Below are 288,358 nucleotides of genomic sequence, written 5' to 3' on the forward strand. Positions count from 1 at the left end.
ACAGATAATGATGATGATGATGATGATGAAACACCAAATGTGTCACCAGAGATCTTTTACATGCCGACATCGTACGACATGGAGTGTCGAATGGACTTTTTTCCGCCCTTCAAAAATCCGACTACCTCTGCCGGGTTTGAACCCACTATCTTGGGATCCGGAGGCCGACACTCTACCGCTGATCCACAGAGGCAGCTTCTCTGTAAATAAAGAATATTTATTCACTGTTACAAAAATATTTTCATGACAGCAAACGATATGTTTAAAATGCGATGTAACTTTATTATTAAAGAAAAACACCTAGGCCATAAGACATATCTGTGTCGGTGCGACGCAAAAAAACAAACAAAAAAACACACACACAGTTTTTATTCGTGAATAGCTAGTTATCTCCCTAGAAATAAATTATGTCTTTAGTTAATCTCCGTTTCAAACCAAACCTCGTAATTATCTCTATGACAGGGAAAAGGTGGTAATAAGTATTGCTTTATGAGAAAATACAACTTGGCAACCATCAATGCATAACACTGATCACAGGAAGAGGTCCGACACTTCGACAAATGAAGGTATCGGCCAAAGAAAGACAAGGGTCACAAAAGGGTCTGAAAATGAAAGACTCCGTACCATTCGCAGATCTAATACCGCCGGATTCGGAAATGAACAACAGTTGACCAAAAGAGATTGGACAGGACTGATGAAAGTGTGGAGCCTGGCACTACTAAGTGGAAGCAATGCCAGAGCTCAGCTAAGGGCCTCGTGGTCGCCAATTCAAGTTTCCAAGCTGAAAGCCTCTGGGACCCCTTTCAGCCGTCTCTTACGGCAAGCAGGGGATACCGTGGATATTATATTCTACAGACTCCGCAACCTCAGAGGGCCCCGTGAAAGCCGTTATATATTACCAACAATAAGCCTATACAGTATTTCAGTGAAACTTTAATATTAAAGATTTCTAAATTGGATACTAATTCTGAATATGGCCGATGACCTAGCTGTTAGGCCCCTTTAAACAACAAACAAACAATCAAACAATTCTGAATTTTTAAAAATAATGTGCACAGCTATAACAGATGCAATAGGAAAGCAATAGTGCCATGGAATTTTCGTATTCTTCTTCCGTTTTTCCCAGATCCTTGTGAAATCGGGTGCCAACTGTGCAGTACAGTTGGAGCCTGCTTTACGGCCGGATGCCCTTCTTAACGCCAAATATATGTAGAGGGATGTATCCAATATTACAAGTACCGAGTTAGTTGGCCATGCGGTTAGGGTCGCGCAGCTGTTAGCTTGCATGCGGCAGATTATGGGTTTGAATCCCGCCGTCGGCAGCCCTGAAAATGCGTTAATGCGACGTTAAACCACTAGCAAGAAAAGAAAATACCCAGTCCCCGAGTTAAATTAACTAGATGCAGTTAAAAGCGACCCGGCCGGGAATCGAACCTATGACGCTCTGAAATGGGGGTCTTCACGCTGGCCATAAGCTCCGGAGCTAATAGCAGCGTAGAGTAATATGTGATTTAAATACACATTTGTATTTGTTATAGCTATGCACATTAGTATCTAATCTAGAAATCTTTAAAAGTTTCACTGAAGTACTGTGTAGGTTTATTGTTCGTAATATATAACGGCTTTCTTGGAGCCCTCTGAGGTTTGTTTACAACTTGCTTTACGCCACACCGACATAAATAGGTCTTATCGCGACGATGGGAAGGAAGCCGCCGTGGCCTTAATTAAGGTACAGCCCCAGCATTTGCCTGGTGTGAAAATGGGAAACCGCGGAAAGCCATCTTCAGGGCTGCCGACATTGGGGTTCGAACCCACTATCTCCTGCTCACAGGCGCGCGCCCTTAACCGCACGGTCAACTCGCCCGATACCCTCTGAGGTTGCGGGGTCTGTAGAATATATCCACGGTATCCCCTGCTTGTCGTAAGAGGCGACTTAAAAGGGGTACCTGGGGCTTTCAATTTGGGAGCGTGGGTTGGTCTGGTCTTTAGCTGAGTCCTGGCATAGCTTCCACTTAGTTGTGCCAGGCTCCACGCTTTCTTCAGTCCTATCCAACCTATCTTGGTCAACTCTTGTTCATTTCCGACCCCGGCGGTGTTAGATCTGCGAATGGAGTCTTTCATTTTCACGCCCTATGTGACCCTTGTCTTTCTTTGGCCGATTCATTCATTTGTCCAAGTGTCGGACCTCTTCTTGTGATCAGTTTGTTAAGCGTTGGTGATTGCCCAGTTGTATTTTCTCTTAAAACAATAATGACCACCACCTTCTCACTCTCATGGAGATACAAACAGAAACAGATATAATTACGAAGTTTGGGTTGAAACGGAGATTAACTAAATACATAATTCCTAGGTAGATAACTAGCTATTCATGAATAAAATTGTGTATAATATTATCTTTGTACAGTTGTATTACTTATTGAGAACTGATATCTAAACGAATCTCCGTTTTACTTCAATCATAAAGTTACACCGAATATTAAACGTATCGTTTGCTGTCATTAAAATATTTTTTTTTTGTAACGGTGAATATTCTTTATTTTCAGGGAATTTTTCGAGGATTCTGATTGAAGGCACAAAACTAAAAGAACAGTCCTGAATAAAATTATTTTATGATATATTCTTATCTCGCTGAAGTTCAGCATTATCTTCCTGACAAAGTGATATTTAATTTATTGTGTACTTTGTATTTATATTTCTGAAAAGAAATAGAACTTCGAATTAAAAAATATACTTCATTTTTAGTTTTAATAATTACAACTGCGGATGATCTCATGTCATCATGAGTACTACAATGAAAGTGTATATTTAAGCATTTTCTTGAAATTATTATATTTATGCGAGTCCCAATGAAATTATTACATTAATGAGCCCCAGTGCGCGCGAAGCCGCTGGCCCCTGTCGGGTGCTACTGTAAAAGAGACTGTTCCGGGTCGGAGCGGAGTCGGCTATGTTCGGCTTAGCGTGACGTCACGCGTGGTGCTAGATGGCGGTGAATCTTAGGCCTCCCCCTGTGAAATGATTCGCCATTGCCCTTTATGAACCTCCGTGTGCAGCCATAAACTGCCTAAGAGACTGACATTTTCCTTAAGAGAAGTATAATACTTCAATTTATCGAGAAACTCCAGTAGTGACAGTGCCAAACAGCGCGGTCGTTCAATTTCGCACGCGACTGGCGACTGCAGCGCCAATGCTACCTCTAGTGTATTATTTACTAACTCTATGCTTCCACTTCCCCCTACCACAGGATTGCGCTCGGGCGTTAATAATATTAGTTACTCTGTGCTTATTAAAGAGATCATGTATATATTGTCAGAAACTAACCTACCTGGAAAGGCTAGAGTCTAAGCTGAGTTTCTTTTGATAATTTTATTTTGTAATTAGCCCTTAAACTGCAGATAAAATACATTCACACAGGCAGTGAAGTTGTTAGTTAATGTCTGAAAATCTCATCTTGAGTCAAGTTTTTTTAGAACTCTGAACACATTTATTTTGGAGATAACTTACATCGGTTTGACAATGTCACCGTAATTTAAAGAAGCGGCGAGATGCAATTTAGAAAAATCCTTTCGCTAACGAAATTATAATATGGTAATACGTTAAAAGTGGGAGATAATGGATGACGAACATGTGGGTACTTCAAATAGAAATTAAACGATATTACTTTTTAGTCCAGAAATTGGTAAATCTCTCGGACGGTGAATTCATGTGAGATGTTATTTCATTGGCCTCGTTTCGGTAGCCACAAGGTCTTCGAACAGATGTGTACACTCAAAAAAAGATGTTAGACCTCGTTAAAATGCGTGTATACATTTATATTTCACCGTCTGTCGCGAAAGGTAGCCGTGGAATCCATCGTTCGAAAGTTTTACAGATAAATCTTGTAATGTATGCTACGAGATGGCTTAGAAAAGTAATTATTTCCATTGAGGGAATATTGAACACACTGTATTAAAAGATGCTTTGTGTATCCTATGTTTCAGAATTCTGCAGTGGAAAACGATGGAGATGTTTCGCAAACGGAATCTCTTGATCACAACACTACAAATGTGCGACCTTACCCATCAGCGTGGTCCTCGCAATATTCTCCTCTGAGCGGCTTTATGGGACACTATCTTCCTAATCCATACTATTACTGCCAGTCTGCCTATCATACAGGAATGTTGCCAGTGTATTCTCCACTTGAATTACATCATCGCATGCTGAAACAGCAGTTCTTGCGAAAACTGTATTACCAAGGTACGCAATCATTGAGTGACATTTCCCAAAATCACGCACTAAATGAGTTTTCTAGTTCTGATATATCTCCACACGCAAATGCTTCTGAGGCAGAGTTCAGTTTTAACCAGTTATCGTTTCCCTTCGAGGAAATGAATTGCCTCCAGTCAATAAAACAAGAAAAGATGGATGAAAGTGATACAGCTCCGTGGAGCACCCTGCTGAGGTCTGTGGTAGAGAGCAGTAAACAAATCCAGCAGCTGAGCCGCGGTGTCGAGGATACTGAAGTCAAGTCTGAGCTCACCGACTTCGATGTGAGGTTGAGCGCGGACATCAAATCCGAGACAGAGGAGGGCTACGAGGAAGGAACAGAAAATAACTTTTCGGCAGACGAAAAATACAGTACAAATGAAGATTTTTCCAAAAAAGAAATCGAAATTCCAATTAAAATGGTATGAAATGTAGCTTTTGCTTAGCGCACTTGAGACTTGTCTAGCACATCGGTACCAAGATACAGGCCCTTTCTCTTTCAATAGCCGATACCTCTATTCTTTTCCCAGTCACTGGGGGGCGCCAGCAAGGTGAAAACTTGAAAATACAGTAGGTGCAATGAACATGGTATGAAAATTAACCGTTCAAAGAGAGTAGGTAAGAAATTCAAGAGAAATGAATGTCAGGTTGGTGATACAAAGCTCGAACAGGTCGATAATTTCAAGTATTTAGGTTGTGTGTTCTCCCAGGATGGTAATATAGTAAGTGAGATTGAATCAAGGTGTAGTAAAGCCAATGCAGTGAGCTCGCAGTTGCGATCAGCAGTATTCTGTAAGAAGGAAGTGAGCTCCCAGACGAAACTATCTTTACATCGGTCTGTTTTCAGACCAACCTTGCTTTACGGGAGCGAAAGCTGGGTGGACTCAGGATATCTTATTCATAAGTTAGAAGTAACAGACATGAAAGTAGCAAGAATGATTGCTGGTACAAACAGGTGGGAGCAATGGCAGAATGGCAGGAGGGTATTCAGAACGAGGAGATAAAGTCTAATTTAGGAATGAACTCGATGGATGAAGCTGTACGCATAAATCGGCTTCGGTGGTGGGGTATTGTGAGGCGAATGGAGGAGGATAGTTTATCCAGGATAATAATGGACTCTGTTATGGAGGGTAAGAGGAGTAGAGGGAGACCAAGACGACGATTGTTAGACTCAGTTTCTAACGATGTAACGATAAGAGGTTTAGAACTAAATGAGGCCACAGCACTAGTTGCGAATAGATTATTGTGGCGACGTTTAATAAATTAACAGAGGCTTGCTGACTGAATGCCGAAAAGCATAACGGTCTATAATGGTGTAGGCCTATGTAATTAATATAATTAATAAGTTTAGCATTTAAGACGTCTACAGGGCGATGGCCTGCTTCCTTACCGTAACCAAATAATAATAATAATAATAATAATAATAATAATAATAATAATAATAATAATAATAATAATAATAATAATAATAATAATAATAATAATAATAATAATAATTTATAATTGCAAGTGGGTCAGCCAAAAGGCTAGTTGGATGCTCAATAGCTCCATCATCAGCTAGAATACGCGGCCTATGTGTAAATGAGGAGGATGTATACTACTAGGGAAATAAGGACTGGGGTAGTTTCAAATTACTTTCCTCACTAAACCAGAAGTTGCAATTACATAACTTATCAGTCTGCCAAATAGACTGAATTGCATAGACCCACCGATCGTACGAGTGGCATTTCCACATCATTCTTTTTTTTTTTTTTTTTGCTATTGGCTTTACGTCGCACCGACGCAGATATGTCTTATGGCGACGATGGGACAGGAAAGGGCTGGGAGTGGGAAGGAAGCGGCCATGGCCTTAATTAAGGCTACAGCCCAAGCATTTGCCTGGTGTGAAAATGGGAAACCACGGAAAATCTTCTCCAGGGCTGCCGACAGTGGGGTTCGAACCCACTATCTCCCGAATACTGGATATTGGCTGCACTTAAGCGACTGCAGCTATCGAGCTCGGTCCACATCATTTATAATAAGGACTAGCTACATAAGGAATGCCATCGCTCGTTCTTCAGTTACTTTCACATCAACAAATGCAAGGATGAGGCAGAGCCCATAGTGCACTGTCAACACCAGCTTCATCCCCTGTAGGAGCGGGCAGTATTCCCTGCCTGTGGTAAGAGGCGACTAACAGGGGCCCTTAGCTGTGTCCTGGCATTGCTTCCGCTTAATTGTGTCAGGTTCCTCGCATTCATTTATCCTGTCGGACCTCTCTTGGTCAACTGTTGTTCTTTTCCAACCCCGACGACATTAGGTTTTGGAGGCCTTGAGAGTCCTTCGTATTTTCACGTCCTTCGTGGCCCTTGTCTTTCTTTGGCCGAAACCTTCATTTTTCGAAGTGTCGGATCCCTTCCATTTTCCCCTCTGATTAGTGCTAATAGAGGATGTTGTTGTTGTTGTTGTTGTTAGTCGTTTAGTCACTTTCGACTCTCCGTGACCCCATAGACCAATGTGCGCCATTTCTTCCTGTCATGAACTATTTTCCGAAGTCTTTCTAAATTGAGAGCCGTGGTTTCCTTGACGCCATCAATCCACCTCATTCGTTGTCGCCCTCTTCTCCTGTTACCGTCACCCTAGCATTAAGGTCTTTGAGGATAATGTACTTCCTCTTAAAGCAGTAATCATCTCCACCACCACCACTCTCGGCAGGGAGGCTATATAATAATAATAATAATAATAATAATAATAATAATAATAATAATAATAATAATAATAATAATCGTTATGGTCATCATCGTTAGGGTCTCACACCGTGGCTGACCGGTTCGAGTCCCGTTGGAGGAAAGAAAATCACCATCAGAATATTGGCAGAAGAAGTGGTGGTATACAATTTCTAATCACTAGAGTGCGTGCCAAAGCTCTCCCCAGTGGGGGCATATGACGCTGTTGCTGTCGGATGGAGACGTTAAGCCTTGGTGGTAGGCTATGTGCACACACATACCCAGACGCGCGGGTCGCTGGACCACGCCTCTATGCAGGCCTGGCCACGGCGATCGGAGTTTTAATCGCTTATGGCTCGGGGACTGTATATATGTGTGGAAAAGTGATAGAAGATTTGCCAATGTCACTCTTTCTGCAAGCTGTTAACGTTCAAGTCGCCCAAATAGTATAACAGTTTAAAGCTGCCTTCTACTCTTTAAATACGGATTTTGGAGTAGGCTACTTAATTCAGAAGAAAAATAATTTTAAAATTCTGTGACCCATTGTTTTTTTTAAGAACTGATATTTTCGGTGTTACTAGTAGCCATTGCTGAATGTTCAGTTGCAGTGTACGGAAACAAAGCTACATAGTGTGCGATAGACTGCAAGAGAGTTTTACATGTCGTTTCGGTTCGTTGAGTGGCATCGGCGCCCGCAAGGGCTGGGGGGTGGGGGAGGGGGCAGGGGGTGCGCTTGCCCCTCCCCCTGAAATTCTTAAAAGGTTCATGTTCAATTGTTTAATACCATACCAGCTTATCTCATAAACTGAACTTACCGACAGTCATCTAGCATCTGCTATAACCGGAAATTTCTGTAAACAATTTATGATGCTGACGTTATATTGGTTTTTATATTCAAGAAAATTGATAATGTGCCCCTCCCCCCTGCGGGCGCCCATGTTGAGTGGCGTGTTGTTGTTCTCATAGCCTAGCATGTTGCACTCCTCACTCATAACTTACTTGTTTGCTTTACGATGCACCGACGCAGGTAGGACTTATGACGACGATGGATAGGAAAGGGATGGGAGTGGGACGGAAGCGGTGGTACAGCAGTTACATTTACCTGGTGTGAAAACCATATTTAAAGTTCCCGACAGTGCGGTTCGAACCCACTGTCTCCCGAATGCAAGCCGATGGCTCGAGGCTTAAAACACGCAGTCGTTCGCCTCCTTAATACCCGCTACACATCAGCTCAATGTTCTATGACCCCGCTGTGCGTAAGGGTTTAGTCTTGTGTCTCACCTCTCTTGGTCAACTCTTGTTCTCTTCGACCTCGAAGGTATTAGGCTTATGAGACCTCTTCCTTGACCTCTCTGTGGCGTGGTCCACCACATTACTATTTAACGGTATGAGTCACACACTGATGCCAACAAAGAGCTGATTCACGACTTACAACACAAACGGAAATGTACAGTATATGAATCCAGAATCAATTATTCTTTATAGCAACATGCACAACTCAAATTAGATTACCACATAAGGTGTTTACGATAACAGGTAAACGCGAGAAAATGAAATTCGTATATTTCTTTTCACCATCTTGAAGAGCTCGCGTTTCTGATAGATTCAATTTCTCCTAAGGAAGGAAAAATCCTACAAAGGAAATCCACCACTCATTTCTGAGTCACTATCGGCATTGTCAACGTCTGTGACACTTTTCCTCTCCTAAGCTTCGGCTCCACAGCTAAATGGTTAGCGTGCTGGCCTTTGGTCACAGGGGTCCCGGGTTCGATTCCTGGCAGGTTTAGGAATTTGAACCATCATTGGTTAATTTCGCTGGCATGCGGGCTGGGTGTATGTGTTGTTTTCATCACCCTTTCATCCTCGTCACGACGCGCAGGTCGCCTACGGGAGTCAAATCGAAAGACCTGCACCTGGCGAGCCGAACATGTCCTCGGACACTCCCGGCACTAAAAGCCATACGCTATTTCATTTCTCCTAAGCTTCACTTATCTCGGATTCTGTCTCACAACATTGCTCCAGTTTTCCGCTCTTACAAGGCTTACGGCTTCCCAAAAAAGTCATTCAACTTCCGAGTCGGTTATTCGCAGCTACATATTCCTTCACTTGGGCCAAATCAGTTCTATGGCAATGGTATGGTTCTTGCCCATGCCTCCTCGGTATTTCACCCACCAGCATCACCCGATCACACTGCTTGTTGCACTACAACACTAATGATACGGACATTGAGCTAACACGACTACTGTGGCACTGCACAAGCGACATTGACGTGAACAGATAAAAAGTGCACGTCCGAATTTCTCTCGTCTTGCCACAAAGACGTATTTAACAATTTGACCAACTTACAAGCAGCAACGTCACCTTATGCTTACATTTTGAATCTTTATTTTTAGCTTGTTTACTTTACATACTCAGTATAACAGAATTCATTGTTTTGTAAAATGTTTTGGAATTAATCTCTAACAAGAATTAATGCAAGACGTGGAGGGGAAGGCCCTTCATGCACGAACCGCCACTGACTAGGGGTTGTTTTGTTTCCTCGTGTCAACGCGAACCGCTCCTTCAACCACTCAGTCAACTCATAATTTCTAGCCGTCATTGTTCGTGCTTTGTCAAGAATGACCGACTGGACTGAACAACACACAGCTGAACAGATCGACAACACTGCTAACCGGAACTAGAATCTAACGTGCCCTCACCGACCGATCGGCTTCTTCCGTTTATTAATTCACTTGGCCTCCGCCAAAAGGTCAAGTCGAAAGTCATAAGAACTGAACTATACTTACAGTTTCACCCTCTGATGCATCGTAATGGTACAGTCATGGTTTTCACAGAAATGTACTGGGACAGTGAACACAAGTTAGACGCTTACTGAGTGTTGGTACAGCGACGACACTGTTATACTCACGAAGAATGCCACAAAACTCGTCGAAAACTGCATCCATAACACAACAACAACACTACAAAAATTCACAGCCCCTAACACCATGGGTGCACAGTAACAAAATTCTTGTACTTCGCGCTTGGCTCTGTGTTCATGTTGGCCAACCTAAATATTTTCCGGAGTGTATTGAAAGAAGAAAGAAAGCTCTGCATGTGCCATCAATGAATACTCGTAATCCCCGAAACTTTTCATTTGCCGACATCCAAAAATAAAATATATAGGCCTACTTTAAATAAGTTACAATTGATTTCATAATGTAGCGCTATTTTTATTAGCAAGGCGATGTACAGGTGGCTATACTGTTAACATACTGATATTTTTCTTGTAGCCTCTGATGTGTGGCGCCGAACACTTCCAGTGTTAACTACTATAACTAACATACCTTATTCAAGCTAGATCGCCTGTTGCCGTTATACGCTATGAATCTCGAGGGTGACACGCAGCCCACCCCTAGGACAACGAGGCTTCAAGTGCATGCGTTAACACAGCATATTGAATTTTGCTGAGGTAGCTGTCTTTCGCGCCTGCTCGCTGGAGAGTGCTGAACTACTGTAAAGAGAGCGGATTGTCGACACAGTTGTACTTGGTTTGACTTAGCTGTTTGCAGTATTTTAAACTTGATAAAACACTTTCTAAGGGATAATACGAAAATGTAAATACGAAATCCTTTGCCCCAGCAGAGATGGAGTAAATAGCGTTCAGTGCACGCCGCTGATGTTCATGAGGATGTCCTCTTAGAACAACAATCACCACCACGAGAGAGTGATGAGCTGTAGAGAGCTTGCATTACTAAAGAACCTCTGTGTTGCAGGGTTCAGTAGTGGACAAAGGAGTGGTGCGAGCAGCCAAAACTCTCTTCAGCAAGAGGACGAGAACACTTTGCCACTGGCTGTACCCGGACAAGTCCAAGAGGAGGCTGAAGGCTACTGTAAGTGGTGCTTGGGATACGTTACCAGAGGAAGAGAAGAACGTCTACATAGCGCAGGTATGTATTACGTACTTCATGTCCGGTTTCGTGGGGTTGTTCAACATTATACTTCATCCCAGATAAGGTTCCATCCTCATAGATGCTCACGTCAGCTCGAAAGACCTGCTCCATTAGGCAGACACAAACGATACTCGTGTATTAGCGTTCAGCATCTCGCATCAAAATCTCGATCTGGTGTACCTAAGTACCATCCCATTCGCTGACTCCCTCGTCCACGATGTTAGTTTCTTCCTCATTATGCTCTCCAAAGCAGCGCCTATCACAATCCTACTCCATTAATGTATCACGTCGCCGTAATCCTCCAAATGAGTCGAGTTGTGTCTTCTTCGCTCATGGCCCACGCTTACATGAAGTTAGCATTTCACTGAAGTACTTTTCCGCCTTTTCACACTGCCTAGCCCACTATACCTACAGCTTTGGAGAATTCTAGCATACTGTGTGCGATATTTCTGCTCTGTGAACACATCGCTTGGAAGTGTTTCAGTTCTGTGAGGTGTTCAGTTCCCTTCACCAACAGTGAGGTAACACACGCACACGAACAACGGCAACACTACTGCCAACAAACGGACTTCCCCATGACCTTCGTCATGAAACCTTCTGCGGTGAGCAACTGGTGTGAAGTCCGATGTTTCGCAATCACCCGCAAACCCTGAAACAAAGCTTACCAAACACACTGTACCAGTGGCGTTCTACAGCAAGGTGATGTGGTGTGAGAAGGCAAACAGAGTTGCATCTGGCGAATAATGGCAGCGCTCATTCACAGTAGTAGTAGTGGCGTCACCTGTGACACGTGTCCATCTTGACGGCATTCTCCTCATCATAGCATATATAGCGAGTTGTTTCCTTTCTGCCCCATTCTATTGTCGCCACAAGACCTGCACGATGCAAACCAAATAGAAAATGGCGAGTCGTATGTGCTCGCACAGACGTCAAGAGGCTGATAGTTTTAGGCGGCAGACCATGAAGTACTTACCGTAAAGTACGAGAGCTGCTGACGCTGCAGTCATGTTTGGAGGTTGATTACGTTGTGGTGTGTGGGAAACCATCTGCTTCCTGAAATCAGATGTACAGATTTTTTGCGAGGCGGCTTGGTTGAAGGAGTGGGTAATACGTGCAGTAGAGTATTATCCAGGAATTAGCTTAAGGCAGATGTGGCAGAAAGTAGAAGGTATGGAGGAGGGCAACCAACAACGGCACCAACAACGTACCGTTTGGGATTTAGTTATGGCAACGCGGGCGAAGTTTAAGGAAGTGGAAGTGGTTATCAGTGAGTTAACGTGTAGACTGGTAGGCGATGAAGTAGGTATGTGGGAAACTGCGAACGAGGTTTGATGACCCTAATGGGTGATTTGGCGATAGGGATCTACGCTCAGATAGCCTTCATGTGAATCGCAGTGGTATCTATCAGTTTGGGGGTTTGTTTAGAAGAGTAATAGGGAGGCACATCCAGGTTAACGGGGTGAACCACGGAGCTGGAAGTCAGGTAGAATAAGGATGACAAAGTTGTAAGTTTCAGCTGTAGTAGTATTGTAAAGAAAGGGAGAGAATTCAGTAATTTAATATATTTACCAGATATTGTAATAAGAGTTGAATCATAGATGAGAAGTGATATAATGGATGCGGAAATTTTCTCACGGAAATGCAGTGTTTGTCGTAGAGATAGGCTACGAACATCAAAGGGGGAGTATTTATTATGTTAAAAGGAGTCGATGGGCAAGATGGCGGACGGTTGCAGGCGTGTTGTAAGTGTGTTCCTGATAATAATCGCGTTTCTTGTGGTCCAAGTGCTTTTATCGCGGTTACGTGTGAATGAAAGTGAACCGACTAGCGTATACTTTGATGTTAAGTGTGGTGAAACTTGTTGGGAAGATATACTCTCCAATAATAAGCTACAAGTAAGCGCCCACGTGTTGTGTATTAACGGCAAGCAGCAGCGAATGGCGTCCAGTCAGCGTGTCAGTGACACATCCATCCTGACACTGAGTGTTCTACTACTAGCAGTTGCCGGCGATGACCAGCTGAACCCAGGACCGGAGGTAAATACCAGCCTTAGTATCTACTACCAGAATGTCTGTAGTCTTAAGAAATCACTCGTGGACTTTAACGTCGTTCTGAGTGACGTGCATTACGACTGCTCGACTCTTCAATCGACAATGTTGAAATACTGCACGACAATTATGTTATTTTCCGCCAAGATAGGCAAAATATCATTACTAGTAAGAACAAGGGAGGTGGGGTTTTAATAGCAGTGAACACTGCGTACGGTCCAGTGCAACGGCCTGACCTAACGGGAAACTGGGAATGTGTTGTTGTGGAAGCCACCCCATCCCCTGGCCGAGCGCTATACATAGTCTGCTGTTACCTGCCCCCGGACGAGGTGAAAGTACGGCTCACAGACTTCCGAGAAACTCTGGCTCGAATCAATCGCGTAGCAAAACAAAATGACATTATTATCGTGTGCGGTGATTTCAATATAAGCCAATTTGCCTGGACCTCAGACGATTCGGAATCTATCAATCCTATTCTCATCCATGTCAACGAGGAAGCCTGCTTTCTTTTACAGATCACCAATGAATTTAATCTTCGCCAAGTTTGCGGTTTTCCAACACGAGAAAATAACTTCCTGGACCTAGCTTTCCTGTCTGAAAAAGTCACTAATAATACCCTGTGTGAAGCAACAGAACAGTTAGTACAATCAGATCATTCTGCGCTTGAGCTCAGACTTCATATTTCCCCTGTTTCTTGTTTACCACAGACTACAAAATCATTATTCGTTTGGACAAAAGCAGACTTTCCTTATCTACAAAATATCTTATCCCGTTGTCCATGGAACTTGCTCGAATCCTGTCCATCTCTTGATGCCGCAGTTGACTTGTTTTATGACTTACTGCACAGCGCTCTTAAGGACGCCGTACCTTCCCGCAGAATGAAGACTAGGCGTCTTCCCTCTTGGTATGATTCCGAACTTACAGACAAAATGCGGGCAAAGGAAAGAGCAAGGAAACGAGCTGCTAGGCCTTCATTTCCCTCAGATTACAACGAATTCGCGACGCTAAGAAAGGAATACAAACAAATGCAGCGGAGAAAGTATAGGGATTATGTCGGGTCTGTTGAGGAAGATATTATCAGACATCCACAAAGATTTTGGAAATTTATTAATTGCAAATCAAAATCTAGGCGGCTACCCTCTACGATGATTAATAAAGACAAGGAAATTAGCTCATTGAAATAAATTCTGGATAATTTTGCGGACACTTTCAAAAAATGTCATCCACCCAGTGTTCCCTGTAATTCTCACACCGAACAATTCGGGGAAATTAACGTATCATCAGTGGTAACTTCGGCATCGGAAGTCTGCAAAATCTTGAAGTCCATGGATACGAAGAAGTCTTGTGGTACAGATCACATTCCAGGAATTGTGTTACGTGAGTGTGCTGAGGAGCTGGCAATCCCACTAGCCACGATAATCAACTGGTCTCTTCGTACAGGCAATTTCCCGTCCGAATGGAAGAAAGCATATGTTATTCCAGTCTTTAATAAGAAATATGATAGATCTTTATTTGTCAATTACAGACCAGTAGTTTTTCTTTCACTCATTTCCAAAGTAGCGGAAAGAGTTGTATACAAAGCCTTGTACAGTGCAGTCAGTGGTTTACTTAATATTAACCAGAATGGTTTTGTCCAGAAACGCTCAACTACCACCAATCTTGCCGTGTACTTCCACGTCATATCTAGCGCTGTGGACAATTGCAAGCAGGGGCCTGTTCCACGAACGAACTTTGCAACTTTTCACTTTGCACTTTTCAGTTCAGAAATTGTTCCACAATCACTTTCCAGATTTAGCTTGCAAATGAAAAGTGAAAAGTTAGGTATCTTTTCACTTTTAAAGCCTGTTATGTTCCTCCTTTGGCACAGAAATGCAAAGTGCAAAGAAATGAAGTGAATAGTTTTCATAAATCTTGCAAAGAGATGATGCCCTTTTCATCTGTTAATTAACAAGTATGCACACTAGATTCTCGGCGTAGAATTTTGTTTAGTGATATAAACACGTTACGACGTGAACTTTTATTAGCATCAAGTGAGGACAGTTATGAAGAATCCAATAAGAAAACGTACAAAGACGAGATTAATTTTTATAACCTCACTTCGACGGACTTTCGCGAGTAAATTTCGTATTACCCCAACACAGGCTGAGTATATTCTTGAAATGATCGGTCATTTATTGAAACATCCAACAAAAAGAAGTGAATTCCTTTCCGAAAAAGAACAAATTCTTATATGCTTACGTTGGTTAGTAAATGGTGCCCAGCTGCACGGTGTAGCACCAATGCATGGGATATCAAAATCAATTATTTGCAGAACTGTTACCAAAGTCGTACATGTTACAGTAAATGTAATATTTCTTAACAGTACGTTGGCCTGATAATCCACATAATATAGCGACCGAATTTCTAACGAAGGGTGAATTTCTTTCTGTGTGTGGATGCGTTGACGGTACTCTCGTTAACATTGATGGGTCATCATTTGAGAGGTTATCTTAAAAGTTGTCAAAAAGGATGTCACATTTCTCATTGACAACTTCCAGCACAACCAGCTTCTTGTAATAATAACATTTCTTTCCCATGATAAAAACTTAAACTGTACCACAATTATACCGTCAAGTTCGCCGCGAAAAGTAAAGCATTAAAATCATAGAGTATTAGGCCTATACAGTTTGCCCATGGAATAAGCTCGATCGGATCACTCATTCGCAAAGGCTTTTCACTTTGCGAAGAAATTGAAAAGTACAACCTAGATCATGGTGGAACAGAAAGACTTTGCACTTTGCAAGAATTGATAAGTGCAAAGTTGAAAAGTTGAAAAGTTCGTTCGTGGAACAGGCCCCAGTTTGATGCCGTGTACTCGGACTTTTCCAAGGCTTTCTACTCTGTGCAGCATAATGCTCTTCTGACTAAATTGTCAGCATATGGCATTCATGGAAGCTTGCTTGAATGGTTTAAATTCTATCTTTACGACAGGAGGTATACAGTAAAATACGAGGGTGTAATTTCTCGTCCTTATCAGCCTATATTTGGCGTTCCACAAGGTTCACTACTGGGACCTTTATGTTTCCTTCTATTTGTTAATGATCTGCCATCACAAATCCATTCGAGCAACTACCTGCTCGATGCTGATGACCTTAAAATATACAGGTTCATTGAAAAGATGAGAGACTGTGAATCGTTACAGTCTGATATAAATAATATTAGTGATTGGGGCAAAAAGTGGCATTTAACCCTAAATATTTCAACGTGCAGTGCAATATCCTTCACGAGAAAATGGCAAGTTAATGTATTCAATTATCATATAAAGGATCAAGAAGTGAAGCGTGTTACTGAAATTAACGATCTTGGTGTTACTTTTAGTAATCAAAAAGGTCTATCTTTCAATGAGCATGTGTTAAATATCGTTAATAAGTCATTTAGAACGTTAGACTTCCTCAAAAGAAATTGCAAGGGTTTTTAATCTGTTGTCCCATTGAAAACTCTGCATTTCTCGCTTATACGATCTAGTCTAGAGTACTGCTCTGAAGTGTGGATCCCCTCACATAAATACTTAGTTAAAGCCTTGGATCAGTAAAAAGTCTTTGTGCATCAAGCTGTCATCGACATGTTATGATTTGTTTTGTACAAACATGTGCATTGAGTCTAGGCGCATGTTTCATACACAAATGTATCCTTGACTGTCTCAATTTACTCCAGTTGTTCCTTCCCGCAATACCCGACACTTACCCAGGTGCAGAACGGAATCACACAGGAACTCTTGGCCCTAAGATCCCTGAACGAAACTAGCGGGATAGTGGATATATTTCACTCGCCAGCTAGTGACATTCGCAGACATGTTATGGACGCTTCATAGACAGAGTGTTCTGCGCATTTGGAAACTGAAATTTATACTTCCTTCCTTCGCTCATTTCAAATGTATGTATGTGTATATTATAGATTGCTTAGATATAATTAGTAGTAGTATTAAGTGCTGTTAATATTCGTATTATTTGAATGTATTATATAATCAGTAATTGGAGAATTAATAACTCTGTTGATGATAAATAAACAAATCAAATACATACATACATACATACATACATACATACATACATACATACATACATACATACATACATACATTATAGACTGTTATGCCTTTCAGCGTTCAGTCTGCAAGCCTCTGAGAATTTACTAAACGTCGCCACAATCCTCGATTTGCAACTAGTGTTGTGGCCTCATTTAGTTCTATACCTCTTATCATTAAATTGTTAGAAACCGAGTCTAACCATCGTCGTCTTGGTCTCCCTCTACTTCTCTTACCCTCCATAACAGAGTCCATTATTCTCCTAGGTAACCTATCCTCCTCCATTCGCCTCACATGACCCCAGCACCGAAGCCGTTTTATGCGTACAGCTTCATCCATCGAGTTCATTCCTAATTAGCCTTTATCTCCTCATTCCGAGTACCCTCCTGCCATTGTCCCCACCTGTTTGCATCAGCAATCATTCTTGCTACTTTCATGTCTGTTACTTCTAACTTATGAATAAGATATCCTGAGTCCACCCAGCTTTCGCTCCCGTAAAGCAAAGTTGGTCTGAAAACAGATCGATGTAAAGATAGTTTCGTCTGGGAGCTGACTTTCTTCTTACAGAATACTGCTGATCGCAACTGCGAGCTCACTGTATTAGCTTTACTACACCTTGATTCAATCTCACTTACTATATTACCATCCTGGGAGAACACACAACCTAAATACTTGAAATTATCGACCTGTTCTAGCTTTGTATCACCAATCTGACATTCAATTGTGTTGAATTTCTTACCTACTGACATCAATTTAGTCTTCGAGAGGCTAATTTTCATACCATACTCATTGCACCTATTTTCAAGTTCCAAGATATTAGACTGTAGGCTTTCGGCACAATCTGCCATTAAGACCAAGTCGTCAGCATAGGCCAAACTGCTTACTACATTTCCACCTAACTGAATCCCTCCCTGCCATTTTATACCTTTCAGCAGATGATCCATGTAAACTACGAACAGCAAAGGTGAAAGATTACAGCCTTGTCTAACTCCTGTAAGTACCCTGAACCAAGAACTCATTCTACCATCAATTCTCACTGAAGCCCAATTGTGAACATAAATGCCTTTGATTGCTTTTAATAATCTACCTTTAATTCCATAGTCCCCCAGTATGGCGAACATCATTTCCCTTGGTACCGGTAACCTGTCATATGCTTTCTCTAGATCTACGAAACATAAAAACAACTGCCTATTCCTCTCGTAGCATTTTTTAATTACCTGGCGCATACTGAAAATCTGATCCTGACAGCCTCTCGGTGGTCTGAAACCACACTGGTTTTCATCCACCTTCCTCTCAACGACTGATCGCACCCTCCATTCCAAGATGCCAGTGAATACTTTGTCTGGTATACTTATCAATGAGATACCTCGATAGTTGTCGCAGTCCTTCCTGTTCCCTTGCTTATAGATAGGTGCAATTACTGCTTTTGTCCAATCTGAAGGTACCTTACCAACACTCCACGCTAATTTTACTACTCTATGAAGCCATTTCATCCCTGCCTTCCCACTATACTTCACCATTTCAGGTCTAATTTCATCTATTCCTGCTGCCTTATGACAACGGCGTTTATTTACCACCCTTTCCACTTCCTCAAGCATAATTTCACCAACATCATTTTCCTCCTCCCCATGAGCTTGGCTGTTCGCACCACCACCAGGATGATTTCCTTTTACATTGAGAAGATGATCAAAATATTCCCTCCACCTCTCCAGTGATTCCCTGGGATCTGTTATGACTTCACCTGAATTACTCAAAACACTGTTCATTTCCTTTCTCCCTCCCTTCCTAAGATTCTTTATTACTGTCCAGAAAGGTTTCCCTGCTGCTTGACCTAGCCTTTCCAGGTTATTACAAATATCTTCCCACGACTTCTTTTCGCATTCGACAACTATTTGTTTCGCTCTGTTTCTTTCGCCGGTCTAGAAAGCCAAGAATAACGGCCGAGAGGTTTCGTCGTGCTGACCACACGACACCTCGTAATCTGCAGGCCTTCGGGCTGAGTAGCGGTCGCTTGGTAGGCCAAGGCCCTTCAAGGGCTGTAGTGCCATGGGGTTCGGTTCGGTTCTGTTTCTTTCGTCTACGTACAAATCCCTGTCTGCCTCGGCCCTTGTTTGGAGCCATTTCTGATAAGCCTTCTTTTTACGTTTACAAGCTGCTCTCACTTCATCATTCCACCAAGATTTTCGCCTTTTCCCATCTTTACATACAGTTGTTCCTAGGCATTCCCTTGCTGTTTCTAGTAGAGCATCCCTGTATGCCACCCATTCACTTCCTATATCCTGAACCTGCTTACTCTCTAAAAAGTCAGCTAAACATAACGTGATAGCAAAAACAATTGGCTGTCTTATGAATTTTAGGAAAACATGGAAGAGTGTGTATGGGTGGGTTCTATGGATCATTATTGATTAAGGAGATTGTATATATGAGGACTTAGAAGTAGAAGCATTCAGTCAGCAATATTTAAATATAGTAACATATACTGGTAGTAGAATTAGCGGATGGTACTGCCGCCTCCTCCTCCTCAGGCCCTCCGCAGAGGCCTCCTCCTCCCGCGGGAAATTTGAATTTTGGCGGGAGATTTGAATTTAGGCGCGAGATTTGAATTTGTAAACGAAGCCACGTCCTTTATGACAGCTGTCATCCGACAACAACGCATCGCTAACCGCAGTGCTGCCATCTTGACGGGCCTAAACCTCATTGCTGCCAACTAAACCTTACTAGCGCGAGATTTGAATTTGTAAACAAAGCCACGTGCTTTTTTGACAGCCACGTGTTTTTCTACAGCTGTCATCCGACAACAACGCATCGCTAACCTCACTGCTGCCCTCTTTAGCTACTACCTTTGAAATGTGGGTGGCGGATAATATCAAAAATTCGACGTGTTTTTTGACAGCTGTCATCCGCCATCCTTAATCAAGAGAGCAGCTTGCTGCTATCTTTACGGTTACTTCCTTACGCACGTAGTAGCAAGTTATTTGAAAAATTCTAAACAGCTGCCATCCGCCATCTTTAATTAACAAAGCATCGTGCTGCTATCTTTAGGTACATACTTTTAACATGTCGTGGCGGCAATTTGAAATTCTATCCAGCTGCCATCCTTAATCAACAGAGCACCGTGCTGCTAAATTTAGCTACTTCTTTTGAATTGTGGTGGCGTATAATTTGTAAAAAAATCCGTTAACTATCATAAACTTTAATGCATTTGCGAACCTAACCTCTCATCTACCATCTTGAAGGAGACTATCCTTACAACAAGATGCCCCTTCCAACGCTAATTACTACTTAGAGGTTACTACACAAGATGGCGGCGGCTGTTATGGCTACCACCTCCACCTCCTCCTCCGCTACCTCCTCCTCATCTTCTGTCAAGGTATAGCTTTATCGATTATGCATTGCTAAGGCGTGAGTGTGCAGCGATAACATCCTTGTGCATGTTTAGACTTGCGGATTACAAAAGAAACATAACACGATTGAAATCGAACACTGTACTCGATGTTGTTAACTTCAACATGTGATTGGAACATTGATTGATGTGTTGAGAACACTAAATAAGTAATCAAAACTAGAATCGAACATTGTACTCGATACAACATGTGTTTAGAACATGTTAGGGGATACCTTGTGATAGTACATATATAACACCCTCGCACTATATGTAGAAGTAAGAGCTATTAATGTCAGTATTCGATTTATTATTATTATCATTATTATTATCATTATTATTATCAGTATTTCATTTGTATATTTTGCCATTTATATTGGTAAGCTGGGAGATATCCACATATGTAGGTATGAGTAATTTGTTTTGCACGAGTGGGAAACATTGCGTTAATAACTCTGGTAATTTGGATGAGTCTTGTGGCTACCCCAGTGTTTGTTGTGATGTACTTATGTCGGGAAATTCCATGAGTCATGTATATATCCCAGCCTGATGAGATGAGCTTGTTGCTGTAATAGGGAAGTTCGTTGACTCATGTAATAAACCCCAGAGTTTGTTTATCTCTTGAGAGCAAGGAGAAGTTCTGGGCATGGTCTTGACAAGAGGTTCACTCATGATTGGCTGGCAAGCACCAATCCAGATGTATCATCTGAGAGGAGGGGGATGTTGATGTCTATAAAGGTTAATCATACGGCGGCAACCAGGGGTCATTGTAAAGGAACGAGAAGGAAGACAACTACAACCAGTGACACTGTATAAGGGAACCACTCGGTACGGACAAGAAGGACAACTGACGCACTGTACGAGTAGGAAGTAGTGCTGGATATACGGTATTCGAGTGACATGGCTGCAATGGACTGGACTTCAAACGTTCATGGAACGTAGTCTTGTTATGTTCGTGGAAAGTGGCTGATCAACACATTGTGGAGGGCGTATGCATTAAGTATTGTAGTACTTGTGGAGGTCTGGCATTACATGTTGGTGAAAGCTTTCTCAGACTTTCCATATTTTTTGTTGAGGATCGACAGACGTGTGTATATATCTTTACAACAAGTGTTAAAATATGTGAACACAGTATTACAAGGTACAGTATCTGTGTGATGTGATAACTGCCGATCATGAGAATCGGTAAGTCGAATTGATATAGAGACAGTGAAGGGTATTTATCTTTATATATGTACATTGTTCATGGGATTATCTACAAATGGAGTTTAGTTCTCGCTTTCGTTTTCCCACTGTTTTTCATTGTTGTTGTTGTAAATATGTAGTCTTCCAGCAATATTTTATGTGTGTATTATATGTATAATTTTGTGTGTTGATGAGGTGCTCATGCACGGATTTTTTAAAGAATATAGTTAGCTATTTTAGAATCAGTGGAGTTATTGATGAACGTAGGTGCAGTTCCTACCTATTTAGTCGTTTTCAGGAGGTTAGGTAAGGCCTGCAGCAGATGTACCAGTACGCAGCATTATGTACACGCCCTGGGATATAAAGTTTATCATGCTCTATCAAAATTCGAGGGATCCATTCTGGTGAACTCTGGCGCTCATACTACGGACATTTCGATTGAATATTTTTATTAATTTAATTTATTTCAAGTATTTTATGAAGTGTTTGATTATTTATTTATTTATTTATTTATATATATTATTCATGATTTTATTTATTGGCAGTCATCAAAAAGTTACAACCTTTGTTCTAAGAAGATCAGATTGAAACATAACAGGACTAGAATCGAACACTGTACTCGATGTTGTTAACTTCAACATGTGATCAGAATATTGTTTGATGTGTTGAGAGCAAAAGCACAACTTCAATGATTTGCCTAGTGTAAAAATCAAAACCTATGGAAACACACTGTGCACATATCGCGTAGCTAACTCGCTCAGTAAACGATATTACAAAAGTACAACTTCAATGATTTGCCTAGTGTGAAAATAAAAAACACACTGTGCACATATCGCGTAGCTAACTCGCTCAGTAAACGATATAGCGAAAAATACAACTTCAATGATTTGCCTAGTACGAAAATCAAAAACACACTGTGCATATACTGCGTAGCTAACTCGCTCAGTAAACGATATAGCAACACTTCAATGATTTGCCTTGTCTTGTGTGACAATCAAAAAACCATACTGCGTAGCTAACTCGCTCGGTTACACACACCGCACTGCTAAGACGGTTAGTGATTGCAAATACACGGGTCATCGACTAGAACACTGATATATGCCATGCGAAAATAAAACACCATTCTGCGTAGCCAACTCGCTCGGTCACTCGCTTAGTAATTGCAAATACATCACAACACGACTAGAACACTGATGTACGCATACACGTTACTCTTGTTTTCGAAACACACGGACAAGAATGTTGCGAGATACTACACCTGACATACTTTCATGTAAAAAAATGGAAGGATGAAAAAAATCATAAATGTTTTGTATGCATGTTGTCTCCTCCAAGTTGTGAGACCAAATGGACGCAGAACTGTGAGTTTCTGCTACGGCTTGCTTAGAACGTGAACGGAAGTGGCATGTTATCTCAGCAAAAAATACGCATGACCTTGTTCTCGCATACACGCAAGTCAGGCACTTACAGAAATAAAATGTTGGATACCGCAATTCAAATCCTGGCAACTTATTACCTTTTGCCGTCAGGAAGGGCATCCGGCCAGATCCTTACGTTTCATGTAATTACACGTTGTCAGGAAGACTGACGATCGTGCAGGAAAGGGCTAGGAGCAGGTAGCTATCCCCCCTAGCATTTGCTATCTTCAGGGCTGCTGACAGTAGGGGTTCGAACCCGCTATCTCTACATTAAGTTAGAAGTAACAGGAGTAGTGAGAATAATTGCTGGTACAAGATGTTGATGGTGATTGATCTGTCGGATGGGGACGTTAAGCCTTGAGCAGGCTCCTTCGATAGGAGTAGGCTATGTGCCGGCACCGGGTTTTACTAGGACATCCAGTTATAAAACCAGCTACAACAGATTTATCTTACTTCATACCGCGTATGCTGCGATTTAAAATCCTAGTCCTATAACGTTAGGAAGTGCAACCGGCTGTAAAACTAAAAAACCGGCTTTAACTGTCTGTTCCTTGCTACTGCTGTTTTTAGTAAAGTAAGACATTAAATACTGCGATTTAAAATCGTGGTTCTTGCGTCAAGAAGGGCACCCGCCTGTAAAACAGATTCGTGATCCCGATCCTTGGGTTATGAAGAGCATTCGGCTGTAAAACAGATTCTTGGGATTTAAAACTCTGATTTTTGCGTCAGGAAGGGCAACTAGTCTTAAAACAGATTCTTGCTATTTAAAATCTTAGTTGTTGCGTCAAGAAGGCCATCCGGCTGTAAAACAGATTCTTGCAATTTAAAACTCCGATTCTTGCGTCAGGAAGGGCAACTAGTCTTAAAAGAGATTCTTGTGATTTAAAATCTTAGTTGTTGCGTCAAGAAAGGCATCCGACTGTAAAACAGATCCTTGCGGTTTAAAACTTCGATCCTTACGTTAAGAAGGGCATCAGGCTGTAAAACTACAAAAATATGTTTCAGCTGTCTGTTCCTTGCTACTGCTGTTTTTCGTAAAGTGGGACATTAAAACTGCGATTTAAAATCTTAGTTGTAGCGTCATGAAGGGCATCCGGCTGTAAAACTGATTCTTGATCCCGATCCTTGCGTTAAAAAGGGCAATCGGCTGTAAAACAAATTCTTGCTGAGCAGGAAAGATAGAAAGTTTTTTTTGCTAGTTGCTTTACGTCGCACCGACACAGATAGGTCTTACGGCGACGATAGGACAGGAAATGGCTAGGAGTGGGAAGGAAGCGGCCGTGGCCTTAATTAAGGTACAGCCCTAGCATTTGCCTGATGTGAAAATGGGAAACCACGGAAAACCATTTTCAGGGCTGCCGACAGTGTGGTTCGAACCTACTGTCTCCCGAATACTGGATACTGGCCGCAATTAAGCGACTGCAGCTATCGAGCTCGGTGAAAGATAGAAAGGAAGCAGCCGAGACTTTAATTAAGGTACAGCCCTAGCACTTGCCTAGTGTAAAATTAGCAGAACTGACAACAGCGTAGTTCAAACCCTGCTACTTTATAACGCCGAGTATCGTAATAAGCGTACACTGCTTGAAAATCCCGGTCTTGTTACGTCAGGAAGGGCATCTGGCTGTAAAACAGGGCTAGGATTAGGAAGCAGCTAGCCGCTTCTTAGTGTAGTTCGACCGTTAAGCTTTGGGGGTATTAACCGACAACAAACAAAAGAACCCTCGGCTACTTCGGTTCGCGCAGCTGGCTGACAGGCATGCCGGCTGTCAAACTGGCGTTAACACATACTGCAAGTAGCTGCAGACAGGCTCTTCGATTGAGATTATTCTTTCATTAAAGCCGGAAACGCAAGGCAATTAAAAGAACGAAAGTAAATGTAAAGTGGCCAAAAGTATTAAGCATTGAGTTAAATGGAACTATTTACAATACCCAAGCTGTAAACCATATTTTTAAAAATATAAAAAGTAAAATATACTGTTCCAATAAGCGTACACACAGAGGACATAATATGAACAACAAAAATAATTCATGCACGCTTATGAAGGAAAAGAATTAAGTCATACGAGGCAGTGTGACATACCTGTCATTCTCATATCTCATCTGCCATCTCACAATCGTCTTCCTGATTACTGCTTTCATCCTCGGACTCTGATTCATATTCAGAGGGGCTGCCATCATTCACAGAAATAATGAAGCTATCAATGGCGTCATCAATGAGGGCATCTTTGGACCAATATTTATCTTCTATGTCGCGTACGTGCTTGCAACAGTTTTTCCATTTGGACACTGAGTATTCAGAAATTGCTTGCTCGCAAAGTCTTCGCTTCACTTCTAGAGAGTCTGACACAGATTCACCCACTCTTCCCTTGATGTCTGACCACACCAACTCAATAGGATTGAGATCTGCGTGATAGGGTGGCAGACGTAAAACACTGTGACCGGCATTGGCTAACATTTTATCAATTTTGTAGGTCTTCTCACTGAGAACATTTTTTACTAACGTCATCAATTCCGCTTTGGTCAAACTTCCTTCAAATTGGATGTTGTTGCGCGTAAGCCAATCAACGATGTCTTTTTTGAGCGATGACAGTGTTGGCTTCCTATTCTCTTGTACGCTGTGATAACTAGCATTGTCTAATACTATCACACTGTTTGGACTTAAGTTCGGTAGCAGTTGCCTTTCCACCCAGGTTGAAAAATTGGTAAAGTTCATGTCGTCATGGTAGTCCCCTGTTTTTTGTTTTGATTTGAATATCAATAAGGCGTTGTTTACAAAGCCTTCCTCTCCCCTAGCGTGCACAACAATAATGCGAGGACCTTTCCCTATAGCTTGTAATTTTCCCACCTCTGTATCAGATTGCCAGCATGATGGGACAGAGTGAGTAGAATGAACGAATGTCTCATCTAAATACACTATTTTCCGACCATTCTCTCTGTACTGACGAATTTGTCTGAGGTACCTTCCCCTCCATGCCACAATGTCAGGTTTCTCTATCAACAACGTTCGAGAACTACGGCACCTAGTCCACCGGAACCCCATCTCCTTCAATAAACGTCGAAGATACTCTCTGCTACAGTCAAGTATCTTTTCCGATTTTAACACACGCTTCAATTTGTCCAGGGTAGGTACAGTTTTTTTTCACCACGTAAAATTCGCTTACATTCCGACGTATCACACCTTTTGTGAAGTCGTCTGTTTCGATCCTTTTCTTGTGGACTGTTTTCTTGCCATCAGGTGTAGAAAAATGCAAACGACCCTTGGCCATAGATGTCTTCCCTTCCGCTAAAATACGTTTCACCAGTGACTTAGAAACCCCTGTTGCTTCACTTGTTGAAGCCACTACATTATAATTCAGTTTATGAGCTGTTTTCTGTTCTCCTAGGTGAGCAGCTACGTTATATACTATTTCTCTGGCGTGTCCCCTTACAGGCCGTCCAGATTTGCTACCAGACTTCGAAGTAGCAGCCATAACTACTGTACAGTCAAATGACACTCTCACTAGAATACTATATAGCTGAAAGACTGGGCTGCCGTCAATTATTCCGCTGCTGAGCGGCTTTAGATGTGTGTGTGTATGTGTGTTGGCATACCAGTTGCGCAACTGCCGATACTTCTAATTCTGTTTTTTACACAGTCAAGAATTTAGTTTATTCACCTGGTTAATGTGCTCCGTAATGAGTAATAATCCGTGTAGGTCGCTAGGTAACACTGTTCAACACTATATACATAAAAACATTTACCAATACAGTACACGCTACATGCGAGGGCATTATAGGACTACAATTACTACAACTAAAGAAATAAATGTGTATAAAACTTACAAAACAACAAGAGCGCTAAAACGGATACAGAAGAGACAGCGAAACTCTTGTGTAACAGCGCTTCACAGTGTGCGCAGTACGGTGGCCAGACAGCATGTGACCCCCTCCACTACTCCCTATGATGTCAGACATCCACTCGGAGAGGATGCGCGGGGAAGTGAGCTTTGCGCAGGTTCCTTTGTTAGTTGCAGGGTAATAGGCTATGTGCTGGCACTAAGTTTTAAATAATTTCCAGTACCGGGTTACGTCTCGTGTTGTTAACATAGCAGGTTTAATCCTTGTTCTGCATAACAGGTAAAGTCGCTTAGGTGAGGTACTAGAACACTGTCTTTGAGGTAGTATCTCTGTTTTCCACAGTCAGTCAGAGCGAGGTAAGGAATGCATGCGCTGACAGAAATTGTACACAGCTTTCCGGCTGTAGCAAGCAGCGAGGACACTGTGTGTATGATAAGACACCTGTAACTCAAAGATTAAATCTAGCTCTAATTAGTTAATTAACAGTGCAATGGCATTTTCTTGACCGTGTAGTTAATTCCCTTAGTATTGCTTTCTAACATTTAGCTGGTGTAAGTTCCTAAGATAAAATACTATGATTGTACGGAGTGGGTAAATCCCGGAGCCGGCACATAGCCTACTCATGTCGAATATCACTAAGGGGTCTGCTCAATGCTTAAGTCACCATCCGACATGTGAATCACCATCAACAGCGTTATACGCCTTTACTCTTATAGAATTTAAAGCAGGCTTTTCGCACACACTTTAGTTATTCGAAACTGTATACTACCACCTCCCTAAGGATATAATATACGGCAGTAGGGAGAGGGTAAATCCCGGTGCCGACAGATAACCTACTTCTATCAGGAGCCTGCACAAGGCTTAACGTCCCCATCCGACAGATCAATCACCATCAACATCTTGTACCAGCAATTATTCTCACTACTGTTACTTCTAACTTAATATAGAGATAGCGGGTTCGAACCCCTACTGTCAGCAGCCCTGAAGATAACAAATGCTAGGGGGATAGCTACCTGATCCTAGCCCTTTCCTGCACGATCGTCAGTCTTCCTGACAACGTGTAATTACATGAAACGTAAGGATCTGGCCGGATGCCCTTCCTGACGGCAAAAGGTAATAAGTGGCCAGGATTTGAATTGCGGTATCCAAATTTTATTTCTGTAAGTGTTTGACTTGCGTGTATGCGAGAACAAGGTCATGCGTATTTTTTGCTGAGATAACATGCCACTTCCGTTCACGTTCTAAGCAAGCCGTAGCAGAAACTCACAGTTCTGCGTCCATTTGGTCTTACAACTTGGAGGAGACAACATGCATACAAAAAATTTATGATTTTTTCATCCTTCCATTTTTTTACATGAAAGTATGTCAGGTGTAGTATCTCGCAACATTCTTGTCCGTGTGTTTCGAAAACAAGAGTAACGTGTATGCGTACATCAGTGTTCTAGTCGTGTTGTGATGTATTTGCAATTACTAAGCGAGTGACTGAGCGAGTTGGCTACGCAGAATGGTGTTTTATTTTCGCATGGCATATATCAGTGTTCTAGTCGATAACCCGTGTATTTGCAATCACCAACCGTCTTAGCAGTGCGGTATGTGTAACCGAGCGAGTTAGCTACGCAGTATGGTTTTTTGATTGTCGCACAAGACAAGGCAAATCATTGAAGTGTTGCTATATCGTTTACTGAGCGAGTTAGCTACGCAGTATGTGCACAGTATATTTTTGATTTTCGTACTAGGCAAATCATTGAAGTTGTATTTTTCGCTATATCGTTTACTGAGCGAGTTAGCTACGCGATTTGTGCACAGTGTGTTTTCTATTTTCACACTAGGCAAATCAATGAAGTTGTACTTTTTCAATATCGTTTACTGAGCGAGTTAGTTGCGCGATATCTGCAGAGTGTTTTTCCATAGTTTTTTATTTTTACACTAGGCAAATCATTGAAGTTGTACTTTTGCTCTCAACACATCAAACAATATTCTGATCACATGTTGAAGTTAACAACATCGAGTACAGTGTTCGATTCTAGTCCTGTTATGTATCAATCAGATCTTCTTAGATCAAAGGTATCCCCTAACATGTTCTAAACACATGTTGTATCGAGTACAGTGTTCGATTCTAGTTAGTGTTCTGAACATATCAATCAATGTTCTGATCACAAGTTGAAGTTAACGACATCGAGTGCAGTGTTCGATTCTAGTCCTGATTACTTATTTAGTGATCTGAACACACCAATCACTGTTCTAATCACATGTTGAAGTTATCGACATCGAGTACAGTGTTCGAGTCTAGTCTTGTTATGTTTCAATCCGATCTTCTTAGAACAAAGGTATCTCCTAACATGTTCTAAACACATGTTGTATCGAGTACAGTGATCGATTCTACTCTTGATTACTTATTTAGTGATCCGAACACATCAAACAATGTTCTAATCACATGTTGAAGTTAACAACAACCAGTACAGTGTTCGATTGTAGTCTTGTTACGTTTCAATCTGATCTTCTTAGAACAAAGGTATCTCCTAACATGTTCTAAACACATGTTGTATCGAGTACAGTGATCGATTCTACTCTTGGTTACTTATTTAGGGATCCGAACACATCCAACAATGTTCTAATCACATGTTGAAGTTAACAACAACCAGTACCGTGTTCGTTTGTAGTCTTGTTACTTTTCAATCTGATCTTCTTAGAACAAAGGTATCCCCTGACATGTTATAAACACATGTTGTATCGAGTACAGTGTTCGATTCTGGTCTTGATCACTTATTTAGTGATCTGAACACACCAATCAATGTTCAAATCGCATGTTGAAGTTAACAACAACCAGTACAGTGTTCGATTGTAGTCTTGTTATGTTTCAATCTGATCTTGTTAGAACAAAGGTATCCCCTGACATGTTCTAAACACATGTTGTATCGAGTACAGTGTTCGATTCTAGTCTTGATTACTTATTTAGTGTTCTCAACACATCAATCAATGTTCTAATCACAAGTTGAAGTTAACAACATCGAGTACAGTGTTCGATTTTAGACTTGTTATGTTTCTTTTGTAATCCGCAAGTCTAAACATGCACAATAATGTTATCGCTGCACACTCACGCCTTAGCAATGATAATCGATAAAGCTATGCGTTGACAGAGGGTGAGGAGGAGGTAGAGGAGGAGGAGGTGGTGGTGGCAGCCATAACAGCCGCCGCCATCTTGTGTAGTAACCTCTAAGTAGTAATTAGCGTCGGGAGGGGTATCTTGTTGTAAATTAAGGATAGTGTCCTTGAAAATGGTAGATGAGAGGTTAGGTTCGCAAATGCATTAATGTTTTCTTTTTTTCAAATTATCCGCCACCACAATTCAAAAGTAGTAGCTAAAGACAGCAGCACGGTGCTCTGTTGAATAAATATGACAGCTAGATGGAATTTCAAATTGCCGCCACCACATTTTAAATGATGTAGCTAAAGATAACAGCACGGTGCTCTCTTGATTAAAGATGACAGCTGGATAGAATTTCAAATTGCCACCACCACATGTTAAATGTATGTAGCTAAAGATAGCAGTACGATGCTTTGTTAATTAAAGATGGCGGATGGCAGCTGTTTAGAATTTTTCAAATTACCCGCTACTACGTGAGTAAGGTAGTAACCGTAAAGATAGCAGCACGGTGCTCTCTTCATTAAAGATGGCGGATGACAGCTGTCAAAAAACACGTAGAATTTTTCAAATTATCCGCCACCCACATTTCAAAGGTAGTAGCTAAAGAGGGCAGCACTGATGTTTGCGATGCAAGATGGAGGATGACAGCTGTCAAAAAGCACGTGGATTTTTTCAAATTACCCGCATTTCCGTAAAGATGGCAGCACTGAGGCAAGCGATGCAGGATGGCGGATGAGAGCTGTCACGTGAAAAAACACGTGGATCTTAAATTACTAGCAGTGCCGTAAAGAGGGCAGCACTAGGGTTAGCGATGCAAGATGGCGGATGACAGCTGTCAAAAAGCACGTGGATTTTAAATTACCCGCAGTACCGCAGAGATAGCAACACTAATGTTGTGGAATTTTTTAAAATTGTCCGCCACCACATTTCAAAGGTAAGTAGCTAAGGAGGGCAGCACTAAAGTTAGCGATGCAAGATGGCGGATTACAGCTGTCATGTGGAAGTTGCCTGCCACCACATTTCAAAGGTATGTAGCTAAAGATAGCAGCACGGTGCTCTGTTGTTTAAAGATGGCAGCTTGTCAAAAGAGCGTATAGAATTTTTCAAATTGCCGCCACCACATTTCAAAGGTAAGTAGCTAAAGATGGCAGCACGATGCTCTGTTGATTAATGGCTGAATGATGACTGCTGTCAAAAAATCACGTGGAATTTTTCAAATTGCCGCCACCACATTTCAGAGGTAGTAGCTAAAGAGTGCAGTACTGAGGTTTGCGGTGAAAGATGGCGGATGACCGCTGGCAAAAAACACGTGGATCTTAAATTACTAGCAGTGCCGTAAAGAGGGCAGCACTAGGGTTAGCGATGCAAGATGGCGGATGACAGCTGTCAAAAAAGCACGTGACTTTGTTTACCAATTGAAATCTCGCGCTAGTAAGGTTTCGTTGGCAGCACTTAGGTTTAGGTCCGTCAAGATGGCAGCACTGAGGTTAGCGATGCGTTGCTGTCGGATGACAGCTGTCAAAAATCACGTGGCTGTGAAAAAAGAACGTGGCTTTGTGTACAAATTCAAATCTCGCATTAGTGAGGTTTAGTTGGCAGCAATAAGATTTAGGCCCGTCAAGATGGCAGCACTGAGGTTAGCGATGAGTTGTTGTCGGTTGACAGCTGTCAAAAAGCCCGTGGCTTTGTTTACAAATTTAAATCTCGCGCCAAAATCAAATCTCCCGCCAAAATTCAAATTTTCCGCGGGAGGAGCAGGCCACAGAACCATTCACTATATCTACTAAGGGTAATGTCCAGGTAGAGGAGATGACTAATACTGGCGAGGTACTCAAATTTTCCTACCATATTAAAGACATTTACAAACAGGTAGAAATGTCGGAAGCTAGAAAACCAGCTGGAATTGAGAAGGTTTCTGCGGATATACTAAAGGCAGTGGGTTGGGATATAGTGCCGTATTTGTAATTTATACTGTTTGCGCGAATGAGATTTAACAAGTGAATGGAGATTCACTATAGTAGCCCCAGTGTAGAATAGAAAGGGTGATAAACACATACAGGCCAGTCAGCTTAACTGTAAATACTGCGAAAATATTCTTTCTGATTATGTTAGACGTGTTTGCGAAATTCCTAACTACTTTTATAGAAGGCAGTTCGGACTTGGGGAAAGTTATTCCAGTAAGGCTCAACTTGTAGAATTCCAGCAAGAAAAATCAGATATTTTATAGTACCGAAGGTGGTCAAATGGGCTGCATCGCTATTGACCTATCCAAGGCTATTGGTAGGGCAGATCATAGAACATTACCGACCAAAATGACGGTTACTGGCCTAGAAAAAACGAATTGATGACTTGGTGGCTACATTTCTAGAAAACAGAACTCAGAGATTTAGAGTCGGTGAAGCATTATTCGATCGTATTGAGAGGGGGTCCCACAGGGACTATACTAGAGTGCGGATGATGTTATACAGGATCATCAGCTAGACAATGTGAGATGGACAGCAGATAACGGAGTGAAAAGTAAGATTGTAATTTTGACCAAGTCTTACGGCATGTGCTCATATGAGTTCATTATAGTTGGACAAATAGTCGTATTGAGTGTGCTTATTCTAGTTGAACAAGTAGTCATATGAAGTGTGGTTATTCTAGTTGAACAAGTAGTCCTATGAAGTGTGGTTATTCTAGTTGAACAAGTAGTCGTATGAAGTGTGCTTATTTTAGTTGAACAAGTAGTCGTATGAAGTGTGCTTATATTAGTTGAACAAGTAGTCGTATGAAGTGTGCTTATTTTAGTTCAACAAGTAGTCGTATGAAGTGTGCTTATTTTATTTGAACAAGTAGTCGTATGAAGTGTGCTTATATTAGTTCAACAAGTAGTCCTATGAAGTGTGCTTATTTTAGTTCAAAAAGTAGTCGTATGAAGTGTGCTTATTTTAGTTGAACAAGTAGTCGTATGAAGTGTGATTATTTTAGTTGAACAAGTAGTCGTATGAAGTGTGAGTATTCTAGTTCAACAAGTAGTCGTATGAAGTGTGATTATTCTAGTTCAACAAGTAGTCGTATGAAGTGTGATTATTTTAGTTCAACAAGTAGTCGTATGATGTGTGATTATTTTAGTTGAACAAGTAGCCCTCTGGTGCTTATTTCAGTTCAACAAGTAGTCCTATGAAGTGCGCTTATTCTAGTTGAACAAGTAGTCCCATGAAGTATGATTATTCTAGTTCAACAAGTAGTCGTATGAAGTGTGATTATTTTAGTTGAACAAGTAGTCGTATGAAGTGTGAGTATTCTAGTTCAACAAGTAGTCGTATGAAGTGTGATTATTCTAGTTCAACAAGTAGTCGTATGAAGTGTGATTATTCTAGTTCAACAAGTAGTCGTATGAAGTGTGATTATTCTAGTTCAACAAGTAGTCGTATGAAGTGTGATTATTCTAGTTCAACAAGTAGTCCTATGAAGTGTGATTATTCTAGTTCAACAAGTAGTCGTATGAAGTGTGCTTATTTTAGTTCAACAAGTAGTCGTATGAAGTGTGCTTATTTTAGTTCAACAAGTAGTCGTATGAAGTGTGCTTATTTTAGTTCAACAAGTAGCCCTGTGAAGTGTGCTTATTTTAGTTCAACAAGTAGTCCTATGAAGTGTGCTTATTCTAGTTGAAAAAGTAGTCGTATGAAGTGTGCTTATTTTTGTTCAACAAGTAGTCGTATGAAGTGTGCTTATATTAGTTCAACAAGTAGTCCTACGAAGTGTGATTATTCTAGTTCAACAAGTAGTCGTATGAAGTGTGATTATTCTAGTTCAACAAGTAGTCGTATGAAGTGTGCTTATTTTAGTTCAACAAGTAGTCGTATGAAGTGTGACTTTTTTAGTTCAACAAGTAGTCCTATGAAGTGTGATTATTTTAGTTGAACAAGTAGTCCTCTGGTGCTTATTTTAGTTCAACAAGTAGTCGTATGAAGTGTGCTTATATTAGTTCAACAAGTAGTCGTATGAAGTGTGCTTATATTAGTTCAACAAGTAGTCGTAATAAGTGTGCTTATTTTAGTTCAACAAGTAGTCGTATGAAGTGTGCTTATTTTAGTTCAACAAGTAATCGTATGAAGTGTGCTTATATTAATTCAACAAGTAGTCGTATGAAGTGTGATTATTTTAGTTGAACAAGTAGCCCTCTGGTGCTTATTTCAGTTCAACAAGTAGTCCTATGAAGTGCGCTTATTCTAGTTGAACAAGTAGTCCTATGAAGTGTGATTATTCTAGTTCAACAAGTAGTCGTATGACGTGTGATTATTTTAGTTGAACAAGTAGTCGTATGAAGTGTGAGTATTCTAGTTCAACATGTAGTCTTATGAAGTGTGATTATTCTAGTTCAACAGGTAGTCGTATGAAGTGTGATTATTCTAGTTCAACAAGTAGTCGTATGAAGTGTGATTATTCTAGTTCAACAAGTAGTCGTATGAAGTGTGATTATTCTAGTTGAACAAGTAGTCCTATGAAGTGTGATTATTCTAGTTCAACAAGTAGTCGTATGAAGTGTGCTTATTTTAGTTCAACAAGTAGTCGTATGAAGTGTGTTTATATTAATTCAACAAGTAGTCGTATGAAGTGTGCTTATTTTATTTGAACAAGTAGTCGTATGAAGTGTGATTATCTTAGTTGAACAAGTAGTCCTATGAAGTGTGATTATTTTAGTTGAACAAGTAGTCGTATGAAGTATGATTATTTTACTTGAACAAGTAGTCGTATGAAGTGTGCTTATTCTAGTTCAACAAGTAGTCGTATGAAGTGTGCTTATTCTAGTTGAACAAGTAGTCGTATGAAGCGTGCTTATTTTAGTTCAACAAGTAGTCGTATGAAGTGTGCTTATTCTAGTTCAACAAGTAGTCGTATGAAGTGTGCTTATTTTATTTGAACAAGTAGTCGTATGAAGTGTGATTATTTTAGTTGAACAAGTAGTCCTATGAAGTGTGATTATTTTAGTTGAACAAGTAGTCGTATGAAGTGTGATTATTTTAGTTGAACAAGTAGTCGTATGAAGTGTGCTTATTCTAGTTCAACAAGTAGTCGTATGAAGTGTGCTTATTCTAGTTGAACAAGTAGTCGTATGAAGTGTGCTTATTCTAGTTCAACAAGTAGTCGTATGAAGTGTGCTTATTTTAGTTCAACAAGTAGTCGTATGAAGTGTGCTTATTTTATTTGAACAAGTAGTCGTATGAAGTGTGATTATTTTAGTTGAACAAGTAGTCCTATGAAGTGTGATTATTTTAGTTGAACAAGTAGTCGTATGAAGTGTGATTATTTTAGTTGAACAAGTAGTCGTATGAAGTGTGCTTATTCTAGTTCAACAAGTAGTCGTATGAAGTGTGCTTATTCTAGTTGAACAAGTAGTCGTATGAAGTGTGCTTATTCTAGTTCAACAAGTAGTCGTATGAAGTGTGCTTATTTTATTTGAACAAGTAGTCGTATGAAGTGTGATTATTCTAGTTCAACAAGTAGTCGTATGAAGTGTGCTTATTCTAGTTCAACAAGTAGTCGTATGAAGTGTGATTATTCTAGTTGAACAAGTAGTCCTATGAAGTGTGATTATTCTAGTTCAACAAGGAGTCGTATGAAGTGTGCTTATTTTAGTTCAACAAGTAGTCGTATGAAGTGTGTTTATATTAATTCAACAAGTAGTCGTATGAAGTGTGATTATTTTAGTTGAACAAGTAGTCCTCTGGTGATTATTTTAGTTCAACAAGTAGTCGTAATAAGTGTGCTTATTTTATTTGAACAAGTAGTCGTATGAAGTGTGATTATTTTAGTTGAACAAGTAGTCCTATGAAGTGTGATTATTTTAGTTGAACAAGTAGTCGTATGAAGTGTGATTATTTTAGTTGAACAAGTAGTCGTATGAAGTGTGCTTATTCTAGTTCAACAAGTAGTCGTATGAAGTGTGCTTATTCTAGTTGAACAAGTAGTCGTATGAAGTGTGCTTATTTTAGTTCAACAAGTAGTCTTATGAAGTGTGCTTATTCTAGTTCAACAAGTAGTCCTATGAAGTGTGCTTATTCTAGTTCAACAATTAGTCGTATGAAGGATACTTTTTATAGTCACAGAGCTTGTACAATAGTTTTTTCTTCCCGTTGGTTTCGGAAGCCTTCAACAAGTGAAAGATTTTAATTAATAACCTAGTTTTCATGAACTCTTTGCATGTGACAACAGACAGCAATGAAGGTATTTTTGCTGGGCTTCCTACGAGAAGCAAAATTACCGTTGACCATTCTAGAGATTCATCAACCCACTCAGCTGAAATTTGGCTTTTAACGGCAATTTCTCGCTTACAGTACTTAATGATTTAACACGTATGTTGGCGTTCCACTACACTGCCGATGCTAACTGATGCGCTAGTAGTTGGTCAACGGAATATGTTTGTGATTTACCAATTGTATTGATCGAGGATGGTTTTCCATGTGAGTGAACAGACGTGGCTGATGAAGGAGGATGGTGTTGTATGTTGTTTAAAATAACGACTGTTTAACCCAGGATGACGCAATTTCACTCGACTGTTGAATGATGGTCCTCACAGCGGCAGTCTTTACGTGGAACGGCGATGCTCCATAATCTTCATTGACAGGTTTCAACTTTCATTGTCCCTTCGATTCATGCGCACTAGAGCAGTTTCATGTAGTCTGGTTCGAACACACGTCCGTTGGCTAACAGAACAGTTATCTCGACTTCAGACAAGACCGATACCTCGCACGTGACCCCTACACACATGCTTAACTGTCAGCTCCCGACTCGTAACTGACCATTCAACATACGTAATTAAACTGTGTTTTGTATAGTATTCATACTTACGCTGTATGGTATTCTAGGTACTGGGTAGGTTCGGCAACCAGTCGACGGCGCTGATGGTGAACCCACAGCTGGATGGACTGTCTCGGTACACGCACGAGGTGTCGCTCGACGACAAGAAGCACCTCAAAGCGAAGTACGCCAGCGAGGTGGACGACTCGCGAACAGCTGTGGAGAAGAGGCAGGTGGAGGAGATGCTGGCGGAGTACGACAGCACGGACGTGTGGATTCACTACCCTAGGAGACAGGAGGTCCGCGACAGTAACGGGCGGCGCAAGTGGAGGACGGTCTGTAGGAGGGACAGAGGGCCGAACGCCATGTTCTCGCAGAGTGCTTCTCCCCTCTGGGATGAGGACCTGCACTGGCTCAGAATCAGCTACGAGGAGCACAAGTGCAGGATGGAGGCGCACAACAATGGTGACGACATCGCCGGAAGGGAATCTCCAGGAAAAGCCGATGATACCGTTCCCAGTTCCAAGGAGGACGACGACAACACGCAGGCTTTATAACAGCTTTCTTTTACCTTCGTTTGTAACGAACAAGGGCGAAATAATTAAGCTTCCTTCCAGAGACGTATAAAACAAATCGCTTAATCATTTTCATCTCTTCAATTTCGGTTTAGTGGACATACAATTTTACTAAAACAAATTTTAATAAAAGAGACTCTTCTAATCCATTCAATATTTAAGAGAAATGAAAGAGGATGGTTCCATGATAATTCAATTAATATTTTACGAACACAAATTCAGGTGTAACTTAATACCTACAGGTATTTAAAAAGTTAAATGAAACTATTCCAAGTTACTTGAGCTACTGTGAGACTAGCCACTGATTGTAAACTGCGTCAAAGGAATGTAGAGGGATTAGGTTCTTGCGTCTATTGCGTTTACGCTTAACTTTGGGTCGTTTCGACTTCAGTGGTTGTAATCGCCCAACTGTGACCGTGTCCAAAAATATGCCCAGCGAAACAAGTGACAACAGTACGGCGAACATTTCAATAGCGGCAGATGTTATGAAATTTGGTATAAGGACAGTTAGTACGGGACTATTTACATAGAAAGTATTTCAAATTGTCCTCATAATTCGAAATGGATGTTGCGCTAACAAGACAACTTCATAGCTTACACAGTGAAGCTTTAGGCTTTGGGCTACAGGATTACACTTAAGTTTCTTTTTATAATGATATAAGATGACCTAGACGAGTACGAGCAGGAGGAGGTTGTGTGGTACATGAACACCTTCCAATGAAAATAATGTGGAATAACCCATCTGAAGGAGGCAAAAGAAAAATACAATATTAAGAGGAATTTTATCTCTAGACGATAGTCATTCCGCGATACACAATACGCATGTAGTGGGTTTGTGCGGTAATGTTCTATATTTATATTGATAGAAAATTAAGACAAATTTTTCCTGCTCCCAAATTCTAATCTCGAAGGAAGAAGTGGTACGGAAAAGTTCATTAGTATTGTTGACAACCTCCCATTTCACTACTATTTTAATCGTTTGTTATTTATCTTCTTTTGTATAAGTTTTTATTGGATTTCGCTGATGAGATAAGAAGAGGTTCTGTACTGAAATGTGTCATTGACTGACGTACTTTACGAGAAAAGTTGTATTTACTGTGCTCAAAAAGTAAGAACTGTTTGAAATGTGCAAATAATAAGAATATTTTATAAAACAACCAAGTTTTATGTCATTACTATAGGCTACTGGCTCGCTGGTCTCCTCTGGGGAGCAAGTAGCCTACCAACTCCATGTCAGTCCAATATCCTAGGAAAATATACAGTAGTACTTTCTTCCTAACTGGATGGTTTCTGTGATTAGTGCATTTCTGCGTTTATGACACACGTTTTCCCACTAAAAAGAGTAAACTGTGTTAGTTGTATCATGAAAGGAGTAACTCTAACCGTTTACCATATAAGTGTTCATTTATATCCTGTCCTAACTCAGGGGTGTAAAGCGCATGGTGATGTTCGAAAAATGGACGTAAGACAGTCTCTAAATAGACTTAGTAAATGGACAGGAAATATGGAGGCATGATAAATATATGTAAAGGGGGTAGAATGGATTTATTGTCCAAAACATAAATACGGTTCATACTAAAATGAAATCCAACATGAAATTAGCAATCTCGACCTCAAAATTGGTCTAAGAAGTGACTCGCACATGAAAAACAAATACACCACAACAAAATAAATTCAAAGAAAAGAAAGCGGGCAATGACCCGTAAAATAATGTTACAAAATCTATTACATGGGACTTGATCCGTGTTACGAATAAATTGTGTAGTTGCGCCAACTAGACTCCTAAGTCCATTTTCTCTAGGGCATCGATCTTAATCGTCTCTATGATGTTCCGGAGATACTAATACACTAGTAGAAAAATAATTGACTATCTATATTTACACTCCGACATATTCGGATACAAATAATAAAACACAATGGTACAGGGTGGTTTCTGAACATTCCCTCCAAAATAAAGCACTCATTCTACTCTATGAGTCCGCACTCATATGAAAAATGGACCAGGCAGAACTGGCTTCCCAGCAAATTAGCTTTGAGCTAAATATCCCAAATTTACACAACACAGGACACATAAGAACTAACAGGTACCTACACACACAAATATAACAAACCCTGTGGATAAAACACATACAGACAAGCGTATAAAATAATAGACATATCGGGGATCGAATCCGACTTTGGCAGGCTTCGTAGGCTTGCGTCAAAAATAGCCACAGTCGTCCATATTTCTCGCTCCACGTGGTTAGGTCGATCAGCTGTTTGGAACGCAAAACATTATCTAACAGGCAAGGAGGTGCAGAGCTCTGGGAACACATAACGGAAGCTCGTAAATACAAATTTCACTTGACGCGAGGGGAACTAGCACTTGACTGTCAAACGGGCCAACACGCTGAGGGGCTTATAAAATGGGTCAAGCGTTCCGCTCAACTGCTATTTTCTTAAGCAACTCATCAGATGGCTAATTATCGCACATACAAACATAGCTCCCAGGAATAATACGGCATTTCTCACCTAATCACAAATATTTGGCCCCAAAATCATCCATCTGGCATTTCAAGCCATTCACTTTGCATGTCCTTGGTTCGATTCCATGATGTTCCCGAACTTGCCTTCTTCCCAACATCAGTGATCCTATTATAACCCAAAGGAGGACATATTGTCACTGCATATCATGTAGTTACGGAAATAATTCATGCCACATCCATAGAAAAACCTAGCTAATTCAAGTTACTAATTTTCTGAGTTTAATCCAACGCAGCGGGCGTATAGCCTGTGTGATGTTTAAAGGAACTCTAGCCGAAATATAGCTATGATAAATGACATAAAAGAAACATACACTTATCAAGCAAAACAAATCTATCATTATCGTATCATCACCCTTTCTTCCATATAGCTAAATATGTACGCTACCAATGGTCTAGGAATATGCACAGCGCCCCTGACTAAATTTGACTTTAAATAAAATTAATAAAAAACAATTACCACTCTGGCTGACATTTAAACACTGAAATAGTCAAATTAACCCTACTCTACTGTATTAATATTCCCTAAACATGCTTATATGGACATTAGGACTTAACTTTTACAGCTATCAGCCATCCACCACGAATCACATATCCGCTGTGCCATGATCGCCTTAGCGGATCATGTCAGCGGGCAGCACAAGTTGAATAGTCCTGGTCTCGAGTCTCCGTACAGCCATCGTTATCTTCTCCTCGTTCCTGAAAATGTCTGCAAAGATGCTGTGAATTAAGGGCTCCTCTTCACCGCTTTGCTTGCACGAGTACACAATATTGATCCTAATGATAGGCTATAATTGCCTTAGCCTACGCGTCTTCAAACAGCAATTCAGAATCATCAATGTGCCGGTAATTGATGACAGCAACACATTAATCCGACATCTCGTCCTCATCGTGATTTACAGTTAATCTCCTTACTGTGAGGTCGGCGTTTTTTATATATCGCCCGTTAATTCGGGTTCAGGCGATCGTTGCTCTCTCGGTCCGAACTGACGTTGGTTTTCCATAGACGTGGCTCCAGGTTCATCAGGGTTGCGGTTTCTTTCCCTGGCGTATTCCAGTGTATCCCTCCATCTTCTTTCTAAGTCCCGTCTTCTGGACTCGCGATTTCCTTCAGGAGTGCTCTCACGCTGTCTCCATGAATTCCTTGATCGGTAAGGGTGTCTGCCCTGATTCCTCTGACGTCTAAAATTTCGGAATCGTGTTGGGTTGTAGGACTTATTCTACCTTGTTATCGTGGCCTGGGTTCCTCTCTCTCCGGCGGTTTTATCTCCGTAGAGTTTGTACTCATTTCTCTGTTTCTGCTGCTCTTCGGAGTAGATTGGGTATTAGCCGTGTCTAGTCTGCGCAAAGTAGCGTCGAAATGCTCTAATGTTTGAATATTGGCAGCGACTAATATCTCCTGAACATGAGGCGGATATTGAAGTGTCAGAATCTGAATTACTTCAATATCTGGCAAAGGCGGATCCAAGAATTGTAATTTCTTTAATTGCATTAGGGAATAATCGGAATACCGAGAAGTATTGACCGAAGTGTTGTATTTCCTAGCGTATAATTGCATCTTGACGAGATGTTGTGCCTCAGCGTCCCAAAACCTTTTAAGAAGAGCCTGTTTGAAGTCTTCATAGTTTATAAAGCTGCTCTTAAAAGCTATGAACCATGATAAGGCTCGTCCTTCTAGAAGCTTAGATACGACTCTAAGTGTTCGGTCGTTTTCTACCCTATTTTGAATTGTATGCGAGAAAATAAAGTTTAAAATTTATATGTGCCAGGGCCTATACCTTCCTGGTACACTACACAGGCCCAGTTTTCCTGACAGATGCCCTTTCCGTTGACATTTCGGAGGGGCCTAAGTACTCAGTCGCCATCTTGGGCTCAGTTTTACGATAAGGTGCACCTCTTTCCTCACACACGACATTTAGTAGGAGCCTAACTACACTGTCGGAATCTTGGGCTCAGTTTTACGGATATATGCCCTTCGCGTCACCATTTTGAAGGGCCTAACTTCACCGTCGCCATCCTGATCCCAGTTTCACGGACAGGTGCCCTTCCCTCCTTACAGACGACATTTTGGATCGACCTAACTACACAATCGCCATATTGGGCCCAGTTTTACGGTCAGTTGTCCTTCCCTCCTCCTCATCTGGCCTAGTCCCCCTTGGAGTAGCGACAGAGCTGTGACGCAATAAGCACGGACGATTTTGCACTTCCCTTCTCATTATAATAGAGGGGCCTAACCTTACTATTCCTACGGCCAGATATCCTTCCCTCCTTCTCATTTGGCACGCTTTTAGGTCATTTTGTTATATCATGCAGCGATTGTGTCGACATGGTTATGCGTGTTTATACTTGTTCATTATCAAGGTTACTCACTAGTAAAAACAAGCCTTTATAGATAGTATAAGTGTGAATATTTTCGATAGGTGTAAGAAGACAAAGGGAATGTAATTAGTAGAACAATTTGAATATAATGAAATATTTATTGTAAAATTATTTAGAAAATTAAACAATCTACTACCGGTTATACAACAGTCTTTGGAATGCTGCAGACGTGTTTCCTGTACTCCTTAACAGCTTCCAAAATTGTAATCCTGCAACATTCAAATTACACAAAATATTTATTGTTTATGAAATTAAGTTTTTAAATATATTATACTATGTATGTTATACTTTAGAACGAAGTTAATGCAGTTCTTACCTTGTTGTTACTCATGTGTTTTGTTGCTTTCTGAATTAGCATCAGGTACTGTAAAGAAGGGAAATGTTCATGCATACACTGTGTACAGTTTTCAGTCTTCGGATTAGGTTCATCCCAATCATTCGAACCATTGTTACATTGATGTTTGTAATGACGTCGATAGGACCTGCATAAAGCTGCATCTATTAGCATCTTACTGTGGAGAGGAAGGTTGTTCCAAAGAGTATCTACGAAAGGAGCAGCATACGTAGATAAAAATCCTGGTGGTAAACATTGAATCAAATGTTTTGGCATCTGATAAGTTTGTACTTTTATACAGCATCTTACTAGCCTCACTTACTTGTGTGAGATAAATAAGATGTTGCGTATTAGTTACACTGGTAGGTGAACAGCATGCACATTCACAGCTTTGTGTTAGCGAGACGTTATCTGTAACTGTGTAGTCAGTTTCTTCTTTCTGATCCATAGTGTACGGTGGTTCAAATCCCGGTGACTCCATGTGAGATTTGTGCTGGACAAAGCGGAGGTGGGACAGGTTTTTCTCCGGGTACTCCGGTTTTCCCTGTCATCTTTCATTCCAGCAACACTCTCCATTATAATTTCATACCATTTATCACTCATTAATAAAAATCACCTTGGGAGTGGCGACCCCATTGTAATAACACCTATATATGTTTCATTCATTACATCCCTGACCCAGTCACTGACTGGAAAACAGATTGTAGGTTTTCATTTTCAGTGTACGGTGAAGAAGCACACACAATTGATCATGATAAAAGGCTATCTATATTTATAGTCTTGTAACAATATTCGTTAGGGGATGGTAAGCAACATCACTCATATGAATAATAAGACAATAGGCTGCTGTGTTAGCAGGAATCTTTCCAGATGTTTCAAATTCTAAACGAATATCGGCAGGAGATTCTTTTATAGATTTTTCATGATAAGAGCAGCATGTAACTACAATACGTGTTTTATTTTCTCACGGTTTCTCACGAATAGTACAGTATACCTACTTATAGTACAGTATATCTACTTTCCTCTGTAATAATAAATTCGTGCAGGACGCGTGAAGGTTCTTGATTATTATTCAAGTCTGTAATAATATTACAAGTGATGTTTACATGATGATCATCGAAGAGTGTTACAGGTTGATCAGACTCGTAACGTACGTTCGGTAGGAGCTCCCTCGATGAAAATCCAAGCAGTGGTCCAATCGAATCAGGTTGTGATTTAAGTCAGTCTTGAATGATGACTCAATAACACATTTATGTGTGATGTTGCTCACAGTAATTGAGAACTTGTTATTATTGTTACTAAAACTCTCACACTAAACTGTTCAATTAAGGTATTTTAAATGTAGTCATGAATATCTCCTACTGAATAATTGCCTGATGGTAGCGTTAGCACACATTCATCGCAATAGAACTTGTTTACGCCATCACACACATTACAGATTTTATTGTAGCTTTCAAACGACACGAGTCCAAAACTATGTAGCTGTTCAACGAGTTCGATCGGTCGATTAAAGTAGACGGTTGTTTCGGGTCCTTCTCCGTGTACAGCAAACGTTCTTACACCGTTAGTCATCACGTGCACACCGTTGCTCTTTGTCAACTTTCTGGGTTTGATATATAAACATAAGACATAGTCGCCCGCACAAGCGTGTATTGAATTTTAGCACACGGTTTTAATTGTAAACAATGTCTGCACTGCACGTATGAGCTCGAATGGAGGAGGTAGGTCTCCATAGCTATCGAAATACCATACTTTACATTTACGTTTTATGTAGGCAACGTAATCAGTTTCAGGTCCGCGACTGTTTTCTAAGTTAATTACAGCACTCTCACATTTACATGGGCATGCTAATAGTTGATCGCCCATATACACTCCTCGAAAATAATGAATTCCTAGTTGTTTAGCAAACGTAAAAACTTATTCGTGGATTAGACCGCGATGTGGCAATGAATACAGTAGACGTTCTTTGTTGATATATAGATGCCAAGCCCTTTTTTGTAAGGCGCTAGCTTCATGTGTACGCCTTTGCCTCGTAATGCAATTGCCACCATCGTCTTGTTATGACGTTCACTCTCTTTCAACTGTTGTTTCGCTTCTTCTATAGCCTTAACAGTTCTTGCTACAGCACTAGCTCCACCTAGCAAAGACCCTGAAGCTGCTAGTCCAGCAAACAGCACAGGAAGAAATCCTCCTCGTTTTGGTACAGGAATATTTCGTGCTCGTTTATAAAACATTACTCTGCACTTTGGATAAATTCTCGCCCTTGCTGCGCGTAATGCCTTAGTAATAGCTACTCGCGAATTGTATTCACTGAGTAGCTTTTCGTGCAGCCTTTTAAACTTCTTTCCATCCAACTGTTTTAATTTTCTTCTTCATAACGTGTGTATATTGTTGTTTTACAATTCTGTACACGACTTTACTTGTCAGTTACTGACAGTTACTTGTTGTTTCGTTTGATAAATATATTGCTATTGCCTACTTTATTATTCAGCTACGATGAAGATTTTAAAGCAGCAAGACCCACTACCTGTTAGTGACATAGTGCCACACTTTTACCTAGTTCTGGTACAAATACAAAAAGACGCATTGGTACGTTGTTTCCTTTTAATGTTCGATATGTTATATCTGATCCGTCGGGATATTGGAGGACAAATCTTTTACTCACACTCATTACCTCTTTAAACAGCACACGCTTCGAGAATATTTACGTTTTCGCTAAATCACTCTATCAAGCGCTATGTACTATTCTAAAATTGTAATGCACGATCTTGTTAAAGATGAATGGAAATATTTTCAATTTAATGCACATGAGCAAGTACCATCACCGGATGATTTGCTTTCCAATTCTCTTATGAACTTTGACGATGTCGCAACAGAACAGCATAACGTTATCCGTGCATACATTAGTATGGGGCGACATAAGTATATAGATTGCATCTATTTTGTCAAACCAATTATCGTGTGCCTAAGCAGTTGATACACGAACGCAAATATTATTGTGCTTTTTCGGCAAGATGAGCGCAATATTCGGCATGTATGTGATGATCATGTCAACACTGATATGACATTCAATGACTTAAAACGTATGCATGCTACATTTTTTTGCTATTGGCTTTACGTCGCACCGACACAGATAGGTCTTATAGCGACGGTGGAACAGGAAAGGGCTAGGACTGGGAAGGAAGCGGCCGTGGCCTTAATTAAGGTACAGCCCTAGCATTTGCCTGGTGTGAAAATGGGAAACCACGGAATACCATCTTCAGGGCTGTCGACAGTGGGGTTCGAACCCACTATCTCCCGAATACTGGATACTGGCCGTACTTAACCGACTTCGGCTATCGAGTTCAGTATATGCGTGCTACATTTTGGTTATCACATCGTTACCGCGTTTTTAGTTATTGATAAAGAAAGTGATGTTCAGTATGGTATATCGCATGGGTTTTGATCATTGTGTATGCATTAACACAGAGTTACAGTCACCACTTGATCTTAACCACCATCATGTCGAAATTCAGCAAAGAGTTTACGAAACATTTAATCCGTGCTCGAAACAATATTCTACGGAAATTTAAAGAGCTTATCTTATTCAAGCAGACACTGATTTATTTTTCAAAACGAAACTAGTTATACCATGAAATAAATTTTTAATTTTATTTCATTGCCGCAGTCTACTACAAGTTTTGTTTCTATGCAATCATCTTATAATAAAAAGAAGAACGAACAAGAAAAGCATGGAGAATAAGAATAAGAAGAGAAGCATGAACAAGATAAGCATAAAGAAGAAGAGAAGCGGGAGAAGGAAGAGGAGAAGGAGGAGAGAGATGAAGAAGGGAATAAGGAAAAAGAGGATGGGGAAGAAGAACTTACCGATACTTCACCATCTAAGCGTGTTGAGTTTTCAACTACAGATGTTATTGCTGAAAAACGTACTACATCAACACAAGATCTACCTTCTTTGTCTGAGGTTATAATCACGCCAGAGTATCGTAATCTGTTTGAGAGTTTTATTTCAATCACCTATGGATCTATCCTTGCTTCATATACAGAAAAACTCTTTACAGGAAAAACTGAAACAACCTATGGTATTCGTTATGAAGACGACTGTTTTTGGATAGGTAATGCAAATGTTAAGATAAAGGCAACAGACTCATTGTAAAAGGTGTTACCTATAAACCTACTAAAGGACTCTTTGAACGTTTTTTCTCACGAATACCTGAAGAGTATATAATTTTACAAGATGATCTTAAAAATTATAAGGCAATCCTTTTTCTACTGAAGCATCACGACGTAATTACAAGAGGACAGAAGCTGTAAATGCAAATAAGAGTCACACATATCGAGAGTTAATTTCTAAGCCGTTTTCGTCACATAAGCCAATTGCACGTGGTCTTAATATTATCTACAAGCCTTTGTTGCCTTATGTAGACATAAAATACTGGAATATACCCTAACTTACTCGTTGAACGATTACAACTTCTAAAATCTTCACAAGATGCTGGTCACACAGGTCACGAATCAGAAATTCTAGAATTAGAGAGATAATTACTTCATGGGTGTATTATTCAGTAATGGCTCGTCAAGATGAGAAATCGCCTGTAAAGATAAGCATCGCACACGAGTTACACAAAACAGCACGTCGAACCTACTGTCGCAGACGCGTTGTTACACGCGGGAAAGGTGATCTCTGGCAAGCAGACTTAGTAGAAATGATTTCAAATGCCTCTAGCATTAAGGGGTACAAGTATCTACTTACTGTCATCGATGTATACTCTAAGTTTGCTTTTGCGCAACCTAAGGGTTCTAAGACAGAAGCTCAGGTCAAAGACGCAGTTAAACGTATTGTTGAACAATCCAAACACTGCCCAAGTCTTCTTCAAACCGATCAAGGTAAAGAGATTTACAACAAGAATTTTTCATCTTACCTCAAGTAACTTGGCATTCATCACTACTCTACATCCAGCAATCTCAAGGCAAGTGTTGTAGAATGCTTTAATCGCACACTGAAAACAATAATATGGAGATAATTTACAGTACAGCTCAAGTTTCTTATCGTTCGATCGAACTGCAACCTAGGCTCATGTCTACCTACAACGATACAACTCATCGCACTATCGGCACAAATCTACGTCTTGTTACAAAGAATACAAAACGCTTAGATGCTATTCATCTTGTAATCAAAAGGGATGATCCACGCCACCATCGCTTTTCGCATCAGCAAACACAATGATACTCCCCTAACAGGAGCACAGAAATTTCTGAAATCTGGAGTGTTAACTTGATAATCGTGTTACGTATTTACTTCGCGATCTCACAGGACAGCCTAGTGAAATAAGATTCTACATCGAAGAACTGCAGGAAACAAAATATCCTGATCACTATTTAATCGAACGTGTTATTCGACGTTGTGGAAATAATCTGTATGCCAAATTGCTTGGTTTTGATAAGAACTTAAATTCGTGGATTAATAAAGAAAATGTACTTTAAATCTTGAGTTTTTAATTCTCGAATCTCTATCTCTCCTTTTTTCTACGGCATAAGACAATATTAAACTTGCAAGTCAACATTATTACTACTAGTTAATTTTGGACATGATGTAGGGGTAGGATTAATATTAAAAATCAAACAACACCAGCATTATGTTTTACAAATCGCATTTATTTGAGTATATATATATATATACATTTCTTTCTTCAATTAAATCTGTTCTGTCCTTTCTTACATAGATTATTTCTACCTTTTTTGCTGTTTAATACCACCACCCAGTAATAGTTTTCCTTTCATTGCACCGGTAAAGACAAGTGCTGCGATCACCTCAGGAACTGTACCGTTAGGTGACGTCGCATGCTGCATAGTTTTATGATACAGATTTTCATCAGCTATACGTCTTAGTTTAGGATTTTTGACGATAAGCAATGTCATGCTATTTACAGGCAGCATCTAACATATTAATACCATGATTACTACGTGCCAAGCGGACGTCATGTCGAGTTCCAGGGCAGCAGTACTGGTACCTAGGATGTTGAAGCTCAAAAGGAATAGGATTAATCACCTTATTGATGAGTCCATGCCGATCATGCTTCCTCACTTTTCTCCCAGCACGTTTTCTCGCCTTTTTCTGCGACAACTTGCTTACTCTTTTCGCAGCATGATAAGTGTTTATGAGCGAAGACATCTCGTTATTTTCAGGCCCATGATACAGTTTAATGAGTTGACATGCACGACTTTCTCTCATTGTAGGTGCCCTAGCTAAACTCACTTGTTCATACTGTAAACTACATGTTTGAAGCTGTGACAAAAAAGGTCTTGAGTCCACTCACGAGGCACCTTATCCAAGATCTTCTTTACAGCATTCCCAGCTGTATTGACCCAAAGTGCCTTTTGTAATGCTTTCAACACTTCTTCAATAAAAGCGCTTAGTTTTTCTTTGCAAGCATAAAGCTATACGCTTGCCTTTTCAACAGCGTTACACTTAGTATCAGATAGAAATGACATGATATCATTACTCTGCAAATGTTTCTTTAACCGACGTCATGTCGACAATGCAATGTACATATATCGTTCACATCCCGGGATCCACTAGTAGTATAATTGGATGGTTCGGCCCCCACCACCACCACTGGCTCCCAGAGGCCTCCTCCACCACAGCCAGAGGCCTCTTCCAGTGCTGCCAACTTAATATAACTAGCGCGAAATTTGAATTGGTAAACAAAGCCAATTGCATTTTTTGACAGCCACGTGCTTTTTGACAGACAACAACGCATCGCTAACCTCACTGCTGCCATCTTGACGGGCCTAAACCTCAGTAGTACCAACTTAACCTAACTAGCGCGAGATTTGAATAGGTAAACAAATCCACGTGTTTTTTGACAGCCACGTGCTTTTTGACAGACAACAACGTATCGCAAACCTCAGTGCAGCCATCTTGACAGACCTAAACCTCAGTGCTACAAACTTAACCTCACTAGCGCGAGATTTGAATTTGTAAACAAATCCACGCGCTTTTTGACAGCTGTCATCCGCCATCTTTAAACTACAGAGCACCGTGCTTCCCTCTTTATCGCAGTAGCTGCAAATTCGTCACCTGCCATCGGCAGTGCTGCCACCTTGGCGGGTCTAAACCTTAGTGCTACCAACTTAACCTCACTAGCGCGAGATTTAGATCAGTAAACAAATCCACGTGCTTTAATGACAGCTGTCATCCGCCATCTTCAATCTATAGAGCACAGTGCTGCCCTCTTTAGCTACTTACCTTTGAAATGTGGTGGCGGATAATTTGAAAAATGCTTTTTGACAGCAGCCACCTTTGAGCACCGTGCTGCCCTCTTTAGCTAGATACCTTTGAAATGTGGTGGCAGACAATTCCACGTGACAGCAGCCATCTTTGAGCACAGTGCTGCCCTCTTTGTGGTGGCGGGAAACTCCACGTGCTCTTGTTTGGAAACAAACTCACGTGCTTTTCTCTGACAGCTGTCATCCGCCATCTTGCATCACAAACCTCAGTGCTGCACTCTTTAGCTAGATACCTTTGAAATGTGGTGGCGGCAATTTGAAAAATTCTACATTCTCTTGTTTGGAAACAAACCTATGCGCTTTTTTGACAGCTATCATCCGCCATATTTAATCCAGAGAGCACCGTGCTGCCCTCTTTAGCTACTTACCTTTGAAATGTGGTGGCGGCAAATTCTACGCGCTCTTGTTTGGAAACAAACCCATGTGCTTTTCTGACAGCTGTCATCCGCCATCTTTAATCCAGAGAGAACAGTGCTGCACTCTTTAGTTGAAATGTGGTGGCGGCAAATTCCACGTGCTCTTGTTTGAAAACAAATTCTACGTGCTCTTCAGCTGTCATCCACTATCTTTAATCAAGAGAGCACCGTGCTGCCCTCTTTGTGGTGGCGGATAATTTGAAAAATTCTTTTTGAAAGCAGCCATCTTTAATCCAGAGAGAGCAGTGCTGCCCTCTTTAGCTACTTACATTTGAGGCGGTTAATTTGAAAAATTCTATTTGACAAGCTGCCAGTTTTAATGAAAAGAGCCTCGTGCTGCTAACTTGCGGGTAATTTTTACGTCACAACTGTCATCCACCATCTTGCATTGCTAACCTTAGTGCTGCCCTCTTTAGCTACTTACCTTTGAGGCGGACTATTTGAAAAAAACCTATTTGACAAGCTGTCACCCGCCATCTTACATCGCAAACCTCAGTGCTGTACTCTTTAGTTGAAATGTGGTAGCGGATAGTATGAAAACATTCTTTTTTGACACTCAGCCATCTTTAAACTACAGAACACCGTGCTGCTATCTTTATCGTAGTAGCGAGCAATAAAAATCTAGATACTTTTTTCTAACAGCTGTCATCCGCCATCTTTAATCTAGAGAGCACCGTGCTGCCCTCTTTGTGGTGGTGGTAAATTCCACGTGCTTTACAAACCCACGTGCTGTTTTTGGCAGCTGTCATCCGCCATCTCTAATCAAGAGAGCACAGTGCCGCACTCTATGTAGTAGCGGATAATTTGAAAAATTCTTTTCGACAAACAGCCATATTTATTCAACACAGTTACCGCTATCTTACATCGCTTACCTCGGTTGTACACTCTTTAGTTGAAATGTGGTGGCGGTAAATTCGAACAAGTGTAATCATACATCGGGGGAGCTAGAGTAAGCACGTGCTGCGGTGATGACGTCATTTTGCATGTTTAGACCTGATCGTTTACTTAAGAGTAAGTCGGTGTAAAGCAATGCAATATGTACAACATTTTTGAATGCGATCAAATATTTATTTACAAATGTACTACAACAGTGTTCGTTTTTGCTGCTGACAAGGTTGGTATGCTTCTGAACAACGTATGCTTCTGAAATGCCTCCTGCAACATTCAAATTAAACAAAACATTTAGAAATATATTATACCAAGTATGTTATGCTTTACAGAGAAGATCATATACTTCTTACCTTGTTGTTATTCCTTTTCGGAATCATCATCATCATCATGAGGTGCTAGAGAAAGTTCATTCATACACTGTGTACAGTGTTCAATCCTCGGATTTGGTGCATCCCAATCATCATCACCATTTTCTCCTCGATGCTTGTAATGTCGTTCACAAGTTCTGCATAAAGCTACTTCGATCGACATCTTACTGTGTAGAGGAAGGATGCCCCAAAAATTATGTACGTAAGAGGCAGCGTACGTAGATAAAAATCCTGGTGGTAAGTATTGAATAAGATGTTTCGGCATCGACGATCTATGTTTATAGAACATCTTAATAGCCTCACTCACTCGTGTAAGACAAATAAGATGTTGCGTATGAGCATGCAAACAGCATGCACATTTGCAGTTTTGTACCATAGCGTACGATGTTGAAGCACACACTAATGAAAATGATAAAGAGCTATTCTTATTTATAGTCTCGTAACAATATTCGTTAGCGGATGGTAAGTAACATCACTCATATGAATAATAAGACAATAGGCTGCTGTGTTAGCAGGAATGTTTTCAGATGTTTCAAATTCTAAACGAATATCAACTGGAGATTCTTTTATAGATTCTTCATGATAAGAGCAGTCTATAACTACAATCGGTGCTTTATTTTTAAATTCTTGAGGTGTAAATAGCGGACGATCTTCTTTCTGATAATACGATGATTGAAATTTACAAAACATGTCATACAGCATCCCAAACTTACTTTTCTCAAAGTTAACGTCTATGTTTTCGTAGGGATACGTAATTCCGTTGAGATATAGTCTAACGTGTCTTATTTACAGTAATCAAACAGTGAGCTATCTTTTTCGTGATTGAATTTACGATTAGTTTGAAATCCAAAAATAATGTACAAGGGCTTCTCAGTAAAACGTGATGTTTAACAGCCCAGCTATGCTTGTTTGTAGGTGGTAACACAGGATATTCATGCAGCTCCCAACTTCTAAAACGTATAGGTAATGGTGTATCGTTTTCTACAATCTTGAGCAATCGAAGTTTTTCACGATCAGATAAGGTTACATGTGGAATCCTCCACAGTATACGATGCGGCTTTATGTTCGATTCTACTGGTGTTTCTACTGCTTTAAGAGAATTGTAATCACTTCGATCACGGATTAGAATAAGCTCTTGTTTTGCGTTGATTATAATACGTGTATAGTCTTCTGCGAATCCAAAAATATGTTTCAGTGATAACATACCCGTAAAAGTACCATCCTCGTTAATCATCCAGTTGTTAGTAACTTTTGGACACCATCCAGCCATCCGCAAAAGATTACTTTCTTCATCACAGAAAGAAGGGTAGAGTTTCATTGCACTTGTAATACCAACATTCTTCGTTCGATCTATTTCAACATTATTTACTTCATATCGCGCTTCAGAAGAAAAGAGAAAAGCTAGAGCATGGTTGTTTAGTTGTGAAGTGCTTGGTCCACTTCCATCCGACTTTTCTAGTCGTCCTTCAATATAGAGGTAGCTTTCTTGCTGATTAATAATAAAATGAATTTCATCATTGTTATTTAATCCAAACGTAAAAGGTTGATAGGAATGAAGCCCACTTCGTACTACACATTCACGACTTTCTACTGTATTCGTAATGTCTAGCATTTCTTCCATTCTGTTGTGGTAGTGTATATCCTAAATCTTCGAGTATCTGCTTATGGGTATCTGTTAACTCGATGAGTCTCTGCACACATGTAGTATGTCTTCGGAATGTACACCGTATTTTATAGATGGTTTTCATACTGGTTTAAGATGTAGTTTGTAAGCTACGTACGCGTGCGGATCTAAATGAATAAGCTGATTATGTTTATTTACAAGTCTAAGAGTAATGTTGCTAATGTGTTTTACAGACACAGGATGATAAAGAACTACTGCTGGTTTCTCACTAATAGTATATCCACGTTCTTCTGTAACAATAAAGTCGTGCAGGACGTGCGAAGGTTGTAGATTACTATTCAAGTCTGTAATAATATTACAAGTAATGTTCACATTATAATCATCGAAGAGTTTTATAGGTTGATCAGACTCGTAACGTACGTTCGGTAGGAGCTCCCTCGATGAAAATCCAAGCAGTGATCCAATCGAATCAGGTTGTGATTTGAAGTCAATCTTAAATGATGATTCAATAACACATTTATGTGTAATGTTGCTTATAGTGATTGAGAACTTGTAATTATGATTACTAAAACTATCTCCCCCAAACTGATCAATTAACGTACTTTCAATATAGTCGTGAATATCGTCTACTGTATAACTACCTGAGGGTAGTGTTAGCACATACTCATCGTAATAGAACTTGTTTACACCATCACGCACATTATAGATTTTATTATAGCTTTCAAACGATACTAGTCCAAGACTATGCGGCTGATAACCAAGTTCGACTGGTGGATTAAAATAGACGGTTGTTTCAGGTCCTTCTCCACGTACAGCAAACGTTCTTTCACTGTTCGTCATCAGGTAGACACTAATGCACTTTCTCTACTGTCTGGGTTTGATATAAGAACATAAGACATAATCGTCCGCACATGCGTGTATTAAAGTTTTGCACACGGTTTTTATTGTAAACAATGTCTGCACTGCTTCCGAAATAACGTATGAGCTCAAAAGGAGGAGGTAAGTCTCCATAGCTATCAAAATAACATACTTTAGATTTACGTTTTACATAAGCAACGTAATGAGTTCCAGGTCCACGACTGTCGTCCAAGTTAATTACGGCACTTTCACATTCACGTGGGCGCGCTGGTAGTTGATCGCGCATATACACTCCTCGAAAATAATGAATTCCTAGTTGTTTAGCAAACGTAAAAACTTCATCATGCGTTAGAGCTCGATGTGGCAGTGCATTCAGTAGACATTTTTTGGAGAGGTAGATACCAAGCCCTTTCTTGTATGGCGCTAGCTTCATGTTCACACCTTTGCCTCGTAACGCAATTGCCTCCATCGTCTTGTTATGACGTTCACTCTCTTTCAACTGTTGTTTCGCTTCTTCTACAGCTTTGACAGTTCTCGCTACAGCACTAGCACCACATAGCAATGACCCTAAAGCTGCTAAGCCAGCAAACAGCGCAGGAAGAAATCTTCCTCGTTTTGGTACAGAAATAATTCGTGCAGTTTACTAAATATTGCTCTGCACTTTGGAGAAATTCTCGCTCTTGCTGCGCGTAACGCCTTAGTAATAGCTACACGAGGATTGTATTCCCCTCGAATAGCTTTTTGCGCAGCCTTTATAACATCCTTCCATCAAACAGTTTTTACTTTCTTCTTCTTCTTCATGTCGTTTTGATACCGTTGTTTCACCATGCTGTACATGACTTTACTAGTCAAGGGCAAATCATAAACTAACCGTTGCCTCTTGTTTCGTTTAATATATATATTACTATTACGTACTTTATGATTCAGTTATCATGAAGATTATAAAGCAGCAAGACACACTACCTGTTACCGACATTGTACCACATCTCTTATCTAGTTCTAGTACAACTACAAGAAAACGTCATGGAAGGTTGTTTCCTTTTACTGTTCGATGTATTATATCAGGTCCGTCGGGATGCGGGAAAACAAATCTTTTACTCACACTTATTACTTCTGTAAATGGTGTACGCTTCGAGAATATTTACGTTTTCGCAAAGTCACTCTATCAGCCGCTATATACTATTCTACAAACTGTAATGCATGATCTAGTTAAAGATGGAATAAGATATTTTATATTTAATTCGCATGAGCAAGTACCATCACCAGACGATGTGCTTCCTAATTCTCTTATGATCTTTGATGATGTCGCAACAGAACAGCAAAACGTTATTCGTGCATTCTTTAGTATGGGTCGGCATAAATATGTTGATTGCATCTATTTGTGCCAAACCTATTCTCGTGTGCCTAAGCAGTTGATACGCGACAACGCAAATGTTTTTGTGCTTTTTCGGCAAGATGAGCGCAACATGCGACATGTGTATAACGATCATGTTAACACTGATATGACATTCGATGACTTTAAACTTAAGTGTGCTAAATGTTGGTCATTACACCGTTACAGCTTTTTAGTTATTGATAAAGAAAGTGATGTACAGCATGGACGATATCGCATGGGTTTTGATCATTTTGTATGCATTAACACAGAATTACAGTAACTACTTGATTAAAAACCATCATCATGTTAACATCTAGCAAGGAGATCACAAAACATATCATCCAAGCTCGAAACAATATTCGACGGAAATTTAAAGAGCTTAAACGTATTCAAGCAGACACGGATTTATTTTTAAAAACACAACTAAGTACACCACTCAAAGAAATTTTTAATTCTACTTCATTACCGCAGTCTACTTCAAGTTTTGCTTCTATGCAAACATCATATCATAAAGAGAAGCATGAAGAAGAAGAAGAAAAGCATGAACAAGATAAGGAAGAGAAGAAGCAGGATGTAGATCAAGAAGAGGAAGATAAGGGAGAAGAAGAAGAATAGCTTAATGATACATCACCATCTAAGCGTGTTGAGTTTTTAACTACAGATGATATTGCTGAAACACCTACTACATCGACGCAAAATCTACCATCTTTGCCTGAGGTTATGATTACACCAGAGTATCGCAATCAGTTTAGAACTTTTATTCAAGATACCTATGGATCTCTCTTTGCACTTTATATAGAAAAACTTTTTACAGGACAAACTGACACTACCTACGGTATTCGCTACGAAGATGACTGTTTCTGGATAGGAAATTCAAATGTTAAGATTAATAACAACAAACGCATTGTAAAAGGTGTTACCTATAAACCTACGAAAGGACTCTTAGAACTTCTTTTCTCACGAATACCTGACAAGGATATAATTTTACAAGATTATCTTAAAAAATATAAAGCAATACTTTTTGCTACTGACGCAACATAACGTAATTACAAGAGAACAGAAGCTGTAAATGCGAATAAGATTTACAAGTATCGTGAGTTTATTTCTAAGCTGTTTCCGACTGCACGTAGTCTTGATGTTATCTACAAGCCTTTGTTGCCGTATGTGGATGTAAGATATTGGAATGACCCAAACTTACTCGTTGAACGATTACAACTTTTAACAGCATCGCAAGAGGCTGGTCACACTGGTCACGGATCAGAAATTCTAGAAATAGAAAGAGAACTACGTTATGCCGCTATTATTTTGTAATGGCTCGTCAAGAGAAGATCTCACCTGTAAAGGTAAACATCGCACATGAGTTACATAAACCAGCACGTCGCACCTACTGTCGCAGACTCATTATTACACGAGGAAAAGATGATCTCTGGCAAGCAGACTTAGTAGAAATGATTCCATATGCCTCTAGTAATAAGGGGTATAAGTATCTACTTACTGTTATCGATGTGTACTCGAAGTTTGCTTTTGCGCAACCCCTGCGTTCTAAAATAGCAGCTCAAGTTAAAGAAGCATTTAAACATATTGTTGAAGAATCGAAACGCTGCCCAAGGCTTCTTCAAACTGATCAAGGTAAAGAGTTTTACAACAAGGATTTTTCTTCTTACCTCAAGTTACTTGGCATTCAACACTACTCTACGTTCAGCAATCTCAAGGCAAGTGTTGTAGAACGCTTTAATCGTACACTCAAAACAATGATGTGGCGAGAATTTACAGCACAAGGTTCATATCGTTGGATTGATCTGCTACCTAGAATTTTATCTACCAACAACGATACACCTCATCGCACTATCGGAACAAAGACACGTCTTGTTACAAAGAATACACCTCGTATAAAGGCTATTCATCTTGTAATTAAAACAGCTGATCCACGTCGCCATCGCTTTAAAGAAGGTGATTTTGTTCGCATCAGCAAACACAAGTCTATCTTTGCAAAAGGATACACACCTAACTGGAGCACTGAAATTTTTCAAATCAGAAGTGTTAAGCTTATTAATCCAGTTACGTATTTACTTCGCGATCTCAGAGGACAGCCTATTGAAGGAGGATTCTACATCGAAGAACTGCATAAAACAAAATATCCTGATCACTATTTAGTTGAACGTGTTATTCGACGTCGTGGCAATAAACTGTATGTTAAATGGCTTGGTTTTAATAACAGGTTTAATTCATGGATTAATAAAGAGTATGTACTTTAAATCTTATGTGTGTTTTCTTTTAATCCTCTACGTTTCCTTTCTTCTAAGTCACTAGGACATGCTGTAGGATTAAACAACACCTGTAATATGTTTTGACAATTCATATTTATTTTAGAATATATATATATATATATATATATATACATTTTAATCCTTTGTTTATTTTACGGTCTTTGTCACTCAGTTTTCGTTTTATTGCACCAACAACGACAAGTGCTGCTATCTTCTGAGCAGCTAAAGCACTAGGTAATAACACACACACACACACACACACACACACACACACGCGCGCGCGCGCGCGGCATAACTTTACGAAGCAGATTTTAACAGCTACACGACATACTCTATGCAGGCAGCATGTAACTACGTGTCAGGCGAACGTGTTCTAGGGCCGCAGGGGGAGATGAAGCACGAAGAAAAGAAGATCAATCACTTTATTGATGAGTCCACGCCCAACATGCTTCCTCATCTTTTTCCCAGCACGTTTCTTCATCTTTTCCTTGTTTACTCTCTCCACTTATAAGCGAAGACAACTCGTTAGTTTTAGGTCCGTGATACAGTTTATTTAGTTGACATGTACGGCACTGTCTCACAGAAGGTCTTTTACTTAAACTCACGTGTTCATGATGTAAACTACACGTTTGAAGCTCTGACAAAACAGGATCTTGAGTCCACTCACGAGGCACCTTATCCCAAATCTTCTTTACAGCATTCGCAGCTACATTAACCAAAAATGCCTTTGGTAATGCATTTAACTCTTCTTCAGTAAAAGTGTTTAGTTTCTTTTTGCATGCATAAAACTTTACGATCGCCTTTTCAACTGCGTTACACTTAGTATCTGTTAGAAATGACATGATGTCTTTACTCTAGAAATGTTTCTTTTACACTAAGGTTATTTCGACACTGCAGTTTACATATGTTGTTCACTTCGCGGCATGCACTGCTACACAACCAATCAAAGAGCATGCATACATGTTGTAAAGACTGTTTACTTGTTTCTCTACTATGCTCTTTCGGAAGAGTTTTAAATGATGGGCACCCCAATTCATGCATGTCGATAATTTCACACGATGATGGTAGAAAATCACGCACCCATTCTTTCTTTTCACAACCCTTTAAAAGGACAAGATCTGCTCTTGACAAATGTGCATTCATCATTAAAGGTAGAAAACGATAAGGTATTCCTTTTTCTTCCCACTTCAAACCTAAATGGTTTTCAATCCACTGAGTCGGCTTTTTATCTTCGTCTGTTTGGAAACAGTAAGGGAACGGTGGGCTAAATACTAAACTAACAAGTTTTGGTGCCCACAACACACTGGAATCTAACACAGCCACCTCTTTAAACACAAATTTGTTTCCGTTTACTTTAAAGCCTTGCATATCAACTATTAATGTTTTCGTCATGTTTGCACTCCACTCTCTATCACTGTTTCTCGAAGACTAAAGCTCTTAGTCAACGAACGGGTTTAAACATGCGCACCTACAATAACGTCATCGCTGCAGCACATGCACACTCTTGTTTTTATGATGCATACTTATTGCATTCCTTTACACCGATTTACTCTTAAGAAAACGGACAAGTCTAAACATGCACGTTGACGTCATCACTGCAGCACGTGCTTACTCTAGCTCCCCCGATGTATGATTAAACTTGTTCGAATTTACCACCACCACATTTCAACTAAAGATTGTAACACCGAGGTAAGCGATGTAAGATAGCGGTAACTGTGTTGAATAAAGATGGCTGTTTGTCGAAAAGAATTTTTCAAATTATCCGCTACTACATAGAGTGCGGCACTGCGCTCTCTTGAGTAGAGATGGCGGAAGACAGCTGTCAAAAAAGCACGTGGGTTTGTAAAGCACGTGGAATTTACCACCACCACAAAGAGGGCAGCACGGTGCTCTCTAGATTAAAGATGGCGGATGCCAGCTGTTAGAAAAACATATAGATTTTAAATTGCTCGCTACTACGATAAAGATAGCAGCACGGTGTTCTGTAGTTTAAAGATGGCTGCTTGTCAAGAAAGAATGCTTTCATATTATCCGCTACCACATTTCAACTAAAGAGTACAGCACTGAGGTTTGCGATGTAAGATGGCGGGTGACAGCTTGTCAAATAGATTTTTTTCTAATAGTCCGCCTCAAAGGTAAGTAGCTAAAGAGGGCAGCACTAAGGTTATCAATGCAAGATGGTGGATGGCAGCTGTGACGTAAAAATTACCCGCAGGATAGCAGCACGATGCTCTTTTCATTAAAGATGGCAGCTTGTCAAATAGAATTTTTCAAATTAACCGCCTCAAAGGTAAGTAGCTAAAGAGGGCAGCACTGTTCTCTCTGGATTAAAGATGGCTGCTTTTCAAAAATAATTTTTCAAATTATCCGCCACCACAAAGAAGGCAGCACGGTGCTCTCTTGATTAAAGATAGTGGATGACAGCTGAAGAGCACGTAGAATTTGTTTCCAAACAAGAGCACGTGGAATTTGCCGCCACCACATTTCAACTAAAGAGTGCAGCACTGTTCTCTCTGGATTAAAGATGGCGGATGACAGCTGTCAGAAAAGCACATGGGTTTGTTTCCAAACAAGAGCGCGTAGAATTTGCCGCCACCACATTTCAAAGGTAAGTAGCTAAAGAGGGCAGCACGGTGCTCTCTGGATTAAATATGGCGGATGATAGCTGTCAAAAAAGCGTATAGGTTTGTTTCCAAACAAGAGAATGTAGAATTTTTCAAATTGCCGCCACCACATTTCAAAGGTATCTAGCTAAAGAGTGCAGCACTGAGGTTTGTGATGCAAGATGGCGGATGACAGCTGTCAGAAAAAAGCACGTGAGTTTGTTTCCAAACAAGAGCACGTGGAATTTCCCGCCACCACAAAGAGGGCAGCACTGTGCTCAAAGATGGCTGCTGTCACGTGGAATTGTCTGCCATCACATTTCAAAGGTATCTAGCTAAAGAGGGCAGCACGGTGCTCAAAGATGGCCGCTGTCAAAAAGCATTTTTCAAATTATCCGCCACCACATTTCAAAGGTAAGTAGCTAAAGAGGGCAGCACTGTGCTCTATAGATTGAAGATGGCGGATGACAGCTGTCATTAAAGCACGTGGATTTGTTTACTGATCTAAATCTCGCGCTAGTGAGGTTAAGTTGGTAGCACTAAGGTTTAGTCCCGCCAATATGGCGGCACTGCCGATGACAGATGACGAATTTGCAGCTACTGCGATAAAGAGGGCAGCACGGTGCTCTGTAGTTTAAAGATGGCGGATGACAGCTGTCAAAAAGCACGTGGATTTGTTTACAAATTCAAATCTCGCGCTAGTGAGGTTAAGTTGGCAGCACTGAGGTTTAGGTCCGTCAAGATGGCTGCACTGAGGTTTGCGATACGTTGTTGTCTGTCAAAAAGCACGTGGCTGTCAAAAAACACGTGGATTTGTATACAAATTCAAATCTCGCGCTAGTGAGTTTAGGTTGGTAGCACTGACATTTAGGTCCGTCAAGATGGCAGCAGTGAGGTTAGCGATGCGTTGTTGTCTGTCAAAAAGCACGTGGCTGGCCAAAAATGCACGTGGCTTTGTTTACCAATTCAAATTTCGCGCTAGTTAGGTTAAGTTGGCAGCACTGAAGAGGCCTCTGTCTGTGGTGGAGGAGGCCTCTTGGAGCCGGTAGTGGTGGTGGTGGCCGAACCATCCAATTATACTACTTCCACTGCAACACGACCAATCAAGGAGCATGCATACGTGGCGTAACTACTGTTTATTTGTTTCTTCACAATGCTCCTTGTGAAGAGTTTTAAATGACGGACATTCTAGTTCATACATTTCGATAATATCACATGTTGATGGCAGATACTCACGCAACCACTCCTTCTTTTCACAACCCTTTAAAGAAACAAGATCTGCTCTTGACAAATGGGCGTTCATGATCATAGGTAGAAAGCGATAAGGTATTCCTTTTTCTTCCCACTGCAGACCTACAGTTTTTCTAATCATTGTGTCTGCTTTCGTGTCTTCATGTGTTTTCAAACAGTAAGGGAAAGGTGGGATAAATACTATACTAACGAGTTTTGGCGCCCACAACACAGCGCAATCCAATACAGCCACCGCCTCGAACACAACTTAGTTGGCGTTCACTTTAAAGCTATGTAGTTCATCAACTATTAATATTCTTGTCATGATGGAATAAAGCACTCTACTCTCTATCACTGTATCTCAGAGACTAAAGAAAAACTCACATTTATACCATCTATAAAAACTTGAGTTTACTGTTTACTAGTGAGTAACATTGATAACGAACAAGTCTAAACATGCATAACCATGTCGACATAATGGCTGCATGTTAAAACGAAATTTTTAAAAGGTCCGCGCATCTTACGTCACAGCAGCCAAAACATCTGATTCAGTGTTTACCACCAGGATTTTTATCTACGTATGCTGCTCCTTTCGTAGATACTTTTTGGAACAACCTTCCTCTCCACAGTAAGATGCTAACAGATGCAGCTTTATGCAGACCCTATCGACGTCATTACAAACATCAATGTAACAATGGTTCGAATGATTGGGATGAACCTAATCCGAAGATTGAAAACTGTACACAGTGTATGCATGAACATTTCCCTTCTTTACAGTACCTGATACTAATTCAGAAAGCAACAAAACACATGAGTAACAACAAGGTAAGAACTGCATTAACTTCGTTCTAAAGTATAACATACATAGTATAATATATTTAAAAACTTAATTTCATAAACAATAAATATTTTGTGTAATTTGAATGTTGCAGGATTACAATTTTGGAAGCTGTTAAGGAGTACAGGAAACACGTCTGCAGCATTCCAAAGACTGTTGTATAACCGGTAGTAGATTGTTTAATTTTCTAAATAATTTTACAATAAATATTTCATTATATTCAAATTGTTCTACTAATTACATTCCCTTTGTCTTCTTACACCTATCGAAAATATTCACACTTATACTATCTATAAAGGCTTGTTTTTACTAGTGAGTAACCTTGATAATGAACAAGTATAAACACACAAAACCATGTCAACAAAATCGCTGCATGATATAACAAAATGATCGAAAAGCGGTGCCAAATGAGAAGGAGGGAAGGATATCTGACCGTAGGAATAGTAAGGTTAAGCCCCTCTATTATAATGAGGAGGGAAGTGCAAAATCGTCCGTGCTTATTACGTTACAGCTCTGTCGCTACTCCAAGGGGGGACTAGGCCAGATGAGGAGGAAGGGAGAACATCTGACCGTAAAACTGGGCCCAGTATGGCGACTAAGTAGTTAGGCCCCTTCGAAATGGCGTATGTAAGGAGAGAAGGGCACCTGGCGGTGAAACTGGGAGCAAGATGGTGACTGTGTATTCAGGCTACTCCAAAATTGCGCCGGGAAAGGCATTTAACTGTAAAACAATGCTCTGTGTAGTTAGGCCATTCCATATGGTTAGGCGTGATCTTTTATGCGAAACCTCATTGCCCTACTACTTAGGATGGTGTCGGAAAAATTCGCGAATCCCCATTGTTCTACTACTTAAGATGGCGTCGGCAAAATTCGCGAATCCCCATTGTTCTACTACTCAAGATGGCATCGGGAAGGGCATCTGGCCTAAACGTGAGATTAGGCCCTCAATGAGATTAGGCTTTCTCTCCTACGCGAATCCCCATTGCACTACTACTCATAATGGCGAGGATCCACACTGTCCTAATACAAAAGATAGCGTCGGGAAGGGCATCTGACCGTAAAAGTGAGGTAAGGTCCTCCAAGGTGCCGACTGTGAGGTTAGGCTCTCTTATGCAAAATACTGCGGGGACCGTATGTGGGTACACATACGGACAGGAAAGCAGAAGAAGGAGAAGTAGTGTCTAACACACTTCCATATTATCTTGTACTAAATTGAGAGGCATGTTCACAGTGGCTCACCTGGCGGCCCGACCTTGTATATCAGGCGACAAATTTTAAACTGCAGAAGTTGAATGTTAACGTTGATAGAAATAATGAATCTATATAATGGTTTTTGGTTTTTTCGACTACGAAAGTTGAATATTAACACTGATAGAGATAATGAAACTCAATAATGATTTTTGTTTTGCCCGAATCTTAGGCTGAATGCCCAGCTTTGAGGCCTTCGTTTCAGACTGTCCAAAATTCGATTCTCGCCCGGATCAGCGATTTTAATACCGTCTAATTAATTCTTCTGGCTCGGGGACTGGGTGTTTGTTCCAATACTTTTCCCTTCATAATGTCACAACATACCAACCGCCCAAGAATAATGCAATGTTCATTATTAGGCCCTGGATTTTTAGGTGTTAAAATGTTACTTTAGGTGCCTAAAGAACTTTTAAAAATAAAAAAATAGGTTCAAAAATATTTATGGGAATTATTAGGAATATAGGAAAATATACATTCTACCGTGAATTTAGCTCCTTCTTGTAAATTTCATCTAAATAACTTCTACATTTCATATCCCATCGATCATACCTTCACGGAGGAAACAACAATCATGTTAAAATTTAACCTATGAGTGCAATTTGTACGCCATTGTCTACTTGTCTATATCTTGCACTAGGAATGCCGGTACAGTAAATATTACTTAAGTTTGCGAAGTATTTCAGGGTGCTGTTCTGACGTGGAGCGTGAGACTTAAGCCCCGCTGCTTCCTGCAAGACTGAGCCATGTCACTGCATATCACCTGAAAAAAATCCTGAACTAATTAAGGTACAGAAGAATGAGTAACTCCAGCACCGTCCCATGAACTTCAACATATTCACGTCTTATTGAAATCCCTTCACGGAAACAGAAGATAATCATCACAATGTAAAACGACGACTTGTATGACGTAGTACGCCTAGTGGTATTTAAGGGAGTCAGTCAATGCACTAATCAAAGAGGACGAGCTTGACTGTCGTTGTGAAAGGACGTGTTTCTCTCACTCGCTCTCTCTCTCTCTCTCTCCTCGCCAGGCGATCTGTACTTTCCCAGTTCTAGTCAGGCAACTGTACTTGTTGGTACACTTCCGAAAGAGCATTGTCTACTGTGTAGTTTTAAGTACGCAGAACGAGCTTTGTCAGGAAGCACTTCTTAGTGCTATTCTCTTTCAGGTTTTTATTTCAGGAAACATCAGGATCGGCGGAACTGCGTGCCGACATACCAGAGGCTTACAGGGAAGCAGTGGCGGAGATTGTTCAATGGGCTGGCCACAGGACCGTCCAGCTGAACCTGACCCTCCCTGCTCTGATTGTTTACTACCGTCCGGGATACGACACCTACAGGGAGGCCTACCTCATCATCGAACTCCTCACCAGGCTAGAGGGGGCTGCAGGTAAGGACCTCTGAATCGACGCCATTGATAAAATCCTGAACTGGGCGATAATCATTCGCCCCATGGACCCAGGACAGAACAGCCGCTACGAGAGGAGCTTTTATGTTTACTTTCAGGTCACCCGACTATCAGGACTGAGACGCTGCCCTGCCGGCATCGGCAGCCAGGAGGCAGCCACCCAGACGGAGTCGAGGACTGAGGATGACGGCGGCGCTCCCGAGCGCCGCGACCCCAGCTGGATCGCTGTACTTCACGAAGTACACGCAGAGCAACAAGGCCGTCAACCAGAAACGTCGACTACCTGCCAGGGCGAAGTGGACGCAGACCCAGGCCTACCAGGAAGGGCCTGTCACCCGGACGGAATCCAGGAAAGCGCCTAACGACGGACGGCAACACAGCAGTGGAGGAGGACGCCCCCTGGCGTTCGGAGGCTGCTATCCAGGCTCAGCCTACCAGCGTGTCCGTCGAGCTGCAGACATTGATGTGCGTCCCACAGGACTGGGAAAGCATTCGGGTGCCAGCACCGATCGACGCCACCGCCGCCAGCCAGGAGGAGGGAGAAGACGGTGACACAGCGAGACCACCCGCTACCCCGGGGCCGCCAGGACTGGAGAAGAGCCCAGAAGGGACCCCAAGGCAGAAGTCACCGCCCCCGGACCAGGAGAAAGAAGACAACGCAGGTCCATCAGGTGCGGGCCGCCCAGCTGAAACCCAGGAGAGCAGTCGACCGAGGAGCCAATCAGGAGAAGACCTCAGCGGATAGCGGCAGTCAGGTGAGATTGAAACGTCCCCCTCAACAGCTCTAACAGTGTTTCCGCTGCCTGTGGTTGCGTCACCGTCAGGAGTGAATTGGGCTCTTAGTGACGTGCAACCGTTTTGAGGGTGATCAACACTACACGGCCTGCGCCAACTGTGCGGGGGGGGGGGGGGGTCACCCGGCCTCTCATCGCAGTTGCCCTGTGTTCCGGACCATGGCGCGGGCAGAGAGGAAGGAGGCACGGCGTCATGACCCACCCTCATCCAGGAGGCCTGCACCCAGGCGGGCTTGGCCTCATTATCCGGGATCGGAGCGTGGGTACGAGGGACCCCAAGGAGGTGGCGCTGTGCAGCGGGCCCTAGTGGTACTTGACGCATGGCTCCGCAACCGGCAAGGCTCGCGCTAGACACGGCTGAGCCCAGATAGACTGATCCCCTGACGACAGGAATGGCGAGACTACGGTTCATGGCTGGAGCATGATACCTCTTCTCAACTAACACAAACACCTGGACCTATCTAGAAACCACATCATTTTGCATGTGCTATCAAAAGTGGTCAGGTTTTACATGTAGACTCTTTCTTTTCCCGCCTATACGGTTTTCCCTGACGCTTAATACCACGCCTTAACACCTACCTACAAACACACACCTTGCCTGGTAACGCTGCTGACGTGCAAACAGGCACGTACTCCTGTAGTACATTTACCACTCTTCTCTGCTATCTCTTTTCTTCTTAGAAATTAATAGCATGTCGGAAGCAATGCAGACTGAGTCGACTGCCACGCGGGTGAAGTGAACTTCGCCTCTCCCCGAGAAAAGCACTAATTAGCTTATTCGCCATCGAGAACTCTGCCTAGGAAGTTCGCTAGTGAACGGTGTGACAACATTCCGTCTTAACGAACTTAGAATTCCACGACTGTAAAGTGGAACCTTAATCTCTTCGAAAACTTAGTATTTCGTCAGCGCGAAGTGGACTTTAAACTCTTGGAGAACTCAGAATTTCTTTTGGTGAGTGGAACTCTAACAGTCGCGTGAACGATCTTCGAGTTCGTGCGAACTTTGGACATTTCTCGTAAGAAATAACTTGAAGTAGAATAAACTATTTCCGTTTGACGAGAGAACAATTGCGATTATATGGGAACATATTCCCAATTCAGCGAGTGAAATCATAGACTGTTGATAATAGAAACAGATCCTCAGTCCAACAGCCGATGTGTATTAGAACTTTGTTGTAGAACAATCTCGTGTTGTATGAGATTTGCATCTTTAGTGCTAACTAACAGTGTTCTTTTCTACGAATAAACTCTTTCACTCAGTTTAGTTCAGTTTACTTCCTGTGTGGCAAGTAATATCAATAAACATTTCCAACTTGTACGTTTAAAGTTCCACCTCTCCACCACTTTAATATCTTAGATTATAATAACATTAATTTATTTTAAAATTTTAAAAATAGAAAAAGAAATTAATTGATAAACTACGGGCATTTCCTGGTACAATATATATCTAAGATATGGATACTTGTTGATAGGTAAATGTTAAACCTAATGCGATGTGTACAGTAATATTTTCCAACATTGGAATTTTCTTACACTCGAGGGAAGCGGAAGGAAATTTTGTTAGCTTCACAAGTTCAAAGTTACTGCAGAGCCAAAAACGACACAAACTTTACCACACGTGGGTCAATGCTTGTCTCAGTGTAATTCTAAAAAATCTTTTTTGCCCGCAGATGAAATCCAAGAACAAAATTTCACACTACATCAGCTGATCGGTATCACTACTACACTCCATCTTCGAGGCCAAACCGCTAGGTGCGTTGGTAATCAACGTCTTGCGATATCTCGCAAAGTGTCTCGTATTATCGATAGTACATTTGACCTAACCTGAAATGTAAATGACAGATTCTTAAGTATCTAAGCCTACTTCTATTTTGTCTACTTTGAGAAATATACTGGAAAATTCACTGATATATCTGGATCGTCAGTGTTCCAGATGTTCTTTGGATACATTTCATGAAGAAGGTTTACTGTATCATGCTTAGGAAAAACGAACACTGAAGTCTATCCTTCTTGGTTTGAATTATAGTTGCTGGAGCAAAAAGTGATCTCAGCAATGCATTGGCACCTGAATTATGCCTAGTTTTAGTTGTGGCTGTTATCCGTGTGAAAATAAACTGACACAACCAGTCTGTTCTTTTAAACACTGACAATTGAAAAATAACAATGCAGAAAGGCTTTAGAAGCGGTGCGGATTATTATGCCATTCTAAAGATGAGAAAACTCACATTTCCCGTAAATTAATTCCGTTCCAGAATGCCGAATAGCGTATAGGTTAAGTTCTTAAGCTCTAACACAAAAAGTATCTACAACATACTCCGATTTTAAAACAGTGCCGTTATTCAATGCACAACACATAATATAACGACACACTGATATACTGTACCACATTGGACTTGATTAATACTTTCACACAAATCATAGGTTTGATTTCAAGCGATGTTATCAGATCTCTTGTATCACGGCATGGCCGGACTTTACTAGTGTAGTCTGGTCATGATCACGGTCTTTAATGAAGTCCACCGCCTTCTGAATCACGGTCTCAATCCCATATAGAGATTGGCAAGGCAGTGATATTGCCAAGCTTCGTCCCCTGGTGTGTAAAGTGAGCAGCACAGAACACGGTGAGCAGAAGAGTTGGTTTTCTTGGGATGAATCTCCTAAGAATAAAGGACGATGTGATATTGATTCGTTCGACTGTTTAGCGTTGCTCCTTGTTTTTCTCTTTGACCTTTGTGCTGAACCTATCGCCATTGTACATTCATGCCGTTGTCAAGAGCGGTTTATGTGCCAAAATTAATATTTTGTTGTGTGGTGAAAACATAATATCAAGCAGTTAACACACAATCGTCTTTTGGTCTGTACTTTGACGTGGTAAGCTAATTTTTTGATCGATAAGAAAACCGCATTATGTGAACGTTTGGTATTGATTTGTTCTCTCCTAGTACAGTAGGCCATTCCAGTGACCCGTTGGTGATACTTGAATGCTGCTAATGATTATTATTGGAAATTAGCTGTCGTGGTATGGCGTGCGTTCCTCAATATACTTATCATCATTCTAGCTTGGTTTGTATCTTCAGTAATCTCTTGTATTATTATTTTTACTGATGATATCTTTGTCGATATCGACCAGTTGCCTGGGCGTGCTCTCGTATCTTGTAGACGGATGCTTCGCCTGTATGTGAGAGGTCTTTTTGTTAGACTATGTTGTGATTGTCTTTTGGGCCTCATGAATGATCGCATTTGAATGGAATGCTGGGGTGATATGGGACACTATTCATTTGAAGTTATCGTATCGTTTAATAGGACTAATTTTTGTACGACACGTAAAACCGTCAGTTCAGCTAAAATTTTTCTGTACAATCGTCTTCAAAATTTACTGCTAGTTGTCTGTGCTTGGATTTTCCGTTCAGACTGGTTTTAAGTGTAAAGTTCAGGGTAATTAGCCTCTCTTACTCACGCTATTTTAAATTTTGATTGCTTTTGAGTTATACATCACAGGGGTAAGTCTGAAAGTGTCGTTGAACCAATTCAGTTTTCAATTTTGAAATCCTTTATTTCGAGTCTTTTGTTAGTATATCTTTTATGTTGATATCGGAAGACTTAGTTGAGTCCTTAACTATGTATGTCCTATTGGTATATGTGATTTTCTTGTCTACTAGTCGGAGGTTGGAGAGGACTATGAAGAGTGAGAGATACTGAGTTGTGTAAACCAGCGTTCTTGTCAGAACTGTGAAGGTTGCTTCAGGTCAATATATTAAAGTTCATTTTGATTATTTGCGATAGCTGAGAATAAGTTAAAGGTTTTATGTTGTTAAAACTTAAGTGGTGTTCACGCAACATTAGTACCGTGGTTACCACTTGCATCGCCAGCATCTATGCGCAGTATGACTGTCCTATGTTTCTCGCAGATGACTCTCAGGTGACGTGTTTGAGCGAAGCACAACTCAGCTTAAGAACTAGACCATCAGTGAGCAAAGGGGTTCTGGGGGCGTAAGCTCCCAGGTTAGAGCTGCGAAGCGGCCTTAGGCCTCTAGTTATTTGAGGAAACACCATTGGTCTGCACTGGTTAGGGTAGGGCCTGGACAAGACCATTGGTCTGGATAGGTTAGGGTAGGGTCTGGACAAAACCAGTGATATGAGGACAAGCAAAGGGGGTCTGAAACACCATCGGTCTGCACTGGTTAGGGTAGGGCCTGGACAAGAGCAGGCTTTTTTTACTTTGTGGGTTGGCAACACCATGTGCTTCTAATCACTAATGGGAATGTCGTAACAACACATTTTACGACATCTAATAGCAATCACAAGATATTAGAATCATTCCGTATTGATGGTTTTCACTTAACAAAAGTGAAAAAATGAGTGTATCCTCCTAGTTCAATACATCATTAGACAGAGTAATCAAATTTAAACATGTTTCGGCTCGTTTCAGCCATCTTCATGGAAAGGAGGGGGGAGGGTTTGAAGTAATTTATATAATACAAGCTAAAAATGCCTAAAAACAATGAAGGAACAAATGAAAAGACAAAATTAGCCGAGCTGTGAAGTGGTCAAGAGAACCCTAACATCCCCTGGCATTGTGATAAAATGAGTAAAATGGTTAAAGGTAAGGTTACGGGTGCAACCCATGACAATTTGGGTTACGGTACACAAGCCGGCTATCGCCAGTTCACTCGTAGGCGCCGACATATGCTGTTAAATATGTCCATTAGGGTACAAGGAAGGAGTAGAGGTGCGAAAATACTAGGTTTTTGTATTATTACCTGCCATATAGAACACTGAAGAAGACACTATATAGGACTGGTAGAGCACATGGCGACCATGTTTACTTGGTGACGGAAGGGTGATGACGTCATACCTGACGTCATAGGGTGTAAGAGAGAGACAGGGAATTAATATCCGAAAACTAAGTCCGAATTTTTGCTACTGCGCATGCGCCGCCAATTTAATTATTTAGCATTTCACCGTGGCCAAGAAAAATGATCGTGACGTCATAATTATGACGTCATGCCACCCTGTTCCTCTATAGATAACTCATGTGGTACACCTGGTAATGGCGACGGGAGCTGTGACGTCACACAGGGCCGCCAACCCCTCCGCGCGTAACGAAGGGGGCGTAACACCAGCTGTCCCGATGTGTGTGGGTGCATCGAAATATGTACATATCCATGGCACATGAAGGAATATGGCAGAAAATGCATAATCATGGCGTATACAACGTGTGAATAGTTTAGGTACAACTATTCGGGAATGCATACCTATTATATACATTTACTTTAAGTAAAACTATACATTCCCTAGCCCAACGTACATAACAGTATAAGGAAGTGGAAATAATGCAAATCCTACTTGGAAGTCCTTGTAGAGGTGAGATGTGGGCCTAAAACTATTCGGGAAACAATAATCATATGATGTCCGTTCGTCGCCAATCAACAGGTAAGTAGTGCTGTTAGGATTAGAAGGTGAGTACGCTGCTTATATTATATTATGTGAACGTCGTGCATTCTGCTTCAATGCTCTTGAAACAGGCAGCCGTTCCATACGTCGTCACAGCATGTCCTCTATCGCCAAGTGGTTAGGTTCCTGAGGTTGGTACGTCTCTGACGATATGTAGATCGAAGGTGGAGGGGTGGTGATTCGCGGGAGCTCCAGTCGCCATTACCACGTGGTCGTGAAACCTGTGCCGGTACTGTCAATGCACGTTTCGGATATTTATTTCCTTAATGGCTCGTATATACACATTGTGCGATATAGTGTACTTAACCCCGGAACGACTGATTCGTACATTCCGTGGCGGTTTATGTGTGTTGTAGGTGTGTTATTGTGTCGAAACATGCGATGGAACGAACCTCGTGAGTGCTGTTATATTAACGTATGCTAGCTGGCTTCGTAGACGATGGCCGGCCGTACCTGCAATGGATACCAAAAGGACCGTCTGTATTAATCGGTGAGTACCGTTAGAACACACTACTTCCTATTGGTACTGTGTGCATGTGCCATGTACTGTAGCGGGGTCGAAGCCGCGGAGCGGCCCTAGGCCTACATCTCTCCTCGAAAGGGAATTCCACGTACAATGTACATTCGTTTCACGTCCATATAATGTTATGCCCATTGGGCTGCGGAAGGTACAGTTTTGCCCGGAAGTAAATGTATATCATAGGTATGCCGGCAGGTTGCATGGCGTTTATGCAGGCTATTTGCATGGTGTTCCCTTCCTTATACTGTTTCGAAGCGGCGGGGCGGCCCTAGGCCTACATTCCTGCTCTACAAGGAATTCCACGTACAATGTATATTCGTTTCACGTCCGTATAATGTTATATACCGGGTGGGCTGCGGAAGGTAAAGTTTGTCCTAGAGGTGAATGTATATCATAGGTATGCCGGCTGTTTGCGTTGTGTTTACGCCGGCTATTTGCATTGTGTTCCCGTCCTTATACTGTTATAAACGTTCGGATGCGGAATGTACAGTTTTACCCAGTACCTTTGTATCATAGGTGTGCATTCTGTGATTTGCTGTGCTCATTTTCTGCTGTAACCCATGGGATGCTTAGTTTTGTTTGTATGTACATTTAAATGTCAGATGTTGCCTCGTGACGTCATAGTTTCATCATGGCTGACCTTCCAGAGGTTGACGGGATGAACTATGACGTCATCAACATGGTTACCCTGGCAAGAGAGCCGTAGCGCTTGGCACATATTGGCATTTAATAATTACGTACAAATTGCACAAACTCTTAATTTTCGCATCTAAGTTCCTTTTTTGGACATAGTAGAATTCGCCCTTTAGGTTAAAAAATTTCTGAGACCCGATCTGGAGATAGCCGGCTTGTGTACCGGACCCACAATTTGAAACTGGAGGGTTTTGTTATTCTCAGTTAGGTGGCAGCTTTGTGGAAACAGATGATGGAAGCTTTATCAAATGGAATAGAAAACTAGTCTTCACGACAGCTGACTCAGCCAGCCAATAGCAAGATATAAAATGGTTGTAAATCTGAGATTTTCTTGTTTTAATTCTTCTATTTAAATATTTTTTGGGGTGGGTTCGTTGATACCTGGCAAGCATAAAGGAAGGATCTTTCCTCTGTGCTGCTTCAGGTGTAGTTTTACATAATTTTTGTGTGCTTTTCACCCACAAAGGATCTACATAAGCGCTACCTTGATATTGCCAGTTTGAGACTTATAGTGTTAGAATATTTCTAAATAGGAACGAGTCTGGAATGTAAGATATTAGCTGAGTGATATATGTTCACTGTTTGTTCCTTTTTCAGAACATGGAGACTGCCAGGTACCCTGGACATGGCAGACACATGCCTCTGGATAGGAGAGAAATGCCGGGAGGTATGTCACATTTGTTACTTAATTTTTATTTATAAATTATTGATTTTAATTCATATTTTAAGGGATATGTTTTAGTTTCCCTGTTCATCTGTTGCTACTAACCAGGCATTGCATGTTTTAAGATATGATCACACTTGGCCATGCCAGGAACCACTGTTTACATCCAGTGCTTTGTCATAAGCTTGGCAAGGATATAAAATTCTTCCTCAGCCAAGACCGGTAGGATGCATAGAGCATAACTTATGTCTTCTTCCTCGTTACCTTACTGCCTCACTCGACTATCAACTTGATTCAACACACGAAGGTTTGTATAATTAATGATCTGTGCACGTCTTGGCCAATGACAAAGCCCATTGGTCTTAACACATCAGAGCCTCTTGTGTCAGTCCATTGGCCTTCAGCGAAGAAGTTTTTGTTCTTTGGTAGTTAATAATGAAATCTATCTGTGACAAATTTTGGGAGGTTTTTTAAAAATAGTTGAAGCCATTTCTTTCTACTTTCAACTTCGTTAATTTATAACCCTGACATTTTTCAGTCTGTCACAATGGTCTTTTTCAGATATAACCTAACCTAATTTTATCCTGAATTAGTTTCAACAGACTGGAAAACCTTACAGGTGTAGAATTTTGTTGCAGGTGTAGCGCCTCGATTCAAAACCCACTGTCGGAAGCCCTGAAGGTATTTGGTAGCACCCTACCCTAGGCACTCCAGTATATAACACACAACTTCGCAAAGAAATATAAATGAATTGTACCTTAAAATCCTTTTAGAAGAGAGATGTGTTCATTACGAATGCCAGGGACCCACCAACCCGCCCAAACAACAAAAGTTTTCACGTGCCATCGACCATTAGCCGGCCAGCTACGAGCACGGCCATTGGCCGACATGACATCGTTCCCATAATTCGTAACTCGTTGGTTCCGTTACCAACCCGCGCGGAATAAAAACACAGCAAGAAACACGCCAAGAAAAATATGTAATTTAGTAGCTGTAACCTATCTTTCCAAATCGAGGCCAAGCTCCGTCATGAGAACAGGGCCCCCCTTTGGGGGCCACATTCCCTTCGAGAGGCGCTTAACTATCGCCGCGGCGCATACTGCCCGCACAGCAAGAAAAAAGTAATTTAGTGGTTGTAACTTAATAACAAATTTTGCAACAGTCCGCTGGACATTTCCTTAACAGTGGCAACAGTTCGCAGATCATAAAGGACGCTCCTATCGGCAATCCCGTGAGCTAAAAATAAAATAGCATCACCGGCCGTCGAGGTTCCGTGTACAGAAAGCGAAGTGAGTGGAGTGCCTACACTAGGGCTATGCCAGGTATTTTTCGTGGTTTCCCATTTTCACATCAGGCAAATGCTGGTGTTGTGCCTTAAGACCACAGCCACATCCTTCTACTCCTAGCCCTTTTCTATCCCATTGTCACTATAAGAACTATTTAGCATCCTACATACAGACCTATCTCTGTCGGTACCGGGCGAGTTGGCCGTGCGCGTAGAGGCGCGCGGCTGTGAGCTTGCATCCCGGAGATAGTAGGTTCGAATCCCACTATCGGCAGCCCTGAAGATGGTTTTCCGTGGTTTCCCATTTTCACACCAGGCAAATAATAATAATAATAATCGTATGGCCTCAGCTACCGTGTGCAGACATTTCAATTTGACGCCATCTGGCTGTCTGCTCGTCAATTTCGACGTTCCGTTTTACTCTAGGCCCCCACTAGATGGCAGGCCGAGTAAACCGAAACTCTCTTGGGCGTCTATGGCTGAGATTTAATGAATTTTGTCGGGTAAACACCAAATGTGTCACCAGAGATCTTTTACATGCCGACATCGTACGACATGGAGTGTCGAATGGACTTTTTTCCGCCCTTCAAAAATCCGACTACCTCTGCCGGGTTTGAACCCGCTATGTTGGAATCAGGAGGCCGACACTACCGCTGATCCACAGAGGCAGCTTACCAGGCAAATGCTGGGGCTGTACCTTAATTAAGGCCACGGCCGCTTCCTTCCAACTCCTAGGCCTTTCCTATCCCATCGTCGCCATAAGACCTATCTGTGTCGGTGCGACGTAAAGCCCCTAGCAAAAAAAGATATATATATATCTGTCGGTGTGATATAAAGCCAAATGAAAAAAAATTAAATGTATGGCCTCAGCTACCGTGTGCTGGTATTTTTAATTTGAAGCTATCTGGCTGCCTGCTAGTCAGTTTCAACATTCTGTTTTACTCTAGGCCTGTTAGATGGCAGAGTAAACCAAATCTCTCTTGGGCGTCTATGGTTGAGTTTTAATTAATTTTGTCGGGTGAATGCTAAATGTGTCATCGAAGATCTTTTGTGCCGACATCGTACAGCGTGGAGTGTTTTTCAAACTCGGACTACCTCTGCCGGGTTTGAACCCGCTATCCTGGGATTCAGAGGCTGACACTTAACACTGACCCGTACAATCACAAGAGTTGCAGGGTAACTTGAGTGTCATATTACAAGCTCACATAATGAGCAAAGATTCAAGGTTTCAAAGTGTTCCTTCCACCAGATTTTTAGATGTGTTGCATGTATTTTTAGCTATTTCACCAATTATGATTTTAATGTAATGGCTGAGGATGATCTCACAATGAAGGTCGAAACTAGTCCCGGTGAATGTTCTATGAAAATATAGTTGCATCATTTTTATTTATGTATTGAGAAGATGGTTCTAGTCCTACCGCATTGTATGTACTGGGTGTGCACCTGCTACATCTTGCCCGTCTATTCCCATTCACAGGCAACATGTTGCTTCAGGTGCAGCAGGCCAGCTGATATGATCTTGGTTATTGTGGTCGCTACCTTGCTTTGAAGTTTTGAAGTATGGTCAATGTTCTGGGGGGAAAAAAGGTAGAAGAGTACACAAAACTGAATCCTCGGACAAAGATTCTATCCCGTAAATGCATACCTGCCAACTTTCCTGATTCAGGCGGGAGACTCCCGATTTTCGACAGTTTTTCCTGCCTCCCGAATATTCTATCTTTTCTCCCGATTTTTTGGTGAACTTCAAACATTTGTTTTCAAATCCCTCCATTTCAGCTTTTTTACGTCAGTGGCCGGAAGTCCTTCGCTCAATGGCCGCTTTCAAACGAAATATCGAAGTTTATTAATGCGAGAAATGTGCGCGAATGTGCGATGTTTATTGAAACCTGTATATCGCGACGCGCATATCGATTGTCAATCTCTCGTTCTCGCGTGCTGTGTTCGTTCACGTCAGTCTAGTCGATTCCATCCTCTTTGGTCGATTCTAGAGACTAGTCGCTTTCTTAGTAATATAGTGACATAATTTCAATGATAACGACGGGTGACTTTTCTAGAGATTTTAGAAGCCATTTGGAGACAATTCTGACTAATTTTAATTTATCTCAATATAAATAAAATGTTTTGTCTGTACATTGCTCAGAATTTAAAAAGAATGATATTTCTGTACCGGTCGTGGCCATATTAACAAGGAGAAATAAGTTTTAATTTTCCGTAATGTCTGTCTTCTGTCTGTCTGTACGTGCGCAGGCTCATCACGAGAAAACGGCTGAAGAGAATTTAATGAAAATCGGTATATAACGTCGGGGAATAAGTTGCTACAATCTAGGCCATAAATAATGTTATTCGCGCTGAGTGAAATGGTAGTTTAGGGGAAGGCCTAAAATTTAATTCTCAAATATTTGTGTTATTATTGGCCCTAATGATAAATACTACATAACTAAAGTTATATATTATTAAATTTTTTATCATTTATGCCTTATACATTTTTACCGTACCGGCTGTGATAACAGATATATTCATGAATTTAGATTATTATTATTATTATTATTATTATTATTATTATTATTATTATTTTTTGCTAAGTCCATATCAGCGCCGATGTATGAGAAAATGGGTGAACAGAATTGTATGTAAAGTCAGGGAATAAGGAACTACAGTCTATGCTATAAATAATTTTATTCACTCTGTTCGAAATGGTAGTTTAGGGGAAGGTGCCCAAAAAAAATGTTTAATTACCTATCTTAGTGGTCATATTGAAAAATACTACATAACAAAAGTTACAGAGAATGCAATTTCCGATTATTTGTCTTATTCAGTTTTGCAAGAGACACTTCTCATGATTGATTCGTATAACTTGCACTTCTCAGGGACATTTTTTGCCCCTTGTTAAGGGCATCATCAACCTTTAGGTAACCTTAAGTTCATATGTCTGAAACATTATCTATTCATACATGGATTAATGTGTAACATACTTTTCATTGTAATCCATATATGAATAGATAATGTTTCAGACATTTGACCTTAAGGTTACCTACAGACTGATGATGCCGTTAACAGGAGGCGACCGGGCGAGTTGGCCGTGCGTGTAGAGGCGCGCGGCTGTGAGCTTGCATCCGGGAGATAGTAGGTTCGAATCCCACTATCGGCAGCCCTGAAGATGGTTTTCCGTGTTTTCCCATTTTCACACCAGGCAAATGCTGGGGCTGTACCTTAATTAAGGCCACGGCCGCTTCCTTCCAACTCCTAGGCCTTTCCTATCCCATCGTCGCCATAAGACCTATCTGTGTCGGTGCGACATAAAGCCCGTAGCAAGAAGAAACAAGGGGCGAAACATGTCCCTGAGAAGTGTATATTGTATTATGTAGATTTCATCCACGTAGCACGTGGCTTGTGTTGAATAGGTGGTAATAATAGAATAAATTATTTTTGTGATAATTTGCTCATTCAGTTTTACTGTTCTGACTACAATAATATTGGTGGTGATGGTGATTAAATTTTGAAGATTATAATAATGAAGAAAGTCATGAAGGAACGATTGCTTAAATAATACCACAAGAGGGAGTCATGAAAGAAAGGACGACTCACTTTACATTAGATGCTCTAATATCACAGATTCAGAAGAAAACTAAATGTGAAGGCCTCCAATATAGAAAGCTCATAAAATTGATCAACAATAGCATTACATTGACCATTGTTTGTTGTGATGTGCTTTGTATATTCTGCCATTTATCTACAATAGACGGGATTACTGCTGGGTTTCAAGTATAACAGCCTGCCTGAATACTGGCGGGAAGAAGCTGGGGAGTGGGGAGTTAGATCTCTCTTCTTTAGCATGCCATTCTTCTGGTTCATAAATTTTCTGATACTACTGGTACGTTACACACTGGATCATCATAGTATTCCAGCTATTCGATCCCTACTCGGAGGTAGTGATTTGAATGAGCAGTGTGCACACTTAAACAGAATAATTACACAAGAGTGTTTGCGGCTGTCTGCAGCCTGGTCATTCTAGCTCTGAAACTTTGAACTGTTAGATTGACACCGTAGTACCTTTCGCTAAAAGTGAGAAAATGTGCTGTTTTCATTTTATCGAATATTTCGTATGAAATCATTGCTTTTAAACACGACATTCATACTGGCGTCGTTGTAATGAGATGTTGACTTCAGTTGGGAAAACTGTAAGGACAGTCTTCCTGAAAATTCCGTAGTGAAGCACGGCTACATCAGCTAGTTATTTGATCCAAATAGCATTGCGTTTCGCATAATTGCGCGGGTGCTTGATGCAATATATTAATCTATGCATTTGCTAAGTAATGGCATCTAAGTGCATGACTGATGCACACATCTGGAGAATGAGTTCATACTATTTTCGGTAGGCTTATCAAAGACCGATCATCCCACTCACGCACTTCCTGTGAGGGAATAGAGATGTGTAATTTTTAGCCTTGTAGCCTCGTATAGCAACAGTCGGGCTTTGAGACAATAAGTGTTGTAAATATATCGTAGTACTGTTGCGCAAGACATGTAGAATAAGCAATTTTGACCAATTGTATCTCCTGATTTATCCTGATTTTTCCTGATTTTTAAATCAAAATCTCCTGATTTTTGGTTTTGTAAAGTTGGCAGGTATGTAAATGGATCTTGGTAACTAAAACACGCCTGAGTTGAACCAGATTTGGAGAGGTGTTCGAGATGACAAATACATATAGTTTTGTCCAGCGTTTTACATGCTCTTTTATAAAAATGTTCAGAAAAGGCTCTAGCACCACATGACTGTTAAGACTCCTGTGTAAAAGTTCAAACAGAAAGGTGGATGCACATATAACAAGTTACCACTGATATGAAGGCCAAAATCTGCTTAAATGGTGGCAGTCAGAACTAATTCTGATTTCTTTTGAAATTGTAAGTTTAGCTTTAGAAATAGACATATATACTGTATATATATTTACAATTTGCTTTGTCACACCGACACAGATAGTTCTTATGGTGACGATGGGGTGGGAAAGGCCGTGGCTTTAGTTAGGGTAGATTTTCCTGGTGTGGAAATGGGAAACCACAGAAAACCATCTTCAGGATTGCCCAACAATGGGGTTCGATCCTATCACCTCCCGGATGAGAGCTGTCAGCTGCGCACCCCTAACCGCACGGCCAATTCGCCTGCTTAATTTATTTTACACCAATGATTTAATAACACAGGAACATCAGTATTCCAAGTTGGGGGACTTGGTTCGCAAAAACCAACCACTGATGCTTCATCTGTGCAAGTTTTCACCTAGAAGGGGACATCACTTTTCCTAATGATTGCTAGAACAATATCACCGAAAGCAAAGAATAGTTCTGAATAGTTCTGGTTTGCTTTTGTTTATTAAAATGACATTTTTCACCTTTGGATTCAAAGGTTATGTTCTTCAATGTTAATCAATCTGCTTTGTTCCTCCTGACATATACACAATGGACGAGTAGCTAGAAATATATAATGCGACCGTAATTTCCAAATACTTGTTATATTACATTAATAAGCATTATTTCATTTCTTACAAATGTTTGAAATTTAATAATCACTTAATATTCCTGATGCAAAAAGCATTGTCGCTCCTTGTCCTAACAGTTTCCACTGAAATCGTGCAAACGCGTCGAAAAAAATAGTCTGAATTCAGAATGTATTGCCGTGCATGACCAGCCCGCTAGTGCTTGCTGCACTACAACCAGACATAACGTCAGGGGCCACACTGTAGTTGTTCACCAAGTGATCGTGAGACTGCTTGAAGTCGTACCTGAGAGGATGGAAAGTACACGGTTTTCCCATGCTTGGCTCAAAACAATGCACTTCTGTCTGCTCCTTTTCATCAAATATGGTTTGTTATTACATTACATATCTTTGAGATGATATAAAACTTTCAGAGCCTCTGTGACACTGGCGGCAGCACGTCGGCCTCTCACCACTGGGTTCTGTGGTTCAAATCCCGGTCACTCCATGCGAGATTTGTGCTGGACAAAGCGGAGGCGGGACAGGTTTTTCTTCGGTTACTCTGGTTTTCCCTGCCATCTTTCATTCCAGCAACACTCTCCGATATCATTTCATTTCATCTGTCAGTCATTAGTCATTGCTCCAGAGGAGTGCGACAGGCCTCGGCAGCCGGTAAAATTCCCATCCTCTCTGTAAGTTGGGGGCTTCATTCATTCCATCCCTGACCGGGTCACTGACTGGAAAACAGGTTTTCATTTTCATAAAACTTTCATGGCATCAGTAAATATTGAACATGCAATGTTGGATGAGACAATCTTGCTTTTAATAGCAGATCCAGGCAGTGCTATGATCCGTTTCTCACACTCGGACAATTCCTGATAGGAAGCTTACTCACTACAGTCCCGGAATAGATTGTGTGGGGCAACATTTACAGCAGATGCTGCAGAAAATGGAAGAATATCTCGACAGCCTTCAGCAGAGGTGTAAGGAAAGGCAGCAAGGAAGGTGCTGCAGTGGAACTGATCAAGGACAATTCTCCACCATTATTGTGTCAAATGGGCATTCAGGCTACGAGTTGTGACCATAAAGTACTCTACCGTATTGGACAAGAGACACATGAATAGACTGTCCACTTCAGAATATGTGCATTGTCGCATCAGATTTGAGGGGTTAAGCCTGATGTACTATACATTGTACAGTTTCTTTATAGTGGATGTGTTCACTATTTTGGTGTTGTAGTTTTATGTTGTAATTAAGGTTTTCTTAATTATAACAAGTTTTATTCACTATTGTCAGTACGTCAGTATTATTGTTTTTAGAGTTCAATTTGACAGAATCCTCGTGATATGTCAAGGTAGGCAGAATGTCTAATTAGAATTGTGTTTTTCACCCGTTTTGTTTTCGTAACCTACAGAGTAGTAATTGCCCTCCTTCATGACATTTAGTGAAAACAGGGGATTTCTGCATATTTCTTTGCATTTTTTTTTTTCCCAGGGTTAGGATTTGTAGGGGCTCCCTGAAACAGACCCCCTGTGGGTGGGGCGGTAGAATAACACCCACCTGTCGTAAGAGGCGACTAAAAGGGGCCCAGAGGCTCTGAACTTTGGAGCGTGGGATGGCGAACACACGGCTTTTAGCTGAGTCCTGGCATTGCTTCCACGTACTTGTGCCAGGCTCCTCACTTTCATCTATCCTGTCTGACCTGACTTGGTCAACTCTTGTTCTTTTCCACCCCGACGGTATTATGTATGGAGGCCTAGGGAGTCTTTAATTTTCATACTCTTCGCAGCCCTTGTCTTCCTTTGGCCGATACCTTCATTTTCCGAAGTGTCGGACCCCTTCCATTTTTTTCTCTCTGATTAGTGTTATGTAGAGGATGGTTGCCTAGTTGTACTTCGTCTTAAAACAATCACTACCATCTGAAACAGATGTGTGATATGTTGCAATGGATGTAAATTTCCAGGGCTGTTTTTTCCTTTTTGTGACCTTTATCCTTTTTTGGACTACTCTGCCCTTAATCCCATTTTCTAATATTTTCTGCTACTTTTCTATATATTTTCACAGCAGATATTATGATTGAATTAACTTTACAAAACTGACAATATAATTATTAAATGAATGTCGTAATGGTCCACCTTTCAATACTATAATATACAATATTCTAAATTACATTGCCTAGGGACTAGTTTCGGCCAGGGCTGGCCACCTTCAGCCTTATTGTAAAACATCCAGTACATGTACACAATTGACATAAAACAAATGAAACAAATATATACAAATTGACATTAAAAACTGGGATGAAATTGAGTAAATTAGAAATAACTAGGTTCTAAATTCTTGCATCTTGAGTGTGCTCATCATCAAGACCCTTTCATGTATTAATATTCATAGAACTGTTAGTTCTAACACTGCTAATCATTACCAATTCAATTGTAAACGGGAACTGGTAAATGTTGATCCCGTAGTCAATCCCCAAATCTACTTCAGTGGTGTTAGCCGTATGCATGTCATTGCAAGTCATTGGACGCCGCTGTAAATAACCAGCAGCTGACACAGAACAGGGGAGAGAGGTAGGGCAAGGCGAAAGGTCGTGAAGGAGAGGGGAAGGGGGAATTAAGGTGGGTCTGAAGGATGTGGGAAAAAGGATGGCTGCTGAGGAAAGGTGCTGTGAATATTATAAAAAAACTGAATTATGACTTGTTGGTTTGACGTTACTAAAAATGGAAATTAGAAGGTCAAAAAGGATATTTGGTTGTTCTGAAATTTCATTAAGATTATGATTTGGGTTGAAATATTGATCTCATTGTATGAAGCAGCTTTTGTTAATGTTTGTTGATGATTTTGAGAATTTCCATATCTTGTTTTATGTCTGTGAATTTGTGATATAGTCATGCATATGCTGTCCTACAGCTAAAAATTGTATTTCAGGGCATTGATGTGTTCCGAGTACCTTATATTAAAATTCCTCCCGGTCTGTCCGACGTAAGAAGAATTACAACCGTTGCGGATGATCCTGTATACTCCTGATTTTGAATAACTATTGAACTTGTTTATGGATGTGGCATAATGTAAAACTTGTGCGTTCCTATTGTTTGTTTTGAAAACCTGTTTTTACATTGTGCTTTTTAAAGATGTTGGTGACTTTGTAGATTTGTTTGTTGAAGGTAAAGCTAGAAAGGGAGGAGTTGTTTTTCTTATCTTTCTTCAAGGTGGTAGAAGGGTGGTATTTATATTTATTGATTATTTTTTCTATAAAGAAACTGGTTACGTTGCGCATTCCTACCTACAAAATGTCACTGTAAAATTTGTCACAAATGGAACATAATCTGCGGTAAAGGCTCCGGTAAAGAAGTAGAGGACAGGAAATATTAATAATATTGCATTGAAAATTACTCACAGGTGTTCAGGACTCCATTTTGAATATTATTAGGTCCCGAAATGTTGCATTATTAATGATTTTGTGGGTAATATTGGTAATAATTGCACATAAGAAGTAGGAGCATGTTTTCATGATAGCCATCTTTGTTTCCAGAGATGTTATGGTATAGACTGGTTACTTTGACTTTACAGCAATGCAAGGAACTTCAGATAGGTGAGGAAAGCATGGAAGTTACAATGCAAAGATGTTTTTCTCATGACAGAGCTTGGCCTGGATTTTGCAAAGATAGGTTCCAGCTACTAAATTATTTTTTTCTTGCCGTGCGGGCAGTATGCGCCGCGGCGATAGTTAAGAGCCTCTCGAAGGGAGTGTGGCCCCCTTGTTCTCATGACAGAGCTTGGCTTGGATTTTGCAAAGATAGGTTCCAGCTACTAAATTTAATTTTTTCTTGCCGTGCGGGCAGTATGCACCGCGGCGATAGTTAAGAGCCTCCCGAAGGGAGAGTGGCCCCCGAATGGGGCCACTGTTCTCATGACAGAGCTTGGTCTGGATTTTGCAAAGATAGGTTACAGCTACTAAATTATATTTTTTCTTGCCATGCGGGCAGTATGCGCCGCGGCGATAGTTAAGAGCCTCTCGAAGAGAGTGTGGAACGGGGCCACTGTTCTAATTACAGAGCTTGGCCTGAATTTGCAAAGATAAGTTACAGCTACTAAATTAGAGGAGTTGTAACATCAATGCTTTGCATTGTAACTTCCGTGCTTTCCTCACCTATCTGAATTTCCTTGCTTTGCTGTAAAGTCAAAGTAACCAGTCTATACCATAACATCTCGGGAAACAAAGATGGCTGTCATAAATATATCCTCCTACTTCTTGTGTGCAATTATTACCAATATTATGCACAAAATCACTAATAATGCAACATATCGGGACGTAATAATATTCAAAATGGAGTCTTAAACACATGAGTAATTTTCAATGCATTATTATTATTTCCTGTCCCCTACTTCATTACCACTGCCACGGTAAATTAAGAAATTCTGACCTTATTAGAGAAACGTGAATACATATTTAAGGCCTGTAGACATCCTTTGTTGTATTCCGCTGCTGGTGCCGTCTTTTGTTAATTTCTTGAGGTCCAGGGCTAGCACCGAGGAATGGGAGTGCTATGTCTGTGGATTCTCATTATCTTTGTCCATATGACTAAAGCAGCCAGTTCAAACAGCAAATTGGTCAACAGCATTCACGATGTTATTTCGTTCTTCAGTGAGGCAAATGACCATGTGTTAGTGATGTGGCTGGAATTCTACGGAAAAACAACTAAGGATGACAACTTGGTGCTGCACATTACAAAGAAATATCGTAAGTACCACAAAAATGATTTTTGTTAAAAGGAAAATAGCATCATCCCTGGACCAATAAATCACTAGTCCACAGAATTCTTCTTGTGTACATTGGCCATAGCTTTTTGTCACCTAATTAAATCTTGCAGGAAATGATGCCATTGACAACTGAAGCAATGAAACGAAAGCAAAGAACTTCAGTGAACACAGACATCACACACAAAGTTGTTGAAAGTGTAAGACAAACAAAAGACATACGTGTCTTACTGTGAGCGTAGCACCAAAAGTACTTGTAAAGTAGTAAGGTAGGTATACATAATATTCTCTAAAAATAAAATATTTCTTAATTTACTTCAGATTTTAGACTTCAACTGTGTAAAAGCGATTATTATGTTCCATTTGTGACACATTTTACAGTGACATTTCGTAGATAGGAATGCGCGACGTACCCAAGAAACTGTTATATCCATTGGATTTAACTATGTTACGAATAGTGTTCAACTCATTTTTGAGGTCTCTTTTAGACATTGGAACACTGAAGGCACGGTATATCATGCTGTTCTATGCTGCTAGTTTGTGAATTTGGGGTAGTAAAGAATCTTGATGGATTGTAGTGACTGTTTGGGTGGGTTTTCTGAAAATCTTATATCTTAGGTAGCTTGGGTGCCTGATAATAGTTAGGTCTAAAAAAATTATTTTCCATTCTAGTTCGGATTCAAGTGTGAATTTTATGTGTGGGTCAATGTTATTTAGATTGATGAGGGTGGTAGCTGCGTTTGTAATGCTCTCATCCATAATTAGTATGGTGTCATCTACAAATCTTGCCCAGAAAAAGATGTTGTTAAAGTTATTATCAATTTTGGTGTGTTCCGAAACATCCAAGTAAATCTCAGCTAAGATACCCGAGGCCGCGATCCCATAGCCAGTCCTTCTTGTTGGTAAATAACATTATCGAAAATGAAATAGTTATTGCTTATAAGTAATTTAAGCATAGACACGAAATCCTGAATTTCTAGTATACTTAGGCCGCTGTATATGCTTATATTGTTTTGAATGATAGGGGTATATTTTTGAGATTTGTATGCTAGGATACATGTTTACAATATCGAATGAGTGGAGAGAATGATTAGATTGAATGTCAACATTTTTAAATTTATCGATCAGTTCTTTAGTGTTTTTGACGGATTTGTTCGACAAGAAATGATAGTTTCTTCTTAACCCCTCAGTGCTGACCTCTATACGTGGTATAGATCCATACAGGGACTCGCATTTACGGCTATAGCGCGAAGAGTTTTGGAGTTATGGATATGCAAATTGTTTTGTTTCCAAGAAGACATTTGCGGGTTTATAAGTGTTGTAAATAAGAATTTAAAATTGTTAAAATGTAGTTGTTTTTGCAAGGACAAATATTTGTCAAGTAAGTCTGAGCACTAATCTCTGCTTTCTAAAAACTCTGTTTGCTTCATTCTTTCCCACAGAATAAAATAAAGAAATGATGATCTGAGAAGTTTGTCTTTTCACGTGATATTCTTTGCTCTAATTTTACATTAAGAGTGCGGTTTATTTATTATATTCGTCTTTATTTCTCAGCTTGTAATATTTTCGTAACTCTCCACGAGCACTCTGTGTAGGCATCAGTTAGTGTTGCTTTCTGTCATACGATACGAGAACCAGTTGTTCGTGGTATATATCTCGTTAGAAAGACGATGTTTTGACCTTTTATCTGAAATGTGCATCGAGTTGGTTTGTTTCATAATAAATGTTATTCCTCTCATGCAGTTTCGTACTGCTGCTTTGGGTCTCGCTTCTGCTTCATCTGTCCGTGTGACGTCCGGCGCTCAATGGCTAGCTCCAGCCGTGGTTTGACTGACTGTAACGTGCTTAAAATTTTGTATATTTCAGATGAAAGTTTAGTCGGAAGTAGTAGTGACAGTATTAGCAGCAGTGATAATGAAATAGATGTGGCTACGGCAGATGCAGTGGTAAATGATGAGAGGGACGATGAGGAGGAACCAGTACTTGGAAATTTCGTGTATGAGACTATGGATAATTATAAAGTTCATAGGGAAGTTTTCAACAGTGAATTCTGATTCCTAAATTCTCAAAATAATATTCAGACAAGTCACAGAGACAAACATTGTGCGGTTATCTTATTGGGTTCAGCTGATGGAAGGTTTATTTACAAAATACGCTCACTCGGGCGAGGAACAAAATATTCAAGGCCGGCACGCATCAGATAATACAGTTCCAAGGTTGCAGGAAAGACATTTTATCAGGAAATTAGCACCCAAGAGTGAGAAATGCAAACCTCAGAGATGTTGTATCGTGTGTTCAAAACCTGGCGAAAAGGTGATGTCGGTGTACTGCTGCCAGGAGCGTGACTTGGGTCTCTGTCTCAGAAGAGTGCTTCGAACGCTATCACACGAGACTAAATTACTAAGGAAATGTGAAACGATTATGTAGTAATCTGCATGTATATAGTTCTATCATAAGGAATTCCAAATTTCGTGAATATCGGGCTACTTTTATACTTGTAGTAACGCTTTATGTCAGTCAATGTATTTCAGTCGTACGTAGTTGAAATCTTATCCTGCTGCGGGTTAGGAAGCTCTTTAAATGGCTGTGATGCTGAGGGGTTAAAAACCTTTGAATGAGTTGTGATGCTTTGTATAATGGACTCTATCTATAGTTAATGAGTAAACTTTTTCAAGATAAAAATATTGTGTATTTGTATTGAATAGGTGGACACAATATTTTTAATCTTGAAAGAGTTTACTTATTGTATCCTCAATACGGAACAAAATGAGATTAGTTACTTGTAACTATTGTTAATGATCGGGCGAATGGAGACCCAGGCAATATTATTGCATCCAAGGAATGATAAGGTGATGAGTTAATGCTATTATCCTTTAGGTTATTCTTGTCCAGATGTAAGTTGCATTCTTTATGATGCAACGCATGGATGACACATTGTTATTAAAACATAGTTGAAAAAATTCACATCAGAGGGCAGAATCAGGTAGAATATGCTGCTAGAAAAAGAAATACACCTTTGGGACAGGCAACTGAGAAAAAAAAAAAGATAATAATAATAATAATAATTAGAATCAACAGATATAGCAGTGTTCCATGCCAAGCAAGCGACTTGTAGCTGCGGATCTTGCCGCATCGCCCACCGAATGGGTTAAAAGCTATTGAGATGAAACTTGGTAATCGTGATAGTAATGATGGTGGCTGAAAGTAATTGAAACTGAATTGTTTTTTAAAACTTGGTGATTTGTACAGTGGCCTGGTTCCTAGATTTTTTCTTCGAGTTATTGAGCCCTGCTTTGTGCCAATGGTACTGTCCTATGTGTTTTGTGATATGTTGATGTAGTAATGGAGGGTGTGGAAGGTATTACAACACATTAATTTTGTAATGTCCTCAGGCTATAACGGGATGATGCGTGAGAGTGACCGAGAGTCCGAGTACTATCACATGGCGGAGTACAGTGCTAGACAAGCGGAACGTGATTGGTAAGTCTTTGTCTCTACTATGGCTGACTGATGTTAGATATTATGTCAACCTAATTAATTTCTGTTGTGATCTAGGGAAGGCAGAGTGGCCAGAGACCGCATGAAGCATGCCCGCGGTCAGGAGTATCGGGCTGAAATGGAGGATGAGAGATATTATGACGATGGGCGAGGATATCCTGCCATCTATGATAGGAGATATAGTGCTGATGACAGAGATGAGTGGGATAGAAGAGCGTATTACAGGGATAGGTCTCGTGATAGAGATTCTAGAGAGTCTTCCCGGCGACGTGATTATCGCGACAGTAGACGGTCCCGAGAGAGAGTGGACGATGGGAAGGATGGGCGCCCTCCGAGGAGGAAGTCCAGTAGAGACAGAGACAGACGGGAACCAAAAAGTTATGACAAGGATTACGATAGGATGGATCACAGAGAACGGAGGCGGAGAGATGATTGGTCACCGGACCTGGACTATGACATTCAGTAAGTACTGCTATGACAAAATAATTCAATTGTTGTTTTCACTTATTCACATTATTTGTTAGATTAATTTTTATTATTATTTAATTTACTGTTTGAAATCGATAGATTAACAAAATTAGTAATTTTGAACCTCTTAAGATACTTGGTTGTTTAAGAGCACCTGGACATGAAAAGACATCAAAAATTAATATTTTGGTTCTCACTTCTTCGAGGAGGTTGTCCTGAATGCAGAACTATGTGTATGTTCCTGTTGTAGAAGTGCATTTTAAATGGTAGTTTCTCCAGAACCATTAGAGTTGGTACAAAGAAACTTGGTATAATTTTAAAATTGCTTGGAAGCTTCAAGGAAAACTTTCAAAAATAGTGTTGTTAGTGCGGTTTCTAAATTTCCAGGGAAAAATTAAAAATATTCTTTTTCAGAGCCAATTTTAGGATATATTTTGTTTTTGGTACCAGTGGTATTCACTTTCACAGAAGGAATTATGACTTGTACCTACAGTTTAATGAATGATTTGTCACTGTGCACATGGTATTGCTTGATTTCTTCACAGGTACACTTTCCTTATAGACGGTTAAATTTGTTTTGGGTATCCACTTAATTTGTATTTACATGGAAGATAAATTATTATATTTTGATACAGTAGAAGTCCATTATAACAAATATTCATACTGGTTAAAAGTCATACCTGATTTTTCGTAAAAGTTGGCAAGAAAAAACACACATTAAAAGCAATACAAAACGGCAGTTGGTTAGTTCAAAATAGAAGGTTTCGCAGATTTCCATACTATGTCTTGTCATTTTTCTAATTCTGAACTTGCATGTTCAGTTTTATTCTTTAAAAGCATTGTAACTTAGTAGTCACTCCACAGGCTTCTGGGGAAACGTTTCAGTTTTCTTACTCAAACAGCATCATCTAACCCACCTTAACCATTCATGTTTCAGAAAAACCTATTTCAAGCCCCAGTAGTGTAGTAATAACCTCTTCACTATAAATTTACTTGGGAACAGGCTTCCTGAAATAAAAGACCTGAGAATATACAGTATAGCCCTGATTTTGTGTGACCTTTATTTAGCGTAAACCCGCATTTAACGGAGGAAATTTCAAGTCCCGAAAATTATTGCAAAGAGCAATACAATTTTATATTCGATTTAACGTAATTCACTGTGGGCAAATCCCGCATTTAACGTTAAGGGAATGTTAAAATTTTGAAATATTGATTTCTATTTGTTTTAGTTATGGGACGTTAAAGAACCTATGAAAAGACATCGTAAGCTTGCTACGGATGATTCAAGGCAGAAGTAGTAGTTAGAGCATGGGCACTTACGGCTAAAGTGAGATGATGGACTCGGATACACATCCGACCGCAGTTGCTGTAGTACAGTAGAAGAGAACCCCCGTTATCATGACATTGTTATTGTGCCCTTCGAAAATTGCTCTATTAATCTGTGCGCTATTCTTTGGTTACAATGAGAAACATTTTACTGATTCATCCATTACTACGGGCAGATTTGGGCGTGTTAGTTTTTATCTGTTATCAATATTCATACACTACTCCAGCGTTTATATTGAATGCGATCGATCATCTTCCATATCAATTTCCTGCTACGCACGAGTGAGTCGATCTTGAGCGAGCCAGAGCTCTCCTCACAACTCCCCAACTGGTGTAAATAAATATCGGGAGAACATGTTTTCGCAATAAGTGCAATGCCAATAGTTATTAATTCCTTAGAAATAAAGGCTGAAGTACATGATTGCTTAATTTTAATGCTATATACTTCTCAAGGTTACAGCAGTGTGCATAACTGATTTCAGAGGTTAGGTTATGTACTTTCGTGTCTTCTTAAATTTCAGAAAAGCTGTTACTATGTAAATTTACAGTGAAAAGGTTATCATTATTCTACACGAGCTTGAAATATGTTTTCATAATACGTGCACGGTAAACCTAGGTTCGGTGACTCCGTTTGAAGTAAGAAAATGGAAATGTTTGCCACAAGCCTCTAGAGTGATGCTATTACAGTTTTTAAGAACGAAACTGAATATGCGTGTTCAGACTATTGAAATTGGAAAATATGTGCTAGTAAGTAAGCAATTGCTTGGAAAACATCTGCGAAAATGTTTAAACAAACTGATTGCTGTAGCATACCGATTTTAATGTTTTTGTGCAAGTTCGGTATCTTTCCTGACTTTTATGGAAAATCATGGTTAGCGTTATAAGAACAACCTTAGTCCGAAGCGGATTTGCACTTACTGACAAAATTCTGTCATAGAGAAGGGTTACCCATGTGCTCACCATTATCAGGAATAATAGCGAACATAATCTTTAATAGCATTGAAAAAAATTTCTTAACCAAGAGATGTAGAGGGAAACAAAGGCACGCAACTACACTGACTGATAAAATTAATTGATCACTTGAATTTTTTAAGGAAAAAGCATGTTAAATTGTGAAACATTTGTTTTATTATTTACATTGACCATTTTCATGAAAAAATTATGTAAATGATGTTATCTGGCTGTTGCTGCGCTTATTTACTTATTGTAGATAATTTTTTCGTGAAAATAATCAGTGTAGGTGATAAAACAAATGTTTCACAATTTAACATGCGTTTTTTTTTTAAATTCACGTGATCCATAAATTTTGCCAGTAAGTGTAAAATAAGCTACAGAGCTGGTTACAGATAGAAGCTTATGGAAGCACTTAATTCGCAGAGGCTTGCAGACTGAATGCTAAAAGGCATAAGAGTGTACAATGAGGATGCATGTAGGTGATACCCCGGCATAATCATTGCACTTTTTATACCAAATTTTTTTAAAGAATAGTGGGGTGCAACCATTATACGAAGAATTTTTAATACCAGTATTTGTTTTACTCAAAAAATGTATTTATTACTAAATTGTATTTGATACAAATTTAAGAAGCACATAATACTCGCGTTTATACATCAAAATAATTAAAATAGTCTAAAACAAAATTCATAATTATTCGCAACAATTCGGCGAACATTTTTCCAACCTGAAAATAAAAATGAACGTATTAAGTTAATTGTCATTAATTTGAGTATTAAAGTTAAAATATTACACTTGCAAAAAATTATCGCTTTGTTGTGAAATACGGATTTACCGGTACACAATTTCTTCCAAATCTTCTGTGTCGCTATCGCAGGTTTCGTTATCTGATGCGCCATCCTCGCTGCTGCTAACTTCACATCAAAACATTTCTACGCTCATATTTATTTTTCAGAAATCAGTAGAAAGACTTTGATGCACTTTGCTATTTTTAACTATTACAGCCATGTATAGCACAAATTCTGCCTCTTCCAACCATTTTCCCTTAAAGTAATTAAATATTATTGTATTATTTCATAGCTTTTGATGCCGAGTTGTTAGTGTGCACTTCGAGGCACCAGATTGAGTCACAGCGCCCACTGATCCGGTCTGCCAAGTGCACTAAAATGATGTAGATAGGCTGGAAGGTTGTGTACATCGTCCTTGTATTTGAGTGTGGTGAAATCTTGTTTTTCAGTGATTATCATGGAATGAGAGGCTATGACTCGAGGTACAATGATGATGAGGATTACAAGAGTGTACCCCCCAACACCACAATCATGGTGCGAAACTTGCCTCAGCATATTATAGAAAGTGATGTAAGTACTAGATCTCATGAATGTGTGTATAGTTCTTGCAGTTTTCTCATTAATGACCGGCACTCAAAACGCTAAGCATGACCAGTGGCAGAGGGCTCTTGAACAGTACCATACGGTCTTCACATGGACTCCAATATGCGTAAATGAGTAAAACCACAGGGCATTTTAGTGTTAAAATGCCCTGTGCTTTTACGCATTGGTGCCGATTACTTGTATCTTATACCTTAGGCTGCCCCTCTGTGAATATGTTAATATAATCCTTTCCAACTCCATATTATTAAGAACATTGTTTTTCTCATTGAAGCATAATAATTATTTTGCTAACATTTCTGATAATGTAACGTTAATGTATCATGTCGGACCACTGCTGCTGGACACTGTTAAAAGCCCTGTGGTCTTACGTATTGGTGCCGGTCACTTGTATCTTTTTCTTAGACTTCCCCCATGTAAATATGTCAATATAACCTTTGTAAGTACATACCCTAACATTTTGTCGCTGTTATCCTTCACAACTAATAATTTACAGCCAACGGCTGATATGTTGGTATCCATATTATTACTCATATTATTCTCATTGACTATCCCTACTGTAATATGTCAATATTATTTCTTAGTAATTATAATTTAATTACAAATCAGCTACTTGATTTATGCCTTGAGGTACTACTGTGACTGATGACACCTTCATTGTTTAGGTAAAACATATCTCATATGGAAATAAAGATAAATTCCTAATTGTTTAAAAATTTAATGTATTGAATAGGTGAAATTATAAACTAATTAGCATCCTACATATAGTATCTTCAATACAGATCCATAATGATGTTTATCACTTGCAACATACTCTCTTAGTCGAGCAGCTCGTCTTCTTTCTCCCAAGTCTTCCCAGCTCAAACTTCGTGACATTTTTGTTACGCTACTCTTTTGTCAGAAATCACGCAGAACAAATCGAGCTGCTTTTTTTTGGATTTTTTCCAATTCTTGAATCAAGTAATCCTGGTGAGGGTCCCATACACTGGAACTCTGCTGTAGTTGGGGTCTCGCCAGAGACAAATATGCTCTCTCCTTTACATCCTTACTACAACCCCTAAATACCCTCATAACCATGTGCAGAGATCTATACCCATTATTTACAATCACATTTATGTGATTACCCCATTGAAGATCTTTCCTTATATTAACACCTAGGTACTTAACAGTGATCCCCAAAAGGAACTTTTACCCCATCAACACAGTAATTTAAAATGAGAGGATTTTTCGTATTTGTGAAACTCAGCCTGACTTTTGAACCTCGTTTTCATCATACCATTGCCTGCTGTCCATCTCACAACATTATCAAGGTCATTTTGCAGTTGCTCACAATCTTGTAACTTATTTATTACTCTGTACAGAATAAAATAATCTGCAAAATGTCTTATCTCTGATTCCACATCTTTCCTCATATAATTTTTACGTATAAGAAAACATAAAGACCCAATAATACCGCCTCGAGGAATTCCCCTCTTAATTATTACAGGTACAGATAAAGCTTTGCCTATTCTAAATCTCTGGGATATATTTTCTAGGAATATAGCAACCCATTCAGTCACTCTTTTGCCTAGTTCAGTTGCTCTAATTTTTGCCAGTAGTCTCCCATGATCCACCCTGTCAAATGCCTTAGATAGGTCAAAAGCGATACAGTTGTTTTGACCTCCTGAATCAAGGTATCTGCTTTATCTTGCTGGAATCCTACAAGCTGAGCTTCACTGGAATAACCTTTCCTAAACCCAAACTGCTTTCTATTGAACCATTTATTAATTTAGCAAACATGTCTAATATAATCAGAAAGAATGCTTTCCCAAAGCTTAAAGTCCTCTCTGTGTAAGGACGTACCCTAAGGGTGCAACCTTATCCTTTCTCCCCTGTAATATTAAGGTACTGATTTATAGTTACTTTTCTTGCTGTTGGGTCTTTTTCAGTGTCGGTAACCATACAGTTTAGGGACCCTACTTGCCGATACGACGTCTTACATTTACCGTTAATCTGGCACGTTGGCAACGTTCAATCACTGCTCCAGCGTGAATTGCGTGTTGCCACCGCATCGCCGTTAAAGTCACTAGTGATATATTTGAGAGAATATTTAAAGTATATTTTCTTTTTCTGTGGCCTTGTAAATATATTTGGCTAATACCAGGTAAGTAGAATTGTGGCATGTTCGGATAATGCATTTAATAACATTGTTTGTGTGAAATGATGAAAGTGCTCAAATACGCCAGTCTCATGTCTAGATCTGCCGGTACATGAAATAACTCTTGCGGGACGAAATTTTGGCAGTAGAACTTGTAACATTATTATTTTAAAATCCGCAGTGAACTTGAAAGCTGACCTAAATTCCGTTCACGGAGCTTGGCACATTAGTATTCCTATATGTTTCCTGATAAGCTTGAAGATATAACCAGCCTGCAGGCTGAAAATATGCCCAATAATCTCTCTTCTTACTGGTTACCGGTATTGAAGAGAGAAGGAAATGTTCGCGCAAAAGAAAGGGAAGTCATTGGATGTCTGGAACTTTCGAAAATCACACTGCAAAGACTTATTAAATAAACTGCATCGTTTAACATGCCCCGCTTTTCAAGAATATGGTTATAGTACGCCTACTGTATATCAAAATAAAGACAGATAATTTGAGTGAGAAAGTGTGTTTATTTCCTTAATTCCTCATTGAGCGTGGAAATCGACGAGATATTCATAATTATCTTGATTTATTTCATCTTATCTTTTATCATTTACCAGGGTAGGGAAACATTCGTTATCGGTGTTTACATTGAGGTTAGTTTTTTATGGTATGTCTGGTGATTTTAATATGTAACCAGGCAGGTTGGCAGCAGTGATCAGCCATTACAAAAAAGAGAAAAGAAGAGCATCGGGCGGCGATATTTACTTTCTGGGGTATTTCCTTACGTGGCGATTACTATACATGCAATGCATGTCAAACTGACTGGCCTGTAATTTTCAGCTTTATGTCTTATCACCCTTTCCTTTATACACGGGGGCTACTATAGCAACTCTCATTTGCTCCTTCATGCAAACAATAATCTAATAAGTATTTCAGATATGGTACTCTATCCCAATCCATTGCCTTTAGTGTATCCCCAGAAATCTTATCAATTCCAGTTTCTAGTTTTCAACTTTAAATGTAAATGTCATTGTTATCATTGGCAAATTTTAATACTTCTACAGCATTAGTCACCTCCTCTATCTGGACATTATCTTTGTAACCAACAATCTTTATATACTGCTGACTGAATACTGCTGCCTTTTGAAGATCTTCACATACACACTCACCTTGTTCATTAATGATTCCAGGAATGTCCTCCTTGGAACCTGTTTCTGCTCTGAAGTACATACACATACCCTTCCATTTTTCACTAAAATTTGTATGCCTGCCAATCATCCTTATCAGACTTCTTTGCTAGATTGTTTCCTAGTGAGTCCCTTCAGTTTCTCTGTACTTCCACAGCCATTTTTAGCTCTATTTCTCTACGTCATATTCTGCCATTGGATGTAGCCAATACTTAAGGTAATCAGTGCTGCATATAAATACTGCGACATTGAATGCTCACATTTCTTTCAATAATCTGACTTCTTAAAGATCTGTTCATGTATCTTTCATCCTGTTCTCATGGTTTTTGTGGCTTTAATCTGTTTTAGGACGATAATCAGAAGGAAGATAAGGTTTAAATTAGTTAATATAAAAATGGAATTAAGTAAGCTGCTTTGATGCTATTTTGTCGAGAGATATGTTTATTTATACTAAGCATGTTATCATCAGGTTGTCACCTATACATTATCCCGCTATGGCTTCTGTACATAAGAAGCACAAATTCCATTGTTTTCCTCAACTATACTTCATAGCTTTTGCTTTTGTTATGATGTTTGAAGAGTTTCATAAACAATGTTTTGTGTTTCCTAACAAAAATAACAATGTTGTCCTCATAACAGCCATTCTATTATTGATGGAAATTGATGCAGATTTCTATATTAACTTAGGTAAAATGTCACGGGTGGCCCAGATTGGTTGCGCAGTAGATGTTAGTTTTCCCTTGTCCTGCTCACGACTTCATCACAGGAGCACCGTGACTGTGTAGATACAACCACACGTGTACCTTATATCGTTGCATATCGTTAGTTGCATGAATAGTGTAATAGTAGCTGGAGTGAAACTTCTGTGTTCATAGTATTATTGCAACAGAAAACCGTACCGCAATCTACAGCGACACCTGATTGTTCAGCAGAGGGATTTCGATACCTCGCCGGCTACATCGCCTTCCGTGGAAGAAAATATGACAGGTCAATGGGAAGTCCCACTGGGGAAATGCTTTCCATTTCTTCTGGTACAGCCCTTGTGGGATGAATAGGTTATCTCGGGGAGGTCTACTCGTTCCATCGGAAGAATGGTAAACCAAATAAAGGAATTTGAGTTAATTTTCGCGGACACTTACGGAGGTGCTGAATTGTGACAAAAAAAAACACGGCACTTAACGCCCTTGAAAGGGCCTTGGCCTGCCCAGCGACCGCTGCTCAGCCCTAAGGCCTGCAGATTATGAGGAGTCGTGTGGTCAGCACGACGCATCCTCTCGGCCGTTATTCTGGGCTCCTCAATTCTAATCACTTAGGCTGAGTGGACCTCGAACCAGTCCTCAGGTCGAGAGAAAAATCCCTGACCTGGCCGGGAATCAAACCCGGTGCCCCCGGGCGAGAGGCAGGAACGCTACCCCTACACCACGGGGCCGGCGCTGAACTGTGACGCATACCTAATATTATGGTCAAATAATTAGCAGTAAAATCCCCGCTGTACCACAAGAAATAGTAAAAATGTATTTTAGAACGAGAACATTCATACGCATACGACAAATGAACATTCGGGAAAGAACTGAAAAATTCATAGCAGCTCATCGGCGAAAGGCACGACAGTGGATTTCATCTTCAAAAGCAACCAATTCATGACATCTGATCTCACGGGTAGAACTGTGTTGTAATTGTTTTTCCTGTACTTTCTTATTCTTTAATTTTAAAAAGTAAGAATATCTATGCATGGTTTCGAATATGAACTTACTTCTGCTGCTCTTATAACATGTGTTAAGCTTTAAACTTGATACCTGCGGAAGTAAATCAGTATATCGTATGTTAACATACGATAGTTCCATTACGAAAGTTGCTGTCAAGATTTAATATTACAAACATTTCATATATCTAAATATTTGTTTACAGATTTGAGAACACGTAACCTTCCTCATAAACTAAATAGAGGAACTTGGAATTGTTAATAAATTTCAAGCGTTGGTCAGTGCACCATCACCATCACGTTACATTTATGCCTTATTCGTAATAGAAATAATGAAAACTTACTATGCTGTACTCCTTTTCACTCGTATAAAAGCAGTAATCTTTATGTCTGGTCTGCAATTAGTTCTGAGAGACTGTAATGTTTGCTGGTGTTATGAGATTCCTACTGATTTGCGCGCTCTGGACTCGGCTGCTTTGCTCCTACTGTGACGTCATTTTGTTAACCAATAGCAGCTCGTCTCGCGTTGGGCCCAACCTTTAGTAGTATTTAAGAACCTTGGTAAAATGTCAATTGCTGCTCCTAATTTCTAGTGTCCTATTTGAGGACGACCCGTATCACTTCAATGTACTAAATAGTATACGGTTGAGACTGGTTTGTACATAACTCACTTCTGTGTGATTTTGTCTTATACATAAATTTTTGTAGGTCCCAGCAAAATATAACTTAAAAAGTACTTAAATCCTTAGGGAATCTAAGCGCTGAAATGTCTGTAGCAGCATAATTGGGTTTGCATCCAGGCATACAGCATGGACGATTCATTCTAATAAGTCATGCCACGCTTGTTTTAAAATTTAGATAAACTAGAACTTAACTACCGTATTTACTCGCGTATTAGACCCCTTTTTTTTTTCCACTTTTACAGTCAAAAAATGCGAAGGGGGGTCCAATATGCGATAACGTCAAATTTCGTGCAGTGAACACATGACTTCTAGGCTATAAATTGTACACGTAAACATTCTACACTATTCTTTAATAAACTTATGAATGTATTCTGCGTTTTACTGGCTATTTTCGTTCGAAAATTTATAAATTTAAAAAGACAATGGTGAACATGTCTTTTAGGCCTACATATATTTTAAATATAATCAATCACTTTTATTTACCGTATTAAGCAATGTTAACAGAAAATAATGAAAAAGAACTTAATGGCCAGTCATTTGTCACTGTCAGTTGTATTTGATAGTTCGGGAAACACGCGAGCATCGTCGTACCTACGTTACCAACGCTCAGCTGATGCAATACGAGCGCGGTGCACAGCCCGCATAAAATGTAATACTGTACTCCAAAAGATAATTATTCATGAGGTAAAATAAATTCACAAAATATACACTTACTAACAACATCCGGCGCTAAAATGAGAATACAAGCATAAAAGAGAGTGAGGAAATAACAAATTATGGTACTTACAGTTAAGGGAGGTTATGGTGTACAAAAGAAACACTCCACTGATCCGAGACTCAAGTAACTTTCTTGCCACGTGTATTTCCCGGAATAAACGAGATATGGTACACAGAACTAGATGCACTAACCAACACACAAATATCAATAAAACTACAGCTACAATAAACTATTAAACGCATAAAAAACTACGTTATTGCACTAATGCTGTGAACTACGCTATCCTAGAGAGATGAAGACTAGAAGTAATATAACAATTTAAAAAACACAAATTACTGATGAAAATGTTCCAGATTGCAAACCGTATCGGTAGGCAAAAAGTCTATTTACAAGCTATAATGTTCAGGTTATAGCAATCCTAACCACTGCTTTCATCTGAACCATCGTCTGTGTCGTCATCTTCCCCGCTGCTGGCGTTACCATCCCACGTGACGTCGTCTTCACTCCCATCGAGAGCATTTGAGATCCCATTTTTTTTTGAAACTTTTCACAATAGTTTCGTTCTTGATAAGAGCCCACGCAGTGAGAACCCATTCACATATGGTTTCTAGAGTTGGTCTCTGTATTCTCCCAGTTGGTGTGAATTTATGTGTAGCAGAAGCCATCCATTCCGAATAAAGCCTTTTCATGTGACCCTTAAATGGCTTGTTAATGGACACATCTAGAGGCTGGAGTATTGATGTTAGTCCTCCAGGGATGATTGCGAGATCCGTCTTTAGGGATTTCAGTTCGTCCTTAATGGCATCTAACAAATGACCCCTAAAGCTATCTAACACAATTAAGGCTTTCTGCTGCAGTAGTGCTCCAGGACGACGACTCCAGACGGTTTTCAGCCAGTCTTGAACCAGGTCTGCTGTCATCCAACCTTTCTCATGTACTCGAACATGAATACCGCTCGGAAATTTTCCCTTTGGTAGAGTCTTCCGTTTAAATATTATGTATGGAGGAAGCTTCCTACCATCGGCAGTTACGCAAAGCATAACTGTACATCTCATTTTCTCAGCACCACTTGTACGCATTACGACACTAGAAGCACCTTTTTCATGAATAGTAGTGTTTCGGGGCATGTCGAAATAGATCGGAGTTTGATCTGCGTTGCCAATCTGAGAAAGCAAGTAGTTCTTTAATTTCCTTTGCTGAATGATGTAACGATGAAAAGAGATGACTTTATCCGTATAATCGTGAGGTAGTCTCTGGCAAATAGTTGTTCGTCTTCTCAAACTCAGACCATTTCTCCTCATGAAACGTGTAGCTCAACCCCTGCTGGCTTTGAACTGTTGCCGACTGAGATTCAATGTTCTTGCCACTTCAAGTGCTTTAAGCTGTATCATATCATGAGTTACAGCAAAACCATCATTTCTCAACTCTGTTATATATTCTAGTTCTTTGATATCGATCTCAGGATATTTGCCCGTTTTGGTCCCACGAAAAGTTCGCAAACTTTTATTTGCTGCTTCCAGTTTCTCTTTTTGCTTGAGCCAATATCTGATCATGTTTGGTTGCACATTAAATGTCCTGGCCGCTGACTTCACCCCTTGTTTTTCCGCTAAATTCACAGCGTTTAATTTGAAAGCTGCGGTGAAACTACATTTTTTATGTTTCGTACTATTTACCTCCATGATTTGAAGCAAAACTCACTTAACAACAGGCAACTTAACTAGACACACGCCACTATCAAAAGAAAGTTGTTAATAGTACGTTTTCGCGCCGTTATTGTACCGATACCACTACCTTCCAAGGTTCTTAAACACTACTAAAGGTTGGGCCCAACGCGAGACGAGCTGCTATTGGTTAACGAAATGACGTCGCAGTAGGAGCAAAGCAGCCGAGCCCAGAGCGCGCAAATCAGTAGGAATCTCATATCAGCAAACATTACAGTTTATCAGAACTAATTGCAGACCAGACATAAAGATTACTGCTGTTATAAGATTGAAAAAAGAGTACAGCATAGTAACTTTTCATTATTTCTATTACGAATAAGGCGTAAATGTAACGAGACGGCACACTGACCAACGGTTGAAATTTATTAACATTTCCAAGTTCCTCTATTTAGTTTAAAGAAGGTTACGCGCTCTCAAATCTGTAAACATAAATATTTAGAGATATGAAATGTTTGTAATATTAAATCTTTACAGCAGAACTACCGTATGCTAACATATGATATACAGACTCACTTCCGCAGGTATCGAGTTTAAAGAACACATATTATAACAGCAGCAGAAGTAAGTTCATATTCGAAACCATGCATAGGTAGTCCTGGAAAACCTGCAACCTGTTTTCCAGTCTTTGACCGGGTCAGGGATGTAATGAATGAACCATATTATTATTACAATGGGGTCGCCACTCCCAAAGTGATTTATTAATGACTGATAAATGCTATGAAATGGTAATGGAGAGTGTTGCTGGAATGAAAGATGACAGGGAAACCCGGAGTACTCGGAGAAAAACCTGTCCGTTTTGACCAGCACAAAACTCACATGGAGTGACCGGGATTTGAACCACGGTATCCAGTGGTGAGAAGCCGACCGACGCGCTGCCGTCTGAGCCACGGAGGCTCCGTATATGTAGTCTACTTTTGAAAAATTAAACAATAAGGAAGAACAGGAGAACACTTCATTAGAACACAGTCCTACCTGTGAGATTAGATGTCATGAAGTGGTTGCTTTTGAAGATGAAATCCACTGTCGTGCCTTTCACCGATGAGCTGCTATGGATTTTTCAGTTCTTGCCCGAATGTTCATTTGTCTTATGCGTATAAATATTCTCGTTTTAACATACATTTTTACTATTTCTGGTGGTACAGTGGGGAATTTACTGCTAATTATTTGACACACTTTGCGTATAATATTAGGTATGCGTCACAGTTCATCACCTCCGTGAGTGTCTGTGAAAATTAACTCAAATTCCTTTATTTGGTTTACCATTCTTCCGATGGAACGAGTAGACCTCCCCACAGGGGCTGTACCAGAAGAAATGGAAAGCATTTCCCCAGTGGGACTTCACATTGACCTATCATATTTTCTTTCACGGTAGGCGATGTAGCTGGCGAGGTACCGAAATCCCTCTGCTGAACAATCAGGTGTCGCTGTAGATTGCGGTGAATCATTAACGGCACGGTTTTCTATCGCAACGATACTGTACTATGAACACATAAATTTCACTCCAGCTACTATTACACTGTTTACGCAACTAACGAAAAGAAAATAAGTGCACCTCACTGCACGAAACACAGCAACTTAAGAGAGATCTCACAGAAACGAACTACGACACACATACTACGCAAAATACAGCAGGCCACTATATAAACCAACAGCAATATACGGAAAAAAATTACGTATAGTTATTATGTGGAAATCCTTTCTTTGTAAGACAGACATATATAAACAACGAAATGAGATACACGTGCAGTTGTATGCTACACAGTCGCGGTGCTCCTGTGATGACGTCACGCGCAGGACGAGGGAAAACTAACTTCTACTGCGCAACCAATCTGCGCCACCCGTGACTACCTTCGTGATGTAAGCAAGCTGTACTACTGTAGGCGTCCGTGCGTGCTCACTTGTGTCTAGGCAATGACGTGCAGCCATAATCGGCTGTACCCGGACCTGCTCGGGTAATCTCGGCATATAGCCCGTCCCACCAAGCATTTCAGCGCGGTGCAGCCAGCAGCACTCACAATGGCCAGTAGCATGAATACGAACAGCTGTTACTTTTTAGAATTAGGTACCGGTAATCAGTTTAATAGCTACAGAATCTCTTATGATAGTGTAATTCATATATTTCAGTTATTCCTATGTTGGTCTGGTTGTTCTCTAGACATGAGTGAGAGAGTACATTCTATTTCACTTGATAGTTCACCTCGTGGGTCACTTTGGAAATTTGAAAAGCGCTGTTGTTATTAACTTTAATAAGAAATCGAACTCAGGGCCCCGGGAACGGCAGCTAATAGTGCTAAAGCTACGGAAATAGACATATCTTAACTATAAGACAGACGTATCACACGATTTTGGTGTGAGCTTGAATCGGGCGGGTCGGACGGACGAACCTTGAGCTCTCTCAGTGTAGAAAGCTGCGGTGAATGGAGAGTTTCACTTCCGCCTCTCTTCCTGCAGGGAGGCCAACCAGCCGGCAATGGAACCAACAGTAACAAAGTTCGTCATATTGACATATATAAGGTTAAGAATTCAAAGCATATTTTCATAAACCGCCATTTGCGTCACAAGTACTGATTATATCAGCTTTTACGGGACATTTTAAGTCTCAATTCATTCACTGATGGCCGATTGCGAGTCTACGGAGGAATTCACAATTAAGTATTTATTTTCCACCTAGTCGATACAATGACTGCTTAAGGCAATTTTTAATGGTCAAAAGTGGTACATGTTTCGTATATTATCAACATCTTCAGCCACATAACACTGTTTAGATGAAAAATGTATAAAATTGACAAGGTAATGCTTTAGAGGAAGTGCCCTTAAAATTAACATAAGATTGGAACAAACAAATAACTCAAGAGAAAATATATAAATTATTTCTACAATAGAAAGCAGTCGTCAAGGAAACACTTGTACAATATTCCATAGAGAAATTGTCCTAATAAATATTCTTTTCTTAATAATTCATGAAAAAAGATCAATTTATAAATTAAAAATTATACAATTTATAAGTAATTATCGAAATGAAGAAATCCTGATATCACAGTGCGGCTCTTATTATTAATGTAGATGAAGATATAACTAATTCCTAGTTGTCAAATCTTATTAAGCCTGCTTTCCTTTGGAACAGTAACTCCTTGTCATTCTTTCACAGTTTTGCGCCGGGTGTAATATTGATGATGCATTCTTCCTTGCTCTTGCACCTGAGGAGGTGGAGGAGCGGGGGATATAGGTGTGTCAAGAACTTCCTTGCTGTCACCTATAGCTTCAACTGAGGAGGAATAAGTTGTAGGGCTATCTGTAGGAGGAGAAATTCCAATTTTGTTTGACCATTAAAAATTGCCTTAAGCAATCATTGTATCGACTAGGTGGAAAATAAATACTTAATTGTGAATCTATTGAAGTGCGATACGGACCATGAAGCTGATTTTATGTAATCTACGGAGGAATACTCGCCACCGTATTTTCTGACATGTTGGCAATTTTCCAAGACACAGACACACGTACTGTGATAGTCTGTAGTTGGAAAGTCGAGAATAAAAAAGTAGTAGGCCTATTTCTCCGTTTACGCTAATCCTCCTACGAACTCGGACAGTATTCTGTGATGCTTGTACCGTACTGCTGTAGTGGCTGTCGCAGATAAAGCTGTCAGCTCCGATCTGGCAAAAGGCAGCTGAGGGCTCAAGAAAATGTGCGCATACTTGTACACACATTTGTACGACGTCATCAGAGCTGCAGTACAGCTTGTAGTACCCGCTACGAAGTGGAATCGTTTATTGGTCTCGGCTGAATTTCGTTACGTGGTCTAATATGTGAGATTTATTTTTTTCCATTCTCTTGGTCTCAAAAAGCCGGGGGGGTCTAATAGGCGAGGGGGTCTAATACATGAGTAAATACGGTATATTTTAAAATTTAGATGAACTAGAACTTAACTATATTTTCAAATGTAGATAAACTAGAACTGAACTATAATAACCACTGACTTGATTCAACTCGAGGCAAGAACTACCACTCGTGTTTCGCACGTTTACAACTGACCGTAGCGCCATTTTGACTAGTGATATACATTTGATTCCCATTGGGAATCTGAAATTCTTGTTCCAAATGAGTAAATTTATAATTCCAATATAGTTGGTCCATTATAATAATAAGAGAAAAGCACACAACGTGCATAGATGTTCTGCATATAGCAATTTAGCCGCTACAAAGTTGTGTTAGGTATATGCATCTCTGGTGACACCGTATCGCATGATACCGATCACACTGTTTATCGCACTGTTCGCGTACACATAAGACTTCGTCCAGAGTGTGGAAAGCCTTTTTCTTGCATATGCGATGGTGGAACCTGTGCGAATTCGCATGTACATGTGGCGCAGATCGTAGTCTGCACCTTTCCCGTCTGTAGACATCGTTGCTTCGGTCTAGGAGAATTCCAGCCATATCTCTGTTTTCTTGCTAAGAGTTCCTGATTTGCCTTTGTGGATGGTAGGGGCATTTTCTGTCTTAATTGTTCTATGAAAGGTTCTCCGACGAGCTCGTGCGTTAGTCTGGAGGGAGTGAATTTCGATACACACAAGTCTCTTAAGATATGTCGCTTTGATCTGCTCGATGTCTTTGTGATTTGATTTAGTGAGATGTGTCCATGTTAATTCTAGTCCGTAAGTCACTATGGACATTATCTTGGTGTTGAAGATCTTTATGGCAGGAGGTAAAGAGAGTGTGCGCAGGAGTTGGATGTCATTGATGGCCATTATGGCTACAGTTGCTCTATTCCTGATGTGCTTAGTGTAGGTCATTCTAGTGGTCTGTAGTGCATTCTGAGATAGTTAAATTCCTTTGCTATTTTGATTGGTTCCTGGTTTGGAGTGAAGAACAGTTGGTCTTTGACTATTATTTTTCCTTCCTTCCTAAATATCATATGGACTGTCTTATTTGCTCATTGATCTCTAGCTTATTCTTCTCTGTCCGTAATGTTAGGCAATACATACATTCCTGTAGTACCTCTAGGTTTGATGAGTCTAGTGCCATGTCGTCTGTGTACGCGTAGAAAGCGACCGGTTCCTTTAGATTTCCGAAGCACTCAATAACGTCTGATGTTGCAAGATTAAACAGTAGGGGGCTTGCGAGATCACCCTGCTGAATTCCATTGGTCTGTGGTATCGGGCTCGAAGTTTGGATGTTGTCTTTGATGATGAGATTTAGTTGTAATATGTTGTCCGTGATGATCGTTAGATATCTTCCCTGATCATATGTTTCAGCTTGTCGATGATTATCTGGCGCTCCATTAGGTTGAAGACCTTCTTATAAAAGTAGAACAATAAAAGTTTGATTTCCACCTATTCAATACTTTACAAGACAATTATAAAATTAGGATCTCATCCTAATTTTATTGCTAAATTATTAAAAACATAGGACATGTTTCGTTCAATTATTTTTATCTCACTAATTTTATAATTGTCTTGTAAAGTATTGAATAGGTGGAAATCAAACTTTTATTGTTCTACTTTAACTGAATTTCAATATGGAAAAATGAGGATAGTATCATGCAAAGGCCTTCTTATAGTCGATGAATATGACGTGAAGTTTCCCCGCTGTGATGCCTAAGTGATTATTTTATGTCATCCATTAAGTTACTTATTGCATGAAGTGTCGATCTGCCTTCCTAAAGCCAGATTGTTCATCCGGTATTTGTCTGATTGTTCCCTTTTCTAATCTTGCAGATAGGCTTCTGGTGAATACCTTGGAAGAGTGCGTTCTCCAGCGCAATTCCTCTGTAGGAGTCTGGGTGGTCAGGGCTATCTTTACCTTTGTACAAGAGTTTTAGTGTTGCGGTCCTCCAGTTGCTCGGTACTTTGCCTATTTCTAGGTACTTGTTGAATAAGACTGTCCATAATTTCCTTAGGTGTGGCAGGGCTTCCTTCAGATGCTCGTTAAGTGTCTGGTCCGACAGCTTTATGGCCTTTCAGTTCCATGACCGTACTTGTTACCTCTGTTGTGATGTGTGGGAAGTCTGAAGTCAGAGTTGTGTGTATTGTCTTTGGGGTTGATTGCCTGTTATAGATCTATTGAAAATGTGATTTCCATGTTTCCATTGTGATAGTTTGGGAGAACTTTGGTGTCCTGGGTTTCAAAGCTGCAAAGTGATTTTCTGATGCCTTTCTAATAATCTCTTCCCTTCTACCCAGGTTGCTCTCTTCTCCTTGAGTAGGTTTTTGTAACATTTATTATAATTTGGGTCCACCTTATTCAATACATTAAAATTGTTGCTTAGATGTGTAGTAATTACAACATATATTTCAGTCAGAACTAGTTTCGACGCCCTTCTGCGCCATCAGCTGATATAAGTTTGTGGAAAAATCGACAATCATATAAGTTTATCTACTTCAGATTGATCACAGTTTGAAACTATATTAACAAACTGAAACTGTGTTAAAATTATATTATATTTTTTCTACAAGTCCAAGACTTGCGAGTCTTTAGCCATAAACTGATAAAATCGTATGCAAACCGGTTTGCTCACTTATGAAATAACATGGATTTAAAAGAACAAGAACTTAAAAAGAACTAGTCTTGAAGTAACTTTGTGCTTAATTTATCATGCTTGTTAAAACTTGACGTGGAATCGTAGAAGAAATGAATCGGTAAAACCTACAGTGTTCCTTTAATGGAGCAATCCTAGTGAGGAGGAAACTAGCCATAAGTCCTTTGAGATATTATTAAGGACAACTTTCCCAGTTCAATGTGAACCTGTAATAATAGAATGTAATTACTATCACTTCACTGAAGAGGCAAGATATAAAATTACGTCTTATAACGTAACCGTTTTTACGTGACTCGCCTCAAAAGATCGCCGTCCATGTGAAGCGCAATGAAGCACAGCAAGCAGTGTTGTGATACCAATCAAGTGCCCAAGATTGGACGGGATTGAAGAGGGGAAGTAGGGGAAAGTGGGAGGAGCAACTGAGGAACGGCAAACTGTTGGAGCTCTGGAGGGCGTGGTCGTAAGAAGCAACTAGCAAAGCTATTATGCATAATATGAAACACTGACCTATTTGCCGGGATACGTACGTTTTAAAAAAACGCAATAAGGAAATCAAATAGGATATTTAGTTTTTCGAAAATATCGTTTAAATTAAGGTTTGGATTAAAATACTGTTCCAGGTGTATATAGCAACCCTCTGTAACATCCAGGAAACTTCCTTTTCCTAAGTTCTCCAAGACCTCAATGTCCTGTTCTATAGATGTGAATTTATACTTTTACCGAGCTCGATAGCTGCAGTCGTTTAAGTGCGGCCAGTATTCAGTATTCGGGAGATAGTAGGTTCGAACCCCACTGTCGGCAGCCCTGAAAATGGTTTTCCGTGTTTTCCCATTTTCACACCAGGCAAATGCTGGGGCTGTACCTTAAGGCCACGGCCGCTTCCTTCCCACTCCTAGCCCTTTCCTGTCCCATCGTCGCCATAAGACCTATCTGTCGGTGCGACGTAAAGCAACTAGAAAAAAATTATGCTTTAGATCGTGTATATGCTGGCCTACTGCGGAAAACCTATTATATTTTATGGCATTAGTATGTTCTGTATATTTAATTTTAAAGTTTTGATCTGTTTGACCTAGATATGTGCACCCACAGTCGTTACATTTAAATCTGTACACATCCGATTTGGAATATGGGTTCGATCTATTGACTGAGGCTGAATTATGCAATACAACTGTATTATTATTATTATAATAATTATCAACGAAATGAAACCCTGACATTTTGCTTCTTGAAAATATTAGTAAACTTATATGTATATATATTCTTATAAGTAAATATTGCAAACACCTTTTAATTAGGTTTGTCTTTGAGCAACGTGGTTTGTAAACGGTACCTGAACTTGTTGATGATACGTTCAATAAAGCATTCACTAAAACCGTTCAGCCTTAGCCATTGAACGGATTTTGTTAAGTTCTTTATTCAAATTAGCTTTTGTCATGGGGGTCCTAAAAGCCCGTTCTACTAAACTATTGTATGTAGAGGTTTTTTGACTCTGGGTGCTCTGAGTCTTATCTAATAGTAACTGCAGTTTGTGTAGGCTTTCTTCTACGATTCTACGTGAAGTTTTAACAAGCGTGATAAATTAAGTACAAAGTTACTTCAAGACTAGTTCTTTTTAAGTTGTTGTTCTTTTAAATCCATGTTATTTCATAAGTGAGCAAACCGGGGACTTGTAGAAAAAGTTGAGTATAATTTTAACACAGTTTCAGTTTGTTAATATGGTTTTAAATTGTGATCAATCCGAAGTAGATAAACTTGTATGATTGTCGATTTTTCCACAAACTTATATCAGCTGATGACGCAGAAGGACGTCGAAACTAGTTCTGATTGAAATATATGTTGTAATTACATCTAAGCAACAATCTCGGAAATCTCAGAAAAAACTAATATTCTGTTTGATTTTTTAATAAAAATATTTAAGCATTTTAATCTTCCAAATAGGAGGTCAGTATTTACCGCGATACACAGTACCCTATCACGTTACAAACCCCCACCGCATTGTTCACAAGACCCACCTTAAACCTACCAATCCCCTAATAAGATCTTTTTCTTCCCCCATCTTTCTTCCCTCCGGACCTACCACATTTTATATCTCCTTCTCACAAGACTAACGTCTTTTACTACTGACTGATTTCATTTTCATCTGTATTAAAAATTTTATCAGGTATAAATTACAAGTGACTCAAATATGTTCTCGACGCTCTGGTTGACGCATATCACGTATGAGTGTTTTTAAATGACTCTTTACTTTGGAAACCTATCAGAGCCTTCTATTGAACAGATGCGCAAAGCCTACATATCGAACTACCCTCTTTTATTCCTTGAATAATGATGGCTTTTATGTTTACTTCAATGTTCCACTGCGCCAAATTTAATTATTAAGCCGTTACTCTTCTGTTATGATGCATGTTGTGAATAGTCAGTTACAGATTGTATCTTTGCTTATATATTGTGATCTTTTTATGGCTGATGATGACATTATATATGTCGAAACCGGTCCCAAATTTGAATAAAAGGTATTTCTAACATAAACACTTACCTAATTAGTATTGAAAAGGTTGAACCTAATAGATATCTTATCGTTGATAACAGGTCACGTCGAGACACGGCTGTGACTTACGTTTGCTGCCTGAACCGCACGTTTGGGCGTCTGTTATATAACTGTCCAGTTTCAATGCTACAGAGTCTCTCTCTCTCCCTGTTTTATTTTATCAAGAATGTGATCTGATGATGATGATGATGATGATGATGATGATCCGGCTAGGATGCTGGTATTTAGTGTTCTCTTTTTGTTACTCTCTTTCAGTCCCTGATGTTTTGTAGAGACTCATCTATTGCGACCTGAGTGCATACAGGTATTATGTTTCCTTAGGGGGGCCACGTCTGAGTTTGCGATAGTCTTGAAGTCTGTGCTTCTGATGTAGATGTTGACAAATTACAAGTCTATTGTACTAGTGCCATTGTGACATACATAGGTCGATGTGTGGCTTGTTCACTAGGATAAAACCCTCCACTTCTAGGAAATATAGGACTGTTTTGCTTTTCATATCCTCTTTGTCCGTGCGGCAGTTAAAATCTCCTGCTAGTATGGTAGCACCTATGTAACTGATAAGCGTTAATGTGTGTGCCAAGCCCTGTTATATCCTGTGCTGTATTGTGAGGTTGAAAATAGGCAGCAATAATGTTCAATCCTCGGACCTTCATTGCGAGCAGGTTCAGTGTTCTTTGGATAATATGATGCGGTGATAGCCACGGTTTGACTACATAAGAGATGCCTCCACTTGGACGTCAGCGTTCTCCCTGTCTTGCGAGGTTGTGGCTGTTGTAGTAATTTTCTACATTGATGTGATTTGTCAGGAAAGTCTGTCAGGATCACAATGTCCATCTTAAATAAATCTGGAGGGTTCAAGCTCTGTTCCTTGATAGGATCTATTCGTTCTTGCACGAGAGAAAGAAACGAAAAGGCCTGATGAGGATGCCTTTAGGCCAGAAATCTGGGTCCTCTGCACTTTCTTGCACCTGTAGTGAAATGCCTACATAATACGCCTTATTGGTGCCCTTAGTTCTCAGCTCTTCACACAATATACTTTACGGCGTCATGTTTTCTTAATCAAGAAATCCTTTAGTTTTTCTGCTCTCGCTAGTAAAAGTACGTAACGGTGTGATAGTGATGATAGAACAAGTGATTCTAGCGGAAATACGTAACGACTCAGTTAATGTATAGTACAAGAGTGTGGAGTATTAAGTGATAGTGCAGTGAAAATATTATTAAAATGCAGTATACAAAGTGAGAATACAAGAAACGTTTTAAAAACATCACGTTTGTAACACGGTAAATTCCACTGCCTTCAAGATACCATGCCTGCAGCAAGCACGAACGTGCAGCACAAAATGTCATCAGACAAGGAATGCGCTGAGACACTCTACATTTGCCCTACTGTAAGAAGAGTGTAGAATATGAGACATTGGTGGAGTGTGACGGAGCGTGTCAGAGATGGCACCACTTGGCTTGTGCAGAGTTGCAACATGGACAATTTAATGCCCTGAAAGCAATCAGGAAAAAGAAATCAAAGCTAATGTGGCTATGCAGCAGCTGTGAACAGTACTTCCTACTATGCAAGGCAGGAAAATCAATGCAAAAAGAGATGGTCGCTGAAGGCGGATCTGAACAAGAATCTAGGCACGATGGCTGAGACCCTAAGTAAGATGGTCAAACATCACAGAATGCCAGAGGGTCAGTCATCAAAAACACCCATCAACTGCATGAATTGAGCCGCGATCGGGAGAGAGGAGAGAGATCGCGGAAATCGGTTACGGAAAAACCCAACGCCAAAGGAAAGTACCAATAGCAGGACTAGGGAACAGTGGAAACTGCAACAGAAATAACAGAAACCAAAACAGACGGTAGACGAGAAGATGGATCCAACGTAACTGACAAAGAATTAACCGCAGTAAATACTGAAACTGTGTCCGACAAAAGGCACAACAGTCCCCCGCACTATAATAGGATCGGGAACCGCTGAAGGCGATTTATTTCAGGCAGGCGAGAGGAGTTGGTCCATTATTGGACATTATAAATTTTCCAGCTAACTCATTCCTGGTAACCAGCGTTTTGCCCCAGTGTGCTAATTTGGGCCCATCTGTTGGTAAATAGCACACCTACCAGGATGCATGGCTAGTGCATACCGTGGAGGCCACCGTGCAAGCTACTTGGAGCTACCGCCAGTGCCAATGCACTGTTAGAACTTTGTCTCATTTTCAAAAATTGATGCCTGCTTGGCCATCAGGCAACCTGGAATGAGTTAGGTGGAAAATGTATAATGTCCAGTAACGCTCCAACTATATTGTTATTATTAATTGACTCATTCGGAACAAGTATTTCAGGTTCCCTTTGGGAATCAACATCTGTATCATCTGATGGCCAGGCAGGCATCAGTTTTTGGTAATGAGACTATCTCTTAGTTTATTTGCACTGCCGATGGCTCCAAGTAGCCTACGCAGTGGTTTCCACGGTATGCACTAGCCATGTGTCTTGGTAGGTGTGCTATTTACCAACTGATGAGCCCAACTTAGCACACTGGGGCGAAACGCTGGAATAAGTTAGCTGGAAAATTGATGATGTCCAATAACGGACCAACTATATTGGTATTATTTTGATTAGTATTGATAGTTGCATTAGGGTCGGATAGTATTGTAGATGGTCTTGCTGTAACCCACCTCGCCACTGTTCTCTGTGGTGTTTGCGAAGACCTTCATGACATTGGCTTGCTGTGCCGCCATGGACACACTGAATTTTCAGCCAACATTGCTGTTCCTGTTTTGGCAAATATACAACACATAAGAGTTAAGAATGACAATGCGCTCAATGGCTTCTTCTCGCCACAGCATTGTCGTGTTTCAACAGGTGGGGGATTCCAATTACAGTGAGGTAGGATAGACAGAGAGTAATATGTGGTAGAAGCTACAATTCCATTCTGTTTATCATGCACAGTAGTATAGTTCCTACTCACTTATGAGTGCCAGGATGTTTTCACTGAAATACTGTTCTTTTACCAGGATATTAGAGACAACCTGTTTTCTGATAATTTGTTCAGTTGAGTACCCAGGAAACTTTCAGGTATACAGATGTTTGTTTGGGAGAGCAAATTATGTATCTTTATCACAACTCCCTGTTCTCCAACATATGTTCTCTTCTCTCTCTTTTTTTTTTACGAAGACCCTATGGGCCTATGAAGTCGCCTTTAGAACGTTACCAACTTTTGCATTGAAATCCCCCATTATAATTGTGAGCTCACATTTTGATCTTTTTTTTTTTTTTTTTTTTTTTTTTTTTTTTTTTTTTTTCAAGATACCACTAATCTGTGAGTATAGTTCTGCCACTTCATCATTCTCATCTGTAGTTGGAGCATACACCTGGATGATATTTACTTAAATTGTTGCGTTGTGCAGGTCCTGCATTAATTTGAAGTAACACGAGTCTCAGATTGGCACAAAATTACTGACGCACAAAGTGAAACTAGCCGGGTTGAGTGGCTCAGACGGTTGAGGCTCTGGCCTTCTGACCCTAGTTTGGCAGATAAGACCCTGGCTCAGTTCAGTGGTATTTGAAGGAGCTCAAATACGTCAGCCTTGTGTTGGTAGATTTACTCACATGTAAAAGAACCCTGCAGGACTAAATTCCGCCACCTTGGTGTCTCCGAAAACCTTCAAAGTAGTTAGTGGCACGTAAAGTCATTAACATTATTATTGTTCTGGGGTATCTGTGGAACAGCTGAGGTGAAGGAAGGTGCCGGGATGAATGGGTCTAACTATAAAGTCAAAGTTAATTTAAAATTTTAAGAAAAGGTTATATTTTCTTTTCTTTAAATAAAAACAAATAACAATGTAACAGGTGCCAGTTTCAACAAATAGGTCGGGTCAAGATAAGATAGGTGGCATAAACTGATCTTGGGCTTAAAGCCCTTACTTTACAATTTTGAGCTCCAAGCTCACATTACAAACACAAATTCGTTCAAAGAGCAGAAATACCCTAATACGCGGAGCCCTTGCTCCTCATTACAATATTAAGCCTCCCAGAGGCATTCTTACAATACTAAAAAAGAGCTGCCCCGCTCTCAATTTCCAAGCCTCTTAAAGGCAATACCAGACTTTACAATTAATTGCCATCAAGGCACAACTTACAACAATGACACGGGGGTACCTTGTACCCAATCTACTGGGCCTGAGCAGAAAAGAACAGGTTAAGTAAATAGCCTGAAATACAAAATGAATGGAGGCGTGTACTTGCACTCCTAAATACTCATTTTAAAAAATAAAAGGCACTAGGCCGATGAAACAGGGGCTATTCCCAAACTATGGAGGTGACTCGTATAAGAATAATTTAAGACATTACAGAAAGCGAGAAATCCAGTTACCACCGGGCGAGTTGGCCGTGCGCGTAGAGGCACGCGGCTGTGAGCTTGCATCCGGGAGATAGTAGGTTCAAATCCCACTATCGGCAGCCCTGAAGATGGTTTTCCGTGGTTTCCCATTTTCACACCAGGCAAATGCTGGGGCTGTACCTTAATTAAGGCCACGGCCGCTTCCTTCCAACACCTAGGCCTTTCCTATCCCATCGTCGCCATAAGACCTATCTGTGTCGGTGCGACGTAAAGCCCCTAGCAAAAAAAAAAAAATCCAGTTACCAAAACTGTCACCTCAGACCAATATGAAGGGGAGCTCGAGAGGGTAAATCACTCTCTATCCCCGAATTACAGTAGCAGATTTTATGAAGTCTTTACATAAACCGGCAGAAAATTACATGTTTAGAAACGTAGGTTACATATTAAAGTTTCGGACCTTTCCTGCGGGTTAAACTGCTGAGCTAGCAAGAAATAAGATGTTAAACGGCCATTACCTTGCTGAAGAGCTGCTGGCAGATGAAAGAGGCACCACCCGCCTCCTGCTACACGTTCACACGCTTAGTTAGATGTTGAACAAGTGGCCGAGAGACGAGAAAATCAACAGTTTATAAACCCTCGGGGAAAGTTCGAGGCCTTTCATGAATAATTAAGCCACACCCTCTCTCTTTTATTGGTAGATGAAAGGTTACACACAAAATCGAAGAAGCCCATGATTGGTTAGAAATTAATTACAGAAATTCTGGATTGGCTAAATTCAAAACTGGCGGAAGGAAAAGATAAGTATTGCCAACCCACAAAAGAATGAACGAAATTTAGTAAAGAAGAAAACTTATGAGTACAAAATTTCTTCAAAACAGTTTCTTCACTTCGCACCAGGGTGCATGATCATAGTTTTTTAGTAGAGACATCTATGAGAGAGTGTCCACACTTCTTGAGGAACAGGAAACAAAACAAGTTGAAATTCACACAGTACTGGCAACTTCATAATCACAAAATTAAGGTGCAATCTTGTGAGCAAAAGTTTCTTTCTTTCTTTCTTTCTTTCTTTCTTTCTTTCATGCCTTCATTTGTGGCGAAGATAAGGCTCACGGCCCTCTCTTACACTTAACCATATATCTAATAAACTTCATAAAACAGAATAATGAAATAATATAACAAAATATAAATCCTAACCTCATTCATTCTTCCATTCATACTGCCATTCATACAAGCTGGTTATACATTTAATAGGTAATCTCGGCAAGACCGCTTGAAAGAAGCTAAGGAAGTGCAATTCCTAACACTAACTGGAAGGGAATTCCATAGCCTTGCACCAGACACTTGAAAGGAGCGGTTAAATGAAGATGAGTGCACAGGAATTGAGAGTGTAATAGTCGATCGTGTGTTGTGTTCATGAGAGGAGGAGAGTAAATTAAACTTTGAGGATAAGTACTGGGGTTTAAATCCATTCAGCAGACGAAATACGAGAGTAGCAATGTGAAGATGTCGTAGTTTATTGATTTTTAACCAGGAGAAAATTCATAATAGGGGGAGATATGAGTTGAAAATTTAATTGAAAATATAAACCTAATGCACGAGTTCATTGCCCTCTGTAATTTTAGCATCTGTTCCATGGTGGCATCTATCATTACAATATCACAATAACTATGGGAAATATGAGGGTCTGGATAAGTTTAATTTTCAAGCTTAGTGGAAGAAGTGATTGGCGAGTTTTAAGAGGGTGAAGTGACGAGTTTTAAGCTCAGAGTTTCTCCTGTAGGGGAGTTTCATTGGCGCAAGATTTAAACATGCTTCGTAGAGGTGTACCTCCCGGTACAATTGTTGTTATTTATTTATTATTTATTTACAGAGTTTACGCCCACATTGGAGCACTTAAATCAGACTACAACAAATTTGTCTTCCTTTTCTTCTCCCAAAAAGTCTTGAGTCTGGTTGACCTGGCTGCCCTCTCCGCATCCGTTATAACATATTGTTTCCTCTGTAAAGTGGTCAGAGGAAGCCTGATGCATTTATTCTTCAAAATACTTTTCTCGCCTCTGTTTTCTATGGTTTGCATGGTAATATTCAACTCCTCCAAATCACTTTGAACTTCTTTAAACCAATTGTTTTTTGATTTACTATTCCAAAAGTAATTAAATAATTGTTTTAAAACTCTGTTATCACTTAGTCGAAATATATGACAAAAAAGGCAATTCTTCTTTTTCTCATCGTGTCTGTGATGGACTCACTTTCCCGATAGATAACCTCATTCGGCAACAGTCTCCACTGTCCTGATGTTTCTTGTTTATAATCGTCCTGAGTATCCTTCGATCAACTTGTAAGCGTTCTGTTGTTGATCTAGTATTGAGTTTAAATGTTTCACAAGCATAAGTTGCTTCTGGTTTATAACAGAGTTATAATGCCTAAATTTAGCATTAATCGAAAGACATTTCTTTTTGTATGTAGGCCAAGTTATCCGTTGTGCCTGCTTCAGTTTATATATTCTGCTCTCTATTGATGGTTTTTCATTGCAATTCCAAGTGAGATTTTCACCCAAATATTTAAATGTACTTACAATTTCAATTCGTTTATTATTATTATTTAATAATAGCTCTGAATTTAAAGTATTATTATTATTATCATCATTATCATCATTATTATTATTATTATTATTGAAGTGAAACTCTCCATCGGATATTTCCGAATAATCCAAGTAATACACACTGTGGTCATACAAGAACGTGATCCCGGCCATCTCGTTAACACTTTCAGTTTCCTGGATGCATTTTAAATTTTTTTAAGTTTTTACTAGTATTCGTTCGTTGCATCTACATATCTTGATATAGTACTATGATCACTGAATGAAATCTTCTCAGCCACATTTTGGTGCAATTTTCCCCTCCCCCTGCCGCTGCTCCAAGGGATCCGATCCCCTTGTGGGTGGAGGCGGTAGAATATCCCATGGTATTCCTTGCCTTCTGTAGGAGGCGACTAAAAGGGTCCAATAGCCTCTCAATTTGGGAGCGTAGGTTGGTGACCACGCGGGCCTTGCATTGCTGCCACTTGTGTCAGGCTCCTCACTTTCATGTATCGTATCCGACCTTCGTTGGTCAACTCTCATTATTTTCCGACCCTGAGGATATTAGGGCATTTGAGGCATTTCACGTCCCTCGTGGTCCTTGTCTTTCTTTGGTCTTAACCTTCATTTTTCCCCTGTGATGTTAATAGACGATGGTCGTCCAGTTGTACATCCTCTTACGGAATGGGGGAGTTAACATCTGGAAACAATTTTTTTGAACACTATAGGTTATCAATAGGTTTTTATTGCAGTAGTTCCTTGTTGCCAACCTGGAGCTCGCCTGCCTTTTGGGACAATTCTCTGTCCCTTGGACAGGAGAGTACCCTTCCTTCCATGCACTCATCGACCCTCCTAGGAGGCTGTTGACGTTTGGTGGTAAAAGGGGATCACCTTATACCTTGAGATTGTCTGTCCCTGTATCCGTTAGCCACTTGCCACTCCTGCAAATATTACTGTAATTCTACCACAGGGAGTTGAATGTCTACGAGTCCCTGGGCCATGAGGTATATCCTAGGCTCTCCATTATTTTTAGGAAGGAATTTGGTCTTTCATGAGTTAAATTATTAAATAGCACTGACCTGTATGTATGTCCTGGATTATTATCTAATTTAAAATGAGTCCCCTATAATTATAATCCTTTATCTATTATTACAGAGTGTAGTGCTAGATCTTTTCTGAATGTTTTCAGATTCGTCAAGATATTCAACAGTGTGGAATGATGCCCAAAGATATACGTCTGATCCGAAAGAAAGATACAGGTAATTGTTCCCCTATTCTTGATATATTAACATGAGCAAAGAAGTCCTGCAGATGATTATTTAAGTAATAAAATGATTTGCACATGAAAGTTTGATGTTTTGTGGGACTTCTTTGGCTCTTTGGTACTGTTTGTAAAGGGAGAGATACACAGGAAATGCTCACTGGCTGACTGGTTCACTCATCACAAATAATAGGATTCCTGCATGAACTGATTATTACAAGCAAACTGTTACACGTAAGTATTGTAATGACACAAATGAAGCCTCAGTCGCTCATAGATCAGACGAGTGCAGCAAGAAAGAAAACAATTAGATGAATAAGCGGTAAGTGTTTGCGAAGAACCAAGAAGAAGTCTTGTGTGTCCACTCCTAAGATTCTAACAGTGACTATCATATTTAAATTTCTATCTACATTCTACTTTGTTGGACTGGAGAAATTTGAGTTATTTTACTTATGTAATGAGTAAAAATATTAAATACTAGAAGTATTTTACTGTTCACACTGATCTTCCTTTATGTTCATCCTACTTGTGTTCCTTTTCTTGTTCCTCCTATCTGTATATGAATTGTCTTGTTCATTAGTTACATAAAAGATAAACTGGGACTGTTTTTGCAGTAATTGTTATTTGAACAGCGCCTCTTGATTAAAGTAAGTGAATGTGACAATATTGGGCTTATCTGGTCTGATAGTACGTATAGTGCTCTTGAAGATCTCTCATATTCCTTTTAAAATATGCTGTACTTCTTATATTACTTTCGTGATGTGATTTTGAAGTCAATAAGATTATTGCATATGAAAGTGTGAGTTTAGTGGTTTACCATTTTTATGATTTCCGCTGTAGAACTATTTTACATTTACCCTGCCATTGACTGAAATATGAACTATCGATGTTTAATAGGAATGCTTCACTCCTCAAAAAAAAAAAAATGTTTAATTTGTAATAGATGTAAATGTGGGTCATTCAAAGAACTTGGCTAATTGGAGTCGCTGTGCTGATTACGATAGTAGCAACAATAAAATTGGGTATTATTACTGAACGATCTCGTTTGCAGTGGAAGGTTCAGGAACAAGAATATGATAGATTGTATGTTATGTATAGAGGGAAAGATCTAATAATTACGGTAATCAGAACTGAAAAAAAGAATTAGTTTTCTTATTCTGGTGTGTAGTTATTAAGAAATGCTATTTTTATAGCATGAATTACAGGTATGAGATCTGTAAGGATTAATTTTTAAAGATACTACAGTGGAACCTTGATATCTTGAATCACCTTGGGAGCTAAATTTTATTTTCGAGTTACTGAAATTCTGTGATAAAGATATCCCATTTTTTTAGCCTGTATAGCACGTTATTGAATTATACGTATCTACAGGCTGATATAGTGTTGGACACACTGAACACGGTGCCCAAGCATTGCTCTGGATTTTTATTTACTGCCATATAAGGTTTCCAAACAGCGCTTGGGCTTTGTTTTCTTAACTAATAAATAGTCACATGCTTGAGATACGTACGTGTCTTTTCTGGTAAACATGATTGACAACATTACAGTTCTGTATATTGTCGCTGGATCGAACCACTGAGCCTTGCCAGATGGAATACGAATACTTGTTTTGAAGGGTAGCAAACGTGTTCTGCTCGTTCCTACATTGGAGTTATGGTGTCTTTAATTCTTTGAGGAATAGCGCAATAGAAACCCTTGAAGTGGAATTCAGGATCCCAACTGGATGAGGTTAAATTCAGGTAAAGAAACATACCCAGTTTGGATAGTAGCAGTACGTTCACCTAAATGTTCCGAACTTTATCACATGCAGACAAAATTTTCTTGGGACTCATTGGAAAAGGATTACCTTTACCAGTCACATTTCTTTCTTTTATAAAATGCAGCAACTTTATATTGAATGTGAAAAAAATTACATGCATGATTAGAAATAAATGACAAAGCAAAATGCTCCAAAACATGACTGAATTCATTTGGCTCAAAAAGTGTCAACGTTCCAAAATAGCTAAAATGCTCTGTGAACATCAGTTAATACATTACAAATATGTCAGTGTTAACAAAATAAAAACATGACCAAAATATGGCTTCCAATTGAGATAGCTAAAATTAAAATTCAGGAAACTCAATCGTCAAAAATTACCAGTGTTTCGCCCAGAGTGCGGCATGGGTTCATCAGTTGGATACCGCACCTTTTCCAAGACACTGGTCGGCTAGCACGCCGGTAGCGACACCACTGTAAGCCATACATGTGATAAGCACAATGCAGTGCCGACGTACTAGGGGAGAGTTGCATCTCCACTTGCTATATTGCCCTCCCGGGCTAGCATGACCTGAATTTTAATTTTAATATAAAAACTCGTATTTTACAGCGTTGCTTTAATTATAACACAGATTCTTGAAGACAAATCACATACAATAGTGGAACAAGAAATAAACCTCTGTTCTTCTCTTAAGCTTCTTTTCTTCAACATAGTTTTCAACAACAGAGTGGCTTTGCTGATTATCCGATCCCGAGAAGTTTTAGTTTATCGGTTCCCTTCCATCGCTTTAATCCTTTTAATTCTTTTTCCCTCCCGATGCCACTGTCTTTACGGGCTGGCATTTGTAGAAGATTGTAGTCTCATCAGCTTTAAATGCATCATTGGGACTGTAATCCTGTAACAGAGCTTGAAAATTCATTGATTTATTTAGCTTCCATGAACTGTACAGTTACATATTTTGAAATATGCCAACAGTATAGGAGTTATCGAGTGATTTCTTAATACTAACAATAATACATGCACAATAAACATTTTGAAAAAGAAAGAAACAAACACCAAATGCCTCAATGTTAGGACAGCACAAATAATGTGACATTAACATATTTTTAAGGCTATACACTAGATATTAAGAACGTTTACAAGTTAGTAAGTAATAGCATCATTACCAGCACTTCGTCATATATTCTTCTGTACTATAGAAACAGCTACTCAGCAGGAGATAGCTGTGGTAAATGAACTGACGGGACTAATATCTTTAACCTTATTTGGAAGTTTCTTGTACAATCTTAATTCCAACAGAGTCTACATGTCTCAAGGCAATGGTTTTACTCGTGTACTCGATGAAAATTTTATTTCTTTTTAGCGTCTGGTAATTGTGATTGTCAAAATTCTTTCTGAAGTGATCAATTTTTTTCTTTCATGTGTAGAATGCATTGCTTGGTACTGTGAGTATCCTTAGTCTCTTAATGGTCTGCAATGATCTAACCTGTTACGTCTCGATATAATTCTGATAGCTCATTTCTGTACTCAAAAAATAACATCAAGATTTGATTTGTAGCAGCCGCAGAGACCAATAGCATAAGTGATGACTGAATGGAAATATCCAAAATATGCTATTGCCGGGCTGATTGGTTTAGACGGTTGAGGCGCTGGCCGTTTGACCCCAACTTGGCAGGTTCGATCCTGGCTCAGTCCGGTGGTATTTGGAGGTACTCAAATACGTCAACCTCATGTTGGTAGATTTACTGGCACGTTAAAGAACTCCTGTGGGACAAAATTCCAGCACCTCAGCGTTTCCGAAAACCATCTGTGTAGTTAGTGGGACGGACGTAAAGCCAATAAAATTATTAAAGTATGCTTTTTTTTCTATTTTCTTTGTAATTTTCACTGCCCACTTTAGTTTAAATTTTTCCAGTTACCCATTGCTGGCCGGAAAAGATTCATAACCAAAGACTTTAGCAAATTTGTCTGCTTGTTTATGAACTAAGCTACGCACTTGAAGCTTTGGGTAAACTTTGGCTGTGGTGTACTACTGTAGTGTGCTGGGATGAAAGCTTGAACTTTCTCACTGAGGCTTAGGCATTTCTCCATGCTTTACACTTGTAGGCTTGTGATTGACTGGACGATGGTTCGTTGAGCCTTCCTGTCTCAGTTGCCTATGGTCGGTGTACGGGGTGTGGACGGATAGCCACGGAGGTCGGCTGGGAATAATAACACACAAACTGTAAATTTGCAGAGTTAGAATGTTTTTCAAAATTTGAGTTGCAGAATAATTTTTTGCTTCTAAGGAGGAAACTCATGCCTCTTAGCCGGAGGCTCCGGGTTTGATTCCTGGCCATGTCAGGGATTTTTACCTGGATCTGAGGGCTGGTTTGAGGTCCACTCCACCTACATGATTGGAATTGAGGAGGTATTTGACGGTGAGATGGCGGCCCTGGTATAGAAAGTCAAGAATAACAGCTGAGAGCATTCACCATGCTGACCACACGACACCTCGTAATCTGCACACCTTGGGGCTGTCGTTTGGTAGGCCAAGACCCTTCAGGGCTGTAGTGTTATGGGGTTAAGGAGGAAACGGTTGCTTCAAGAAATTTGTGTAACCAATTTTCGAATAATAGAGAAAGAAATATGTGTGAAGAATAGCATAGAAGGTCGGGAAATTGAAATTACTTGGAGACGTTGAAAATTCGAGTAATAGTTTTTCAGTTTATGGAGGTTAGACTGTATTTTACTAATGCATCTTTGACATTGGACGTATCTGAATTTTCCTCCTTGTTCGTTTTACTGTAGACAAAGATAGCATTTAACAATTTTCGGTAATCTGGCTTCTGCAGTTGTATGTGTACGTGTTAGATCAATAGATTTCTCAAGTTCATATGCACCGTTTAGTTAGTTGCACTACTCCCTAATAACGATAATTATTATAGTTAATGTCATAATTTTTTGTGGAGTCTCTTAAAATTACGTTTTGATGTCTACTGCACCCACCCCCTACCCATATTGGTCTACGGCGATATATCTACAGCCTCGTAAACTGGCTTTTAAATCTATTGGGCTTAATAAATTTAGTGGCTTAAAGGGTAAGAGAAATACGGGTGTCATTCACTGGCACATTTTCATTTTAAATAACATGAACCTTATCAATTACTATTTATAGTACTGTATTTTGAATGAATTTCCAGTGCACTACGTGTCATTCTTAACAGTGGAACTACTCAGCCTTCATTTCCTACCCTTTAAGTCGCTACCTGATATATATTTATTATACCAAATAGATTTAAAACCCAGTTTATGACCCTGTAGATATATCGCCGGAAACCCATACTATTCTGTACCCATTTCATCGCACTGAAATCTGTTTTAAAAATTGGGTGTGTAGGCAGAATCACTAATGCTGCAAATTAAAATATGAACCCTAGTCCAATTGCTGTAGTTATAAAAACAGTCCTTAACATCTAGTGTCCTATTCCCATTCCTTATGGACATTGACAGGAAATAGTCTTGCTCTAGACTTCTGGTGACATCACGGACTTCGGGAGTGCTGAGATTTTTTCAACATAATTTCTGCAGTGCTATGATCTGTAGCAGGAAATGTCAGCGCTTGAGCCATTAGGCTTGCCATACCCACTTCTGTTCACTGCTGGAAACGTGTTCAGTATGACTATTGGCATGCTGAAAGCAATGAACAAGATAACCTTGCAGTGTTCTGTATATCTATTTGTAATTTGTAATGCCCAGCCGGAACTGGACAGATACGAAAGATAAACAAAAGTAATCGCAGCTTGAAATAAGATACCAGTGAAGGGAAGGAGAAAGGTGTATAAAAATAGTTCTTTTTTTTAAAGGTAAAATAAAATATTTTATTTTAGATATTAAATTTAAATTAATCTGAGTTATTAGTCCATTTTTTTAAAGTGTATTTTTCTAAAGGTTCGTTTTGCCAAGCTATTGAACTAAGATGATTATTTGGAGATTGTTAATTGAAGGTACTGATCACTTCACTAACTAGCCCATATAGTGTTAGGTTGACATGAATGTTTATTGTTGTTAAGGAAATGTAGAGATCCACCTGTGGATTTGAGGTTCATTGCATGAAAATGTTTATCTTAAAAAAATTTAGTCCCAGTTTTAATGCTATTATGCTGTCCATCAGTGTTCAGAGTACAGCATTTGCTATTCATATCTGTTAGACGTAAACTGGGTTTTGATTTGTGTTTAGTATATCTTTTGTGAAAGTGGAAAAAAATTCAGTAAGCCTTTTAAATTTAAAACTGCAATAATAAACATTGCATTTATGAGCCAAACACAAATTATAAATGTGAAATAATATTGCAATTTTCTTTAAAGGAAGGGTACAATGTAGATAGCAGTTAGTGGCTAAATTTACACAGTGATAAGATGGATACTTAAAGTGTCATTAATGGCTAACTATGGGAAAATTACAATTTTTTTCTAGTTTACCTTTGTATCATTACCCCTGTGTTTTCTCTGCCTCTAAATTGAGAATTGTAAGCTGTCTCCATGATATTGTAGATAGTATGCAAAAATGCTACTTAGAATGTCTACATTTGCGATATGGGAACACTTGGTCGCCATCGAACATGAAACAAGCTCGTTAATCAGAATTAGGGTTTTGAAATTACTTTTTTTTGTGATGGTATGCATTCCTTGCTGCTAGGGTGGGATTTTTTTGTGGAATGTGAATAGTACGAGTATATGTACTAAATTGATCTTAGTATGAACACAGTTGCTTTATATGAGTTTGTATTTGAAAAGTGAAAACAAATTGGTTATTGTAGTTTTGGTGGCTTGGATGTTCTCCTACAAATGGCTTCATAGGCACAAAATGATTTGATATTGTTCTCAGTAGTCCTATTGGAAATGGTTTACCTTTCTCATGAACACGTTTTTCTGTTGAGCATGTCATAAATTCGAAGTCCCAATTCACATCGTATTAAATCTATATAGAAATAATTCTTATCGAGTTGCGAATTTTCGCTGTTACTGTTCGGTATGATCACATTCTTCCTAGCCATGAAAATGTTACTTGTCGTCCCCTGTGAAAGGAACTCAAATTTTCAGCTCGGGTAAGGGCCCTTGCCACAGTTGCGTGATAGCTGGAAAAGGCCTTGAATTCCTAAACTTCGCAGGATACGTTGGACCTTCGGGGAGCAAGCTGTTAGCCTCAGGAATGTTCAATTTTGCTTGCTGGTTGGCAGTGATATTGCTGAATAACACAGAGAGCCTGTTTGTGCTTGTATTTCGCATTGGAAATTGGAAATGTATTTGTTCTTGAGTGGTACAGTGAAGTGTAGCAAATTACATAATAGCCTGTAGTGCATATTTGTCTTGTGATGGATATGGAAAAATTCATGAAATTCCTTACTAATGAAGGGTAAATTAAAATGTGAGAAAGTGGATTGGCAGCCGCATCTTTAAGCCTGCAGAGGTTGCACCTTCGAGTTTCGACTCAGTTACTAGAGTTGGATTCAAAATGGCGGCGAAAGACATTCTCCCGCAGTCACACATGGTCGTGAGTAACCTCAAATTCATTGTCTAAGAGTGTGACCAGGAAATAATGTTTAATAACCCATTGGTCTGAAATAAAAGGCTCGTGCTAACATTTGTTTTAGAAATAATATTTCGATATTTTTATTGGTGCCCGTGCGCATGTTTTCGTATTTCTTGGCTGGTGTTCATTACACCTTTCGGTACACTTGTTATTTCATAAGCCCCAGCGGAAAAGGTTTTCGTATGTTCTCTCGTGCTTTTCACACTTTTTGATACTTTTCTCTCATCTTTATAAATGGAAGATTTAGTTTTCACTGTACCTGCAGACGCACAACGTAAAATGCCCTCAGGTCGGAAAAAGTGTCTAGTGTTTCCATATCCCTATTGTATAGTTTTTATTGGTATATTCAGTAGTAAGTTCTCTCACTTTTTCCTTGTCCCTTGCAGAAATGTCGTAACGCGTTTTCACTGTATTTAACACCCTTGTCTTTAACACCAAAGCTGTTTGAGTACCAGTGACTTGAAAGAACCTCAGACCAATATCTATAACTTGAGATGCACTTGTTTGTTCCTTTCCATTACTTACACAGATTTATGCAGGGTTTTCTCTGTGTACAAAGTGTTTAATTAATATCCAGCTTGCATGTGCTCTTTAACTCCATACAGGAAGTGCATATGATTTTGGTCCTTAATTTATGCACATGCAACCAATGCCAGCTTTGTGTGAGAGCAATTTTGAATTTGTTGTGGTAGGCCTTTTACAGTATCCTTGCAGGTGACATTTTCCTATTGATGTATGCACATAGGTCAGTGTAATAAGCTCCTAGCGGCTGTCATGTTAGCTCACTCGCTGAAACTCACGAAAATTGTGTGCTATAAAGGATGTTTATTTTAAGAAGATTGAAGTAAATAAACAATTTGGCGAGAATTACTTGAAAAATCTCAGTGTGGTTTGATTTCATCTGCAATCTATAACAGAGGCCAACCTTTTTCAAACAGGTACATGCCATCTTGAACTTTCTGCACATACTCGGTGTCTGTTGAAGGTTTGGGCAGCATAAGCTAAGGAAGCGCTCTTTCTTCGCTGTTCGGCTCTTAATTTTCGTCCATAAAGGTTCTACACAGTGGTGAAGATATCAAGTTCTCAAGATTAGCCCGCACAATCATTTACCCGGGTGTATCGTGCCCTCCTCTGGACCTATGGCTTAGAAAAGTATTGTGGTGGCTTTTGGACTTTACCAGAAATATTGCACTCTGTACAGCGTTCTTGCAGATACCTTTTTTTCCCACAAGGTGAAAGTTATTAGCCACTAGCATTATCCTTGGCTCCATCCTTTTTGGACTCAGAAGTAGAAAGGGGATCTGAACACTGTTCATAACAATCTTTAACAGTCCAATAATGGCTGCCCCTGTTACATTTCTCCTCTCGTTATTTTCTGTAGCCGGGGGAACTTACTGAGAGGCTCATAAGCACATTTTCATTCATTGCCTTTCACATAACGCTTGTTGGACTTGCAGACTATTGAATAAAAGTATCTGGTAAACTGTCAGTTGCAAAGAAAATATATACAAAACTGAATCCTAATACTGCATGTATGCTCCTGTTATGATACAACCATTATTTTTTAATGTTACCAAAAAACACTTGTCAAAATACAAAATATTTTTCCCTAAAAAAATATTAGAGTTGAAAGGAAGATAATACATATGAAGATTTTTACAAACTTGAATTCTATGTACACTTGGTGGGCTTTGCTTTTAAATAGACTTAATAGTTCAGGCAATGTATTCAGTTTTAAGGGTTCCAAATGCATTTTATCTTACTTGCTCTTCTGAGAAGCCAGATTGAATTTATAGCCTGTAATAATTGTAAGAAATAATCTTTCTAATTGGGAAACCATCAAAGTAGTCAGTGAGATGTAAAACCAGTAACATTGTTCCTTTATATACAAACATCACCTTCTTTATTACATAATGCTGTAGATATATTCACATGTTGCAGTACTTAGCGTTCAGTTTGTTCACCATTTGAAGCGCTCTGGTTTCTCTGTGTCTGCATTAAAGTAGATTTTACTTTGTTTCTGTTGCATTCAGTTCAAGTTTTACATCGTGTCAATGTTCTTGCAGACATGCTTTTCTGAAAGTTGAAAATATGATTAGTTGAAAATATGATTTATTTAGCCTTTTTGATGGCTCTGAAATGTACATCATTTAGTATGGAAGATGGTGTCCGAGCCTGAGTGGATTGAAGTGTTTGAACAAGGATTACACTTAATATCCAGTGGTTTCAGAGCAAGACGTTTGATTAAATGGTGTGACTGTTTCCTGCTGAAACTTCCATTCTGTTGATCGAAGATGAGGACTGGAACTATTTGTGACTGACGGAAGAAGAAATCTGCTCTCAATCAAGATGATAGGAAGTGTCTGCACTATGAGGCTGTGTTTCTTATGTGTGTCTTTTGTATGTGATATGATGTATTGTATCAATAAATGTTTTATTCTTGTTTGCTGTGATATATCAGCCAGTGAGCAGAAAGGGAAGTCAGTGAGTCATTCGAGTGAGTCACCTTTGTTCATGTTGTTTGGAGCACGGATTTTAACAGCCAATTTTATTGATCCATATGTGTAGGTGCATCTCGAGGCTTTGCATTCGTCGAGTTCAACACACTTCAAGAAGCCTCTCAGTGGATGAATATGAAAAAGGTATCACCTAGGATTTATTATAATGGTACCGGCAAGAAGTCCCTCATTGACTCTACCTCCAGGGGTTTGTAGCTGCCAGGAAGGTTGTGTGGGAGTGTGGAGTGAGTTTAGAGGCATAGGCCACAAAGTGCAGGATCAGGAATAGGCAAAGCTGAGGGTTGTGGAAACAGTTGCATGCTGTTAATAGATTATATAGCAGATACTTAAGTGTAATCCTCACTCCAAGGGTAAGTTCCTTATCACAATAGATTATCACACTTAATATTAAACGTGGACCATGTGTGATAGTTGGGGCAAAATAGCTCTGAAAGCTATCCCTGAATGCAGAGTCAGTTGCATGCATAACTGTAGGAAACTCAAACAGGGGTGGGGGGTTTGAAGACTCTTGGAGTCAGATTATTCCCTGTTTATGTTTAGAATTAAGTTCTGAGTGTCTAAACAAGCTTTGCAATTTGCTTTGAGAAATCCAGTGTTTCAGAATTACTCCCACGTCTTATGATAGGGCTACTCTTAGGCTAGAACTTACGGCCATGGATATTTGTCTTGTTTTTATTTTTAATGAAATCAAGTTCAGTGGTAATCCCATCACCTCCGGCGAATGTGTTCCAAATCAACCTTGCTCAGGTCAACTGTGACTGCTGGTGGTTAGTAGGGAAAGGGAGCGAGAATTACTCTATCTGGCATGCATTAGATTGAAAGCAATGTGCCGGGCAACACAGAACAACATTGAATAATACAACAGAACCTTCGATTTGGGTTGGATGGTAAAGATCTCTGTCCTTTTGCTTGTGTGTTATTGATTGTAATATCTTTAGCGCGTATTTATGGCTACCAAGAGAAAGTTGTGGGTCTGATAGTGTTTCACAGAACTCCCAAAAAATAATGGTCATATTTCATTTCTTTTTGCAAATAGGCAGTAATGTTAATATTAACAAGCAAAATGTAGCCTGCCAGCATGAAATTGTAAAAAGGTGTTGCATGTGTGGCAACAGATCAACCGAAATTATGATCCTTTAAAACAGTTTGTCATGGTCTTCAGAAGAGAGTTGTTTACAGCAAATTGTGATTTCCACATGCACACAGAGCACTCTTCACTTCGACTCTAAAGATTCGAGAGATTTTGGCTGCCGATCTCGAAGAATTGCCATCCCTTGTAAACCGTGCGTGTTTAGTATCAATACTGAAAGTCAGGAGGTAAACTTTGTACACTTCTTTGTTTCTTATGAATTCTGTAAGTTTTAGTGTAGTATCTGCAGTCAGCCACCTTTTTATGGTACATTTGTACTTCATATTGGCCTGACTTGCTTGCTCTGTGAGGATTCCTTCCTTTCATTCCTCATTATGCTTGAATTATAGAAAAGTTCAGAGACCTGCTGAATGCAGTTTCCAGTTCCTACCCAAAAACAGGAAGTTACTTGGTCAATTGACCGTATGTTAAGCCAGGGTTTTTCTCAATGTTTACCCTGGAATAGTAATAGCATATTCACCTAGTGTGTGGTATAGAGTAAGGAGGTGGAAGTTTGCTAGCAAGATAATTATAACAAAAATGGACCTCCTTATTCCAACATGTCCTAATTTGTAAGCATTTGAATTGTGCCTGTTTTATGGACAAGGGTGGATGTCAGTATGTAGCCCTGAACTGTAGGTTGGTTCAAACTAGTGTATTTTAGAAACAAACAGTACAACCCTGATGGGCATTGACATACCAAGCAATTACTGCTCAGCTCGTAGGCCTACAGATTACCAGGTAACATATCCTCTTGTCCGTAATTTTTGGTTTTCTAGATTGGGGCCGCTGTCTCGCCTTCAGGTGGCCCCTCAATTATTCTCGAACAGGCCCTCAAATCCAGGTAAAAATCGCTGGCGTTGCTGTGAAATGAACATGGGATCTTCTGGTATGAGGTAGGCTCGCTACTCTTATACCGTAGGGGGGAGTTGGCGCTCGTAAAGGTTCTTGATTCCGAAATAATAGAATTCCGTACTCCTAGTATTTTGTTCCAAGTGTTGCAGTACCTGTGGTGCATGCTGCAGATGAGCAACTGTGAAAGTGTTTCCAGGAGGTTTCTTTCAGCTTGAGCTATGATGAAATAAGAACTGGCTAAGTTGTGTTGGGGATACTAGATGCAGTATATTCAGGTCTAACTTGGTGAAAAACTCTTGTGAATAACAGATGTAGTGAACGTTTCAACAATTCATTGAACATATAAACATTTTGATGGGTCTGTTACAACCCAGAAAAAGAAATAAAACTAAAAAAATGACATGCAGTTTTAATACCGACTTATTTGTCAAATTTATTCTGTGTGGCCTTGAAATGTTTGCCATCTTGTTTGTTGAAAGAGTTTTCAGTATTTGGAGTGAGGTTCTGCATACTGGTTAGTCTGACAGTTTTTTTAGGTGAAGGAAGAACGAATCTGGCTCTTACGTAATTTAATTTTAGAAAATAGCTGTTCACATAAATAGTACCGAACATTTGAAGATTTTAGCAGCCAGTCTGTGCCAGTGTTGAAACATTTCTCTAGAAAAAATTTGGTAGAAAATGTAAGGACATGTGGTGTTGCTACACAGTGAAGATGAGCTTGCCGTGAGCTTGGCATACAGGTAGCTGCACCGTGAATTTCTCCATCTTATTTTGTGAGTGAGGAGCAAGTTGTGGTGGATCAAATGAGGTAGGATATCGCTGAACTTGATAATGCTATTTAAGAATCTATTCTTGATGTAACCAGAATGAGGCATGGCCTTAAGTATCTTCACTTCCTGTGCATTTATTTGGAAGATGGTTATTTTTAAGTTCAATTAGTTTTGTAATTGTACATATTTCAGACAATTTTACTTCCAGTTGCTACTGCTGTATGGAGCAGTGTAATACCTAAGTATCATCCCTTCAATTAAATGCACATCAATTGCTTATATTAATATATTTAGTGGTAATGGTGTTAATAGCTGTTTTTAAAGTAGTCAGAGGACTGGATTTCTCTCTTGTAGTCTGGTTTATGGCGTGATGTTTGTTACTCAACATACTTGTTAAGACGTGTTGCTCTAGAAACCCTCTTTATTTCACTTACATTTCCCAAGGGTAAGAAGATAAATTTATCGATTTACGGGGTTAAGTCAAATTCCCGGACGGTTTGTTGTGTAACTGTTCTCTTCACCTTTAAAGCAGTCCTCTTTTTGAGACTAGATATAGATTTAAGCAGTGCTTCCACAATGTGAAGGAATCCAGGAAGTCCTTTCTTGGAGCATGTTCACAATGGACTGCTTTTGTCCACCTTCTGAATTCCTCACACCTTTAGCCGAATTTTGGGAATAGGAAGAATTCGCAGTGTGCGTAGATCAGGATATAGGGGCAGATTTGTCACCTGGATCACGTTGTCCTTGGCCAAAAACAGTCAGGAGACGTGTATAAGCCGGGGCATTTTCATGGTGAAAGAGTCACTGGTCAGGTCCTTCCTCCTGTAGACTTTTAAAAACTTTGCAGGTAGTCTGAGGAACTTGTGGGACTTTTTGGAATAGTGACTCTTAAAGCGGGAAACTACTTGGATATTTGCGAACATCCCGTAGCTGTCTTCAGCATTTCATAATATTCTGAAGCTATTTGCCCAACCTTGAAGGAGAATTTGATGGAAACAACTGTATAATCACCCTCGATGGTTTTCACTCATCCTATCAAGGCAGTACCTTTTTTTTCCGGTTAACAGTGGTAACTCTCTATTTGAGTCTGGGAAATGAGTTTAGGTTGTGCTGCACAAAAATTAGAATTGTTTAACCCATCCGCTGATAGTACAAGTCTGTACTCGGGACCCTGAAATGACCATTTAAATTAGGTTGTTCATAAGAACTGAGCTGACCACTTGAACTAATGACTCAAATAACAAAACTTTTACAGAAATACTCGGAAAGAATTATAACTATTACAGTGTTAATGTGTTATAGTGCAAAATCTGTATAGTATGCCATAAACTCAGCAAGTGTGGCATTCTGGCATAGACGAGCTATGACACAGACTGCACACACTTGACACTGGCTTGGGAAGTGAGCCCTAGTCAAAGCTTGAAAAAAGAAGAAATCGCATGTCTGTCCGTCTAATTTGCACACTCTTTACCAAAAGTCTTCATTGATAAAGCATCCGATCAATACTATCAAAACTGGAATTTGGTCTACGAATTCCAGCTAATTCCACTTTTCGTGGAATATTTGTCAACAGACAAGCAGTTTCTTGTTTCAACTTGTTGGCTTGCTCCTTTTTTTATTTGATTTCTCGGGACGTCTCCGTTCGCATATTTGCGTTTACTTAATCTCCCATGCTTATTCCCTCACGTCACTATGAATAGACTGAGTATCCACATCGCTAGAATCACTAGATGAACTTCCAATATCATTAGTCTTCTTCTCAGTCACTATTCCGTAGAATATCTTCAGTTTCTTGCTCAGTTGTAGCTTCGTACAGGGTCAGTTCCTCATATTAAATTATCGCAGTTATAACTGCATTGGATCTTCAAATACAGCAGGTATTCCCCAAAACAGAACCTGAATGGAGCTGTTAGCAGTTTGCTTCAAGCATGAAGAAGACTTCTAACACCATCTGTTGAATTTTATAACAAACTTCTGGCCTATGTAGTTTATAACACAGTGCTCTGCACCAGCTCATCGAATCAATGGCTAGGTAAGCAGTGTTAGTTACGCACCCCTTCAAATCGGCGGCTAGGTAAGCCAAGTGTTAGTTACCACACCCCTTTGAATCGATGACTAAGTAAATGGATGAGTAAGGTAGCAGCTGGTGGCTAGCTGGTGACATAATGCAGAATTAGTAAATTGTAGTGAAAATGGGAAAATTGGAATGTTGGATTAACGATTCCTCTTAACCAGTATGTTGTGTAGTAGGTTAGCATGAACCAGACGAAGAAGGGGGTAACACACAGACACAACGCCTATTCTCTGCAGACTTTCACTTTCAGCTCTCAAATACTAACTGGTCTGGTATCATTTGAAGAGAATATTTTATAAGTCGAAAAGTCTCTCTCGTCTTCCAAGTGGGGAACATGTTACGTCACTAGGTGCTTCTACGACTCGCGCTTGTTCATTTCAGGGCGTGTTGATGTTCGAGGACCAGTATCGAGCTTTGATGCATTTCAGTATCCACAACAGACCTCAGTCCATGGATAGAGCCAGCCTCAGATCGGGGAACCAGGACTGGCAGTGTACGAAGGTGAGAAATAGTGTTCTTGTTCTCTGCTCTCATGTATGTCATTATATAGCCCAAACGTAAGAAATGTATTTACAATATATTTGAGATTAATTAAAAATTCACAGTGCGGTTAGGGGTGCGCAGCTGTGAGCTTGCATCCGGGAGATATTGGGTTCGAACCCCAGTGTCGGCAGCCCTGAAGATGGTTTTCCGTGGTTTCCCATTTTCGCACCATGCAAATGCTGGGGCTGTACCTTAATTAAAGCCACGGCCGCTTCCTTCTAACTCCTATCCCTTTTCTATCCCATCGTCGCCATAAGACCTATCTGTGTCGGTGTGACATACACCAACTAGCAAAAAAGTTAAAAAGGCATGAGCTGATATAAGGACCGGGCGAGTTGGCCGTGCAGTTAGGGGCACACATCTGTGATCTTGCATCTCGGAGACAGTGGGCTGATGCAGAAATGGTGTTTAGACAGTATCTGCAGTTAACATTATCTTAAGTATGGCTGCCACATGCAAAGACTTGTATAACTTAGACACTGTCTAAAACCGATGTTCAACCGGCCATGTTTAAACACTGCCGAGAACACTTTAACCTCAAATGTGAGGAGTGAATCACAATCAGAGGTTATATACCATGAAACGTGTAATTTGTATCATCATGTTGAGACGATTCTGGAAGGAAAGGTTAGTCGAACAGCCTCTCTACGGGTCGTCTGCTGCGAAATCGCAGCAGTTCGTTTTAAATGTACGGGGAGGTACAGCTTAAAATATAATTTTGCTTTTCAAGAGACTTGTTTCTTGAGACTGACAAAGGGACAGTCCTGTAACTGTCAACTTGACTACAATAATTCTTGGAAACTGATTTTATTTTATTTTATTATACTTGGGGTTATTTCCATGGAATTATAGGTCACTTCGACTACATACATATCAGAATGACTTGTCCCGATCGTCAGAGGGCTGTCTCATACATAAAACCGGGAGGTATTCACTCATATTTACTGCCAAGTAAGCACACATAATAGTGACAACTAAAAGGTAGGTTTTTAAAAAATCGTTGTGCTAATTCAGACAAGTTTTCGGCACCTATGAGATAGGAAAGGGCAAGTACTGGGCAAGATGATCCGTGGTTATAACAGCAGCCCTAGTATTTGCTGGCCTGGCTGAGTGGCTCAGACGGTTAAGGCGCTGGCCTTCTAACCCCAACTTGGCAGGTTCGATCCTGGCTCAGTCCGGTGGTATTTGAAGGTGCTCAAATACGACAGCCTCGTGTCGGTAGATTTACTGGCACGTAAAAGAACTAAATTCCGGCATTTCGGCGTCTCCGAAGACCGTAAAAGTAGTTAGTGGGACGTAAAGCAAATAGCATTATTATTATTATTATTATTATTAGTATTTGCCTGGTGTAAAAATTGGGAAATTACGGTTAACAATCTTCAGGATTGCTGATGATGCGTTTCGAACCTATGATCTTCAGAATGCAAGCCACATCCATAGCCCTTACAACTCATTCGGTTACACCGTAGTATTGTTTTATCTTCCCTTCGCCGAAGCTATTTAGATTGCTCTCATCGTAACAATACACTAATCAAAGCTACACTTACCCGTACGGTGGCGTGTCGCTTTAGTGTCAATAATATGAGGTTTAATTTCCAACAAAAGTGATATTCTTATCTGTGGGCAAATCATGATTATGGTTAACCATATTTGAGTAACATGTAGGAAGACGACAGCTAAGCAACTTTTGGCGCGTGCACCAATGATTTTCATTAGTTGTGAGAAGTAAAAAGTTGCATGAATGATGCTTATATCTCCACTATTGAACCAATATTGAAATTTTAAACAATGTCTAGTTAAACACCGGCTGAACTTCGTTTATGCAGTGGAAGACCATGCGCAACTTAGATGTTGTCTAAGGCTTGAAATTAGTCATTTCTGCAGTCGGCCCAATGAGTTTGAACCCCACTGTTGGCAGCCCTGGTTTTCTGTTGTTTCTCATTTTCACACCAGGCAATTGCTGGGGCTGTACCTTAAGGCCATGGCGGCTTCCTTCCTACTTCTAAGCCTTTTCTCTCCCATCGTTGCCATAAGACCTATGTGTCGGTGCAACGTGAATGTAATTGTAAAAATTGGTCTAAGGAATAGCATTTATTGCAACATATAATATTGTGTGCTTTTCTCAGTTTGGTTATGTAATTTACTGGTAGGCGTTCAACAATAGAAGTGTGATGTTCTAAACAGAGTCGTCGTTTGTTTACATACGCACCTCCTCCAGGCTTACCTTAAATTCAACTAACGGAACTTTTAATTTGCTAGTTTTGTTAAGTTTTCCTGTTGTTGGTCCACTGAATGTTTTTTTTTTTTTTTTTTTTTTTAATGTGCTGGTATTCTTAAACTCTTCCTTTCTTTCCACAAAGAGCATTATCACAGAAATACCAAACTCTTTTGCAACTCTAATTCAACTGGTCCTCAAGTTGACCTTTCTTGACATCAGGCGGTCACTGTCGCATATCCACTGGTTTACAATTACACCTACACCATTTACACTTTTGTTTCCATTGCAGGGGCCGATGACCTCGATGTTAGGCCCCTTTAAACAACAAGCATCGTTACCATTGTAGATTAGTTTGTAGCCTTCTTACCTGGCCATCTGGTTTCTTGAACGCAAGCTACATCCACATTCCACTTCTTCAAAGACGTGACAAGTTCTTGGCTTCGGCTTGTCATTGTCCCTTTGTTGACAGTGGCCAGCCTGATACGATTTGAGTTTCAAGGCTATATTACAGTATATTGAAATAGTGTTTCTCTTTTTCTCTTAAATAAATATTTATTTTCCACTACCACAGTTTACTCAGCTTCTTTTTCCATCTAATTCCTCTGACTGCTCCCTTCCTGTTGCTAATTCGCCCCCTTGAACTGTACATTATTCAGCCTATCCGAGTGGCTGTCGGAGATATGATCACTGTAATACCAGAGTTCTGCTCATTGTCACTCTACATTGTCAGATTTTGGATATTTCACTTTCTCTAATAGGTTCATTGTGTTTACTACTAGCATCATTACCACTCTTCAGTAAACAGTACATTTCCTTCTTACTCAAAATAGTAGCACTACTATCCAATACATAAAAGCTACAAACCTCCATGTTCATTTACTAAATATTACGTCGTCTTGCCTTCATCATTCTATGGACAGAATGAGACTGAATTTAACTGTCATCAGAACTCCTCTTTGATTTTAAGTTTGTCAACAGATGGCACGAGCTGTATGTCAGAAGGTTTTTCAACACTTGCAGTTCAGAAACTGAAAATATGTTGTAATTTTCAGTCCTTGTTAGTCCTAGGTTTAAGGATGCAAAATGAATGAATATTTTGGTGGAGGAGCTTTCACCATATAAGGTATAATAATGTTTATTTTATAGTGCGGAGCGCAGAACTTCAAGAGGAGGGATACATGCTACAAGTGCCACTCGTCCCGGCAAGAGTCGGAAGGTGGAGGGGAGTGGAGCGATGAGATAAGCCCACATCCTACTCACAGTAAGTGCTTACCAGTATAATTATATATTTCTTTAAAAGTATTTATTACAATTTTATATTCCCATTTTTGCATCCTGAGGCTGTTGTAATGTTACTATGTTGATTACCTTCTTCATGTGTTATCAGCATTCATAGTCTGTTTTCCTTCACTTTAATGTTTCTTTCTGTAAGCAAAATCATGCACCGATTGACTGAAGGCATATCGGTAATTAGTTTAGAAAAGTTGATAATGTGGAACATGTTCAGTAAGTTGGTCAAGAATTTATCTGACTGTAATTTAGACAATCCTGTAGGCTCCGTGCACATAGCAATGTGCTGCTGTGGGTGGAAATTACAAGAACTACATGGAGACAACAGCTCACTATACGAAGCTGGAATGTGTGTGACGTTTACATGCATTTATTCAATCATTTTACAATGCTGTCTTCAGATGATTCTTTTAATGTCACTAAGTTCCGGCAGAAGCATGTCATCGCTGCCGGGATAAAACCTCCTGTGTGAAATATTATTTTAGCTTAGAACTTTGGATGGTAAGGTTCTGTCATCTAAGATGCAATATTGTGTGCATATTGTCAAGGCATTCTCGCTCTTAATAATGTATGTGCTGCGGGTCAGTATACCTCCAAAATTATTATCACATAGGTTGTGTCCCGGCAACGACGCTGTGCTTGTTGTTGAGCGCATTAATAGACACTGTAATACAGAGCTTTCCTTCACGACTTCACGAAATGGATTTGAATATACCCGTACGGTGGATTGTAGTAGTAAATCGCAATAAATAATTCGAGATTAATACATTTTGCTAACTCTTTACAAAATGTATGTTCACTATTTTTTTGAAATTAACAGTTGCGAACAAATTATTATAGCAATGTTATATTTGCAAAGTAAGCTGAAAGATGACATTTTTTTATAAAGCACACACATCATAACAGATACATTGTATTCTGTTACCATAGTCTTAAAGATAGCCGGTATAATAATAATAATAATAATAATAATAATAATAATAATAAAACACACCGTACTATAGACATAACCTCATGAAGTGGATTTGACAAGGCAGTAGACAATCATAATTATGGAAATAGGCCTACATTACACAACATCAGTAGCTCACAGAAATACCGAATTTTACATACGTAAACTCCTGTTCTCGCCCCGAGGTGGTGCATCTGTTTCCAAGCACACTCCTAATGAAAATGAACTGCATGTACCGTTTTAACCACATACCAGCTCTCATGTCAATCTTAAATTTCGGCAAATATCGGGAATCGAGCCCGTGCCCCCGACAAAGGTAAATAGTAATGCTAACCGTTATATTACAGAGGTGGACTTGATCATATTATAAACACAGACACATAATAATTTATTGGTGACTTTGAGGGATTCTGATTTTTTTCTCCTCGTTCAAAATTTTTGAGAGTGTGCATGCGGTTTCAAAATCTGGAATTTCATTTGGTCCAGCATCAAACCTGTGCTTTTTATCAGAATAAGTTCCTCTAATCTCTTCCCCATGTTGTATTTCTCTTTCCGCGGTTTTGAGATGCAAGGTCCAGATTATTCACAGGATTGATCAGTACACGAGGTGACATGTTCTAAGTAAACTGCAGAAATAACAGCAGAAATATGCTTATATTTCGTGGAAACATTTTTATTTTACCAAGGCCTCTTTAGCAGCTAACATGATATCTTATTAGAAATAGGCCAAAGATATATTTCTGAAGACAGCATTGTTGAATGTGTGCATGAACATTAATCTCGTTATCACCACAATTACTATGTTGCCTCTATCGTGGAATGGTAGGGTATCTCTTATCACATTTGCAGTTATTCACTCTGTTGCTATTTCCTTCGAACTTTTTTTGTTGTAAATTTAATACATGTCCACTTTCTGCAAGTTTGGAATAATTTGGCCAATTCTTGTTGCATAAAACCCTCTGAGATCCCACTGTCATTATGTAATCGGCCGTGGCAACACGCAGTGAGACGACAGCAGATATATACTCGGTGATCGCATTAACTTACAATGTTCGCCACTCGCAGCGCAACGGTGCATTTCTTTCACCAGCGCACGGAGCCTGTAGAACGAACATTGTTTACCGGCATGTCGGCATCGGCTGTTTAGAACATGAAAGAGCAGGCTATGGAAGGGAAGCTTATACGACCTGTGTTAAGGAAGTATAATGAATGCCCACTTTGTATGAGAAAGAACAGAGTTTACTTATTAGAAATGAGTCTCCTAATCTAAACATACTTTTGCACACTACCTACACCATGATGATAAAATTTACCCTGTTTCTGAAGAAACTGGATAAGAGTAAGATATGTTTTGTTGTTGATAGGATATCTATATAGTCGTGGCACCATTTATAAGAAAGAACATTTGCTGAGGTTTCACAGGTGGTTTATTGCTTTCAGCAAGCTCTTTTTTTTGTTTTGAGACAATACAAGAAAGTTTCTCTCTAATTCTGAATAAAATATGAAATATATTTACCATTTGCGGCATATCTAAAAATTGTATGCTTCGTCGCTCAAATATTCTTTATTTTCAAAAATGAACAGGAAATACACAGTTAACGATTTATTATTGCGCACTGTGTGCTGTGATGTTAAATTATGGCATGTGGGTGGTGATATGTATGGGAAGCACAATGATATTTTTACAGCAAACAAACTGCAGTTCATTAGATGTTTTAAAAAGAATCCTTGAAGTAATCACAACACCAATGCTACCACATCTTTCATACTTATATTGCTGATCCAAGGTACCTCACAAGAACTTTCTTTGTTCTGTCCACAGCTGTTCTGTTGAGGGGTTTGGATGTTTTATCTACTGAAGATTCCGTTCTTGAAGCCTTACAGAGGTTTTCGCAGATGGCAATACGTAGCATTCGCATCGGTCAAGATCCTTTGACCAACACATCTCGTGGTATCTGTTATGTGGAACTGAACAACGTTATGGACGCAGTGTTTCTTCACGATTCATTGTTGGAGGACCCTTTAGTTGTGGATGGCAAGAAAGGTAAATTAGAGCTCTGAAGTAGCATGCGCTCTCTGTTGTTTCTTTGTACAAATTGTCTTATATTTTCTATGTCTTTGACAGTGACAGCCTCATTTTACAAATTGGCCCGAATGAAGAACTTCTCTTCGAATGCAGCCAATCCTCCTTTCCCAAGAAGTAGCTCTGGGTCAGGCGATGCTAACGCTAATCAGTTTGGAGCAGCAGATATACCCAGACTGGCTGAATACAGTGCGTCTCTTTATGCATCCTCAACAGAAGAGCATGCAGCGTACGTCAAATACTACACCGAGTATTATGAGAACCAACTTGCTCAGGTATGTCATATTTTTTATTGGGAATTCCTTTGACAGAAAGGCAGGTAGATACATTTCGGTGGCACCGGGCGAGTTGGCCGTGTGCGTAGAGGCGCGCGGCTGTGAGCTTGCATCCGGGAGATAGTAGGTTCGAATCCCACTATCGGCAGCCCTGAAGATGGTTTTCCGTGGTTTCCCATTTTCACACCAGGCAAATGCTGGGGCTGTACCTTAATTAAGGCCACGGCCGCTTCCTTCCAACTCCTAGGCCTTTCCTATCCCATCGTCGCCATAAGACCTATCTGTGTCGGTGCGACGTAAAGCCCCTAGCAAAAAAAAAAAAAAAAACATTTCGGTGGTGGTGATCATTATTATTAAAGGAAGTAAAACAATCCTCTTATATGTGGGCTGGCACAAGGTTGCATTTAACAGTTGTAGTTCATGTTGGCACTACTACAAAAAATAGTTGAACGTCACCTGTCAATCAGAACGACCAATCCAATTCTTTTTATGTCAGAGACAGTTGTGCATTTTATACATGTTACTTTGTATTTATTTTTGTATGCTGCATATAACCTTTTTATTTCCTTAAAAAACATGAACATTTCATTTTTGTAAATGTAATGTTTAAGTGAGATGCAGAATAAAGATGAACTATTTTCATTTGGTTGTTGTTGGCAGTGTGTTTAGTATAGTGGTGCCATTTATAACTACCTTGACTTCAGTCTTGAAGTGTTGCCGCTTGTCTGTCATCGCTAGCACGTGGTCAGATGTGATTCGCACATTCATGAAATTGATGTTTTTCTTGTGAGATAACTGTGAAGTTTTTTGTAATTAGTGCATGTGATGTCACTGAAACGATAACATAGTCATGAATTGGGAAGTGATAATCCTCTGTGCCGAGGAGTGTCACTTGTTATTCAGGCATGTGAATTAGTGCGGAGAACTCGCACGTTTTACAAGAGAGGGAATTCGTACGCTTACATGGTCATCCCTCTGATCCTGCAGATCAAGTTGTGGAATGTACAAGTCGAGCATTAGGGTTTTCAAAGCGTACTGTTGTTCAGAAAGGTGTTCCCCTCTAGGAATTGAAGGAAAAAGGAATCGGAACCTAGCAGTAGCGGAAACGGGGCTAGTAGTGGAGACTTGTTTCCTAGCAGTCCAGGAAAGAAACGATTTAAGCCAGCTCCTGTAACGGGAATTGATCCTTTCCGGGCTGATACAATACAAAAACACGTGTACGATTATTACAGCAGGAAGGAATGCCCTAACGTGGCAAAATTACTAGTCTCCCTTAGACAGCAAAATTTCCTTAAAATCGGTACTGCGAGCCATAGGTTTCAGATATAAAAAACTGAACAGAAAAAAAATGCTGCTTGAAAAGTCGCACATCGTGATGGCTAGGAGTATTTTTCTGAATAAACTTGCCGTGAGGATCTCCACGAGGTAATATGGTTGGATGAAACGTGGGTAAATGCTGGGGAGTGCCTTGCCAAATCTTGGACTGATGACAGCCTTAAAAGCTCCGGTAATCAACCGAATGGGAAGGGCGCCAGATTAATCATACGCACACAGGTTCATCCAATAGTTTTGTGGAAGGAGATCTTCTAGTGTTCAATCGAGAAAAAAACGTTGATTATCACAGAGATATGGACCATGTTTTGTTTTTTAGATTGGTTTAAAAAGCTCCTACAACAGCTCAAAGTCCCTTCTGTCATTGTTATGGACCACTCTCTAGTAATTGACAAGACCCCTACTTCGAGCGCCCGTAAAGAATTTTTTACCGAGCTCGATAGCTGCAGTCGCTTAAGTGCGGCCAGTATTCGGGAGATAGTAGGTTCAAACCCCACTGTCGGCAGCCCTGAAAATGGTTTTCTGTGGTTTCCCATTTTCACACCAGGCAAATGCTGGGGCTGAACCTTAATTAAGGCCACGGCCGCTTCCGACTCCCAGCCATTTCCTGTCCCACTGTCGCCATAAGACCTATCTGTGTCGGTGCGATATAAAGCAACTAGCAAAAAAAATTTGTTAATGTAATGGCTGCAGGCAAGAAATATCCCAGCGCATATGGGTATGACTATATTAGTGGTGGCGGCCGTAGAATTTCTTTTGCGGCTGTGAGCTTGCATCCGGGAGATAGTAGGTTCGAATCCCACTATCGGCAGCCCTGAAAATGGTTTTCCGTGGTTTCCCATTTTCACACCAGGCAAATGCTGGGGCTGTACCTTAATTAAGGCCACGGCCGCTTCCTTCCAACTCCTAGGCCTTTCCTATCCCATCGTCGCCATAAGACCTATCTGTGTCGGTGCGACGTAAAGCCCCTAGCAAAAAAAATAAAAAAAATTTCTTTTTCTGAGATCTTACTTACTGCACCGTACGGGGTACATTATTCGTATTGTGCCTTTTTCCTCACTGTCGCAAATACTCCGGCTAATAATCTAATATAAGATGTTGGATGGACAAATAAATATAATCATCTCCTAAAAATTTAGGACGACACGCAGGTAAGAATAAAATAATTACATCAGCTTAGGTCTGCGACCAAATCATATTACCATCATCTGTATCTGCAAAAAAAAATCATTTGTATATTCCATCCCATCCAACATGTGGATTCATTTATCTACACCGATATTGGCTTATCTCGGTGAATAACACATGAGAACCATATTTTTTTTATCAAATCATATATTGGTTCGCTGCACAATACCTTTCAGGGATGCAAATTTCAATTTACCTTTTTTTTTATCGTGGACTCAACTGAGAAATGCACAGCCTTTTCCCCAAATCCGTCCGCAAAACCAATTCCAATTAACTGTAGTCAACAATAAAATAGATCTTTGACTTTATCTATTGATTATTTATAAGTACTCCATCTAATATCTCTTCCAATGATGAACTGAATAAATAACAAGAATTCCAGTTGAAATCCTTATCTCCTATTTTATTGAAAGTTCGTTGTACTTGGAGTGAAGTATAATTACAATTACATACTCTGTTACACACTTAGGAATTCCAATTCCAAATTGAAATACAATTCAATATTTTCTTATCATATTAAAAAAAAATTGTTGACATTAACATTACATTCTCGTTTCAATATTTTTGAAATATTAATAATTCATCGAAATGTTATTGAAACCTTATAAAATATCCCCTAAACATTGTCGAAATGTCGTTGGAATGGTTGAAACACCTTGGAATATCGGAAAAAAAATCATGTTTAGATATTCCTTAAAAATTATTGAAGGGTCACTGAAGTGACTGAAGCACCATGAAATATCGGCGAAATAATGTTTAAATATTGCCAAAAAATTATTGAAAAGTCACTGAAGTGACTGAAGCACCATGAAATATCGGCGAAATAATGTTAAAATATTGCCAAACAATTATTGAAAAGTCACTGAAGTGACTGAAGCACCATGAAATATCGGCGAAATAATGTTTAAATATTGCCAAAAATTATTGAAAAGTCACTGAAGTGACTGAAGCACCATGAAATATCGGCGAAATAATGTTTAAATATTGCCAAAAAATTATTGAAAAGTCACTGAAGTGACTGAAGCACCATGAAATATCGGCGAAATAATGTTTAAATATTGGCGAAAAATTATTGAAAAGTCACTGAAGTGACTGAAGCACCATGAAATATCGGCGAAATAATGTTTAAATATTGCCGAAAAATTATTGAAAAGTCACTGAAGTGACTGAAGCACCATGAAATATCGGCGAAATAATGTTTAAATATCAAGAATATTAACTAAGTACCACTCAAATATCAACTAGACATCATTAAAATAACATTAGAATTTCATTGTATATCCTAAAAAAAAAAAAAAAAAAAAAAAAAATCATATATATTTATGATCTTTGCTTTCTTTGTTTTCTCAAGTCTTCATTGTGTAATAACGAAAACAACATAAGTAAGTTCCATAAATATGGTTCAAGAATCACCATACAGCTATATATCGACTCAAAATAAAACCGAAAATAAAATATTCTTTATACTAGGTAAACTAATTTGGTCATAAAACCATCTGAAAAATAAATAAATAGGAGTAGCCTATCATAACATACGTATGCAAACAAGCTAATCAAACATCTAGGAATGCAATACTTCCATTCGTAAATAAACATCTTTCTGCGAAATTAAAACAGAAAATGGTATCGGAAATTTACCTGTCCTCAAGCAGTAGTCATTTTAGTCATGAAGACGTTTCCTCCCTCCAAACCTGCGTTCGACAGAACTTCAACTTAGGCTTAGCTTATTATGTGAGATTCAACTGAAAAAATAAATGTATGTTGACTTTCAATCGCGAATGCCTTGTTTTAGGATATAATTTTTGATGACCGTATTCCATAAGTAGCCTGTAAGTTTATTAACCTCTTACAATCGTATGCATGTGCCACATAACCCGACTTCGTATACTGCTACGTAATTCACACGACGAAAACATCAACTATAACGTAACATTAGCATTATGTCGCTTAAATATTACCAATTGCTCCAATCTATTCGTATTTCTCCAAATACGCATTCTGCCAATAACAATTCCTCATTATTTATACACTTCCCTATCTCCATTCTTTTAGCTTATAATCTCTAAAGATTATCGATCATAACAACGATTCCACCTAACAAAATCATTCGTTGCTCTAACTGTAGTGCAGTATACGTATAATCCATTCACATATTCTCATCATCAATCATGGGTTTACGGCATTCCGTAACACAAGCAATCACATATTCTCATCAAAACAATGTGAGTGTTAATATTTCAGGTTCTACTTACTTACTTTTGGTGTCAAGTTATCGTCAAGTGAAATTCTATTAATCTAGAAGACGGTCTAATACCATTCTGCATTGGACTGGAGTTGAATTACCCAGTGAAAGGCATAAGTCTTCAGAATTACATCGATAACGTCGGTTTTCAAAGCTTCACATAAAATAAACAAGCACTCCTACTCGTTGATTATAGATTTGAAACGTCAAAGACTACCTAACTCCGTATCTTAAATAAGCTATAAGGATTCCTTTTTAATGACCCTACTCATAGAATTTTATCTTGAAGAATTAAACATTAACCATATTGCAATCATATATTAAATTAAATATTTACTATCGTTCGTTCAAATATACGTAATTCTAACTACGAAAATTTAAATATAAGGAACTTGACTTATCTTGTTTTCGTTATTCGACTGGGATGGTCTTCATTCTGGATCTCCCTTGGCTCCCGACTCGACTTGCGGTTTACGTCATCGTTGGTTACTGGTGACTGGCCTCGGGTGTGGGTGATGTCTGCTGGCAAGGGCTCCCACCGGATTGCGATCCCATTCTTGTGGTTTAGCTAGCCATCGTATCTCCGTCGATTACGTGCGGTAAAAACATAATGAAAGATAGCATTAGGGAATAAATAATTTTGAATATATATTTTAGCTATCTAGTAAGTTAGTCGTGAAGATGCAATATTTAGCCCAAATACTTTAGGTATTTCTAGTTTGTCGCTAGCTTAAAGAATAAGCTGCCGATCTCTAATTCTTCTTTAAAATTTCGGCTATGAGTTCGTGTTGGCAAATCTCATGGGCGATTCACTTCTTTCACGCCCGATGCTTTTACTTCGTATTTTATGGCTTATTTACCGCCGTAATTATACTATTCGCAGATTTCTTCTGTAAATTCAACCTCTTCTTTTCTTGAATATCAATTCTTGCTCACAATCTCGTTCCGATGATCAATACGATTTTTTTTAAAGTGTCGTCTTTTTTTTTACTCGGGACAACAATCTGATTCTTTTATCACGGCCATTTGGATTGCTAAGGTCCGATCGTCGCAATATCAACTCATGGCCTACTTGATTAGTTATATCTGCATTTTCTCTTTCATTATGTAACCTCCGTCATTTTTATCGCGATGCATGGCAAGTATTAAGGATGCAACTCCCGATCATGACGCAAATCGGGCAATGAAATGGTACATTACATATCATTGAAAAATCAATGAACAACAGACAATTCAAGCAGATGTAACATATTCAAAGACTGGCATATAAAGAGTGTAGGATTCTTACCTGCTAAAATAACAGGTGATCTGCAGTACATTTCTGAGTGGAGGTTGAAGGATCATATCTTTTATTGAGTACTGTAGTTGCTCCCTTAGAGCTTGTAGTTCCTGTTTGGTAAACGTACACTGGTGACATGCTTTCCTTTTGATAACATAGCACTTAACAGTTCGGAGTTCACATTAGCATGGAATTCAGCCTTCTTCTTCCTCATCATGCGCATCTGAAAAATCGCGGCTACACACAGTACAAAACACGTGTGGATGAGATTTTCAGGAACGCAGTAAACAGGGCCATTCTTTCGAGTATTCCTCCCTAAATTTTTGAACTATTTTTGGTTTATTACTAGCGTCAATTGTCACGGTAACGTCATCCCACGAATTTTCCTGCACTAGAAATCACTTGATTATTTCAAACGTTTCGCATTTCATAACACACGATTCGGTTACCATTACGATTGAATCGTAATAGTTGGCATCTCTGCACACACTCCTCACTAGCCAGAAATGACTCGGTCAAGGTCAGGGTAGGTATAAAATCAGCTACTCTTTCCTCTTTTGCCGTCTCAGTTGCTGTGTAACTTCACGCTCACTGGCTTTTCCTCCTAGTTTCTATGAATATCTTTCGTTATCTTTCAATAGATTATCAATTGGGGTGCACTGTGAATGCTTTCATAAATTGCCGCATTTCTGGAAGCCTATATGTTCTGGCAGGAAAAGAAAACACACTGAGAATGACTGCTGGTAGTGCTTGGCGGCTGATGGAACTGTGTGCAGCTCGGAAGTTTTTAATTCTTTTGTGATTTTATTTCTGTCTTTACTTTTGAGAGCTTAATATTTTTTTTAAACTAGAAGGAATTTTGCATGTTATGTACAGTATATAGTGATTTTTTTAAAATCAATGTTCTTTATTACTAAAGGTGAACTTGAAAATAAGAAAAAACCTTTCTTAGTTTTCCAAACTTTTGATTGCCTGATATGCACCAGATAAGTAAATTATCTAGTACTTATATAAGAATGTTAAATAAAGCTTTCTGAGTAATAATGTGTGCAGCATATCAAACTTTTCTCTAGGTGTGCTTAAATTTGTTAAAATCATGAATATGTAAAAATGGTCTGGCATGTAGGGAGAAACACTCGGCACTTGTAGGGTTAACAGTTGCAAATTGAGTCAATAATGAAAAGAAATAGCTTCAGATACCACAGTGTTTTATCGCATACAAAAATTATTCATTAGTTTTTAGAAATAACTACGAATGGCTAAAACATTGAGTGAAACACCTTCATCAAGTTCGTTTCACATGTCAGGGATCAGAAATTTTTGAGATCTCATGTTTATTTTTAAAAAACTTATTTTAGCGTCTTGGTTACCTTGGTATCCCCACCACTTGTCGTGGGAAATCATTATCGTTGAAAATTCTTGTTGAACTTCATTTCTGTTGTGTTATTGCTGCATATTTTCATAGTAATTTTCTCTTTTCTTAAACAGGAAGGCAAAATAAGTTTAACTTCGCAAACCCAAACTGATTCTGTGAACGCTGCTGCGGCTGTAGCCCAGCTTGCCATCCGACAAGTTCAGGCAGCTAAAGGAAACCAGAAACAGGTAAGTTACCTTCCCGGTTCTTGTACACCCCCCGACATGGACAAGGAATATGAAGGGAGAAAAGTAACCCACTAGCTCAACATAAGTGATGGAAAGGCTCACATAATAGGGCAGGTGTGATGAGAGGTCAGGTCGTATACAGTTACACATTATGACAGGACCGTGCGGCAAGAGGAGACAAAGACAAATAGGTAATGACTTCACAAAATAGTGAATAAAATGCTTCATTATCAGTTGGGGGAAAAAAAAAAAAAAAAATCTAAAACATGGTAAAAAGCAAGATAAGGTGTAAAAAGGTAATAAAAAAAGGTCTCGTATTTATCATTATCTTAGCGTTTTTCCTTATTGACACCATTATCATATATAACGTACTGCTCAGAATTGCCAAGTTTGTTCTGGGCCCTTCCATTTTCCCAATTTAATGTGTGTGAAAATATTTCATTTTAATGAATTTCAAACTTTTAGTATAACAAATTAATGTCTAGCCCTTTTGCCTATATTTAACTTTTATTTTATAATTGAAATCATCCAGTTTTATTCATGAGACATTTTTCACAATACGTTCTTATGCAGCTAATACCAGACGGCACACTCGTTATGACCGCACGTAGTAGGCTGAACTACCGATTACAAATGTTAGGGAAGGTAAGTAAACTACGTGACAGTTCTCATTGCCATTTACCTGTAGAATTTTTATACCTCTGTGACCAAATTTTATAAGAACTGGTGTAAGTGGGTACCATACACTACCCTCCAGTTGGCTAATGAACTACTAGCAATGATGTTAGATCGTAATGGGATCCTAGCAATGATGTTAGATCGTAATGGGACCATTACTATAAACAGAAAGGGTGTTCTGAAAGAAGAAACAGTAAGTAACCGCTTTTACTAGAGAGGATAAAGTTATGGTACTTTGTTGGCAGGGTAAGTGGCAAGTTCTAAAGCTCTGACTGTGTCAGGGTTTATAAACAGTATAGCGAGAATACAGTTCCACATCCGAATTAGCTTTGAGAACCTTCTGAAACTTGCCACTAACACAAGATATTAAAATACTACTGAAAAAACCACACTCAAAAATGTTATTATAAATCAAGTAAATTAAGATACAGTATAAGTCCGCTATAGTGAGTACGGCATATAACGAGAACCCCGTTATACCGACAATGTTTTGCTGTCCCTTCAAAATTCCTATATTAAACTGTGTATTATCCTTCGGTTACAGCGAGATCCCTATCACTGACGCATCCGTTATTACGAGCGATTAAGCGCGCACGTTTTTTTACGTTACCAATATTTATGCACCCCAGCAATTATGTTGCATGCAATCGATTATCTTCAGTATCGTTTCCTCGCTATATCCATTAGCGGGTTCTCTCGTCGACATTCGAAGACGACGTCGGGGTCTATTATTAATACCCGTCAACTGCTCTTCCATAAAGAAAATTCAAAAAGAGAACATATTTTCGTAATAAATGCGTAAATATGTCCGATAACAGTTCTTAACTTGTTAGAAATAAAGGCTGACTAAACGATCGCTTAATTTTAATCCTAAATGCTGCATTTAGAGGAAAAAAAGGGGATACATGTCGAGATATGGCAAAGTGCATAATTGATTTCAGAGGTTAGGTTATATTTTCTCGCGTCTGGTTAAATTACAGAGAGGTTATTATCATGTAGGATAGGTGACACTGTTGAATAAGGAAACTGAAAGGTTTGCCACAAAATGCGATCGATCTTTGGTACGGTATAGTTTTCTCACTGTGTGCATTTGCGAGCTCTCTCGTCGACATTTGAAGGCGATGTTGGAGTCGATTACAAATACCCAACGACTGCTGTTCTCTAAAGAAAATTCGAAATGAAAGAGGATAACAAGTTTTCATAATAAATGCATAAATAACGTGGCCGATAGCAGTTTCTAACTTGTTAAAAATAACGGCTGAAGTAAACGATCTCTTAATTTTAATGTTATATGCTGAAATTAAGTAAGAATGTGATACACCTCAAGATATGGCAGAGTGCATCACTGATTTCAGAGGATAAGTTTAGTTTATATTTTCTCGCATCTAGTTAAATTTCGGAAAGGCTGTTCACTTGTAAATTTTTAGTGAGGATAACTCATTTCTCTACAAGCGTTTCAAATATGTTTTCATGACACACATACGGTTAGGTTAGGTGATGCAATTTGAAGAACACTTTGGAGTGATACCTTATTTCTCCGAATCCAAGACGTTTTGCCCCTCAGAATCTTATGCGAAATATCAAGGATTGTCTTGCATTTGCCGCCTAACAGTAATGAATACCACTGGCAACTATCGCGGTAACCACGCCGCTTCTCTTCGCACGTGCACGCGCACACAAAATTAGTTGACCTCTTTATAATACACTGCTTAGCCGTGACAACCGGTTGTACAGTGCCAGTGTGTAACGTCACTGGATCTCTGAAAATAGTGAAGAGAGAATGACATTCCCTTGGCCTCTAGAAAAACGTTTCTCAAATCTGCAAAATGGCCTCAAAACATGCGAGCCTTCGAATTCTTAGAAAGGCCACGGCTACTAAGTGGCAGAGTTATAACGCGTCTACTGTAACTGAATTAGTAAAATTAAGTTTTGTAGACAACAGGAATATTTTCGTGATGGGTAGTAGTAAAGATACGAAGAACAGGTAATGCCGGAAAATTTTCAACGGGTTCTCGTCGATATTATGATGCCAATTTTAAGCTAATGGTTATTAATCACTTGGAAATGTAGAATAATTGTGCAGCCGCATGAAAATATTGCTCAGGCCTAACTAAAGTCAATATTTGGCGTCAGCGTGAAGACAGACAGCTAAAAAAATGTGTAGGCCTCCTGTACAAAAAATACATTCAGTTGTCCGCAACAAGGACGCTTTAAAGAAGTTGAAAATAAAATTGTGAAGTATGTGCACGAAAAACGCAGGGGCGGAATGGCCATACCGTGGCGCAATAAATTTGTTGGTTGACCTTCAACGTCCGCGATTAGGCCTAGCTATCCGCTGAAGTTGTCCGAACCTGATAAGCGAGACGTGCGTGTAGTGGTAGCCGGTTATATCTGACGCTGAGTAAAAGTACCGTAACAGTTTTATAGGCAACAAGAATATCTTCCTGACGGATCGCTGTATTGTAGAGATGCATGGAATAGGTATTGCCGGCAAATTTTCAACGGGTTCTCTTCAGTATTATGATGCCAATTTTAAGTTAATGGTCATTATATCCACGGAAGTAAAGAATAATAGTGCAGGCCCCCCCCCCCAAAAAAAAATTGCGGCATAATGAAAGCCAATGTTCGGCGTCTAAAAATGCGTACTCGACAACAAAACATTCATATAATTTTACAAAGAACTTTTGAGCCTGATTTAAATTTTGCGAAGGAAAAGGTGGGGTTCTTCTTTGATTCGGAGAAATACGGTACCGGTACTTTTTTTCAGAATGAAATTAAACGCACATTTTGACATAGTATCGGATTTCGAAAATTAACAAACAAGTAAGCTGTAGTGTGGATATCATCCGCGGAAAAGCAAGTTTTGAACAAACTGATTGTCCTTTCATACCGATTTTCATGTGTGTAGGTTTTTTTCCGACTTTTATACAAAAATCGGATGTAAGGGCAATCCTCTATAGAGAGTAAATTATCCGATGTTGTGAATTCTCGCTGTAACGGACTTTTACTGTAATTGAATTGTACAATAGTACAATAAATTTAAAATAGCCTCCTCTTTATATGTAGCACCATCTTGTCATATTTCAGTATAGGTGTTTTTGTTGACCAGTCAGTTATTTGCATGTTACTTTCAATATACAGTAGGACCTACTGTAGTTGATCATATGTTGGAACTAGACATCTTCCCCGATTTGGAAATTTGGTGGCAGGTTTCACTGTAATTACAAAGGCTGATCAGAGTTTGCTACCTGATACCTTGCAGCTTGCAAACAGATGCAGCAAGTGGGGAATGCAGGCAGATTGAACTCGTAGCATCGTGCTCTCAGATCTCGTACACCAGTCTGTTCTCAGACCGGCTGGGCTGTGGATATCTTGTGATTTAGAAGTCACATACCGATGGGAACAATGGCAAGAGAGGAGATAAGGCAGGATAATGGGCACATAGTTAGTTGTGGAGGCTGGTAGACTGTCTCTGTTTTACACTGAACTATGAAATCTATTGAGATAAAGTTGTTTGTTTATTGCGTAATAATTCTCTAATTTAGGTGGAGACTTCTAAAGCTGCAGTTCCACATGCCGCACAGACTCAGGCTGCTAATATAACTCAACCTGCTGCCAGTATAGTGCCATATGTGGTTGTCCCTACAGATGGAAGTGCACTCCCAAAATATCGTAAGTTGTAATATGCAGTTCCTAATATCTAAATCATAAAACGTTTGTGGTAAGTTCTTTCATCACCATTCTGCTTTATGGAGTTGCAGCCAATGTTGGGCTTCTCTCCTAGTCCCTTTAGCTAGTCCAGGTCGATCCATTTCAGTCTGGATTCTTTTTGGACTTATTTCCTTTCATTTATAATTCCTACTTCCTAGTTCTTTCTTTATCAAATACAAAATTCATGACTGTTTGTTAATATTGGAATAGTTGTTGAGTTATTTTATTAATTATCTGTATTTTTGAAATCCGATGGAAGAGAGAGAGCTTTGTTCTAGTGCTGAGGTACTGCTCCATGCAATCCTGTTGTAGTCATTGGTATGCGAAATACATAGGCTGGACGTCTCATCTGACATTGAAATTGATCAGCCAGTTGGGATCAAATTAAAATGTCTGTTCACGGTAGCTGAGGCTGTAGATTTTTTTATGGTACTGAAGGTTTTGTCTTACCTGTTGACAGCAGCTGTTGAAAATGTTCACCATTCGTATCCAGGCACAAATTGCAGAAAGTTCTGGAAAACAAATGGGTTTATGCTGCGTATTACACTTCCGGTATATTATTTGAGAGATTCCCATAGCTGAGTCCTGGCGTTGCTTTCGTTTGTGTTAGGCTCCTCACTTCCATATGTACTATCCGACCACGCTTGGTCAACTCTAGTTCTTTTCTGACCCCAGCGGTTTTAGGTTGCCAGGCCTCGGGACTCTTTCATTTTTATGCCCTTCATGGCCCTTGTCTATCATAGGCCAATACCTTATGCCTGTTGCTCACAGTAAAATTTTCTTTCAAATTTATTGTACAATAATTTAATTTTATAAAATTTCTGTTGCTCATGGTCAAATTCAAGTTTTACAAAACCTTTGATAAAACTTTTCATAAAATGGTACATGTTCTCTTCCGTAAAATTAATTTTATGAAACGAACTAATCAGCGAAGCTTACATCACGATGATGCTGGCGCTACGTCGTGAGAAGATTGTGAAGCTCGATAGTAAACACACACTTCGTTGTAAAATGGCAGGACTCGCGTGGACTAAGGAAGCTTTTAGTGTTTTACTGGACGAATACCAGAAATATCCATATTTGTACGAGGTTAAAACGCCACTTTACCACAATAGAAATGCAAGAAGAGAGGCAGAAGACACAATTGCCGAATTCCTATATGAATGTTGGTCTTCTAACCTCAGCTAATTTTCGACCAAGGACAGCAATCCTCTACCTTCTTCTCTTCCTTTGATCCAATCCCGAGTCCAGCATTTCCTGGCATTTCTTTTACCACCGTACAACGTATAATTGCAGCTAAAGCAGCAAGTTTTGCTTTGTTTGTTGGAGCCATACTCTCAAACACACTGTAAGTTGAACAGCTGATTCTTGGTTTATAAGTTTATCGATAGATGGCAGCACATATACATCTTAGTTCAGAAGTGAGTTCATAGATGGTCATCCCGATGTTTCCACGGATTTTATAAAATAATTTTACCGTGAGCAGCACAACTTGTTTTCACCAAATTTTTATAAAATTAATTATACACCAAATTTTTATAAAATTAATTCTACAACAAATTTTACGAAACATTTTACCGTGGGCAATAGGCATTAGATTTTCAAAGTGTGAGACCCGTTCCAGGAAAAGATCAAAAGCAAGTTACCAATGGCAGAGTCTAGCTGTAGTCATGTGGAATGGAATAATTTTAAAACTAACTTCATCATTAGAGAAGTGTGTGGAAGAACAAGTAGAGAAGTAATGAATAAAACTTAATGACAGAGTGAAAGAGAAGATGGAAAACCAAAATAAGGCCAAGGAAATGAGGGATGGTGAAAGAGCCAGAAATAGATAAACAAGAGATAGAAACTAAATGAAGACGTATTTTGAAACCCCTCAGTGAGGGAGAAACTACTGAAGAGGTGGAAGAAAGGCTGAGGACAGATGATGTTCTTATTACTTGGTCTGTGGTGCAAATTGCACTAAAAAAAGAAATAAGTAGTAAAGTTACTATTGACAGAATCAATGCAGCTGGTGTGCAGTATAACCTCGATTTAGCGAAAACCTGCATTTAACGGAATAAATTTCCAGTCTAAAAATTATTCCATAAGAGCAGTGCAATTTTATATTCTATTTTACACAATTCACAATAGGGCAAGACCCGCATTTAGCGTTAAGGAAGTGTTAAAATTCTCAAATATTTATTTCTATTCGTTTTGATTGTGCGACATTAGGACCCCGTGAAAAAGTCTTAATAAGCTTGCTAAGGACGGTTCAAGGCAGAAGAGGAATTGAGTGTGGGCACTTAGGGCTCAAGTGAGATGTCAGACTCGGATACACATCTGACGACGGCCATTGTAGTAGAAGAGAACTCCTGTCTTAATGTCAGTGTTGTTATAACCTTTCCTACATTAATCTGTGCAATATCCTTCGGATACAATGAGAACTCTTGATTCATCCGTTACTGCGGGCAAATTCGGACTTGTTAGTTTTTTATCCGTTATCAATATTCATACACAATACTCCAGTGTTTATGTTGAATGCGATTTATTATGTTCTGCATCGATTCCTCGGTTCCTGAGAGCTATTTTATTGCTCAATTATTAAAACATGGTACGTGTTTCGCTCATTTTCTGAGCACCTTCAGCCACTTTAGAATCTTAAGGCTAATTAGGAATATTGACCTAGAACTTACATGAAAAAAGGCCACGGCTACTTAGCGGCAGAGTTATAACGCGTCTACTGTATCTATTACAAACTAGTTAAAAGAGCATGTGCCTGGTCCATCTTGTCAATACACTTTTATAATTGAAAGTAATTTATTTGTACAGTAAAACCTTGTTAATTCCAAGTCACTGGGACGTAAAAATCGGGCTATTAATTTCGTGATTTGGAATTAACCGCCAACTCGTAATTCAGAAATGCCATCCCTTGCTGCATCACAAAATATTCTAAGACCCATCACTGAATGCAATTAACCTTGATTCACAGTTGAAACCTTCAAATGCCATGGCAAAAGTATATTTCCAAAATGTATTCAACAAGATGCATTTACAGTATTCAAATAATGCACTTGGATACCTTACTGACCAACTTAACCTCACGCAAGGAAAGAAATAAAAAAAGCATGATTCAAACATAGAATAAATCTATTCTGTCTCCCCTGTGTAGGTGCTGTATTCATTGGACTGTTGTACTGTATGCATTTTAGATGCCCTGTTCCTGCACGGAAAGTACCCGATGTCCTTAAAACCTTGTGCCTTATCAAACTTTCCTGTGACGAAAAGATAAAGTCTCTCGCTTCCGTCTACATTACAACATGCTTCGATTTTCCGCCACAGCACCTCTCTCGAAATTCAGAAATGTCAGCCCTTGCCGCGTCGCAAAATATTCTAAGACCCATTGATGCATGCAATCGCCTTGATTCACAGTTTAAAACTTTCAAGTGCCATGGAGAAAACTATTTCCGAAATGTATCCAACAAAGTGCATTGACATTAGTCCTATTCAAATAATGCTCTTGGATAAATCATTGGCAAACATAACCTCTCGCAATGAGAAAAAAAATCCACATGACTCAAAGATGAAGACATATTGCAGGCCCCCCTGTGCAAATGCCTTTTTTGTTACTTTACTGTTTGAATTTTCTAGATGCCTTGCACAGAAAGTGCCCGACGCCCTTAAAACATCGTGGCTTATCAAACTTTCCTGGGACAAGGGGAGGAAGTCTCTCGCTTCCGTGTGCATTACAAGTTTCAACACAGTACATTGACCTCTGCCCTTGTACGATTTCCCGGCTGGCACTTCTCTCGTTTAAAATCTTAAGTCGGTTTGGGTTCGGCATTAAAAAAAGATGCTGTTTCATCGACAATGACAATATTGTTTGCTGCGTACAAATTTATTGTGTGAGCCACTTTTTTTTGTGCCAGTCGTCGGCATTGCCAGTGTTGCAGATTCTGCTTCTCCGCACACTGTCTGCTGCATATTATGGTGTTCCTTAAAACGCTGAATACAAGAGACTTGCGATTTCACTTGAACTTAGCAAATATGAAGCACACTGTAGTCGCACCGAAGTGAGTGAAAGTGCGGTTAGCTACCCCTGTACGTTTCGGAAGACGCGGATACATTTTTAATATAAATTACTCTGTAAAATACTACCTTTTTGGAACATGAAGGCAGTTTTGAATTAAAAGTCTGAAGTTCGGTAATGGGACCGACATTGTTCTTCGAATTATGAATTATCCGTATTTCGAATTAAATCATTTAAATAACATGCAAAACCGTACCTCATGTTTCTGGGAATGAAGCTTCTTCGAATTAGGCATGATTTTGAATTCACAGATTTCGAATTATCGAGGTTCTACTGTGCATGTTTCAGAACCAGAGTACGTTTCCTTCATCACTGAAGTCCAATCATTGATTACAACACTTTTTGTTTAGTCCATATCAATGAACAAACAAACATTAGTGATACATTGTGGAAACTATAATTACATAAAATTTAATATATAGATAATGTTGAATGAGATTACCCAAATAAATTCAAATCTAACAGTTTTGTCTTTGACTCCTTTTTTCCCCCTTTTCTTCATGACGTTAAACGCTAGTGTATACAACGGGTTCTCATCTGTACTTCTTTCATTTTTTAAATTAGGAATTCTCATTCAACTAAGCTTAGTAACAGTTTTATAGACATCAGAAATATAATGTAAAAAGTTTCAAACAAATTTATTCTGTACACCAATACGGCTATCATAATTAGACTCATAACATGTAACATCAGAAATATTTTCGTGATGGATCGTATTGTAAAGACAATGTAGAACAGGTATTGCCAGCAAACTTTCAACATTTTCTCATGAATATTGTGGTGCCAGTTTTAATTTATTGGTTATTAAATGTGCTTAAATGAAAAATAATTATGTATCCAGAAGAAAATCGATATAACTAAAGCCAATGTTTGGTGTTGGCGCCAAGGAACAGATAGATTCACAATTAAGTATTTAATTTATTTTCTACCTAGTCGATACAATGATTGCTTAAGGCAATTTTTAATGGTCAAAAGTGGTACATGTTTCGTATATTATAAACATCTTCAGCCACATAACACTGTTTAGATATTATCTAAACAGTGTTAGATATTATCTAAACAGTGTTATGTGGCTGAAGATGTTGATAATATACGAAACATGTACCACTTTTGACCATTAAAAATTGCCTTAAGCAATCATTGTATCGACTAGGTGGAAAATAAATTAAATACTTAATTGTGAATCTATTGAAGTGCGATACGGACCATGAAGCTGATTTTATGTAAGGAACAGATAGTCTAAAAATGCATACTGTAGAAGAAAGGCATTCACATGATTGCACAAAGCACTTTTTAAGCCTGGCTTAATTTTTTGAAGAAAAAAGTAGTTGTCTTGGATTTGGAGAAGTAAGGGATTAAGTATTCCACTGTGTTTTAAAAACAAATGTTAAGGGACTTGCAACTCTTACCAAAATTATCTCAAAACAGATACAGTAAAACCTCGTTGATTCAAAGTCGTGCCCTTAAAACATTGTGGCTCATCGAACTTTCCTATGACGAGGGGATAACATTTCTTGCCTCCATGTGCATTGCAGCGCACTACAATGACCCCCATCCCCGACCCTTGTACGATTCGCCGGCTGGCACTTTCTCCTTTAAAACCATAAGACCGTTTGGGTTCACATTAAAATAAAGCAATGCAGTTTCAGTGGCAATGACAGTATTGTTCAGTGCCTATGAATTTATTATATGAGCCACGTTTTTTCGCCAACTGTCGGCATCGCCATTGTTTGCGGATTCTGTTTTTCCGCACACTGCCTGTTGCGTGATATTATGGCGTTCCTTAAATACCGGTTGAATACCGGTACAAAAGAAATCCAATTTCATTCAACTTAGCAATCATGAAGCACACTGTAGACGCACCGAAGTGAGTGTAAGTGCGGAAAGCTACCCCTCCACGTTCCGGAACACGCCTTCTATTATGACACGGATAAATTTCGAGTTGAAATTACTCTGTAACATGCTATTGTTTTAAACTGTAAAGTCAGTTTCGAATTAAAAGTCTGAATTTCGGTAATAGGGCCGACGTTGTACTTCGAATTACATATTATCTGTATTTCGAATTAAACAATTTAAATAACTTGCAAAACTGTATCCCGTGTTTCCGGGAACGAGAGCTTCTTCGAATTAGGCGGGATTTTGAATTAACCGATTTAGAATTATCGGGATTCTACTGTATTGTGTATTATTTTATAACTTCCCTAATTACACTAGGACAAAGTATACTTCATTTTTCAATACGCAACTTAGTCACAGCTTAGCAGGTTATAAAAACATACTGTGTAATAAATAATATCCAAAATATACAAAAAGTTTCTCAAAATTACCGTATTTACCCGAATAATCCCCGCCGTCGAATAATGCCCGCACCCTCATTTTAGAAAGGCTCATTTTGAAAAAAATGAAATGTACTCAAATTCCTTTCATCGGAAGAGTAACTTAGGCATAAACAAATATTTCGTATCACTCCGCGAGGTCAATGTGGTCTTTACGCAAATATCACTGCTATGAAATATATTTTCCATGAAAATGTGCAAGTAGGTCTACTTACGTGACAGATATTTCATTAATCTGAACTTGCAATAGGCTCGATCCCCTGTAGATGGGAAGATTCATTGTCTCTTGCATCACTAGAATCCTCTCCTAAATTACAAGTTCGTCACACTCCACATCTAACGCCCATAGGCGGCTGGAATATCTAATTGAAAGATAAAATCACAGCAATGAGTAACATGATCAAGATTATGCAATTAATAAACATCCCAGATGGTTAAAAGAACGTGCGACATATTTCCAGGACTACGACGACTCTGATTTTCAGACACATTTTAGGTTATCTAAAGCTTCCGAACATAACCTGGAATTCCCAACATATAGGTAGGCCTAAAATGAATTCTCGATTATAGCTAATATCTTGTACGGTACACGACTGGGTGACTTTTAATGAAGAATGAAGGAATAATGACTTATTTTTTGAGTTACGTACAATGTGTAGGCTATAATTGGTTTTTCTTATTCCCTTTGTTAATGCTTTCTGCCACCAAGTTCAATAACAATTCACTCTCTTGGAAAGTCATATTAGGCTTCTTTCTCCGTTTCTGTTCAATAGCGGACATAATTTATGCAAATTATTTGCAAAGCCCGAATGGAATCAAAAACTTGTTTACAATTCGATAGTGGTGGCAGCACGTAGTCATTTGTTTTCTGTACGCCAGTATGAAAAACTGCAGTTCAAACTGAGATTGAAACGAAAACTTAGTTTTGGTAAAGCGAGATGATAAATTCTGCGGTGATTACGGAAGTGAGCGTTATCCGAAATAATGACATATCCGAGTTTTGAAAATCTAAGATAACAGCAAAACTTACCGACCTTGGTGAATACGGGCCTAAAACACTTCTCACACGTGGTCTCTTTTTACTGGACAGTAACACGACCGATGGTGGATAATTCTTTTCGTGCAATGTAAACACTTGAAATAGACACACCGGCAAAATCTGATGTTAGTTTTGCGATACAGTAAAACCTCGTTAATTCGAAGTCTTTGTAATACAGAAATCGGACTTCCAATCATGTGATTTCGAATTAACAGCCATCTTGTAATTCAGAAATGCCAACCCTAACCAGTTTTTGCGGATTCTGCTTTTCCACGTACTGCCTGCTACGTGATATTGTGGCTTTCCTTAAAACTCTGAATAGAAAAGAATTACGAATTCACTCTATTTTCAACTGTGAAACACACTAGAGGCACACCGAAGTGAGTGAAAGTGCGGAAAGCTACCCCTGCTCGTTCCGGAAGATGCGCTCTGTCGTGACGTGGAGAAATTTTGGATTTTAATTACTCTGTAAAATACAGTATTATTTAAAAAAATGTAAAGTCAGTTTAGAATAAAAGTCTGATTTGTTTTCTGTTTAAATTTTACATATGGGGACAGTTTTCTTCCATCTACGGTTGCACAAAGCATAACTGTACACTCAGCATCGAAAACTAGGTGAGCCAGGAGCGTGTTGGCAACCTTGACGCAAATAAAACCCGCACCCCAATTTCATGCCTCAAATATTTTTAAAAAATATGCGGGGAATATTCGTGTAAATAGGGTACTATTGAACCGTGGATGGCAGCTACCGCTATATTTGTCAACAATGTTTTTCTATACTAATGAAGTCTAAAACTGTGATAAGAGTTTCCACTGTTGGAATAAAAACTCATGAGGTGGTATAGCATTTAATACCAATTTTCAGTATTTGAACTTGTCCTCAAAATTTTTCTCGGTATACTGGTATTTCTTCTTTGAAATTCACATTGAATATGAAAGTGTTTCTTCTCTAAAATTATATTCATTTCAGGATACTTGAGGCCTCACTTATCATTTCATAGTTAATTCAGTTTTCATGCCTTGACTATCCCAGTATTTTAAAAAAATCTGGTAATCTTGAGATTTCTCATCATGGTAGTGATGTGTATTGTTGCAGCTGTCCCAGACGTCAGCTCGTACCAGTACGATGAAACTTCAGGATACTACTATGACTCTCAGACCGGTTTATATTATGACGCCTCATCTCAGTATTACTACAATGCTACAACCCAACAGTTCCTGTATTGGGAGGGCGAGAAACAAACGTACATGCCATATCCGCCGACCACAACTACTGCGGCTGAAGATCCCAATGCTTCGAAGGATGACGGCAAGAAAAAGGATAAAGATAAGGATGACAATAAAGAAGATAAAGTTAAAGTGGCGAAGAGGATAGCAAAAGTGAGTATGTTCACTGTTTGTAAACGACAGGCAGGTGGTGCATTCTAGCACTTTGACAGCTGTTTGTGAACTAACCAGAAAATGATTTTCATTGTACGGTGGACTTTCGTTAATTCGACATGGGATAAATTTAATAAATGTGTATTCCATGTGAAATTCTTATTATAATCAGTGCAAAAAATTCTTATTTAATTCAGTTTCCAAGCTTAAATTTTAATAATTGAAATTCAGGATTTTATCGCTGATTAATTTTGTAATTGTTCCACGAATTGAACCCTTCAAATAATTCCCAAGAATCTCTACTTCTGTTGTAGCTTCCTAGTTTATGGTCAGGTAGTCATTGTTAACAGACTTAACCTTTTTCACTGCACCTGTCGATGAGTTTAGTATTGGGATGGTCTTTACCATCGCTTTCTACGGGTATCTGCACTTGACCACCGGAAATCTACCCCTTCCCGGAGTCATCAACCTTGGGATGTGAACCTTTCTTCTCTGTGTGTTCAGAATGTCAAAAAGTGATGCACACAGTAGTTTAACACTTGCAAAACGAGTTGAATGCTAAGAGAAGTGGAAAGAGTGGAATTGCTAAAGATTATGGAATCTTGCCTAACACATTGTCAACATTCATAAGAAATAGACAAAATCATTGAAAGCTGGGTTTTACAAACCTGAGGAAAGATGAAACTAATGAAAGACAGTGAATTTCCCGATATTAATGAGTATGTTTTAAAGATGTTCAAACAGTCCCGTGATCATAACATTCCATTATGTGGCCCATTGGTTTGTGCCAAGCCAGAAGAAAATACTGAAAATGTAGGCATTTTAAAGCTAGCTCAGGTTGGCTTACTGGGTTTAAAGAAAGAAATTGCATCTCTTTTTTTAGAATGTGTGTGGTGAGAGTGCTTCAGTTATTGAAACAATTGCCAATGAGTTTTTTATATTTTTTTATTACAGTTTGCTTTATGTAGCACCAACATGGGTTTTATGGCGTCGATGGGAGAGGAAAGGGTTAAGAGTGGAAAGGAAGAGGCTGTGGCCTTAATTAATGTGCAGCCCCAGTATTTGCCTGGTGTGAAAATGTGACACCATAGAAAACCATCTTCAGGGCTGCCAGCAGTGGAGTTCAAACCCACTTGCTCTGTCAATGATTGGTTAAATCTTTGACATAGAAGAAACTCTTTTTTTTTAGTGCATGCCAAGTAATACACTTTCATTTATAGGGGAAGAATGCACTGGCAGGAAAAACAGCAAGGAAAGACTAATGGTTTTATACTCTGCATGGCTTTACTTCTGTATAGATGTTTCACAAAATATGAGCATCACCTTACCTCTGTTCTCAGCGCGCTACCACTGTGAGATCAGCTGATGCAGTAAGACAGCGGTAAACAGCCCTCATAAAATGAGTCTTCCAGTTTCAAAACAGGTTATGTCCATTTTTTCTCAAAATGACTTATCACCGCCATTGTATGCAGCTCATCAAAATACACAATCCAGCCATGTAGTATGTGAGCAAAGGCCATTTAATCCATACATTTAAAGGTGACAAATAACGAAACTGCTGCAAAAGTCATGTCCAGCGTGTGTTATGCAGCAAAGCTCGTTATGTCGCAGAACCATGTAAGAGGATCGTACTTACATGATATAACAGCAATTGTGGTAGAAGCAAAAAGCATATTGAACCATGGGAAACCCTTTTCTGCTATTGTGCCACTACCAGTGGAGGAAGGGGTTCCTCTTAAGAAAGAAAAACTCAGTGACCTGCACACGTTGCTGCCCAAACATTACGGAAAAGAGTGGATAAGGAACGATGACCTCACGTTCTAAAAGGCACTGTTTGACCAGCGGCAAAATTCAAACAGTGATATGCCATTGACATTGATATGGGAGATTTTGTTGAGGACAGTAACGGATTGTTAATATAACTGTACAAAATGTTTAACGTTTTGAATGAGTGATGATTTCTTGATGTAATCATTAAATCAAATAGCGGGGATTAGATATCAAAATATTATGTCCTAACCTAAATTATTTCCATTTATGCTATTTTCATAGTGTAATAGTTTCAAACGTAGCTACTAAAACACTTTCACTGTAAATCTGCACACTCTGTTCCTCTTCCTGATAAATTTGTTTGTCTGCACAAAATGGGTTTTGCAATTCGACGACTTAAATGTAATACTGTATTCAGAAGAGGTAATGAATCAGGATTAAAAACAAATTCAAAAAACACTAACAACATCCAACATTAAAGAGGCGAATACATTATTGAAAGTTAAAGAGAATGTGAAAATAACACATCACTCACCGCTAATGGCTGGCACAGGAAGGAAGTTATGGCCTACAAAGGGAACACTCCACTCATCCGAGTTACTTTCTTGCCACTTGTGTTTCCCAAACTACACTAGTGTCCAGAAGTTGAGCATAAGTTACGAGTAATCAGGGCAACAGGAAATAGACCGCAAATCGCACGACATATGCACCTACAAACCTTATGTGTTCGCTCTTTATAGGAAAGAAGTGTTCCCTACTTCAACTAGTGGCGTAACCGCAAGGTAAACACAACCAGTGCCTGTGCCCCGTATTCCCTCAGTCTTGTTTGCCGTTATAGTGTGCGGAGTGTAGCCTCAGGGTGAACGTGATAACATAATGGCACGACAGCGCTATTTGGGCCCCATTTTGCAGGGTAGAATACTCGGCCGCCTGGAAGCAGGCCAGACACAGACCGAAGTAGCCATATCCTTGAATGTGCCACAAAGCGTCATTTTCAGGATTTGTGGACAATTTCAAGACACAGAAGATGTTAGTCGTAGGCCATTACCAGGTCGACCAAGGGTAACCACCCCACAGCAGGACAGATAGCTGGCCTTAACCACCTGACAAAATCGGAGTGCACCTGCAAGACAATTGTCAGCGGAGCTCAGGGGTTGACGTTTCCCAGCAAACTGTGTACTGGAGGCTCAGAACAGCAGGGCTGTTTGCCTGACGTCCAGCGATGTGCGTCCCACTCATTCCAGCACAGAGACGGGCCCGTTACTGTGGAGCCGTCAACATCGAAACTGGTCCATGAATGAATGGAGGCATGTGCTCTTCACAGATGAATCCCGCTTGAGTTTGCAGAACTATTCCCATGGCACATTAATCTGGAGAGAACCGGGTAGCGGATACCACCACAAGAACATCGTGGAACGGAGCAGTATGGTGGTGGAGGCATCATGGTGTGGGGTGGCATCATGTTGAATGGATGTACGGACCTGCACATCTTCATGGGTGGTTCAAGGAACACTGTTAATGCTCGGAGATATAGGTATTAGGAACTGACACCACATGTTCGACTCTTCAGAGGTGCGGTTGGTCCTGACTTCCTCTTAATGGACGATAATGCTCGACTGCACCACACTGCTCTGGTGGATGAATTTCTGGCTGGGGAAGACATTCATCGCATGGACTGTCCAGGGAGGTCTGGGGAGGCGAATTGCATCCCGTCAGCCTCCACCAAGGACTCTCCAAGACCTTCGCATTGTCCTTTCGGAGGAATGTGATCGACTGCCACAAGAGCTCTCGTGGACCTTCTGATAGAGAGCATGCCACGTCACTGCGAAGCATGTGTGGCCGTTAGAGGTAACCATACACAGCATATTTTGTTGTGGAAGACATTGCCAAATTTTTTTAGTTGTTGTCAGATGTACCTTAGCTATCAGCACCTCTCTGACACTGTTTTTTGGACAAGTTATGTGACATATGGTGTGTGTCAGCTTCCATTTGTTCAGTAATCCGTCTGACATTCCTATCAGGCGGTATGGCCTCATTTAGTGATTATCCTTAACTTTTCGACAACCGAGCTCAATAGCTGTAGTCGCTTAAGTGCGGCCAGTATTCGGGGGATAGTAGGTTCGAACCCCACTGTCGGCAGCCCTGAAAATGGTTTTCCGTGGTTTCCTATTTTCACACCAGGCAAATGCTGGGGCTGTCCCTTAATTAAGGCCACGGTCGCTTCCTTCCCTGTCCCATCGTCACCATAAGACCTATCTGTGTCGGTGCGACGTAAAGCAACTAGCAGAGAGAAGAGTAACTTTTGGACACTAGTGTTCATTAAGACATGCTAAACGCAACAAACTGAGTACACTAACCAATAAACGGACGTAAATAAAACTACAGCTGCTTTTATACACTGAGGTATTAAACCTATATTGTACTAACTTATGCCATGCTATACTAGAGAGATAAAGACTAGTATGAAAAATACTAGTTACTGAAAAATGCAAGAGATCGCGAACCATACCGAATACCATACACGCTGGGCGAGATACGTTAACCACATGGTGAATGAAAATATAGAGTTGGCAACTGGGTTTTGAGATCAAGAAATTAGAAATAATTTTACTCTGCCAGTACGTCGATATGAATGGCAGCTGGGGATTGGTTAGACGTCTGCGTTTCAGCGCATAACCACCAGAGCCAAAACGTCAGTTTAAAAGCAAAGCAGTGTGGTGTACAGTTGGGGCAAATATGGATGGCTCTGAAAAGGTACCATTGCTAATGATAGGATAATCTGCAAAACCGAGATGTTTTAAAGCTGTGAAGTCCTCCAGCATAGTACAAGGTTAACAAAAAGAAGCGTGGATGACTTGAAATTTTTTTAAAATTTGTTTGCTACTTTAGACATGAATTGTATGGGGCTAACTGGAAAATTTTGCTCTTATATATAACTGCACAGCTCATAACAAGAGCGTTACGATGGGCTACTTTCCTCCCAATAGGACGTCAACTGTGCAGCCAGTGGCCGGTTGTTATTGAAATCTTGGACAATGACTCGAAGCAGAATATAATTGTCCTGTTATATGCTACTCGAATGTTAAGCAGATCATGGAGCAAACAATTGCAAACTGTTTCCTTCAAGCAGGTTTCAAAAATAAAGAAACTAGTGCAGAAATTATTCCTGAAACCTGGCCTATGATAAGTAGTGACCGATATCAGTTAGGACGTATATTTAGCCGTTTATAGTAAAGTTGCAGTATGTGGAGATCTGACAGAAGAGTGGGTTCTACAGGAAGTGCTACAAATTTCCAGTGCACCCAGCGTAACTTTTTAAAGTGAGCAGTGGAATTAATATATTTTTAAATGTTCTAAATTGTGTATAAATACTGTTGTTTTACTATTACGTTACAACATGGCAGCTGTTAAGGTGCAGAACAATGCATAATTAGAGTTTGTGATTTTTAGCATTTGCGATAAATGCGAAATATGCCGAAACTTTATCAGTGTATGTGCCTTCATCTTATATGACCCGTACGGGAGGTTTTTAGCGATTTCAAATTCGCGATAAATTGCGAAATTGGTTCAAAATGCAAAATTATACAATTTATGCAAAATAGATGCGAAACTCTGTTTTATATAAAATAAACATATATATTTTTAAAAACGATGTATTTTTCTTAAAAATAAGATATAAATGTTTTTTATTTCAGGAGAAATAATTATTACGGCGCCCATTGCGATCGTAAAGTGGTAACATGCTTTGACGGACACTTCCGTCTTGGTGCACGGAACATCTATAAGTTCATTATCACAGTTAGCTGGTCGGAGAGATTTATTCTCTTTGTCTTGCAGCCTAACCGATTGATGTCAGATGATACCTGAAGCTGTTTTCTCTGAGCTGAAATACGGAAAATAAAAAGCACCTCATTTTGCCGCTCGTAAACAATCATGGCGGCATCCAAGCGCGGCATGGATGAGTTTATTCGTAACTGGCTTGAAAATAGTGATGTTGAAAGTGGAAAAGGTTCTCTGCAGAGTGAAAACACTTTTTCAAATGACAGTGATGAAAGTGATTCCGATTTCAGCTCCGAAATGACAGTGTCAATTGAAACTACGTGACAAAACCAGAATGCAACAAGAGCGAGTGAGAAGTCTAGTTTTCTTCTTTTTTTTTCTTTCTTTATGTCGCACCGACACAGATAGGTCTTACGGCGACAATGGGACAGGAAAGGCCTAGGAATGGGAAGGAAGCGGCCGTGGCCTTAATTACTGTACAGTCCCAGCACTTGCCTGGTGTGAAAATGGGAAACCACGGAAAATCATCTTCAGGGCTGCCGACAGTGGGGTTTAAACCCACTATCTCCCGGATGCGAGCTCACAGCTGCGTGCTCCTAGCCGCACGGCCAACTCGCCCGTTGAGAAGTCTAGTAAAATGATACTTGAAATTATGATCTTGTTGACAATATGCCTCTTTCTGTAACATGTAAACCAGTTTTTGAAATTCACTCTATAGTGAGGAGGGGGTTGGGTAATAATCCGAAAGAAATGGACTTAGGGAACGAATTTCTAACCCCACAGTTCTGGGATCACGTTACTAAGGAAACCAATGCCTATGCCTCTACATTTCTTGCTAATTTATCTGCTTCCCTTGAAACCAGTAATACTTAACGAACAAAAACATTGGTTTCCTATTGCTATAGACGAGAAGCTCACTTTGCTTTGTGTATTCTTATGTAGCCTATGTGATTAATCAAATTTATGTTAAAGTGACGAAAAAATAAATAGTATGTAAGGGAATATTTCCTTTCATATGTAATAGCAGGCCAAAGGGTTAAATCATTCAATGTGTGGAATTTTTTTCACTGGGTAAAGAGCACTGCAAGGAACAGTCAATCAAACAGCAAATACACTTTCAAGCACCACGTTCATTCTCTTTGTGTGTTGACCCTTGATCTTAGTCGGTTATTCTTGACATTGATGTTGAGTAGTAGTTCTGTTTAAAAGTACGGTAGCGATTTATTTTGTTGTCTGTTAGCCATGGGTAGAAGCGAAGTGATGATCAAACAGCATGCCGAAAGTCACAAATCGGGACATTTTTATGTAAGGATACAGATGCCCTATATTTATGTGCCGACTCTGCAATCAAAAACTTGAAGAAGGAAAAAAAATGTTTTGCAGGCCTTCTTTTGCCTTGGCAGCACTTCTGTGCATTTGGCCCTCTACGAACAGTGTCCATGTAGAGGTTTTTTTTAGCAAGTACAACATGATTGTAACTGATAGGCGGTCTCAAATGAAGGAGGACACCTTTTAAACATTTGGCATGTTGTACTTAAATCATCATTGAAATTCCTCTTCCTTGTAGGTGTGTTGCACTGTGATAAATACGTTCAGAATAGTATTTTTCACTTTGAAATTGTGTTTGTAAATTTGAAAATAAGCATATTCCTTTGTGTTCGTTAATATTTCTTGCAGTCTTATGTTAATGTTTGTCTTATTTTCCATAGTGAATTCGAAACTGCAAGACGAGCAATGTGTGATTAAACAGTATGATTTTACTCCCAACTGTTGTGTGTGCAATTTAGCAAATTATGCCTATTTTTAACCAATTTGCTACAAAACGCTAAATTTGAGAAGTTTAGATGCTACAAAACGCTAAATTTGAAAATCAAAATGCTAAATCTCTGATTTTTAAATGCTATAAACCACGAACTGTATGCATAATACTGTAATATTTATTCATTGAAAGGAATTTATTTTATGTATTTATACAGTACTGTATTATTTTCGTTAAAATAGTCATTCTTGGTTAATTTGAATTGTGGATGACTCAATTTTTTTCTGATTCCCCTTGGAGTTTGAATAAAAATGAGTTCATTCTATAAGGGAAAATACTGATTTGAAATATCTCAGGAGCTTACTAATTCTGTTTACCTTGCATCGAATTCTCTTGTTATTAAAGTTAGCAGTGACTGAAGTTAGGTATGGACAAGCCTCATAATTTTTGTAACTAGGCCAGCACGGTGGTATATTATCAAGTTTACTGTGTTAGTGCTGAATCCTTTACTTACTTTTTCCTTGTAGGATATGGCAAGATGGGCCAAGACCCTGAACCAGAAGAAGGACTACGTACGACAGAACTTCGCAAATGCGCCGACAGTCCTTCCCTCGGGCAAGACATTGGGTGCTGCCGATGCAGGCTATGCAATTCTGGAAAGGAAAGAACGTCAACTACCAGAGTTGATGGCATCAATACAAGAAGCTGAGGAGAGACAAGGATTGTCCCCGTCGTTGCCGCAGGTAAGGTTCTTTCACGGCTATTGCTGGCCTTGTGTCTATAGATTTACCACAAAACCAATTTTGTACTCGGTGGCTGGCTGGTTAGCATAATGGCCTTTAGTCTGGGGGTACCGTGGTTTTATTCCCTCCCAGGTCATGGAATTTTACAGTCATTTATTTCCGCTGGCCCAAAGACTGTCTGTTCCTCAACATCAAATTTCATCCTAATTGGGACCCTAACCTCACAGACATAGGTTGTCCATGTGCGTCACCTCAAGAAACCTGCACTACTAACTCTCTGGAGGCCTTCATGCTATTATTATTCTGCTTTTACGGCTTCATTGGACATTGCAAGCAATCAGCTTCATTTTCTGTATCAAAATCTAATCACTAAATTTTTACACTATTGAGATTCTTCCATCGTTTTGATACTTTATTTTGCCTTTTGGCAAATTTTTTATTTATATGTCAACAGTACATGTTTCGTTCCTTATTTAGGAACATCCTCAGCTGTTATAGTGGCTTAGGTGAATGGTTAAAATTTTTAAACACATAGATTTACAAATACATTGATTCACTTAAAAACTAATTACGAATTAAGATATATGATATTAAAAACAATGTGGGGTTAGAGTGTTATTGGTATGAGAGCAGATGATTACATGGTTGATTGACTTAAAACTATGTCTATTCAGTAGAATAGTTGTTAAAAAAAAATTTTCACTTTGTTACATAAAAAGTCTGTATGCAATTAAATTTTTAAAAAATGTTTAACTTCATAACATTGTTCGAATTGTTGTAAGTTTTTCTTCCTTTCCTTCCAGGTAAGTTGTTGTATGTTGTGTGCTTGCTTATAGTGCTTTTGATTGAGTCTAATGTGGAAACTTTGGAGCTGATTGCTGATCTATTAATGTGAAGGGAGCCTCGTTTCAAATTTCTGAAATGAAATAAAATACGGTAGTGGGAATTTGTTCGAAAGCATGTGTCTTTGCGTAATAATAGAATGTGTAAGAAAGTTCCTTTACCTTGCTATAGCTGAATTCCGATTCTACTGTGACCCTGGAGGGACGTTTGACGCTGCTTTGCGTCTGGTGAAGTAATGGTGTGTGTGTTCCGTTGTATGCTCCTCCTTACGTGGAGGTGGGGCTGCGGAGAGGGGAGGGGGCATGTCGGTTACAGTCACAGCATCAACTTTAGGAGGGCTGGGTAGAGGGGATGTACAAAATGGCGGAGGCTCTGTCTTGTTTATCCTTCTACTATTTGTATTGTGTTTTTTGCCTAATGCTTCGAGACTTGATAATGTCCCTTCAAATAAAGGGTTTCTATTATCAATAGTTTCATTGAGGTTATTGTCTAGATTACTTTTTTGTTCTAAATAAATATATAGATTTTCCAATGTATTAAGGAGAGCTCCTTTGTTTATTTTGTGTAATATAGTTAAGTCCTGCTCTGTGGTTGTAAATTGATGTCCCGTTAAACTCATGTGCTGGCCCATTGCGGAAATTTTTTTTATGTCTTTCGGCATTGACATGTTCTTGGTATCTTACAGTAAAACTGCGCCCAGTTTGTCCGACATAACTTTTTTTACATTGATGGCACTTTAATTTATAAACCCCTGATTCAGAGTGTTTGTTTTTACCTAGGGAATTGACACTGTTGTGATTAAAAAATTTTTGCTTCGTGTTGTTGCTGGTTGAAAATGCGATCTTATAATTATGTTTTCTGAGTAAATTGGTTACTGTGTATAGGTTGGGGTTGTTGAATGTGAACTTAGCGTATTTGTCTTTCTTTTTTGTTTCGGGTGTTAGATTGGTTTGTAATTTTTGTTTGAATTTACCAATTATTTTGTTTATTATCTTTGGTTCGAAACCGTTATATTGGGCTTGTTTGCGAATAAAGAGCAGTTCTTTTTCTCTTTCTGTGTGTGTAAGGGGTATGTTAAACGCTCTGTATATGTAACAGTAATAAGCTGACCTTTTTTGCGATTCTGGGTGCAATGAGTAGTTCTTTATTGTGATGGGAGTGAAAGTAGGTTTTCTATGTATCTTGAAGACAAACTCTTCCTTTTTTCGTGTTACATTTATGTCTGAATTTTTTTTTTTTTTTTTCTAGTGTGAACTTTATTCTGGAATCAAGTGTATTTAATTTATTGAGGACATCGTCACTGTTATTCTCTTTTTGATCTATTACGGCAAAAATGTCGTATGGATACGCTTCGTAGAAGTTAAACATTTTTTAAAAATTTTTATTGCATACAGACTTTTTATGTAACAAAGTGAAAAATTTTTTGAACAACTATTCTAATAAATAGACATAGTTTTAAGTCAATCAACTGTGTAATCATCTGCTCTCATACCAGTAACACACTAACCCCACATTGTTTTTAATGTCATCTATCTTAATTCGTAATTAGTTTTTAAGTGAATCAATGTATTAGTGAATCTATGTGTTTAAAAATTTTAACCATTCACCTAAGCCACTATAACAGCTGAGGATGTTCCTAAATAAGGAACGAAACATGTACTGTTGACATACAAAAAAAAAATTGCCAAAAGGCAAAATAAAGTATCAAAACGGTGGAAGAATCTCAACAGTGTAAAAATTCATTGGACATTTCAGTCATTTTTTGGTCATCATCTTTCCACATTGGCCAGTAGCTTTTCTTTCATTCTGATCTTTTCTCTCGTTTGTCTGTAAATACTGTTTTCATTTTATGACGTTTGTTTTTGGTTTAAATGTTATTTTTATGTATTTCACCTTCTCTAAATTTTCTGTTTTGTTTTGCAAATTGTCCGTGGAATTATTTGTATTTCTTCCGTATCCTCTCTAATTTACTTAATACATCCTACTTGTTGCTTCTGTATTCAGAGTTTCTCTATAATTTTTGTTCGTAATCTGTAGAGCCCGGAAGTAGGCGGGCAAATAAGCACTCAACATTTAGGAAATAGGCAGTAAAATAATTGAAAGAGGTATTTATAATGGGTACTAAAAAAATAAAGATACTTTAATGTAAGCTATGTAAAGGTGCCCGTACACTTGAGAGTAAATACTGGCGAGAACCTCTCAATAGCAGTTGCTCGCCAATGGACACACTGCCGAGAGCAACTAACGGAAATTTGCTCGCAACTCTCCGAGAGCTAAATTGTCTCAACTTGCTCGCTAGTGGACACGTGCTCCCCGGCCCTCTCAGAGATTAGCTCTCCAGATACGTACTGTGTTCCAATTGTGGCAAAGCTATCGAGAGCTTGGTTCTATTTTCATTTTCAAGATGACAAAAAATTATTCACCAAAGGAAACAAAACTGTTAATTGAAATGTATGAATGTCGATAAATTTTCTGGAATGTTAAATGTACAGATTACCATGACAGAGTGAAGAAACATAAAACTTTAGAGGAAATAGAAGTAAAGTTTTCATGTTCCGGGTTGAAGTTCAAAGGAAACTTAACAACTTTAGGAATTAGGTATGTCTGTTTAATAAAACTGAAGAGTAAATTGTTAGTTTATATTTTATTATAATCACATCAATTTGCATGAAAATAAATATATTATGATTGTAGCCTGGTTATTATGATAATTACAAGCATATAATATAATACATATATACAATATGTAAATTAATCAATAATGTGATGGTCTCTATTGTTAAAATATCTCAAGAATTGAAAAAATTTGAAAAACAGAAAATGAGGTAGCAGGACAGATGACAATCACCGAAGTAGATTTTTTTATATACAGAGAATAATCACTGCTCCTGCGAATTGTCAGTAGTAGTGTGACGACATTTTGACTACTCTCTACTCTCTAGAGGTGCACAAGTGGACAGGGTGTGACGAGAACTCGTGAAAGCTATCTTGGCGAGTGTCTCGCCGGGTACTCTCGATAGTTATTCGGGCTGAGATTAACTCTCAAATGGACAACAACCTGAGAGCGGATATCGAAAGTTACTCTCCCAGTTAATCTCAAATGGAAACCCACTCTAATACACATCTGCATCACATTTTAGTACTTACTGTCGGCGCAGAAATTATGTGCGGTTGAGGTTAAACTCTACTGAGGTTAAACTCTAATAAAATTTGAACCAGTCCACCAATATAAAATATAATCACACCATCGTAAAGCTTGTTTTATTATGCGTTGCTTGGTGGTATTTGCACATTTTGATTATGTTTCTTGTGAACGTTTAGGCCGAATGAAAAAGTACCTATTTTCTTGCCCCCTCCTTTTTTTTTATAAACAATAAATTTGTAGTGCTATTACATGAAAATATAAAATAGGTGAATTATAATGCACTATTGTAAATATATTTCTGAAGTTTAATTACCTTACACACTTTGGCAAATAGAGATTTAGTTCATCGGAAAGGTCTGAAGGTTTTGTTTTGAATTGCTGTGTACCAAAAATGTACAGTGATTTCTGTATTTTATACAGATTTTTATTTGATAGGCGCTCCGGCATGAAATCAGCTTGCTTTTGCCAGGGGTAGTACAACTGACAGATAAGGCCAGTTAGCGCAAGCCTCCACGTGTTCACTTATATTCTGGCGCTCACGTGTTACATTGGGGAAAGTTTCTAATTTACTTTTTGCACATTATTTACAGTTTTTACAGTTCCCATCAGCTTTTCACGTGAGGGCTTTGTACCTCCTAACCGCAACTTTAAAAATGTTTTTATTTTATTTTTACTGATTGTTTTTTGTTTTGTTTTTCGTATTTTGTAGATTTAGAATATTATGTACATTGTATGTACAGTACTGCATAATGGTTACTGTTTGCATAAGTCGTTTATCATCCGATATATCACCACTGAAGTGAAAATTATCATCGTTACTTTCAGAATCAGAGTTCTCAAGATTAATAATTAGAAGGTGTGTCATTAACATATTTTCTGAGAAAATTATATTTTTCCCAATAATAATTCTCAATTTTCTTTGCTTGCATTACATGCTTTTTCCGAAGTTCGTGTCACGGAATGTTTAGATTCCTCGCACAGATCTCTGATTATATTTTCACGGTTCCCTTTTTATTGTGCATTTGCCATATTAACATTTGCTCTTTTATTTTTCACGTAAGCGCAAATGAGTCCTGTGGCATTTAACTCGCAATGCGCGTCAGGCAATCACACCAGTTCAACAACTTGGTTCAATTCTTTCCTACCGGGCGAGTTGGCTGTGCGGTTAGGTAGCTTGCATCTGGGATATAGTGGGTTCGAACCCCACTGTCGGTAACCCTGAGGACGGTTTTCTGTGGTGTCAGGTTCCTCGCTCTTACCTTTCCTGTCTGACCTCCCTTGACCAACTCTTGTTCTTTTCCGACCCAGACGGTATTAGATTTGGGTAGCCTAGAGAGTCTTTCATTTTTACGCTCTTCGTGGTCCTTCCCTTTTTCGAAGTATCGGACCTCTTCCATTTTCCTTCTGATCAGTGTTACAGTAAAATACCACCATAGCAAAGTTTTGGGGACCTCTGAAATTAATTTGTTATAATGAAATAAGTCAATTCTTAAGAACTCACCTAGTATTATATCCGTTATTGTTGTTTTTGTGGGCGGAACTACGAGGTCATCTGCCCTGTTATATCAGTTGCAGATGTATATAACTTCAAAATACCGTTATAATAATAAGAGTTACAGTACTGACAGATGTTTTCAGAAAATCTATTGTTACATTGTACCAGCAAGTCTACAGATTGTTCCAGAACCTCATTTTTTGAAAAAGTCTGATTTTCTTCTGAGGATATCCAGACACAAAAGTTTGTTCCAAATAGTCACAAAGCACTGCACATGAATTTAAAACAATTTCTGGCACATCACTTCGTGACACAAGAAAATCTTGTAGGCTACGTGCCATGTTCGTTGCCTGCTGAAGAGTCAAGCTCTGTCGATCACAATCATTTTGGGGGTTGTCTTCCTCTTCCTCCTCATCACATGTATATCTCTCATTCATAATGTCCTCCACAATTTCCTCATTGGTGATTTCTTTGTGGACTATTACATTACTATCTACATTGATGTAGTCGGTAAGACTTACCGTAGATGTCACATCCAACGTTGTACACAAAGGCTTCCAATTCTCCTCGGGTTTCCACATCATCCAACACTTCTTTCTGCAAAGTCTTCTGTAAAAACCACTCCAGCTTTTCTAAGGTAGTTTGTGATGATGTCTGCATTCAGGGATTTCCATGCAGCATTAAACAGCTGCATTGCTTCCAATATGTTGATGTTAATGTCTCTATTCGTGGTAACGTTGCACAGCATTCAACGGGCCACACGAGCTCGGTAATACCACATTACTGCATGAATTATACCCTGATCCAGCGGCTGCAGAATTGAAGTTGTTTTTGGAGGAAAAAATAAAACTTTTACATGCTCCAAATGGCGAGGCACACAATTATGAGAAGAGCAATTATTGTCCAATAATAGAAGAATTCTCCTCTTTTCGGCCTTCATCCGACATTCCAAGTGAAACAACCACTCTTTGAATAGCACAGATGTCATCCATGTCTTAGAGTTGTGTCTGTATTCACAGGGTAGATGTTGCACCCCCTTGAAGTACCTTGGCTTCCCAAACTTCCCAATTATGAGAGGCTTCAGTTTGTCCATGTGGAATTGGTGCACAAAAGGGCTGTCATATGTTCTTTTGAACGTTTGCCCCCAAAACACTTATTTCTCTTAAAATCAAGGGTTTTATTTGGCATTAGTTTAAAAAATAACACAGTTTCGTCTGCATTATAAATGTCTGCTGGCGAATATTCCTTTCGGGCAGCCTTTAGTCTCCAGCCGCCATGAGGACGCAACTTCCTTTGGGGCATTGTTAGCTTCACCTTTTATAATTTTGTGGGATATGCCATATCTCTCCCGGAACCTATGAAGCCAACAAGCACTACCCATAAACTCAGTTGACCCAAGCGAACGTGCGAAAGATTGCGCATGCTTACATAATAGTGGGCCATTTATTGGAATATTTTTACTCCGCATTTCCACAAACCACGTATAGACGGCTTGGTCCACCTCCTTGTAGTCGGCTGTCCTGATCTTCTTACGCTGTGGACCTAGGGCATCAGCATCAATGTTTTCCTCTATCTTACTTTTCTGTTTAAAAAAAGTAGAAAGTGTTGACGGGCTAATGCCATACTTCTTCACTACATCTCCTTTCTTTCCGCCCTTCTCTACTTCCGCAAGGATTTTTACGTTTTTCACTTGACGAAAACTGCTGTCGCTTCTGCTTATCCATTTGCGATGATATGAACTTATTTAACAAAATGCACACGAACTTTAAGTTTAATGATATAAACTTAACAGAGACAAGTTGCTTTGCGAATTAAATGCGAAGAAGGAAGATGCAATGCATGATGCGACGAAACTGTCACGTTCATTGGTGGATTACAAACATCGCGAACCTACTCAGCCAATAGTGTGACGTCTTACATTGGTTGATGGGCGAAGCCTATTGGTTGCGCAAAGCGTAGCACTCATTGGTGGATTGCAAACTTGACGCTCCTACTCAGCTAATAGAGTGATGTCTTACATTGGATGACGGGCGAAGCATATTTATTTATTTAATAGCGCACAAATGTGTATTAAAAGAAAAATACATTCATCTTTCGCATATTCTACTGAAGATTTTGTTCTCTTGCTGCACTTGCTGAAATGATAGCGATTGCAATGTTTATCACAAAACATACACACAATGTAGGGACGGTTCATGAAAGTCTGATCGCCGGCATAGGCGATAGTGAATCCAATGTACCGCCAGCTGCGGTATCTTCCACTAAAAAAGTTTCTTTGGATAATTCATACGCAAGTCATGATGGTGACATCTTGGAGATGCCCAGTGTTCGTTTCAGAAATCTGGCCTTTACATTTTCAATAGTTCGAAGGTCGGACACCGTTAGTCTTTCCCAAATAAGTTCCATACCACATGTGAGAACTGGGCGAGGCATATTGGTTACACAAAAGCGATTGCCTTCTCGATAGCGTACGGTGCATATATGGAAAATAGCGATCATATCGTAATAATGTAACAAGAAAAATGTTGGTCATGAAACAGGATGAATTTTGGTTTTAATTTGAGAAAATATGGTCAAACTGGTAAAGAAAACAGCTCAAGTTTAATTCTTTAAACTGAAACTACGAAATTTGTTTAAATGAAATATTTTAACATACAACAAATAGGGAAAAAGGAAGGGACCAAAAAGAATATATTTGTTATTCTGAAAATTTTGTTATACTGGTGTTCGTTACAGCGGAATTCTACTGTATAGAGGACGTTTACCAAGTTGTTCTTCCTCTTACAACAGCTATTACCACCAGCAAAAAACTTTGGTAGCAAGGATGAGACTTTGCAACCCTGTTGAGAGGAAAATCACAGGTACTTGCAAGAAGTTTTTCAGAGTCTCAAATTTTACCCTGTACCGGTACATTATGCCCTCGGCTTTATACCGTATAATCCCGAATACCATCCGCCGCCGAATAAGACCCGCACCCTAAATTTGAGACGGCAAAATATGGAAAACCGAGCTCGGTAGCTGCAGTTGCTTAATTGCGGCCAGTATCCAGTAATCAGTAGATAGTGGGTTCGAACCCTGTCGGCAGGAATGAAGATGGTTTTCCGTGGTTTCCCATTTTCACACCGGGCAAATGCTGGGGCTGTATCTTAATTAAGGCCACGGCTGCTTCCTTCCCATTCCTAGGCCTTCCGTATCCCACCAGTTCTTTTCGCTACCCGTGAGCGTTGTGCATCGGATACAGAGTGGGTCTCGGCCCACAGGTGGCTATGGCTGGTCTGTAGTCCAACAGCTGTGCACTCCGACCAACCAACCGAGCAGAGGAGGGGTGGCCCTACACCTCTGCATTCGGGGGACGGGACGGGGCTGGACCCTGACCGTCAGCTGTCCTGAGAATGGTTTTCCATTCTTCTGCACTAAGGCAAATGCCAGGACAGTTACTAGTATAGGCCACGGCCGCTACCCCACTCACCTTCTCCATGCATCTCCTTCACCATAATAAATCTCCCAGCCTGAGAGACGGAGTCACCATCGTAAGAGGGCCCGTCTCCCCCTTCAGAGGAGGAATGGAAACGTTTTGGTTGTAGTATTCGTTGTAAATGAAGGAACTTTACTCTGCTCTTCTTCACTATGAAATGTTACGTAATGTTGTATTTGCACTCTTGTATTAAGTGTACCTCGCAGTAGCTTTCCCAAAGAAGGAGTTTTCATTTTGTTAGGGAAAATCAAACAGAATTTAAGCCTACATCAAGTACATCTACTCTGGAATCGCGTATAGTCCAGAAGACGAAAATATCATTACATGGGAAGGATGCTTCAAGAAAACCTACCCTGAAAAGCAGCTGCTAGGTGTGAAATAAGCTACAAAGATTGATTTATCACAGTACTAACAGGTAATTACTGATATCCCACTTCAAAGGTTGGCACCCCTGGGGATGATTTATCAGCTCGGGTCAATTGAGGCAGCATTTCGTAAATGGTGATGTTTGTGAGATGTTTACGTACTTCTGTATGTATTGTGAGTGGTGTAATAACACCATTCCGATTAACAATCTTGGAAACTGCAGACCTCTACGCACTGTTGATGTCCAAGGCGAACATCGACTACCGTGGTGCGTGAAGGCCAGCCGACAGGTTACACTAGAACCAGGGTGCATCCCGAATTGTTTGTACCGCGGTAGTTCAGCCAACACTTGTGTGAATGGGGCTCTGGAGTAGACGGAGTGTGACTGCACCCACGCTAACACTGGTGCATCGACGGAACCAGGTGGAATTTGCTCGACAGTATGGCAATGGGTAGCCTTTCAGCTGCATAGAATGGATGAACGTCAATGTGTCCGGCGAGAAACGTCGGAGAACCAACACTCTGCAACCATTACTGGACGAGCACAGGGCGGTGCAGGAGTGAATGTTTTTGTGGTATTCTCTAGGACCCATAATCTATGTGGAAGGTACTCTTTAGATCCATCCTTGGCAATCATGTCCACCTGTACAGAGGCAAGGGTATTCCAGCACGATAACATGCCTTGCCGGGCTCCCAAACAGCCCTGATCTCAATCCACCGTCTGTCTCCTTTCTTTCTAATGCCCCTCTTCCCACACTGAAAGGTCGTCGTTCAACAGAGATCTAAAATTGTGGGATATACAAAACTTTTTTAAAAAAACTGTTAGGTTCTTCAGTCTGCTGAAACCAATTTTAAATACATTTATAAACTACCTGAAAAAAATTAACTGCTTGGAAACTGAAGAGTATCTCAAAATATACAAAACTTTCATTGATAACTAGTCAAGTTACTGTAATGTTTCTGTGTGGACCCTTCAGTTGCAGTAATAGGAAACTGTTGACCATGCCTTGCCATATTTTGACTGGTCAGAGTGGGAAGAGTGGACAAGAACAGTGGCTTCTCCTCATCAATCCAGTTCTTTTCGGCCCTCAACTCTGCTTCATCGGGAGGGTTAACACTAGCACTCCCTTGAAGTGTGATATAAGTTCATGACGAGGGCAGAGACTTGGCCTGCCAAGTGACTGCTGCTCATTATGAGGTGATACGTGGCATTCTAGATCGGGGCAAAGGAAAGGAACAAAGTAACGAGTAGAACGCATAGTATGGTTGCAATTCTGAAAGTAAAATGTCTGGTTAACCCACCTGCTTACCTAACCGTCTAATCAACGGGATGCACAAGCCTGTTCTCAACTTACCTAACCATTGAATCGACGGGGTAATGCAGCGCCCTGCTTTATCAATGGAAAAGGAAGGGGTAGTACATTAAACTCAAGAGATGGCATTATCTGTATATATAAAATAAGAGTTTTGTATGTACATTGCTGAGAATTTAAAAAGGATGGTATTTATGTATCAGTCGTGACCACGATAACAAGGAAATGCACTTTTTAATTTTCCGCAATTTCTGTCTGTCTGTATGTATGTTTTTACACGCATCACAAGAAAACGGCTGAAGAGAATTTAATTAAAATCTGTATGAAAAGTCGGGGAATATGTCTCTATAATCTAGGCCATACATCATTTTATTCACGCTAAATGAAATGGTAGTTTAGGGGAAGGCCTAAAATGTAATTCTCAAATATTTATGTTATTAGCGATCGTATCTCAATCAAAATCGGTATGCAAAGTCGGGGAATAAGTCTATATAATTTTGGCCATAAATAGTTGTATTCACGCTGAGTGAAATGGTAGTTTAGGGGTAGGCCTAAAATGTGATCCTCTCGATAAATAATACATAATTAAAGTTAGGCTATATAGTATTAAATTTCCGATCATTTATGTCTTATACATTGTTACCGTACCGACTACGATCACAGATATATTCATTAATTTGTATTTTTGTTGCTAAGTCGATATCAGCGCCGAGTCACGAGAAGGGTAAACAGAATTTAATGAAAATATGTATGTAAAGTTGGAGAATATGGAACTACAGTCTACGCTATAAAATTTTTTATAAGACTTCCTAATATCACAGAGACGAAAGAAAACTAAATGTGAAGGCCTGCAATGTAGAAAGCTCAGAAAATTGATCAACAGTTACATTACATTGACCATTGTTTGTTGTGATGTGCTTTGTCTTTTCTGTTGCCACTCATCTCCGATAGATAGGATTACTGCTGCGTACCGATTCCTTTGCACCGACACAGACAGATCTTCTGGTGATGATGGGATAGGAAATGGCTAGGAGTGTGAAGGAAACAGCCTTGGCCTTAATTAAGGTACAGCCCCAACATTTGCCCGGTGTGAAAATGGAAAACCACGGAATACCATCTTCAGGGCTGCCGACAGTGGGTTTGAATCCACTCTCTTCGGATACAAGCTCAGAGCTGCGCGCCCTTAACCACACGGCCAACTTGCCCGGTCGTACTGAGTGTAACAGCCTGCCTGAATATTGGCAGAAATAGCTGGGGAGATAGATAACTTTCTTCTTTAGCAGGTCATTTCTCTGGTGGATAAGTCTTCTGCTACTACACTGGTACATCATAGCATTTGACCTATTCAATCCCTACCCTGGGGCAGAGATTAGATTGAGCAGTGTGCATATTTAATGGAATAATGGCAGAGGAGTGTTCACGGCTGTCTGTGGCCTGGTTCCAGCTCTGGAACTTTGGATGGTTAGATCGGCACCGTAGTACTGAGAAAATGTGCGGTTTTTCATTTGATCAAGTATTTTATATGATTACATTCCTACATTCTTACCAACATTTTTGTAATGACCTATGTTGACTTCACTTAGGGAAACCACAGTCAGTCGTTCTGAGAATCCCTTAGTGAAGCACGGGTACACCAGCTAGTTCTTTATATCGGAAGGAATTCTCTTCAGCTGTATTTGAGTCATGTTGAGGGGATTAACCGCATAAATTGAAGATAGCATTGAGCTGATGCCACAGGTGTTCAGTGATTAAAGATGAACACGCGCGAGGCTATTACCGAGAGAGAAGTCGTGGATATTTTACTGAATAGTGATTGTGAAGAAGATTATAATATATCTGAAAGTTCTACGTGTGAATCTATTGATGTGGATACGTTATTCTGTGCTTAGTGAAGTTAGTGATAGTAATACAAGTCAAGAAGCAGATGTAAATATTACGAACGTAAATGTTCCAACGTACCGTATGAATTACTAGGTGAGTTTATAGTGCATAGTTCATATTTTTCACTGTAATGTAGCACATTCCATTGAAATGATTATTTTTGAGTATTTCTATGAAAGTTTGACAACATTTGAGCCAGTAGTTGCAGTGATATCATTTATGCACAGTTTTGCATGGACCTTACAAACACCGGCATTTAAATGGTAATTTAAAGATCCGGAACTGATGTTTATAAGGTAAGCAAGCGGATGGGTTAAGTAATGAACTATATTGGAGAAATGCATGAAGACAATGAAGGTTAGTAATCTACTAGCTCATATGCAGTTAAGTTAAACAGAGTGTAAAAAGGAACAAATTAATGCAGATCGCTGTGTGGCTGGAGAGTATAAAGGTAGAATAACAGAAAATAGAGATTCGTAAGATTGTTGTGTACCTAAGTAGAGTTTTAATAAGTGAGCTGAATATGTAATGTTTGGAAAAGAAATTACTCAATGTGTTATCTTACTGCCCTATGCCTTGTCCTTTTCATTATTATGTTGTCTCTAAGCACCAGATCTGAATATATTTCAGGGCCCAGCGACACCAAGTAATGCATCCGGCCTTGTGGCAGCGTATGGTGGAGGAAGCGATAGTGAAGATGAGATTGAAGATGTTATCCAGGAGGACAGGCAACACACGAACTGGGTCAAATTAGCTTGTTTGCTTTGTAAACGTCAGTTTCCAAGCAAGGAGTCTCTTATGAGGTGAGTCCACTGCCTTGTACAGTAGTTCTAGAGGGTGCGGACACAACCACAGACTTGCTGTGGGAGGTATATAATAAAACGACAGTCAGGTAAGCAAAGTGAATACCATATTTAATCACCTATAACACTTTTCCTGCTCCTAAAGTTGAAACTAGGCAAGGATATAATACTTGAAAATTTTACGTAATATAGGTTAGGTTGGCATCATTTAAAAACAGGGAAAGGAACATCTAGAGTCTTTAATTAAACAGACAAATTAGTTTTAAATCTATTAAATGTATATTAGCATGTTTAAACAGTTTTGTATCGGTCCCCCTCTGCATTACCACAGCTGCACTGTGCCCCGCAGGGTTCAAGGCTGCGCAATGTCGTCGCGTAGCAAACTGCCTGAAGTAAGAAGTATTTGATTCCAATACCGACTGACTTTTATAAAATATTTTAATATAACTATTAACCCTGTCCAAGCGGATGCCCTTTTGGCCCTGAGTGGAATATTTTTTTCCGAATTTTAAAATAATGAGAATATATTTTAATGCACTAAATTTAAGTATACCAAAGGTGTATTACGCTTACCTGCTGGTACTGGAAGTTTGAGCAGCATCTGTTGGTTATAAAGTTCAATTTTCTTATTTTATGTCCTTACATTTAGTGCAATAACAGCACAAGGCACTGCAATTTACATATATACACTATATAATTTTTCTACAAAACACACAACACTTTCACGGTTTTTAGAAATGTTGCAAGCTATGGAACCTTTCTCCCTCCTAGCCATAAAGTGAGGTACCCATTTCAGGCGTTCTTCTGGGGGCCCAAGAGAGGGCCTTCCCCTTTTTTCTTGGAGATCACCCGTTCGAGGACTAGTGACTCAACTTTCTATGTGTAATTGGTTTGGGGTTCGTTTTTCTGGACCATGACATACAGCAGATATGAGTTGACGTTTATCTGAAGGAGCCAGAAGAACATTGTTCTATACCACTTTATTGTCCTGCGCAAGTGGTAAGAGGCTATGTTTCGTGTAGTCTACCGTCATACTGGGTTTGTCTATTGGCGGCTTGTTTGGGTATTTGGAGCTGACTGATCTTACATCTATCTTTCACCCTTTGTGGCTAGTGCTCAGCATGAAAACTGTCCTTTTAGCTTTCCATGGCAGAGCAAGTTTAGGATCTTTACAAAAAGAAATCGTTTCCTTTTGCTCAATTTTTTCTTTTGTAGCTGATGTGACACGTCCTTACGGGATGGCATGACTGTACCTGTTGATAGTATATTTGTGGATAGGAGTTGGTCAGCTATTGTGGTGATGTATAATACCTCTCAGCAGGGCCGGATTAAGAGGGGTGGCTAAAGGGGCTGTAGCCCCGGGCACCGCGTGCCAAGGGGCCCCGACTCTTGGCCGAACCTAAAATTGTATAAAAAGGCCTGCTGCTCCACCTCTGTGCATGTATATGAATATTTACGCTCGCAAAATATCGAACACGCACTCTTCCTTCCTGCTTATCAGTTGTCTGTGTTAGTATTTCATCACTGCTAGAATCAATTACCGTCCGGAGACACGAATCCTCGCTACTTACGCACCATAATTGTTGTAAAGGTTATTGTTGACGAAAATTTAAATCTGGCAGCTTACGAGTATGGGCAGAGGGGGAAGGGGGGTGAAGAGGTCTAGGAAGTGAGCGGGAGGGGACAGGGGAAGCACGGTGGAATGCGCATGCTATACTATAATTGCATCAGAACTTCCAGTTCACCTCTGATTATTGAACCATTCTTAAGTTACAACTGTAATGTTTTTGTAAAATGGATAGAAAATATCCTAGTGGTACCTAAAAATGTAAGTTCTGTTTTGTACGTCGATTTGATAGTGATGATGAGACAAATGTAAAATATGTTTTGGCATTATGAAATATTAACATGAAAAATAGAGAAAAATTGTAGTCTATTTCAATACTTCCATATTCATTAATTTAAGTGCAAGTAGTTTTATAACGACTTCAGTATGCTAGTGTTATGTGATGTTACAAAGAAGGGGCCCCACATTTTTGAATAGCCCAGGGCCCCCAAACACCTTCATCCAGCACTGCCTCTCAGTATATACATGATAGCCAGGAGGGTTCTTGGGATCTTTGGTGAGAGAAGCAGCGAGAGCAGTAACAATTTCAGTGGTTTTTAGGAGGTCTGAACTAGTTTCCTCCTTACCAGTGTAAGGTTTAAAATAGTACTCATACCCGTTACTATTGTCAGACAGAACAAACATTTTAAGTCCTAATTTTGTGTGCTTCGTTGGGTTGTAAACTTGAAATAAAACTCTCCCCTTGAAGGATATCGTACTCTCGTCAATAGGAACTCCAGATTTTCGGTCAAAATGTGAGGGATCCATCTGGAACGCACTTTACGGAACTGTAAGTCGTTTGAGATGATTCCTTGACAGCTCCCTGAACTGATTCTGACTTGCTCTGCAATTTCTGATACTCTCGCTCGCTGATCATCGTCAATAATTGTTTAACCGCACAAATGTTTTAGTCTGTAATGCTGGTCCGAGGACGGCGATTGTGTTGTTGATTCTCCACAAGTTCTCGCCCGTCCTTGAACTTTTTATGCCAGCCAAGCACACACGTCCTCGACAATGTTTGATCACCGAACTGTGCAGTCGATCTCTGGCAGATTTCTGCCGCTGTAACTCCTTCATGGGCAAGAAATTTTATAATTATGCACTGCGCTGTGGAGGGATGCACCTGTTGCTCCGACATCGTGAGCGTTACTGACGAAATGGCAGGAAATATCTAACAACACGCTCTTCCCACTCCTAACGGTACAGTCTAACCAATGCAGAAGCACGGGGTCAGTCCTACCAACTATTGATGTTCAGGAACAAAAATTCTGTTTATATTTGATCATCCTTCATATTTCCTAGATCTTAAGATGACGCAAAAGAAAAGTTTCGCCTTTCTAATTTGAACAGTTCTTCAGGAGATGTTATACATGAGTAAATAGAGTAAACATGGTACATGTGAAAGAAAACAAACGCAGATTAAACATCAAAATAAAAATGGAAACAAAAACTTAATGTCAATAATTAGAAGGGAACAGTCAGTCATTATTATTTTACAGTTCCAGTTTCCCGGGTACTGTTGACGAGCCTCTTCCATTCTGTCGTATTGAGATATGTTCGATGTCCTCCAGTGTCCTTCACTGATCTGCAATGTTCATCTTTATGATGTCCATCCAGTGGGTTCTTGGTCTTTCCACCATCCGTTTCCCTGCCACATGTCTCTCCAAGTTAGCATATGCTGTCCCTGTTGGCTCCATCCTCATTACATGCCCAAACCATGCCAGTCTGGACATGCTGACTCGATCTAACAATGAAGTAACAATCCCAGCTTCCTTCCTAACCACATCATTCCTTAACTTGTCCAGTTTGGTTTTTTGAATTGTGGACCGAAGGAACTTTATCTCGGATGCCTACAACCTTCATGAATTTTCCTTAGTGAGGGTGCAGGTTTCAATACCATAGGTTAAGATTGGTATGAAGTACGGATTGAACATCACCAGCTTTGATTTTGTTGGTACTTTGGGATCCCAGAAGAGTGTTTGTACTTGCTTGTAAAACTGAGAGCTCTTCTGCATTCTATTTGCCACTTCCTTTGGGGCTAGGAAACAGTCAATTGGACCGAATTGGTAATGAGGAAATAATTTCTTTCTTGTCTTTCTTGCCCCCCATCCCCCACCTTTTTTTGCAACATTCACAAGGCTAAGTAGGTGTTCTATGGATGTGCAGACTGATAAAAGCCATGTAAAGGGATAATGTTATGTTTTATTTTTTTGAAAATCTGGTTGAGATTCCTTCGTTTTAAAAAAAAGGGGGGAGGAAGATCAGTTCAAATTATAAAGGCATTACTTTTCTTTCGCATCATCTTAAGATCTATGAATCTGTACTGCAAGAAAGGTTAAAAAATATTTTTGAAGCAAATCTAGGAGTGGAGCAACATGGATTTAGACCGGATCGATCTCATCTTTGCTATTAGAATGCTCTTTGAAAGAACGCCTGTAACACGGAGAGGTAGCAGAAAATTACCGGCACTTTAGCGGGTGCTGCTGCATCGGTCAGGCAGCACAGCGAGTATGACCTGGAAGACAGCGTAAAGAAAAACCTGGGAAATAAATGGGAACAGCCTATCTTTTGTTAAAGCGTTACAGAACTTTATATATGAGATGTTATATGTGGGTAAATGGAACAGCCATTTCGACTTAGTGTAAGCTCACTTCAGTAACGTGGGAAGAGCTCTCTATGTATTTCTGTGTTTTTGCTGCGCTAGTGAAGTCTCTTACTATTGTAAGTTTGTTTCGTATTAGTGCTGGGTAGTATAGCATTATTAAGTTGGTAGCCAGTCTTTGTTTTGGTGTTCAGGATTTATTTCATAGGCTTTAGCAAGTTTATATCACAGTCATCAACCACTGCAAAACAGATATTTATTATACTCATAGCTTGGAGGTTTTAACTGTACAGCCTTAACTTTCATTGAGGCTCAGTCTTATCACACGCGCATTAGATGACGACGTGTAAGAATTAGGCTTTCAGATATTGTGATCACTTTATATCCTGTACTGTGATAACTCCTCTTACACTGCTCAGCCTCGACTTTTATTTACCAATTATTTATGTTAACTATTGCTGATGATGCTCACAAAGTTGAGTGAAACATGTCCAATTTGTGATTAAATGGTTTCATCCTAAATATAAAGATTTTGTGTATTGGAAAGGTGGTTCATTAATTATAATAATTTGATACTCTGAACTCCAATACGGTTGGAAAATGAGATTTATAACTTGTAATTTTATTCGCCATTCGCCCAATGTTATAATGTATAATATTTTTACCCACGTAGGAGGACTGCGTGTTAATTAGCTGTAGAACTAGTATATCACTTCCCTAACTCTTGCTTGTACTTAACATAACCTCAATTTGCATCCACATTACTTCAGTCTTATCACACCAAATATCTGAGAATACCGGGGAAGAGGAAACATTTAATCATGTGCACATTGGCAATAAGGAAGATTTTGTTGAAGGAAAGACTTATCACAAGGAAGTTAATGGAGACTTTTTCGAGGAATGCTTTGTTAATATTATTTTTCATCTTGAACTCAGCATGCCTTATCATTGAGTTAGAATTGAGAAAATGCCAAACCAATTGTGGATGGAAATAGCTGAACAGCGTCAGGTGGGAACTTGTTGAATTACAAATTACAAGTAACAACTCTCATTGTTGTTCCGTATTGAAGATGACGTTAGGCATAGATATCAAGGATAATTTAATAAAAAACCACCTATTCAATACTTTCCACGTTTAATGTGGTTATTATCTACATGATTTTATGTAGACTTATTTGGTCAGGTACATGTTTCACCCATTATTTTGGGCATCTTCAGCCTGTAAACAACCTTTAGGTCAAGGTTTGGGACCTTTTTAACCAATATAAACATACCAATATATACACTATATACAATATATACATTATATACAATATATACAAACATAAGTTAATACAGTTAAGTTTTTTGGTCCTAATCTAATATGAAAAATGTCCATAACTAAAATGGATCTTCTTTTCGGTAAAGAGGATTGCATATCGGGGTTTATGTGACCCCTATATCCTATTAAGTTCTTGACGTACCGTGTCTGGTGACAGGATGTGTCGTCAACAATAAGTGGAGATTTGAACTGATTGTTGCTTGTAGGTTGGTCAAGATTGAAAATATAAATTTAAATTAAATGTGTTTTAACTTGGCAGTTCCATTCTGGTTATCTTAAAATGTTCAAAACTAAAAATAAAATGAAACGGATCTTCTTTTTTAAAAATCATAAGTCTTGAGAAAGGGTGATATTAAAACTGGGGCTTATTTGACCCACGATTTTCATTTTCATGTTCTTGATGTAACTAATATTTAAATGTGTTGTCATGCACAAGTGGAGATTTAAAAGCCGATTGTTGTAGGCAGACTGGTCAAGAACGTTGTGAATGAAACTGTTAGCATCTTGACTTTGGGTCTCATGTAACGTCAAGGAATTGACAAGAGTACAATATTAAGCTGTTTCATAGTTTTAGGCTGCTGCTTAATTGAGAAGAAACATCCTAGACACTTGATACAGTCTTGTGTGAAAATTGTTCCCGTTGATGTGTTGCTTGCTCTTTTGGAGGGATCTTAAGAATATCTGTAATGAAGTAGAAAAATAATTTTGAATTAAAAATTTAGAGCACGCGTTGTGATAAAATGTATTAAATTAACACCTCTTAACTGTAAAATGACTTACTTGTTCAATTAATACTAGATGGACCTGTCTGTTTCGGCAGCGCCTGTCTTATCACCATTTCTACTCCTGGTGTTGTACTGGTGCGGTAATGGAGGGGCGGGGTATGGAGGGAGAGTGGGGGTAGGCTGGTCTATGGGCTTGTGTGCTGTTGCTGGAGGAGAGTTTCTAGAAGCAATATGGGCGGGTTTAACTTTTGGCATGGTGGATGAAGCATTTGAGTGTGGAGATTTAAATAATTGAGGGATTTTGTTTTGATCTGAATTCACGATATTAATTAATCTAGGTGTTAATTCGTACAAAGGATTTTTAATTTCATTGACGTCGTTGGACCTTCTGTATTACTGATGGACACATGAATAATCACAAACAACTGCATCATGTTTCTGTTTCTCTAAGGAGTTTTCACATAATTAACCAATTGAACACCTTTTCTTAGTCGTCAACATTGCAACAAATATACATTTTCAGTAATTCTTTAGGCAAATTATAAACACGCTAAACACATTTTGCACACACAACTTTTACTCTTCGTGCACATTTTCCATACACTGCTTTGCGGCACTTGCTGCAGGCATCGCTAGACTTGTTGCCTTTACACAGACCAACTTGGCATTTCTTCCGCTTTTTAGACGGACAGCCTCCTCTTGTTGTTGCCTTTGCTCGTCCCGCCTTGTTAGTTCACTTGCCAGCTGTAACATAAACTACTTCCGCTTTATCTTCCTACCCGTTACTTGCTTGAACATGACCCACGCATTGATAACTCTTAGGTCTAGGGTATTGTGAAAGACATGCATTGGCCACCTGGTGCATACACCCTTGGTGGTATATACTAATTGGACATTTGGTCGATCGCTCGGGCTTATTTGTCATAAGTTGGGTAAATCTGCACCTGGTTTTGCTGGTGTTCAGCAACTGTAATATTTTCACTTGGGCGGTAACAGTAAAAGCAATTTTCCACGAATTTGTCCTAGATTTCAGAAACGAACGAACCTGTTAGCTGGCAGGTGGTCAGCTCAGGTTGATTTCTCACCGAAACGGATGAATCTGAGAAGCTCTCGAAATCTATCTCTTGACATTGTGTCCTTCATAAATTGCTGTCCACAAGAACGCGACCATAGTTCATCCACAGACACACCTTTCGAACACAGGACACCGCGGGTATACATGATGGCAATCATATGTGAATTAGATGCAGGCATTATAAATTGTTTCAAGCAGTCTTACAGGAAGCAAGCTGGTGCAAAGAGCTGCGTGTCTCGTGGACGATGGAAAGACAGCAGAAATGAAAATCGGCATCCTGTAAGCACCAGTAGAGGCAATAAAGCCAACAAAGTATAAAATAATAAATATACTGCAGCCTGTAAATGCTCAGGTTGATACCCCCAACCTAAAATTAAAAACAAAGTTGGAATTAAGCTGCTTTCAAAAAACAAAAATAGAAGATATACTTCTAAATGTATAATATAACATCAACAATAAAAATAAGATATAAAACTTCAAACAACTGATTATAAAACTTAATACGATAAATTGACTCTCGCCGTAATCATCAATGCACAAATTCAAAAACTTAACAAAATAAGTCCATAAGATAAGATATCACATCCAAAATAATAGCTTAGATTACTGAAGTCTCCAGATAAAATCCAACCTCAAAAGAAAAGCTATAAAATATATCAAAGATTGAACCACTCACCAGTAATTAATTAAAAAACAGTGGGAGTAAAAATATAATTATTAATATAAACTTTAACATTGTAAGACTCAAAATGTTTGAAAGAAATTATTACCATGTGTGCGAATTATAGAAACCAATACAGATAATTCTAAAGCTCCTTCACATACAGAAAATGTTTTAAAAAATCATACTAAAATAAAATTCATAATCAAAAAAATTCAAATATAAAAAAGTAAACCAAATAGACTTAATACAATAAATTCTAAACTCATCAACATGGACAATAAATGTTTACGTTTAGAACACCTCATACTCCTGTTAAAAATACTAGAATCAACATAACTCAACTTATACTTATTACCATTGTTTTAGTAGTTTAATGAAAACACTGGTCTTTTAAACCAATATTAAGATATCTCTTCTAAAACTCAGAGGAAAGAATATTCTTCTCATTAATCCCCAAAATTAATATGTTTACACTAAACTACCCTCTGAATTACAAATTTTAGAATCCTTATCTTCAATTTTCTCAATAGTTTAATCTTTGTAATGTCAGCTTGGCATCAGATCTCACCCATTATAATTCATAACCATTTCTGGAAGTGTCGCTACAATGAAAGCGTTGAGTTGGGTATGAACAACTTTGAATTTGATACGTTTGTGGCATGAACTGACAAATGAGTACTGCGAGACAGCGAGAGCGAGGAAGAGGTCGAACCACAGCCAAACTTTTACAAAGCTCTGAGTGCATTCAAAACACTTGAGCCTACATTTACACTCATGATATTGATGGCAACCAAAAACGTACTTCTGTTAAGGACTTTTTAAAAAGATACTAAAAGACATTACTGTGACGATTTTTTGAAAGAAGTTTGAAGTGTGTAGTTATATATATTTTTATTATGTTTTTTAAGTGCATCTATAACTATATTTGCTTTATTTTTAAGTATTATTATTACAATTGCTTTACAACTGGTGTTTCCCACATCCATCAGCAGTTTTTAATTCTTTTTTCCCCCCTTGCGGCCCCACTGATAGCGATGAATCAAGGTTCTACTGTAATTAGTCATGGACTTTGGCCCCTTCATTCCCCCAGTATGTGTGTGTGGATAATTTTTATATGTTGGGACTTTAAAACAAAGTGTACAAGAACAGTCCATGTACTCTTCAGACCTAGAGAATGAAATCAGACTTCTGATGCAGAGATGTGAGCGTTTTATGCCGATGAATCTTTTGTATTGAGGATGATGGGTGTCACTCTTTAGAGTGATGAAAGGTAAGATTATTAACTGATAACCCTCGTGTAACGAAACTGAATGCCCCGCCCTTCTGCACTGCTATAGCTTACCAAGGAGTCTAGCAACCAAAACAGTGATGAGCAGAGGAAGCTGAGCTTTGGACTGTGTGAAATGGAAATGGAACAGTTATGTATGAAATTAGCAGCAATGGGACAAAAGTCTCACTTTATTATATTTACATTTTGGTGTATGGGAGAACAGAAATGAAGTTCTTGAGGATGAACATACATAAGACTAGAAATCTGCCTCCATGTAGGGCTACAGTAGTGTGTGCTTCATATTGGCCGCATTAGGAGAATGCCCAAGGCCTGCTTTGAAATAGCTGGATGAACACCTGGCCGAAAGGAGAAGGTAAAGGAGGAGACTCGCTTCTTCTCACCCCTGGCCTGCTGAGGTGAAGAATCTCTGATGATTTTCTGACTGTACGTATATACCGTATAATCTCGAATACCACCCGCCACCAAATAAGACCTGCACCCTTATTTTGTAAGAACAAAATTAAAAAAAAAAGTGAAGTCAAAATTATTTACTATCTTTACTAACACACATCAAATGATTAGAAAATACAAATAAAAGTAAACAAACATTTCCAGAATGATATCAAACGAGTTCATTCTTCATCATCATCAGTACCAAATTCAGAACTTTCATCACCATCACCTTCCCACAAAATGTCATCATCGCTGCCATCCATAGCATTAGAAATGCTACATTTCCTGAAGCTCTTCCATATGGGGTTTCCAGGGATACGATTGATTCCATGCCATCAAAATCCACGAACACAGCAGCTGAACTTCTGGGCACTGAATGCAACGAGTTGGCGTCAGTGTGAGATTATCAGCCGCCATCCATTCTGTATAGAGCTGTTTCAAGGCTGATTTAAATGGAGGGTTCACACAGACATCCAGCGGCTGTAGCATAGAAGTCATCCCGCCCAAGTGAGTGCTAGCTCGGTTTTCCCATCTTTGATAGGTTTCTTCACAGCGTCTGTTGTGTGGCCGCGGTAACTGTCGAGAACAGTTAACCTCTTTTGTCTCAATAATGCACCAGGGCGACATTGCCAGGCACACTTGACCCAGTCTTCCACAAGTGAACTGTCCATCCAGCCGGAGTTCTGAGATCTGATGATAACACCAGCGGGTAGATATTTAGGAAGCGCTTGAGATCAATGTACAGCGGCAATTTGGTTCCGTCGGTAAGAATACACAACATTACCATACACCGTTGTTTTTCATTACCACCTGTTCTAATGGTAACACTTTTCGCACCCTTAACAGTCCTGTCCACTGCCATTTCAAAGTAGTCTGTCGACTGATCTGCATTGCCAATTTGGGAAAGCAAATATGCATTTTCCTTCCGCAACCAAATTATGTGGCACTGAAATGACAATAACTTCTCATCGTATGCACCAGGAAGACGCTGCAAAATTGAGGTACACCTTCCTACACTCAACCCATTAAAAATTACAAACCCATCCTCGGCTTGCCTTAAACCCTTCCGATGAAAGTTCCTTTGCGATGTCTAATGCCTTTAGCTGACACATTTCGGTTGACACGCCATATCTCAATTCCCGCCGTTCTGTCACATATTTATAAAGTTTTTTTTCCCCAGTCTCTGGAAACTGTACACTCAGTCCACACAAAGCTCTACGATCACCACTACATGTTAATAGTACATTCTTCTTTCTCCAATTGCGAATACACGACTCGTCGATTTCATATTTCCTACTGGCGGCACGATTTCCAATCATTTTGGCTTCCCGGACTATTTTCAGTTTCTCACTCGCAGTAAAAGTTCGCAAACACTTTGTGGAATTCATGATGATACTCCGAGAACGTGCATGAGACTGACGCCAAGCGCGGAAGTAGCATATACTGAGAGCGGAGAGAGCATTGTTTGAAATAATAACAATAAGTTAATTTATTAATTTGTCCACCTAATACAATAAATCTTGTCTTTGTTGGATTACATTGTCATGTTAATTAAAATGGTACATGTTTCGCCTTACATATAGGCATCATCAGCATTGTTGCCAGCATTGGTGACAAGACAGGCGCTGCCGGAACAGACAGATCCATCTAGTATTAACTGAACAAATATTCTTAAGATCCCTCCCAAAGACCAAGCAACACATCAACGGGAACAATTTTCACACAAGACTGTATCAAGTGTCTAGGATGTCTCTTCCCAATTAAGCAGCAGCCTAAAACTATGAAACAGCTAAATATTGTACTCTTGTCAATTCCTTGACGTTACATGAGACCCAAAGTCAAGACGCTAACAGTTTCATTCACAACGTTTTTGACCAGTCTACCTACAACAATCGGCTTTTGAATCTCCACTTGTGCACGACAACACATTTAAATATTAGTTACGTCAAGAACATGAAAATGAAAATCGTGGGTCAAACAAGCTCCAGTTTTAATATCACCCCTTCTCAAGAAAAAAGAGGATCCGTTTCATTTTATTTTTAGTTTTGAACATTTTAAGTTAACCAGAACTGCCAAGTTAAAACACATTCAATTTAAATTTATATTTTCAATCTTGACCAACCTACAAGCAACAATCAGTTCAAATCTCCACTTATTGTTGACGACACATCCTGTCACCAGACACGATACGTCAAGTACTTAATATGATATAGGGGTCACATAAACCCCGATATGCAATCCTCTTCACCGAAAAGAAGATCCATTTTAGTTTTGGACATTTTCCATATTAGATAGATTAGGACCAAAAAACTTTACTGTATTGACTTATGTTCGTATATATAGTATATAATGTATATGTTGTATATAGTGTATATATTAGTATGTTTATATTGGTTAAAAAGGTCCCAAACCTTGACCTAAAGGTTGTTTACAGGCTGAAGATGCCCAAAATAATGGGTGAAACATGTACCTGACCAAATAAGTCTACATAAAATCATGTAGATAATAACCACATTAAACGTGGAAAGTATTGAATAGGTGGTTTTTTATTTAATTATCCTTGATATCTATGCCTAACGTCATCTTCAATACGGAACAATAATGAGAGTTGTTACTTGTAAAAAAAAAAAACCCCGTGCGGGTGGTATTCGAGATTATATGGTATTTCCTAAGTTCAGGAAGCCTTTCTTTACTCCATCAGTTCCCATGTATTCTGTGGTAGAAAACTGCCCTTACCTTTGCTTGTTTAGCATTATTTTAAAAAGCATTATTTGTTCCGTGCATGCCAGAGTTTGTGAACATCTTGGAACTAAAAACCATGTTTTTCTCTTTTCACCCAGGCATCAACAACTTTCGGATCTGCACAAACAGAATTTGGATAACTGGTACCGTTCACGAGGGCTGGACCCGAGCGACCCGGAGCAACGGAATAACAAATACCGAGATCGTGCGCGAGAGAGGCGCTTAAAATTTGGGGTCCCTAATGATCCCAATCCAAATCCACTGAAGGTAGGCGATATTTTATTGTTTAAATGATTTGGCCCTTAAGGTATCTGGACGTGAAAAAGTTCTGAAAATTCACAGTTTGGTTTTCACTTCTTTGAATAGTTTTCAAGAATCTAAAATATGTTCATGCAACAAAACTACTAACATCTCCAAATTTGTGAGAGCCCATTTTAGTGTAAGTCTTTAGTGTTATTAACTTGCATGGCTCATAAAGTAACACATAAAATACCAATGTAACAAAATTGTTATACTGAAATAAATTATCACATGAATTTTGCTTAATATTTATAACATGAGGAAAAAATTAGGGTGTGTTCATGAAGTAACTTTCAGCACATCAAGTTCTACATTGTTCCAGTACTCTATCGCTGGACACTCTTTTTTTATATCGGTGATTTTCTTCTGACCACTCTTGAGACAGACAAGACCATTCACTGCATATGAATTTAACCCATTCGCCTCACATTTAAATACCATAGGAGTGCACTGAGAAATCACATTTAAATACCGCTCTACGGCCGTCGTCATCACACTGTTATTTAGAAAATCATACAAAACCAACCAGTAAATATTTATTTCTGAAAATTTGCATGCATGATAACGAAGTAATAAACTTACTAATGCCGCTATTTTAGTAAGTCTGCTGGGTGTGGTACATCTCAAAACATTATAAGTGAAGAGCTATGCCACACTTTTTGCACTGCCAGCAACTTTCACTTCTTTTGCCCTGGCTGTAGCACGCGACACAACACACCTTCTTGCGACTTTTGATTTCTTCTCTGTAGGGGGAATACGCATGGGAAAGTGGGCCCATGATTTAGCTTGTAATCTGGTGGGGTGGTGCTCTCTGAAGGTCGACCTTGAACCGAGTACTCCGGCAACTGAACAGTCTCTAGTAGCTGCTGTGCAATGCTAGTTCTGAAGTCCGTGTAGCTCATCTTTCTGTTAGCAGCGATCTTGTGATACACAGTGAAGGAATTGAAAATACACATATCTAGGAGGTAAAAGAATATTTTCCTATACCCTTTCACGGTGCGTCGCATGACGGGGAACAGAGCTGTAAGCTGATCCTGAAGGTCAACACCACCCATCCCCTTCTGGTATTCAAGGCCACACTTGGGTTTTATCACTTCTTCCCTAGGGGTTTGTCCTCTCTTTCGTCTGAGTTTGCCTGTCCCTGTCATGTCAGCTGATTTGTGTTTAGTGGTGAGAAAGCAAACATCCTTGTTATCTTTCCACTTCACACACAACATACTGTTGGCAGCCCACATCTCATACTCTCCACGTTTTAGTTTCGTCTTACTGATATCGTGAGGCATGTCTTTACAGTTCTGTCTAACAGTTCCAGTTACATTCATCTGCTTGTCGTGTAGCCTTTTGAATAAATCTGGGGAAGAATACCAGTTATCTAAAAACAATATATGTCCTTGGCCTAAGAAGGGTTCACACATGTTGAGCACAACGTTTGTATTTGCTGGCAGACTTGGATCCACTACATCATCACCTATATAAATTTTGAAAGACAGACAGTAGCCAGAACTTGATTCACAAATTTTGTAAATTTTTATTCCAAACCTAGAACGTTTAGACCTATTACACTGGACATATGAAAACCAGCTTCTTACAACTTTCAATGTTTTTCTGTCAGGATTGCTCAACTGTTTTGCTGCATATGAATTTGTCTCGACAGATATTTTGTCAAACAAAGGGTTCGTGTATTCACAAAAAACTGAGAGTTCAGATAGTGCCTGCGTATCAAACTTTTTCAAAAGTTTTCACTAACCCCACTGTATTCACCAAACTTATGTACAACAGGTTTATTGTCACTTTTTGTCCAGTTCCAGTCAGTCAAGTTAGTCTGTGCCGAGGTAAGAGCTCGTTTCGAAAGACTCGGCACACCGTCGTTATTTGCATCACTTTCCGTGTCATCATAACTATTATACGCATCGCTAGTATTCGAACTAAGGACTTCAGAGTCTATTTCGTCGTCACAAACATCACTGCCTTCAATATCAGTCTCTAAAACACTATTAGCTTCCGTATTCCTTCATCAACACCAGCACATCTGCTTGACGCCATGATGGCAACTGACAAGAGCGAAATAATATGAAAAAAGATTCTCTTATCTCTTGTTCCAGAAGTGTGTGAAAACCTGGTGAAAGGAATAAAACCGAAGCCACATGTGTAAACTTCAGCTCAGAATGCATACAAGTGGCAACTGTGGGTTAGTGACTAAACTACATGAATTGATGTACAGCTGTGCGTCGCCACGAGCAGAGCTCGTCATTTGATTCATATTCCATGAATAACTATGACGAGCTAGGGTCGTCAAATGATGCAATTGGGTTAAGACAGTTTCTAGCACATCACTTATGGCAGAATATCATCTTGAAGACTACATACCATGTTAATTGCCTCTTCCGAACACTTCCTCTTCTGTCTCATCATCAGGGGCCGATGACCTTCAATGTTAGGCCCCTTAAAACAACAAGCATCGCCATCAGTCTCATCATTACATGGATTTCTATTACTCGTGATGTCTGCCACAATTTTAATTAGCAGTATTTCTTTTTTGCACTTATATAACTCAGTCCACGTTGACGTAGTTGGTAAGATTCATACTTGTTGGCACATCCAACTTTTCACAAAAACGGTTCCAGTTCTCTGCTTCTGCATCATCCAGCACTTAATGTCATCTACATAAATCACTCCAGCTTTTATAAAGCAGTTTGCGATTATTTCTTCTTTCAGTGATCTCCATGCATCACTGAACATCTGCATTGACATTCTCTCTCCGGGGCAATATTACACAGCCTACGTCAGACCACACAAGTTGCACAAATTATTCCCTGGTTGATTGGCTGCAGAATTGAGACAAGTCTTGCAGGCAAGAATAAAACTTTCACAGGCTCCACATGGCGAGTCTCACAATTTTTGAGAGGAGCAATTGTAATAATGCCTATATTTAAGAAGGGATACAAAAACATATGTGGCAGTTATCAATAAATCATACTCGTCTCAGGAAGCAAAAATATTTCACTGAGTGCTAGGAATGAGTGAGAAGAAAGATGGAAAGACAATTACAAGAACAATAGTATGGCTTTTGAAATAATGGAAGATCAAGACTAGATCTCGTCTTCAGTGTGAGGCAGTTAATAGAAAAACATTGGGGATATGAAAGAGATGTGGTAATAACATTTCTTGATTTAGAAAAGGCCACAATAATGAACCCACAGCAAAAGTATCATAAGTAATACAACAGTAGGGATTTGAAAACAAAGGATAGAATATGCACAAGCAATGTACAAGAATTGTTGTATCTATGTCCAGACACACGTGGAGATGACAGAGTGCTTTTGGAATGAAACTGGACTACCACAAGGAAGTGTGCTGTCAAAATAAGTTTAGGGGACAGGGAGCTAATGGTGTTGTGGTGTGGGAAGCAGAGAGGAAGTATAAGGACATCAGTTTAACATATTATCAAAATTTATTAGGATCAACCTATTCAATACAATTGGATTTCCAAAGTTAGGACTTGCATCCTATTAAACTAAAATTTGAAGGGACATGTTTCGCCCTTTAAAAGGCCATCATCAGCCTTTTTTACACTCATACTCAAAGATAAAAATCAGGATCCTGATTGTCATGGTAAAAAATATAAAAATGAGAATATATGATTGGAATGAGTATTATACAATGTGAGAAATTGTTATGAGTTCTTAAATAATAATTTTCAATTGAAACTTCATTTAAAATGTTTGCAAAGGAAAGGTTGAAGTTGGTATGATATTACACTAGAAATTTTAAAATAATTTTATAAAATACACTGACTGACAGAGCAAATGCAACACCAAGAAGGAGTGGTTCGAAAGGGATGAAAGTTGGAGAAAAAAACAGAGACGGCACGGACGAATAATTGATGTTTATTTCAAACCGATATGCAGGTTACACAATGCGCACGGCATCGACTCAGTAGGATGTAGGACCACCGCGAGCGGCGATGCACGCAGAAACACGTCGAGGTACAGAGTCAGTAAGAGTGCGGATGGTGTCCTGAGGGATGGTTCTCCATTCTCTGTCAACCATTTGCCACAGTTGGTCGTCCGTACGAGGCTGGGGCAGAGTTTGCAAACGGCGTCCAATGAGATCCCACACGTGTTCGATTGGTGAGAGATCCGGAGAGTACGCTGGCCACGGAAGCATCTGTACACCTCGTAGAGCCTGTTGGGAGATGCGAGCAGTGTGTGGGCGGGCATTATCCTGCTGAAAGAACATTGGGCAGCCCCTGAAGGTACGGGAGTGCCACCGGCCGCAGCACATGCTGCACGTAGTGGTGGGCATTTAACGTGCCTTGAATACGCACTAGAGGTGACGTGGAATCATACGCAATAGCGCCCCAAACCATGATGCCGCGTTGTCTAGCGGTAGGGCGCTCCACAGTTACGGCCGGATTTGACCTTTCTCCACGCCGACGCCACACTCGTCTGCGGTGACTATCACTGACAGAACAGAAGCGTGACTCATCGGAGAACACGACGTTCCGCCATTCCCTCATACAAGTCGCTCTAGCCCGGCACCATGCCAGGCGTGCACGTCTATGCTGTGGAGTCAATGGTAGTCTTCTGAGCGGACGCCGGGTGTGCAGGCCTCCTTCAACCAATCGACGGGAAATTGTTCTGGTCGATATTGGAACAGCCAGGGTGTCTTGCACATGCTGAAGAATGGCGGTTGACGTGGCATGCGGGGCTGCCACCGCTTGGCGGCGGATGCGCCGATCCTCGCGTGCTGACGTCATTCGGGATGCGCCTGGACCCCTCGCACGTGCCACATGTCCCTGCACCAACCATCTTCGCCGCAGGCGCTGCACCGTGGACACATCCCTATGGGTATCGGCTGCGATTTGACGAAGCGACCAACCTGCCCTTCTCAGCCCGATCACCATACCCCTCGTAAAGTCGTCTGTCTGCTGGAAATGCCTCCGTTGACGGCAGCCAGGCATTCTTAGCTATACACGTGTCCTGTGGCACACGACAACACGTTCTACAATGACTGTCGGCTGAGAGATCACGGAACGAAGTGGGCCATTCGCCAACGCCGTGTCCCACTTATCGTTCGCTACGTGCGCAGCACAGCGGCGCATTTCACATCATGAGCATACCTCAGTGACGTCAGTCTACCCTGCAATTGGCATAAAGTTCAGACCACTCCTTCTTGGTGTTGCATTTGCTCTGTCAGTCAGTGTAGATAAACTAGGCCTTAACCACATAATAACAAGGTCGACGGCTAAAGTTGCCGTATCAAAGTTCGAGTGAAATTTGGCTGGAAGCAACTTGATTTACATGTTGAAGAGAAGGTTAAAGGACCTTAGTAGCCACTTAAGATAACACTGAAACTTTCTTGTTGAAAACTTGTAATATTGAACTGTAGTATGGTGCTATGTAGATTATAAAGTTGGATCCACTAATCCATTAATCTCGTTATTTACTAAGTGGGTTCGCGGTCTCTGTAATTTTGTTGAAGGAGTGATAAAGAGTTCATAAATGAATGTTGCCGCATAGATCTTTGTTAACTAGTATACTGATAGTTGAATGGGAACATTCTTACTTGTTGTTGGTTGTAGTTTTGAACATAGATTAACTATTGAAGAATATATGGTGAAGAATCTGTAATGAAAAGAGAATAAAAAATTTGAAGTTTAGAGGGGGGGAAAAAAAACCTGTTAAATTAGGCAAAATGATATGTATTCAATTACTTACGTTCTCAATTTCTGTGGTATGAACTGGTTGTCTGTATGGTCTCGGAACGAGTGAGATTTGAATGTTGTGTGTTGTATCTGTGTGGAATTGAGGGAGGGTGTGTGTGTGTGTGTGTGTGTGTGTGTGTGTGTGTGATGGAGGAAAGGAAATGGGCGGGGCGTTGAGCTTGCGCGCTATTGGCTGTTGAAGATGTGGAATTGAGGGAGAGGGGTGTAATGGTGAAGAGGAGGTGGGCGGAGGGTTGAGCTTACGCGCTGTTGGCTGTGGAAGATTAGCAGGGGCAGGGACGGAGGGAGTTACCTCTTTTTTTGCTAGGGGCTTTACGTCGCACCGACACAGATAGGTCTTATGGCGACGATGGAGTAGGAAAGGCCTAGGGGTTGGAAGGAAGCGGCCGTGGCCTTAAGGTACAGCCCCAGCGTTTGCCTGGTGTGAAAATGGGAAACCACGGAAAACCATCTTCAGGGCTGCCGATAGTGGGATTCGAACCTACTATCTCCCGGATGCAACCTCACAGCCGCGCGCTCTACGCGTACGGCCAACTCGCCCGGTAGGAGTTACCTTTGACGGGAAGTTTGGATCTTTATTGGAAGTTAGTTTAAGATTTTTAAGGTATTTATTTAAATTTGGATTTAAAGATTGTAATAAATAGGGTAAAGTCTCGTATAAGTGATTTTTTGTTTCGACGGGATCATTGAGATTTAGGTCTTTATTGTAATGTTGATCCAGATACATGTAAATGTTTTCTAATTCGTTCATTAATTTTCCTTTGCCTACTATTTTGATGATTGTAAGGTCTGTTCGATAGTTGTGAAATGATGACCTGTATCTTTCATATGGCATTATAGTGCTCCTGATATCTAGTAAGGAAGCTTTGGCTTGTTTGTCCAATGTATGGTTTTTCACATTGCGTGCATTTGAGCCTGTATATGCCTGAGTTTGAGTAAATACTATTGTTTATGTTGAGTGTATTGTGATTAAAAAACAGGCTTCGGTTGGTGTTTGTCGTCTTAAAGGCAATGTTAATGTTTTGTTTTTTCAGAGGGTTTGTTGCTTGGTAGATGCCTGGATTATTGTAAGTGGCGAATTTAGATTTTTTTGGGTTTATCAGGGACGAGGTTTGTTGTTAGTTTATATTTGATTTTATTAATTATTCGGTTGATTATTTCTATTTTAAAACCGTTGAATTTTGCTGTTTTTAATATAGTGAAACTCGGTTAAGAAGTTCCCGCATAAGAAGTTTTCCCGCCTAAGAAGTGTGATATTCTTGGTCCCTTGATCAGTTGCATTAAGACATATGTATATTTTTCCCGTTTAAAGTGTTCTGTTGTAAATATATTTCCCGCTTAAACAGTTCAGATTTTAGAGCCCCTTGAGATAGAAAACGTCCGCTCAAAGCAGCCCGTGGTTAGAACCCTCCAGTCTCCGCGCAAGTTGCACCCTGTGTTAGACCGTGCGCGCGCTCGCGGTGTGTGTCTGGTGTCACGGAACATGTGCGGGCCTGCCACGGCCATATGACGTCACGCTATGACAACACGGACAGCAGATGATCACTCTCGACTTGTGGAATCGAATCGAACCCATCAGTCAAAATTTCCACTCCACCGTTCCATCTAGCGGAATAAAATCGAACGGGATTCTACGTAAGAAACAAAGTATGCACTGAATGATTTGATAAAACTTTAATGCAGTAATTTGCGGGCCGCGACAGGGTGAAGTCATTAATCGAGGTGGCCTAAACATTAATTAAAAACCGTAAAGTGCATTTGCCCACAACATTACTGTTAACCTACCACAAAACTGAATATTCTAACCTGTCTGATTTTTCATTCCCTTGCTTATTTCCTTCCAGGCATTCTGTTTTACGTTGTTGCAATAATACTTGTGGGCCTTGCCGTAGAGGAAATTACGTTTTTGAACTAAACTGATAAGATTTTCCGTGTCTATTACTAGTGAGGTGAATAAAAACAACTTCGCGACTCTATGCAGGAAACAGCCGATTTGCCAGCAGCCAGCTGATACACATGCCGCCAAACAGCCGACCGAAAGATCCCGATCGTTTACGAAGTTGAACGAATGTTGATAGCCAACTGGGTGTTGAGGGAGGCACACATAGGCATTGCAATACCACGTGTTGGCATAAAATTGAAAGTTATTTTTAATTTTACCTTTATACGAGCTAAACATTGTATTATCGTGTCACTCGTAATTATTACATCGCATTATTAGAACGTAGCACAAGGATGAGGAGACATCAAATAAAATTCTCGCGGGGAAAGAAACTGTTTAAGTTTAGATGTGCTAGCGTTGCTACTGCACCTTTATCTCTCCCACGTAATACCCCGGATACATTTCCATGCACTAATTTCTACCAACTTCGAACCTGTGTTTCTTTTCTTCATTACCTATAGCATGAAGAGGATTGAAGCGGGAAAATAAACTCAATACTGGCTTGGCCATGCGGTACTTGTGAAACAGCCAGAAACTACGCCCGTTGCCGTGACAACCAGTAGGAATGCAGGGGCGATTTAGGCCTAGGTTCTAAGAATCTCTTAAGAGTAAGTTGCTAGATTTCCCATTTGCTGCCGTTATCCTTGAAGCAGGTGTCAGGGGTGTGAGGAAGATAGAAAGCACATGCTAACAAACTAGTACACGTTTTGTCTTTGCTTCTTGTAAGCCTAAGCTACGGATTGCCAAGCATAGTGTAGCGTCGTAATTAGTATGAATAGGAGTAGGTGAAGTTACTTGTACTTGTAATATCAACGTACAAGCTTTTTTAAAAAAGTGAAAATGAGCGCAACTCAGAGGAAAGAGATCAAGCGAAAGGCACTAACAATAAAAGACAAAGTTGAGATTATAAGGAAAGTGGCGTCATCTACACTTTCTCGTGTTGCTTTGGCAAAGGAGCTGGGGATGCCGCCGTCTACTTTGAACGATATTATAGCGAAGAAAGAAGAGATCTCTGCTTCTACAGGGAATACTTCAGCAAATTGTAAGGAAGTTAAATCTGAAAAGTACGATGAAATAGAACAAGTTCTGCTAATATGGTTTAAACAGCAGCGAAGTTTAAACATACCTTTCAGTGGGACTATTGTGCAGGAGAAAGCCTCATGCAAATTAAGGGTACCTTTTACCGCGTCAAGCGGGTGGCTGGAACGCTTTAAAAATCGAGCCGGCATCGTTTACAAAGCCGGCCCCGTGGTGTAGGGGTAGCGTGCCTGCCTCTTACACGGAGGCCCCGGGTTCGATTCCCGGCCAGGACTGGGATTTTAACCTGGACCTGGTTCGAGGTCCACTCAGCCTACGTGATTAGAATTGAGAAACTATCTGACGGTGAGATATCGACCCCGGTCTAGAAATGTCGTCTAGAAAGCCAAGAATAACGGCCGAGAGGATTCGTCGTGCTGACCACACGGCACCTCGTAATCTGCAGGCCTTCGGGCTGAGCAGCGGTCGCTTGGTAGGCCAAGGCCCTTCAAGGGCTGTAGTGCCATGGGGTTTTTGGTTTTCGCTTACAAAACAATTTGTTGCGAAGCAGAGAGTGTAAGTTCGCAGGGAAGGTAAGTGTGGAAGGACATGGTTCTGCCTGCTAAAACAATCAAACCTTGAACGTTTTTATATAACTTAATATTTTCCCTTCTCTTATCAAATATATTTATAATATGGTATGTTCAATTATTTTACTTTATCTCTAAAAATATTGTCATGATAATCAAATTTTTATATTGTGGCTTTCTGTAAGCAGCTCTTATATATCGGCCTATTTCGGTATTGTTCACAAACGAGGAATCTGTTGGCTGTGTGTTTCACATGTATTTCAAAGTACAGAATAAGTTTTTGGGCATTACCCCTTTTAAGAAGTTTCCTGCTTAAGAAGTTTTTTTTTTTTGCAGTCCCTTGAAAAACTTCTTAACAGAGTTTCACTGTATAATGAATTTCTATTTTTAGACTCTTGGGTGATAGTGGGATTTTTAAAGCTTTCTAAATTAAACTGTAAAGAGTAGCTTGTTTATGGGAGTTGGGGTGTATTGATGAATTTTTGATTGTTATTGGAGTGTGGGTGGGTTTTCTGTAAATTTGGAAATCAAATGTGTTCTTGTCGCGTGTTATAGTTAAGAAGTAAGTATAAATATCCACCTAATCGATACTTTATTAATGCCTGAAGTAAGTATAAATATCCACCTAATGCCTCAGGCATTAATAAAGTATCGATTAGGTGGATATTTATACTTGCTTCTTGATTAAACATCGATACGGTCATGAAATGGACAACTTGTAATGTTATAGTTAAAGTCTTAAAAGTTAATGGATCTGTTGACCTCGTCCTCCTTGGTGAACTTGATATTTTGATCGAGGGTGTTTTAAAAATCTAAAATATCGTTACTATTGTTGAGATTACTGTCGATTATTGCAAATGTGTTGTCTACGTATCTGGGGCACTGGCTGAGTCCTTTTATTTTTGAAGTTATTTTGTGGTGTTGTAACGAGTCCATGTATATGTCTGCCAAGATGCCTGATAAGGGATCTCCCATTAGTGGTAAATTTTGCTATTGAAAGTGAAATAGTTGTTCTTTAGTACGTAGTTTAGAATGTTGATGAATTCATCTATTTCAGGGGTGCTAAGATTGCTATGTTTGGATAGGTTGTCCTTGATAATGTTTACTGTTTGTTTTGTTGGCACGTTAGAATACATGTTCGTGATATCATAGGAGCACATGATGTGGTTAGGTAGTAAGTTAAATTTCTTTAAAATATCGCAAAAGTCAACCGAGTTCTTTAGAGGGGATTTGTTGTTAAAAGTATAGTATCTTTTAAGGAAATGGTGGATGTATTTTGAGGTCTTGTAAGTCGGGCTTTTTTTGCAATTATGGGCCTCATGGGTGTATCTTTTTTGTGTAGTTTTGGTAAAGCTCTGGCCGTGGGAATATGAGGATTCCTGGTGAAAAGTTTTTGTTGCTCTTGTTCATTGAGTAAAAAAGTTTAATTCTTTATTAGTGTTTTTAAATTTTGCTGGATTCTGATGGTAGGATCTTTATTAACTATTGAAAAAGTCCCATCTGAAAAAATGTTTTCTGTTTTTGTAATGTATTTGTTCTTATCTAATACGGTAGTCCCTCCTTTGTCCGCTTTGTTTACTATGATATTGTTGTCATTGATCTTAGTTTTTAAACTTTTTATTACATTTGTATGATTGAAGTCGGAAGTTTTAATTAATTCTTTGGTGACTGTTGGTAGTTTCTTTTTTATTTCGTATCTGGTATCGTTCTGCAAATCTGAAGGGAGTTTGGTAATGTTGGACTCAATCTCTGCTACAGTGTTGATAATGTCATTTTCTTTTCGTGTGCTTGGCCAGTTATGTTTTAGACCTTTGCTTAACAGGTCGATTTCCTGTTCTGAAAAGTTTGTCTTTGTCATGTTAACTATGGCTGGTGAGTTGTTGAAAGGTGAATTGCTTTTCATTATTTCTACGTTCTTATTGAATGATTTGAATTGAGTTTCTTTTAAGTATGCAAGCTTTTTGTCCAAATTTTGTTTTCTACTTAGGATATCGTTTAATTTATAATCTACATGTAGCTGAAATGAACTCCGTTCTATTGGAGATACGTATTGAGATATTGCCAAATGTGTTTTGTATAACTGTAAATTTAAAAGCATTTTCTTTCTGTAGGATGTTTTGATTTCGTGCTTGAGCCAAATTTTGTTGGTTCTATTTTGAGTTTTGGTTAAACTAGATGTGGTTACGTTTTTTCTCTGAATATGTCTCAAAAATCTTGGAACCAACTTTAGTCTTAGACATTCTTTTAAATAAGCTATGTCTTTACTATTTTACAGATTTTTACCTTTAGGTTGAGGTATTTGTTCAAGTTATAATAAGCCTGGTTGGCTTTAACATTACATGTTACAAATTTCATATTTGGTCCGTATTGAAATGTACATCAGTTTAAGATATCATCAAAATTTATTAGGATCAACCTGTTCAATACAATTGGATTTCCAAAGTTAGGACTTACATCGTGTTAAACTAAAATTTGAAGGGACATGTTTCGCCCTTTTTATTCTCTTTTCATTACAGATTCTTCACCATATATTCTTCAATAGTTAATCTATATTCAAAATTACAACCAACAACAAGTAAGAATGTTCCCATTCAACTATCAGTATACTAGTTAACAAAGATCTATGCAGCAACATTCATTTATGAACTCTTTATCGCTACTCCAACAAAATTACGGAGGCCGCGAACCCACTTCGTAAATAACGAGATTTATGGATAGGATCCAACTTTATAATCTACATAGCGCCATACTACAGTTCAATATTACAAGTTTTCAACAAGAAAGTTTCAGTGTCATCTTAAGTGGCTACTAAGGTCCTTTAACCTTCTCTTCAACATGTAAATAAAGTTGCTTCCAGCCGAATTTCACTCGAACTTTGATACAGCAACGTTAGCCATAGACCTTCTTGTTATTATGTGGTTAAGGCCTAGTTTGTCTATTTTATAAAATTATTTTTAAATTACTAGTGTAATATCATACCAACTTCAGCCTTTCCTTTGCAAACATTTTAAATGAAGTTTCAATTGAAAATTATTATTTAAGAACTCATAACAATTTCTCACATTGTATAATACTCATTCCAATCATATATTCTCATTTTTATATTTTTTACCGTGACAATCAGGATCCTGATTTTTATCTTTGAGTATGAGTGTAAAAAGGCTGATGATGCCCTTTTAAAGGGCAAAACATGTCCCTTCAAATTTTAGTTTAATAGAATGTAAGTCCTAACTTTGGAAATCCAATTGTATTGAATAGGTTGATCCTAATAAATTTTGATAATATCTTAAACTGATGTACATTTCAATACGGAATCAGGGCTGGATTCGTCAGGGAAATGCATTTTATCAGAGTGTAAGAAGTATTAAATGTATATTGCAGCAGAGGCTTGGACACTGACAAAAAGACAGGAGAATAAAATACAGACCAAGAAGTATACTGGGAACGATAAAGGACGGAGTAAGAAATGGAAGACATCTGGAAGGAAATTGAATGGGGGAAAAGACTTAAATGGTGTAGACATGTTAAAGAGGATGATGCTAATCCTACATAATGATATGCTTCAAAATAAATAAAATATAAATTTGTCTTAAACGCATCATAATCTTCACATGCTGTAGGATAGGCTTACCTTCCCCTAATATTTGTATATCGGCTAGTTTCGCCTGCGTTGCCGTAATGTGTGTGCTGTCTGGCATCAGCTGTGTAGAAGCATGCTGTGCAAAATATCCGGCAATTAAAATAGGATGAATTTCAATTAAATTTTGAAAAAATAAGTTAAATGTAGGCAAAAGGCTAAATTTTAATTTGTATTATAGTATTTTGGGGATATTAGGGTGTTTTAAGCTATTGTAGGCTGACTCGTTTCAATCTTGCTACAGAGTCTTCAAAGCAATAATAATCGTATGGCCTCAGCTACCGTGTGCAGACATTTCAGTTTGACGCCATCTGGCTGTCTGCTCGTCAGTTTCGGCGTTCTCTTTTACTCTAAGCCTACTAGATAGCAGACCGAGTAAACCGAAACTCTTTTGGGCGTCTATGGCTGAGGTTTAATGAATTTTGTCGGGTAAACACCAAATGTGTCACGAGAGATCTTTTACATGCCAACATCGTACGACATGGAGTGTCGAATGGAATTTTTTCCACCCTTCAAAAATCAGACTACCTCTGCCTGGTTTGAACCTGCTATCTTGGGATCCAGAGGCCAACACTGTACAACTGATCCACAGAGGCAATAAGAATGAAAACCGTTATTGGCTTTTGTCACTGCATAATAACTAGACTCAAAATAGAAAGTCTTAAAAATGGTACTTCATTCCAGGACCTCGTCATTCTGTTTCTTTGAATAGAATTTTCAGAAATTCATGTTCACTATTCAACGTATCCTCCTCACAAACCACCGTTGCTCGGCTGTTAAGAGGATTAAGCACAGCACACTTTTGGCAAGGATGGTGGTGAGAAGACCTGTGAAGATATTTGATAATATGGGTGGGTTTACAGTAAACTGAATGACTTGATATCCCGTCAGATTTCCTAGAAACCACAACATCCAAGAACGGCAAACATCCTCTGTGCTCAGTCCCCACAGTAAATTGAATGTTTAGATGTGAGCTATTCAGGTGATCCAAAAATATAGATATTTTGTGTTCACCATGGGGCCAGATAACAAATGTGTCATCGACATATCTCAGCCAGATGGAAGGCTTGAGTGTACAAGATTGAATAGAGCTCTTGAAAATCCAGTGGCAATCCCATGGCAATACCATCATCCATATGTTCATATACTGTACCATGAAAACTGAAATACTTGGCGGTGAGGACAAAATGAAACAAATTAACAATGTTGCCAGGAAAGATCTTACCCAACAGAGGCAAGTTGTCCTAATGAACAGAGGCTCGACATCTCAGCTGACTAGAATATCATCAGGAGAGCCATGCGGATTGGATAAAATGCTGGCATCCGGCACTTTCCAAATTAGGCCGATATCCAGCCTTCTCACTGAATTGGAAATTGCATTTCAAAATACTGCAGCAGATACTCCTCATGAACAGTGCCAAAATTCATGAAATGTTGCCACATTCAAGCTACCCATGCTCTTTAATACCCTGTACAATCAAGGGTATGAAAACGCTAAATTCTGCACGACTGGTTGAAATTCACATTAATAGCTTGTTTCAAGGTTGCAACCGTAAACGTCCTAACACGGACGGGAAAGACAGAAGAACTGGTTGACGTCATGAAAGAGAAGATATAGCCAAACTTGGACTGTGTGAGATCAAGAACAGGGGTACGGGAGAGATTCTTCTGAAAGATGGATATAGTATTGCCAACACAGTGTTTGCAGGAGTAGAGAAATTGGATGAACAGATAATGTAAAATTACCTCAATTTTTTAAAATAGAAAATATGATCTATGAGAAAAACTATACTGCAGATTTAATTTAGCATATTTTGTAATTCTTTCTACATAACAATCATTTTGATACACCAACTTTAAAAGAATGAATTTTTTGTCCACTTTCACATAGAATGACCCCTTTAACGTACATCAGGCAGTTTTTCCGATTATTGCACAAATAATATCCTCCATGTTCTGTTTGTCGATCTAGAAAGTATTAATGCAATACCTCCTACAAAGAATGTGTGGTCTGCATTTTACATCACAGTCCGCTAAGCAGTTGTTCCATACAGCGCACGTCCTCGCTTGAACAGCTTAGGCACTACCCACTCCCACCAATCACCCACGATTCACATGTAAGCAGGGTGTTGTGTTTCTTGGCGGGTTACAAGTTTTAAGTGCTATGTTAAAACCTGTGCTAAGGTGGGTGGTTGTTTTTTTTTTTTTTTTTTTTTTTTTTTTTTTTTTTTTTTTTTTTTTTTTTTTTTTAAGTCTATTATATTCATGGCAATTTACTTTAAATACTGAGTGAGGAGATGGCTGAAAATTCTGATGAATCTGATCGGTACAACAGCAGCAGTAGCTGTATTTCACATTCATCAAACAAGTGTGCAATACTGAATGTTGGTGTTAAGAGACAAATACACAGAGAGAAATGGAAGAAAGAAATTGCCAAAAATTAAAGGAACTCTGGAAAATCATGTTTCTTCAGTAACTGGGAAAACGGTCAAAGGTAAGACGTTCGTAGTTTCTAAGAAGTTTTGTCCCAAGAAATGTTTCCCCCAAGGGATACTTTTTAACCAGAAGAATTTTACAAGAATTTCTGGGCTGTCAGCAAGAAAATCAATCTAAGATCAACAATCAAAACAATCAAGGTTTTATAGATCAAAGATGTGTGTCAAGAAAGACAAGTGAAATGAAGTCAGGTGAAAACAGAAGTAATGCTTATGTATATCACGTGAAATTGGGTGGAAATAGAGTGGCTGTTTGTAAATCGTTTCTTTTACAAGTTCTCCAGATTAGCAAAGGTCGAATGAAAACTATTTAAAAGCGATAAATTCAGGAGAGATGTATGTTGAAGACAAAAGAGGACAACATCGAAATCGGACCCACAGAATTAAGACTGATGTTCAGACTATGGTGAAAACACTGTAATTTGTTTCCTTCAAAAAGTTTGCATTATGGGCAGGAGACACACTGACAGTCTGCTTTGCGTCGCACCGACACAGATAGGTCTTATGGCGACGGTGTTATATGAAAGGCCTAGGAGTGGGAAGGAAGAGGCCATGGCCTTAATTAAGGTACAGCCCCAGCATTTGGTTGGTGTCAAAATGGGATACCACGGGAAACCCTATTCGGGGCTGCTGACGGGGGGTTCGAACCCACTACCTCCCAGATGCATGATCACAGCTGCGCGCCTCTAACCGCACGGCCAACTCGCCGGGAATGGGCAGAAGAAATCTGAGTGAAAGTACTTTCGACAACCCTGACCTTAATGTTAAGTTATACAGATGCTTTCAGAAACATCATTTTGAAGAGCGAGGGGAAAGTCTCTAGATGAAGTATGAGACCTACCATTGCTTCGTCGGAGAGAATAGCCCGTATGCTTTCCGCAGGCTCAGAACTGACACGTGACTTCTGTCGTGAAGCAGAAACTATCTTAAGTGTAAATGCAAATGATCAACACGAAGTTCCCCATGAGCTTCACAAACGGAAAGTAATGAGGTATAATATAATAACTCAGTAATATTTATTTCAGTCAGTTTCACTTATTAAATGTGTTATTATGTGTTATTATAATTATATTCATCTGATGGTAGCTGTATGGAATAATGACTTAAGAAAGACGTTTGATTTACATACTATAACTCACAGAATATGGAGTTTTCTGCAATTCCTTTAATCACATGTGCAACAAAAATCTCATCCACATTGATATTTTCAGAATTTGGTATTCCTGCATGATAAGAAAGTGGAAGATATGTAATGAAAAACTTTCAACCTCAATTTCTCAGAACCATGCTTTTGCAGTTAAGTCGTTATTCCACCCAGCTCCTCAATTTCAAAGGGAAATAATACCCTTGGTACCCAGGACGGAAATGGGGAATGTTGAAGATAAATGGAATATATTTAAGCAAGCACTGGTTGGATTTGCAGAAAAGGTATGTGGTAGAACATCAGGAAATGTGAAAGACAAAGAGACACATTGGTGGAATGATAGGGTAAAGGTTAAAGTGAAGGAAAAGAAAAAGGTATGGAAAACATCTAAGACAGTAGAAGAAAATATGTGGAGGCAAAGAATTTTGCCAAGAAAGTAGTGGAGGAAGAAAAGCTGGACCTTATTCACACCGAAATTGAGATGATATGCAGGGCAGCAAGAAATTATTGTATGGTACCTTGTAGATAAGGGTTATTCTGCCTGAAGGCAGATCCAAAACTCCGCAGAGGTTTTCCTGAGCCGGAATTTACGTGCGGTAGGGTGGCCAGTTCCTTTCCGCTCCTCCATTCCTTTACCCCCCACCAACAGCGCGTGGCAACCCATCCAACTCCTGATCACGTCCAATGTTGCTTAACTTCGGAGATCTCACGGGATACGGTGTTTCAACATGGCTACGGCCGTTGGCATGGTACCTTCTTCCATGGTACCTTAAGAAACAAAAAGAGAGATCAAGTAAACACCAGATTTGTGAAGGATGAAGGCAGCATAACCATAAGAAATAGATGGAGAGAGTATTTTCAGAAGTTGCTGAACAGGAGAACTAATGATAGTCATTCAGTGGACTACCAGGAAAGGCAATTAGTTGATGAAGAAATGGATAAAGAAATTACAATGAATGAAATTGAAATGGCAGTAAGAAAGATGAAGGATGGTAAAAATGCTGGAATAGATGAAATTTCAGTGGAGATGATAAAGGCAGCTGGAGCTGTAAGCCGCAGTGGACATACAGTGAAACCTCGATTCTCCGTTTTTCGAGGGACCATGAAAATAAAACGTATAACACGGGAAAACGGAAAATCCGGGAATGAATGAAAACCATCAACAATTTGGCTAAACATCACAAAAATTAAATATGTATAATTATAATCTTACAAAAACTCCTAAACCAAACCAAACTACAGCCCCAGTGGGACTTTGCCTGCCAAGCGACCGCTGCTCAGCCCGAAGGCCTGCAGATTACGAGGTGCGCATGGTCAGTGCGACGAATCCTCACGGCAAATATTCCTGGCTCTGTAGATCGGGGTCGCCATCTCACCATTAGATAGCTCCACAATTAAAGGTATTCACGTAGGCTGAGTGGACCTGGAACCAGACTTATATCCAGGTAAAATTGCCTGACCTGGTCTCAATCGAACCCGGGCCCTCTGGATGAGAGGCGGGTATGTTAGACCGCGAAACCGCATTAATTACCGGTACGCGAGTTCAAAATCTCGGTACCCGGTACTTTATTTTCAATTTTACAGGGGAATCTTCGTCAGTTTCCCGTGAAAACTTCTTTCAGTTCAGCAACTTTGATTAGGCTAGCCAAACTTCGAAAAATCTAATAACGCCAAGCCAAACGACAATCGACCACAAGTAGTTTTTAATTCTCTCATCTAATAAAATAAAGCACATTGGATACAAAAGCACCCAAAATGATGGCGAAATCCGTTCATTTCTCAATCTTTCATTGTAATTTGGTCTCCGGTATATTGTTCGTAGTCAGTTTCTGGAAATCTCGTACCGCGCAAATTAGGCCTACATCGACTTTTAAAGGTTATGTTGAACTCGAAAACATGGTTTCGAATGTAAGTATCGATTCTTAAAAGTTCTCGAATGCATTATATTCAATTCTGCGCGTCACAAATCCAATCAAATTGGAAAGATAAAAGAAATGTAAACACTTCAGAAATTACGGTTATTCGTGACCTTGAGGTCATCTGGAAAGCGCGCTCGCTGCACATGTCAGTACGAGTTTGAAATGATACCAACCATTTAACATGTAACGTGCGCAAATAAAACGACTGCAGTTTTTGGTATTTTAACACGAAAACGTAACATTCCCAGTCTTACATCAGGACCTAAACAGTAATAGGCAATCCCAAGACCTCCCATGGCTTTCTTTTCTCTCTTTTTTTTTTTTTAACGTAGGGTGCAACATCTGTTTTGGTCTCGCTAACATATCATGTACGATAATATCAAAAGGTACTGAATTTGTGTTAAGAAGGAGCAGTTTCGATTCCTGCCTGAAAGCCCAGTTACTCTGCAGTGCCCTGAGCAAAGTGCCGAAAACCTCTTCGGCAGTATGATCGAAAAAATGTAAAAATATAAACATCTAACCCTGGACATAATATGGACGCTTTATACGTGCGAACATATGACGAAACTCGTTCCGTCTTCAAGCAGAGCTGTCGAAATGCGCCGTGTCTCCTTGCAATTGTTGTGGGCACCCTCTGCTTTATGATTTTCCGAGATTCTCTAAACAATACCACCCGAATGCGATGCTAAGATGGTCTCTTATGCAAGTTCCCCGCCGATCGCTTTTCTAGTACCGGTACAGTACTTGCTTTAATTATCGCAGTGACGGGGCGTTAACGCCAAGATCCATACATATGCCATAGCCGTCCTTTCGTGAGATACAGTTTATTAAAAAACGATTGATCGAGGATTTAGCATTGATGGGACTGGAATTTCTGGACGGTTGATCCGGGAAAGCGTTTCTTCGAGGAACGGATAATGCAGGACTTTTACAACGTGATTTAGTTACGATGCTCGCGGGACCACGTAATTTGAACGCATATTCCGGGAAAACGTATTTTCCGGGAACGGATAATCGAGGTTCCACTGTATAGAGTTTTCAGGTCCCTGAGGATTGGCGAAAATGAATAATCATCCCAGTTGTCAAGAAAGGTGATAAAGTATTGAAGAACTACAGTGGAATTACTCTGATTTTCCATGTTGCTAAGATAATAGAGAGAATACTGGAAAGTAGGAAAAGGTTGAAGGTTGAGAATCAGATACCGGAAAATCAGTTTGGTTTCAGAAGTGGAAGGTCAACAATAGAGCCCATTTTCATTATGAGACAACTAATGGAAAAACAATGGGAGTATGGGAATGATATAGTGATGGCATTCATTGACATTGAAAAGGCATATGACAGTGTTCCCAGGACTAAAGTTTGGGACACTCTGGTGCAAAAAGGAATTGGACAGGGATTAATAAAAATGATCATGGCACTGTACAAGGAATGTTGTAGTTGTGTGCAAACACAAGTTGGCAGGACAAGTTGGTTCAAAACCACTAGCGGGCTGAGACAGTGAAGTGTTCTATCACCAATCCTGTTTACAGTAGTAATGGGTGACATCTTGAGAACAGCAAAAGCAGCATATGGAGGAAGAGAAATGAACATGTTGTTATTTGCAGATGATATTGTGATTTGGGGAGAAGCCAAACAGGAAGGTTCAAGAACAGTTGAATGTGGTGAATGGGGAGATTGAAGAATGTAGATTGAAAATAAGTGTAGAAAAGAGTAAAACTCTTGTTATGACTAGAGGGGAGAAAGAAGGGATAGGTCAGATTAGAGTTGCAGACAAGCACCTGGAAGTAGTGGAGACGTTCAAATACCTGGGGAGTGAATTAATGGAGAATGCTTAACTGTATGCTGAAATTAGTAAGAGGATTCAAGCTGAAAACTGTTTCTATCATAGATTAAGAAACATGTTATGGGACAAAGATGTGCCAATGGAAGCAAAGGAAACTATGTACAAGATGTATTACATACCCATAACTCACGGAGCAGAAACATGGACAATGACAAAGAAGCATGAGAGTCAAATACGGGCAGCCGAAATGAAGTTCTTGAGGAGTATGATACGAAGAGTAGAAGAGACAAAATAAGGAATGAGAAAATTCGGGAAGAAATTGGTGTGGAAAAAATAAATGATAGAATAGAGAAGAGCCGACTAAGATAGTTTGGAGCTCATAAAGCGAATGAGAGATGAAAGAAGGCCAAAAAAGGTGATGGAAATGCAAATGCAAGGACGACTACGATTGAGATGGAAGGACACGATCCACCGCAGTATTATAGAAAGAAACCTGGACTGGGGCACAGTGTTGGAGGAGGAGTGGTGGAAAGACCGAAGAAAGTGGAGAGGAACCATATTTGCCCCTACCTGGCTACAGCTCGATAATGGGAAATGATGAAGAGCTTGTTTCAATAGTTCGATTTGGCTGTCGACAGTTGTCCTGAGTAAACACCTAGCTAGTACCTTTGTGGCTAGTTCTGTGACCAGATATAGGAGTAGATCTACTCTGTGAACCTAAGGTAAACACAGATGCCTCTGTTCATAACTTTGTTCGCCTGTCATGCAACTTGTGTTCACGGACGGTTCTACGGTGGGGAGATTGTTTTATGTTTGTTCGTCCCTGATCATAGCTGCACCAAGATCTTGCTTCCTAGTGTCTGGAGTGCATATACTGCAAAGTTCTTCACCAGCTTAGAAGATGTGCAGTTTTGCACTGAATCATGAACAAGACCACTTTTTCATGCGTACAGATTCGTTATGTTATCTATGGAAAATGCTGGCACGTGGCTGAATTGCCACATGGGGATTGCGGGCGACGAACTGGTGAATCAAGCTGTGAAAGAAGCTGTATGTTTACCACCTAGACCTGTGAACGTGCCTGCGAGGGATATTTGTTCTTAACTACACTGAACCATGGGAGGGTGGTTTCTCTCTCTTACTGAGTGCCAGAGTCGCTGTGAGAGATCCTAAAAAAATGAACAAAACTTGCTAGCGTCTCTCTGAGTGTTGCTTTGTTTCTTTATTATTTGATAGGCTTTTAGACCAAAAATGGGTTTAATCTTGGCATAACCATTAAAGAGGGTTCAGGTTACCATGTTCTGACAGCATTCATTTTCTGTCTTCATAAACTCGAGCGATATTTAAAATTTCTTGATGTGCGACTCGTAAAAGCATGACGTTGAAATGTAGGAAGAATCGTGAAAGAAAGGAGAAAATTAAAGTGTACTGGGTTTAAACCCAGTAGCTTTTATGGGAAGAAGCGGTGGGCCGAGGGAATGGGGCGTAAAGGCACATCAGGTTTGCCAGATCACAATTTATTACATAAGGGGAACCCATTGCATTACTTTGATACACAATTCTTCAAACAGCACAGTTTAAACACATGTACCTAGCCCAATTTACTAGTTAACATGTTATACACTAGTTGGGCCTAGCCCTAAAAACATAAGACATCGAGTTCTCACAAACATCAAACTGTAGGGTCTCTTGGTAGCCCAGATTTCCAGGATAGTACCAGATAGTTCTGGGTCACACCAGAATAATCTTTAACTTAGCAATGCGGCACAAATGCATATGCCTCCAAAAGAAAATTCATTACAACTAGCTCGATTTACCAAAACATTCTGGTACTTTCTTTCACATGCTTGGTAACTATACTCATTTACACAGATCCTTTAAAGTTCTAAAAGGAATGACTTTGCACAACCTTAAAATTTACAAACAATTAAGTGATCTGTCCATATTCAAGAGACAACATAGCTAAGCAAAACACAGGTTGTAAGACCATACTATAAATCTAACATCTACTGTATACCATCCTTATGAATGAAGCTTACACGGGCTGAGAACCCTTTTAAAACTTATCATTAACTGGGGCTTTACACCTACTCAACATATACATAGCTTAAAGATTGCGATCCGCTTCCTCAAACTCCTCATATCGAGCTACACAAGGTGAAAAATCTATAAGTCTTACCTCCACGTCTGGTGAGTGCTTGGTTCGACACTGCAGCAGGATCAGCGAATGAGCTAATAAGCAGAATAACGACAAGGTCAAGCGAACGTTACCCTCCTGAAGCGGGGAAGGGCACACGCAATGTGTCCCGCCTCTGATTGGCGCACCAAAAGGGGCGGGGTGTTTCTCACCAGAACTTGGAGCCAATTTAAGGCGGATAAATACCCCAGGGTGGGAAGAAACTTCCCTTTACCCTGAGGCCATAAGGGGATGAGAACCAGACTTTATTTAAAGAAGGGCAATCCAAAGAACACATCATACAATATAATGCGTACAAATAAGAACACAATTAAAACACAGCTTGCAAGCACGATCACAAATGAAGAATACAGATGAAATAACACGAAGGGGGAGGAGAGAAAACGTTCCTCATGGCACATAAAGAGCTCATGATTCCAGGAACTGTTGTGGAGCTTGTGTCTGATTGTCTTGGTCAACATTCCTTTCTTCCCAGTGTCTATTAGTATTAACATCACCACTATCACTGTCACTTGGTTATGCACAGTTACATTCCTTGCAGGTAATTCATTGTATGAGGCAGAATCAGCACTTGATTCGTCACCGAGACCAGAATCACTGTTTTCACTGTCATCACTTGTGTGGTAGCCATTGTTGGTGTATTTTTTCAATGTGCTATATTGTGCAGTTTAGAATTTTTTTGACACCGCTGCAGATACAGACGTGCCCGAATTATTAGAGTAAACATTTAAAAATTCAGTTTTTCAAGGTTAATTGAATTCAACACATAAGATGTTACCAATCCTAAGTTGATGACTTTAGTACTTGGTATGCATCCCCTTAGCTTTCATGAGTGACTTGATTCAACTGGGCATACCTTCAATCAGTATTTTACACTGACTCTTTAAATCGTCATAATGAAACCAAATCTGAACGAACTTCTCAATCAAGCCAATTTTTGTCGTTATATCTGTTTTTAAGATTTTCTCTGGGGTTCATGTCTGGTATGTTTCCAGGCCAATAGAGTACTTTTACATTGTTTTCCCTTAAAAATTCCATTACTTTTTCGCTTTGTGGCATCTTGCACAAAAATAAATTCACTTTGGCCAAATCACTCTTGCCCCTGGGGTAGCAAACGGGTTCTTAATACTTTCATATACTGTTCATGTCCCATAGTTCCTTCTACAATATATAATCATCCACATTCGTACCAAGAACACACTCCAGACCATCGCTGAAGTTGGATGCTTCACTGTCTGCTTCACACAATCTGAATTGAATGCTTCGCCTTTTCTTCTGACATATTGACTTGTCTCTTCTTCGACACAAAATACAGATTTGTCACTAAAACACACCTGAAATAAATAAATAAGCCTAGCATTAAATGCAATAAGCTGTACGGTTTCAAAGAAAAATTTCATACTTGTACTGTACTGTATGATTACATTGGTTAGATTGGGTTAAAAATGGAATAATGTATGATAATTTCTCATTTCTTATGTAAATCTGAACTAGTGATTGTTTACTGACAAGTTAATCAGTTTTCTCTTACTCCTTGGGGTTAATTTCTTCTTTCGCCCACAGTTTTCAACATATTGTTGACTTTTTGTCTTCACATTTTAAAATTCTACTTACAGCACAGCTGCAACAGGAACAAGAAACAAGCAAGCGAGGGAACAAGTACAGTCCAGTAGATAATGAAGAACCAAAATGGTCCTATCACACTCGTTAGGGGTTGTCTTAATATCGAAATGGGTTTCCAAAGCCCTCTTGTAATGGTGTTTTAGAAAGTTCATGGGGCAGTAGTGAGCACCAACACTTAAAATGACAGGAGAATATTTTTCCCCAAATTTTAACTTGAAGTGAAAGTAACTTCTTATTACACATTTGAAGAACTAAGATAGGTCTCATAAGTTGCTAATCTTACAATGTTAGAATTAAGGTAACCCTTATAAACAAAGGAAAGGAGACATAACCTAACTGAATGTTCCCAAATATTTAATATTTAAAAAAGGAGAATAAATATCCGAGAATCAAGTAATAATTTAGAATACAGATGCTGGGTCATGCAATTCCGAGGAAAGCAACAGTTATTTTTTAGCCCACAATAGGAACAAATACTTAATAAGCCAAACCTGGGCAATCAGCTCCCAATTACAAGGTTGAAGACCGTTATCGAATAGTTATCCACTTTCATTTTTACATGTAATTACTTAGCATTCTTCCACACCTTACATAATCTTACAGACCAGACATGCGGATCAGTAGGAAGACATGATGCACCTTGGAAATAATGAAACAACGGAGGATACCAGGAGGGATACAATGATAGATTATCAGACAGTGCAACGGACAGAATTCAACCACAACGCTCAACTCGTTTACACCACACAAGCTACTTGACAATCGGATAACTCGGAAGGTAAAGGAAGGCAAAAGGGAGCAAACAAGACCCAGAAAACGTGGTACCCAAATCATCCATAACCATAACGCAGAGACCACACGGAAAATCAACCCAGAATAACCTAAAAGCGGAGGGGAGCTCAGAAGCTGTAACAGGGATAAAATTTCACACGTTAAGCAATGGTTACACAGTCAGTTTAACACAAAGTACAAGTTCTTCGCATGAAGTAGATGAACCACCAGCCTAGCAAATCCTTCACTAGGACCAAGACATAATAAGAATAAAATGTAATTAATAACAACGAAAACAATTTCATTACTGTAAAATGTGGAAGAATATTTACTTAAATTTAATTCAGAATCAAGCTCAATTAAATAAACAATACAAATCCATTAATCACTAAAATATATTAATGGTCCACAACTCACCCAAATATCGCAGTTCCAGAATAAGAACAGCACAAGGTAATGAACTGGAATCCAGAACCCGCCATACAGAATCAACCGAATAAAATCAATAGAAGGAGGCCTCGAACATAAACACATCAAGGGCAAGACAACAGTGAAACGGTAAGGACTCAAGCACACATAAAAACAAACAGAAAAACACAAATTATTTGGGAACATTTCAGTTTTACAAATTTTTGACACAACGCTTAAGTTTAATATTAGTAGGTGTTATTTTTGGGTGCTTGTCCAGCATTCCACAACTAGCCATCCAGCGTAGGTTCAACAAAGAAACCACGCAACAAGCTAACAACTGCAACACCCCCTAACAAATACAGTAAATGATGTTAGCCTAGATAACACCATAGGGTAGTGTGCACACAAGGATAAAAGGAAAACAAACAGTACAGAACATCAGGTGAAACATACCAAGCATATGTGGAAGTTAGAAAGTGTGCTGAAAACCCATCCCACATAAAAAGGATCCCAAGGAAATGCTAAGGCATTCACCAAAAACACCACCAAATTTTCAAAAGAATTAAAATAAAACTATAATTAGGTAAATAATATTTACAATAAAATAAACTTGAAAATTCAATAATTTTTAGATAAATAAAGAGAAACTTGAATAGAACGGAATAATTAACAGTATAAGTAACATTTAGTAAATAAATAATTCAAATTTAAATATAGTATTCAGGACAGAAAAGACACAAAGCATGGCTAAATGACCAACAAAAGAAAACGGCACAATCTCGAGATGAACTAACTATTGCTAGAAGACAAACGGCCAAAGAACTTGGAAGAATCAAGAGACCATCAAAAAGAAAACCTAGCTAACATAGATGAATCATTCAAGCAACAGAAGACACAAGACTATTACAGGACATTTAAACAATATCAATCAGGATATACTCCACCTACACTCATGATGAGAAATAAACAAGGACAACTAGCACACAATCAGGAGAATGCCAAAATTCTAGCTGATCACTTCAAAGAATTACTAAATGCTGAAGACCTTAAAGAATACCTAGAATTTTCACCTGATCCAAAAAATAAAACACGCTTAGACAAGGTTATTCCACCTGATTTCCATGAGGTATTTCTAGCGATTAATCGGCTCAAGAATTATAAAGCTGCAGGAGAAAATCAATTGGTTGCAGAGCTGTGGAAGAATGCAAATAACCAAACACTTCAAAACCTACACAAACACATCATAGACATATGGAACTCTGAAAAACTGCCTGCAGAATGGAATACAGCTATAATTCATCCGATACACAAAAAGGGGGATAGACTGGATCCAAATAATTACCGAGGGATCTCTCTACTTGATATCACATATAAGATCCTGTCTAGAATTATCCTCACGAGAATTCAAGAACAGCTCGACCAAGAACTTGGAGAGTATCAGGGGGGATTTCGACCTGGAAGAAGTTGTCCTGACCAAATTATTAGTCTTAAGTGGATTATGAACCATCAAAGAATGAGAAACAAAAAGCTAGTTATCACTTTTGTTGACTTCAAGAAAGCATATGATAGTATTCATCGTGAGACTTAAAATCCTTATACCAGAAACTCATTAATCTCGTTGGTGTTACCCTCAAGAACACTACAGCAAAAGTTAAATTTCGAGGAGAGTTGTCTGAATCATTTGAAATCCGGACTGGACTTCGACAGGGGGATGGTCTTTCACCAATACTGTTCAACTGTGCATTGGAGAAAGTCATGCGAGAATGGTCTAAGAAATGTCAGCCAAACATCAAGATTGGCAAAAATATCAAACTCAATTGTCTTAGCACTTGCAGATGACCTTGCGATACTTGCAAGTAGTGTGGAAGAGGCTAAACTCCAAATTGAAGAATTAGAACAAATAGCAGCAAAAATTGGATTACAAATCTCCTTTGAAAAGACGGAAATGATGCCATCCTTCAAAGTGGAAACATCACCTATCACAGTGACTAATAACAAACAAATTAAGGTTGTTAATAAGTTTAAATATCTTGGAGAGATGATAACTTGGAACTTAAGAGAAAATATCAGTTGAAAATAGAATTACCAAATTAAAACAAGCACAACACATCACTTGGCCAACCTACAAGAAGAAATCTCTCTCGATAAATGCGAAATTTAAACACTACAACTCCGTTATTAAGCCTGAAGCAACCTATGCTAGTGAAACCTTATTCAGTTTGAATATGAAATCAACTACAGATAAATGACAGAAAATAGATAGACTTATCATTAGAACAATTCTGAACAAAAAAACACCTAATGAAGTTGTATACCAGGAGACTGAGTCTATAATAGATACAATGCGGAAAAGAAGAGTTGCTTTTTTCTGTCGCTATCACAACTACCAGAGGCTAGGATACTCAAACATTTATTCAACTACTTTTGGAAAAGTAAAACTAAAAATTACTGGTTCAAGGAAGTCCAAGAAGATTTAAATGAATTAGTCTTGACAATTCAACAAATTGAAAATAGAGAAGAGAAGAGGATCCTGAGAACTAACGACGTGAGACTTAAACTGAAGACCTATACACGCAAACAGTACAGCATAACTGACAAAGAACGGGCAGCCAGGTCAGAGAGAATGAAACATTTCTTGGAACAAAAGAAGAAAAATCAACCAAATTGTAACCAATATTCATAAGACTTGACTGTATATAGATAGATTTCAGTGCTCCAATGTGGGCGTAAAAAAAAAAAAAGTATTCTTTAAAATAACACAATTTCATCAAATAAAAAAATCCTGGTGCACCAGACGACCCAAAACATCACAAGTTATTAGAATATATCCCTTAAATAAAATATTAAAATTTAATTTTAAAAAGAAAAATGGGTTGGATAGCTTAATAGAGAGCTTCAGACAATCCCCAGTGAAAGGATCATTCTCCGCAATACCCACATTAACGTTGGTCCCACAACTCATCACATAAAATTAAAATGCACACATTAAAACCAAAATGTTTAACACAAGCCCGCACTGAAATCTGAAAATATTAACTCAACTAATTTAAAATTTAAACCACAAAGCCATCATAGACTAGGAAATCAAAAACACCACCAGATATAAATAAGTAAGGAAACGAGGCACTACAAGCAGCACAACCGAGTCAAACACACAAATGCCTCAAGATGAAAAACAGTATACTGTAGTATAATATTCACGACGCCACTCGAGAACTTGATGCAATCCCTGACAAGACAATAATGACAAATCAGTTACGCAACTGCCAAGCCACGATAAGATAAGCAACAACAATTAGAAAAGGGATAAGGACCCGAACGTCAGATCGCTCACACTAGGGCTGTCCAAAACCCTTAATGAAAACCATTATGTTACAAGTTAGATTATTAGAATATTACTCTTTTTAAATTAATGCAGAGATACCCATTTAATGAGAACAATAATATAAAGAAACACACGCAGTAATGATGAAAATATACAATCCTAACCCTAAATATATGGACCAAAGAAATTTAAAATTTAAGAAATATGATGATTATAATAAAATTTAAAATACTGTGATGATTAGTGCTTGCGTAGTACTTAGGTCGAAACAGGGCATGAGAAAGCTGAAACACGTGTAAAGATGGGGAAAAAAAACAGAAGAGAAAGACAACAGAAAAGTAAACACCGTTACTTGCACCAAAACACAGCAACGACAGCAAAATAAATTTAAAGTAGTAACCGCACACGTATCCAGCAAATAACACAGGAAAACACACTCAAATACGCAGGAAAACAAAATATCCAAGGGAAAAACATATTTAGCCGGGCAAGGTAAAATTTCAAAGGTTACCGAAACAACAATGGCATCCCCGTTACACACGACACTCACTTGAAGCTTGAACGCCATACAACACAAATACCGAGATACAATTCAGATCACAATAAATACACCAACTAAAATTTAACGACACATACCAGTAAAATAATATTAACAGAAGTAAATCATTAAAGGCATACTTACATAGATGCCATAAATGCCAAGGTAACCACCGTGCTTCACCTAATACAACAGCATTCACACGTAAGAAATAAAAAAAATCCAACATATTTACACTAATGTCCAAATATAATACATTAAAGTATATTCATCCTCATCCCTTGGCAAGGTATACTTTCCCTATTATCCAATACCAGCACGGTCGGTCATTATGTTAGAAGCTGAACGGCAGTTGCACATCGCTTTAATAAGCGTCCACTCGCAAGCAATTCCAACCATCGACAGCCACATTCAGGTCTAGACCACTAGTTGCGACACCGTATAACACAGCATACGCACTCTGGCGAGCAAAGTCGGTACACATTCCAAGTTCCAATTGTCGCACATAGATGGCGTAAGCTCACGTTGTACAACACCATACACACGTACTAGTAGTAACACAGAGTCCAGTTACACAAGGCATGTACTACAGAAGATGAACTGTGCTCACAAGACATGCCATTGAAATATGTCTCGTATAATGTTCATAGTCCAAATTCTATTTTAGTGTATTTTGCATTATTAACACCTCACTGTTTTGCACGCCCTGATTAATTTTCAAATTTTCACTTTCATAACCTGGTAATTTTACAGCTCGCCTTTATATTTTCGTCTAGCATTGAAAGGCTTTTACACACACACACACACACACACACACACTCCTCGATAAGCCGTTCTGCAGGGGACGAGGAAAAAGAATGTGTTAAGTGAGAAAACATACTACTGAATACACAAATAAAAACTACCCAACAGGGATATGGGAACACTAGATAATCTTTTCCGACATGAGGGTATTTTAGATCGTGTATCTGCTGGTACTGTGAAAACTATATCTGCTATTTATAAAGATGAGAGGAGAGTATTAAAAGGTGTGAAAAACATGAGAAAACAAAAAAGAAAACATTTTCCGCTGGGGCTTATAAGATAAGAACAGTACACTAAAAGGTGAGAAAAACACACGACACAAAATATGGGCCCGTAAAAATACCAATGTATTATTTCAGATCACACCCTTTTTAAAACAAATGCTATTACAAGCCTTCTACTGTATTTCAGACCAGTGGGTTAAAAATTAAATAATATTTTATGGTCACACTCTAAGACAATCAATTGGAGGTTACTCACGAACGACCCTGTGGAACTGCGGGAATTTTGAATCCGACAAAACTTTGACCAGTCCGAGAGATGGAGTCGAAACTAGAGTTTCAACATTTGCGCCACCCCTGTGTGTTTAAAGATATGGATGCCGGTCTACTTTCTGAAAGATTTTAATTTTCATTAGTAAGGAATTTCAAGACTTTTTCCATATACATAAGTAGGGTATCTCAAGACAAAGATACACCACGCTAGTCAGCTTAACGCGATTATATTCCTAATCCGGATGTAGGCTATCACACGGCAAATATTCGCTACCATTCACTGTCCCACTCAACACAAAATTTCTAACTTCTGAATGGAATGCAAAATACAAGCAGAAAGAGGCTCATTGTGTTATCCAGCAATCTCACTGACTCCGTGGCTAAATGGTTAGCAGCTGGCCTTTGGTCCAGAGGGTCCTGGGTTCGATTCCCGGCCGGGTCGGGGATTTTAACCTTAATTGGTTAATTCCAGTGGATCGGGAGCTGGGTGTGTGTGCCGTCTTAAGCATTAGAATTCATCATAGATGCGTGGGTCGCCTATATGGCGTCAAATTGAAAGACCTGCACCAGGCCTCTCCGGAGGCCACGCACCATATATATATACTGCTAACCAGCAAGCAAAAGTTGAACATTCCTGAGGCTAACAGCTTGCTTCTCGAAGGTGCAACTTATCCTGGGAAGTTGAGGAATTAGAGGTCTTTTCCCGCAACTCTGGCGCGGGCCCTTCCTCAGGTTGGAAATCACATTCCTTTACCAAGGATGGCTAACAACATTTTCATGTCTAGGAAAAATGTGATTGTACTAAGCGGTAATAGCGAAAATTGTGACTCGATAAGTGAGGTATTTTTATTTAGACTTAATATGATAATTGGGACTTAGAATTTACGACGTGCTAAGTGGGAAAACGTGTTAATGAGGAACACACCGAGGTTTCACTTTTATTTATTTTTATTTTACATTGGACCACTAGTCAATTGTATAAAGGATTTCTTGATTTCCTATCAGCCCATTTTTTCATTCTGAGAGATGCTGCCTTCCTTTGTTCTGTTGAAAATACCCTCCCATTAGACCTTTTATTGATCTTGGTCTAGCCTGGTGTGTGTGTCTTGAAGTATTAACTTTTGTAAAATTTGCCTCATTTTCAAATTTGTTTGTTTAGAAATATTTAAAGTTTTTTTGTATAACATGTACTACTGCTTAAAACAAAAATCACCTTCGTCACCTTTGACCTGCTACATGAAAGTATCGATCCCAGCTAATTCAATTAAACCTCTAATTTACAGACATTGACAGGATATAACAATTTGTCTGCATGGCACAAAACCTTAGCTGCTGCAATGTGAGTGAGAGCTTTCTTTACTAGTTACTATGGAAGTGTTCATGTTCTGATGTGGATTAGCAGCATAGCAGTAGTTATCCCTCCACTACCTTACTTCCCCTCCTTTCCCCAGCATGCTCATGGCTCTCAGCAAGTTTGTGCCATCTGCCCTTACCTCTCATAGGTTTGAATCCACGACCAACACTCTGTCCAACGTGCAATGTTGACAACCTCTTGAGTTTTTCCAGTGACAGATATTGTTGCAGCACAATTTCATTTATATACCTGGATAGCTGGGGACTTCCACAAATCTGAATATATTATGTACATTTTAACCCTAGAACTGCTGCAGGTTTATCTGTCAAATGCTGCAGTTATTTTCCTTAATACCCACTATGAAAATTAAACCATGCCTGTAATCACATATTAGTCCTAAAATAAATCTATATTATACATCAATAGAAAGATGAGACTGATCTAAAGAAGGTGACAGAAATAATAAAAAGTATTGTTACTATTTCTATCGTAAAATTTTTTTTACAAAGGGAATTGACATTTTTTGCTCTAAGAAAATAATTTCTGATATTTTATTCCTGAAACATAATATTCTGAAAAACACAAGTATGTTCTTACATATTTCCCCATAGTTCTTCACTTTTCATTTAGAATGCTAAGTTAAACCCAATTTTTTCTTGAAACGGATTTTGAGTCTTTTTGACGAATTTCGAAACTACAGATTATCTCAGTTTTCTTAGGTCAGTTTCATTTTTTCCTGCGTTGTGATCGAATTTCTTATAACAGTCTACAAAAATATCAACAGCTCATACTTATCCCTTCATTGGTTTCTTCAAATATTGGCATACTGCCAATAATAACATAACCTGCACCGACTTGAAAAATCATTCCGGTTATCGGAATTTCCCATTACTTCCGAGGCACCTTGTACTTCGCTGTCGATTTTGTTACTTTCCAGAATAATTTCCTCGTCGAAATTAACACCATAATCACTGTCGCCATCAATAAATACTGTCACTAAGCTTCGAAAATCAAACGCTTGATTTCAGAATCGTCTACAAGGCGGGCTGCCATCTTGATTCTAAGAACATCTCAAAGTACTTTCATTTCTGCAGCTAAATAAACCTCTCCAGAACGTTGCTTGCTTTTCAAAGACTTTCAAAATTGAAGATATAAGTATCATTATTCAGCTGGTACATATAATAGTGTCATCTGGTGTCCTGTTATAAATCTACGGTGGAATAACGACACCGTCTGTCAGAAAGACGATCGCACTTGACGAAGGGTGCACCGTCTTCCAGAAAGACGGTCCGCAGTTCTAGGGTTAAATTTGAAAGAAAACTATTGGGAAAACGAAAGTTGAAAAACACATTAATATATAAGTTTTACTATGTGAGTGTATAACAGGCTGTTTTCTCTAATGAGCCATTCATTTCAGGAGAAATATTTGAAGGCAAGAGAAGAAGCGGCATCTATATCTTATGAAGAACCTACTAAAGCTGGAATTGGAACAGATAATGTTGGAAACAAACTCCTCCAGAAGATGGGGTGGAAAGAAGGACAAGGGCTTGGGAAAGCCAATCAAGGTCGTACTCAGTGCATACAGGTTAGTAATGTCATTTTGTTTATTATTTTACGTGACTGTTGATAAACTGTACAGTGGATAATTTGCCTTTTCACTTATAGACGGCACCACGTGTATCAACTGCAGGACTCGGAGCGGCAGGGAGTAGCACCGCGCCTGTGTCGGGAGTCAATTACAAGGATTGTGTCAAGAAAAGACTGTTCGCTCGCTATCATGAACTGGATGAACAAAGTGCTCAGAGCTGAGGTTGAACTGATATCGATCTGTGTTGAACGCAGTTGAAGAGAATGTAAAGTCCTCTGGCAAGGACGAGGTTAGGCTTCTCTTGGGATCCAAGGTAGCTGTTGACGTGCTGGTGATAAGTTTGTGCAATATCTGCATTACTTGTCAAAGGAGTGGGTTGAATTGTGGTGTCAGTGATCTGTGGTGGAGTGTCGTGCTTTATTGCATTCCTAGCTGTGCAAGTGGTCAAGAAAGGAACTGTGAAGTATAAACAGACTGGACGGAAAGGTAATCCCTAGACTGTCCTGGTATTTAACTAATGGACTGAATAGTATACCGTGTATATGCGAATGACCTGTGCACCTTAATTTTAAGAGGAAATTTATTTAAGACTTTAATTTGTGTTTTATTTGCAAGAAATGAATCCTACATTAAATGTCATATTTTGAAGTAACTTGCCGTAATCTTCTAACGCTGTTGTAGCTGCAGGCAGGATTCTGTTCCAACAAAATAAAACGTGTTACAATTTTATAGCTTGTGGCTAGCATATTTCACTTGTAAGTGCATATCTGTATTGCTCCCTTTTAATCCCCGCACATAGTTATTTTACTATTTTTGCCAGTCGCAAACGCTACTTTCACTAATACCGTATTTTCTTTCGTGCTATGCAATTTCCAATATTATCAGCATCTTGAATAAACGATAGTGAGAACTAGTTGGACTTGCAGCCATATTTATATTCATACCTCTCTTCTAACTAGGCAACTGCCGCCAGGTGTAACACTGAAGTATAACAGGTTTCAGGTGTTACGAGGGCAGTAGCAACCTTACCCCAAATAATGCACGCACCTGCATTTTTTGGTGATAACTTCTGAGAAAAATATTCGCATATATACGGTATTTGATCTGCTTAAAAATTGTGTGGGAAAAGGAAGTTTTATATAATTTGAAGAAGGAATATAGCATTACACTCTGCGTATGATTGTACAGTGGCTACCCTGGTTTTAAATGTCTTGCATTTTGTATTACTTTGTTCGACCTACATTCGTAGTTGTGGAATCTGCTGTGTAAACTGTTCAGTTCTCAGAATAGTTTCTTACCACAATGAAATGACTGTTAGTGAAACTAGATGGTGGTGTGTTGTATCCACCTGCGAGGTTGAAGGGAAAGTGGAACCCGGTGAATTAGGGTGTTCAGTGGCCTGAGAGTCATACCATGTGCACTCTGTGATTTTTTCTTTTCTGTGAAGAGAGAGAGAAAGAAAGATGCAATTAAACTACTACTTCTTTGTCTCTGTGGTTTCAAATTTAGCTTAATTCACTGTATATTTCTTGTGCGCTGTGATTACATAACTTATTTGACATTTTTCAATACTGGTATGCTCTCTGCCTCTAGTAACTACTTGCCTGATTTATGTTGCATTTTGTATGACATGAACCATTTCATGAAGAGAGAGGATTTCAGGATTTACAGTAGTAAAAAATTCTTTGGTCCATGGCTATTTTTGTTAAATGTCCTGTGGATCTTGAGTGGAAGATGATTAAATTGTTCTCCATTAGAACTAAAAGTTAGTAAATACATATTTACCACAAGATTTTTACTTAGTGAACTGCTGTTCGGTTTGTTTTTATCACTCAAATGAAATAGTTACTGACTAATTCATTCATTGTGAAATTAGTAGAAAATGAGATCATTTTTCCAAGAACTGATTCTTATGACTAATTGTGAGGTTTTTTTAATATTGAGGGATTTAGTGAGTGGCAATTCAGAAATAAACGGGCACATGGACTACCCAAAACCTGTATTTCTTTGTGTTTTTTCTTTCTTTGTTTCTTTCTTTCTTTCTTTCTTTCGTTAGTAGTGCAGAAGGCTTAAAAGATTGAAAATAAGATACTTTGGGAAAGATGCTTTAATGTTTGTAATTCAGGAATGTTTAAAATAAACATTTAAGTGATGGTTTTTAAAAATTTATAGGAATTTACTTGGTTATTCTTGAGCCAAGAATAGGAAAAGAATTTGTCCACACTGAAAATCTATTCACTCAATACTCTGAACAGTTGAAAGTGAAATGTCTTTGAAATTTTTCATATTTTGTTGATGTTGATTGCAATATCTTGTGCCATTTTTGGTACCTGTTGTAAATTATGTAAATAAATTCTTCCAGAATAATGGTGTAGAGAAGTGTTGCATTAAAGAAAGATGTACAGAAATCCAACATTAAAGGAATTAAGACACGTATTTTTTAAAATTTGTTTGTAGATTTTTCATTCACTGTATTGTTCAGAAGTCAGCGTGCGCATGTAAGGACACTGGACATCCTAATAGTGATGTAATTCACTTGAAATACGTAATTGTATTGATGAGTTCTCTCTTTAATGGCTAACTTTACTTTTACATTCTGTAAATTTTACATTAGTAAGCATACATGGATCATTGTTCATGTATTGTTAAAAGACTGATTCTTACAGATTGTAACTTTGGCCCATGTTCATTCTTTCACAGTACACACAGTAACCCTAATTTGTAAATATTTTGAAAAATTTAGTTAGATGTGTAGAAATATTCCAGCTCTTGATCTGTACATTTTTAGATGTATATTTTAAATGAAATGGTTTATTATTATTTCTTCACTACTGTGTTTCTGTATTTTAGGTAATAAAAATTCATATTGAACTCATATATATATCTACTCCTTCTATTCCAAATTATGAATGACTGCCTGGACCTTAGGTTATTCAATTAGTTCCTTACTTCTCTCGTGACTGAGCTCAATAGCTGTAGTCACTTAAGATCGGCCAGTATCCAGTATTCGGGAGATAGTGGGTTCCCCTGAAGATGGTTTTCCATCGTTTCCCATTTTTACACCAGCCAAATGCTGGGGCTGTACCTTATTAAGGCCACGGCCGCTTCCTTCCCAGTCCTAGCCCTTTCCTTTCCATCGTCGCCATAAGACCATCTGTGTTGGTGCGACGCAAAGCCAATAGCAAAAGAAAAAAATAGTTCTGGTGACTGTAGTCACAGATAATTTGAAGGTGTCTGTGAACCTTACAGTCTGCACCTGTACCATCCTCCAGTATAAGTGCATTTGCTCCTGTGATATTGCAATTAAAACTCTGCCAGCAATATGCCGACATGCATGATTGTAATAGCAACCGCTCCGATGTAGACATATTGTCAACATTGTGTTCTCCTGCCGTTCTCTGCCAACTGTTGGATTATTTATGAACAATATTTTGGTTGGATGTATTGTAACATTACTCTCCTTGGATAGTAACAGCTTGCTTTTTTTTAAAACCTGTTTAACTCAAAATCACACTTTCTTTCATTAATGGAACTCTCCATTCGTGCTGACTGTCAAGTTAATTTCTAGTTTGTATAACTGAAATACAGTGCGTGTTTTACATTATATATTCCTGTAGTTATGGTTTAACCTCCATAAGTATAGATACAGAACTAAAAGAACAAGAAACATGTTGTAGGGTGAGTGGAATTCATCTGATTGCCCATTGCTCTCCATGAATTGCACTATTTATGTAGCGACAGAGAAGACAAAATGTTGGAGAACGAGCAACAATTTACATGTGATCCCCCCCATAAAAAAAAAAGGAAAAGACATTGCTTATCAGGCCCATCTATGTTGCATGGCAATAATTTTGACATTGGCAGTAGTCATGTTGCGTGTCCTTATATAAACATACTGTGAACGGAATTTGTAACCTCCAACCTTCTGCATGTAGTGACAGTGAAGTTAAAGGCTCTAGTAGTGACAAAGGAGACAGTAATAGAGAAATGAACAATGTTTATTCTAACTATATACGATTAAAATCCCTGGCCTGGCTGGGAATCGAACCTGGGGGCATATGAACTGACTATTCAGTCAAGGAGCCTGGACTAGAGGCGGAAAACTATCGATAGCGACCACTATCATCATACATCGATAGTCAGTTCCCTAGTGTTTTTCCCCTCATTGGCTTATTTTTCGCGCTAACAGATATTGTACAGCTGTTTGCAGTTACTGTAACTGGTGAGGAGTTTGTTCCGATTCAGAAGTGTGCATTTAAATATCTCTGTGTACCTGCGACTTCAGTGCCGGCAGAAAGATTATTTAGCATTTTGGAAGGTGGGATTCTCCATTCAACCTAACCTTGGTTCAGTTGATGCCAATACGGGACAAAATGAGATTTATATGTTGTCAGAGATTGTATGTAGGCGAGAGAAGATAAGGCACATTTTAGGTCAACGACTTCATGAAAGTAACTGAAAACTCCCCTGCCATCTGTTGAGAATGCTGTAAAACGTTTTCCAAAGATATTACAATACCCAAGAAAATGTTGGGCGATCGCAAAATGAACACTGCAACAAACGTTATGGGCAAGCGCGTGCAGCTCGAGAATGTCTTGGACGCGTCACTGAAGAGATTTAAGAGTGATTCCGATTCGAATTTCACAAATTACATAGCGTGAAATAGTTGTGCTTTCTACTGATTTTTTGTGGATTGTGTTCAATAAATGTTCTATTTTCGGGCATAATGATATGATTCGGATCTTTTTTGAAAACTGTCGATAGTAGAGCTCATAATATCGAAAAATATCAATGGCAATTGCTATCGATAGTTTGCCGCCTCTAGCTTGGACCATATCCTGGTGAAATACAGGTCATAAATGACGTGAAGATGGTTCAAACACATGTCTAAATTACAAGAAATTAAAATCATTCTGTGAATTACTTTTTTTTTTTTTTTTTTTTTTTTTTTTTGCTAGGGGCTTTACGTCGCACCGACACAGATAGGTCTTATGGCGACGATGGGATAGGAAAGGCCTAGGAGTTGGAAGGAAGCGGCCGTGGCCTTAATTAAGGTACAGCCCCAGCATTTGCCTGGTGTGAAAATGGGAAACCACGGAAAACCATCTTCAGGGCTGCCGATAGTGGGATTCGAACCTACTATCTCCCGGATGCAAGCTCACAGCCGCGCGCCTCTACGCGCACGGCCAACTCGCCCGGTTTGTGAATTACTGGAGACAAATCCATTGTGTTACAAACTACATAATTTTCTTATGAAAATGCAGAAATAAATCAGAGTGGATATTGAAAAGGGAGAAAAAATTGAGTGCAAAGGATGAACTTGGGAGACATGAACTATGGTTTAGTCTCCCTCGCATAGTGGATTACATCCAACTAGATAGGGAACAGGAGGGGAATGTATATGAAGTTATGAACGATAATGTGTAAAAGAAGTACTGGTAAATGTTTCTTTTACAAAAGAATAAACCTGTGATTATTTGAAGTGTTTCCTGAAATAATGGATGTGTATCTCCTTACTAGATGCGGTAATTTCTTGGTTAATGAATGCACCAAAAATAATCCAAGGTGAGACTACTGGAAATGCTTGGGAGATTATTAGATGTAATTATTGAAGGAGCCTCGTATCCCAGGCCTAGCAACTAGGTACTTTCTTCTGAAAAGACTTGTAATACAACAACAGTATTTAAAATCTGAAAAACAACACAATACATACAAACTTTCAGACAATATTTATAGGATCATGACAACATGAATGTATATTCATATTTGAACTTTTTAATGTATTTTTAACTTAAGATAGTTTGTGGACAGTTTTATGTTAGATTATACAATTTTGAACAGGTCTAATGCACTTAAGTGATTTCAACCAGAAGCTGAAAAATTCTTGAAATATGTGTTAGACAATAAACTAGGTATTGACAAGGTGGATCCTTAATACATAACATGGAAATTTCACACAAAAAGGCACAATATCAAACTGGAACTTTGTTGGGCTTTTCTCATTTTGCATGTGCAGTACTGTTGCAACTGCCTTCAGATTCTGTTTGATTGTTAATCTATGAACTTCGAATTGTAGCAAGATTTTATGGAGAAGGAAATGTTCCATGTCAAGGACCATTCCACTCTTGATATATTTAGCAGTCAGTGTGCATGACATCTGAACAGACTTGTACTTCATAGGTCCAAAAGTCTTGTGCAGGTTCACTTCTTTGCCATGAGTTTCATGTCACGTGTGAGTAGGCTTAATAATGATGTTATTGTTTTCACGACCCACTAACTACTTTTTGACAGTTTTTGGAGACACCGATGTGCTGCAGTTTTGTCCTGCAGGAGTTTTTTACGTGTCATTAAATCTACCGACAGGAGCCTGAAGTATTTGAAATACCACCGTACTGAGCCAGGATCGAACCTGCTAAGTTGGGGTCAGAAGGCTAGTGCCTCAACAGTTTGAGCCACTCAGCCTGGCATGAGTAGGCTTGCTAGGTGTCCCATGTTGTGCAGGATGTCCTGTAATTGAAACCCATACGGGATGGTCAAAATTCTGTATTGGTGAACGAGTACAGGCGTGCTATTGATGTGCCAGTTTTTATCTAAAACACTTCACGTCCTTTCTCAACACAAACACTGTACTAAATGCGATTATTACGAGAGTGAACTTGATTATTTTCTGTTCTATGTGTAGAAAACCGTTAGGATATCAATAACCAACAGTTGAACATCGTAATTCCGGAAGGCTTCAAAGCCTTCCACCCTCAAAGAAATGGCTTCTTACCAAGGAAATCAGTCCGTACATAAATGTACCTAAGCAGTCTCAGAAAAGTAATGCTTCTGTAATGCAGTTAAAACCAAAAAAAGAACAGGCTATTACTATTGATGCTCACGACGGAATCCCAATAAGAGACCTTCCTTGCTGTAGGAAAAATAACAGATGCAGCTACCATGCGTTATATATCTCGTATTTCAAACTCAAGAATTTGCATATTCCTATCAAACACAAAAATTGTTCAGGAATTGTCACTCAATTGCCCTGTAATAAGAATCAATGTCGTTAATTGTCGCAAACAAGAGAGTGATATTATCCAATGAATGTCCTATTTTACCCAACAGTCATTGAACACTTGCAACAACTGGGTATCAAACCAATGTCATCTATATCCAGCCTAAAGGCTGGAATTAATATTCTGAGATTCACACACATTCTTAGCTTCCGCGGACAACTATACGTTAAAACTGGCGATTTCAATAAACTACTGAATGCACTGCAAATATGTTTTGAAGGAACCAATTATTGGATCTACACTTCCGTCAGACGTTGACTAGAAGAAAAGAACCAGCCACCTAATCAACATTCTGTTTCCTCCAAGGAGGACACCTCCAACACAGCAAATGCAACTATGAATCCTCAGCAAATTATTGAACATTCTAATGACAGAACCAAAAGAATGGCGGCTGTGAATGAGTGACGCGTGGAATCGGATGCAATTTTATACCATTATTCATAGTGAATGAGGTTCAACTAGTTTGATACAGGGAGTGATTTATGAATGTAAAGTGCTAGTTTCCTACATTATAAGCTAATCGAAGTAGTCTGAGGAGTAAGAAAGAATTCCTAAAAGGAAATAGTATTTTTCCATATTTTGATATTTTCCCTTACTGAATAACACCGCAGACTTCTTCAAAGAATAAACGGAATACTTAATTGCCTGCTCTCAGTCATTGTGTCAGAAGTCAGGAAATTTAGAGCATCAGAATAATGGCACAGAGATATATTGCGGCATCTTTCCAAAGATATCATAGAGGTTAGACATGACCAACGACAAAAACTAACCAAATTCGCCAACCAGCGATAACTCCACCAAGCAAGATATATGTCCCGTTTGTGACAAGAATATGAAAATGACACAGCTGTATCGTGCTACGGCCTGTGTCAAAGATGGCATCACCTAGCTTGCTCGGAATTACAGCAAGAGCAATTCAACGCCATGAGATCGACAAGCAAAAATAAATCGAAACTTCTATGGCTGTGTTATAACTGTGAACAAGTGTTCATTGTATATAAAGCAGGAAAGAGCAATGCGAACTGATTTTAATAAGACACCAGGAGACATGACAGGATGCTGTTACAAAACTGACAGAGGTGTTACATAAAATCAGTTTCATGGTCCGTATCGCACTTCAATAGATTCACAATTAAGTATTTATTATTTTCCACCTAGTCAATACAATGATTGCTTAAGGCAATTCAATGGTTAAAAGTGGTACATGTTTCGTATTTTATCAACATCTTCAGCCACATAACACTGTTTAGATGAAAAATATATAAAATTGACAAAGTAATGCTTAAGAGGAAGTGTCCTTAAAATTAACATAAGATTGACAACATTAAAACAAACAAAAACTCAAGAGAAAATATATAAATTATTACTACAATTGAAAGCAGTTGTCAAGGAAACACTTGTACAATATTCCATAGAGAATATGTCCTAAATGAATATTCTTTTCTTACTAATTCATGAAAAAAGTTCAAATTATAAATTATACAGTTTATACAATTGTCGAAATGAAGAAAACCAGATATCACAATGTGGTTCTTATTATTAATGCAGATGAAAATATAACTAATTCCTAGTTGTCAATTCTTATTAAGCCTGCTTTCTTTTGGAACAGTAACTCCTGTCATTCTTTTTATTCTTTTAATTAAAACGCATCATCAATATTACACCAGACACAAGACTGTGAAAAAATGACAGGAGTTACTGTTCCAAAAGAAAGCAGGCTTAATAAGAATTGACAACTAGGAATTAGTTATATTTTCATCTGCATTAATAATAAGAACCACATTGTGATATCTAATTTTCTTCATTTCGACAATTACTTATAAACTGTATAATTTATAATTTGAACTTTTTTCATGAATTATTAAGAAAAGAATATTCATTTAGGACATATTCTCCATGGAATATTGTACAAGTGTTTCCTTGACAACTGCTTTCAATTGTAGTAATAATTTATATATTTTCTCTTGAGTTTTTGTTTGTTTTAATGTTGTCAATCTTATGTTAATTTTAAGGACACTTCCTCTTAAGCATTACTTTGTCAATTTTATATATTTTTCATCTAAACAGTGTTATGTGGCTGAAGATGTTGATAAAATACGAAACATGTACCACTTTTAACCATTGAATTGCCTTAAGCAATCATTGTATTGACTAGGTGGAAAATAATAAATACTTAATTGTGAATTGACAGAGGTGTGTCATGCAGAACTTAATATTCAACACTTTCATAATGAAACCGGACAAAATCCAGAAAACAAATACAACCAACTACAAAATAAGACACAACATTACCAAGAGTACAACCGCTCACCCGAGAATTTGAAGACCTACCCATTAGACGAGGGAAGATACTACAATAGAAGAAGTTACGCAAGAAGAATCAACCAATGATAGTCACCAAAACACAGAATATTTCAGCAAGGACACACGAAATTCAGAATTAATTGAAGAACACGAGGAAAAGAAAGAGAACATGGGTAGCGTTACCCAAGTAGAACGGAGAAGACAAAGAAGACGGCAGCGAATTATAATAGGGTCTTCGGTTGAAGGAAACTGCACCATTCAGGAAGGAGAAAGAATGGCATGGCTCTATGTCAGAAGACTAGCAAGACAAGTCACAACTGAAAAACTCCAAAGTTACCTCTACTAAAAAGGAAAAACAATATAGAATGTGAAGAACTGATTACTAGATGATTAAATAAAGCCTTCAAGATAGGTTTCCCGATGGCACACATCAAGGAAACTGAAAGAGCATATTTCTGGCCCCAAGGAGTGGTAGCAAGATCTTTTTGTTTCGCACGTCGTTATTCAAACGGACAGAACCAGGGAGTCAACCTGGTCTCACATCTGTAATGAAAATCACGCCAGTGAACATAAAGAGAATAATACAAGAACGTAAAATGAATCGCCCCAAAGAATCGATGAGAATATTATTATGGAATTCTGAAGGAATTAGAAATGCCGTCCAACTCGTCCCAGGAGACCTCTTACAGACATACAACGTAGTGATACTGAAACTTTCCTCACATCATAATGGAGCCACGCAAAATTTTATTCCATACACTCTTTTTGCGAAACAAGGCGATCGAGGAAGGCCAAAAGACAGTTTAACTGTTCTTCTAAAATCCAAACTAGCTCCCTTTAAAGTGATTCTAAGAACGGACAATATTCTAGCTGTGGAAATGAAACCATGTAAAATTATAGGTGCATATCTTCAACCAGAATATAAGGAAGAGGACATAATAGACGAACTAGCAAACGCCTTATATATGTTATGCAGTACAGACACAGTCATACTAGCCGGAGATCTGAACTGCAGAAGCGATTTAGAGCAAAATAAAAACAAAAGCAGTATTAAATTATATAAATACGGAAAGTCTAACTTTAATCAATGAACGCAACGAAAAACTTTTATAGATGTGAACGGCGCCAGTACTATAGATCTGGTCTTTAGCAACGCAAGAATAGCTCAACAAAACATCACGAACATAGTTGAGAGAAATCATCTGCCTGTGGATACTACTGTAAATCTGCCAAGCATACAATAAGCGAATGCCCAAAAGGAAAAGACGAAATTCCGCAGAAGAATAGACACAGATACAGTTGCCCACATCGAAACGCATTATATACAGCAGGAAATATGGATGGGGAAATTGGACTCAGCAGTAGCAAACGTGGAAAAGCTTATCAAAGATAACACCGTCGACATCTCTCGACCAAAACGAACGAAAAATCCGTGGTTCAACAAAAAATGCACTCAAGCGAAGAAAGAGCGATAAAACAACCCAATGCTATTAATTTACAGCATTACAACGATGCCAGGAAACAATACAGAGAACACGTAAAAAGGGCAAAAGAAGAATTCAAAAAAAGGGAAGATGATAGAAGAAGCAACAGAGAAATGGTACAAGGCACTATACACAAAACAGCCTCATTTCCTGAAAGATATACCAATGAATGTATGGGAAGACCATTTTTTAAAAGTCCTTCAGGCATGTGAAACACGTCCAAAAGCAAGAAATGAAATGGAAGTGCATTTTGAACCTTTCACTCGAGCAGAAATAGATAAAGCAATAAAGAACACTCAGAACAATAAAGCATGTGGACCAGATGGGATTTACTATGAACATACCGAAAGCATAGGTTATAAACTTCATGGTTCTGATCCGTATTGAATTGTAAGTACAGTATAATTATTAAATTAATGTAGTAATGGTCCACCTTTCAGTATTATACAGTGAAACCTCGGAATGCGAGTAACTTGGTCTACGAGTGTTTTGAAAGACGAACAAACATATTAAATAAATTGTAACGTGATAGGCGAGGGAGTTTCCGCAATACGAGCGTCACGTGTGCCTACGTTTTCCCCTCCCCTGTGCTTTTGTCGAATGTATGAACGAGGTCTTTGGTCCTGTTGTGAAGAAATACCTTTCAGAAAATAATCTGCCGCTCAAAGTCTTGCTGGTTATGGACAATGCTCCTGCTCATCCTCCAGGTCTTGAGGACAATTTACTGGAGGAATTCAAGTTCGTTCCTTCCAACACTACCCACTACTCCATCCTATGGATCAGCAAGTCATTTCGAACTTCAAAAAGCTATACACCAAAGCACTAGTTCAGCGATGCTTCGAAGTGACCGAAGGAACAAACCTTACCCTCCGAGAGTTTGGGAGAAATCATTTTTCCATCGTGAACTGCCTGAAGATCATCGATAAAGCCTGCGATGGAGTCACCAAGAGAACTCTCACTTCCGCTTGGGGAAAGCTGTGGCGTGACTGTGCTCTTGGATGTGACTTTGAGGGGACTGTTGGTGACAATGAGCCGCCGAATGTCAACAAAAATGTGCCGGGAACTGACCACCAACGAACTGACGGACCTGCATCGCGAATAACAGCAGTATTTTTCAAAATTATCCTACTTATAGCAATATTTTTCAAAATAACTGTACTTTTAGCATTATTTTTCAAAATAACTGCACTTTTGGTATTATTTTTCAAAATAACTGTACTTTTAACATTATTTTTCAAAATAACTGTACTTTTAGCATTATTTTTCAAAATTATCTACTTTTAGCAGTATTTTTCAAAATAACTGTACTTTTAGCAGTATTTTTCAAAATAATTGTACTTTTAGCAGTATTTTTCAAAATTACCCTACTTTTAGCATTCTTTTAAAAATAATTGTACTTTTAGCAGTATTTTTCAAAATAACTGTACTTTTAGCATTATTTTTCAAAATTATCCAATTAGCATTATTTTTCAGAATAACTGTACTCCTGGCATTATTTTTCAAAATAACTGTACCTTTAGCAGTATTTTTCAAAATTATCCTGCTTTTAGCAGTATTTTTCAAAATAACTGTACTTTTAACATTAGTTTTCAAAATAACTGTACTTTTAGCAGTATTTTTCAAAATTATCCTACTTTTAGCAGTATTTTTCAAAATAACTACTTTTGGTATTATTTTTCAAAATAACTGTACTTCTGGCATTATTTTTCACAATAACTGTACCTTTAGCATTATTTTTCAAAATAATTGTACCTTTAGCACTATTTTCAAAATAATTGTACTTTTAGCATTATTTTTCAAAATAACAGTACTTTTAGCATTATTTTCCAAAATAACTGTACTATTGGCATTATTTTTCAAAATAACTGTACTTTTGGCATTATTTTTCAAAACAACTGTACTTATAGCATTATTTTTCAAAATAATTGTACTTTTAGCAGTATCTTTCAAAATAACTGTACTTTTAGCATTATTTTTCAAAATTATCCTACTTTTAGCATTATTTTTCAAAATAACTGTACTTTTAGCAGTATTTTTCAAAATTATCCTGCTTTTAGCAGTATTTTTCAAAATAACTGTACTTTTAGCAGTATTTTTCAGAATTATCCTATTTTTAGCAGTATTTTTCAAAATAAGAGTACTTTAGCATTATTTTTCAAAATAACTGTACTTTTGGCATTATTTTTTCAAAATAACCATATTTTTAGCATTATTTTTCAAAATTATCCTACTTTTAGCATTATTTTTCAAAATAATTGCACTTTTAGCATTATTTTCAAAATAATTGTACTTTTAGCATTATTTTTCAAATAACAGTACTTTTAGCATTATTTTTCAAAATAACTGTACTTTTGGCATTATTTTTCAAAATCACTGTACTTTTGGCATTATTTTTCAAAATAACTGTACTCTTAGCATTATTTTTCAAAATTATCCTACTTTTAATAGTATATTTCAAAATAATTGTACTTTTAGCATTATTTTTCAAAATAACTGTACTTTTAGCAGTATTTATCAAAATAACTGTACTTTTAGCAGTATTTATCAAAATAACTGTACTTTTACAGTATTTTTCAAAATTATCCTACTTTTAGCAGTATTTTTCAAAATAACTGTACTTTTGGCATTATTTTTCAAAATAACAGTACTATTATCATTATTTCTCAAAATAACTGTACTTTTGGCACTATTTTTCAAAATAACTGTACTTTTAGCATTATTTTTCAAAATAACTCTACTTGTAGCAGTATTCGAAATAACTGTACGTTTAGCATTATTTTTCAATATAACTGTACTTTTAGCATTATTTTTCAAAAAAGTTCACTTTTAGCATTGTATTTCAAAATAACTGTACTTTTAGCAGTAGTTTTCAAGATAACTGTACTTTTAGCAGTATTTTTCAAAATTATCCTACATTTAGCATTATTTTTAAAAATAACTGTACCTTTGGCATTATTTTTGAGAATAACTGTACTTTTGGCATTATTTTTCAAAATAACTGTACTTTTAGCATTATTTTTCAAAATAACTGTACTTTTGGCATTTTTTTCAAAATAACTGTACTTTTAGCATTATTTTTCAAAATAACTGTACTTTTGGCATTATTTTTCAAAATAACTGTACTTTTAGCATTATTTTTCAAAATAACTGTACTTTTAACATTATTTTTCAAAATAACTACTTTTAGCATTATTTTTCAAAATTACTGTCCTTTTGTCATTATTTTTCAAAATAGCTGTACTTTTAGCAGTATTTTTCAAAATTATCCTACTCTTAGCATTATTTTTCAAAATTTATCCTACTTTTAGCATTATTTTTCGAAGTAACTGTTCTTTTAGCATTATTTTTCAAAATAACTGTACTTTTAGCAGTATTTTTCAAAATAACTGTACTTTTAGCATTATTTTTCGAAATAACTCTACTTTTAGCATTATTTTTCATAAACTGCACTTTTAGCGTTATATTTCAAAATAACTGTACTTTTAGCAGTAGTTTTCAAGATAACTGTACTTTTAGCAGTATTTTTCAAAATTATCCTACATTTAGCATTATTTTTAAAAATAACTGTACCTTTGGCATTATATTTCAAAATAACGGTACTTTTAGCGTTATTTTTCAAAATAACTGTACTTTTATAATTATCTTACTTTGAGCAGTAATTTAAAAATAACAATGCTAAAAGTACAATTCTTCAAAATAACTGTACTTTTAGCATTATTCATCAAAATAGCTGTACTTTTAGCAGTATTTTTCAAAATAACTGTACTTTTAGCAGTATTTTTCAAAATAACTGTACTTTTAGCATTATTTTTCAAAATAACTGTACTTTCAGCATTATTCTTCAAAACAACTGTACTTTTAGCATTATTCTTCAAAATAACTGTACTTTTAGCAGTATTTTTCAAAATAACTGTAGTTTTGGCATTATTTTTCAAAATAACTGTACTTTTAGCATTACTTTTCAAAATAACTGTTCTTTTAGCGGTATTTTTCAAAATAACTGTACTTTTAGCATTATTTTTCAAAATAATTGTACTTTTAGAATTATTTTTCAAAATAATTGTACTTTTGGCATTATTTTTCAAAATAACTGTACATTTAGCAGTATTTTTCATAATAACTGTACTTTAGCAATATTTATCAAATTAACTGTACTTTTAGCAGTATTTTTCAAAATTATCCTACTTTTAGTATTATTTTTCAAAATAACTGTACTTTTAGCATTTTTTTTCAAAATAACTGTACTTTTAGCAGTATTTTTCAAAATAACTGTACTTATAGTGTGACCGTTCACCATCATGCCATGGAGATGTTAGGAGGTCTGGCTAATTATATATGCCGTTTTCCGCAACGTCCTGTTATATAATGCAGTAGTTAGGTTTCTGTATATCAAACCGGGATATGATCCGCGACGCGCCAGTCCGGAAGGAGCATTTTCCTACGCCTTAATGAGAAGAGGGCAACGCAGTTTTGCTAACCTTGAAACCGCGCTCTCTTTCCGAGCGAGCGAGAAGGGATTATAACGCTACGCACGGAGATGGAGGTTATTGGAGACTGGGCCGAATTAAGGTGTGTTAACTTTTGAAAAATAAATGCCCACTATAAATTCAACACCGCATTCATTATTACCACTTCACCATAATTTACGAAAAAGAGGAAGAAGAAGAATACTTCTATATGGAATATTTTTTCTAAATTTATAAATCAGGTCCCATTCGAACCAATGTATTTTATGCTGACTGCCAATGCATATAAATACAATACTTTAAATATGGATCAGTAATGACGCCTATCATACAGTAGTACGCAGATCAAAGGCGACTACTGAAATCTGACAACATGTGGAAAAAAGTGGGAGATATTGCATGATGAAACATGACGCATGATTTTCCAAAAGGACGCTTTGGAAATTATGAATGACCTACTGATCGCTTTGGTTTCACATATGTTCAGTAGAAAGTAGAGGTCATAAGCTTTAATTCGATTGTTATCACGTCGTTCAAAGACTCCGATTACCGGACCGATAATTTCAGCAGCGACATGATTCATCTCCCCCCTGACCATTTGTCCGGAGGCTATAAGTATGACCTGGACCCAGATACTGTATCTCATTCTTATCCGTGTAGCTGCAGTGGTAACACCTTACCTTGTCGTCTGTGTAGTTGCAGCTCAACATATTAGAAGTGGACCTGGATATCAGTTACTTGGATATCAGTGTACCAAGTGTTGTGCCATTGAAGAAACACACCAATGTGATGTAAATATTTTTACGGAATAAGCCGTGTGGTACAAGTTAATGTACATAATTGCCGAATAGAAGCCTTAATTTGGCATTTTAATATCACAATCGTGGAAGATAGTTATGACTTATGGTGCAATCACCAACGGAGGGCAAACGCTTCAGGTTATTTGGCGTGGTGAGACAGTCAATTAATATATATAAATGTTAATTATCACCGCTCCTGAGTATTTAAGAACGAGTGACATTTTAGCAAAAATTAAATAACTGTTCTTGACAAAATTAATATCGCATCCTCCAGGGACATTCGTTGTGATAGTCTGTGTGACGGTCAAGGAATGAACAGTGATTTTTACAACTTATCACTACTTGCGTTAATCTATTTCAACTTAAGAGTGGATCTTGTTACAAGTAGGCCCCCTTTGAAAGTGCGTAAAACAGTATTTGATAACTCATTCTCCATTTTTCTGTATGTTCGTGAGTGGTCGTCGAACCCAAGACTCGGAACGTACAAGAGTCGCGCCTGAGTGCCTGCAATCAGCTTTACACGGATCGTCCCGAAATTCAACTGAGAAAACAACAGTTCGAATCATGGATCGTCGTATGAAGAAGAACCGAAGACTACCAGGAACAAGAATATTCATCATGTTCGTGTAAAGATCTAAGATGTACCCTAGATGACAGCAAGCCTTACTCACCAAGTGTTAAGTACATACTTTTATATACCCTAAACACGAGATATGCATGCCGGTAATAATAATATTTGTAAATATTATAATGTCATAATTAAATATTAAATATGTAGGGAACATATGCGCGTATGACTGGGAAAGATTTATTATTATTAGTTAGGATCATCAAGTGATTTTTAAGATAATCATTGATATTTAACAAAATTCATTTGCACGAATTATTACATAGACTTCAAAGTTCTTAGCTTATATGAACTATCTTTGGGAAGAACGGCAAGTTAGCTAGATTTATATTTCTTCGTCTGGTAAAGATCTTCAAGAGTAGTTTGGATATAAATTATACGTTTGCGATTCAGGTATTTGCAATCCCGGATAATATTAGATAATCATTGGAGTTGATCCAGACCGAGGTGTAATTAATTTATAATTATATATGAAATTGTGAGAAGAATTAAATAGCCTGAAATAATGGAGTCTTCTCTGTGAATTAAATGAACGGATTGAGATGCGATGGCAAGACATGAGAGGGCGAAGCTGTAACATGGTATGTTGTTAGAGTGATAAGGAAGAATAAATAATGATAGCTGTTGTAAGATATTAAATTGGGCTGAATATATAGCCAGATAACGAGTAATAAGAAATAATGGCTTTCAAGTGAGTGCATACTTGACAATAAGCCGAGATGATATGTAAGGAAAATGAAAGAGAGGGTGACGGACGATTTATGGTGTCCAAAGCCTAGGGCTGCTTACAGCTGTTATTGTGATTGATAGGTATATGCCGGTCGACTTTAGGCCGAGCAAACTTTGCAGTCTCCAGCAAAGCGATGTTAACGGGCCAAGCTCCTTTCATTCACCAAAGTAGTCTCAATTCTATTCTAATTATATGTTGCGAGTAACACGGATAATCTCCGGATTTTGTGAAGGATAGATCCCTTCTCATGCTAAGCATTAATTTAGTCTCTGATTGGAGTCCAAAAATGTTTACCTTGGAAGCCGAAGCCTGTTGGTTCGAATGATGCTGGAGCGAAGATTTAACCAGATATTATGGCTTGGTTAAGCCATATCTTCAAGATGTGTTGTGTAAATATATTTGATATTTTTTATATGTATGTTTCTGTGTGTTTTATTATTTCCCAAAGTATACTATGGTGATGCGTTTGATTCCAGCTTTGACTGATTTTCTTTAAATATATAATATGTTAGGTAAACCCAGGATACGCACATATATGTTCAGCGTGTATGTTCATCGTAAGTGTTCAATGTAAATATACATTTGTCGTGTTCAAATGGATCACATGTTCGATACTCGGCAATGCAATCTCGTGTGTATAACAGATGTGCTTTTTTTTCTCTTTATCCAAATCATGACTAGTAAATAAAGGATACCTGGTTCTTACCCAGGAGGTTCGAGTTCGATCCCCGGTACCGGAACCATATTTAATATCCATTTGTGACGAGAGTTTAACAAATAAAGGATACCATTCAATATCCATTTTTGTATAAATAAATAAACTCATATATCAGTGTATGTTGATCGAATGAATTGGTGTACGTCAAGAATTAATTATGCATGGACAATTTCAAGAAAAGAAGGCATATAATGTATATAATTGTGTCAGTTTAATTGTTTCTTGCTCACATGTTGAGATAGAATATTATTTGTGTGGTTCACATCAGTATAAATAAAATGTTTAGAATATATACTTGAACGGAGATTCTTCTCATTTAACAAATATTAGCAAATTCCTCTCATATTATAGAATCCTACTTTCATTATTTTAGATAGTGCCTATTTTATTTCTTTATCGAAAATTCCATTACCCATATTGCTCTACGAATTCAGCTGGTGATCTTATGAAAGTAGGGAGGATGAGACTTCAAGCCTGGTAAGTGACTTCTGGCGGTTCTCATCCAAATGTTCCATCTGCACATCTGTTTGTGAAACCAAGTTAAATAATATTGCCCTAATTATACCCAGAGTAAGCCTCATTTGTTGCCCAACTAACGGGGCCAGTTTCATTCTGTCGCCTGTTGTGTTCAGGGCTGATTCATACTTAGTTTTTGTGCGACGATATATGCCCTAACGGTTGCAATAGCATTATTTTTCAAAATAACTGTACTTTCAGCAGTATTTTTAAAAATTACTGTACTTTTAGCATTATTTTTCAAAATAACTGTACTTTTAGCATTATTTTTCAAAATAACTGTACTTTTGGATTTATTTTTCAAAATAACTGTACTTTTAGAATTATTTTTCGAAATAATTTTACTCATAGCAGTATTTTTCAAAATTATCCTACTTTTAGCATTATTTTTCATAATTATCCTACTTTTAGCATTATTTGTCAAAATAACTGTACTTTTGGCATTATTTTTCAAAATAAATGTACTTTTAGCATTATTTTTCAAAATTATCCTACTTTTAGCGGTATTTTTCAAAATAACTATACTTTTAGCAGTATTTTTCAAAATAACTGTAGTTTTAGGATTATTTTTCAAAATAACTGTACTTTTGGCATTATTTTTCAAAACAACTGTACTTTTGGCATTATTTTGCAAAATAACTGTACTTTTAGCATTATTTTTCAAAATAATTGTAATTTTAACAGTATTTTTCAAAATTATCCTACTTTAAGCAGTATTTTTCAAAATAACTGTACTTTTAGCATTTTTCAAAATAACTGTACTTTTAGCAGTACTTTTCAAAATAACTGTACTTTTAGCAGTATTTTTCAAAATAACTACTTTTGGCATTATTTTTCAAAATAACTGTACTTTTAGCATTATTTTTCAAAATAATTGTACTTTTAGCAGTATTTTTCAAAATTATCCTACTCTTAGCAGTATTTTTCAAAATAACTGTACTTTTGGCATTATTTTTCAAAATATTATTATTAGGTTCGTTATGACCCCTGAGGATCACGAGTGACTTGTTCGGTACGTCTTCTTTCTTCCCAATACCTCTTCATTCTCTCACTCCTCCTCTTTCTCTCGACTTCCGTGATCTGAATCTGGATCCTGGTGTCTGTCCATCTGTGACCTTCCACGAACTTTTTGTATTGGCGGGAAAACCATAGCTATTCGGGGGGTATGGAGGAAATGCCTACTCCCAGCCCTGACCAACTAGGGTGAACATTATCCTGGCAGAAGGTATAAAATGCCCTCTGGGGCTCATTACCTCAGTTGTAACAACGCTACCGATATTGCGGTAGCCCAGCTTAATACTTCGGCTTGTGAAGTAACCATGGAGCACATGATAATCATTACTTTATTGTTCAAAATAACTGTACTTTTAGCATTATTTTTCAAAATATTTCATGGGTGGGTGGGTAAAGAGAATTAAGTCAACAAATGTTAGTTTTGAGAAAACACGAGTTTTATGTTTTGAACACTTTTGCAAGATCATGGCACAAACCAACAATACTGCCATTACGTACTTACGTGAGCCTGGTCCTAGTCCAAACATATTACGACTATTAAATGGCACTATATGACATAATTCGGATTATATTATTACTTAAAGTAAGAGAAAATGATTTTCACTGACTTATATCACTTAACACGTTATTTATTTTACACATAAATCCCTTTACACCAGTGGCATGAATGTGATTTTATTAAAACATTATCTGAATATGTTGATATAACTCAGAACGTGTCACTAAATAATAAGTATTCACTTAAATAATAACAAAGGGCTATTTAGTTAGACAGTTCTTCAGAGCAGGTTGTTAGACAACACTGTCATCGCCATCAGAGTTCATTGTATCGGGCAGGATATTGCGTACTTGAGTGCTGGTTTTCAAATCCCTGTAGAAGTTATGAAACACGGGTGAAATGTAGGGAAGGAGAGACAAAAGATCTTTCTTCTTTTCCACTGAGATCGGCTGTGGTCAATTATAGCTTAGAAGTGGGCGCAAAACTTGATTTGCCCCTCCCGGCCTTCTGAAACTGACTACTTTAAAGTCGGCACCAAGGTCAAGAGTTGATTTGTACATGACCATTCCTGGATTGCTTTTCCCGTAACGCAACCATTTGATATCCCTCCAGTTCAGCTTTTCTCCACTGATATTGAACTTCCGTAGTTGGAGAGGCCCTTTCAACATAGATGAATAGCTCCTAAAATCATTCCAAGCCATTTCAGTCACTCGGAACGGTTTGCTTTTTCCGGTCTGCCGAACCAGCATTACCCAGTCATGTGGATGTTCAATGGGTCCTTGGAATTTCTTCTTCTTCTTTTCCATTTGGCTGTGGTCGCCATCACACTCCATGCATGTGTGACCTGGAAGAAGAAATTTGTGATCAATAGTTTCTAGGTTGGGTGAATCTTGAAGTACAGTCATGCACATCACAGACATGTGGCCGTTTTTATTTTGGCCGCTACATGTGTGAGTACATGGTTATATGCTTAACTGATGATTCTATACTTGTTAAGAACTTGTACATACATGAAGCCACTATCATTAGCACCTCTCCCAGCGATGCTCTCATTCCACATAAAGCAATGCGCTTGATCTTCGTCACAGTCGTGGGCAGTCAAACTGAAGGTTCATAACTGGCGCTTATAAAATGCCAAGGAACTTCGAACCACTGGTGTAGGAAGACACTGCTGCATATCAAAGGTGATCTTTTTTTATGAGGATCATCACTTGACATCTCTTTATCTTTAGATTTAGCTATGTATGCCTGATCAGCTTGTAGATGATGGTCTTCAATCTGTGCCAGGATTTCTTGCTTGTTTTCGCCACTCTGAGTTGTAAAGAAAGTCTGTCGCATGTCTGACATGTATCAGCCTGGGGGGTCTTGATAGTTAATTTTAATTCATGAAAGAATGATTCGTAAATCCGACGGCTAACTGGACTTTGTGAACACTGCTTCTTATACTCATCGTATAACTGACGCATGGTCAGATGGGATGGCAAATATGTACGTTGAGAATCTCTCCTTGTATAATAGCTCTCATAGCTGGAAATGGAATGTAAGTGTTGGCGTGCTTCTCCTCTTTTCCTCTTTGATCTAGCTGGGGAATGCCAGCGATGGAACAACGCTTCTTTCTAATAACTGTGTCAATAAATCGGTTTGTTTCACATAATGTCTTACGAAAACAAGTTTTACAAGTAGGCTTCCTTTGACCATTGACATCCAAATGATACTGCACCGTTTTTTGCCTGAAAGGCGGTTTATCAAGGCTTTCCTGTCTTACCCTAGCCGATTTCTTAATTTCTATTTCAATCAAACTAGCTATGTACGCAAGACGACGATTATAACAACTGAGGCCCCAATAATCCTTAAAAATTGCCTCCCTGTCACCATATGTAAATGTCTCAGAACACTTCCTTTCTGCACTTCTGTAGAGGCTCCAATTTTCTCGCACGCACACGCTTTCCCTTACTTGTTACATATTCCAGTCCTAGATTCCTGGCAGTTTTTCTTTCCTGTCTCACTTTTCTCGTTTCGCCTTTAACACCACGGGCCCGATGTACGCCCCTGTTTTTCCCAGAACGGTTACTTTGTTTTGTTTTTTGTTATTATCAACATTTAGTTCCTGACCATGTGCTTTGTCGCTCACTTCCCTATCTACCCCTTCCTTACTCTCAGTCGCAATTTGCACTAATGTTTCACTGCCTTCCTTTTCACTACTTTGTTTCAAAACATCCGCAAGGCTGTCCTCGATTACATTTTCGTCAGTCAGGTCCATTTCTTGAGTCACTTTCGAACCAATGCTCGGGAAAGGATGGGTCCCATTGGTAGTTTTTAACTTCTTTCTTGGTACCAACAGAGGAATTTCGCTCCCATCAGAATCTGAGCTCTGCTGTATGTCAGGAAAATAATGTGGATCATCAGTGCTGTCATCTGAAGTCAATAAGTCTTTAAGATCATCCGGCAAGGACAGAGCTTCGCTTGAATCTGAGAAAGAAAGAAGTTGTATTAATACACGACACATGGTCTCCAAATAATACACGTTATACAAACATATAAGTCGCAAGATATCCCTTACCTGAGTCTGCTTGCAGGCCCTGTTCATACACCAGTGCGACCATTCGCTGTCCTCTTGAAGGGTACATTACTTCAATGATTTACCACCGATCATTAACTCAATCACAAAGCGGACGATTCTAAGAGTACTGTAGTATCGAGTAGAATGAACAAGATGGGACAAAAAGAGGTATTTCTCTTCCCGCCCACTGCTATCAACACAGTTTCCAATAATATATAGAGAGGTAAGTTGACATAACCCACTGTTCCCACCCAACATTTCACAATTTATGATCTACCCCAAATTACGCAGAGTCCTACTCAGCGTTCTATGCGAGATACGACTTGACTCTCTATACCCACGCGTAGAGATCATTTTTCTGCAGGGGGCATACGAAGTAACTCAATTTTCATAATTTCTTGACTTAACTCTCTTTACCCACCCACCCATGAATTATTTGATGCAGTGCAAATGTATACCTTCATGAGAGAGAGTGTTATCCAGGTCTGGTTTGCTATTCGTATGGTGAATTGAAACATTTGGATTAGCGGATTATAGGGAAGAGTGGAGAAGACGAATTGCTGCCAAACAATCTTAGGATTGAGAATTAAGAGAGAGAGAGGATATCTTCGGAATGTGTGTTGCACTCGCCATTTTAATATTTGGCCAAGAAGTGTTTGCCAAGGAGTAATCGTAAGATATAAAACTCCGTTGACTATCTTAGAGTTCATAATTACTCGTGACAATTAACGACATCTATCAGCCATAAAGCGTAGCGTCAAGGATACGAAATCTTTTCCATCAACGACATTAAAAATATAGACTGCTAATCTGCTGGCCATCTTTGAATCAACTTGAGCTACTGGCGGCCATGTTACTTGAAGGCAAAATATATGCTTATTTCCTTTGAATCTTCCACAGGCAGGATCTGTAGAAGTAGTTGTGTGATGGAGTACGGCCTTTAAGAAGGCATACACGGTTAAAATAAATAAATAAATAAATAAATAAATAAATAAATAAATAAATAAATAAATAAATAAATAAATAAATAAATAAATAAATGTAGGCTATGAATTCAGGCGAGGGTTGACCGAGAGAGATCAGCGGTGTGAAATGTCGTGTGTCCTCCGGAGAGGCCTGGTGCAGGTCTTATTATTTGACACCCGTAGGCGACCTGCGCGTCGTGATGAGGACGAAATTATTCTGAAGACGGCACATACACCCAGTCCCCGTGCCAGGGGAATTAACCAATTATGGTTAACATTTCCGACCCTGCCTGGAATAAAAACCGGGACCCCTAAGACCAAACGCCAGCACGCTAAGCACATTAAAGTGGTGAAGTTGGTAGAATAGTAGCCAGGATTTTGGTGGTCTCAAGTTTAGAATCTGGGGTTTCCCCGCTTAGTGGCTCCTTACGACAGGCTGAGGATGTCGTAGAGATGTTTTACGCCGCAACCAACGGGTGTATGTGCTGTTTGTTGCACAGCATTTCTCAAAAGGTAGCCATAAGTAGTAAAATGCATAAAACCTAACAAACTAGACCAAGAAGCAAAATTAAAAAATTATACACTAAAGGTATGTCGGTAAAAGGCAGTGGTATCTTTCTCTACGTGTGTGAATACCCTCAATGAACTGCTGTACGTGTAACATGTCTTCCTGTAGGGAATGACTTTATTGTTAGTGTATGATCCTTCTACATACGTAATTCTTGTTTTAAGGTAACAAAGCAAATGCCTACCATCTTTACTGCGCTTATTTCGTTATAGCATTAATGCAACATTAAGAGTGTCTGAAAATGTTGTGTTTATTTTTAAATAAAACTATAATTTACAATAACATGTAATCTCATCAACTCATTGAACTGATAATAGGGCTAACTATCAAGGCCAAGAAGTGACAGGCGTCATGACAGTTACAGGCAACAGTTAATTCGCTGTGCTTCAACTAGGGGCGCTGTAACGAGTACGTTTAGCAGTCTATATCTTTTCTTGGTTGGACTCATGTGTTATCGTCGTCACGAAAAACATTAATTACTTAAACACTGACACATGTATCACTCGTATTGTACTTTAAAATGTAACTGATAGAAAAAACATACCATAGGAGTCACACAAGAAACGATGATAACATATAGACAGAGGGTAAAGAGATTTATATCCTACCAAAATTATGATAAACATTTTGCAATGGAAGAGTGAGCATAAAGAGACTGTCAGAGGATTATAATATAATATGTGCATCATCAAGAAACTGATTTATGCTGTTCACAAGAGTAGGAGTTAGAGAGGATAATAAACACGAAATACTTGTGGGGAAGGGGATGCCCATGTTAAGCAAAGAGGATAGGAAGCGCTGGCGGGGAACATCAAAAGCAGGACATTGTAACAGAAGGTGATTACTGTCAGTATCAGACAAGCCACAAGCACAGGAAGTTGGGGGAGGAAGATGAAAACGATTTTTATATTGGGGAGTAAGGGCATGATTAAAACGTAGACGTATAATAGATGTGATATGGCGCCGAGAGTACGTACCATAATAAAATCACGGTTTAAGAGGAATAACAGGTTGTAATTGATGATAAAAACATCCCTTTTCTCGTGACGTTTCATTCCAATCGGATTGCCAATGTCGATATGCTATATCCCGCACTTCATGAATGAGATAAGAAGGGGGGATCGCAAGAAAAAGAGGGGGGGATTGTTGTGATGCTCGTTTAGCTGCCTGATCAGCAGTCTCATTCCCCATGATACCAGAGTGACTGGGAACCCAAACTAGAGTTATATAAACACCAGAACGAGTAAGGATATATAAGAGATACTTAACGCTATATAAGTACCAATTAGGGGAAGAGAGAGGCGAGCATAAGGCATGCAGAACATTTTGTGCATCCGTGAAAATCGTAACCTTATCATAAGCATGTGACCTGATGGTAATGAGGGCTTGTCTAATAGCAAACAATTCGGCGGTAAAAACAGAAAAGGCAGAAGGGAGGGAAAACTCAGAGAGAGTATACGGTTGGGGGATATAAAAGGCTCCTCCAACGCCGTGTGCTGATTTTGATCCGTCAGTAAAAATACTTACTTCCCTTATGTAGAGGGAAAGTCGAATACGTTTAGTTGCAAGAGGGGAAAGAGGAGTAGAATGTGTTAGACAAGAAAATGATTCAGAAGAAGATATAATTACTTGAGGACAAAAGGACTGACTGTCATAAGGGATAGAGTATAAAGGCAATGTGGGTAAACGGAGGAGCTCAAATTCTCTTGATATAAGAGAACGAAATGCGGTATATAAAGCAGGGACACGGTTTCCACGGGGAGATTTGGAAGAATAATAAGAATGTAAAAGTCGTAGCTTGGGGATAAGTTGAGACCGGGTGACAGTAAAATGTTTGAGGACATACTTAGCGGCTATGGTCTATCGCCGAATCTTTAAAGGCTGTTCACCGGCTTCTATTAATAAGGCATTGGTTGGTGTAGTTTTAAGTGCTCCTAAACACACACGTAGTGCGCGGTATTGTATTGTATTTAAACGTGTAAGGGTAGTAGCAGAAGCGGTGTCGATAAAAAGAGCACAATAATCTAGTAAGGATCGAATAGTTGCTCTGTAAAGGAGAATAGCTGTAACGGGGTCAGCGCTCCAACTTCGACGGGTGATCGTACGTAATATAGAAATAAAACGATCAGTTTTACGTTGAAGAGAGACCACATAAGGAGTCCACGATAATTTGTGGTCCAATATGACTCCAAGGTAGGGATGCTGATTAACAAAGGGGATGGTAAGACGATCAAGAAGGAGAGGAGAACGGTTAGGTGCGCGAGTATGGGTAAATAGGATTGCAGCACATTTGGAAGGCGAGAGTGAGAAGCCATGTTCATGTAACCAGAGAGCAACCTCATGAAGGACACACTCTATTTTTCTCCTACACACATCAACACTATCATGTGATACGTATAAAACATAGTCGTCTGCGTAAGCTAAAACTCATGCGTTCTTTGTAATTATACGTTCTAAGTCTCGCATATAAAGCGCAAAGAGGATACCGCTTAGTATATCACCATGTGGGACTCCATGCGAAACGTGTCTTCCTGGAAACGGGGGGTAGGGGGATTTGAGAATGAGAGTACGAGAAGTATATAGGCGTTCTAATAGAGAAATAAAAGCAGAGGGAAAGCCAAGCGAATCAAGGCAAGGTGTAAAGGAACGGAATCATAAGCTCCTTGAATATCAAGAAAAACAGTAATAGTGCTATGTTTACGATGTCTAGCTAGTAGGAGATCAGTCAACAAAATATTGAGTGGATCTTGTGTGCTACGTCCTTTAAAAAAGGCATACTGATATTTAGGAAGGATCTGATGTTTCTCCATAATCCAGAGAAGACGCCGTAGTAGAATTTTTTGAAAAAGTTTCCTAACACAGGAACTTAAAACAATGCCACGATAACTTAAAGGAGAAGAGGGATCTTTCCCAGGTTTAAGAATTGGGACTAAATGAAAGTTGTTCCACTGTGCCGGTACCTGTAAGGTGAGAAGGATATTATTAAAAAGAGAAAGTAAAACAAGAAGTCCGGTATGGGGTAAAAGCCGGAGCATAGTGTAAGTGATACTATCAGGACCAGGAGATGAACTACGAACTACTTGTAAAACGGACTGTAATTCGGACAGTTGGATGGGTTGAAGTAAAACAGAAAATTGGGGGGATATGGGACGGAAGGAAGAAAAGAGAGGCGGAATTGTGAAGTCAGGTGTTATAGTATATAGAAAAGAAAGAAGGACATTAGGCAGAATAATCGAATGCGCAGGGTGTACAGAAGTAACACGGGTGAGCGCGCGAATGGCGTTCCAAAGGGATGTTGCAGATACGCGATGATTAAGAGAGGAGATGAAGGCCTTCCAAGACTCGCGTCTCTTTGCATTAAATATGCGTTTGATACATGCATTATGACGTTTCAATGTTAAATATTTAGATAGCGTCATATTCTTACGATACAATTTAAATAAAGCTGTTCGCCGCAGTATTAACTTGTGACATTCGTCGTCCCACCAATGTATTTTCTGATAAGGACGGGGACAGAGGGAGGGGGTAAATTTGAATGGATGGAAAGTCTCAACATATGAGGAGAGAATGCGTAGAAGGGTAGGATAGTCTAAGGTATTGGGCGTGTATTGATGGAAATGGGTGTGAAGGAAACTACAATACGATTGTTTATCAAAATTTCGGAAAGACCGAATATTACTGAGCTGAGAGGGTGGGGATGAGGAAAAGGGTGGTTTACGAACACCAAAAGAAATAAGAATAGGGAAATGATCACTCAGATGAGTGTCACGGAGTATATGCCACACGGTATTAGGAGTCATGTGGTCATGGCAGAACGAAAGATCAACAGAACTAGGGGGTGAACCAGGGGGGGGGGGGGGGTGAGTCGAGTTGGGGACCCGTCATTTAAAAGGGTAAAGTGATGGGATTGAGATGCCGTAAGAAAATTTGTCCCTTTAGATGTATCTTTAGAACTACCCCAGACAGTATGGGAACAATTAAAATCACCAAAGAGAAAAACATTGTCAATGGAATCAAATTGGGTAAGGAAGTGGGACCAGTGAGAGGTAGAGATATAAACATCAGGAGGACAATACACATTGATGAAATATATATTTCGCACGATAATACCTAAAGCAAGAGTATTTGGAATGCAATGCGTCAGAGGAGAGGGGACATATGGAATAGACTTATGAATAAAAATGGCAAGGCCTTCACTTCCATTAGTATCAAGGCGTTCGACACGAAAATCAGGAAGATGAAAAAGGGTGTCTGCATAAAACCACGTTTCTTGTATTATAATGATGTTAGCACATGTTTCCTGAATTAATAGTTGAAGTTCATGTTTTTTATGAAAAAGACTTCTAGCGTTCCACTGCAAAACGCGTATCATATAGGGTAAGGATATGAGCGATGCGATCTCGTAGTTGATAAATTACCGGTGAAATGGGAGACTCTCCTCCCACATTCTGAAGAAGCAAGAATAAGATTTGTTGGATTTCTTGATGTACTTGGTTTCTTTGCATTAACAGTTGAGAGTCGTGGGATCGGGGCGGGTAACTAGGACCCGAAGTAGAGGGAGGTGATGCTGTGGGAAGAGAAGATGATGTTGTAGCAGGCGGAGGAGAAGAAAATGGAACCCGGCCCGTAGAACCAGGGTCAGGGCGTACCAAGGCAAGATAACCAGTTCTATCATAACCCGGAGTCAAAGGCGGAGGGGCAGATTTCTGGATTACTTGTGTAAATTTACGTTTTCTAGAAAAATCTTGAACAGGGGAAGAAGAGACTTGTTCTGGTACCAGGGGGGGGGGGGGAAATCCTGGGGGTGTTGAGACGGATGATAATGAGGGAGGGAAGTCTTGTTCTTAGCATCTTGAAATAAGATATGTTCCGTGCTCATAACCTTCTTTATCTCTTGTTGGTATTTGTGTTCCGGACAAGTTATTGCTCCCGTTGGATGTGGGCCTTTGCAATACACACATTTTGCAATCTGAGATGTACAATGATCGGTGGCGTGCTCCATTGAGCACTTCCCGCAGCGTGCTACCTGTGCACGACATTGGACTTGTGTATGACCATATCGGAGGCATTTTCTGCAGAGAACAGGGGAAAAAATGAAAGGCTCAACATGCAAGTAGACTTGGAAAAGAGACACTTGTGTAGGCAACTTTTGGGCTCGAAAAGTAATTTTAATTGACCCAGTGGGGACATAACCAACACCATCATTGGAAACAATGCGACGATTGAGACGTTGTACTGCTTTAACCGGTACAGTTGAAGTAAGATAAAGTCGAATGTCGCCTTCAGAAAGGTTCTTATCCACATCTCGAATAATCCCCACACGAAAAATATTAGAAGACGGGATGTATGCCTTAAGATGTAGAGATGTGAGCAGAGGGTGGCACAGAAAATCGTTGGCTTGGCCCGCATTATTAAAAATTATTTGTAGGCGATTACGACCTTTACGGGAGATAGACTGGACGGAAATATTACGTTCATAAAAATGTCTCCCAAGGGCCATAGGATGGAGTTGCCCTAAATTTTTGTTTTCCAGAGATTCAACGTATACAATATAAGGTCCAAGGTGTGAATGGGAATACTGTTCACGTTCCATAGACGGCAGTACATTGTCACCATTAGAATTAGAATTTTGTGATAATTGTGAGTCTGTCAAAATTGATTGAGTTGCCAGGTTTCCAGAAGATTCGTCTTGCATCCGAACTTCTTCCTCCTGCGCGACAACTAACTTATCTCCTAACAAAAGGCTACCACCTCCACTGGAGGCAGCCATAATAACACACGGCACTAGCACTAAAACAAGAAAAAAGAATCCTCACAACCAAATACTGAAAACACGGAGCACACGACTAAGCGTATCGTAATGTGTAAGTACTAGGTAGCGAACGGAGGCACAAAGTTCTTCAAAATATACCAGTAAATAAACTTCAAACTATTTGCTGAAGTTCAAACAACACCTCTCTACGGTTGCCGGATATTAACTCAACGCAAACGTCTATATCTTTCATGTCGTTGTTTTCCATACTGAAAGTACACGAGACCAAGGAATATCCAACTAATTGGTATATTACTTACAGAGATATTATCTAGGGAAGTGGACATTGGATTGTGGATTGAGAGTGACATTGAACTTTTCTTTGCGGATAGCAATAAGTCGCCATTTTGACGTCTTGACAATGACAAGCAGCAAGGAAAATACAGAGTCAGGAGCGGAGCAAGTAATGACAGAGATGCAGTGTGACATCTGTAGGAAACCTCCTTCCCTGAACCTGCCTTTCTACCTTCTATACGAAGTTTTAGCACTTGCTTTACTGTAATTATTCTTCCCGCTATATGAGTTTATCAAGTGTATATTGTATATATTGTCGAGTGTTTTTATTCAGTGCTCAGTATGGCTAGGTGTCTATATAGTTCTTGTTAACTACATAAGAATATTGACTGGGCAAAAATTAATAAATAAGGAGCCCAAAAACAGTTCACGAAGAAAAAGAAGAAACCAGTGGGAGACGAAGACCCCGCCATTGAATGTGAGAGTTGCAACAGATGGCAGCACCAGGAATGTACCGGCATCAAGGTCTGTCTAGGGAGGTCTGGTCACGCTACCACAATCCTTTGCGGTGGCGGCCATATTGGGTCTTAAATATCGTATAACGGGATTATTAATGATGTAATGATGTGAGTTATTACTTGTATTTTGAAGGAAAATGGGATACTGTGTCGCACCAAACTGTCAAAATAAGACTACTGACGGAATTAGAGTGTTTTGTTTCCCGAGAGGTAAGCAAAGGAGAGCTCAGTGGGTACAAAACTGTAGGCGTGACAAATGGCAGTCTACAGATAATTCCGTCTTGTGCGCGGTTAGTGAAGTTATACATTCGTATCATTCCTGAATAATAATATGTTTATATGAACGATGTTTTATATTTATAGGTCTTATTATGTACTTTCTTCTAGCATAATTTTGAAGAATCGCAATTTGAACTAAAGGGGGCAGATGAACGTAAACTACTCAGGTGGAATTCCATTCCAAAAATTTTCAACGTCCCTAATCCACCCAAGTCTTTGACATATAATAGGAAACTTCCCAAAGAAAGAGAATTGTTTTTCAAAACAAGCAAGAAAAGTAACAGGAAAATAGTAGTACTGATGTTTATGAAAATTTCCTTTTCATGTGTCCGGCTCCGGGGCTAAATGGTTAGCGTGCTGGCCTTTGGTCACAGGGGTCCCGGGTTCGATTCCCGGCAAGGTCAAGAATTTTAACCGTAATTGGTTAATTTCGCTGGCCTATCACTTCAAACCAACCATTTGAGTCCAGCTTGCCATCATTACAACAACAATTGTTAATAGCAGTCTTATACGGTACTGTAGTTATTATTTACAGCTATATTTCATTCATCTTAAATGGTCTATGGAGTACATTATATGGCTGGACAAATACTTAAAAGGTTACAACACTCGCACTAACCAACTACTGTAATTTAACGTACCGTAGCCTAACATAATATCCTAATGTAATCCCTAAAATAGCCTAACCTAGGTTAACTCAACTTAATAGTGACTGAATTTCTATTTCTTATGGAATCTTGTCTACCAATGGCTTTAATTTTCTTAACCATTATTATTATTATTATTATTATTATTATTATTATTATTATTATTATTATTATTATTATTATTATTATTATTATTATTATTATTATTATTATTATTATTATTGTTTGCATGCATGTTAGGACTCAGTTAAGAGCCCCATGGTCGCCAACCCACGCTCCCTAGTTAGGAGCTCCTGACGCCCCTTTCAGTCATATCTTATGACAGGCAGGGGATACCGTGGGTGTTATTCTATTCCCCGCCCACAGGGGGAAATCAATTTGAGTTGTGACTACGAGGCCCTTAGCTGAGTCTTTACATTGCTTTCACTTACTTGTGTTAGGCTCTCACCTATTCTAGTCCACCGACCTCCCCTGGTCAACACTTGTTCTTTTCCGACGGCATTAGCGCATTCGAGGCCTAGGAAGTTTTTCATTTCCACGCACTTTGTGGCCTTCATCTTTATTTTGCCGATACCTCCATTTTTCGAAGTGTTGGACCCCTTCCATTTATTTTCTTCTGATTAGTGTTTATAGAGGATGGTTGCCCAGTTGTACTTCCTCTTAAAACAATAATCACCACCACCACTTTGTACTATATAGCTGCATGAGTTATCAATAAACTAGTTAAGAGTAGCTAAGAACATCACTCTTGTTGCATATGTGCAGAGTATTTTTGCCTTAGAACCCAAAGAAATACTACAAGAATGGATAACAACAGTTACCATACATAATTTAATGCACTCAACTCAAGAGGCATTCAGTGCTTGTCAACATACTGGAGTAACCTTTTAGAAACGCAGTATCGGTAATTACTTTCTTAATAAAGAAAACGCTGAAGGTAATTTATTACAACTGTCTTTTAGTACTTTAAGTACAGTAGGCCTACTTCAAGTTCAGTATTTCATGTACCGGCAATCAGATTTCTATGTTTATGTTAAACCTGTGCAATATGTTGAGTTTCCTAAATGTAAACCTGTTACTTCCCATAGCCTCAGTAATATTTCTACCACTGAATCTGAAGTGTACTCCCTACTTTCGTCTTTGTCAGAAAATAAACCCACTGGTCCTGATGGTCTCAGTCCTATCTTCCTTAGGAATACAGCAGTAAGTCTTTCATACCCTATTAGTGTGATATTCAATCGGTGCTTCTCAGTCGGCTACTTTCCGAGCTCCTGGAAACTTGCGTATATCACACCAGTTCTTAAAGGTGGACAGAGGTCGGATATTGCAAATTATCGCCCGGTCTCTATATTACCTGCTTTATCAATCATTTGTGAAAGGATCATCCATCAGCATTTGCTTGCGTTTACAAATCCCTATATATCCCCTCAGCAGCATGGTTTCCTTCCTGGAAGCTCCTGCGTAACTAACTTGGCTATCCTCCTCCATCATGTCACGTCTGCCATCCACGCGGGCTCTCAACTTGATGTATGCTATATCGACATCGCGAAGGCCTTTGATACCGTGGATCACACCCTTCTTGTGCACAAACTTTCTGAACGGTTTAACGTGCATGGGAGACTCCTAGCTCTAATTAATAGCTTTCTGAGCGAAAGACTACAGCGCGTGGTCCTTGATGGATGCAGTTCTTCTCTCAACACCACCCTCTCTGGTGTCCCGCAGGGTAGTGTCCTTGGTCCACTTCTTTTTGCCCTGTTTATTGATGACCTTATCGATACTGTTTCCCACCATTCATGTGAAATACTGCTCTTTGCTGATGATTGTAAAATCTTCAAGCAGATCGATTCTCCTACAGATACGATCCAATTGCAAAATGCACTTGATTCACTATCGGGTTGGTGTACTACATGGCGTCTTAAACCTCATCCCTCCAAGTGTTCCACCATTTCGTTCACACTTCGTAAATCCCCCGTTCTACAACAATATCACCTACTGAACCAACCGATTGCTCTTGTTGACAATCAAAAAGACTTAGGAGTGCATTTTGACAGTAAATTGTTGTTTGTCTCGCACATAAACAGGGTTACCTCACGTGCTATGTCACTCCTTGGTTTACTGTACAGGTTTTCTGACATCACAGATGTGAATGCCCTCCGAGCATTCTACGTTTCCTGTATCTTACCTATTGTTGAATACGCCTCTCCAGTCTGGTCCATTTCTGCTTCTTCAAACCTCTGCCACCTTGACCGTGTACAATCTTTTTTCTGTGCTATCGTCAGAGCCAGGGTCCCTGCATGTCGCAATCTAAGCACTATCCAAGTGCTTGGGAAACTGAACCTCAAGACTCTTTCTGCTCGGAGGAAAGTAGCCGACCTAAAGCTGCTATACAAAGCAGTTAATGGTCTGTTTAGGTCTCCAGATTTAGCTTCCTTATTTCCCCTCCACGTCCCAACCCGTAATACCAGAATGAAGACCCTATTCCATACTCCTTACTCCCGGCTTTCTCTCACCCAAAGGTCCCTTTCGGTACGTATTCCAGCAATGTTTAATACATTATCTATCAACAACAACCTAGATCTCTTCGTAACGTTTCCTTCCTTCTGTCATGATATTTATCATATAACTTAATTTTCCTTCTTGTTCTTTCCCGTTCTGCTCCTGTATTTACTGTAAATGTATTTTTCTTTGTTAATAACGTTGTTTATGTAAATATGTATTATATATGATTGTACAGTTTTTATTGTGTATATTCGTGTCCTTTGTAAGTATTTATATATCTTTCATTTTAGATTCATATCTGTTGTACATAGCTCAGATCGTTGTAATTCGGCGTTATGCTGTTGCTGATCCTGAATAAATAAATAAATAAATAAATAAGATTACGCATTTGACAGATGATATTAATAAGAAACACAGTAAGACAAAGTTGTAAGGAAGTAAAAGAGTAGGACATGAGCTTTTCTGTTGATACTTGTTTCTCAAAAAAAAAAAAAAAAAAAAAAAAAAAAAAAAAAATCAGGCTCTGTTAATTATCTGCCTATTCAAATAGCTGTGAATGTATTCATATCATTTGAGTGTTGTACAGTTATAGTTATACATACATGAACAATAGATGTCCAATTAAATTATTTATGAAAAATAGTTGGTATTTTGTTTTTATTTCAATGTACGGCACAGAAATCCTCTAAATTCGAATACACTTGCCTTTGGTTACTCTCGCTTAAAGACCCAATATGGCGGCTCCATAAGAAGCATTCGTGACTTGACCTCCCTAGACAGACCTTGACCGGCATGATCAGGGGCAGGGAGTAAAGAATACAGGGAGATGCCTTGGAGCTCTGAGAGTGAAGCCCAATGACAGTGGTCTACATAGGGAGCGTGGTCGTAATAGGCATGAGAACGCATGCTGTTTTTTGATAGCCTAGTCATCTATCACAGGTCATTGAAGTAAAAATGAAAGCGTATGGCTTTTAGTGTCGGGAGTGACCGAGGACATGTTCGGCTCGCCAGGTGCAGGTCTTTCGACTTGACTCCCGTAGGCGACCTGCGCGTCGTGATGAGGATGAAATGATGATGAATACAACACATACACCCAGCCCCCGTGCCAGCGAAATTAACCAATTATGGTTAAAATTCCCGACCCTGCCGGGAATCGAACCCGGGACCCCTGTAACCAAAGGCCAGCACGCGAACCATTTAACCATGGAGCCGGACAGGTCATTGAAGTGAATACGGTGAACGCAAATTGTAATTGCGGGAATTTTCAGATGCAAACACTGTACGACACGCTAAAACGTGAAAGGGATACTATTATTTAGTTGATGTAGCTCTTACAATGTCGTGTTGTGCGGACGGTTGCACAAATCAGAAATTCAAAAATATTCCTGGAATAACATTTCACAGCTAAGATTCTAAGTATGGCTTGTAATATGTAGTACAGTTTATTATATTACCTCCCTTGTTATTGTGCTAGTATTTCGGAGTCTCAGAAGCACCGTCCACTTTTCGTAAGAATTTTTAGGTTAGACTTGTTGTTTATCCTCAGTTTTGCCGGTGGTTTCCTGTTCATGAAGATAGGAGAGCAGAGTGGATTAAGGTCATTAGAAGGGAAAATTCTCCTTACACCAGAATATGTTCAGCACATTTCAAACCGGAATTGTCATTATTATTATTATTATTATTATTATTATTATTATTATTATTATTATTATTATTATTATTATTATTATTGCTAGTGACTTTACGTCGCACCGACACAGATAGCTCTTATGGCGACGATGGGATAGGAAAGACCTAGGAGTTGGAAGGGAGCGGCCGTGGATTTAATTAAGGTGCAGCTTCAGCATTTGCCTGGTGTGAAAATGGAAAACCACGGAAAACCATCTTCGGGGCTGCTGACAGTGGGATTCGAATCCACTATCTCCCGGATGCAAGTTCACAGCCGCGCCCCCCTAACCGCATGGCCAATCCGGAATTTTTGGATCGGTTCATGAAGAAAGTTGTTTTCAAGGAGAATGCAGCACCTACTATTTTTGAAGCATCCCCTTCTTACCTACAGAATTAGAGACTCGAGGCCTAGGGAGTTTTTTTTATTTTCACGGCCTTCGTGGCCCTTGTCTCCCTTCGGCCGATACCTTCATTTTTCGAAATGTCAGATCCCTTCCACTTTTCCTCCTAATTAATGTTAATAGAGGATGGTTGCCCAGTTGTACTTCCTCTTAAAACAATAATCACAACCGCCACCTCTAAAATATGTATCCCCCTATTGGTGAGGACGGTAGAATAAAGCCCACGGTATCCCCTGCCTGTCGTAAAAGTCCTTGTGGAGGCGGGTGTAGTAGAACAACACCCCGGTATCCCCTGCTTTCCGTAAGAGGCGAATGAAAGGGGCCCCAGGAGCACTCAGTTTTGGGAGCATGGGTTGGCAACCGCGGGGTCCTTAACTGAGTCCTGGTTGCTTCCACTTGTGCCAGGCTAATTTTAATGTATCATGTCCGACCTCTGATGGTCAACTCTTGTTCTTTTCCGACCCCGAGGCTACAAGAGGATTCGAGGGCTAGGGAGTCTTTCATTTTCCATGGCCCTTGCCTTTCTTTAGCCGATATCTTTATTTCTCTCTGATTAGTGTCAATAGAGGATGGTTGCCTAGTTGTACTCCCTCTTAAAGCAATAATCACCACCATGTGTCGTACAAGGCGATTAAGGGCCTAAGGGACTCTTAACTTCGGAGTGTGGGTTGGCGTCTAAGGGGCCCTTAGCTGAGTCCTGCATTGTTTCCACTTGTGTTAGAGGATGGTTTACTTGATGGTTTTACTTCCTATTAAAACAATAATCACCACCACCACCACTACCACTCCAAAATATGTAGTAAGCAATGTTGCTAAGCCCAATTTGGTGATATATTGCGCATTCCCCTAAAGCATTCAGATTGCGGTATGCAGTTACTGATATCTGGTGAAGATTTGCATCTCCTGTATTTATTATACTCGGCTTACAGTACCGATAGTCAACTAGCGAGAGAGTAGATTTAAGACTGCGGGTCATAAGAAACTCTTCTTTAGAGCTTAGTAAAAAAGCATTGATAGGTCTGTTTGGCAGAACATTTTGTTATAGTTAATCGCCGTGTTATATTGAAAACGAATGTATTTAATTGAGCGATTCGAAGTTTCCCTACTCCCGAGAAAATATCTTTGTTTGTATACATCCACAACGTAAGAATTGCCATGTTTTGCTAACCACGGGGGGCGTGGACGTTGGCTTCAAGAGATAGCCACAGAGAGTATAGTGTAGCGGGCAGCTCCCTGTATTCTTTACTCCCTGATCAGGGGTGAATATGATTAGAAGGAAAGAAAGAACTACAAGCTGACTTGGTTATGCAGTAGCCGCAAACCCCACGCGCTAAAATGGAACGACGACAGAGATCGGAAAATAAACGAAATAGATCAGAAATTGAATTTTCACATAGAGTACCTGACTGATCGCATCCCGACGATGATCAAGGAAACGGTGGAAGAAACAAAGAAGGAATTAGCAGATATCAGACCAACCGTCGCCGGACAACATACCAGAAGCCCCACAGAAGGTATAGGAGACATAATAACTCCGGATACCAACAAAAAGATGATTAAGGAGACGGTGGAAGAAACAAAGAACGAATTAGCAGATATCAGACCAACCGTCGCCGGACAACATACCAGAACCCCCACAGTAGGTATAGGAGGCATAATAACTCCGGATGCCAACAAAAAGAACATCAAGGCAACACTGGAAGAAACAAAGAAGGAATTAGCAGATATCAGACCAACCGTCGCCGGACAACATACCGGAACCCCTACAGTAGCTATAGGTGACACAACAACTCCGGATACCAACAAAACGAAACACAGGGGAAGAAATTCCGAACAACATAGCGAGGAACCAACAGGCCCGACCGGCCCAACCAATTCCACGAAGAGCTTCAGAGGGGTGGCTAGTCAAGGAAAATAGCACTGGCAGGAAATCCAACCAACAACACAACCCGAAGCAAAGGTAGACCCCAATGGGGGAAAGAAATCGTCCATACGGGAGAACATACTCGATTATAGAAACAGAATAGGTCCAAAACGGAAGGATCACGAAATATTACCCGATATGCATACTGTTGAACGACAAGGTACAGACAGCGATAGACGGTGTGGGTGCTTTGTTACCTTAAAACAAGAATTACGTATGTAGAAGGATCATACACTAACAATAAAGTCATTCCCTACAGGAAGACATGTTACACGTACAGCAGTTCATTGAGGGTATTCACACGCGTAGAGAAAGATACCACTGCCTTTTACCGACATACCTTTCGTGTATAATTTTTTAATTTTGCTTCTTGATCTAGTTTGTTAGGTTTTATGCATTTTACTACTTATGGCTACCTTTTGAGAAATGCTGTGCAACAAACAGCACATACACCCGTTGGTTGCGGCGTAAAACATCTCTACGACATCCTCAGCCTGTCGTAAGGAGCCACTAAGCGGGGAAACCCCAGATTCTAAACTTGAGACCACCAGAATCCTGGCTACTGTTCTACCAACTTCACCACTTTAATGTGCTTAGCGTGCTGGCGTTTGGTCTTAGGGGTCCCGGTTTTTATTCCAGGCAGGATCGGAAATGTTAACCATAATTGGTTAATTCCCCTGGCACGGGGACTGGGTGTATGTGCCGTCTTCAGAATAATTTCGTCCTCATCACGACGCGCAGGTCGCCTACGGGTGTCAAATAATAAGACCTGCACCAGGCCTCTCCGGAGGACACACGACATTTCACACCGCTGATCTCTCTCGGTCAACCCTCGCCTGAATTCATAGCCTACATTTATTTATTTATTTATTTATTTATTTATTTATTTATTTATTTATTTATTTATTTATTTATTTATTTATTTATTTATTTATTTATTTATTTATTTATTTATTTATTTATTTATTTATTTATTTATTTTAACCTTGTATGCCTTCTTAAAGGCCGTACTCCATCACACAACTACTTCTACAGATCCTGTCTGTGGGAGATTCAAAGGAAATAAGCATATGTTTTGCCTTCAACTGTCATGGCCGCCAGTAGCTCAAGTTGATTCAAAGATGGCCAGCAGATTAGCAGTCTATATTTTTAACGTCGTTGACTAATAAAGTTTCGTAGTGGTGATTATTGTTGTGGGCGCATATTCTACATTAGTAGAGTCCTGCGCGGATATACACTTCCACACTTCCTTCATCCGCATCCGCGAGTGGTTATCCGTGGATAATTTGAATGTTTAACTACAGTATATTACGCCCAAGGTATTGACACGGATGGATCTGTTAACATAATACAATAGTCTTGACGCCTGTCACAGTCAGAGCATTATGAGGACAACGACCGAAGTATTGACCTTTGTTCCTTCCTTCCATTAACTGCTCAGGTCAGATTTACGGCTTTATGGTTTACATATCGTCATTCTCCCACAACACCGTCAAGAGTCGCTTAACCACAAGCAAAAACAAGAGTATACCTGAGTGAAAATCAATAAACGTCATTATTTAGAAATTATCAGCTACATAATCCGCACTGCCATAGAGTTTATATCCGCCAAGACAGTAACTTCGCGGATAGGCTCTACCTATTAGCACTAACCACACTTCGAAGGATCAAGGGCCATAAGGGTGTGATATTAAAGACGCCCTAGGTTGAGGAAATAGTAATAGGGCTAGGCGGGTTCAGAGCCACCTCGTCAGCATTTTTCTTACTGAGTCAGCACCCGGGGTCATTGACCCGTAGTAGTATGCCTGCGCGGGTTCTGAGGGTCCTACCCCCTGTGGGTGGGGGCGGTAGAATAACACCCACGGTATCCCCTGCCTCTCGTAAGAGGCGACTAAAAGCTGCCTCAGGGGCTCTGAACTTGGAGCGTGGGCTGGCGACCACGGGGCCCTTAGCTGAGTCCTGGCATTGCTTCGACTTACTTCTGCCAGGCTCCTCACTTTCATCTATCCTATCCGACCTCCCTTGGTCAACTCTTGTTCTTTTCCGACCCGACGCTATTAGGTTTGCGAGGGCTAGGGAGTGTTTCAATTTCACGCCCTTCGTGGCCCTAGTCTTCCTTTGGCCGATATCTTCATTTTTCGAAGTGTCGGATCCCTTCCATTTTTTCCCTCTGATTAGTGTTATATAGAGGATGGTTGCCTAGTTGTACTTCGTCTTAAAACAATAATCACCACCACCACCGCCTCTGAGGGTCCTAACCTCACAAGGCCTAGTTTTATGGGCAACGGCAACAGTCGCCGTCTTGGTGGGGCCTAACCTAACTTTAACGGGTAGATGCCCTTCTCGACGCATCTTGAGTAGTAGGGTAATGGGGATTCTTGCGACGCCATTTTGAGTAGTAGGGCAATGTAGATTCGCGTAAGAGAGCATGCCTAACCTCTTGGACGGGGGCCTAATTACACATGGCTTAGTTTTACGGTCAGATGCCCTTCCCGACGGCATTTTGAAGGAGTCTAGCTACACAAGGCTCAGTTTGACGTTCAGATGCCATTCCCGTCGCCATTTTGAAGGCCTAACTCACCGTCGCAATCCTGGGCCCAGTATAAGGGACAGATGCCCCTCCCGACGCCATTTTGGAACGGCTTAACTACACCGGTTTAGTGGCCCAGTTTTACGGTTAGATATCCTTCCCGATGCCAATTCGGAGGGGCCTAACTAAACAGTCGCTATTTTGGGGCCCAGTTTTACGGTCATATGCTCCTCCCGTTGCCATTTTGGAGGGGTCTACCTACTCAGTCGCCATCTGTGATTTTTAAAGTGGTCAACTCATGGCTTTATTTCTCCATCCGACAGTGACGAACAAGTCTAAACATGCACAACTATGACGCCCCCATCCGACAGACTGTCTCCGACTGGAACTGAGCACGAGTCATACTAGCAAGGGGGCATTCCCTACTCGTCACCACCGATTTCGCTCAAATTTATAGAATATGCAGGGCTTGGCTAGAAATGGAATTACCCAAAGTGGGAACTCCAGATGACCAAGCGTGTAGAAAATAAAAATAAAAATTAAAATGTTGACGCGACTCTCGCGACGTATAAGCCACTTACGTCAGTGCGCACGCCGAGCGGTAGTTACATTGGGATACATTGTCAGACTTTTCAACAAGGTATTGTAATTAATGTGCGTACGAAAAGACTTTGTACATGACAATTCAAAACTTGATTGATTGACATTCGATAATTTGTATGTGTCGGGATGATATTTATCGTAGAAACAGGGGAAGCAATAGAGCTCGGACTAGTAATTTGATCGTCGTGGGTTCGACTCCCCGTGTGGAGAATTTTTGTCTCTCAACTTTTAGATTATTTTTTTCCAACTAACCAAAACGATGAATAATTCATTTTATTCATTTATGTATTTATTTATTGATACGCAAAAGATAGAAAAGGTAAAAAATTGGGATACATTGTCAGACTTTTCAACAAGGGATTGTAATTAAAGTGCGTAAAAGTAGTATAATTGGATGGTTCGGTGGCCACCACCACCACCGGCTCCCAGAGGCCTCCTCCACCACCACCACAGCCAGAGGCCTCCCAGGGGCCTCCTCCATCACAGCCAGAGGCCTCTTCCAGTGCTGCCAACTTAACATTACTAGCGCGAAATTTGAATTGGTAAACAAAGCCACGTGCATTTTTTGACAGCCACGTGCTTTTTGACAGACAACAACGCATCGCTAACCTCAGTGCTGCCATCTTGACGGGCCTAAACCTCAGTGGTACCAACTTAACCTAACTAGCGCGAGATTTGAATAGGTAAACAAAGCCACGTGCTTTCTGATAGCCACGTGCTTTTTGACAGACAACAACGCATCGCTAACCTCAGTGCTGCCTTCTTGACGGGCTACCAACTTAACCTTACTAGCACGAGATTTGAATCGGTAAACAAATCCACGTGCTTTTTGACAGCTGTCATCCGCCATCTTTAATCTACAGAGCACCGTGCTGCCCTCTTTATCGCAGTAGCTGCAAATTCGTCACCTGTCATCGGCAGTGCTGCCATCTTGGCGGGTCTAAGCCTTAGTGGTACCAACTTAACCTAATTAGCGCGAGATTTGAATCGGTAAACAAATCCACGTGCTTATTTTGACAGCTGTCATCCGCCATCTTCAATCTATAGAGCACAGTGCTGCCCTCTTTAGCTACTTACCTTTCAAATGTGGTGGCGGATAATTTGAAAAATGCTTTTTTGACAGCAGCCATCTTTGAGCACCGTGCTGCCCTCTTTAGCTAGATACCTGTGGTGGCAGACAATTCTACGTGACAGCAGCCATCTTTGAGCACAGTGCTGCCCTCTTTGTGGTGGCGGGAAATTCCACGTGCTTTAAAAACTCACGTGCTTTTTTCTGACAGCTGTCATCCGCCATCTTGCATCACAAACCTCAGTGCTGCACTCTATGTGGTGGCGGCAAATTCTACGTGCTCTTGTTTGGAAACAAATTCTACGTGCTCTTCATCTGTCATCCACCATCTTTAATCCAGAGAGCACCGTGCTGCTCTCTTTAGCTACTTACCTGTGAAATGTGGTGGCGGCGAATTCTACGTGCTCTTGTATGGAAACAAACCTATGTGCTTTTCTGACAGCTGTCATCCGCCATCTTTAATCAAGAGAGCGCAGTGCCGCACTCTTTAGTTGAAATGTGGTGGCAGCAAATTCTACATTCGCCATCTTTAATCTACAGAGCGCCGCGCTGCACTCTGTGGTGGCGGACAATTTGAAAAGCTGCCAAGAGAGCATCGTGTTGGCATCTTTATTCTTTGACATGTGGTGGCGGATAATTTGAAAAATGCTTTTTGACAGCAGCCATCTTTAATCAAGAGAGCACCGTGCTGCCCTCTTCAGCTAGATACCTGTGGTGGCAAGCAATTCCACATCCGCCATCTGAGAGCACCGTGCTGCGCTCTTGATCGTAGTAGCGGACAATTTAAAAAGAACATGTCAAGGAATACCTTTGTGTTAAAAGAAAACAAGACTACAGTTCTGAACGGCTTGCGTAAGATAGCGATTGTTATAACCTCCTTTTCCCTGCTCTGTTAAGGCATAGCTTTATCGAATACTTGAAGATTATATTACAAAATAAGTGATTAAGAATATTATCGAACACTCTACTCGATACAACATATGATCAGAACATTGAATGATGTGTTTGGGGTGCACCTTCGTTCTAAGAGAATCGAACCCGAGACTGCCGGGTGAGAGGCAAGCACACTAAACCAAACCGTAGGAGCCGGCAATTGTCTTTCTATATAATAATTTCGTGTGGCTATTTCTAGCCAAGTGCAGTCTAAAAATAAATCCTAGTCTTATTACATCGGGAAGGGTAACTGGCTAAATCCTGGTCTTTCAGCGTCAGGAAGGGCAATGGGCCGTAAAACAGATTCTTGCGATTTAAACTCTTGCGTCAGGGGGGGGCACTCGGCTGTAAAACATATTTTTAATCCCAGCCCTGTTACGTTAGGAACCACATCTAGCTGTAAAACAGGAGCTCCAAACATTTACAGTGTTAAGCTTTAGGAGCAGGCTATGTGCTCACACCAGGTTACATTTTTTTCCGCTGCTTAGAACACTGTCTTTGAAGTTGTACCTGTGTAGTTAGAGCGAGGTGAGGAATGCATGCGTTGACTGAAATTGTACACTCGTCTTCCGGCTGTAGTAACCTTGAACGAAGACAGTGCGTACATGATAAGCTACTTGTAACTCACGGAACATTTTCTTAATCGTGTTAGTAATTCCTTCTGCTGTAAGTTCTTAAGACAAAATTATGATTGTACGGAGACGGTATAACCTAGTGCTAGCACATAGCCTACTCCTATCGAAAGAGCCTGCACGGTGCCGGTACATAGCCTACTCCTACCGATGAAGCCTGCACACAGCTTATCGCCTGCATCCGACAGATGAATCGCCATCAGCATCTTGTACTCACAATCATTTTGGAAGGAGTCTGCACAAGGTTTAACGTCCCCATCAACAGCGTTATATACCCTTACTTAATGCTGGCTTTTTGCACACCCTCTGGTTATTCGAAACTACCTAAGAATGTAATATACAATAGTAGGGAGAGGGTAAAACCCGGTGCCGGCACATAGCCTACTCCTACCGATGAAGCCTGCACACAGCTTATCGCCTCCATCCGACAGATGAATCACCATCAACATCTTGTATTCACAATCATTTTCGAAGGAGTCTGCACAAGGTTTAACGTCCCCATCAACAGCGTTATATACCCTTACTTAATGCTGGCTTTTTGCACACCCTCTGGTTATTCGAAACTGCCTAAGAATGTAATATACACAGTAGGGAGAGGGTAAAATCCGGTGCCGGTACATAGCCTACTCCTACCGAAAGAGCCTACCCATAGCTTATCACCTCCATCCGACAGATGAATCGCCATCAACATCTTGTACTCACAATCATTTTCGAAGGAGCCTTTTTCAAGGTTTAACGTCCCCATCAACACCGTTATATACCCTTACTTAATGCTGGCTTTTTGCACACCCTCTGGTTATTCGAAACTGCTTAAGAATGTAATATACAACAGTAGGGAGAGGGTAAAACCCGGTGCCGGTACATAACCTACTCCTACCGATGAAGCCTGCACACAGCTTATCGCCTCCATCCGACAGATGAATCACCATCAACATCTTGTACTCACAATCATTTTCGAAGGAGTCTGCACAAGGTTTAACGTCCCCATCAACACCGTTATATACCCTTACTTAATGCTGGCTTTTTGCACACCCTCTGGTTATTCGAAACTACCTAAGAATGTAATATACAATAGTAGGGAGAGGGTAAAACCCGGTGCCGGCACGTAGCCTACTCCTACCGAAGAAGCCTGCACACAGCTTATCGCCTCCATCCGACAGATGAATCGCCATCAACATCTTGTACTCACAATCATTTTCGAAGGAGTCTGCACAAGGTTTAACGTCCCCATCAACAGCGTTATATGCCCTTACTTAATGCTGGCTTATTGCACGCCCTCTGGTTATTCGAAACTACCTGAGAATGTAATATGCAACAGTAGGATCGCATCCATCCGACAAATGAATCACCCTCAACACTCTTGTACCCGCAATCATTCTCGCTACTTCGGGAGATAGCGGGTTCGAACCACTACTGTCGGAAGCCGTAAAAATAGCAAATGCTAGGCGAGGAACCTGCGAGATCGTCATACGTGTAATTACATGATCTAGCCGGATGCGGTCTTAGCTCAATACCTTTAAGTGCCTACAGGTAAGGAATACCGCGGATGTCGGCTTCTTGCTTAGCTTAGTACCCTCCCGTTTAAGTCCAGAGGTCGAGGATTGCGCGCTAACTTTCCAAGGCTCGATCCACTGCAGAACTCTTAAATTCTGACACCTCGGCATCAACAGCAGGTTCGATCCCGGCTTAAATACGTCAGCCTGCAGAACTCAGCGTAAGGCACTCAGGAGAGCTCTTGTTGCATAAACATTTAGTTCCAACTGTACTGCAGTTGTCAGCGACTTTCACATCCGCTTGGTAACAAGCAGCATATTTACTCGCTGCAGTCTGCGTGAAGCGCTCACAGTTCCTTGTGTGTGTTTATTACGTGCACATCCCCCGTCTAAGTTCTGTCTGCTGTGAATATTATTCTTCAGCCTTCAACTTAAGGTAAGCCTGAACTGTTAGTTACTGTTTGCAAAGCAACTTCTACGCTAGGTAATAAACATCTACATTCATATATTTTTTTCTTTTTAGGTACATCTAGAATATTATCCTTCGAGTTACAGGCTTGAAAGTACGCATTTTATTCATCCGAGTAACAGTCTGCAGCGCGAACATTTTAAGGTACGTGTACCCTTTTATATATATTCCTACACTACATTCATATATGTTTATTCTTTTTAGGTACGACCAGAATATTATCGCTCGAGTTTCAGGCTTGAACGCACGCATTTTATTCATCCGAGTAACAGTCTGCAGCACGTGCATTTTTAAGGTATGTTTCGTACTTTGAGTTGTAAAGATAGCTAGGCTAGCTAACGTACCCTACACTACATTCATATATGTTTGTTCTTTTTAGGTACGACCAGAATATTATCGCTCGAGTTTCAGGCTTGAACGCACGCATTTTATTCATCTGAGTAACAGTTTGCAGCGCGTACATTTTAAGGTATGTTTCGAACTTTTTCTATCGCAACTTTAGTCTAATCTCTATTGATAAAGATAGCTGTTTTCTTCAATCCGCACGCTATAGAAGAGGTTAATCTTATAATTTCAAACTCACAGCAATGTCTGTCCTCTATAGGTTGAAACTTGGTTTCTTCCGAGCATGGCAACTTTAGTCTATTGATAAATAGTTGTTCTCTTCAATCCTCATGCTATAGATGAGGTTAATCTTATAATTTCAAACTTACAGCAGTGTCTGACCTCTATAGGTTGAAACTTGGTTTCTTCCGAACATCGTAACTTTAGACTATTGATAAATAGTTATTCTCTTCAATCAGCATGCTGTAGAAGAGGTTAATCTTATAATTTCAAACTTTCAGCCATGTCCGACCTCAATAGGTTGAAACTTGGTTTCTTCCGAACATCGTAACTTTAGTCTAATGGTAAATAGTTATTCTCTTCAATCAGCATGCTGTAGAAGAGGTTAATCTTATAATTTCAAACTTTCAGCAATGTCCGACCTCAATACGTTGAAACTTGGTTTCTGCCGAGCATCGCAAATTTAGTCTAATCTCTATTGATGAATAGTTGTTCTCTTTAATCCTACATGCTGGTTAATCGTTAGTAATTAAATTTTCGTTTTTTCTTTGCGACTCGAGGAAAGGATAATGAGTTACTATATTTTTAACAACAAGAGTGCTTCGACTTTGTTAGGTATAGAACATTTATCTCTTTCTGTTTGCTTTTAAAAACTTACAACAATGTCTGACCTCTATAGGTTGAAACTTGGTTTCTTCCGCACGTTGCAACTTTAGGCTAATTTCCATTCATAAATAGTTGTTCTCTTCAATCTTTCATGCTGGTTGATCGTTATTAATTAAATTTTTGTTTTTTCATTGCGACTCGAGGAAAGGACAATAAGTTACTATAGTTTTAAGAACAAAAGTGCTTCTGCTTTGTTAGGTATAAAACATTTATGTCTCTCTGCGTGCTTTTTTAAATTTACGACAATGTCTGACTTCTATAAGTTAAAACTTGGTTTTCTTCCGCACGTTGCAACTTTAGGTTAATCTCTATTCATAAATGGTTGTTCTTTTTTCAGGACTTGAAGTCAACAAGTTTCCCTGCTCGCAGTGCGATATAACTTTTACAAGACGAGATGCCTTTACACGCCATTTAAAAATAAAACATAGTAAGGCATCCAATACGTTACACTGTGAGCAGTGTGAGGCGACGTTTACGAGGGTAGATGCCCTTACGTGTGTCATGTTAAATCAAAACACCCTAGCATAACATCCGCTTTATGTGATGTTTGCGGGCTGTACTTCGCTAATGTAGAGCAATACCAGGCTCACTTAGCAGAGGTACATCAAATATCTACTTGCCCTCAGGTAGTAGGGAAAAAGCGTGCAGCTACTGATGTAGCTGTAGAAAGTACTAGTAGTAAAAAACCTAGAAAAAATCATGAACTTCAAACTATTCATTGCGAGCACTGTAACACTGATGTACCTTCGCATTTTCAGGGGCACTTACGCAGTAATGAGCATAAAAATAATGCTAGTAGAAGTGGCTGTAATGCAAACATCGAGGAAATTTACACTGCATTTAAAAGCAGGATTTTTAGTTGTAGAATTCGTGCCAGTCAAAAGTTTCAGAGCACTTCAAACTTTTTAAATTGTGTTCAACCGGATGTACAACAGCTTCTCGCTAAAACTTCGTCCAATCAAAATTTATTTAAAGTTAATTTTGAACTTTTCGCCTTGTACATTAAAAGCACGGATGAATCGGAAATAACGGACATTAAATCATTTAATACGAAAAATTTCGTCATAAGTCAGTCAACTAATTTTGGTGATGTACTTAGGGATGTCTCGAACATTATTTCAACTAAGAGCAAGGAATTTCAGGAAAAGGAATCAGGGTGGGCTTGAGTTGAAATAATGTATCTAGAAGTTAACATCAATAAGTACAATCCTATGCGAGGTTCATCGTACATCGAGCTGCCGACATGGATTCAGCGAAAAGAAGCTGTTGTAAACATCCAAAACAATGACGAAGCATGTTTTGCATGGGCGGTGATGTCGGCTTTAAATCCTGCTAAATCAGACGTAGCTAAAAGAACATAATCGTATCCACACTATTCAACGCAACTAAATTTCGATAGCATAGAATTTCCTATGCAGTTAAAGGACATTAAGCGCTTTGAAGAACTAAATAACATTAGTATTAATGTGTATGTTGTAGAGAAAAAGTCTGTAGTAGGTCCTCTGTATTATACATGTCACATTAGCATTAATGTGTATGGTGTAGAGAAAAAGTCTGTAGTAGGTCCTCTGTATTATACATGTCATAAGAAGAGTACTCATGTTAACTTACTCTACATCGAAAACAGTGAGAATAGCCACTTTAGCTGGATTAAAAATCTGAGTAGACTTGTTGGTAGTCAGTTGTCAAAACATGATGGTAAAAAGTGGCTATGTGATGGATGCTTGCAGTATTTTAAAACTGAAGATCAGTTAACGGACCATTCCAAGAATGACTGCAATCATGTACGTACAGAGATACCTACTACAGGCAATGATGTTTTAAAATTTACAAATTATAACAAGCAGATGTGGGTACCTTTCGTGATTTATGCAGACTTTGAAGCCATCCTTGAGCCATGCAGCACATGCTCACCTAATCCTAACAACTCTTTCACTAATACTACACACACGCATGTCCCGTATAGCTTTGCGTATTACATCAAGTGTAGTTATGATAGTACGCTTAACAAGTTAGAGCTGTATCGAGGGCCTGATGCTGCTAAAGTATTTTTAGAAAAACTTGAAAGTGATGCAGTACGTCTTGGTCGTATTCTAAATAGTAATATTCCTATGAAGCCACTCACCGAAATTCAGTTAAATGATCATGAACTTGCTACAAAATGTGGCATTTGTAATGGGGAATTTTCCGAAAATGACCCTAAAGTTTTTGATCATGATCATTTAACTGGTTTCTACAGATGTGCCGCTCATTATAGCTGTAATCTTAAGTACAGAGTTCCAAAATTTATCCCTGTAATTTTTCATAACTTATCTGGTTACGACTCACATTTTATCATTTCACAATTTGGAGCTTCAGATGAAAAGTAGATATAATCCCTCAGAATAAAGAGCCGTACATTGCGTTTACAAAGTCTGTAAAAGTAGATGCGGAGCATTCTATAAGACTGAGATTCTTTGACAGCCAGAACAATTTACGGAAATTCGACGCGTTTTTCCTGAAGAAGCGCAGTTTAATTTACTTCGGCGTAAGGGTGTTTTTTGTTATGAATATCTTGACTGCTTAGAACGCCTCGAAGAAAGTGCTTTACCATCGAAACAATCCTTTTACAGCTCGTTGAATTCAGCGGATATTAGTGATGATGACTATTTACATGCACAACATATCTGGGAGCAGTTCCACATTCAAACGCTAGGTGAATACTCCGACTTATATTTAAAGACGGATGTACTTTTTTAGCTGATGTTTTTGAAAATTTTCGCTGTGTTTGCAAGAAAACCTACAGCCTTGACCTATGTCAGTATTTTACAGCGCCTGGGTTAAGTTGGGATGCCATGTTAAAATACACGCAGGTGAATTTGGAACTGTAACCGATATTGATATGGTGCACTTTATAAAATCGTCTATTCGAGGCGGTCTAAGTCAGTGCAGTGGGCGGTATTCTAAGGCAAATAATAAGTACATGCCGAGTTTCGATTCTAGTCAGGAATCTCAGTATATCGTTTATCTCGATGCTAATAATCAGTATGGGTGGGCGACGAGTCAGCATCTACCGGTGAGTGGTTTCCGCTGGCTAACGCAGTGCGAAATTGATGCTTTACAGCTGTACGCCCTAGGCGATGAAGCTGATAACGGCTATTTCCTCAAAGTTGACTTACAGTATCCTAAAGAGTTACACACTTCTCATAATGACTTACCGTTCTGCCCTGAAAATATGAAGTCCCCGTACATCGCATCAACGACGAAAATGCTAATTGCTAATTTGTGTGATAAATCCAAGTATATCATTCATTTCAGAAATTTAAAACAGTGTTTGCAGCATGGTTTGAAGTTATCCAAAATTCATCGCGTACTAGAATTTAATCAGTCACCGTGGCTAAAGCCATATATCGATCTGAATAATAATTTAAGAACAAATGCAGTTAACGAGCTTGAGAAAGATTTCTACAAGCTCATGAATAACAGTGTGTTTGGTAAGACTATGGAAAATATTGACAAACGCGTTGATGTAAAATTAATTACAAACTGGGAAAATATTAAGAAAGGTATGGTGCTAACTACTTAATAAGTAAACCAAATTTCCACAGCTGTACCATCATACATGAGAATTTAGTTATTATACAGATGAATCGTGTTAAGGTTAAGTATGACAAACCTACCTACGTCGGCTTTGCAGTACTTGAATTGGCTAAAACACTCATGTATGAGTTCCATTACGATTATATGATGAAGAAGTATGCGCATAATGCGCAATTGCTCTACACAGATTCGTTTAGTTATCAAATCAAAACTGATGACTATTACAATGATATAAGGCCGGACTTGGGTAGGTTTGATGCTAGTAACTATCCTGCAAATAATCAATATCATCTATCGCTAGTGTGTGTTCTAGGTAAAATGAAAGATGAATGTGCTGGAAATATTATCGATTCATTTGTAGGTACTAAATCCAAGTCATATTGCATAAAACTCTTAAATGAACTACAAATAAAGAGATTGAAGGGGGTTAAAAAGAATGTAGTTCAGAATCAGCTAAGTTTTGAAAACTATAACAAGTGCATTAAAAGTAATCCACCTATTTTGCATAAGCAAATGTCTGTCATTAGAAGCAAAAAGCACCAGTTGTACACTCATTTAATTAGTAAGGTAGCCCTTAATAGTGATGATTGCAAACGGTTTGTCATTCCAAATTCTACCAACACACTAGCCTGGGGGCATAGTAGTATTGATGGGTACTACTTTACATAAAGCAGATGTGTGTGTGTGTGTTTGTGTGTGAAAAACATTATGCTAGAGGCGTGTACTTTGTAAAATATATACGTTAAGCTGTCTTACATGTCAATTCACTGTACATGTTGTATAAAGATAGGGAGAGGTATGCTGAGAGCGTAGTACGGCAAGTTTAAACTTGTACATTCAAGAATTGTGTCGAGAATAGGAGAAGTACGCAAACATCACTACGGTAAAATGATTCGAGATAAAACTTGTACATACAAGATGTAAATAAATAATGTAGAATTGGCATATTCTTTTATTTTAGATTAGGTATTACCTTCCTCCCGCTCCTTATTTGCGAGATAGAGTTTTGTTCAATACTATATCACTCAAGGAAGAAGAGTAAGTATGTCAAGAAAGAAGGTGTTGAGCAGATTCGAGAAGAGAATTTGCAGCGTTTCATTCTAGTCTTGCAATGCAGTGTTCAACAACATCGAACTATAAACGGTAGTATGTGTTCAAGTCTAAACTTGCATACTCTTGCTTTTGCGATGCACGTTCGATAGAGACCTTGATAGAGGAGGAAGAGCAGCTTAGTAAGTATGTTGAGAAGATAATTTTTTTTCTTTCTAAACAGTGCTCGATTCTAGTCATGCAATGCAGTGTTCAACAACGTCGAACTATGTGTTCAAGTCTAAACTTGTAGGTACGCGATGTGCGTGCTGTCTTATGTGTAAGATCGCGTTGTATGTTCGATAAAGCTATGCCTGAACAGAGTAGGAAAAGGAGGTTATAACAAACGCTATCATACGCAAGCCGTTCAAAACTGTACTCTTGTTTTCTCTTAGAACAAATCGATGTTCTGATCATATGTTGTATCGAGTACAGTGTTCGACTATATTCTTAATCGCTTCTTTTTAAATTGCCCGCTACTATGATCAAATGCGCAGCACGGTGCTCTCAGATGGCGGATGTGGAATTGCCTGCCACCACAGGTATCTAGCTGAAGAGGGCAGCACGGTGCTCTCTTGATTAAAGATGGCTGCTGTCAAAAAGCATTTTTCAAATTATCCGCCACCACATGTCAAAGAATAAAGATGCCAACACGATGCTCTCTTGGCAGCTTTTCAAATTGTCCGCCACCACAGAGTGCAGCGCGGCGTTCTGTAGATTAAAGATGGCGAATGTAGAATTTGCTGCCACCACATTTCAACTAAAGAGTGCGGCACTGCGCTCTCTTGATTACAGATAGCGGATGACAGCTGTCAGAAAAGCACTTAGGTTTGTTTCCAAACAAGAGCACGTAGAATTTGCCGCCACCACATTTCACAGGTAAGTAGCTAAAGAGGGAAGCACGGTGCTCTCTGGATTAAAGATGGTGGATGACAGCTGAAGAGCACGTAGAATTTGTTTCCAAACAAGAGCACGTAGAATTTGCCGCCACCACATAGAGTGCAGCACTGAGGTTTGTGATGCAAGATGGCGGATGACAGCTGTCAGAAAAAAGTACGTGAGTTTTTAAAGCACGTGGAATTTCCCGCCACCACAAAGAGGGCAGCACTGTGCTCAAAGATGACTGCTGTCACGTAGAATTGTCTGCCACCACAGGTATCTAGCTAAAGAGGGCAGCACGGTGCTCAAAGATGGCTGCTGTCAAAAAGCATTTTTCAAATTATCCGCCACCACATTTGAAAGGTAAGTAGCTAAAGAGGGCAGCACTGTGCTCTATAGATTGAAGATGGCGGATGACAGCTGTTAAAAAAGCACGTGGATTTGTTTACCGATTCAAATCTCGCGCTAGTTAGGTTAAGTTGGTACCACTAAGGTTAGGCCCGCCAAGATGGCAGCACTGCCGATGACAGGTGACGAATTTGCAGCTACTGCGATAAAGAGGGCAGCACGGTGCTCTGTAGATTAAAGATGGCGGATGACAGCTGTCAAAAAGCACGTGGATTTGTTTACCGATTCAAATCTCGTGCTAGTAAGGTTAAGTTGGTAGCCCGTCAAGAATGCAGCACTGAGGTTAGCGATGCGTTGTTGTCTGTCAAAAAGCACGTGGCTGTCAAAAAGCACGTGGCTTTGTTTACAATTCAAATCTCGCGCTAGTTAGGTTAAGTTGGTACCACTGAGGTTTAGGCCCGTCAAGATGGCAGCACTGAGGTTAGCGATGCGTTGTTGTCTGTCAAAAAGCACGTGGCTGTCAAAAAATGCACGTGGCTTTGTTTACCAATTCAAATTTCGCGCTAGTAATGTTAAGTTGGCAGCACTGGAAGAGGCCTCTGGCTGTGGTGGTGGAGGAGGCCCCTGGGAAGGCCTCTGGCTGTGGTGGTGGTGGAGGAGGCCTCTGGGAGCCTGTGGTGGTGGTGGTGGCGGCCGAATCCCTGTATTATACTACTCGTAAAGACTTTGTACATGACAATTCAAAACTTTATTGATTGACATTCGATGATTTGTATGTGTCGGGATGATATTTATGGTAGAAACAGGGGAAACAATAATTATTTCTGAATCTAGCACAAGTCATAAACGCCGCATTTTTACAACCACACCGTTGTTTCAACGTCTCCATAGTAAAAACATACTTGATTTACAGTCTCCACACGACCAGTCCGAGCTCTTACCGCTACGCCAACTACTGCTCGGCGTGCGCACTAACGTAAGTGGCTTATACAGCGCGAGAGCCGCGTCAGCATTTATATTTTTATTTTCTATACGCTTGGTCATCTGGAGTTCCCACTTCGGGTACTTTCAATTCTATCCAAGCCCTGCATATTCTATAAATTTGAGCGAAATCGGTGGTGATGAGTAGAGAATGCCCCCTTGTAAGGTCATTCTGTTTTAACATGCAGCGATGACGTCGACATGGTTTTGCATGTTTAGACTTGTTCCTTATCAAGGTCACTCTCTAGTAAACTCAAGCCTTTATAGATGGTATAAATGTGAATATTTTCGATAGGTGTACGGAGGCAAAGGGAATGCAGTAAGTAGAACACTTTGAATTTAATTAAATATTTATTGTATAATTATTTTCAAAATTAAACAAACTACTATCGGTTATAGAACTGTCTTGGTTATGCTGCCGACGAGATTGCTGTACTGCTTAACAGCTTACTGCTAAGAGGCAGCATGCTTCCAAAATTGTAATGCCCCTTGCAACATTCAAATTAAACAAAACATTTATTATTTGTGAAATTAGTTTTTTTAATATGTATGTTACGCTTTGCAAAGAAGTCAATGCAGTTCTTACCTTGTTGTTATTCATGTGTTTTGTTCCTTTCTGAATTATTATCAGGTAATGTAATGAAGGAGAGATGTTCACCCATACACTGTGTACAGTTTTCACACATCACGTCTCTTCTCTTACAGGCTACGTCTCTAATTTTATTGTGGACTACTCCAGTGATATCAACGCCTCATCTTTAACTCTCGCACCCCGCCGGCCTCAAGAAAGCACATCGTCCTGACACCACGAAGGAAGTCGGCCTCCCCACCTCAACCTTGTACACCTGCATCGCACGAGATATTCATCCCTCAATCTCTTACTTTCAGATTGAAAGAGAACTGCGCATCCTGGGCTTCTCGCCGGCCCCGAACCATCTCACGATGTATTACTATTTATCTCCCAGCCGGATGATTTGCAGTACATCCTAGACAGAGGAGTAAACATCCGTGGCTCTCACTCTAGGACCAAGCTACGCCTCCGTAGATACTGGCTCAGCTACCAGACAACCCAACAGCTCCAACACCCACGCCGGAGCCATCACAGCAGCAGACTTCGAATTCTCTCCCCACCACCACTACTTCTGTCCATATCCTTCCCCCGTCTTGAACACCACTACAGTTATGTCCCATCCCTCCCCCAATGTTCCTACAACCACCACAATCATGTCCCACCCTTCCCCTCATATGACGTTTCCTCTCACCCCCCTCCTCAACTAAGTCCTCAGAATACGCTCCAGCCTCCTGCCGAGGAAACTACCACTTGTACTCCAGCCGATTCAGCAAGCCCAACATCGTCTTCACCGCCGCCTGATCACAATAGCACCTACAGCTGCGTCGTGCGGGGCGTGAACGCCAGAATACCAACTGATACCATAGCCCACGAACTCCGCCAGGCAGGACTACCCATAAGGAGAGCATTTCGGATTCGAAATTAGGATGGACCTACCTATCCAGTGAGATTACAACTTCCAACACTCGAAGGCATTCAACGTCTCATCAACCAAGGAATTCATCTCTACGGCAGCCATCACCGAATCGAACCGTCTCGCTCTCCTCCCCAACCTGCCACCCGCCCTACCACATTTCGTAGCCATTTCCGGCCTTCGTCCCTCACCTCCCCAACCACCTAGTGTCCATATCCGTTCCTATCCACCTCCTCCAAGCCACCCCTTATCGCCACCGCCTACATCTGGCATTCTCCGCCTTCTACTCACATCCCTCGTGAATACATCTTCCATCACATCATTGCACACCACTTTCATCCCGGCACCCATCTATAAACCTAGGTGTAGCAACATTGTAATAATCTTGGGTATCCATATTGCAGCAAAATCAAACCAATTGTACAAGAATATAAATTAAGCTAGCATGTGAAAGCCAATGTACTAATGCAAAATCTCAATAAAGCACCGCATAGCCAAGAGGTCGAGGCCCCCAAAACCTCCTTCACTGAATCAAACCTCCACCCCCCTCTCCCAGATCCATGAAATCACCAAATCTCGCCGCATCTCCTGGGCAGAGAGAAGGCATCACCTTCTAGTTGGCCCACTCCTCCCCTTTGGGAAGGGGAATGAAAACTTTCCCTAGGTCCTAGGTCGTAGGTCCATAGTAGGGGAGCAAAGCAGGTTCTGGACCCACCACAACCACAGGCCCCCGAGAGAGGCCTGATCCTCATTGACTCTACTGACTAAGACTGCACGCTTAAGCTTACATGTCGTTACTAGAGCGATTGGCTAAGAGAGTGCTCTTAGGCACTGACAGACCTGATATGCCCCGGGTTCGACCCTAGGCTTTAAGGGCCTAAGTCCTAAATTCGATACCAAAAAATCTTGACTCAACGGCTAACGTGATTATAGTCAAGAGTGTAGGCTTAGCCTATTAGGTACGGATTCGAATCTAGCCTTGAGGATGCGGTAAGGAGAAGGTAATACCTTTTAAATATTCATAAATAGATGGACAAAGGAAGAGGAATAATGTGAGATGATGATCTACACTGACTGACAGAGCAAATGCAACACCAAGGAGGAGTGGTTCGAAAGGGATGAAAGTTGGAGAAAAAACAGAGACGGCACGGACGAATAATTGATGTTTATTTCAAACCGATATGCAGGTTACACAATGCGCACGGCATCGACTCAGTAGGATGTAGGACCACCGCGAGCGGCGATGCACGCAGAAACACGTCGAGGTACAGAGTCAATAAGAGTGCGGATGGTGTCCTGAGGGATGGTTCTCCATTCTCTGTCAACCATTTGCCACAGTTGGTCGTCCGTACGAGGCTGGGGCAGAGTTTGCAAACGGCGTCCAATGAGATCCCACACGTGTTCGATTGGTGAGAGATCCGGAGAGTACGCTGGCCACGGAAGCATCTGTACACCTCGTAGAGCCTGTTGGGAGATGCGAGCAGTGTGTGGGCGGGCATTATCGTGCTGAAACAGAGCATTGGGCAGCCCCTGAAGGTACGGGAATGCCACCGGCCGCAGCACATGCTGCACGTAGCGATGGGCATTTAACGTGCCTTGAATACGCACTAGAGGTGACGTGGAATCATACGCAATAGCGCCTCAAACCATGATGCCGCGTTGTCTAGCGGTAGGGCGCTCCACAGTTACGGCCGGATTTGACCTTTCTCCACGCCGACGCCACACGCGTCTGCGGTGACTATCACTGACAGAACAGAAGCGTGACTCATCGGAGAACACGACGTTCCGCCATTCCCTCATCCAAGTCGCTCTAGCCCGGCACCATGCCAGGCGTGCACGTCTATGCTGTGGAGTCAATGGTAGTCTTCTGAGCGGACGCCGGGAGTGCAGGCCTCCTTCAACCAATCGACGGGAAATTGTTCTGGTCGATATTGGAACAGCCAGGGTGTCTTGCACATGCTGAAGAATGGCGGTTGACGTGGCGTGCGGGGCTGCCACCGCTTGGCGGCGGATGCGCCGATCCTCGCGTGCTGACGTCACTCGGGCTGCGCCTGGACCCCTCACACGTGCCACATGTCCCTGCGCCAACCATCTTCGCCACAGGCGCTGCACCGTGGACACATCCCTATGGGTATCGGCTGCGATTTGACGAAGCGACCAACCTGCCCTTCTCAGCCCGATCACCATACCCCTCGTAAAGTCGTCTGTCTGCTGTAAATGCCTCCGTTGACGGCGGCCTGGCATTCTTAGCTATACACGTGTCCTGTGGCACACGACAACACGTTCTACAATGACTGTCGGCTGAGAAATCACGGTACGAAGTGGGCCATTCGCCAACGCCGTGTCCCATTTATCGTTCGCTACGTGCGCAGCACAGCGGCGCATTTCACATCATGAGCATACCTCAGTGACGTCAGTCTACCCTGCAATTGGCATAAAGTTCTGACCACTCCTTCTTGGTGTTGCATTTGCTCTGTCAGTCAGTGTATTTTAACGAAATAAAACAATATACCATTTTTGTATTATTTATCAACATTATTATTATTGACATTATTATTACTGCTGATATTTTAATATTCCAAGTTAATCTATTATTGTAAAAATAAACATTATATCTTTTTTGTATTATTAGTGATTTTGAACATTTCTGAAAATGCTTTACATATTTATTATTTTATATATATATTAACAGAAGTTTCTTGAATATTTTTAACACATGGCATAACAAACAGCTATATGTCGTTGTACCCCCATGATACACTCGTAAGAGAATTACTATTCCACACACGTATATCATCACATGGAATTAATAAAACTTTATTCTCCTCAATTGTATAAACAAGATGTCTGTGTCATTGTGTTCTTTTCTGCGTACAAAAAGCACCATTTTTAGATGTTAGTACATTGCGATAGTGTTGAACATATAACTGGCTAACTACGCTTGAACGTACGCCTTTTGCCTTTTTCACAGATTGTGAATTTTCAGTCTTATATGCATACATTTTTGGTGCTAAACAAATAAACTCTATCATAATATTCATACCACATTCATCTTTCATAAGCCCTATGACTTTCTTGTTAAGTGGCTTAATGTTGAAAAGGAAGAAGTGTCAAAATATTCAGAATGGTTTCCCATGACATCGTAGACGTCTGTATTCCAAAAATGATAAATAAAATTACCTGTATCCATATACAAAGGTGAAAGATCAGAAAACTGCTGCTTTGCAAATCCATAATGAAAATTCCTAAATTAGCTTCGCATAAACTATCTCAGTTTTTCATTTCAACAGTAATAAGGTCACGATTAATGACATGATACGATTTAAAATTTGCTTTTGAGATGTACTTGCGTGCCTCATACCGTCAGTGTTGAGACCTGAGGTTCAGAGAATACCGGGTTCGATCTGCAGAGACTAAATGGTCTTCTTCTTCTTCGTTTAGGCCTACGATGGACTACGTGGTTCTTAACTCTGGTTAGCTCTTTTGACTACATGGTATTATTTTTTAAATTGCTTTACGTCGCACCGTCGTGGCCAGTGTTTGATCCACGGTCAGGTTAGAGATTTTTCTCTAATGTAAGCTTACAGCTGCACGTGAATAACCGCACGGTCAACTTGCTCGTCAATTTTTTTTCTATTAGCAGATGTGAATGATCAGTACGACGTGGCCTTTAGACACACAGAGGTTGCGGGTCATCCACATCACGGCGCAAAGGTCGCCTTCGACCGTCAAATAAAAAAAGACTTGCTCCACCCCTTCCGGAGACTACATGCTATTATTATTTAGAAAATTGCTTTACGCACACGGAGGAGTAGAAAGGAAGTGGATGTGGACTTAAATTAAGGTACAGTCTCAGTCTGATGAGAACATGCGAAAATACGTAAAGCCATCTTTACGGCTGCTAACATGACGAGGTTTCCAGGGGGAAGCTTTATGGCTAAATCGTTGGTTTTCAGATTTTTTGTTATCTCAACCCTAGCATTAAATTATATGTGATAAATATTTTATTATAATTTCTCAGCACGGTATTGACCTGTATGTCAAGAGTAAATGTGCTGAGTATGCTGAGTCATACATCCGGTTATAAGAGCGACATGCAGGCAGAATATCACAATGTGTCTCGCTCAGTTCTTCTTATGACTTCGCGCCGACCACACACCCACATACTATACCCTATAAGGGCATAAGTGAATGGGTAAGTCAGGTAAATATGAAGGTTCGATAACTTATCTGTTATTCCTGTCCAGACTGCACCGCCTAGCAGCCGTAGACCTCGCCTGTACGGTTCGGTGGAAAAATATACAACAAAAAGGTAGATCTAAATAGACAGGAATTTGCGTTGTATTTGCGTAAATGAGGAACAACTTATGATAAACCAATTTATTAAGCGAAGGAACAAAGAATGAAAAATATTGAAATCCCAGTATTTACGTAATACAATGCACTAAAGCAAGTGCGATAAATGCCAAGTGGTGGCAACACATTGAGTATTCGGGATGTTGCTTCACCATTTGAAATGTGCACAGGCCCAAGGCACCAATAAATGAGTTGTAGTGTTAGGACTAGTAACGCTTCGCAGATCTATAATTTATACTAGGAAGTTCCCTTACATACGGAATATATATACAAATGTACACAAACACAGGACTTGGTTACTCCCACCAAAAGCGCAGAGGTTACTGTGGGCGCGACCATACGAACACAGAGGAGTATTAACTCACGACCCCTAGTAACTTG

At 39.4% G+C, this 288,358-nt stretch overlaps 1 protein-coding gene across 1 annotated transcript; it reads left to right on the top strand.

Annotated features, from left to right (window-relative positions):
• The first annotated feature begins 68,501 nt into the window (after nucleotides 1-68,501).
• LOC136884333 (RNA-binding protein 5) lies at nucleotides 68,502-230,887 on the top strand. The gene is made up of 19 exons (XM_067156432.2): nucleotides 68,502-68,634; nucleotides 73,028-73,097; nucleotides 87,997-88,084; nucleotides 88,160-88,564; nucleotides 92,088-92,208; nucleotides 117,555-117,624; nucleotides 127,524-127,597; nucleotides 132,684-132,803; nucleotides 136,210-136,324; nucleotides 139,128-139,349; nucleotides 139,431-139,663; nucleotides 147,193-147,306; nucleotides 151,530-151,656; nucleotides 160,236-160,519; nucleotides 168,356-168,571; nucleotides 181,720-181,892; nucleotides 194,449-194,617; nucleotides 227,840-228,007; nucleotides 228,088-230,887. The coding sequence occupies exons 2-19, from the start codon at nucleotides 73,031-73,033 to the stop codon at nucleotides 228,229-228,231; spliced, it is 2,910 nt and encodes a 969-aa protein (XP_067012533.2). The 5' UTR covers nucleotides 68,502-68,634; nucleotides 73,028-73,030; the 3' UTR covers nucleotides 228,232-230,887.
• Nucleotides 230,888-288,358: the final 57,471 nt, after the last annotated feature.

Source organism: Anabrus simplex, chromosome 12, assembly GCF_040414725.1.
Source record: "Anabrus simplex isolate iqAnaSimp1 chromosome 12, ASM4041472v1, whole genome shotgun sequence".
Lineage (NCBI taxonomy): Eukaryota > Metazoa > Arthropoda > Insecta > Orthoptera > Tettigoniidae > Anabrus > Anabrus simplex.

Coding starts and splice junctions, on each gene's coding strand:
- LOC136884333 (XM_067156432.2), top strand. CDS start 73,031: ATGGAGACTGCCAGGTACCCTGGACATGGCAGACACATGCCTCTGGAT. Junction 127,598..132,683: donor AGTGGATGAATATGAAAAAG/GTATCACCTAGG, acceptor TGTTCATTTCAG/GGCGTGTTGATGTTCGAGGA. Junction 136,325..139,127: donor AAGCCCACATCCTACTCACA/GTAAGTGCTTAC, acceptor TTCTGTCCACAG/CTGTTCTGTTGAGGGGTTTG.